Below are 282,611 nucleotides of genomic sequence, written 5' to 3' on the forward strand. Positions count from 1 at the left end.
CTACTTCTGAAAAAAGTTAAAGTTAGCCAGTGAAAACCTTATGAATACAGCAGAGCATTGTCTGATACAGTGCTGGAAGATAAGATGAACACTCCAGGTTGGCAGGCACTCAAAATACGACTGGGAAAGAGCTTCGTCCTCAAAGAAGAGTCAGCCTTAATGATGTAGATGGAGTCCAGCTTTTGGGACCTTTATTTGCTGATGTGGTATGACTCAAAATGAGAAGAAACAGCTGCAAACATCCATTAACAATCAGAATGTGGAATGTACGAAGTATGAATCCAGGAAAATTGGAAACAGTCAAAAATGAAATGGAACGCATAAACATCAATATCCTAGGCATTAGTGAGCTGAAACGGACTGGTATTGGCCATTTTGAATCGGACAATCATATGGCCTACTATGTCAGGAATGACAAATTGAAGAGGAATGGTGTTGCATTCATCATCAAAAAAACATTTCATGATCTATTCTGAAGTACAATGCTGTCAGTGATAGGATAATATCCACAAGCCTACAAGGAAGAACAGTTAATATGACTATTATTCAAATTTACACACTAACCACTAAGGCCAAAGATGAAGAAATTGAAGATTTCTACCAACTTCTGCAGTCTTGAAACTGATCCAACATGCAATCAGGATGCATTCGTAAGTACTGGTGATTGGAATATGAAAGTTGGAAACAAAGAAGGATCGATTGTTGGAAAATATGGCCTTGGTGATAGAAACTATGCTGGAGATAGCAACTATACACATGGTCCTCGCCAGATGGAACACACAAGAATCGAATGAACTACATCTGTGGAAAGAGACAATAGAAAAGCTCAATATTATCTGTCAGAACAAGGCCAGGGGCTGACTGCAGAAAAGACCATCAATTACTCATATGCAAGTTCAAGTTGAAACTGAAGAAAATTAGAACAAGTTTTCATGAAAGCCAAGTATGACCTTGAGTATATCCCACCTGAATTTACAGACCATCTCAAGAATAGATTTGACAGGCTGAACACTAATGACCAAAGACCAGACAAGTTGTGGAATGACATCAAGGACATATACATGAAGAAAGCAAGAGGTCATTAAAAAGACAGGAAAGAAAGAAAAGACCAAAATGGATGTCAGAAGAGACTCTGAAAACTGCTCTTGAACAGAGAGTAGCTAAAGCAAATGGAAGAAATAATGAAGTAAAAGAGCTGAACAGAAGATTCAAAGGGCAGCTCGAGAAGACAAAGTATTATAATGACATGTGCAAAGAGCTGGAGATAGAAAACCAAAAGGGAAGAACACACTTGGCATTCCTCACACTGAAAGAACTGAAGAAAAAGTTCAAGCCTCGAATTGCAATATTGAAGGATTCTACAGCGAAAACATTAAACAATGCAAGAAGCATGAAAAGAAGATGGAAGGAGTACAGAGTCACTACACCAAAAATAATTGGTCAACATTCAGTAATTTCAGGAGGCAGCATATGATCAGGAACTGATGGTACTGAAGGAAGAAGTATAAGCTGCAGTGAAGGCACTGGTGGAAAACAAGACTCCAGGAACCAACGGAATATCTATGGAGATGTTTCAACAAATGGATGCAGTGCTGGAAGTGCTCACCTGTCTATGCCAAGACATTTGCAGAACAGTTATCTGGCCAACCGACTGGAAAGGATCTGTATTTATGCCTATTCCCAAGAAAGTGACCCAACCAAATGTGGAAATTATCAAACAATATCATTAATATCACATGCAAGTAAAATTTTGCTGAACATCATTCAAAAGTGGCTGCAGCAGTATATAGACAGGGAACTGCCAGAAATTCAAAATGGGTTCAGAAGAGGATGTGGAACCAGGTATATCACTGCTGATGTCAGATGGATCCTGGCTGAAAGTAGAGAATACCAGAAAGATTTTTACCTGTGTTTTATTGACTGCAAAGGCATTCGACTGTGTAGATCATAACAAATTATGGATAACATTGCAAAGAATGGGAATTCCAGAACACTTGTGTTCCTGAGGAACCTGTACATAGATCAAGAGGCAGTTGTTCGAACAGAACAAGGAGATACTGTGTGGTTTAAAGTCAGGAAAGTTGTGTGTCAGGGTTGTATCCTTTCACTGTACCTATTCAATCTGTATTTTGAGCAAATAATCCAAGAAGCTGGATCCTATGAAGAAGAACAGGGCGTCAGGATTGGAGGAAGACTCAGTAACAACCTGGATTATGCTGATGACACAACCTTGCTTGCTGAAAGTGAAGAGGACTTGAAGCACTTACTGATGAAGATCAAAGACCACAGCTTTCAGTATGGATTACACCTCAACATAAAGAAAACAGAAATCCTCACAACTGTACCAATAGGCAATATCATGATAAACAGAGAAAAGACTGAAGTTGTCAAGAATTTCATTTTACTTGGATCCACAATCGACACCCATGGACGCTGCAGTCAAGAAATCAAAAGACTCGTTGGGTTGGGCAAATCTGCTGCAAAAGGCCTCTTTAATGTGTTGAAAAGCAAAGATGTCACCGTGAAGACTAAGGTGCACCTGACCAAGCGATGGTGTTTTCAATCGCCATATTCATGTGAAAGCTGGACGCTGAATAAGGAAGACAGAAGAAGAATTGATGCCTTTGAATTGTGGTTTTGGCAAAGAATATTGAATATCCCATGAACTGCCAAAAGAAGGAACAAATCTGTCTTGGAAGAAGTACAGGCAGAATGCTCCTTAGAAGCAAGGATGGTCAGACTATGTCTTACATACTTAGGACATGTCATCAGGAGGGATCAGTCCCTAGAGAAGGATATCATGCTTGGTAAAGTAGAAGGTCAGCGAAAACGACGAAGACCCTTAATGGGATGGATTGCTACAGTGGCTGCAACAATGGGCTGAAGCATTAACGGATCATGAGGATGGCACAGGACCAGGCAGTATTTGTTCTGTTGTACATAGGGTAGCTAAGAGTTGGGAACCGACTGATTGGCACATAACAACAAGAAAAAGTCACACATACACAGATATTATTACTTTCATTAAAGGTTAATAAGATGGAGAAGAAATTGTGCTCAGAATTTTACCTGCATCATAGCCCCTAATTCTTCCCTGCAACCCTTTGAGGTTGGTACCCGAATTCTGGAGGAGGAAACTGAGACTCAGAGAGGTTAAGTAACTTGTCCAAGGTAACCTAGCTAGTCAGTTTCAGAGTCGAGACTCGGTCCATCTAACTCCAAAGAAACCCGTGTCATTTGACTTCTCAGAAAACACCCCAACTACACAGTTCAAAACCTCTTCCCAGCCAGCCCTGCATCTCAGTCAGGGGGCTCCAACGGAGTCCTTCTCTGTTTTGACCAAGGTTGCAGAGGACGCTGCTTGACATTCGCCTATGGGGCAAAGGAGAAGGTGAGGGTGGGTGGCGAGGTGGAAATTGTAAGCACTGGGGCGTCTGACTGGGGCTAGTAACTAAGGACCGGCGGGCGAGTCACGTGGGCGTGAAACTCGACCTAAGGGGAGGGGAACGGAAGGGAGCCCCCGCCCCCACCTCGGGGCGCAGCCCGGGACGGGTGTAAATACAACTGTCGTCCATGCTCCCCTTTTCGGATCGTTGGCGCCAAGCGGGTTCCTAGCTCCCCGACTTCTTCCTAGGGGGCAGAGGAGGCAAGAACACCGGACTGTCTGGCTGAAGCGCTGGGAAGCCAGCAGCGCCTGTGCAGCTTAAGGCCGGGCCGGCGGGACCCCAGACGCCTGGCGTGTGGACGCGCCGCCCCGGCGCTTCGCTCCCTGAGGCGCCCGAGGCTGCAGGGGGCGCGTTCACGCCGCTCGGAGGTGAGAAGCCGGTGGGGTAGGATTCCGGGCTGCGTGTCCTCTGAGCCACCTGGGCGGGCTCCCTCCGACACTCCCACGCTCCCCATAGAAAGCCCGTTACCTCAGCCAGTGGTCCCGCGGCGCATTGTCCGGTCTCTCTAAGCGCGCCACCCCCGCGAGCGAGTCCCTCCCTCTCATTTCCTCAGGGCCCTCCGACTCTCCTCTTCATCTGGCGCCCCTTCTTACTTCACTTCCTCTTGTCAGAGTTGGAACAGACCTCCGGGAGAGTTAGAAGCTAAAGCCCCATTTCACAGACGGGTGAACTGAGGCCCCCAGGGGGAAGTGGCTCGGGTTCTCCTCCCCTCCCTCCTGTTCTTGCACTCCTGCCCTTCCCTGTCCCTCGCCTTTCTGCTTTCCTCGGTCTCACCCCCTCGCGGCTCCCCGCCCGCCTGTTCCCCTTCCCGCCCCTCCGCTGCTTGCGTCCCGTCCCTCCTGCGGTGGTTGCCGCGACCGCGGCGGGGGGGAGCTCCGGTCCTTCCCTCCCTCTGGTAAACACACCCGCCCGCCCGTCCGCCATCCAGCCCATCTGCCGCCACTGTCCTTATAAAGTCAGCGGCAGTCGGACTTCCTGCCCGAGCCCCCTCCCCGGATCGGAGGGGCGGGCTGCCGGAGGCGCGCAGCGCGCAGCCCGGCGTCCTGCCGAGTGAGTGAGGGGCGCAGGGGGTGCGGAGGGCTGCAGGGCCGCCGGAGGGCCAGCCCTGGGTCTCCTTCCACGTGGCAGCTGCTGGCTTGGCCCGAGAGACTGTAGGGACATGGGTCGCTGGCTGTGGAAAGGGGAGGGCTTGCGCTTGCCCGACCCCAGAGTGGAGGAGTCGTCTTAGAGCTGCAACAGGAAGGGGGGCTCTTAGGTAGCTTCAGACTTCCCCTTCCTCCTCTTCCCTGTTTCTGGGGTCTTTCCTGGCGCAGGAGGCCGGACACGGGCCAACGAGGGTCTCAGCGTGCGCTCTGCCCCTTGCTGAACTTTGGGGACTTGGGAAAGTGCGGGTCTGGCCCCGGGGAGCTTGGCTCCCCGCGCCCTGGCCCGGGTAGGAGAGGCCGGCAGCGCGCCAGGAAGCTGCTGCGCGCAGACAGGACCTTCCTTGTTTCCGATAGTGGCGCGGCGGGAGCCCAGCGCCGCGTGCGCCCCTGGCACTGCCAGTGCGCCCGGAGCCGGCTCGCCAGCACCCACTGGGAAGCTCAGGGCTCTATGGGACCTCCATGAAGGGCCCGTCGAGGGCTGGCCCAAGGGGACGCAGGCGCCACCACGATGCAGGACCCTTCCGTGGGGCTGCTGGGGAGACCATCGTTCAGCTTTCTGTTCCTGTGCAGGCTCGCGGCCAGCATGGCCCCCACGCTGCAGCAGGCGTACCGGAGGCGCTGGTGGATGGCCTGCACGGCGGTGCTGGAGAACCTCTTCTTCTCCGCCGTGCTCCTGGGCTGGGGCTCCTTGCTCATCATGCTCAAGAAGGAGGGCTTCTATGCCAGCCTATGCCCAGGTATGCCCAGAAGGGGCCAGGAGGGCTGGGGGAGGGGCAGCAGAGGGGGAAGGCGGAAGCCGAAAAAGACAGGTGGTCGAGGGGACAGAAAGCAGGACTACTCAGGTCAGAGCATTGGGCTGGGAGTTGGATGGCATCTCGCCCTGAGCTCTTCAGAATTCAGGTGGAGAATGGGTGGCCTTCTGCCTAGTCTACTCCTTCATCAAATCCGGTAGTCGCTGAGCACCAGCACGGTGCTGGGCACCCAGGTCCTGGGACTAAATGGCAAAGTCCTAAGCCCCTAGGAGCCTCTCTGGTCTAGGGCAGAATGGAGACTTCTGGAAGGAGAAGTGCTGCTCAGTGTGGTTAGGGATTTCTTAACAGGGCTTTTGTAAGCCTGAATGGGAGTACTGAGTGGTAGAAACGGTTAATAAGGTTGGAGGTTCAAGTCTACCCAGAGGTACCTTGGAAGAAAGGACTAGCCATCTAATTGCGAAAAATCAGCCATTGAAAATCCCGTGGAGTACAGTTCTACTCTGACACACATGGGGTGACCAAGAGTCAGAGCCAGCTGGGAGGCAACTGGTTGTTTTAAGGCTGAATAAGACAAAGGAAAGCCTTATAAAGTGGAGTTTGATTGTAGAGGCTCTGCACTCTTTGTTTTTCAGGACCTATTTTTTTATAACCCCCCAGGTCTTGAAAAGACCCTTTTGCACAAAGTTAATAGCCTCATCTCCTTTAGGCGTGGTATTTGTGGTTGTTGTTAAGTTGCCATCGAATCAATTCTGACTCCTGGTGATCTCATGTGTGCAAAGTACAGCTGCCCCATCAGGTTTTCAAGGCCGCGATCTTCTGGAAGGAGATCACCAGGCCTGTCTTCTGAGGTGCCTCTGAGTGGGTTTGAACCGCCATCCTTTTGGCTAGTAAACCCGTTGTCGTTGAGGCAATTCCGACTCCTAGCGAGTCTGTGGGACAAAGTAGAACTGTCCGCTAGGGTTTCCAAGGTAAAGTCGAACTGCTCACCTTTTGGTTAGCAGCCGAGCTCATAACCACTGTGCCACCAGGGCTCCTTTGGTTAGTCATGGAGCTTAACTGTTTGCATCACCCAGGGATTCCTGGCCTTTCTGGAGGGTCTTATTTACCCTTTTAATCACCTTGGCTTTGTGTGAGTGGTCCAGAACCAGGGAGCTAGAAATCTGGCATTCCATGGAGGAAAGCCAGCTTGGATTCAAATCCCAGCTTTCAGGGCTTTTGCCAACTAAGTGACATCGATGAGTCTCTTAAACACTGAGCTTCAGTTTCTTGGTTTGAAAAACTGGAATAATCTCTATCTTGTGGGAGTTTTGTGAGCATCCACAGTGCTTGATAAATGTTAGTGTCCTTCTTGGCTTCTCCTGGCTCCTCATTTTGGCTTCCTGTGGGCATCTGCCTTGGCTGTGGGAGAAAACCAGTGCCTTGGGGGTGCAGATGTGGGGAGGTGGCTGAGGGGAGTTTTTGTTCTCTGCTCTGGACAGCATGTACTCCACCCTGGGGGCTGCCTTGCCCCTGCCAGGCTTATCTGTAAGGAGGCAGCAGGTGGCACCAAATGATGGCAACTGGCCCATAACTCCTGGTCCTAATTACAGGGACATGGGGGCCTGGGGAAATGGAGATTAGAGTTGGCAGCTGGGCTGGGGAGCAGGTTGGGTGGGGAGGAGCAGGCCTGGGAAGGAATGATAGGGGTTCCAGGGAGGCTGAGAGGAGCAAGTGGAGGGCTGTTGGAGGCCTCGTGGGTGAGTGGAGGCAGGCAGTTGACATCCCCTCGGGGTTGTTTACCTTGGAGACTGGAGAGGCCCTGCCCTCTGTCACTTAGTAGCCTTGATGCCTTTTTGCTGTCCACTTGGTAGCATCTTCCTGCCTTGTCCATCGGGTGGTGTTGGTTTTCCTTTAATCAACTTTAACACCAAAAAACAACCCAAACCCACTGCCGTCAAGTTGATTCCAACTCATAGCGATGCTATAGGACAGCGTAGAACTGCCTGATAGAGTTTCCAAGGAGCGCCTGGCGGATTTGAACTGCCAACTTCTTAGTTAAGAGCCGTAGCACTTAACCATTGAGCCACCAGGGTTTCCAAAAACCAAACCCATTGCCATCCAGATTTCTGACTCACAGATTAATTTATGTTCAAGGAATCTTGGGTGGCGCAAACAGTTAAGCTCTCAACTACTAGCTGAAGGGTTGGTGGTTTGAGCCCACTCAGAGGTGCCTTGGAAGACAGGCCTGGGGATCTGCTTCCCAAAGTTCACAACCTTGAAAACCTTATGGAGCACAGTTCTACTCTACACACACGGGGTCACCATGAGTCAGAGCTGACTCAACAGCAACTAACAACAATTTACGTACATTTTGATGAGGTTGGACAGATTTATGCCCCCAAGTAACCACCGCCACCATCAGTATTTAGAACATTTTCGTCACCCCAGAACATTCTGTCTCCCGTTTGAGGGCTCATCTCTCCACCTGTGCTTTTCGAAAAAATATAACAATTTTATTGAGATATACTCTTAGTTAAGGGACATTGGTGGTTCAGTGGTAGAATTTTTGCCTTCTATGCAGGAGATGAGGAATCAGTTCCCTGCCTGCAATGCACCTTATGCGCGGCCACCACCCATCTGTCGTTGGAGGCTTACATGTTGCTATGACACTGTCTTAGTCATCTAGTGCTGCTATAACAGAAATACCACGAGTGAATGGCTTTAGCAAAGGGAAATGTACTTTCTCACAGTCCAGTAGGTTAGAAGTCCAAATTCAGGGCGTCAGCTCCAGGAAAAGGCTTTCTCTCTCTGTTGGCTCTGGAGGAAGGTCCTTGTCATCAATCTTCCCTTGGACTAGGAGTTTCTCTGCACAGGGATCCAGGGTCAAAAGGACACAATGTGCTCCCGGTGCTTCTTTCTTGGTGGTGTGAGGTCCCCCTGTCTCTCTGTTCACTTCTGTCTTTTATATCTCAGAAGAGATTGGCTTAAATTGTAGATTAATCTTGTAGATTGAGTCTACATAACTGTTGCTAATCCCATCTCATTAACATCATAGAGGTAGGAATTTATAACACGTAGGAAAATCACATCAGATGACAGAATGGTGGACAGTCATACAATACCGGGAATCATGACCTAGCCAAGTTGACAGATATTTTGGAGGGACGCAATTCAATCCATGACAATGCTGAACAGGTTTCGTCAGAGATTCCAGACTAAGGCAGACTAGGAAGAAAGGCCTGGTGATCTGCTTTCAAAAATCAGCCAGTGAAAGGCCTGTGGATTGTAACAGTCTGATCCCATTGTGCATGGGGTCACCATGAGTTGGGGGCCCACTTGATGGCAGCTAACCACCACATTTGTACCTTTAGTCTTCACAACAAATCTGTAATGTCAAGGAAAAGCAAAATGAAGCTCAGAGATGCTAAGTAATTTGCCCAAGGTCTGCAGTTAATAAACAAGGAACAGAGTGAGGATTCAGCCTCAGATCTGACTCCAGAACCTTTCTACTAGGCCTTATGGGAACAGTTTAGACATCTCCGACCTCCAAGAGCTTAGAGTTCTCCTGGGAGCGTCCAGCTATAGTCAAGACAACCAGCTAGAGCCCGACACCTAAGGGTGCTTTTGGTGAATGAGACTGTCGACTACAGGAAAATGAACCATCAGGACAAGAAAAGAACCACTGAACTGGGAGGCAAAGGAAACAGGAACGTTTGTGTCTGCTGTGTGTGTGCCCGCGGCCGTTGTCAGAGCCAGTGTCTACCACTACCCTCTTTTTGCAGATAGGATACTGGAACCTCCGTGAGTTTCAGCCGAGATTGGAACCCAGCTCAGTCTGACTCCAGAGCCGGAACGCTTACCATAATCTGGTTTTATAGTGTTTCCCAGACCTAGTTATTTGCAGTCCACATCCATGATTTTTACCGTATCTGTATATCACTGGTACTATTCATTGCTTAATGTTGTTGGTGTTGCGAGCAGTTGAGTTGTTTCTGACTCATGGCAACCCCGTGTGTGACAGAATACAGCTGCTCCATAGGGTTTTCTTTACTGTAATCTTTACGGAAGCAGATTGCCAGGACTTTTCTTTCATGATGCTGCTAGGTGGGTTCAAACTATTAACCTTTTGGATGCCAGCTGAGCCCAAACTGTTTGCACTACTCAGGGAGGGACCTGTTTACTTTCTTTTTAAGTCAGCTCTTTTTATCTTTTTTTAGATTAGCCTTATTCTAAAGTATCTTTGGAATCCTGGGTTTGATGCTACACACACACAGGTGTACACACACGTGCGTGTACACACACACACACAAACAGATATCATCCATGTTGTTGCGTGCCATAGAGTCGATTTCGACTCATAGTGACCTCACAGGACAGAGTAGAACTGTCCCATAGGGTTTCTTATTTCTTAGGCTGTAATCTCCGCGGGATCAGATTACCAGGTCTTTTCTCCTGTGAAGCCACTGGGTGGGTTTGAACGGCAGACTTTTCAGTTAGCAGCCAAGCCCTTAAGCATTGCATCACCAGGGCTCCTGTATGTCATATATATACACACATATTTCTTTAATACACATTTACATAACTAATAACTATGAAACATTGGTAGTTCAGGGGTAGAATTCTTGCCTTCCACGCAGGAGACCCAGGTTCGATTCCTGGCCAGTACACCTCCTGCGTAGCCACCACCCGTCTGTTAGTGGAGGCTTGTGTGTGGCTATGATGCTGAACAGGGTTCAGCAGAGCTTCCAGATTAAAACAGACTAGACAGATAGGCCTGGGGATCTACTTCCTAAAAAATCAGCCAGTGAAGACCCTGTGGATTACAATGGTCTGATTCACAACTTGTCATGGGGATGGTGCAAGACCAAGCAGTGTTTTGGTTTGTTGTGCATGGGGTTGACATTAGATGGGGGCTGACTCAATGGCAGCTAACAACAACAATATGAAAAATGAGAAAACATTTCATGTACCACCTAGACCCAACTCGAGTGCCTCATATGCTATATATGCCACACTTGGGGAAACTCGGTTTCTCTGGCTTCCAAACCCAACTCTCACTAACTTTCTGAATAATTTCTCCCTGTTCCACTCCATGCCTCACTATTGTTGTTAGGTGCTGTCGAGTCGGCTCCGACTCATAGCAACCGTATGCACAACAGAACAAAACACTACCCGGTTCTGAGCCATCCTTACAATTGTTTTTATGCTTGAGCTCGTTGTTGCAGCCACTGTGTCAATCCACCTCATTGAGGGTCTTCCTCTTTTCCGCTGACCCTGTATTTTGCCAAGCATGATGTCCTTCTCCAGAGACTGATCCCTCCTGACGATGTGTCCAAGGTATGTAAGATGCAGTCTTACCATCCTTGCTTCTAAGGAGCATTCTGGTTGCACTTCTGAGACAGATTTGTTCGTTCTTCTGGCAGTCCATGGTATATTCAATATTCTTCACCAACACCACAACTCAGAGGAGTCAATTCTTCTTTGGTCTTCCTTATTCATTGTCCAGCTTTCACATGCATATGATGCGATTGAAAATACCATGGCTTGGGTCAGGCGTGCCTTAGTCTTCAAGGTGACATCCCTGCCTTTCAATACTTTAAAGAGGTCCTCTGCCCAGGTTTACCCAATGCAACGCGTAGTTTGATTCCTTGACTGCTGCTTCCGTGGCTGTTGATCGTGGATCCAAGTAAAATGAAATCCTTGACAACTTCAGTCTTTTCTCTGTTGCTCATTGGTCCAGTTGTGAGGATTTCTGTTTTCTTTATGTTGAGGTGCAAGCCATACTGAAGGCTGTGGTCTTTGATCTTCATTAGTAAGTGCTTCAAGTCCTTTTTACTTTCAGCAAGCAAGGTTGTGTCATCCACATAACTCAGGTTGTTAATGAGTCTTCCTCCAATCCTGATGCCCTGTTCTTCATACAGTCCAGCTTCTCAGATTATTCACTATACTCATCTATAAAAGCCAGAGAGTTGGATTTCAAAGACACCTTCTGCTGTAATTAACATGGATAGAGGCCTAAGAGGTCATAACATCTTGGGCTGGCTGTTCTTTTGGTTGGTTCAAAAGTCTGACTTGATCCAACCACTCAGGAGTCATCAGGTCTCTAGAACCAACTCACAGTAGCTGGAGTCATAGTAGGCTGATTGATAAACCAGAGAAACTAATGTATTAATTGACCTTGAATCTTTTGCAGTCTACTGGGCTGGAGTTCTCTGCTAGTAGAAGAGCACATTTCCTGGCTAGCACTAGTGTATACCTGGAAAACTTATTAAGCTGGCTGCTTCAGAACAGAGAGGCTGTGATGCAATAGAAAAAAGTATTAGCTTTGGAGATTGTCTTGAGTTTGAATGTGAGCCTGCTCATAAGCAGCTATGTGACTGTGAAGTGCTTTGCTTCTGGGAGCCTCACCATCTGTATAAAATAGGGATCATTATACTCACTGTGTAGAGTTGTGAGGGTTAAATCAGATACAGTGTGCAAAAGCCTGGTACATAGAAACCAAACCAGTTTTCATTGCATTGATTCCAACTCATGGTGACCTCGTGTGTGTCAGAGTAGAACTGTGCTCCAGAGGATTTTTAATGGCTGATTTTTTTGGAAGTAGATCACTAGGCTTTTCTTGGAGTACCTGGGTGGTATAAGTGATTAATGCACTCTACTGCTAACTGAAAGGTTGGTGGTTCGAGTCCATCCAGAGACACCTTGGAAGAAAGGCTTGGTGATCTACTTCCGAAAAATCAGCCATTGAAAACCCTATGGATCCCGTCTGGAGCAAAGGAGAATAAAGAAAACCAAGGAAATATTAGCCCAAAGGACTAAAGGACCACATGAACCAGAGACTGTACCAGCCTGAGGCCAGAAGAACTAGATGATGACCAAAAACCGCTCTGGCAGAGACCACAAGAGAGAGTCCCGGACAGAACAGGAGGAAAATGTGGAACCGAATTCAAATTCACAAAAAAAGACCAGACTTACTGGTCTGACAGAGACTGGAAGAACCCCCGCGACTACGGCCCCTGGACATTCTGCTAACCCAGAACTGAAACCTTTCCAGAAGTCCACTTTTCAATCAAAGATTAGACAGGCCTGTGAAACAAAAAATAACACACATGAGGAATATGCTTTTTAGTTCAATCACATATATGAGATCAAATGGGCAACTACTGTCCAAAAGCAGGATGAGAAGGGAGGAAGGGACAGGAGCTGGACGAATGGACATAGGGAACCCAGAGTGGAAAGGGTGAGCGTGTGGTCACATTGTAGGGATTGCAACCAATGTCATAGAACAATATGTGTGTAAATTTTTGAATGAAAAATTAACTTCAGCTGTAAACTTTCACCTAAAGTACAATAAAATTAAAAAAAGAAAACTGTATGGAGCACAGATGTGCTCTAACACACATGGGATCGCCATGGTGCCTAGTAGGTGTTCATTAATTGAGAGCTAGTGGGACTATTTTTGAGGGAAATTATCATTTCATTATGAAAGACTTTGGAGCTGGGACAGTGTCTAATTCAAGACCTGCAAACTCAAATACTGATGGGGACCAGGTAGATAATAATAATTGGGCAAACCAGTGCAGATGTAAAATGGCAAATGTCTGGGAGCTAAAAGAGAGGTGAGGACGTGGGTGATCTTGAAAGGCAAGCCATGGTGAAAAGGGGTGGCCTCCACTCAGCTCCAGCAGTGGCCGGATCTTTTGACTTTTTAAAGAGAAGCCAGAGATCTGGATTTTTATGTAATATGTCCTGATTTTAAACTGGCACCCAATTAAAATTTACAGCACTATAAGGGTCAACACTGTGAGCCAAGCAAAACCTGTGGGGGTCAAGGCTGGTTGCCTGTTTACAGCCTCTGGTCTAAATTATCTTTTCATTTCTTCCTGCTTTGCCCACTGTCCCAACACAGTGCCTGGCATGCAGTAGATGCCCAGTAATTGTATGTAGAATAAACAAACGCAGACTAAACCTGGCTTAGCCGTCAAGGGCCTCTCCAATAAATCCTGCTGACTCCTCCAGTTATATCAAACCAGTCCAGGAAGGCTGAGATCATCTACTTCTGATGCCAAATGCCAAATGTGTGGTGGATAATAAATCCCACTCCACATGCCAGCTGCATCCTGTAGAAATCTCACCTTCTCTTCCCTGCTCAGTCCAGACCCCAGCTGCTCTACATAGCCCTGTCTCATCGCCATTCACCCAGGCCTAGGTCATTGGGTACCAGCCCCTTCTGTTTCTTAGGTGCAATAATCCATTGGAATGACTCACAAGCTCCAGGGAAAGGGCTGTCTTTAATCTAGCGGAAAAAAGGAAAACACATAGAGTGAGGTCAGGGAAGAGGCTTGGTGCAAAGCTTCCATGTACTCAGGGGTCGTGGTTACACTCCTGAGAGCAGATATTTTCTCTCCACACCCAGGACGATTCACTGAGTCTCTGTCTTCTGATGCCTTCACTGGAAAGCCTCATTACATGGCCATGACAGATTATACTGTCCTCCTGAGGCTTAGTCATCATTGGGCCCCTAGGTGGTCCCTCTTGGTGTGGTCAGCACCCCCTCATTGGCCTCTGGTGTGGTTGGGCTCTCAGGAACCAGGACCAAAGGCCAAATTGTTAACTGCAAGATACATCTATTGGTTCCCTCCCATCTGGAGCAAAGAAAACCAAAAGAACAAGGAAAATATTAATCCAAAGGACTAATGAACCACAGCTTCCACCAGCCTGAGCCCAGAAGAACTAGGTGGTGCCTGGTTACCACCACCATCCGCTCTGACAGGGATCACAATAGACTGCCCTGGATAGAGCAGGAAAAAAATGTGGAACAAAATTCAAATTCACACAAAAAAGTCCAGACTTACTAGTTTGACAGAAGCTGGAGGAACCTCCAAGACCCTGGCCCCCAGACACCCTGCAAATGCAGAACTGAGGCTAACTCCTGAAGTCCACCTTTCAGCCAAACATTAGACAGGCCTATGAAACACACAGTAACACACATGAGGAATGTGCTTCTTAGTTCAATCAAGTATACGAGACCAAACGAGCACCATCTACCCAAAAGCAAAGATGAGAAGCCAGGAAGGGACAGGAAAGCTGGATGAATGGACACAGGAAACCCAGGATAAAAAGGAAAGGGGGAGAGTGCTGACACATTGTGGGGATTGCAACCAGTGTCAGAAAACAATTTGTGTGTAAATTTTTTTGAATGAGAAACTAATTTGCACTGTAAACTTCCACCTAAAGCACGATAAAATTAAATGTTTACTGCAGGAGGGTGCCACACTTCACACTGGCAGAGAAATGAACAGTGACCATAAAGATCACAAAATTACAGGACTGGCCTGAACCCCAAAGGCTGTGTGGCCTAAACCTCTAACCACTTCCTCCAGGTGTCAGAGCATTCTGTCAGCCTCTCTGGCAGCTGGCACCGATGGGGAATCCCCCGTACCCAAGGCGGTCCCTTTTCAGGTTGGCCAGCACTCAGTATCTGAAAGTTCTTTATGTTAACACGCAGAGCAGTTCACTCAAGCACACTCTTTGGTTACTTGAAGTCAGGAGTCATGGTCAGCGTCTGAGTCTTAACCCAGATATACCCCTCTCCCAAGCATCCAGCCACTAAAAGATCCCCCTGCTTTGTTCTCTTATGGCACCTGCCACTCTTGCACTCAGCATCGGTTTGTTTCCTGATTTATTGTCCAATGTAAGCGCCACACAAGTGGAGCGCTCCCTGGCCTATTCACTGTGGGGTCCCCAGCACCTAGAATAGGGGCTGTCCATGTGGTGACCCTCCAGGAAAACTATCATCTTCCCTTCCTCCACTATCCCAGAAGCAACGCCCCTTTGCCCACTCTCTCAGTTGAATCCTCCTAAGGAGCCCATGGTTTAGGCATTCTTGGCTCTCTTTTGTAGATAAAGGGGCCTGAGGCTCAGAGAGGGAACCCCTTGTCCAAGGTTGCACAGCTGGTAAGGATGGTGGTGAGAATTCAGACCCTGGTAGGTCCCCAACCCAGGTGTGTCCTGAGCTTGCCCTTGGCCGTGCTGCCTAGTAACAAGTCAGGGAGGGGGCAGCCACCTCGGGACTGAGCACTGAGCATAGTGAAATCACCCTCCTTCCCCGTCCATGAGCCTTTCTCATGAACTAGTCACAATTCAAAGTTGGAAGTTTATCTTAAGGACAAGTGGAGAGGTTTTATTAACTCACTCATGGCGCTGTTGTGAGTGAATACAGTGACCGTTTAGAACAGTGCCTGGCATGTAGTAAGCCTTCAATAAATATTAGCTGTTATTATCAGCATCCCCCATGCATCTGTCAGTTTGTTGTACTGTGGGGGCTTGTGTGTTGCTCTGATGAAGCCATGCCACCAGTTTTCAAATACTAGCAGGGTCACCCATGGCGGCCAGGTTTCAGCTGAACTTCCAGGCTAAGACTAGGAAGGAGGACCCGGTGTCTACTGAAAAGAATTAGCCAGTGATAACCTTATGAATAGCTCCAGGAATTGACGGAATACCGATTGAGATGTTTCAAGAAATGGCTGCAGTGCTGGAAGTGCTCACTCGTCTATGCCAAGAAATTTGGAAGAGAGCTACCTGGCCAACTGACTAGAATACGACTAGAGATCCGTATTTATGCCTATTCCCAAGAAAGGTAATCCAACTGAATGCAGAAATTATCAACCAATATCATTAATATCACACACAGGTAAAATTTTGCTAAAGATCATTCTAAAGTGGCTGTACCAGTATATAGACAGGGAACTGCCAGAAATTCAAGCTGGGTTCAGAAGAGGACATGGAATGATGAGGGATATCATTGCTGGTGTCAGATGGATCCTGGCTGAAAGCAAAAAATACCAGAAAGATGTTTACCTGTGTTTTACTGACTATGCTAAGGCATTTGACTGTGTGGATCATAACAAATTATGGATAACATTGTGAAGAATGGGAATTCCAGAACAGTTAATTGTGCTCATGAGGAACCTGTACATAGATCAAGAGGCAGTCATTTGAACAGAACAAGGCGATACTGTGTGGTTTAAAGTCAGGAAGGGTGTGTGTCAGGGTTGTATCCTTTCACGATACATATTCGATCTGTATGCTGAGCAAATAATTCGAAACACTGGACTATATGAAGAAGAACAGGGCATCAGGATTGGATGAAGGCTCATTAACAACCTGCATTATGCAGATGACACAGCCTTGCTTGCTGAAAGTGAAGAGGACTTGAAGCACTTACTGATGAAGATCAAAGACTACAATCTTCAGTATGGATTGCATCTCAACAAAAAGAAAACAGAAACCCTCACAACTGGACCAATAAGCAACATCATGATAAATGGAGAAAAGACTGAAGTTGTAAAGGATTTCATTTTACTTGGACCCACAATCAACGCCCATGAAAGCAGCAGTCAAGAAATCAACAGATACATTGCATTGGGTAAATCTGCTGCAAAGGACTTCTTTAAAGTGTTGAAAAGCAATGATGTCACCTTGAAGACTAAGGTGACCTGACCCAAGCCATGGTATTTTCAATCACCTCATATGCATGTAAAAGCTGGACGAACAAGGAAGACCACAGAAGGATTGATGCCTTTGAATTGTGGATTTGGCGAAGAATATTGAATATCCCATGGACTGCCAAAAGAACAAACAGATCTGCCTTGGAAGAAGTACAAGCAGAATGCTTCTTAGAAGCAAGGATGGTGAGACTTCATATCACGTACTTTGGACATGTTATCAGGAGGGATCAGTCCCTGGAGAAGGACATGCTTGGTAAGGTAGAAAAAAAAAAAGGTAGAGGATTAGTGAAAAAGAGGAAGACCCTCAATGAGAATGGATTGACACAGTGGCTGCAACAATGGGCTCAAGCTTAACAATCGTGAGGATGGCATAGGACCGGGCAGTGTTTCGTTCTGTTGTACATAGGATTGCTGTGAATCGGAACTGACTTGACAGCACCTAAGAGCAACAATTATCAGCATGTTGTTTATTGGGGAAGCTTTCTCTAAGTTTTAAGTGAATTCTTGTTACATCCTTTAGAGCACCACTCACTGACTTTGTGCCCAGATTTGGAGGTGCTTCCTGGTGGGGGTCCACAACCCCTTAAACTTGGACATGGAGTGAATATTAAACCAAAACTAGTTGCTGTCAAGTTGATTCTGACTCATGGCGACCGCATGTGTGTCAGAGTACAGCTGTGCTCCACAGAGTCTTCAGTGGCTGATTTTTTGGAAGTAGATGGCCAGATTTTTCTTCCAAGGTGCCTTTGGGTGGACTTGAACCTCCAACCAAACAGCAGATCGCGGTAACCGTTTGTGCCATGCAGGTGACTATTATCATGTTTGAGCTAGTTGAGAATTCAGGTTGAACGTGTGACTCTCGTAGGGTCAGACCGTAATTTATGGAGCACCCTCTCACTAGAGCAGGCATGACTCCAGGCCACCCCCAAAGTCACCTACTTGGCAGTAAATCGTAGGCATGGAATTTGAACACAGGACCCCGACCTGGCCGCTCTCCCCTGTGCCCAGCTACACCTGCTCATGTGCTAAGTGCCCTCTTCCCCTTCCTCAGCTGAGAACACCACCAACATCACCCTGGACAAGCAGCCCTTGTGGCCAAGCTGTGACCTGCAGGACGAGATGCTCAACCTGGGGTTCACGATTGGTTCCTTTGTGCTCAGTGCCACCACCCTGCCACTGGGGATCCTCATGGATCGATTTGGCCCCCGGCCAATGCGGCTGATAGGGAGGTGAGCTGGCTGGACTATGGGCGCTGGAGGGCAGGGGAGGGTGCTGCCAGGAAAGGGGACTCAGACTATTCCTAGGTCAACCCCTCTGCTGTCCTTTTGTCCCCACAGCGCCTGCTTTGTGGCATCCTGCATCCTTATGGCCTTGGCCTCTCGGGACACCGAAGGTGAGATGTCTGGCCTCTCCTGCCCCCACGAGAAAAGAATGGGTGGGATGAAGGTGGGCGTTTATTTACCCTAGCTCCTGCCCTTGGCCTCCCCCAGCTCCCCGAATGCCCTTATCCACGCCTCTCCCTCTTCCCAGTTCTGTCTCCATTGATATTCCTGGCGCTGTCCCTGAATGGCTTTGGTGGCATCTGCCTAACGTTCACTTCGCTCACTGTGAGTATGACCACCAGGCCTGGCAGCCACCCAGTAGTGGGGGGGGGAGGTGAGTGGGGGAGGAGCCCAAATTGCACAGGTGTGAGACTATGCAGGCAGAGGCTCAGAGCGGATGTAAGGCTGGGGGGGTGGGGTGAGTGTGTGTGCTACTGGGGCAAACAGCACAAACGAAAGAGGGGAAATGTCCTTACCTCCCTGGAGCCTATACCTGGCGGTGGGGGGAGCAGGCGCCCAGTAAACAAGTAAATGAATAAATTATGTCAGTAGTCATGAGTGCTGGGAAGAAAATAAAACGGGGTAATGTGATAGTGCTGGGGAGGGGGTAGCTTGAGACTGTGCGTGTGCGTGTGTGTGTGCGTGTTTGCCGCGCTGTGGGAGAGTGTGTGACGCCGCCGACTCATAGCGACCCTATAGGACAGGACAGAACTACCCCATAGGGCTCCGAAGGAGCAGCTGGTGGATTCGAACTGCTGACCTTTTTGGTTAGCAGCCGAGCTCTTAACCACTGTGCCACCAGGGCTCCGAGTGGGCATTTGCCATCCTTAAGCACGTTGGGACGAACCACGTGAAGTCGCCGACACATGACCACCTTTAACCTATAAAAACGGCACTTTTCATGTGGCTTGACCGGTTACATATGTGTGAGTTGTGTCTGTGTGTTATTGTAAGGGTAAATGTTTATGTCTGTGAGTGTGTGAGTAAAAGGGTTAAGGGCTTATAAATGTGTGTGTGTGTTCCTGGCTGGACTGGCCTCAGAATGTTTAGCTCCGCTTAGAGCTGCCTGACGGCCAAACTGGATGTTTTTGGCTGAATTTCACCTCACCCCAGCAGCCGCCTTTAATTCCAGCCGGGGACATTTCACAACTCGGGGGAAGCAGATCCCGTCCTCCCCGCCCCCTCCGCTCCCCAGCTCCACGCGGTGCACCTGGGCGCCGGATGCCAGAATCCCTCCCCTCCTGCGCCAGACGAGACCTCCGACCCTGCCGCCCGCCGCCCCGCCCCTCTCCGCGCCTAATCTCCAGCCAATAGCAGGGCCCCGCGCCGGCCCCGCCCCGAGCTGCTGCGCTCCTCCTCGCTGGGGACGTCCAGTGCTCCTGCCAGCTGCGCTGTTGGTGCTGGCCTGGGTCGCGCGCTGCTGACCCGGATCATCGCGGGGTGAACTGGGCCAGCCTCTGCATCCACCCGCCCCCGTGCTGGGTGGAGACAGCACCCGCGGACCCCTCTCCTGTGGGACAGTCGCCGGCCCGGGCTCCCTTTCCTGGCATCCTTGGCAGCCTGCCTTGCACATACAAGGTGCCAGGGAAACCTGCCCGGGAGGGGCCACTCTGGCCCCACCCCCCTCTCAGGGACACTTGTAGATGAGGGGGGCGACTCTTAATTCTCTGTGTTTGCTCACCTTCCATGGTCCTTGGGTGGCACAAACGGTTTGCACTTGACTTCTATCCTGAGGGGTGGCAGTTTGAACCCACCTAGCAGCGCCATGGAAGAAAGATCTGGCAATCTACTTCCATAAAGATTACTGCCAAGAAAACCCTGTGGAGCAGTTCTACTCTATCACACATGGGGTCACCGTGAGTCGGGATCAATGGCAACAGGTTTAGGGTTTCTTTTTTGTGTGTGTGTGCCCACTTTCCTTCCCAGAGGAAACCCTACTGGTGCAGTGGTTAAGAGCTACAGCTGCTAACCAAAAGGTCTACCGTTCGAATCCACCAGGCACTACTTGGAAACCCTATGGGGCAGTTCTGCTCTGTCCTGTAGGGTCACTATGAGTCAGAAGCAACTTGACAGCAATGGGTTTCCCAGAGTTATTTCTTGGAAAGTCTCCAGTCTCACATGTAGGAATTAGAGATGTGGAGGGAGGTTAGCTTTTTTTCCCCCATCCCAAAATTTACTAGCTTTAAGGATTTAGGTAGTTAACTTTTCTGTTCCTCATTGGTAAAACTGTAATATCCACCTTACATTTCTGGAAGATTAAATAAAGTGAGATTTATAATACGTTGCCTAGTACTCAGCAGACAGTGAATAAATGTTAGTTCCTGTTTTTACCTGTACTGTTTTTTCCCATCTCAGTAACAGCTCCAGAATTTAACATTTCATTGGTTATCTTTAAGCTGTATTATTTGAGGGTCTTTAGCCATAAGTAGTCAAAAATCTAATAAAGACAAAAGATGCCTGGGGCAAGAATGAAAGTTGGACAGAAAATTTGGATACAAGTAAAGCTCTTAAAAGGCCCCATACTGAAGGTTCCCAGCATCTCGAAAGAATGATAGCAATCTTAGGACTTGAGGATTATGCAGGTCATAAAATGTTGGGTGCCTTCAAGTTGATTTCAACTCATAGTGACCTCATGTGACAGAACTGCCCCATAGGGTTTTCTAGGCTGAAATCTTTACAGGAGCAGGTTGCCAGGTCTTTCTCCTGGAGAGGGGTTGGCTTTTGATGACATCTGAGGCCCTTCCCAGCCATGGAATCTGGTGACCTAGAAAGGATGGGGAGGTCAGAGGGAATGCTTCACAAAGGGCATCAGGACTTTGCCTTTTTCTCCCCTGAGGGCCTGGCTCAGGCCAGCTGAGCAGAACATGTGATCAATTAGTTCTCAGCCTGGTCTGCACGTCAGAGCCACCTCCCCTGGAGACCTGGCCTCCCTTAGGCACACCCTCACCTCCCTGCTCCTTCCCATGACTGGTCCTGGGCCAGCAGAAAGTGTGGGTGGCGGCCTTCAGGATCACCAGGAGGATGAAGGGCCACCACCAGAGAAGTCCCTGGGGGGCACAAATGGTTAAGCACCTGACGACTAGCCAAAAGGTTGGCGGTTCAAACCCACCCAGAGATGCCTCAGGAGAAAGGCCTGGTGATCTGCTTCCAAAGGGTCGCAGCCTTGGAAACTCTATGGAGCAGTTCTCCTCTGCACACGTGGGGTTACTATAAGTCAGAATCAACTCTGATGGCAGTTAACAACAGTCCTGCTACAGGGTTAGCCTGGTCACAGCTTGGGGGCCCAGATGGGGCTGGGATGGTTAGAACCTGGGGAAAAAATCATTAACATGCTCTGTGACCTTGAGTACCTTTCTTTCCCTCTCTGGGCATTCATTTTCTCATCAGTAAAATGGGTTGTACTCGATCAGTGTTTCTTATACACCTGCTCTGTGGGTTAGGAAGAAATGGCACACAATAAAGGGGTCCTTAAACAATAAACAAGGCAACCCTGGCATTAAAATGAATAGAATCTTTTTGAGGGCACTTCTGGAAGCCTTTTGGAGCCCTGGTGGTGCAGTGGTTAAGAGCTCAGCTGCTAACCAAAAGGTCGGCAGTTCAAATCCACTAGCCACTCCTTGGAAGCCCTAGGGGACAGTTCTGCTCTGTCCTGTAGAGTCGCTATGAGTTGGAATGGACTCGACGGACTCGACTGCCACGGGTTTGGTTTTTTGGTTTCCGGAAGCCTTTAGATGTTAAAGTGCGTTGGCGTCATTGCAGGTAGGGGATCAGAGTACAGTCTCCGACATTGATTTTGCCTGAGGACTTTTCTAGTGTTCGTAGAGTTCACTATGAGGAATGCTGAGCTAGGTGCTCCCAAGCTTTCTCAGGTGGGGCTGGGGAAGGTGAGCCCTGGGCTGATGCCAGGGCTGCCCCTGCTCATCAGTGGTGCTTTCCTCCCCCAGCTGCCCAACATGTTTGGGAACCTGCGCTCCACATTCATGGCCCTCATGATCGGCTCCTACGCCTCTTCCGCCATCACGTTCCCCACTATCAAGGTATGGAGCCACTTGGGGGGCCTCTTGGGGATTCTTTTGGCCTTGACACAGGACTGGGTGGGATCAGTCAGCCGTAAAGAGAAATGAAGTCCTGATACATGCTACAACCTGGGTAAACCTGGAAACCATTATGTTGAGTGAAATAAGTCAGTCAATAAAGGACAATTATTGTATGATCCCACTTATAAGACATAGACAAATATATAGCGACCACAGCTTACTAGTGGTCACCGGGGACGGGAGGGAGGAAGAAAAGGGGAGTCCTTATTAAGAGGCACTGGGTTTCTGTTAATAGTGGTGGAATAATATGGAAATGGGTAGTGGTGATGGCCGCAGAACACGGTGAATATAATTAATGTCACTGAATCGTACATGTAAAAATTGTTGAATTGGCAAATGTTTTGTTACCTATATTTTTGCTGTTGTTGGGTGCTGTCGAGTTGCTTTTTGACTCAGCAACCCCATGTAATAGTAGAACTGCCCCCTAGGGTTTTGTAGGCTGAAATGTTTATGGGAACAGATTGCCAGGTCTTTCTCCAGCAGAGCTGGATGAGTTCAAACCACCAATCTTTCAGTTAGCAGAGTTTAACTGTTCGCACCACAAGGGCTCCTTTCTGTATTTTTACCACAATTAAAAAAAAAAAAAAAAGAGCTGGGTGGGGCTGGGAGCGATGGCCAGTATGTCTGATAACCCAGTTCCTATCCGTTAGAGGTTGGTTTCCACCATCATGGAGAGAAGCACCAAGGTAGAGCCTGACTCTGCAGCCTGTTTTCTGTATTCTCCATTCAGGCCTTTGCCCTCTCTCCTGGGTCAGGGCAGTCTTTCTTTATGAGCTAGTCTCTGCCTCTGATTTTTTCCTTCTCCAGTCTGTCGTGGAACCCCTGGCAGGTGCAAATGGTTCACATACTTGCTGCTAACCAAAAGATTGGCCGTTCAGTCCACCTAGAGTTGCCTCAGAAGAAGGGCCTAGAAACCTACCAGAAAAATCAGCTGTCGAAAACCCTACGGAGCACGTTTCTTCTCTGACACGTGGGGTTGCCATGAATCAGAATTCACTTGACGGCAACTGGTTTGGTTCTTTTGGTTTAGTCTGTTGTTTACATGGCTTCTAGAATGATCTAAGAGGACTGGCTCACACACCCACTGAAAAGCCTTCAGTGGTCCTGCTTCACCTACGGAATGAAGTCCAACCTCTTCATATGCATTCAAGGCCCCTGACTCTAGCTGGAACCAACCTTTAGGGCTACATCTCCTTCCACACCTCCCAGAAGGGTTGGGTGACTTGAGTCCGAGGTCACAAAGCTGGTCTGTGCAGCTTAGATCCTGGACACATCAGCCTCATGGACCAAGAGCCAGCTTGGGGCAAGCTGGAGTCTCCATTTCTTCCTCTTCAAATGAAATCAAAGCACCATTTCAGCTGGGCCATGATCTGCCCCTCATTCTCCATGAGCTTAGGCAGTTCATTCATTAGCTTAGAGTGCGCTTGCTCAGCGTCCCCAAAGGAGTTAGAGTGTGCCTGGGCAGGGCGCGTTGTTCAGGTAGCAGTAGGCATGGAGCATAGGCAGTTCTCCTTCCCTTTTTTCAACTAAGGGAGTGGAGTTTGAGGGCCCAGATCTTAACCTCCAAATTTGAGGGTGTGGCCCTGCCCCGCCTCCAGGGAGGAAAGAGTCTGTAGCCGCCCCTGAGGTGCCCGGCACAGGCTGCCACTAGCTCCAAGCAGGAGTCTGACAGGAGGGCAGACATCATCGAAGGCAGAGGGTGTTGGGGGGAGAGGAGGAGGCCAGGAGGAAGAAGCATCTCTGTGCAGCAGGCTTCCCTCCGTACACTTGAACGAAATCCAAATCAAGACAGAACCTGCTTGTTCTGGGATTTGCCGCACCTGGGAGCACCTGTGAAAGGCAAGATAAGGCTTCTCACACTGGGTTTACCTTTCCTCGGCAAACTTTGAACTCTCCAGAAAGGGGCAGCATACACACGGCTATTCCTGGTTCACCTCGAGCATTAGTTTTCCTCTTTTATAGATAAGGCGAAATGATATTTTTTGCATGGGGAAACAAACATGGAAGTTTATGGAGTCATAGCAAAACATGTGTCCAGTCTACGGATGACCACTGAGACTTCAGACACATCTCAGCTTGGGGCCAGCCACTTCAGTACTTTGTGGGAACTGATGCACGCTTCTTTAGAGGGGCTTGGGTGAGAAGGAGGAGGGGAGGTGGGTCTTCTAGTGTGGCTCTAACTTTGGGCCTTGGGTTCCTTACCTGTAAACTGGACAAAGGAGTAGGGTAGAAGAGACCTTCACTAAGGCCTTTGAGGCCCAGGCTCTCCCATGGGGTGGAAGAGATGGTATCAGATGGAATCAAAGCATCCTTTCAGCTGGGCCATGGTCTGCCCCCTCAGACTCCATGAGCTTGGACAGTTCATTGTTAGTTTAAAGGGCACTTCCTCCCCACCCCCAAAGCCCAGAGGAGTTTGAGCATGTGCGTAGGTAGGGTGCAGCCCACCCACAGGCTCGTCCCTCTTCCCACAGCTGATCTATGATGCCGGCGTGGACTTTGTGGTCATCATGTTCACCTGGGCTGGCCTGGCCTGCCTCATCTTCCTGAACTGTGCCTTCAACTGGCCCAGCGAAGCCTTCCCAGCCCCTGAGGAGGTCAATTACATGTGAGTGTGGGGGTGCTGTGGTGAGGAGAGGCTCTCCCTGCTGTAGTGGGGGGGGGTGGAGATCTGTGGTGTGATGGACAGGATCAGTTTGGAGTCAGAGAGCCCTGGATTGGGTTCTCTGCTTGGCAAATCTCCTGAGCTCTAAGCTCCGCTTTTTCATCTGTGTCCACCTGTGGGCGTTTTTAAGGAATAGACCTGACACACAGTAGGTGCTCAAAACCTAGTGACTATTGTGATTGTTGTTATCTTTATGGGGTTTCAGAGGAGGGGGTCAGAGTAGGAGGAATCCAGCAACAGTGTAGATACCATGTAGATCCAGAAGGGCGATAGCCAAGCACATTGGGGTGCTGGTCAAATAGCTGACATTTATTGAGTGCCTGCTGTATGCCAGGCACTGTGCTTTGCTCCCTATCATTCTCAGGCAGCCCTGTGGTGTGAATTCTGTTACGAACTCCATTTTGCAGGTGAAGAAAACAAAGGGACAGGGAGCAAAGGGACTTTCCTAAGGTCATGCCGTTGTAAGGGGGTGAGTCTTTAAGGCTGGAACTAGGCTGTCTTCCTTCCTGGGAATGACCAAAGTGAAAGTGACCAACTTGCCCTTCACTTATTGGGCACCTGTGCTAAGCCTCTGAGCGGCCCACACAGGGCCTGCACTGGATGTGGCTGTGCTGCGTCAAGGGAGTCTCAGAGCCCCTGGGATGGCCTCCTCGAGGCATTTTGGGAGGGTAGGCCCTGTGTGGCTGGTTCCCACATGCTCTGGTCTGGCTGCTGGCAGGAAGATGAAGCTCAGGGGGCTGGCCCTGGACCACAAGGTGACAGGTGAGCGCTTCTACGCCTACATGACCACGGTGGGCCAGCGGCTAAGCCAGAAGGCCCACAGCCTGGAGGACGGGAACGACGTCTTCATCGCATCCCAGGGTGTCCGTCACACCTCAGAGACCCCTTCTGAGAGTGAGTGCCCGGCAGAAGTGCCTGCCTTGGGGGGTGGGGTGGGTCAGTCCTTCCGCCAAAGGAGCACCGGTATGGGAGTGCTCCCTCTTGCCCTCTTCAGTGCTCACAGGATCCCCAGGATGGAGGTGGTGGTGCGCTCCCCGTTTGTTAAGTGCTGTCAAGTCGATTTCACAAGTGACCCCATGTGACAGAGCAGAACTTCCCCATAGGGTTTTCTAAGCTGTAATCTTTATGGGAGCAGATCGCCAGGTCTTTCTTCCATGGAGCCCCTGCATAGGTTCAAATCTCAAAATTTTTGACTAGCAGCCGAGCCCTTAACCATTGTGCCAGCAGGGCTACTTATGCTCCCTGTTTGTAGATGGGGAAATCATAGCTCAGAGAACTCTGGGAAATTCAGATTCAAGGGTACACTGCTGGATTCTTAGAATGGGGGCAGGCCTGGGAAGCACTTGGTTTCAGTTCCCTCAGAGACTCCAGCAACCGCTGAGCTTCTTACGCAGATGCAGCCTGGAGAGTGGCTGGCTGGCACCCCCTGCTGGGCACAAGAGGAACTGCACTCTCCTTCCCAAGGAGCCAGCAGGGTGGTTGGGAACCTTCTGCTTTGGGTCAGTTCCCAAGGTGCCTGAGACCCTGAAGGAGCACAGGTCATGAAGTCCAAAGGTGGGGGTCTGAACCTCGGTTCCTCACTTTCAGACCATGTGACTTGGGTCGATTGCTTACCCTTGCTCTCACCGTTCAATCTTTCATCTCTTAACCGACATGAATAACCTGACACTGAGAAGCTCAGAGGGAAGTTAGTTGTGAGGGTCGAATGAAGTCCCAGATGGGGGAGCTCTGTGTGAACTGTAAAGTGGTGCACAGTCATGAGGGGGTTATCTCCATTGCTGACCCACCTGGCAGAATGGCTAAAGGCAGGAGCCCAAGTCGGGCCCACCTGCCGCGCCAGCCATCATTTAACCCCTCAGAGCTGCAGTTTCCTCATCTGTAAAGTGGGGTAAAACAGGGTGGTTGCAAGGTTTGGCCAAATGGGATAATACACACCAAGTGTGCCATACATAAAAATACCAAACCAGACCAGTTGCTATTGAGTTGATTGCAATTCATGGTGACTACATGTGAGTCAGAGTAGAACTGTGGTCCAAAGAGTTTTCAATGGCTGATTTTTTTGAAAATAGGTCGCCAGGCCTATCTTCCAAGGCACCTCTGGGTGGACTCAAACTGCCAGCCTTGAGCTAGCAGCCAACTGTATAACTGTTTGAACCACCCAGGGACTCCATGTAGCACATAGAACTTATTGAACAGTAGTGAGAAGGAGACCTGGGTTTACTTCATGCTGTCAGTGGAGGCTTCTGTGTTGCTATGATGTCCAGACTAAGACCAGCAAGAAAGGCCTGGCAACCTACTTCCAAAAATCAGTCAGTGGAACCCTAGGGATCGCTATGGTCTAATCCTCAACCAATCACGGGGGTGGTGCAGGACTGCTCTGTTGTGCATAGTGTCACCACGAGTCAGGGGCCAACTCAGTGGCAGCTAGCACCAACAAAGCATAGGTCACCTGAGAGTGTTCTGCTGAGACAGTCGTAGAGCTGGGCAAGAACTTGGAGGCCAATGAGTCTGAACCCCTCATTTACAAAGGAAGAAACCAGCCCTGAGAGGAGACATCCCTCTCCAAAGTCATGGAGTTGGTGCCAGAGCCTCCATTAGACCTGTGTGGGCTGGGAGAAGCAGGGGAAATGGAAGGCCTGGGGCTCAGGGGTGCCCCCTGCTGTCTCCCCAGGGTCCATCCCGTTCCGCAGGAGCCTCTGCTCCCCCATCTTCCTGTGGAGCCTCCTCACCATGGGCATGACCCAGCTGAGGATCATCTTCTACATGGCTGCCATGAACAAGATGCTGGAGTACTTTGTGACTGGTGGCCAGAAGCATGGTGAGGTGCTGCTGAGCCCATTGGGGGCTGGGGGGCACAGGGGAGCCACCCTGCCTTGAGCTCCTCTCACCTTGGCTTCCCTCCCCCCCGCAGAAATGAATGGCCTGAGACAAAGGGCAGCAGAGACAGGTAGGCATGAAGGCTGGGCCCTTACCCACTCCACAGGGAACAGGGATCCTCTGGGCCTGGATCCTCTCTTGTCACCCTTGGCATTTTGGGGAGCTAGGAATCTGGGGTCAGAAGAAGGCTCTTTTGGAACTCCCTCTCCTCCGCTGGAAGTGGGTGGCACCGCCCACTGGGCTGCTAGCATCTGTCGGGCCAGCTCCTGACCCCGCTTTCCTTCCCGTCCTGCCCAGTTGGGTTCTACTCCTCCATCTTTGGGGCCATGCAGCTATTGTGCCTTCTCACCTGTCCCCTCATCGGCTACATCATGGACTGGCGGATCAAGGACTGCGTGGACGACCCCACCGAGGGCATTGCCCTTGGAGACGCCAGGTGACCTGGACAGGGATGGTGACAGCAAGAAGGCCAATGGGGTTTCATTTTCTATGTGCTTTCACATCCAGCGGAAACCCTGGTGGTGTAGTGGTTAAGAGCTATGGCTGCTAACCAAAAGGTCAGCAGCTCAAATCTACCAGCCACTCCTTGGGAACCCTATGGGGCAGTTCTACTCTGTCCTATAGGGTCACTATGAGTTGGAATCGACTTGACAGCAATGGGTTGTTTTTTTTTTACATCCAGCATCTCATTTCATTCTCCCAAGAGCCCTGGGAGAGCTCATTTACAGATGAGGAAACTGAGGCTAAGAGGGCACACAGTTTGATTTTCTTGATAGTAAGAATAGCTAACTTTGAGTGCTGACTATGCACTAGGCACCTTGCATTGTCTCGTTTAATCCCTACAGCAGCTTTCTGAGGTAGGGACACCATTAGCCCCATTTCACAGATGGGGAAGCTGAGACATAGAAAGGTTAATAAGTAACATATCCAAGCTCCAGAGGCCATGTTATAAAGATAATAGTCTAGGGTCTTCTTAGGGCTGGGAAGAGAGAGAGTTGGTGCATAAGACAGCTACCGCTTATAACAAATTGCTCCAAGACCTGGCATCTTAAAAGAACAAACATCTGTTCCGTCACACAGTTTCTGAGGGTCAGGCAGGAATCTGGGAATGACTGATTGAGCTGGTGGTTCTGGTTCAGGGTCTCTCATAAGGTTTCATTCGGACCGGCATTTAGGGCTGCAGTTATCTGAAGTCTTGACTGAGGGAGAACTAGCTTCTAAGGGCACTCACGTGGCTATTGGCAGGAAGTTCAGCTCCTTTCCACAAGGGCATTTCTGTAGGGTTGCTTACAGTGTGACAGCTGGCTTCCTCCAGAGCGAGAGACAAATTAGAGAGAGAGAGAGAGAGGGCACCCAAGATGGAAGCCACAGTGTCTTTTATAACCTAATCTCAGAAGTGATATACCATCTCTACAGCCATATTCTATTGGTCACAGAGACCCACCCTGGCACAGGGCGTCGGGGGGAACCACACAAGGGTGTGAATACCGGGAAGCAGAGACCATCGAGAGCCATTGTGGTGGCTGGTTACCACAGTTGAGGCTTGAAACCAGATCTGGCTACTTTTGCTCTTTTGTGTTAATCCAAATACTTCCTATTTCTCCTGAGAGGAAGGAAGAGGGAGGCTAGGAGAGAAGGCACCTATGGAACAATCTAGTGGCTTCCTTTCCTGTCAACAGTGCCTCAGCCCTGGCACCCAGGCTTCCTCCTCTGCCCTCTGCTCCTGATGGCCAGTGTCCATTAGGGCCCTTCTGGGCAGGACAGATGGGCAGCTTGCCCTCACCCCAGCCTACTGACCCCTCCACTGGGCCGGCCTCCGTGTGTCTTGATCATGCCAGACAGAAGGGCCTCCTGGAACAACCTGTGCTCTTATAAGGCGGGATGGTGGGCAGAGACACCTTCCTGAGGCTTCTGATGAGAGACAGGGTGAGAGCCCCCCTTTCTCCCCTTCCTCGGCTCTCACACTTCAGTGTGCACGCGAAACACTTGGAATACTTGTCAAAATGCAGATTCCTGGCCTCCACCCCTGAGATTCTGAAGTCTGGGGCAGAGCCTGGGAACCTGCATTTTTAAGAAAGCTCCTCAGGTAATGCTGGTGTAGTTGGTTGGGGGAAATATGTGTAGAGAAATGCTGAGCTAGAGAAATGATTTTCTACCTTTGCTGCTGCCTCCTCAGCCTTCAGGGCAAAGGCACGTCAGCAGGGGGAGGGGCCAGGCTGCCAGGGAGGTAGAGTCAGCAGCCTGTGATTGCTTTCCTCCTCAGGGATGGGATCACCACCACAGCCCCCAAACGGCGCTACCGCAAGATCCAGAAGCTCACCAATGCCATCAACGCCTTCACCCTGACCAACTTTCTGCTCGTGGGTTTCGGCATCACCTGCCTCATTAGCAACTTACATCTCCAGGTACCTACCTCCCTCTCCCTCCTTCCCCTTCTCTGCCTCCATAGAGTTGGTTCCAACTCATAGCAACCCTATAGGACAGAGTAGAACCACCCCATAGGGTTTCCAAGGCTGTAATCTTTACAGAAGCAGACTGCCGTATCTTTCTCCTATGGAGCTGCTGGTGGTTTCAAACCTCCGACCTTTTGGTTCGTAGCCAAGTGCTTAACCACCGCACCACCAGGGTTCCTTCTCTTTGCCCCAGGGCTCCCCATAGGGATGGCCCACCAATGCCTGCCTTTCAGGACTCAAGGTTCTTGTCCTCTGTGTCTGCCTGTTTTTTGAGTTCTCTAGAAAGTGTTTCTGGGAAGTTGGGTTGGCGAGGGGGTAGAAGTATGTGGACAGCCCCATTCCCCTGTTCGCCCCACTTCTCCTTCCTCCTACCTGTACTCCCTCTAGTAACCCCTTCACTCACCCTCTGCTTGGTTTCAGTTTTTGACCTTCGTCCTACATACCGTTGTTCGGGGTTTCTTCCACTCCGCCTGTGGAGGCCTCTACGCTGCCGTGTGAGTCAGCTTGGGCATGCTTCTCCGAGCCTTTCCCCCCAGCCAGAGAAGCCCAGAGCAGGGGCGAAAGGGCCTTGGACACCCCTTAATCCCCTCCACCCCCATGGAGGCACCCTCTCTCCAGCCTCCCTGGCTCCCATCCTTGGTGCCTATACTGATGTCTCAGAGCTGGTGGGGGGCTGTCCCTCTCTGAGCTCCTCTAGCAATGGGGAGCTCACTTCCTCCAAGGTGGCCTATCCCACTATGGGATGACTCACTGCCAGAGTTCCCTCTGAGAAAAACAAAATACCAAACCTGTTCCTGACCTTTTGGTTAGCAGCTATAGCTCTTAACCACTACGCCACCGGGGTTTCCTCCTTCTGAGAGGAACCTGAAATACTTGGTGTCTTAGTTTCTCAGTGCTGCTATAACAGAAAAACCACAAGTGCGTGGCTTTAATGACAGAAATTTATTTTCTCACAGTTTAAAAATCAAACCTGTTGCTGTCAAGTCGATTCCTACTCATAGTGACCTATAGAATGGAGTAGAACTGCGCCATAGGGTTTCCAAGGCTGTAATCTTTATGGAAGCAGACTGCTGGGTTAAGCAGTCAAGCGTTTAACCACTGTGCCACTAGGGCTCTCTCAGAGTTTAAAAAAAGCCAAACCCACTGCCTTCAATTCAATTCCAACTCATAGCGACCCTATAAGACAGAGTAGAACTGCCCCAGAGGGTTTCCAAGGAGCACCTGGTGGATTCGAACTGCCAACCTTCTGGTTAGCAGCCGAGCTAGGAGACTTCAATTCCAAATTCAGGGCACCAGCTCTAGCCAGGAGCTCTCCCTGTCGTTTCTGGGGAGAAATCCTTGTCTAAATTCTTCTGGATGTTCCCTGGCCTCATTCTTTCCATTTGGTCTGCTTGCTTCTGGCCTAATCTGCTCTTTTTATATCTCAAAAGCGGTTAGGTTAAGACACACCCTACATTGATACGACCTCATTAACATAACAAAGACAACCCTATTGGCAAATGGGATTACATCCAGAGGGATTATGATTTTTTTTTTAACTTTCTGTTGTTGTGGTTGAGAATATGTGTACACAGCAAAACACAGACCAGTTCAACACTTTCTACATGTACAATTCAGTGACATTGGTTACATTCTTCAAGTTGTGCAGCCATTCTTACCCTCCTTTTCTGAGTTGTTCCTCCTTCATTTACATAAACTCGCAGCCCCGCTAAGGTTCCTGTCTAATCTCTTGAGTTGCTGTGGTCACCTTGATCCCTTATAGATAGTTCTTCAAAGAGCCTAATGCTCAAGGCAGACATTTTTTACTAATTAAGCTAAACTATTTTTTTATTGTTTTTTTTGTTTTGTTTTTATTGTTTGGTTTTCAAAAGACTTCTGGGGATATTTTTGGGTTAAGTTATAAAGATTATTTCAGGGTAGTAGTTTCAGGGGTTCATCCAGCCCCCAAGAGGGGTTAGGATTTATAACACATTGTTTTTGTGGGACACAATTCAATCCATAACACTTGGTTAGATGACACTTTGGTCCTGTGTCTACTCTCCGGAATGGCCCAAACGGTAGCCTCTCTCCCCCCGCCTCCAGCTCTGTAGAAATTTGTGAACATCAATCCTTTTTGCCTTATAACTTACAACTTTGTGACTGGAGCAGAGTGATCGAGGGGGAGTGGAAGAAAGTGGGCAGAGAGGTACCAGGGCCAGATCTTTTGCAGGGCCTTTGTTGTTAGCAGCCGTTGGGTCAACCCCTGACTCATGGCAACCTCATGTATAATAGGTTCGGACTATTGTGATCCACAGGGTCACTGGCAGATTTTTGGGGGAAATAGATCGCCAGGCCTTGCTTCCTAGTCTTTCTTGGTCTGGAGACTGAAATCTGTTCAGCATCATAGCAACTCACAAGCCTCCACGGACAGACGGGTGGAGGCTACGCATGAGGTGACTGACCAGAAATTGAACCCTGGTCTCTCGAATGGGAGGCGAGAATTCTACCACTGAACTACCGCTACCCCCTTGTGAGACCTCTTAGGCCATAGTAAAGCCTTTGGCTTTTATCTGAGTGGAACAGGAAGCCTCTGAGCAGAGGAGTAACATGGTAAGAATTATATCTCATGCCTTATAGCTTCCCTACTTCAGGCCAAACAGCCCCAGCTCTCTTTCTCTTCCACTGCTGGGCCCTGCTGAGGGGCTCTTCCTGTGTGTGATGGAGCAGTAGGACATCACGGTGGTGACGGTAAAATCATAACAGTTACCCAGTGTTCATTCCAGGCAGGCGCCGTGCAAGTCACTTATCTAAGCCTCACTGGAGCCTTCGCAGCAGAGGGCAGCTTCGTTTCTTCAGGCGCCCACCTAGCCCATTGGCAATCCTGTGGCTCCACATTCCAAATGCCCAAATCCCCCAAATCTGACCCCTTCTCATCACCCCCCTGCTGCTGTCCTGGTCCAAGGCCCCAGCACCCCAAGCCTGGGTTGTTGCACAGCCTTGTAATGGTGCTCTGCCCTGGCCTTCCATGCTCTGCCCTGGTCCTCCTCCAGTCTGTTTTTAACACACACGCTGGAGTCACCTGTTAAGGCGTAACTCTTCGTGTCACTCCTCTGCTCAGAACACTCTATGCCTTCCCGTCTTACTCGGAGAAAAGCCAAAGGCTTTGCTAGGGCCTAAAAGGCCCTACAAGGTACCACAGCCCTGGTACCTCTCTGCCCCCTTCCTTCCTCTCTCCTTGTCTTAGTTTCTAATGCTTCTGTAACAGAAATACCACAAGTGGGTGGCTTTAACAAACAAATTTATTTTCTCATAGTTAAGGAGGCTCAAAGTCTAAGTTCAGGGCACGGGCTCTAAGGGAAGGCTGTCTTTGTGTCTCATTCTGGGGGAAGGTCCTTGTCTCTTTTCAGCTTCTGTTCCTCGGTTCCTTGGTGATCTTCCTGTGGCGTGTATCTTCCTCTCTGTTTGTGCTTCCTTTGGGTGCCTGATCTTCTCTTTATAAATTCAGAGGTGATTGGTTTAAAACACACTCTACAGAGATATTGTCTTATTAGCTTAATGAAGTTCTATTTCCAAATGGGATCCTAGCCGCAGGTATAGAGGTGTACGATTTATAACACACAGTTTTGGGGGACACAGTTCAACTATAACACTCCTTACTCTGCTCCAGCCATGCTGGCCACGTTGCTGCTCAGAAACCCCAAACCTCTTCCCCAGTCAGGACCTTTGCACTTGCTGTTCTCCTTTCTAGAAACTTCCTCCAGATACCCACGAGGCTCATGCTCTCCTCTGTTCAGGTCTTTACCTAACCGTCCTCTTCTTGGTGAGGCCTGTCCTGGCCATCCTGAACAGGGGCCTGGCACACACATAGTAGGAGCTCAGCAAAACCAGAACCCATTGCCTACCTTTGAGTCGATTCCGACTCATAGCGACCCTATAGGACAGGGTAGAACTTGCCCCATAGGGTTTCCAAGGAGTAGCTGGTGGGTTCGAACTGCTGACCTTTTAGTTAGCAGCTGAATGCCTAACCACTGTACCGCCAGGGCTCCAGGAGTTCAACAAATATCTGTCCAAAGAGTAAATGAACTTGGAAAAGTATAGTGAGAATGGTCGCATGCCATGAAGAATGTAACTGATGTCATCGATTATACCTGTAGACATCGTTGAATCGGTGAAAGTTTTGTTGTATATATTTCCACCAAAAAAAAGAGCAAACGAATAACCCATGAGGTTAGTGCTATCCCTGTTTTTAGAGGAGGAAGTGGGGCTCAGAGAGATTGGCGGTGGTGCTGCATGGCGTCGAGTCGATGGCGACGTGATAGCAACCCTAGAGGATGGGCAGAACTGCCCTATAGGGTTTCCAAGGCTGGAATCTTTACAGAAGCAGACTGCCACATCTTTCTCCCACGGAGAGGCTGGTGGGTTCGAACTGCCAACCTGTCGGTTAGCAGCTGAGCACTAACCGTGCCACCAGGACTCCTTAACTTGCTATTATCACACAAAAAGTCGATGTTAAAACTCAGCTCGGTGGCCCCGAAGTCACAGTGTACACCCTCAAGGCCAAGGGACCTGGTGTTGGGCAGCTGAGACCTAAGCAACCAGAGAGTGCATGCAGAGAAGTATCTGGGGGAGGGTCAAGAGGGGTACAGGGCTTTGGGGTGCTGGGGCTGGAGAGGGCCACTCACCTCTGATGCTTGGGCCCTCCTTCTTGACAGGTTCCCTTCCAACCACTTTGGGACGCTGACGGGCCTGCAGTCCCTCATCAGTGCCGTGTTCGCCCTGCTCCAGCAGCCACTCTTCATGGCCATGGTGGGACCCTTGGAAGGAGACCCCTTCTGGGTGAGAATGGAGTATGGCGTGGGTGTGGGAAGCTGGAGCTACCTTGTGGGGTGCAGTGGGTGTGTCAGGGGCTAGTTTGTGGCAGACTCCCTCCCTCATCACATGGCAGTCAGAAGGAGCCTCGGAAGCCTCTCCCCTGTGGGGTCCTGAGTTGGCTACCCAACAGGACCCCTCAGCAGGGTGTTAAAAAGAGAGATTTCCTAGCCCACTGAATTGGCCTCTCTTCACCCAGGCCCAGGAGTCGGTAATGAGCTTCCAAGTGACTTGTGAAGTGACCTAGTCCTGATCCCAGGACCTGTATTCAAGAACCACCGGTCCAGTCCAGTCCTGCCCAAAATAGGGATCCCCTCTCTAGTACCACTGGAAGGGGGCTCCTCCCCACTTAGCTCCAACACCGCAGTGGGGAGGGGGGTGCCCACTCTTGCATGAGGGCAAACCCATTGACATTGAGTTGATTCCAACAGGTGGCAACCCCATATGTGGCAGAGTAGAACTGCTCCATGGGGTTTTCTTGGCTGTAATCTTAATGGAAGCAGATCGCCAGGCCTTTCTTCCATGGCACTACTGGGTGGGTTTGGACTGCCAACCTTTAGGTTAATGTTGCAGCATACTTTTGTGTCACCCAGGGACCTTCCTGCACAAGGCAGCCATTGTTCTTGTTAGAATGCTTTTGGTTACATTGAACTGACATCTGTCCCATGGGGGCTGGTGCCTCATAAACCTCCTCCCACAAGAACTGGGATAACAACTACCATTTCTTGAGCGCCCCCTACATGCCAAGTACACCATGCACACTTTGTTCACTTACTCTTTGCCCAAACAGCCCTGAGGAGGCACTTGAGTCAGGGTCACTTGCTCGAAGGCACACAGGGAGTAGTGGCAGAACCACGATGTCAGCTGGGTCAGCCCATTGACTGAGGCCACTTGCCAGGGCCTCCCAAGCCCTCTGTCCTCCACCCCCACATCCCAGCTCCTTTATCTGCCTGGGAGCCTCCTGAACAAACTCCAACTGGTCAGTGTCCCCACAGCTGGAGGCTTCCACCAGGAGGTCACATTTTGGGAGTGGCCTGACCAGCCCAGAGTCCCACATCGCTGTCTCCTTCTTTGTCCAGCCAGAGGGTGCCCTGTTGCCTTATTATATGGGCATTGGTGCCAGCTGGGGTTCAAAGCCAGGCTCTGCCACTTACTAGATCTGACTGAGCATTTGCATCTGAGCCACCTTACGAGGCTGTTGAACATTCAACGCAATACTGGTGGAACAGTGATTGGCACATCAAAAACAAAACAAAAGTGCACTTCTTGCCGTTGCGTTGATGTTGACTCGTGGTGACCCCATGTATGTGACAGAGTAAAACTGCTCCAAAGGGTTTTCTTGGCTGTAACCTTTACGGAAGCAGAATGCCAGGCCTTTCTTTTGTGGTGCATCCGGATAGACTTGAACTGTCAACTCTTAGGTTAATAGATAAGCACAAATCATTTGTGCCACCTGGGGACCTTGTGCCAATTAAGGGATCATTTGGCACACAGTAAGCGCGTGATATGGATTCCCCAGGTGGCAGAAACGGTTAAGTGCTCAACAACTAGCTGAAAGGCTGGTGGTTCAGATCCACCCAGAGACACCTTAGAAAACAGGCCTGGGAACCTGCTACTGACATGTCACAGCCTTGTAAACCCTATGAACCAGTTCTACTCTCCATACATGGGGTCTCCATGAGTCAGAATCAACTCGAAGGCAACTAAGAACAATAACAACAAGCATGTAATAAATGCATGTAATAAATACTAGCTACATTTATCATTCTGGCCCAGGATTTGGAGCACAAATGACTGTCTTCTCTTTCCTATCACAGGTTTAGGAGGGTCCCTGAGGGTGATGAGGGCAGATGGGTACCTCCTTGACTCCTTGCCTCTTTCTCCTTGCCCTAAAGGTGAATCTGGGCCTCCTGATATTCTCACTCCTGGGATTCCTACTACCTTCCTACCTCTTTTACTTCCGTGCCCGACTCCAGAGGGAGTACGCCGCCGGCTGGACAGACCCTCAAAAGGTGCTTGGCAGCTTCGAGCTGACAGAGGTGTAGACCTCGGAGGCCCAGGGACCTGAATGCCTGAGCAACTAAAGGGAATGCCCCCTTGTGGCTTGTCTACCTGTAACATACGCACAGAGCCAGGGGCCGCGGATTTATAAATACCCAGAGTTCTATTTTTGTAGGGACTTGCAAAAAAGGAAAAAAAAAAAAACCCCTAAAATAATCTCCCAAAGCAAGGCTCCGTTGACTGAAGATAAGCCCTGTGCTGGAGGGACTGGGCCTTCTTCCCTTCTTCCTTAGATTGGAGGAGACCCGTTCTCTGGGCCTTCGTCATGGGGAACCTGTCTCTTGGTGCCTCCTAGGGGCTTGTGGGGTCAGCAAATGGGCTGTCTGCCCCTAAGGTCTCAGCTGCACAATGCCACGAGCTTGCACGCGTGCATGTGTGTGCCTGTATGTGTGCGTGTGTGCATGTGTATGCACACAACAAACTTCCCCTTGCAAGGAAGGGGGCCTGAGGGTGCTGGCTGTGTCCTGGAAGAGGTGTGGGGGGCAAGCTCCTTCCAGGGGCCGGAGGGCGGGTTCCCTCCCTGGTGCCACTTCTTGCTGGTCTTAGAGGAAATAAAAACGGAAAGTGAGAGACTGGCTGGTGTGTGCCTGTGCCTGGGGGTGGGTGGATGTCTTCCTACAACCCCCTTCCCTTCTCACCCAGACTCAGCTGGGCATTAAGTGGGACGCTGGCAGTGCCAGCCTGCCCCCTTCTGGCTATCTGGCTCACCCCCCTGTTCCCAACCATGCCTTGCCCTTAGTGTCTGGAGGGAGTCCAGATCCTGGCCCCTGCATCTGCTCCCCACTTCACAGGGTGGTTGAGATGTTCAGGAGGCCAGCCTTTTTCCTGACAGGGGATCCGGGACAGGATGCTTTAGCGAGAGCATTAAGGGCTGACTCTCAAGTGCACCCACCAATGCATCCCTGGGGGGCTGCTGAAACTAAGCCTTCTTTGTGGTCTCCAATTTTATCTTAAAATTTCATGCAAATTTTGAGTTCTACTCTATACTATATTTACAGTTGCTTTGAACATTAAAGTGAGGTTTTAAAATTACCTACAGTGAGGGGAAAACAACATCTTTGAGGAAAGGGCCTTCCAGGAAGACATACCTTATTTATCCTGGGCCTTCTGGAGTCCCCCGTACACCTGCTGGTGCCCCGGGGCATACGCCTTAGAGGCTAGATTAAGTCAGAGATTGATGGGGCAGGGAGGGGTGACCAACATTTGAGGATCTGCCTGTTCTACACAAGTATCTCATTAAATCCTAACTATAGCCCAAGATATTTTCAGTCACCTTACATGCATGCAAAAGCTGGACAATGAGTAAGGAAGATTGAAGAAGAATTGATGCCTTTGAATTAAGGTGTTGGTGAAGAATACTGAATTTACCATGGACTGCCAGAAGAATGAACAAGCTTGTCTTGGAAGAAGTACAGCCAGATTGCTCTTTGGAAGCGAGGATGGTGAGACTTTGTCCCATGTACTTTGGACATGTTATCAGAAGGGATCAGTCCCTGGAGAAGGACATCATGGTTGGTAGAGGGTCACCAAAAGAGAAGAAGAACCCTCAACAAGATGGATTGACACAGTGGCAGCAACAATGGGCTCAAACATGGCAACGATGGTGAGGATGGCACAGGACCCAACAGTGTTTCATCCTGCTGTACATGCTATGAGTCAGAACCGACTCCACGACACCCAACAACAGCATAGCCCAAGAGGTCGGTATTGTCATCCCTGTTTTATAGGTTGAGGAAACAAGCCCCAAAGGTTAAGACACAAGCCTAAGGGCATGCAGCTGATAGGTGATAGAGTTGTCAGAACCCGGCCATTTTGCCTGCAGAGCTCTGGCCACAAGGGCCATCGGGCAGAAAGGAGGCCCCACGCTTCTCAGCCCCAGCTTTCAGCTGCCCACTCATGGCTGAGAGTGACCTCAAAGGCCTTGTCCACCCCCCCAAGTCTAAGACTCCAGTTGTTGGTTGTGTGCTGGAGAGTTATTTCTGACTCATAGCAACCCTATAGGACAGGGTAGAACTGTCCCACAGGATTTCCTAGGCTTTCCGATAGCAGCTAGAGCACTCAGCCATTTTGCCACCAGGATTCCTTAAAACCCCATGAGAACGGCAAATGTTAGGCCTGGAAGACAGCATTAAAAATAAGCTATTTTCCCTTCTTTTGTCTTAAATTTTCTTTGTTAGTAAGATAAACCTACCCACCCATTTTACACAGTTGAGAAAACATGTCCAGAGGGGTCTGGAGACTTGGCAAAGACCCATAGCTGATCTCTGGTTCCTGAACCCAGACTCCTGACTTCCAACCCAGTGCCCTTTCTGCAAAATAGGAAATCAGGGCTGGACAGCACCCACTAAGGGAGTTGGCAGATTCCCAGGGGGCCTGCCTGGGTCTGAATAATCCGGTGGTGGTTGATGGGGTTCTGTGAGCGGTCCGGATTTGAGGTGAGGACGGGTGCAAGGAGCCAGGCCGGTGCGCCGGGTACCTGGCGTTGGCCAGCAGGCGGCGCTGCGTAGCTGAGGCTGGCTTGGCCCGGGACGAGTAGTGGACTAGGGGGCGGTGAGCCGGGCGGGGACCCTCTTTCCCCCCACACAAACACATTCACCCACGAGTCTGCCTTTCCCATGAGATGCCCCTGCGCCTTCCCGCTTCCGCCTCGACCCACACCCTTCCAAGCGTTGTCCCCAGCCCCACTGACCCGTACGACGAAAGGAGGCGTCTCGGCGCCTGCCCCTGCCCACCTGGTGCTGGGGACACCGGGTGGAGGGTGGCAGCAGACATCTCGCCTCCTGGGGGAGGGGTGTCTCCGCCGGGGGAGTTTGGGGAGGGGGCTGGCAGGGGCGGAAGCGAGCTGGAGCCGTGTTTGTCGCGGCGCTGCCGAGTGGAACAGATGGCTGGGGAGGGGAGACGGTGCGTGGCGGGGAGGAGAAGGGGTGCGGGGGCCGGAGGATGCGGAACGAGGAATTTCGACGCCCCGAGTCTCCCAGGAGAAGCCCCCCACCCCCAGTCTCTTCCCAGAAACGGGCAGGGAGGGCCTGCCTTCCCGGAGCGCCCTGGCCCCTGGCCCGCGGCCCCGCCCGGGACCCTCCGCCCCGGCCGCCCCCTAGGCCCCTGGCCCCGCGGCGCGGCCGACCCGCGGGTCAAGGCTGCAGAGAAAGGCCGGGTCGCAAGGGTTAACGGGCCCGCGCGGAGGGCGAGGGGGCGGCGGGGCGGGCGCCAGGCTGGAGCGCGTACAGGGACCAAGGAGCGCTGAGAGAAAACGTGTTAATTGGAGCTTTATGCAGATGAGCCGGGGCTGGGGAGGGGCGGGGCGGGGCGGGGCGGCGTGGAGGGAGAAGGCGGCCAGACGCGAGGGGCCCTAGCGGAGTTCCTAGGAGAGGGCGAGGGTGCTGGCCGGGAGGGTGGTGGGTGTGTATCCGCTTAGCAGCTCGTTGAACCTCGGAGAGGGCCGCAGATCCTTGGGATGAGAAGCTTCCTCCGTGAGCCTGCCCCCAGAAGTTTAGTGGGACCCTTCCATGAAGCTCATGGTCGCAGATGGCCACGAGTAGAGGACAGGGGCACGCTGCAGGTGTCTGCTTACCTGGGGTCTCACCTTCGCTGCGTCCCCTCCCCGTTGGTCTCAGTCTCCTCTCACTCTTCTCCATCTTTCATTCCCCGTCAATGGGGTCACCTTCCTCCCTCTCCCCCAGGGAGCATCGCCTGTAACTTCTACCAAGTTTTACAGTGGGGGAGGGGGGGCGAAGCGACGAGGGAGTGGCGTCTAAGTTTTCTGCCTTTGTTTCCTTATGTCGGCTCCCCCTGCGGGCCACTGCCCCTTTGCGGAGATGTTTCTTAAATTTTAGTAAGGTGCTATAGAACCCAGCCCCACTTGTTAAAATGCAGATTCCAGGGTTTCCTTCAGAGATCTGATTCAGTAGGTCTGAGGGAACCAGGAATCTGCATTTCAGCGGCTCCCCATCTAAATCAGATGGAAATGGCTCTCATTTTTAGAAACGCTGGGCAGGGGGTTGGTGGGGGTGGAATGATTAAGGAAGAGCCTTCCTTGCCCACCCTACCCTGACCCTTTCCTCCAAAGTCCTGACTAAACCTCTGCTCAGTGCAGCCATTTCTGTTTCCAGTGTGATGGTACCAGGCATGGAGAAGGCACTCAAGAGTAGGGAAGGAGGGAAGGAAGGAAGGAGAGAGGTTATGAAAGAAGGAGCCAACACCTGGCTCTTCTCTCTTTGCGAAGCGTTTTCCTCTTCCTGTCTCCTCTCCCTGCCTCCCTCCCCTCTGTCTCAGCTGCACCATCTTCCTCTCTTACTGCACCAGCCTGGCCCCACTTTCTTGCCTTCCTTCCGCCTTCTCATCTGAAGTTCTTAGGAAGGCCGGAAGATCTTGGAGGGGGCAGCTTGGGTCTGCGGGAGGGAAAGCAGAACTAAAGAAAGTCCCTGTGTCTCAAGGAAAGGGCCAGAGGTCTCTCTGTGGTTGCAAGAAACTGGGAGGAAAGAGACAGAACATAGCAGAGACAATAATAACAAACACGCATAGCTAGGTCACTTTTCCATGGACTATTGCACTTAATCCCCACAGCAATTTGATTTAGGTAGGCACTATTGCCCCCGCCTTTCAAATGAAGAAATGGATGCTCAGAGACATTAAGTAACTTGCCCAAGGCCACACAGCTAGTAACCATTCACCCTTGCACTCCCCCCAAGCCATTCCCCAAGTGTGGTCACCGCAGAGCCCAGTGGACAGCTGTCCCAGGCATGCCCTCTATGCCCCTCCCTCAGGGGCGATGAGGAGGGATAAAGGGCGTCGTGTACAGAGATGAAAGGAGATGCTCACGTTTCAGAACGTCTGACAGGTCCGGCTGGAAGCATTAAAAATTCATGTAGAAACCTGATCCCAGCTGGGCCTTGGGCCTGCCACCTGGACTGTCCCTGGCCTTGTGGCCTCTCAGAGCCTGGTGGGCGAATTTCCCTTCAGCAGTGCCCTGAGGGCCCACGTCCTCCCTGAGGTCTTTGTATTTCAGAAGAGAGGGGTTCTAAGGATTAGGGATTTAAGGTCAGGAGCCAACAGGCAGAAAGCAGGGCTGAGAGGCCTCCCCCAACCTAGGGGTGTAAGAACTTGAGAGGCTTAAGGGTTTATAAACTCTGTCATCTGGCATCCTCCTAGTCCTTTCCCCCAGAAAATAGATGCTCACTCTCAGTTTAGGATGACTAAAGGTGGCTGTGCTTCCCAAGGTGGCAGGTGGGGGGCAGCCGTCTGCTTGGCCCCAGCCTGAGCCTCTGTTAGTGACTTTGAAGGGCGGTAACAGAACCCCCATGGAGGGTCAGAGAGACTTGGTCTTGGGGAATGGCTCTGGAGTCTATGATCTGAAGAGAAAGGGGGTTTTATAATCTGGGGGAAACTGAGGAACTTTAGGGAGTGTTCAAAGTAGGTATGTGGGTTTCGAGTGCATAATAACTGGATGGCCAGATTGATAGGATCACTGTAGCTGGAGAAGAGGTTTGGGGTGAGGCCATGAATGGGCAGGCCAGAAAGACCAGACTCTGAGGGATCTTTGATGCTTTGCTAAGATGTTTTGTCTTTAACTTTAGGCAATAGGGGGCCTCTGTAGGTTCCTGAGTGACATAATGACATCAATTTTGTCAGATGGATCTGGCCACCATAGATGGGCTGGGCGGGAGGGAGGGAGAGCTGCATGTAGGAAAGCCAGTGAGGAGGTTATTGCTATTTTCTCCTCTATTCCGGGCATGAGGTAATGAGGAGCTGGAGCAGGGAGGTTTGGAGGGGAGGGATGGAAAGGAAGGGGTGGGTTAGGGCTGGGAGGGGGACTGGGTGACTAAGAAGACAGAGATTTGAGAAAGGGAGCCATTAGCTACAACTAGACTCAATGTATGGAGAGAACGTAAAATGGGGTACACTCACAGAATGCAGGTGGTGAATGAGTTTTGTTCCTTTCAGAGTCTTGGATTGGTCCCTTCTCCTCTCTGGACTTCAGTTTCCCCATCAGAACATGAGAGGGGATTGGACTGGATGGCCTTGAAGGTTCCTCCTATTTCAGGGTGTGTGGCTGTAAGGTGGTGAATCTGGGTCGTTTGGAGAAGCTGGGGGTCTGTGTGTGTGAGATATTGGGGCAGGAATGGGTGGTCTCCAAGGGGATCCTGGTTGGGCAGGTATGCATGCTTGTCAGTATTTGGGGTGCATCTGCCTGTTTGTGGGACCCGTGGGTGGCTGGTGTGCCTGCATGTGCTCTGCAGCTCCATTTTATGTGTGTGTGTGAGAGGGAGCATGCGAGCGTGGGTGTGCACGTGATGGGCGTACGTGGGTCTGTCTGGGCTGGTGGTGGTGGAGGTGGGGGTGCTGGAGAATGGCGTTGCTGCCCGCTCCTTCCTGAGACTCACACACCCCTCCTGCTCTCGCTGTTCTGAAATAGCATCTGGACTGAAGGCCCATGAATATTTCACAACGATAATTCTGTGACCTGGACAGCCTGCTTCTGAGTTAACAGCATCCCCTTCCCCCTGCCCAGGCCCCAGCAGTCCCTCCTCCACCAGAGCTCCTGCCTGGCTGCCCCCAGCCCCAGTCATTAGCCTGATACAGGCCCCTGGGAGACCCCAGACTTGGAGCTCCCCAGGTTCCTGACCAGCAGCTTTCACTATCCCCTCCTCACCTCACACCTTTATCCAAAGCCCACCTGACTCAAGCCTTACATGTTGACTCCCTCTCAATTCTGCCTCCTCTTCCTACCATCATTCTGGCTTCCCTGACCAAGTCATGGAATCTCAGCCTCTCTCCTCCTCGAACCTTAGCATCCGGGTCCCCTCTGTCTTTCCATTCCCACCTCCCAAGCTAGATTCTTAACCTGAAATTCAAACCACCACACTTCTCCCTAATTGCTTCCTTCTGATGAGACCCCACCCCTAACCTCCAACCTATGTCCTTCTTAGCCTGGTCTTTTGCTCTGAGGGGCACAAAGGTTTAGGCACCTGGCTGCCAACTGAAAGTGATTCAAACCCACCCAGAGGCACCTGGGAAGAAAGGCCTGAAGATCTGCTTCCAAAAGGCCACAGCCATGAAAGCCATGGAGGCACAGTGGTTAAGAGCTCAGCTGCTAACCAAAAGGTCGGCAGTTCAAATCCAGCAGCTGCTCCCTAGAAATCCTCTGTCCTGTAAGGTCACTATGAGTTGGAATTGATTTGATGGCGATGGGTTTTTTTTTTTTTTTTCTTTTTTGATGAAAGCCAGATGGAGTGCAGTTCTGCTCTGCAACACATGAAGTCACCATGAGTCAGAATGGTAACTGGTTTGGTTTTTCCTCCCTACACACACAAGAATGATGAAGTTGCTAATCACACCTCAAGCCAGCAGGGCTCCCCAACCTGGGATTCCTGTCCCTCTGGTTACCCTAGTCCTTTGGTCTCTCTTCTAGCCCACTTGGAGAACTGCTTCTCTGACTAGTCCATCCTTGATATTTTCTACCCCATAGAAGCCATGGGATAGAGACTGGACGCCTACAGGGCTGCTGTGCACAGCTGTGCAAGCTGTATATTGCACAAGGGCACTCAGTCAAGGAGGCAAGTGTGAGCTGAAATCCAGCCTTATGCTCTGCTCACTAGGGTGTTTGTCCTGGTGTCGGGCTGCATTTCCCTGGAAGGAACCAAAAACAAAACCCGTTGTCACTGAGTCAATTCTGACTCATAAAACCAAAACCCCAGTGCCCTGGTGTCAATTCTGACTCACAGCGACCCTATAGGACAGAGTAGAACTGCCCCGTAGAGTTTCCAAGGAGCACCTGGCAGATTCAAACTGCCAATCCTTTGGTAAGCAGCCGTAGCACTTAACCACTACACCACCAGGGTTTCCTTCTGACTGATAGCAACCCTATAAGACAGAGTAGAACTGCCCCATAGAGTTTCCAAGGAGTGGCTGGTAGATTTTAACTGCCAACCTTTTGCTTAGCAGCCTGAGCTCTTAACCACTGGGCCACCAGGGCTCCTTCCCTGAAGGAGGAGGAGCTTTTTTCCAATTTGCCCAGAGCATATTTGGGCTGGCTGTGACCACGGATGTCATGTCTATGCTACTGCTGCTTGTAGGGGAAGCTGGGCACTGCTCTTCTTTCCTGAAGGAACAGAGCCTAGGAGGGATTGCTTAAGGCTGGAGGCCCTCCCCAGGCTTAGCTCCTCAGCCCGCAGACAACTTAGGGTTGGCTGTAGCTGCTTCCACTGGACCAGTGAGGCCATGAGGTACCATCGGCCGCATCCCTGCTCTCAGGTTTCAAGCCACTTGGGACTCCAGGGTCCCACCTCTCTTCCTCTGGCCTCAGCATCTTGTCCTGGGGGATGGCAGCACACGAGCCCCAGCCAACAGGAACCTCTTGGATGGCATGGGTTGTTGTTAGTCACCTTTGAGTCGATTCACACTTATGGAGACCCCATGTATGCAGAGTAAAACTCCTTTTAAGGCTGTGACCTTTCAGAAGCAGATTGCCAGGCCTCACTTCCAAGGAACCTCTGGTTGGGTTTGAACTGCCAACTTTTCAGTTAGTAGTCCAGTGCTTAACCATCTGTGCCACCCAGGGACTCTGATGGCATGAGAGGGCTCCCATTTCTCTAACCCTTTTTAGCCCTGAAACCCTTAGAGTTCTAAACCTATGCCCCACTTTCGAGGTCCTAAGCCAACAAATCTTACAGAAAGAGAAAATAATAGAATTTTTTAATAAATTTTTATCCCCAAACAATTGTTTTTGCTCTTCACCACAGAGGGGCCATGGCGGAGAGGAAAGTTCTCTCCAGGCTCCCTAAAAAGTGTCCAGGGTAGACTTAGGAGAAAAGTATTCCTCCAGTGTTTGGGAGGTTGAGGGGAATTAGGATGAGCAGGGCTCAAGGGTCAGCCTGGCCTTGACTGAGGCATCCCGCCAGATGGCTCCTGAGTGGGGCTTCCTTCTGGGGCTTTCCGAAGGCCCCGCGGTGGAGGATGCTCTGCAGACAAAACCCCTCAGTCTGCTGCGGGCCTCGGGAGAGGAGTCAGCGGCTCCCCAGGGCGCCTTCAAGTGGGGAATAGTCAACGGCCAGAGTTGGGGAAGAAAAGACCGGAGCCGCCAAGACACGTCCTCCTGTGGCTGCCATCAATCAGGGCAGCTCAAGAGACAGGAAGAGGCGGCCTGGTCCCAGGATAGGAGAGGACCTGGGAGGCGAACTGAAGACAGCAAGGCCAGGGGCGCAGACTGGGGCCAGGGCCCCAGCTCCGGGGACCCGCCACCTGGGCTCTTCAGTCTTAGCAACGCAGTCAGAGGTGATGGGGCGCCAAGAGCAGGAGGCAAAGCAGAGGGGTGGGAAGCCCCGCCGCGAGCGCAGGGCCGCGGGAGTCCGGCGCCGCCTGGCAGGCCGCGCCAGGGCACGTCTGCTCTCCCCGCTGGTCCTCGCCTCCGTAGCCCCCCCAGTAGTCGTCCTCCGTGGGCGCGTCTCCGCCCTGGCGCCCCCGCGAGTCCTCGGCGGGCAGGTCTCGGTAGAGGGTGGAAGGGTCGGCGGGGGGCGCCCCGGCCTCGGCCACCCCGTACAGGTGGTTGGAGGAGCTGTTGCCGCGGGCGCGGCTGCCCGGCCGCGTGGGCACTGCCGGCGGGCAGGCCTGGAAGTCGGCCTCGCGGAGGGAGCGCAGGTCGCGGCCCTGGCGCTCCGGCGGCGTGGCGCACGTCACGTCGGAGCTGGACACGCGCGCGCGCTGGAACCAGGCCCAGAGCGGACGCGCGCGGCAGTCGCACGCCCAGGGGTTGGCGTTGAGTCGCAGAAACTCCAGTGAGGGCAGGTCGGCGAGCGCCTCGCCGGGCAGCGAGGCCAGACTGTTGTTGAACAGGTAGAGGATAGTGAGGCGGCTGAGGCCGCGGAAGGCCGCGCGGTGCACGCCCTGCAGCCGGTTCCCGTGCAGCAGCAGCCGGTCCAGGCTGCCCAGGCCGCGGAACACGTGCTCCGTGAGCAGCCGCAGGCGATTCCCGTGGAGGAAGAGGTGGCTCAGGTTGGCCAGGTCCGCGAACAGGTCATCCTGTGGAGAGAGGGAAGGGCGTAGAAGAGAGTGGTCCTGAGGACCCCACCCTGCCTCGTCTCTCAGGGGCTGGGTGAAGGGGGAGGAAGGGAAGCACTGCGACAGAGTCGACTTGGTTTCACCTTTTGATTCATAGTCCTGGGTTCGAAACCTGCCTACTCTAACCTACTCGCTGTGGGAAAAGCCATATAGTTGAGGTCAGTGGTTCTCAAACTTTAGAAGCATCAGAATCCCCTGGAGAGCTTTTTAAAATGAAGATTCCTGAACCTGCCCCCAGAGCTTGTGATTCAGCAAAGTCTGGGGTGGCTCTTGAGAATCTGCCTGTCTTTACAAGTACCCAGGTAATGCTGGGAGTGGTGGGGAAACCACACTTTCAGGACTACTGGTTTCCTTCAGAAACCCTGTTGGCTTAGTGTTAACCAAGAGGTCGGCAGTTCCAATATGCCAGGCGTTCCTTGGAAACTCTATGGGGCAGTTCTACTCTGTCATATAGAATTGCATATGAGTCGGAATCGAACTCGACGGCAGTGGGTTTGGATTTTTTTGGTTTGGTTTCCTTCAGCATGCCTACTGGGGAGCCAGACATCCCGAGTTCAAATCCCAGCTCCATCAATAATTGACTCTGTCATCTTGGCAAGTCACTTAGTATCTGTGACTGACTCTCCTCATCTGTAAAATGTAGAGATTAAATGAAGCCACATGTTTATGGTGTTTAGAACAAAGTTTCTATGTGGTAAGCATTCTGTGAGTTAACCATTATTGTTAACCTCTTAGCACGTTTCCTCATTTATAAAACGGGTATAAAATGAGTATACCTACCTCATGAGTTTGTCCTGAGGATTAAAGAAGACAATTCACATAAAGATTATTTGGTGAAGTGCTGGGCAAGTGCCTGTCACACATGGATCTATCCGGTGATTAAACCCACCGGCTCTGGCACCAGAGACCCAGGTTCAAATCCAGCTTGCCTTCTTCCTACATGTGTTACCTTGAGCAAGTTATTTAACCTCAGGGAGCCTTGGTTTCCTCAGTATGTACCATGAGGATAACAGTGCCCCTTCCCCCTGCGAGCTGAGTGAAGGTTACATGGAGCAGTGCTGTGAGGGGCCAAGTACAGTACCTGATGGGTGCATGGTTGGCCATCAATAAATGGTAGTTATTATTACAACTGGAGTCCTAGTGGCATGGTGGTTAAGACCTCGGCTGCTAATCAAAAGGTTGGCAGTCCAAATCCACTAGCCACTCCTTGGAAGCCCTATGGGGCAGTTCTGCTCTGTCCTATAGGGTCACTGTAAGTCGGAATCAACTAAACAGCAATGGATTTTTAAGCATAATATGGAGTCCCTAAAAAAAAAAAAAAAACCAAACCCATTGCCGTCAAATTGATTCTGACTCATAGCCACCGGGATGGTGTAAATCGCTAATGTGCTTGGCTGATAATCAAAAGGCCGGAGGTTTGAGCCCACGCAGAGGTGCCTTGGAAGAAAGGCCTAGTGATCTGCTTCCAAAAACTCAGCCAGTGAAACTCCTATGGAACACAGTTCTACGCTGACACACATGGGGTTGCTTCTAACTCATGGTAAGAATCGATTTGACGGCAATGGGTATTATTACTAGGAGTCCCTGGGTGGTACAAATGGTTAACGCACTTGGCTGCTAACCGAAAGGCTGGAAGTTCGAGTCCACCCAGAGACACCTCGGAAGAAAGGCCTGGTGATCTACTTCCAAAAAAACCAGCCATTGAAAACCCTACGGAAAGCCCATTTTTTAGACAAAGATCAGACAGGCCCATGAAACAAACAATAACACAAGTGAGGAATATGCTTCTTAGTTCAATCGAATATAAGAGACCAAATGGGCAATTCTGACCCAAAAGCGAGACCGGAAGGCAGGAAGGGACAAGAAAACTGGACGAATGGACACGGGGAACCTGGGGTGGAAGGGGGAGAGTGCTGTTCCAACCAATGTCACAAAACAATCTGTGTGTAAAATTTTGAATGAGAAACTAACTTGTGCTCTAAATTTTCACTCCAAACCAAAAAACCCAAACCTGTTGGTGTCGAGTAGATTCCGACTCATAGTGACCCTATAGGACAGAGTAGAACTGCCCCATAGGGTTTCTAAGGAGCGGCTGGTGGATTTGAACTTCCATCCTTTTGATTAGCAGCCGAACTCTTAGCCACTGTGCCACCAGGGCCCCTTTCACCTAAAGCACACACAATTATATACATATATATATATAAAAGAAAAACCTATGGTGTACAGTTCTACTCTGACACCCATATGGTCGCCATGACTTAGAATCAACTTGATAGCAACTGTGTTCTTGTGGGGCTCAGTTAGAATTAGGATCCATCCCTTTTCTGCTAGAGAGGACAGCTCTGGGGACCAAAGGTTCTGCTACTGGGCCCTGGGGGTTATTGCAGCTCCACTTCTGGAGACAGCAGGGGAGGGGAAGGAAGGGCAGAGCTGCCCAGGAGGGCTGCACCACTGCTGCCTTGGAGGGGCTGTCCTTCTTGCCCAGAGTCACCGACTCAGACCATGTTTAATGTTGGAAGGACCTTGGAGCTATGGTTCAGACTTAATGGCGGGGGTGGGGGGGCTGTTATACCTTGTCTGGAGAGGGGGCCTGGACTGTGCATTTTAACCAGTTTACCAGGTTGTGGGCCAGGTTTGGGAGCTAGTGCAGAGGAATTTACCAGCCCAGCCCAGTTTTCACAGTGGAGAGCACTGAGGCCCAGAGAGGTGAAGGGCTTGCCAGAGAGGGGGCCCAGAACCCCAGCCGCCTGACCCCACAGCCCTGAGGCATGCACCTCTTGTACAGGGCACCACTAGGTCAGCAGGTCCCAGGAGGTCTGGTTCTAGGGACAGGAGCACCCTCCTGTTCCCTTGGCTGTGGTCCTTCCTCCCTTCCCTGCCAGGGAAGACGATGCCTCCCACCCCAGGCTCTCAGGTTGGGGGAGGTTATAGACTCCCAGCCCACACCCCCAGCCTCCACTTTCCGCTGGTGCCCCCGTGTGCTTGCCCCCTCCCATCTGGCTTCCACCCTCTCCGCTACAGGAACTAAGCCTGCCAAGAGCCCTCCTCTTGGCCACACTGAAATCCATCCCGGTCCCCCTCGCCCTTCTTGAAGCCTCTGACACTAGTGTTCCCTGTCTCCTGTCAACACCCATTCCTGGCTCAGGTCTTCAGCTGACTCCCTGGACCACCCTGCCCTTGACCTGGCCCAATTTGGCCTACCCAGGAGAGGGCTCTGAATTCCTTCTACTCAGACACACCTGGTCAGAGAGGTTTCTCCTTTTTTATGGGGTGTCAGCAAGAGTGGGACCCACCCAGAGATGTCTGGCCAGAGGAGCAAAATGGGGGCAAGTGGGGGCAGTGGTAATGGGCACTTTGGGCCCTTCAGGAGGTCAGGGAGGGAAGAGCTAATTTGGGAACCCCAGGGGATTCTGATGCCTTTGACCGACAGCCCCATTTTGCGGGCCACAGAATTTCCCGATTCCACTGTCCTCTCCTCCCCATTTGTTCTCCGCAGAAGTCCTGCCCTTTTCTTCTCTGAGCCTCAGCCTTGGGGTCCACCACCCACCGCCAAGCTGTTGCCAAATCCACTTCCTCAGCCGTATCGCTGTAATCCGGTCTTTCCTCTCTCCACCCTCCACCTTAAACCCGTTCTCTGTGCATTAATAAGCTCTTGACTTTCACAGCCCTCGCCCTCCCCCCCACTTCCTCATCACCCCCTCCCTCTAGGCTGAGAGCGACTGCTAAAGTCATCCTCTTCGATTTCACAAACCACATCTCCCTCGCCTCCCCCGGGCTGGGTTCACAGCTTTCTGCATCCATTTGGAATCTCACAGAAGCATCCATCCCTGCCCCCCTTCCTGGACAGCATCCTGTTTTTAACCTTGCCTCCCTCCAACCTCCTGCTTCTGACAGTAATGGGATCAGCTGCTGGGCTGTGTGACCTTGGGCAGTTCCAGGTACCTCTCTGGGCCTCAGCTTGTTTCATCTGTGAAACAAGGGACTTGGGATCGTTAATCTTTAAGATCCCACTCTCATCTGATATTTATGAGTTGGCCAGCCTTGGAATGTACCTCATTCATTCAGTGAAGCTGAACTGAGTGTCTGCTCTGTGCCAGGCACCCCCGCTCACAGAGCTTACCCGTCTACGCCAAGTTTCGCCGTCATCACCAGCGTCAGCACCATGAAGCCTGTGACTTACTGAACTCTCACTGTGTGCCAAGGTCCTGCCACACAGGTCCCATGTCGTAACTTAGTCATCACAACCCTATTACACCCCCACCGTTGCCGTCTAGTCAATTCCAACTCATATCAGTTGACCCTAAAGGACAGAGTAGAGGTGGTTAAGAGCTACGGTTACTTACCAAAGGTCGGCAGTTCGAATCCAACAGCTGCTCCTTGGGAACCCTATGGGGTGGTTCTACACTGTCCTATAGGGTCGCTGTGAGTCGGAACTGACTTGATGACAATGGGTTTCGTTGTTTTTTGAATCTTTATGGGAGCTGACTGCCACATCTTTCTCCCGTGGAGTGGGCTTTTGGGTTCAAACCGCTGACCTTTCAGTTAGCAGGCGAGTGCTTAATCTCTGTACCATCATAGTTCCTACAACCCTATTAAACCAAAACCAAACCAAGCCCGTTGCTGTCGAGTTGATTCCAACTCATAGTGACCCTATAGGACAGAGTAGAACTGCCCCATAATGTTTCCAATGAGCACCTGGTGGATTTGAATTGCTGACCTTTTGGTTAACAACAGCCTGAGCTCTTAACCACTGCCCCACAACTTTATTAAAAACACCCAAAACCCTACTGCTGTCAAGTTGATTCCGTCTTATAGTGATCCTATAGGACAGAGTGGAACTGCTCCATAGGGTTTCTAAGGAGCAGCAGGTGGATTCAAACTGCTGACCTTTTGGTTAGCAGCCAAACGCTTAATGACTGTGCCACCAGGGCTCCACAACCCTATTAAAACCCATTGCCATCGAGTGGATTACGACTCATAGTGACCCTACAGGATAGAGTGAAACTGCCCGATAGGGTACCCAAGGAGCTGCTGATGGATTCAAACTGCTGACCTCTTGGTTAGCAGCCGTAGCTCTTAACCACTACGCCACCAGGGCTCCCCACAACCTTACTAACCAAAACCCAAACCCACTGCTGTTGAGTTGATTCTGACTCATAGCGACCCTATAGGGCAGAGCAGAACTACCCCATAGAGTTTCCAAGGAGCGTCTGGCTGATTCAAACTGCCGACCTCTTGGTTAACAGCCGTAGCATTTAACCACTGCGCCACTGAGGTTTCCACAACTTTACTCCAAACCAAACCAAACCCACTGCCGTCGAGTCGATTCCGACTCATAGCGACCCTATAGGACAGAGTAGAACTGCCCCATAGAGTTTCCAACCTTAGGTGGTAATATTATTAGCTCCATTTCAAAGATTAGGAGAGGGAGGCTCAGAAGAGACAAGTGACTCTTCTAGGGTCCAACAGCTAATATTTGGTGAATGGGGATGTTAACTTCGGGGGCAGGGCCCTGAATAACTGCACTCTGGAGTTAGAAAACAAAACAAAACAAAAAACATTGCTGTCAAGTCAATTCTGACTCACAGCAACCCCATAGGTTACAGAACAGAACTGCTCCATAGGGTTTTCTGGGCTGTTATCTTTACGGAAACAGATCACCAAGCCTTTCTTCCATGGTGCTGCTGGGTGGTATCGAACTACCAACCTTTAGGTTAGTAGTTGAGGGCAAACCGTTTCCACCACCCAGGGACTCTGGAGTCAGGCAGGCTGGGGTTAGCTCTAGGATAGTACTAGCTGAGTGACTTTGCTGAGCTTCAACGTCCTCAGCTGTTAAACGGGAGAGATGATAAACCAGTTACTGCTGAGTTAACTCTGACTCATGGTGACCCTATGTGTGTCAGAGTAGAACTGTGCTCTGTAAGGGTTTCAATGGCTGGTTTTTCTGACAGATTGCCAGGCCTTTCTTCTTAGGCACCTCTGGATGGACTCAAACCTCCAGCCTTTCAGTTAGTAGCCGAGCACGTAAACCAGCTGCACCACTCAGGGACTCTGGGGGACATGATTTGTTGTTAGGCGCCATTGAGGTGGTTCTGACTCATAGCTACCCTGTATACAACAGAATGAAACAATGCCCGGTCCTGCACCATCCTCACAATCTTTGCCAGTGTTTGAGCTCACTGTTGCAGCTACTGTGCCAATCCATCTCGTTGAATGTCTTCCTCTTTTTCACTGACCCTCTGATGTCCTTCTCCAGGAACTGGTCCCTTCTGATAACATGTGCAAAGTACATGAGATGAAGTCTCGCCATCCTCCCTTCTAAGGAGCATTCTGGCTGTACTTCTTCCAAGACAGATTTGCTTGTTCTTCTGGTAGTTCATGGTATATTCAATATTCTTCACCAACACCATAATTCAAAGGCATCAATTGTTCTTTGGTCTTCCTTATTCATTGTCCAGCTTTCACATGCATATGAGGTGATTGAAAATACCATGGCTTGGGTCAGGTGCAATTTGGTCCTCAAAGTGACGCATTTGCTTCTCAACAGTGTAAAGAGGTCTTTTGCAGCAGATTTGCCCAGTGCAATGTGTTGTTTGATTTCTTGACTGCTGCTTCCATGGGTGTTATTGTGGATCCAAAATGAATACGAAATCCTTGACAACATCAGTAGTTTCTCTGTTTATCATTATGTTGCTTATTCGTCCAGTTGTGAGGACTTTTATGTTGAGGTGTAATCCATACTGAAGGCTGTGGTCTCTGATCTTCATTAGTAAGTGCTTCAGGTCCTCTTCATTTTCAGCAAGCAAGGCTGTGTCATCTGCATTACACAGGTTTTAATGAGTCTTCCTCCAGTCCTGATGACCCGTTCTTCATATAATCCAGCTTCTCGGATTATTTGCAAAGCATACAAACTGAATAAATATGGTGAAAGGATAAAACCCTGACACACACCTTTCCTGATTTTAAACCATGCAGTATCCCCTTGTTCTGTTCAAATGACTGCCTCTTGGTCTATGTACAGGTTCCTCACAAGCACAATTAAGTGTTCTGGAATTCCCGTTCTTCTCAACATTATTCGTAATTTGTTATGATCCACACAGTCGAATGCCTTTGCATAGTCAATAAAACAGTTAAATATCTTTCTGGAATTCTCTGCCTTCAGCCAAGATCTATCTGACATCAGCAATGATATCCTTATCATTCCATGTCCTCTTCTGAATCCAGCTTGAATTTCCAGCAGTTCTTTGTGGAGGTACTGCCACAACCGTTTTTGAATGATCTTCAGCAAAATTTTACTTACAAGTGATATTAATGATATTGTTCGATAATTTCCGCATTCTGTTGGATCACCTTTTCTTTGGAATGGGCACAAATATGGATCTCTTCCAGTCAGTTGGTTGGCCAGGCAACTGTCTTCCAAATTTCTTGGCATAGACGAGAGAGTGCTTCCAGCGTTGCATTTGTCTGTTGAAACATCTCAACTGGTGTTTCGTAAATTCCTGGAGACTTGTTGACTCGAGGGCACTGGGTTTGGGTGGGGTGTTTTTCGCCAGTGCCTTCAGTGCAGCATGGATTTCTTTCTTCAGTACCATCAGTTCTTGATCATATGCTGCCTCCTGAAATGGCTGAACATTGAGCAGTTCTTTTTAGTACAGTGACTGTGTATATTCCTTCCATCTTCTTTTGATGCTTCCTGCATCATTCAGGGTTTTGCCCATAGGATCCTTCTATATTGCAAGTCAGGGATTGAATTTTTTCTTCAGTTCTTTCAGTTTGAGAGATGCTGAGCATGTTTTTCCCTTTTGGTTTTCTAACTCCAGATCTTTGCACATTTCTATATAATACTTTGTCTTCTCGAGCTGCCCTTTGAAATCTTCTGTTCAGCTGTTTTACTTAATCATTTCTTCCTTTTGCTTTAGCTACTTGACGTTCAAGAGCAAGTTTCAGAGTCTCTTCTGATATCCACTTTGGTCTTTTCTTTCTTTCCTGTCTTCTTAATGACCTTTTGCTTTCTTCATGTATGATGTCCTTGATATCATCCCACAGCTTGTCTGGTCTTGGGTCATTAGTGGTCAATATGTCAAAGCTCTAGAAATGGTCTCTATAGGTGGGATATCCTCAAGGTCTGTTTTAGTCATCTAGTGCTGCCATAACAGAAATACCACAAGTGGATGGCTTTTTAACAAAGAGAAATTTATTTCCGCACAGTGAAGTAGGCTAAAAGTCCAAATTCAAGGTGTCAGCTCCAGGAGAAGGCTTTCTCTCTCTGTCAGCTCTGGAGGAAAGTCCTTGTCCTCAATCTTCCCATGGTCGAGGAGCTTCTCAGGTGCAAGGACCCTGGGTCCAAGGACACGCTTTGCCCCTGGTGCTGCTTTCTTGGTGGTATGAGGTCCCCAACTCTCTGCTTGTTTCCCTTTCCTTTTTATCTCTTGAGAGATAAAAGGTGGGGCAGGCCACACCCCAGGGAAAGTCCCTTTACCTTGGATCAGGGAGGTGACTTGGGTAAGGGTGGTGTTGCAATCCCACCCTAATGCTTTTAACATAAAATTACAATCACAAAATGGAGGACAACCAGGGAATACTGGGAATCACAGCCTAACCAAGTTGATACACACATTTTTGGGGCGACATAATTCAATCCATGACAAGGTCATACTTTGGCTCTTATTGACTAGTTACCATTAATGATAAAAAAACAAAAACCCAGTGCCGTGGAGATAGTTAGCATTAATTGGGAGCTTACTCTAAACCAGAGATTAGGCTGAGCTCTCTCAAGCAGTATCCCTTTAATGCTCACAACAAACTCCTGAGGTACAGGTCATTTTACAGATAGGTCTGTTGAGACTCAGAGTGGTTAAGTCACTTGCCTAAAGCCACAAAGCAAATAGGAGGTGGGGTTGGGATTCAGACTCAGGTCTGCCTAGAGTGCAAAGACTGCTCTTAAGCACCATGCAGTCTGCTATAATGATTAAAAGAGAAGATGGGTGTCTTTGTCACCCGTCTTCACTCAAGTCAGAAATCGGCTCTGTGAGAGCAGGGCTACTATTTTTGCTTACCCTTGAATACCGGGAACAGAGAACACTGCCTGGCGTGCAGTAGGCACTCAGTAAGTATCTGCTGATGAGTGATCTTATCTCACAAAGTGCCTGGCATACAGCAGAGTCTGTGAGAACCCCTATTGCACCCATTTCCATTCCTCTCTTAGACACCCTGACAGGCTGCGGTCCTCTGGCCTCCTGCAAAGCTCCCCTCAGGGGCAGGTCCGGCTCCATCTCGGGTCACACCTGCACCCCGTGCATATCACACCAGCCCACATGTTCCCTCACCTGCCTGTGGCCTCTCCCAGCCTAGTTCCACCAGGCAGTTCACAGGCAGAACTGTGTTTCTTTCTTCTCTATAAAGGGCCAGGTGTGAAGATGCTTCCTTCCCACAAGCCATTCATGCTAGGGGCGTGCTGAAGAACCACTTCCCATTCCAGAAAGCCCCAACACCCACCCAAGGTCTGCTTTGCCCAGGCCTGTCCTGACCCCAGGCCCTGACTGCTGTTCTTAGCCAGTGTCGATGGGGGATTGAGTTACAGTAATGTGATTTATTCAGCACTGGGCTATGTGCTTTATATACACTAACTCATTTATTCTTTACAGTCATCCTTTGAGGATGGTTATTATTTTTATTATTGCCAGTTTACAGATGAGGGTTCAGAGAAAGGAAGCAACTTCCCTGAAGCTAAATAATTAGAAAAGAGCAGAGCAAGGATTCAAACTTAGGCCCTCTGACGCCAGAGTCTTCATTGTGAACAACTAATATATATATATTGATAAGGAGGTTGGAGTCTCAGAACTAGTAGTACTACTAGTACTAACGATACCTACGTACCACTACCAACTGTCGTGGAGTTGACTCTGACTTATGGCGACCCCATGTGTATCAGAGTAGAACTGTGCTGCATAGGGTTTTTGGTGGCAGAATTTTTGGAAGTAGATTGCCAGGCCTTTCTTCCAAGGTGCCTCTGGCTGGGCTTGAACCTCCAGCCTTTCAGTGTGGTAAACGCCTTACATTCTAATCCTCACAAAACTTCTTAGGTAAGTATTGTTATTCAGTACTATTATTCTTGAGGAAATGGAGATCAAAAGAGGTTAAGTAACTTTTCCAAAGTCATATAGGAGCCAGGATATAGCCCTAGGTCTGGCAGACTCCGAAGTATATGCTGTTAAAAATGAGCCTACTGTGTAGCTCCTCCAAGGACCCTTCTCCGCCCAGACAGCTCTGTGTATGAAAATGGCCTTGAATGCAGTCAGACCATGCAGGCTTAAGTACCAGCTCTTGCTGGCTGTGTGGCGTCGGGCAGGTTCCTGGACCTCGGACCCTCCAATTCCTGGGTCAAACGAGGATAAACCAAAAACCCAAACCCAGTGCCGTCGAGCCGATTCCGACTCATAGAGACCCTATAGGACAGAGTAGAACTGCCCCACAGAGTTTCCAAAGAGCGCCTGGTGGATTTGAACTGCTGACCCTTTGGTTAGCAGCTGTAGCACTTAACCACTATGCCACCAGGGTTTCCCAAACGGGTATAGTTTGTGAGGTTCATCGTGATGGTGAGAACACATAAGCTCCCAGTCACACGCATAGTGGTTTAAGAGACTTATATGTAAAGGCTGTTATATCTCTACAGGAGCCCTGGTGGCGCAAGTGGTAAAGAGCTTGGCTGCTGACCAAAAGGTCAGCAGTTTGAATTCACCAGCTGCTCATTGGAAACTCTATGGGGCAGTTCTACTCTGTCCTATAGGGTCTCTATGAGTTGGAATCGACTCGACGGCACTGGGTTTGGGGCAGTTCTACTCTGTGTTATAAGGTTGTTATGCATTGGAATCGACTCCACAGCAATGAGGTTTTTTTTTTTTTTAAATCTCTACAAGGTCTTTGGGACCCCAGCCTCAGTTTCTCCATCAGTAAGAAGGATGAAAACAATCTCCTGAATTAAAAAAAAAAAAAAACGGTTGCTGTCGGGTCAATTCTGACTCATGGCCTACCCCATGTGTGTCAGGGTGGAACTGTGCTCCGCAGGGGGTTTTCTATGGCTGGTTTTTCAGAAGGAGATCACCAAGCTCTTCTTCTGAGGTGCCTCTGGGTGGATTCAAATCTCCAACCTTGCGGTTAGCAGCAAGCATGTTAACCCTGTGCACCACCCTGGGACTCCAATCTCCTGACAGCATTGCGGAAATGCGATGAGAGGCATGAGTGCACTTTGTAAACTGTGCAGTGCTGGGCAAATTCAGCAAAAGAAAAGGAAGCAGGGTTCTGGAGAAACCCCCCCCGCCATAGCCTCAGTAGAATCCTTGAAGTTGACCCCAGTCTCTACGATGAGCCACTTCACAGAAGAACCTGTTCTCAGGACACTGATACCAATGTTAAATGAGGTTTGTTTTTTAAATAGCATTTTAACAAGCATTTACATAGTGCTTACTTATGCCAAGCACTATTCTAAGTGCTTTACAAATTATTTATGTGTTTAATCCTTATGAGATCTCTAGGACATAGGTCCTATTGCTACCCTTGGTTTTACAGATGGGAAAACTGAGGCCAGGGGGGTTAAAAAATGTCACATGCTTGCAAATGGCAGAGTTGATAGCCTGTCGAGTGCTCAGCATGGTGCATGACACACAGTGTGTCCACTAAGTCATAGTGGCTGCTATTATTATTATGCAATAATGGTAACATAACATTTTTTCCAACCAACTATGTATTTACTTCTTGTCTGTCTCCCCCCCGCCCCCCACATGGCTGTTGAGTCAATTCCAACTCATGGCGATCCCATGTGTTACAGAGTAGAACTGCTCTGTAGGGCTTGCTTGGCTGTGATCTTTACAGAAGCAGATCGCCAGGCCTTTCTTCCACAGCACCACTGGGTGGGTTCGATCCGCCAGCCTTTTGGTTAGTTGTCGAGCACAAACCATTGGTGCCACCCAGGAACCTCGTCTGTCTCCCCACTATCATGGTATCTTTATGAAGGCAGGGATTGGTGTCTGTTTCGTCGGCTATTGTATTCTCACAGCACCTAGCACATAGTGGGTGCTCAATATTATGCCTGTTAAATTATGGTTGCTGTTGTTATTATCAGTACCATCATCAGTACTGACCTGTTTTTGAGACCAGCAGGTTGGTGACTGTCAGGCACCAACCCAGGGTAGGGAGGAGTAAGCTCCTTCCAGATTTATGTGGGGAGCTGGAGATTTTGGCTGCCCTCGCCCCCTCCCAGCTGGAGGCTGTGTAGCCGAGGGAGGGTTTTCTCTAAGAGCCGTTTGGAGGATATGTTATGGCTTCCTGGGGAAATGGAATGGCAGGACCTGACTGTCAAACAGTCAGCATAACAACAACAATAAACAATAATTAGATCAATAATAAAGATAAATAACAATTACTATTATTCCTTCCGTTTTCAGGGCATCCATTTTCCATCTGCTCAACAGCTTTGTCCTTACTTTTTTCCTTCTTCCCTTGTGCTGAAATGAAGGGCTTGAGGGACAGGACTCTAAGAAGGTGGGTTTTCCCTCTGTCCCAATGCCCAGGTTGTTGAAGAGAGGCTGAGTCTTCTAGGGGACACCACTGCTAGTGGTTTTGCCCTTTTGCTCTGCTTTCCTGTGCTGTGGGAGGACGCGGGGCGGGGCGGGGCGGGGCGGGGGTGAGAGCAGCCACAGGCCTTTTGGTGCCTGGGGAAAGGCAGAGTCCCCTGAAGGCAAACCAGGGCAGGTAAGGAGAGATCACAGAAAGAGACACACACAGACACCCAGACAGACATGGGGGTGTGTGCGGAGTGGGTGTGTGAAGGGAGACAGACAGAAGAGGCAGAAGAAGACAGATGGGGGAAGCAAGTCAGTGAGAGAAGCAGAGAGGGACCAAAAGGGACAGACAGACAGACTGGCAGAGGGAAACAGGTGAGGGGAAAGTTAGTGACAGAGAGACAGAACCAAAACCAAATCCGCTGCCATTAAGTCAATTCTGACTCGTCGCGACCCCGTGTGTTACAGAGTAGAACTGCCCTCTACAGGTTTTCAATGGCTGGTCCCTGGGTAGCGCAAATGGTTAAGTGCTCAACTACTAGCTGAAAAGTTGGTGGTTAGAGCCCATACAGAGATGCCTCAGAAGACAGGCCTGGTGATCTGCTTCCCAAAGGTCACAGCCTTGAAAACCCTATGGAGGAGTTTTCAGCATATGTGGGGTCGCCATGAGTGGGAACTGACTCGATGGCAACTAACAACAACAATCTTTATGGAAGCGGATCACCAGGTCTTTCTTCCAGGGCACCTCTGAGTGGGTCTGAAGTGCTAACCTTTTGGTTAGTAGTTGAGCACAAACCATTGAGATAGGCAGAACCAAAAAAAACAAACTTGTTGCTGTTGAGTCGATTCCGACTTATAGTAGAACTGCCTCGAGAGTTTCCAGGGAGCGCCTGGTGGATTCGAACTGCTGACCTTTTGGTTAGCAGCCGTAGCTTTTAACCACTACGCCACCAGGGTTTCTGAGATTGGCAGAGAAGGACGCAAACAGGACAGAGGAAGACAGACAGGATAGACAAAAGTGAGACAGAGAGAAACTTAGAAAAAGGGCAGGGAAATAGAAGATGCTGAGGCAGGAAGGCGGGGAGGGGACACACTGGGATGAGAGTGGGAGCAGAGACGCCAGGAGAGAGAAGACTGTGGCGTGAAGCGGGCTCACCTGGAGGTGGAGCAGGCTGTTCTCCTGGAGGTAGAGGTACTGCAGGCTGACCAGGCCGCGGAAGATGTTGCCAGGCAGGCTACTGAGCTGGCAGCGGTACAGATGTAGGGACTGCAGCCGCTCCAGGCCCTGGAAGGTGTCGGGCTCCAGAGAGCGCAGATGCCGGTTGTCACCCAGGTCCAGCTCCTCCAGCGCCTGCAGGTGGCGGAAGGTGCCCGGGTAGATGGTGGAGAGGTTGTTGGAGAAGAGCCACAGGGTGAGCAGGTTGGGCCCGAAGGTGCCAGGCCGCAGCGTGCGGATGAGGTTGTTCTGTAGGAAGAGTCGCTGGGTGCTGGGCGGCAGGAACAGCGGCACCGAGGAGAAGTTGTTGGCCTGGCAGCTGACAGTGGGCGGGGACGAGTAGCAGGTACAGAGCATAGGGCAGCTGGGAGCTGCGGGGGGCAGGGCCAGGAGCATCAGCAGGAGGCAGGCTGAGGCAGGACCTGTGGGGAGAGTGGCGGGGCTATGCTGGGCGGGCTGCCAGGGTGGGGGTGCCAGCCACCCAGGGCCTGCCCACTCACTAAAGGCTAGAGCCCTGGTGCTAGGTACGTCGGGGTGGTGGAGGGCCTCTGGGTGCTACCTCAGAGTCCCCAGAGGCCCTGGCCACTTTTACTTTTGAGAGTCCTGGTATATGAAAAAACAGAGACATCCCAAGAGGATGTTATAAAAGGCACTGTGATGTGTTTAAAGTTGTCTGACAGTGACCAGCTTCTTTCCATCCCGTCTATTTCCACTGCTGTGTGCTTGACCGTGTTTGGAGTCAGGCCTTCTCAAACTTGGTAGTGACAGTTTGGCCGGACAGTTCTTTGTTGGGTGGGGGGAGTCACATGTAGGATGTTAAGTAGCATCCCTGACTGATTAGATGCCAGCAGCACACAGCCGTGACAAACAGATGTCTCCAGACATTGTTGGCTGTCCCCTGGGGGTAAAATGGCCCCAGGTGAGACTCACTGAAACCAACTTGAGAGCCTTTGTGAAGCTAAGGTTGGAGCAAAATGGCCTCTGGCTACCCTGAGGACCGGCCTCACCTGGTGCCCAAAGCCCTCCTCCCTCCCTTCCTGTGGCTTTCCCCCATGTGGGGAGGGCCCTTAGGGACCAGGGGTCAGTGGTTCCCTAAGTGGGGTTCTCCCTACCTGCAACCACCTGGGGTCCCGGAGAGAATGCATCTTCCTTGGCCCACCCCTTAGTCCTTCACTTTTACAGCCCAGGCTCTTCTCACACAAAGTCACTGAAACATTTTTTTTTTTTTTCAAAGTAATTTCTGAGGGTGGGATATAGTCCAACTTCTTGTGATACGGATGGAGAAGTAAGCCCAGTGTGGGCAAAGGGCCTGGGGACTAAAGGTTTTTATCTTGGCCCTGGTGTTCCTGTGCTATAGCAGTGGGGTGCAGGCCCCTCAGCCATCCCTGTCCCCCTGCTCTGACTGCAGCTGCTAAAGTTCTGGATCAAAATGAGCTTGACCTCCACCCCTTGTCATCATTTCCACTTGGCTCCTGGGATATTCTTCCTGGGATGCCCCCAAAGCCAGACTGAGCACCTTCACTTGACTGAGCACCTTCACACTGACTGAGCACCTTCTGCTTGAGGCAATGTGCGAGGCCTTCAAGGGCAGAGGGGAGGGGACCCGGTCCTTGGTCCCAAGGGTCCTGGGGCTCCCTGGTTCAGAGGCCCTGGAGACTGAGGGTGTTTTTAGGCGTGAGCCCTCCGAGGCTGTGAATGGCACCTGCCGGGCGGTTGTCGTGTGTGCGATGTCTCGCGCTCCTGAGGTTGGGTGCGTGAATGCACGCATGTATATGTGATTTTGGGTGATGGTGTGAGCCAGGTGCTCACTACTTGAAGTGCTCCTGAGCCAGCTGTGCATGATGGCACCAATGGGCCAGGTGTGGCGGTGACATCACAGATGCTCCAGTGGCCTCCTCCTGTACCGGCACTGGGTGGGAGACCCCAAGCCGCAGGTGGTGGTGCTCTGGGGTGCCCTCCTTCCCGCCTGCGCCCCGTGAACATCCCCGCCCTGCCGGAACTGCACTGGTGTGTGCGAGTGTGTGCATGCGAGCGTGTGCTGGCTGTCCTCCGCGTGTGTGTGAGTGCCGGGCCCCGTGCGTGTGTAGGCTGGGTGTGATGTAATACTCAGTGACACAGAGGCTGCTGTTCCATTCGTTCACACCACCTCCGCGTTTCTCGGCCCTTCTCACCCCTCCCCCGTGCGGCGTTTCACGATTACTTTCTCCTCCCGAGTTTTTCCGAGCCACGTGGGGTGGAGGAGCATGTCTCTCACCCCTCAACCAAACTAGGCAGGGGTGGGTGAGGGAGCGTGGTGGGGAACCCGAGGTAGGTTTCATGGTGGATGAGGTTTGCGGCTTAGAGATGGAGATTTCAGAATTGGAAAGGTCCTCCAGGTTCATCTGGTTCAACCCTGTGTTCTAACGAGGTGAAAGCTGGGGCCCAGAGAGGGCAAGCGACTTGCCCAAGGTCACACAACAAATTAGTGGCAGGACAAGGGCCAGGAAGGAGGCTCCTGATACCCAGCCAGGGCACTTCCGTTCCTGTCAGAGTCACCCTCTCAGCTCCGCTTCCCCAAGGACTTGACACCAGAGGAAGCCAAATCCTTCTCTGATCCCTTAATCCTACCCCATATCCACAAGCTCACAAGAGTATGCTTTCGTTCCGATGGCCGCCAGCCCTCCCTCCATTGGGAGGATTATGGAGGAGCTCTCCCTCAGCCCTCAGGGCTGCCAGCTCCCCTGGAGAGACAGAGAAGGAACGGTACCTGCAATCCCAGAGGGCCCCAGAGTGAGTACCAGTCCCCTGGCTCCTGGTCTCTCCAGCCTTGAGGGCAAGGTTGGCAAGAGTTGGCAAGGGCCCCCACGTATCCCTCTTACCCATAACCCCCTGTCCCCCGCTTGACCTGATTAGGCTCGTTCTCCCCTCTTGTCCCTATGCCCCTCCCTCTTATCCCAGCACCCCCATCACAGCCTATCTTCCCCAACCTGGGGTGGTGTTCTCTGCAGGCTCTTGGAAGAGGGACCCTGAGTGGGGGCCCCCCGCCATGGCAGCTGCTGCGTAACGGTGACTCTGTTGCCATTTCTGGCCCTCTCCGCCGCCGTGCAAACCAGCTGTAACCCAAGGAGCCTCATCCATAATTCAGGCTGCGGCTCTCACTGGAGGCGAGGAGGAGGGGAAGGTGGTGGACTCTGGATTTCTCAGCCCCCAAGCCCAGCTCCAGCACTCCTGGGCAGTAGCAGGCTGGTGAGCTGCACCTTTCTCTCCCTTCCGGCCCTTCCATCCCTGCTGGGTGGGTGCCCTTCTCCTTCCGGCCACAGTCCCCTCCCTACCCCCTGCTTCTATATCTCTTTGCCACCACTCCTCTCCTCCAGGCCTCTGCCTTCTCTCTCCAAGGACTGCTGCTCCACTCTTGGCCCCTGTGCTGTGAATTCCCAGTGGAGACTGGGGCAAGAGCCTTGTGTCTGGGACTGAACCCTCTGTGGCCATCTAAAGCAAACCTCTCATTTTACAGAGCCATTCATTGAGGCCTGGAGAAGGGAAAGGCCAGTTTCTGAGTAAGCAGCCCAGGCCTCCTGACCTCGGATAGCCTGCCTTCAAAATGCTTCTCGGAAGCCTTTATCTCATCCCTCCACTGCCTGGGCAGGGGAAGCCCTTCTAACAGCCACCCCCGCCCACCGTCGCCACTCACCCCATCTTCTTTCTCTCCTCTTTTTGTTTCCCCCTAAAGTCAGCTGGTGATGGCTTGGCCTGAAGGAGTGTAGAGCAGGAAAGGGAGGGCACCATCCATTATTAAGCACCTACTGTGTGCTGGGTGGTGTGTTTTTACATGTTAGCCTCTTTACCCAGAGAATAGAACATACCATCACATGACCCCCTGTAAAAGCAACCTTATGGCCCCCAATTTGTAGAGGAGGAAAGGGATGCGCTGGGTTGCCTCAGGTCATCAGCTAGTACAAGGTAGAGCCCAAATCAGAAGGGGCCCCTGTGGCTTTTCTTTGGTATCGTCCCTGGAAACCACCCTGACTGTGAGAGGTGCTGCCTTGAGGGGAAGGGAGGGTGCACAGCGCTGGGTTGGCCACCATGCTGGGTCTGGATGGCTGTTCAGGGTCAAGGCAAGGAAGAGACCCAGGCTCTATGGAGAACTTTCCTCTCCTGAGCTCCAGGTTATGGCTGCTCTAGGGGGTAGTCCGTTTGGGAGTCAAGAGATGACCAGTGTCTAGAAGATCTGGCCAGGGGAGGGAACAGAGAGAGGCCAGGACACGGTCTGGATTCTGAAAGGCTGAGATGTTTAGAGCCAAAAACTATCCATTCCCGGAGGGCCCATGGTCAAGAACCCTGGACTATCAAACCGTAGAGTACCAACGTTCAGAAGCAAAATTCTCACTCCACTGAAGGAAGGGAACTTGAGGAGGAGATAGAGAGACCCATGGTAGAGGGCAGGAGTTGGGGTGCCAGCACACCAGGCAGGGGGGTTGGCCCAGTGACCCCTGGAAAGAGTGCTGACCAGGGGTCAGGCCTCTGGCCCTGGACAGGGTAGCACAGGGCTCCATGCCCAACAGGCAGCTTCAGGGAAGGACTGGGGCCTGCCAGGCAGATGCTGAGGGGGCTGGGCCTGAGGAGGTGGGAGTCAAGGATGGGACGGAGGTGGTGGAGATGTCAGTGACGCAGGGGCCTGGGGAGGCACTGATGCGGGTGATGGAGGTTTAGAGCTGCTGCAAACAGCTTCTCACACCGCCAGAATGTAACACCCCAAAATAAGCAGCCACCGAGGTGGTAGCAGCAGCAGGATCCGACGGGGCCCCGGAGATATAAATGGCAGCACAGAGCCAGCCAGGGTGCCCACCCTTGGAAGCTGCCACCCCCACAGCAATGGTCTCACTCTCTCGCCCTCACAGCTGCCCCCAAGGTCCTGAGCTCAGAGCCACCAGCCTGGCCCACCAGCCACTCCCTGAGAGAAGGGATGGGAAAGGCAGGCACTGTGGGAAGGGAGGGATTTACACGTGGAAGTGGTTACCAGAAGCCTCTTTGTCTCCTCCCTGGGCAGCCCTCACCCCGTCCTGTCTCCCACCCTTTTCTCCTCCTCCCTTCCCTCATCTCCAACCCTCTCCCCACATCCTGATCTACCCACAGCCCCTCTCCCATCTATGGGTCCCTAACCCCAGCCCTTCTCCTCCACCCTCCTCCCTGGTCCTGAGACCCACCTCTATCCACCATCCCAGTCCTTCTCTGGTTTCCCATCTTTCCACTTCTCCATTCCAGTCCCCAGGGTCCTGGTCCTTGTTCTCTCTTCAGTAACCCCCACCTCCGGATTCTGGGGCCCTGTCCCTAGTCTTCTTTCCATCCCTCCCCCTAATCTGGTTTTTCCTTCCCCCTTCCTCACCTCAATCTCACTTCCCTGGCCACCTCCCCCCCATTCACCTTTATTTCTTATTCTCCTTTCCAGCTGCCTCCCTCCTATCTGCTCTCCAACCACTTTCTCCACCACTGACGTACCCTTTCCATCCCCCGCCCTCTGACCCTTTCCCACCCCGCCCCCAATCTCAGGCCCACACCCTTTTCTGCCTATCAATCCGTGGAACACTCCCCTTTCTAGCGCACTCCATCTGTTCTACCAGGGAGGGCCGTTTGGATCCCCTGCTACGCTCCCGACCCTCCCAGTCGGCCCCCTACCCACACCCCTGTCATCCCAGGTGACAGAAAGTGCTGAGGCACCGGGCTCCAGGAGTTGCTGAGTCGGCGCTTCCCTAGCCGGCTCGAGTCCTCCGCGTCCCCCGGAGCACGTGGAGCCGGGACAGCGGAACCTGAGCCTCCCTCCTTCTTCAGACCCTCACGCCTGCCCTTTTCGTCCCCTCTCAGTCACGAGCTCCCAGCGCGGCCCCGCAGGCTCCCTGCCGGACGCCCAGCTCCTGCGAGCAGTCCTGGGGCGGGGGCGGGGGCGGGGCCCGGGCGCTCAGTCGTCCCCCTCCTCAGGCTCCTCTTGCCCCCACACCTGCTCACCCTCGCGCCTGGGGGGAGGGGCCGCCCTGCTCCCGTGCCCTTGGTGCTTCCCACCCTCCGGCCGCCCGGGGTCCCTACCTTGCAGCAGGCGCTGGAGCCAGGGCAGCATCTTGTCTCGCCGCTCGGGGGAGGGGGCGGCGGGGGGAGGGCGCTCCCACTCGCTCCCCGAGCCCGTCAGGTGGACGGCTGGGGCTCCGCGGGGCTCCGGGAGGACCCGGGCGTCCCCGAGCGCTGTGGCCGGGCCGCGGCGCTCTACCCTGCGCCCCCTGGGCGACGGAGCTCGGGAGGAGCCATCGGCCCGGACGGGACGGGGCAGGCGCGACGGGGCGGGGAGGGGAGGGCTCGGGTCAGTGGTCCACGCCGGGTGCCCGCGTCCCCCAGCAACGCGGCCCGCGCGCGAGTCCGTAAGTCCGTCGGTCCGTGCGCCCCGGCCGCTCGCCGAGAGAGTGAGGACCGCGGGGAAGAGCTTCCCAACTACCCCCCTTCTTCCCGCACTCGCTAGCTCCTCCTCCGCTTCCTGGCTGCCGCCTTAACTCTTTCCTGGCCACTAGGACGTGTGAGCGGCTCTCTCGCCCCCTCCATCCTGGCCTCCTCCCCTCCTTGGGGAACCCGGGGGACTGTCTTCGATCGCCTTCGCGGCGCCGCGCCTCTAGAGGAATCCCTTCTTGAGGGGGAGCGGTAATGGAAGGGAACCCCGTGGGCTTGACCTGTTCTCCCCTCCCAACTTTCCGGTAGGAGATGGCCACTCCGGTGGTCATCTTCCACCTCTTCCGCGCCCCCCGCGCCAGTGTTCAGGCTTTCAATGCTTCGCTTCCCCGGGGTACGGGAGAGCTCACAGCCAAGCAAGATGCCACCTTCCCTTTCGTTCCCAGACCCCGAGCCCAGAGTGTGCGTGATTATAAGAGTATATGCAGGAGTTTGTGTGTGCAAGCGCGTGTGTAGATGAGCGTGCACGCGCGCGAGGACGCGTGTGCAGGTGGGATTCGAAGTCCTTGCACGCAACCTTTTATACAGGCCCAGGGGAGCAAGGGCACGTGAGTGTGTGCACGGGTGAGCGCCGAGTGCCTACCAGCGCGCGTGTCTGCGCTGGCAGAGCGTGTGCGGCTGGGCGAGGGTTTGGCGCGCGAGCCTGGGCATGGATGGCGAGAGTGTCGGAGTCCGGGGTGTGGACGCCGCTCAGTGCATTTGCGAGCGGGTGCAAGTCTGGGTGCGCGTGCGAGTGGGTGCGTTTTTATGTGTATATATGATGCGTCCGAGAGAGGGTATCTGGGCCCCAGGAGGTGGCTGGAAATCCCAGGCGTGGCTTCTTGCGATCTTCCTCTACCCTTTTAAAGGAAGTGTATGCTGCTCTCACCGGGGCCCCTGGAGCCCCAAGTGACAGCGTCCTGGACGGTATCAGCCGACTGATGGCCTGTGCGCCTCCTCACACTGGCAGTGATCCCGCTTACCCTGGCCTTGACCCGGCCAAGGGAGCCTGATGTCTGGTACCATGGAGCCACCACAGCGCGGGACAAGATCGGGACCCGAGGGGGACTCACTTCGCCTACGGTTGACAAGCGGCAAGGGCGGGGTTGGAGCTGCTGGAGCGGCGCGTACGGCCGGTGCCAGGGCCATCTGCGCGCAGCCGGGCCGGCGCGACTCACTCCCGGGAGCGAAGCGAGGGAGCCCCTCGTTCCCCCCCCCCGCCCCCTTCTCGTTTTTTGGCCCTTCCTGTCTGTGCCAGGGTGCAGCGCAGTGCTTGGCATACAGTCGGCGCTTTATAAGTGCTGGCCTCATTCTTCCCACTCATTCTCTGCCCATTCCTGAGTCTTCATGCGTCCCTCGTTCTGTTTCGATTCTCTCATTTTCTCCCCCCCCACCTTATTCATGTTTCATGGTCTCCGTCTCCCTGTTCTCCCCTTCCCTTTTTCTCTCCCTCCTTTTTTTTTTTTCTTTTCTCTCCCCGAGTCCGTTTTTCCCTGTATGCATCTGTCTTTCTGTCAGTCACAGTCGCTCAGTGTCTGTCTCTTCCATCTTATTCTTTGTGGCTCTGTGCCTGTCTATCTTTCCATCTCAGGGTGTGTCTCTGTGTCTTTATCCTTATTTCATCAGCAGGCTCCGGGTCCTCTTACACCTCGGCGCGCGGGCGCCCCCTGTAGGTTCCATCCTCTGTCCTTCTCGGACTCCCAGACCCTCTCAGCACCTAGATTTCACTTCACGCCCCTCTCTTTTCCAGGTCAGGCAGGGGAGGTCAGGGGTGTCCCTGGGGCTCCTGTCACCCCCCCGTCTCCAGAAGGCAGGAACCGGCCCATGAGTTTCCCGGGCCCCACCCTGCTGGGCCGCGCCTGGGGAGAGGGCCTGGAGGGGGCGGTGGGGAAGGAGTGTTGGGGGTAGCAGGGTGGTATTTGGCGTCCTTCCCCGGAATGAGCCGCGGCACAATCTGTCGCTGGGTTTGTTTGCCGAGCTGCCTCCGGAGCTCAGTGGGGCTGGCTCCCAGGGAGCGAAATATCACAAGATGCGGAGACAGACGCTGAGGGGCGGGTGGGCGGCGGGCTGACTCAGGTGTGCTGTCATCGCTCTCTGGGCCCTCTCCTCTGAGAGGGGCGGGGGAGGACCCCGGGGTCCCCAAAACAGGCGGGCACCCCAAGTTGGGAGGGGAGCACCCATCCAGTGGTGAGCTGTGGGAAGGGGGTATCCCTGCCAATAATCCTTTAATTCGGGACTCTCCTTCAGGCCTGGGAGCCCCAGGGGACAACCTCAACTTGTGTACACCCTAGACGGTCACAGCTCGTTTGCTCATGTCTTGTGAGCATGTTATGGTTTCCTATAATTATCTGCTGACTCACCACCCACCCCCCCACCCCCCCACCCCCCTACCCCCCGCCCAAGACCGCCAGCTTTTTGAGGGCAGGGAACTCATCTGCCCCATCTTTGAGTTCCCGTAGGTGCTCAATGAACACTTTTGAATGGATGGACTAACAGATGCATTGGTGGCTGGTCTCAATTTACAGAAAATACCACAACGCATTTGCTCCTCCCTAGGGAACATTCTGACCTCCTGTACCACCCCCGTCCACATATGCAGCCACTAGTCCCCCAGAGGCCTGGTGGTGCAGTCGTTAAGAGCTCGGCAGTTCGGCAGTTCGAATCCACCAGCCACTCCCTGGAAACCCTATGGGGGCAGTTCTACCCTGTCCTGTAGGGTCACTATGAGTCAGAATTGACGCGAAGGCAACAGGTTTGATTTGGTTTATGGTCCCCCCAAAACCAAAAACCTCTTGCCGTCGAATTGATTCCAACTCATAGCGACCCTATAGGACAGAGTAGAACTGCCCCATAGAGTTTCCAAGGAGTGCCTGGCAGATTTGAACTGCCAACCTTTAGGTTAGCAGCCGTAGCACTTAACCACTATGCCACCAGGGTTTCCTTATGGTTCCCCAGCTCAGGGAATTGGAAACAGAGCTCTCCAGGGGTTTGCTGGGTGACTCTGGACAAGTTACTCCTCTTCCTGGTACCTCAGTTTCCTCATCTGTACAGTGGGAATCTATCACTCCCTCAGTCAGCTGCAGTAGGTCTCCAGGCACTCAAGGCATGAGAAAGGGCTTAGTAAAGTGAAGCCCGCGCCGGTGCCCACGGTGCTAGCTGTTGCCCTGACTGTTTTGGCCATGATTCTTATGATTGTTCTCCAAGTAGAATTAGGCACCATGCCTGAACATGAGTTAAGGCTCTGCAGTTACATGTTTTGAGATCTGAGGGAGCAGGTTGGTGGTGGCAAAGTGTAACCAGGTCTGGGCAGGGCATGTAGGCTGGACACTTGGCCAGGCTCTAGGATGTTTGGTCCTCAGGCATTGGCCACAGGCCTAGCCTGCCCTCTGGTGGCTGTAGGCAGACCTGCAAACGGGCGGATGAGATTTTTCCTCAGAAGGGGAGGGACCAATAGTCTGGAGAAGAGTGGGTTTTGAAAAGGCAGCCCCATGGAAGCAGGATATGAGACAAAAGGTTAGTCTTGACTTCCCTATGAGTTCCCGCATACTGACAGCATCTCTACCCCCAGTGTGACACCCAAAGCCCCTCTTCCCTCTGGGGTTGTGTATTAGCTCATTTAACCTTCAGAGCAACTCTTTGAGGGAGGGTCTATTAGATTAATATCCCCTTTTTGTTGGTAGAGAAACAAGTTCAGAGAGGCAGCACAGTTCTTAGACCAGGGCAAGAGGGGACCTGCCCTCTGCTCTGGCCCTCTTCCAGCCACATCCCTCTCTAAGAGGTGAGGAGTCCCTGGAACTAAGGGGTGAGCTCTCTGAGAGGCTGTATCTGTATCCTTTCTAGATCACACTTGGAGTATCCAGGATCCTGGAGTCTCTTGTTCAATGACCCAAGTCTACTTCCAGGGCATGTGGGACCCCTTCCCTGATTCGCCTTTTTGTCAGCATGTGTGCCCCTAGCCGAGGGGTGTCCAAGGGGCAGCTCTTTGCAGGCGGTGTCGTTGGAGCTTGGACATGGAGGTGGGATATTCACATGCATGTATCTGAGGACCCTTGTTGGTCGAGATGGATCTGTGATTATGAAGAGAAGAGGAGGTGGCTGTATTTCTGTATAGATCTCCAAACCGAAAGACCTGGTGCCATCGAGTCAATTCTGACTCATAGCGACCCTATGGGGCAGAGTAGAACCGCCCCATAGGGTTTCGTAGGAGTAGCTGGTGAATTCGAACTGCCAACGTTTTAGTTAGCAGCTGAACTCTTAACCACTGTGCCACCAGGGCTATTTACAGATCTCCAAAGAGGCTGATGATTCTAAATTTGAACCCAGCTTTCCAATGTCAGAGGAGCTCTGCTACTAACCAATAGATTGGTGGTTCAAATTCACCCAGGGGTGCCTTGAAAGAAAGGACTGGTAATCTACTCCTGAAAGATCACAGCCATTGAAAACTCTGTGGAGCACAGTTCTGCTCTGAAACATATGGGGTCACCGTGAGTTGGAAGAGACTCCATGGTAACTGGTTTGGTTTTTTGGTTTTCCAATGTCAGGTTCCTCTGAAGAAGGTCAAGGAGCAATGCTGGTGGGGTAGGAGGCTGGGGGTACCTTGTGGATAGGGCTTGCCCGTCTTGGACTCTTGGCTTGAGGAGAAGCCTCACAGCCTATGGCATGAGGACCTCCATGTGTACTCAGACCCTGGCCCAGTAAGAGTCAGGGGCACCCAGGCAGAGAGGCCATATACCATTATCACAGGTGACAAGACTAGGAAGCTCTGGAACAGGCTCTGAATCCAGGTCTGTGTGAATCCTTCCATCTTTTATGAAGTTCCATGCCAGTCTTGACCAAATCCAGAATTTTTGCTTTCTGAAGGTCTGTTGGTTAGAAAGCTGGGTCCCATTGTGTCTGCACTTGGAAAATGATACTGACTTATGGGACACACAGTCTAGTGGGGGAGACACTGATCAAGTGATCAGGGTGCAAGGTGCTATGGGTTGTGTTGGTATCTAGCAAAGGATGGGATGGAGGGGTTGGGGAAGCATTGGGGAGCCCTACGTGGGGGCGGCTTTAGATGAGTTGCCTTAGACTCTAGGAGTCTGGGAACTGAGGTTGTGGGGCAAAGACTCTGATGATCCCCCCTTCCCTGTTGCACTAACCATCGCCCTCCTTGTGGACACCAGATGGAGATAGGTGCTTATGGCATCTTCTCCCTGTGTGACTCTCTATGTCCAACATATTTCCCATTTAGATGCTGAATGGACAGGACAGGACATTCCCGTTGTTGTTGTTGTTGTTAATCGCCGTCGCGTCCATTCCGGCTCATGGTGATCCCATGTGTGCAGAGTAGAGCTGCTCCGTAGGGTTTTCAAGGCTGTGAACTTTGGGAAGCAGATCGCCAGGCCTATCTTCCAAGATGCCTCTGGGTGGGTTTTAATTGCCACCTTTTGGTTAGTAGACCAGCACTTAACTGTTTGCACCACCCAGGGACTCCTAAAACATTCCTAAACCTGTTGCCACCAAGTCGATTCCAACTCATAGTGACCCTATGGGACAGAGTACAGAGTAAACTGCCCCATAGGGTTTCCAAGGCTGTAATCTTTAGGGGAGCAGACTGACACATCTTTCTTTCGTGGAGCGGTTGATGGGTTCAAACTGCAGACCTTTTGGTTGGCAGCTGAAAATTTTAACCGCTGCGCCACCAGGGCTCCTTAGAACATTCCTGTTCTCCTTAAATTCTGTGGTTTGAAGCCACTGAACTTGCAAGGGAGAACGAGCATAGGGATGTATATGAATGCACACATATGTGTGTGTGTATATATATATGCACATACGGGAGGCAAGGTAAAGGGAAGAGCCAGAAGCTGTATTATGGGGACATGGCCCTCCTGTCTCTTCCCACCACCATGCCGGGTTAAGGCCCCTGCTATGCGATGGGGCGAAGTAACCTACTGCCAGATCTTTCTGTCTCTAAGCCCATTTTCCTCAATTAATTTCAAAATTAATCTTCCCAAGGTGTAGTTCTGATTATGCACCTCCCTGCTCAGAAATCTCCAATGGCCAAATACGGCTGGCAAATGATTAATATCTACCAACTCTAAGATGCTCACTCAAATATCCTTCAAAACAATCCTCAAGACTTCAACAGATGGACAGATAAATGATATGGACAACTACGTTACCGAAGCAGATACTCCACCCAAGCAGCGGGTCAAGAAACACTTGAAAAACAGTTCAATCTGTTAGTGATCAAAGGAATGGCAATGAACAGTATCAAGGCAGCATTTCGTACCTTTTGAATTAGCAGAATTTTACAAACACCGCCACCCAGCACTGGCAAGCTTGCATGAAGCCTGTGCTTCTCCATCTCTGAGAGCAGTGTGCAAAACGCTGGGAAACAATCTAGTACAATGTAACTGGAGTCTTGAAAATATTATTAGCTTTCTATCCACTAATCTCACTTCCAGGAATTGATCTTAAGAAAATAATTCAATAGACAAAAAAAGCTCCAGGCGCACCACCGGCGTTATCTGTGAACCTCCTATAGTGAGATGGTTAAGAAAACCGATGGTCCCTCTCTTCAATATAATATTATGCAGCCACAAACATGATAATTATAAAGAATATGCAGAATCATGGAGACTTTATAACATCATGTTTGTTGAGAAAAAGCAGGAGACAAAATTTGTATCAACAGTGTGATTGCAGCCATGCAAAAGAAGGGTTCGTGTTGATGAAGTCTAGAGGAGAATAATGCAAAAAATGAAAATTATTTAAGATTGAGAGAATGACGGGTGGTTTTTCTTTTTGTTGAAGAATGTTCTTTGCTAATGTTGTGGAAATATTATTTTCACAACAGAGCGAGTTCTGTAAAAACAAAACCTCCTTTATTGCTTATGGAATAATGTCAAAACTCTTTAGCCTACGTGTACTACAGTCATTACAGTGATCACATTTATTGGGCGTTTGCTGCATTCCAGGCAGTGAGGTGAGTGAGCGCTTTGCATAACTGATTTAACTGAATCTTCACAACAGCCTGTGAGATAAAAACCATTATTATCCCAATTTTACAGATTAGGAATCTGAGACCCAACAAGGTTAGCCCGCTGGACTAACTTGACACAGTTAGAAAGTGGCAAAGTTGGGCTTTGCCCCCAGGCTGTCAGATTTCAGCGCTTCCAGCCTTCATTGTATGCTAATGTTTCAAACACTTCAGTCGTTAATTTGTTACTAGCATGATTTTGGGGATAACTGTGGCTCACACATCATGTATATGATTTACTTAATTTTTTCTTGATAGTAACTCATGTTTAAATTTAGCCTTATCCTGGTGGCATAGTGGTTAAGAGCTCGGCTGTTAATCAAACGGTCAGCAGTTCGAATCCACCAGCTGCTCCTTGGAAACCCTATAGGGTTCTACGCTGTCCTGTAGGGTCTCTGTGATGTTGGAATCGACTCAATGGCAATGGGTTTGATTTTTTTTTTTTCGCCAGCCTTATCCTAAGGAAAAATCCCCTTGGGATCATTCATTGAATGTGTTGGTTAAATTTTTCAGTGCAGAATAAAATGAAGACATTAATAGTGTAAAAAAATCAACTAAGATCATTTTGTACATTCCTCTTTGGGAAAAACTGAACTACATGATGCCGCAATCTGCCCCAAGTTCTATACCACTTCCCATTCCAGTCTGACTTCGTCCACACCCCCTGTCCCTTAAGCTCCTGCTGGAAGTCCCTTCCAACTGGGTTCACTCAGACCTGCAAACCACACCTGCCCCCACCACCCAGGTACTTCCCCAGGTCTTACCTAAGCCAAATCCAGATTGAAGCCATTAATGGACAAAGAGGACGGTATTGGGGCACTCAGATTCAGAACCAGACCACAAGAATAATCAATTCCTATTTATTAAGCTCCTACTGTGTGCCTGTAGGAGCCCTGGTGGCACCATAGTTAAGCTCTGGCTGCTAACCAAAAGGTGAATGGTTTGAACCCACCAACCCACATCTTGGGAGAAAGATGTGGCAGTCTCCTTCCACAAAGATTTGTTGTTGTTAGGTGCCGTCTAGTCGGTTCCAACTCATATCGACCCTATGTACAACAGAACGAAACACTGCCCGGTCCTGCGCAATCCTCATAATCGTTGCTATGCTTGAACTCATTGTTGTAGCCGCCGTGTCAGTCCATCTCATTGAGGGTCTTCCTTTTTCTCACTGGCCCTCTACTTTACCAAGCATGATGTTCTCCCGATAACATGTCCAAAGTATGTGAGACGTAGTCGTGCCATCCTTGCTTCTAAGGAGCATTCTGGTTGTGCTTCTTCCAAGACAGATTTGTTCCTTCTTCTGCCAGTCCATGGTATATTCAATATTCTTTGCCAACACCACAGTCCAAAGGTGTCAATTCTTCTTTGATCTTCCTTATTCATTGTCCAGCTTTCACATGCATATGAGGTGATTGAAAACACCATGGCTTGGGTCAGGCACACCTTAGTTTTCACAGTGACATCTCTGCTTTTCAACACTTTAAGAGGTCTTTTGCAGCAGATTTGCCCAATGCAATGTGTCTTTTAATTTCTCGACTGCTGCTTCCACGGGTGTTGATTGTGGATCCAAGTAAAATGAAATACTTGACAACTTCAGTCTTTTTTCCATTTATCATGATGTTGCTTATTGGTCCAGTTGTGAGGATTTTTGTTTTATGTTGAGGTGTAATCCATACTGAAGACTGTGGTCCTTGATCTTCATCAGTAAGTGCTTGAAGTCCTCTTCACTTTCAGCAAGCAAGGTTGTGTCATCTGCATAATGCAGGCTGTTAATGAGTCTTCCTTCAATCCTGATGCCCTGTTCTTCTTCATATAGTCCAGCTTTTTGGAATTTTTGTTCAGCATACAGATCGAATAAGTATGATGAAAGGGTACAACCCTGACATACACCATAAAGATTACAGCCTTGGAAACTCTATGGGGCAGTTCAACTCTGTCCTATAGAGTTGCTATGAGTTGGAATTGACTTGACAGCAATGGGTTTGGTTTTTGGGTTTACTGTGTGCCAGGCACTATACAGAAGCCCTGGTGGCACAGTGGTTAAGAGCTTGGCTGATAACCAAAAGATCAGCAGTTCAAATCCACCAGCCGCTCCTTAGAAACCTTATGGGGCGGTTCTACTCTGTCCTATAGGGTCTCTATGACTCTGAATTGACTCAATGGTAACTTTTTTTTTTTTTTAGGTAGTACACTAGATGCTTTATATACATTATCTCTATTGGCTCTTATGTCGGCTGTGTGAAGTGGATATGTTTTATTTCTACTTTATATTGTTAGGAAACTGAGGCTCAGAGAGGCTACAGTATTTTCCCAAGTCACACAGCCTATAAATAACAGAGCCAGGATTCAAGTCTAGTATTGTTTGATCCCAAAGTCCTTGACATTTACCACTCTGGTCTTCGGTCTTACTAATGATGAGAGTTACCTAACAGGCCAATGGCTCCCTCCTCCTGCTCTCCAAAGTGGGCCTATGAATTTCTTGCCTCTCCGGGTTTGGGGTAAAGAGGCACCCTCATTCATTGTAGATGGGGGTGTTAATCCAAATGGCCACTTTGAAAGACAACTGGACAATAGCTATGACATTTAAAATGCATATACACTTTAACCCAGCAATTCTATTTTTAGGAAATTACCCTGCAGTAATTCTTGAAAAGGATCACTGAAGACATTTGTAGGTAGATAGTTGATGTAGCATTGTTTGTAGTAGCATACGATTGCACACAACTTAAATGTCATCAGTAGGGGCTGGTTAAACAAATTATAGTACAGCCACATGCAACCATTAGAAAAAAATGAAGAAGGTCTATATGCTCTTCTTTGGGACAATATCAAAGGTATAACATCAAAGATATAATATCAAAGATATAAAACCAGGTGTTGTTGTTGTTCTGACGCATGGTGACTCCATGTATCACAGAGTAGAAGTGCTCCGTAGGGTTTTCTTGGCCGTCATCTTAAGAGAAGCAGATCATCAGGTCTTTTCTTCCGCAGTACCACTAGGTGGATTCAAACCACCATCCTTTAGGTTTGTGCCACCTAGGGAGCTGAGCAAGGTGTAGGACAACGTATACCAATAAACCCCTTGCTGGCAAGTTGATTGCAACTCACAGAGACCCCATGTGACACAGTAGAACTGCCCTATAGGGCTTCAAAGTCTGTAATCTTTACGGAAGCAGGGCAGCCACATCTTTCTCCTGTGGAGCAGCTGGTGTGTTTGAATTGCCCACCTTTCGGTTAGCAGCCGAGCGCTTAACCACTGCACCACCAGGGGTCAGGACAATGTATAGGACAATGTAATTGGACATTACCATTTGTGTAAGAAACCGGTGGGGTGAAATATATCTATGATAATTATACCCACTTCTGCTGATACATGCATAGACTGTCCCTGGAAGTCCATGGTAACAGCAGCTGCCCAGAATTTCGTGTTGGCAGAACTCTGGTTGAGAAAGGGAGTCCCTGGGTAGTGCCAATGGCTAAGGCACTCCACTGCTAACTGAAAGTTTGAAGGTTTGAGTCCACCTAGAGACATCTTGGAAGAAAGCCCAGGCGATCTACTTCTAAAAAATCAGCCATTGCAAACTCGGTGGAGTACAGTTCTACTCCGCCCTGCGTTGGAATTGACTCCACAGCACAACCGGGTGTTGGTTCAGAGGGAACGGCTAAACACTGGTCTTGCAGCAGTGTTCGCTCAGCCAGGAGACTAGAGTCTCCAGCTAACTTGAAGGGCTTGGGGATGCGAATGACGGAGATCACAGAGAAGCTAGCTCCACCCACCATCTCCCACCACCTGTATGCCCACACCAGCCACCCCGAGGCACTGCCTGGATGGATCAGAGGCTTACTTTTTACGGTAACCTTGTATACCATTTGCTTTCTTCTTAAAACCATGTGCTTATATTACCTCTTGAATAATTTCAAATTAAAAAAAAAAAAATTTCCTGCCTGAGGCAAGACCCTCCAAAGAAATGGGGAGTATTCAGGCTTCATTCAGGTGGGTGTGTCAGGTGGGGGTGTCAACTTCAGTGGCCCAGTGGGGAAGAGTTGAGGTGTCAGGGCCTGAACCCCTCTTCCACAACAAGTTCAGAGCTGAGGGACCCTCTCTCTTTATTAATCTCTTTTCTGTAGAAAACTCACTAGTACCTGGTTATGGCTTTAGAGCTAGATTTTTGGTCAAAACATATCTCAGTAGCTTTCCTGAGCCCAAGTTACATCTCCTTACTAGAACTTTATTTCCTATTTCTAAGATGAGGATAATACATACTTCGTGGGTAGTTGTGAGGAGAAAAGGAGGTGGTGAGATTCATTGGCAGCTGACAACAACAATCAGTGGTATGGAGGGATAGGACCCGACAGTGGGGAGAACCCTCTGTGAACTTGGAAAAAAAGGGAGAAGTTGACCCTCGAGGGTTAAACTTATTTTATCAACACACAGTGATAGTAGAAGGAAGGCCCCTCATCAGTTAGAATACTTTCAGGGTGCAAATTATAGAATACCCAACCCAAACTGGGTAAACTAATAAGAAGAGATACTATCTATCTCACACACCATGAAGTCCAGAAGTAGGGGACTCCAGGCTGGTTGATTCACTGGCTTACTGATGTCATCAAGGACCCAGGTTCTTTCTGTCCCTCTGCTCTACTATTTGGAGGAATGCTGGTGGTATAGTGGTTAAGTGCTCGACTGCTAACTGATAGGTCAACAGTTCAAACCCACCAGCTGCTCCAAGGGAGAAAGATGTGGCAGTCTGCTTCTGTAAAGATTTACAGCCTTGGAAAGCCTATGGGGCAGTTATACTCTGTCACATGGGGTCACTCTGAGTCAGGATCGATTCAGTGACAATGGGTTTTTTTTTTTTTTTTTGTCTCCACTACTCCCAGTGTCAGCTTCATTCTAAGCTGGTGGTTCCCGTCTTGATTATAAGTGGGCTGCTGGGACAGCCAAGGCTGAAGGCCCCGTTGTTCATCCTCAGGAGGGGAAAGTGGATCTTCCCAGTCAGGTAGTAAAAGTTCTTTGCATCTGTCTGGGATGTTGTTGTTGTTGTTAGGTGCCATTGAGTTGGTTCCGACTCATAGCGACCCTATGCACAACAGAACAAAACACTGCCCGGTCCTGTGCCATCCTTACAATCGTTGTTATGCTTGAGCTCATTGTTGCAGTCACTGTGTCAATCCACCTTGTCGAGGGTCTTCCTCTTTTCCGCTGACCCTGTACTCTGCCAAGCATGATGTCCTTCTCCAGGGACTGATCCCTCCTGACAACATGTCTAAAGTATGCAAGATGCAGTCTCGCCATCCTTGCTTCTAAGGAGCGTTCTGGTTGTAATTCTTCTAAGACAGATTTGTTCGTTCTTTTGGCAGTCCATGGTATATTCAATATTCTTCACCAACACCACAATTCAAAGGCGTCAACTCTTCTTCGGTCTTCCTTATTCATTGTCCAGCTTTCACATGCATGAGATTGAAAACACCATGGCTTGGGTCAGGCGCACCTTAGTCTTCAAGGTGACATCTTTGCCCTTCCACACCTTGAAGTGGTCCTTTGCAGCAGATTTGCCCGGTGCAACGCGTGGTTTGATTTCTTGACTGCTGCTTCCATGGCCGTTGACTGTGGATCCAAGTAAAATGAAATCCTTGAAAACTTCAATCTTTCCTCCGTTTATCATGATGTTGCTCATTAGTCCAGTTGTGAGGATTTTTGTTTTCTTTATGTTGAGGTGCAATGCATGCTGAAGGCTGTGGCCTTTGATCTTCATTAGTAAGTGCTTCAAGTCCTCTTCACTTTCAGCAAGCAGGTTGTGTCACCTGCATAATGCAGGTTGTTAATGAGTCTTCCTCCAATCCTGATGCCCCGTTCTTCTTCATATAGTCCAGGTTCTTTGCTCAGCATACAGATTGAATAGGTATGGTGAAAGAATACAACCCTGACGCACACCTTTCCTGACTTTAAACCAATCAGTATCCCCTTGTTCTGTCCCAACAACTGCCTCTTGATCTATGTTAAGGTTCCTCATGAGCACAATTAAGTGTTTTGGGATTCCCATTCTTTGCAGTGTTATCCATAATTTGTTATGATGCACACAGTCATATGCCTTTGCATAGTCAATAAAACACAGGTAAACATCCTTCTGGTATTCTCTGCTTTCAGCCAGGATCCATCTGACATCAGCAATGATATCCCTGGTTCCACGTCCTCTTCTGAAAGTGGCCTGAATTTCTGGCAGTTCCCTGTTGATATACTGCTGCAGCTGTTTTTGAATGATCTTCAGCAAGATTTTGCTTGCGTGTGATATTAATGATATTGTTCTATAATTTCCACATTTGGTTGGGTCACCTTTCTTGGGAATAGGCATAAATATGGATCTCTTCCAGTCAGTTGTCCAGGAAGCTGTCTTCCATATTTCTTGGCATAGATGAGTGAGCACCTCCAGCGCTGCATCTGTTTGTTGAAACACCCCAATTGATATTCCGTCAATTCCTGGAGCCTTGTTTTTCGCCAATGCCTTCAGAGCAGCTTGGACTTCTTCCTTCAGTACCATCGGTTCCTGATCATATGCCACCTCTTGAAATGGTTGAATATCGACTAATTCTTTTTGGTATAATGACTCTGTGTATTCCTTCCATCTTGTTTTGATGTTTCCTGTGTCGTTTAATATTTTCCCCACAGAATCCTTCACTATTGCAACTCGAGGCTTGAACTGGGATATTTTGGGTCAAAACCCACCTGAGACAAATAATTATCACCAGGAGAATACTGTACATTGATTGACCTATGTTGGGGTTCTCGAACCAGTTTCTGCAAGGAATGTGTTGTCATTAGATGCCTTTGAGTTGGCGCTGACTCGCGGCCACCCCGTGTACAACAGAATGAAACATCGGTAGGTCCTGTGCCACCTTCATGGTCATTGATGTGCTCCAGTCTGTTGTTGCAGCCACTGTGTGTTTTGAGTGCCTTCCCACTTAGGAGGCTCATCTTCCAGCAGTGTATCAGACAATGTTCTGTTATAATCCATAGAGTTTTCGTTGGAGAACTTTCAGAAGTAAATCACCAGGCCTTTCTTCCTAGCCTGTCTTAGTCTACAAGCTCTGCTAAAACCTGGCCCATCATGGATTACCCTGCTGGTGTTTGCAATACTGGTGGCAGAGCTTCCAGCATCATAGCAAGTCCCAAGCCACCAGGGTCTGATGAACTGACAGACGGACGGTGGCTAGTTACCTAGTGCAGCTGTAACAAAGAAATACCTCAAGTGGGTGGCTTTAAAGAACAGAAATTTATTTTCTTACACTCCAGGAGGCTAGAAGTTCGAATTCAGGGTGTGGCTCTAAGGGGAGATCCTACTTTGCCTCTTTCAGCTTCTAGTAGCCTGTGACCCTTGAAGTTCCTGGGCTTGTAGATGTGCCTGCCGTGTGTGTGTGTGTGTGTGCGCGTGTGTGTGCGTCTGTGTGTCTGTGTCTGTATCCTTATATGGCATGTTTTCCCTGTGTGTGTCTCTGTGTCTGTTCTCCCCTGTATCTTTTTATAACTCAGAAGTGGTTAGGTTTAGGACCCACCCTACATTGGTATGGCCTCATTAGCATAACAAAAGAAAACTTCTATTTCCAAACAGGGTCATATTTACAGGTGCAGAGGTTAGGATTTCAACACATATTTTCGAGGGATACAATTCAATCCATAACATTCTACCCACTGTTCCCCTAAAATTCATGTCCTTCCCACATGTAAAACACATTCACCCTATCACAGCTGGTGACTGAGTTGCTAAGTGCGAGAAGGCTTCCTTCCTCCCTCAGTCCAGGCTTTCTAGCGCCTCTGGCTGCCTGGCCTTGCTAGATGGAAGGCAGGTTCTGTCACTGACTCCCTGACTCATCACCTGGTGGCAGGGTGAGAAAGTACATTAGCCGTCCGTTGCTCTTCCAGAAGCCTTGGGCCTCTGACTGCTAAGTGGAGGTTGGGCATCTCTGCCACACCCAGCTCCTCTTACCTGCTCAGGTGCTGGGCCTGAGCCTAATCACTTTGTCACGGTACCACTTCGGTGTCACTTCCCCTGAGCCCAGATACCTATCAGGTGTGGACTGATGATCCGCTGATCATGCTTCTGAGGTTACTCCTGGGAGGTATCTTCTTTCTACTGGGGATTCCAAAACCAACCTGAAAGAAAGGGTAGGCCCAGCCCAAGGGTCTCTGCAGGCATCACTTCAGCTGGCGGGGAAGGTGCTCCAGGAGGGAGCATGGAAGTACTTTGCAAATTGTAGACCCATTGCCATCGAGTTGATTCCAACTCATAGAGACCCTATAGGACAGAGCAGAACTACCCCATAGGGTTTCCAAGGCCGTAATCTTCACAGAAGCAGAGTACATCTTTCTCCTGTGGAGTGGCTGGTAGGTTCAAACTGCCGACCTTTTGGTTAGCATCTGAGTGTTTAACCACGGCACCACCAGGGCTCCTTGCAAACTGTAGAGAACTGTGTAAATGCGAGTCAGTATTCTGTCTCTGGAGCCCTTGTGGTGCAGTGCTTAAGAGTTTGGCTGCTAACCGAAGGTCGGCAGTTCGAATCCACCAACCTCACCTTGGAAACCCTGTGGGGCAGCTCTACTTTGTCCTGTAGGGCCACTATGAGTCGGAATCAACTCGACAGCAAAAGGTTTTTTCTGTCTCCGGAATCCTGGGGCGGTGCAAAAGGTTAAGCACTCGACTCTTAACCGAAACGTTGACAGTTCAAACTCACCCAGAGGCAACTTGGAAGAAAGGACTGGCAATCTGCTTCTGAAAGGTCACAGCCTTGAAAACCCTATGGAGCACAGTTGTACTCTGCACACATGGGGTTGCCTTGAGTAGGAATCGACTCAGCGACAACTAACAACAACAATATCTGTCTCTGGGTGGTGCAAACGGTTTGTGATTGGGTGCTAACCTAAAGGTTGGCGGTTTGAACCCACCCAGTGCCAAGTGGAAGAAAGACCTGGTGATCTTCTGTAAAGATTACAGCCAGGAAAACCCCATGGAGCACTTCTACTCTGTGACCCATGGGGTCGCCATGAGTTGGAATGGACTCAACGGCATCAGGCTTGGGGTTTTTTTTTTTGTTGTTGTTATTCCTCAGTTTTTTATTCTTTTCCCTTTCTGCTCACCAGGAAGCAGCGTCCAAAGGACCACGTTCAGCCACGAAGGATGGAAACTGAGGCTCAGGGAGAGGTTGTGGGGAGGGGCTGGGTAGGGTGCTGTCTCCTTCATGGGTGCATCTGTGTTTTAAATGGTAGAAAGGAGAATGGTGCTTGTTTTGTGCTATGTGGAAACTTGGGTCATCTGTGTGCAGGACTTTAAGACCTTCATGAGCTTTCCCAGAGAGAGGACGCCACCTCCCCTCAGGGAGCAAGACTGTCAGCCTCTCAAGATGGAGGCGGCAGTACTGGGCCTGGGCTAGGCTCAGTTCACACTAGGAGAGGGTGAGTGAGTGACGTTCGGGATGTGGGAAAGTGTTATGAAAACAGAGAAGCTCCAATTCCTAGTGGTTCCCAAAGGAATGGGCTGTGAAAGCAGGAAACCCTTAAGCTACTTGGCATCTTAAAACCAAGAGCGACTCAACTTCAGAGATGGTTAACATACCTTGCCGCTGTTAGCAAGTCGCTGTGTTTGATCAAGCCCCACGCTGTGGGCTACCCATCAGAAATTCAAGTTTTCAAATCCCAGAGAAGTAGGGTTGAAGTTGGCTCTTCTCCATCCTTGAACAAGTTGGTTTTAGGATGAATTCCAGGATAACTGGTTATACAGAGGTCCTTGGATGGTGCAAACGGTTTGTGCTTGGCTGCTAACTGCAATTTTGGTGGTTCGAACCCACCCAGCAGTACCATAAAAGAAAGGCCTGGCAACCTGCTTCCATACAGATTACAGCTAAGAAAACCCCATGAAGCTCGGTTCTACTCTGTAACACATGAGGTCACCATAAGTTGGAACTGACTCAGTGGCAGCAAGCTTGTTTTTTTTTGGTGTGGTCATATAGAATGGGGAGCAAACTCGGTAAGAAACTGTGCATAGGGCAGGGCTTTCCCAAGAGTGGTCCCTGAGCTGCATTGCAGTCATCCAGGTATCTCCAGGGATGGGGCCCAGGAAGTTGTGTTTCACTTTTAAATTGCAGCATATACAACACGGCTACTAGGAAGGCACTGTGTTTGATCAGGCCCCACACTGTGGGCTAACCAAAAGGTCAGCGGTTTGAATCCACCAGGTGCTCCTTGGAAACTCTATGGGGCAGTTTTACTTTGTCCTATCGGTGGCGCTGGGTTTGGGTTTTTCTGACTTTTATCACCGTCAATTTTGCATGTTCTTGAACTTCATGAAAGTACAATTGTGCATTATATACACTTTTGTGCAGCAGTCAAGAAATCAAACACTGCATTGCATTGGGCAAATCTGCTGCAAAAGACCTCTTTAAAGTGTTAAAAAGCAACAATGTCACTTTAAGGCCTAAGGTGCACCTGACCCAAGCCATGGTGTTTTCAATCTCATATGCATGTGAAAGCTGAACAATGAATAAGGAAGACCGAAGAGGAATTGATGCTTTTGAATTATGTTGGCGTAGAATATTGAATGTACCATGGTCTGCCAAAAGAATGAACAAATCTGTCTTGGAAGAAGTACAGCCAGAATGCTCCTTAGAAGCAAGGATGGCGAGATTACGTCTCACATGCTTTGTACGTGTTGTCGGGAGGGATCAGTCCCTGGAGAAGGACATCATGCTTGGTAATGTAGAGGGTCAGTGAAAAAGAGAAAGACCCTCAGGAGATGGATTGACCCAGTGGCTGCAACAATGGGCTCAAACATAGCAACAATTGTGAGGATGGGGCAGGACTGGGCAGTGTTTCATTCTGTTGTACATAGGGCCACTAGAGTAGGACTCGGCTTGAGGGCACCTAACAACAACAGCATAGTCTTTTGTGTCTGATTTTGGTCTTTTGCTCAACACCATATCTGTGAGATTAATTTATGGTATGTGCACCAATGGTTTGTTCTTGTTATTGTTGAGTGGTATTCCACTGTATGAATATAAGACAATTTGTTTATCCATATTCCTTTTGATGGGCATTTGGGCTGTTTCCAGTTTGGGGCTGTTATAAATAAAGCAGCTAGGAACATTCTTTCAGTGAACATACGCACTAAGTCTCTTGGGTGCGTATGTAGGAGCGGAATTGCTTGATCGTAGGGTAGGTGTGGTGGGTGCACCAACTCGACCAGGTTGAATTCCCTTTCTTGAGTGTTTCTGCAATGAGGAAGGTTGTTGAGGGGATCCAGAAGGCAGAAGGGAAGCAGCAGTCATTCTGGCCATTTCACAATTTACCCATGATGTTGCTGATTGGCTGACACACCTTGTTGGCCTGAAGCAGCAGCTGGTTCCTCCTTTGGCTTCTCCTACTCCTGGGCTGAGTGTGCATGTATTGAGTCTGTGGAGAAGGACTCCGCTTATGCAAAATCCCCACACCACCAGTGACAGAGGCTGTAAGACCGAACACGGGTTTCAGGCTTTCCGTCCATGCTCGTGGGTTCCAGGAAGCGCTCGTGGGTTCCAGGCTGCTCTTGACCTCACCTGCTTTACATCCATCTTCTGTTTCTAACACCTGCTCTGTGGAACTCAAGGTCCAACATGAGATGCAAAGACAACAGGCTTGCAAGATTGTTTAACCACCTCCCACAATTGAGTATGGCCAAATCCCTGGAACAGATAAATGGGGATATATATATATCCCCATTGCCATCAAGTCGATTCTGACTCATAGTGACCACAGAACAGAGTAGAACTGCCTCATAGGGTTTCCAAGGATTGGCTGGTGGATTGGTTAATAGCCGTAGCTTCCCATATTTCTTAAACACTGTGCCACTGGGCTCCGTGTGTGTGTGTGTGTGTATGCGCGCGCCTGCGTTCTGCTTCTCTGGTTGAACCCTAACTGATACAGTAAGCATTTCTTTAACTCAACTTTTTGTCTTTGTTGGCTTATGTTGAGTTGGCTCCCGACTCATGGCAACTCCACTCATGATGGAACAAAATGCTGCTGGATCCTGCACCATCCCCATGATCCGCTGTGGATCAGACTTCTGTGATTCATAGGGTTTTCACTGACTGATTTTTGGAAGTAGATAGAAAATCTACTCTCTCTCTAGCCTGCCTTAGTCCAGAAGCTCTGCTGAAACCTGTTCAGCATCGCAGCAACACACACGCCTCCACGGGTGGGGCCTGTCCACGAGGTGCATTGGCCAGAAATCGAACCCGGGTCTTCGGCACGGAGGGCAAGAATTCTACCACTGAGCCATAAATGCCTTCTTAACTGAATTAGAACCTGCCAACAGTTTTCCAAAGTGGCTGCACCCATCTACCCCTGCCAGTTGTTCTGCATCCTCGCCAGACTTTGATATTGTGGCTCCTTTTACTTTTACCCCATGCAGGTGGGCAGGTATCTGCATTTTTAAACAAGCATTCCTTGTGAGTTTTGTGACGGATAAAGGTTAAGAAACTGGCTTGGGGAAAGACTTTGGAACTTGGAGGGAGCCAGCTTGATTTTGAATTACAGCTCTACCACTTACTGGCTGTTGGGATCTTAGTTGACTTTTTATCTCTTCTGGGCTTCGGTTTTTTCATCTAGAAAATGAATTATTAATAATCACTAACAAGTATTGAGTGCTTACCAGATGCCAGACACTGTTCTAAGCACTTTATGTGTATTAACTCGTTGGATTCTCTCAGAAATGATTAGGTGTTTGCTATTATTATCCCCGGATGTGCCCTGGTGGTGCAATGGTTAAGTGCTGGACTGCTAACCGAAAGGTCCACAGTTTGAGCCCACCAGCCCCTCCTCAGGAGAAAGATGTGGCAGTCTGCTTCTGTAAAGATTACAGCCTTGGAAATCCTACGGGGCAGTTCTACTCTGTCCTATAGGGTCGCTATGAGTCGGTAATGGGTTTATTATTACCCCCAATTTAGAGATGGCAAAACTGACTTAGGCAATTTGTCCAAGTTTCAAAACTTACAAATAACAGAGCTGGGATTCAAACTCAGGCAGTCTATCTTCTGAGCCCATCTTTTTACCATTCCACATTCCCTCCATTGTGAGGGAATGTGTGGATGCCATGTTGACCTGGAGGTGAAGGCAAAGGGCAATACAGCTAGTATGTATTGTTTATTCTTTTTCAGTGGGTCTCAATGGGAAATTGCCTTTCAGTTTTATTAAATATGTAGAAATTAATCTAAATAGATAAACAAAAGCTAGCCAGCATCATGACAAATGTAGCCAGAAAGGTAAGGTCCTCATAGGGTCTAGAAAAATCTGGTACTGTCCAGAGGAGAGGACATCCAGATGGCTCCTTGCCTTGGATATTCTGGGCCCTTGGCAGGTGGGAAGCTATAGATGGGTGTGTCAACCTTCAACTAAGTGTCAATCCATCAACTCCCTTTGCTCTGACTTTGTACAGAACAAAGAACCTTCTGGTATTGATTTCCTTTCCCCAAAGTCTGTCCTTCCTGAAAGGGATTGTGCTGACCAGTCAACCTCAGGATTCCCGTCTGCTGGGTGGTTTCATCTATCAGTATAAATTAATAAATTGCATTTCAGGTTTATCAGTCAGTCTCTTGTGAGTTTGTTTAGTATAGGTTGTTTCCTCCACACCTAATCACAACTAAACTCCCTGGGAGGGGTTGGGGAAGAAACACTACCAGGGTAGTCTAAGAGAGATATCTGAAGAATGGTATGAATGGCATGAAAAGGTATGTTCTGAGATTTAAGAGGAGAGAGATGACTTTTGGCAAAGGGCATGTCAAAGAAGGCTTCCTGGAGAAGGATGACAGCAGCACAGGAAGAGAGGCACTAGAGCATAGGGGTTAAGACACAGGCTCTGGAGTCTGCCTGTCTCTTCTCACTTACTGGTTGTGTGACTTGACCAAGTTACTTCATCTCTCTGGGCCTCAGATCCCTCATCTTTGAAGCGGGCATAATGATAACCAGAAAGTCCAAACCCATTGCTGTACAGTCAATTCTGACTCATGCAGCCCCATGTGTTACAGAGTAGAACCGAGCTCCTAGGGTTTTCTTGGCTGTAAACTTTATGGAAGCAGATTGCCAGGCCTTTCTTCTGTGGTGCTGCTGACTGGGTTTGAACCATCAACCTTTCAGTTAGTAGTTGAGTGCAAACCATTTGTGCTAACCAAGGACCCTTGGCATAATGATAGTACCCATCTTATGGGGTGGTGGTAAAGATTAAATGATTAAAAAAAATATATATATATATATATATATATATATATATATATATATATATATATATATATATATATATATATATATATAACCTAGCACAATGCCTGGCCAGTAAGCAGCACTAAGTAAATAGTTTTACTGTTGCCATTGTTAATACTCCGAAGGTTGTTTTCATTGAGGCAAATTCTAGGCAGAAGGGACACATCTGAGGCTTGCTGGATCTCTGCTGCCCCAGAGGCAACTTTGTCTCAAAGGGAATCGAGTGTGTGTTTGCTTTAAGACTTGGAGGCCGGAAGGTATCTTGCAGTATATGGCTCTTTCCTTAAGCGCGGTCACAGCCTGTCCTGTGGTTTCGTAGCCCACAAGGAGAGAGCTGCCTGTACAATCTATATGAATTTATCAGCCCCAGGAACTTCCGTGGTTTCTGAGTCACTGTCAGGCCATTTCAGCTTCCAAGCAGAAACTCCTTGGGGGCCAACTCACCGTGTGGGTCTTTTCTGCCCTCCCTGTGCAGCGAGGGAGAGGACAGTATCTGGAGGTGCCCGTTGAACCCTGCGACAGATCCCTGCTCACCACCAACACCACAGCAAGCCAGGGCAGAGAGGGGGTCAACACTTGCTTGAAAAAGAAACCGAGGCCCCAAGAGGGCAAGATGCTCAAGATGGGCCAGTTGGGGTTCCAGAGCTGGGGCTGGACCCCAGGTATGCTGCTTCCTTGTCTTCAGATCCTGATGGGGCCTTCCCTAATTTCACTGCAAACTTGCTTCTGGTCTCTCGAACCAACGCAGAGAGGAAGGGTAGAGAGGGACAGCTGGGTCCACCAAGGGGATCATCCTGGGCTTTCATTATACCTGTGCTCTCCTGGCAAGTGGAGATCCCCCTCTCCCCAGTTCCTCTTCCCGCTTAATCCCTGGCACCGCCCTCTCCTTCAGCACCAGGGACACTGTTTCAAGCCCTTCCCTCTATCTTTCCCCACAACAGAAGTGGAGTGTTCCAGTAATCTCAGGAGAGCTGTTTTCATTCAGGAATCCTGTCTCCTCCTCCTGGATCCATTTCTTCTTTTGTGAGTGTGAATGCAGTGGTGGTGGGTGTGGGTGGCTGGGTGAGTAGGGCTGGGAGACACAGACCCAAGGATGGCTGGAGAAGCATTCTGTCTATCCCATTCTGGTTAATGACGCCTCTGAAAGAGGGTTCCCTGGGTGGAGGAAATGTTTTGTGCTTGTCTACTAACTGAAATGCTGATGGTTCAAACCCAGCCAGTGGCACTCCAGAAGAAAGGCCTGGTGATCTGCTTCTGTAAAGATTACAGCCAAGTAAACCCTATGAGAAGGAGTCCTGGCGGTGCAGTGCTTAAGCCCTCGGCTGCTAACCGGAGGGTGGGTGGTTTGAACCCACCAGCCACTCCATTGGAGAAAGATGTGGCAGTCTGCTTCCGTAAGGATTACAGCCTAGGAAATCCTATAGGGGCATTTCTACTCTGTCCTATCAGGTTGCTATGAGTCGGAATTGACTCAAAGGCAATGGGTTCGGAAACCCTGTGGGGCAGTTCTTCTCTGTAACACATGGAGTTGCCATGAGTTGGAATTGACTTCATGGCAACGGGTCTGGTTTTTTGTTTTTGCTTTTTTCTGAAACAGGGTACCCACTCCTCATTTCTATAAATAATATTATTAGACACCCATGTCAAGCCAATTCCAGAGCTCATACTCTGCCCAGTGCTTGAGGGGGACCCTCAGGGAGGTTGGACGGGGGACCCGTTAAGAGCATCAGCTTCCGGTCAGAGTATCCGAGTTTATATCCTGGCCCTGCCCCTCGCTTCCCTGTGATCTTGGGGGAGTTGCTGAATCCCTCAGGATCTCAGTTGGCCCAGAAAATGAGTGATCGAAAGGTCACAGCCTTGAAAACCCTACGCAGCACAGTTCTGCTCTGTACACGTGGGTTTTCCGTGAGTTGGAATCGACTCCATGGCAACTAACAACAACAAAAAATAAATATATCCAGGATGTCCCTGGGTGGCACAAACGGTTAAGTGTTTGACTACTAACCGAAAGGTTGGCAGTTCAAATCCACCCAGAGGTGCCTCGGAAGAAAGGCCTGGTGACCTACTTCCGAAAGACCACAGCCTTGAAAACCCTATGGAGTATACAGTTGTGCTCTGCACACATGGGGTCGCCATGAGTCAGAATCAGGGAATGAGAATGGAGATGAAGAACAAATGCAACACACCATTTGTAAATAAATATATCCACTTTCCATCCCTGGAAACCCTGGTGGCATAGTGGTTAAGTGCTACAGCTGCTAACCAAAAGGTTGGCAGTTCAAATCCACCAGGTGCTCCTTGGAAACTCTATGGGGCAGTTCTACTCTGTCCTGTAGTGTCACTATGAGTTGGAATCGACTCGAAGGCAATGGGTTTTTCTCATCCTTGCCACTAAAGCATCCTTAGGCCAGGGCCTGGCATATCCAGGGGGAAGGAAAAGCCCCCCAGCACCACTACTTAGGTGGGATGGAAGAGACCCATTTCCAAGAGCCCTCTTCCCCCCAGTGCAATGTCACATGGGTGGTATCTCCAGAGTCTGGACTGGCCCTCACCAGCTGGCTGACTGAACCTCTGGCCTCTGTTATCCAGTGGGAACCATGGAAATAGACTCGTGCAGCAGAAGGGCAGATGGCTTGGAAGGAGGTAGGTAATGCCCAGGTGAGAGATGATGAGCGAATAGGGCAGTGGCCAAGGATGGACCTGAGAGATATTAAGGGGTAGAATCAATAGGACATGATTGACTGATACGGGCTGAAGTCCAAACTCCTTCACTTAGGCGGCCACTCCAGCCTCAAGTCTTGCCACTGTCCGTTCTAGCTGGTTCCTGAAGGTTCTTACTCTGTCATGGCACCATGCCTTTGAATGGTCTCTGCCTAGAAGAGTGTCCCCTTACACAGAAATATTGAGCTTGTTTGTCTGTCTTTCAATGTAGAGAAGGAGCTCCTTGAGGGAAGACACTGAATCTCCTCTGTCTGTATCCCAGCATCTGGCACAGAGCTTGATGTTCCACATATATTTTGTTGAGCGAACCAATAAAAAAAGATACAAGGTGAAGGGGAAGGAAGGAAGCAAAGAGAGAAGGAACCGAAGACATTGGGCATGCCTTCAATTCTTATTATAATCACTCTTGTGATGTTACACATTAATCCTCATCGGAGCAAGGCGTGAGGAGTGATCGGAATAGCTTCTGCCTCTGCTAGCTGCTGGACCTCAAGCCGAGTAAGACGGGGATGGTCCAGAGAATATTCTAATATTCTCTACCAACGGTTTCAGTAAGACTGTCGTGTTACTAGAGACATTGCCTCCTGCAGACATTGTTGAGGTGTGAGGCGGAGGCACTGAGAGCCAAGAGAGACGTAAACAAAGGTGGACAGTGCCCTGGGCAACCTGTCCCAGGTCCTGGACTCCAGTCCTGGATGTGCCAATAGCTGATAGCTGGTGAGCTGGGCGTTTCTGAAGGCTCCTGCAGATTTACATTCTAAAATTTCTCTCTCTCTTTGCTTTGACTTTTTTCTGTTCCTCCCTTGCTACTTCCCCACTCACTGATCCCTTAGGTTCCTGGGAGACCGAAATGTAAGCCAGAGCAGGAGATGAGGCTTGAATTAATTTCCGTGTCTTAGTGTCTTGCAGTAAAATTGAAAATCTTGCATCTTAAGCTGTTTTTTTATAGTCTTTGTCATTAATTTTCTCTCTTAAAAAAAAAGATTTATTTTCTCTAATATCCACATGTTAAGATCAGGAAGAGTGCAAATTTAGATGTCAGGCAGATACTGCTATGAAGTGGTCAAGTGTCCCCTCCCAAAGTTCTGTCTCTTAACCTGCAAAATGGAGAGCCCAGCACCATCTGCAGCCTGGACTTGTCCTCATTCTAGAAGTTCTTGGGTGGTACAAATGGTTAATGTGCACAGCTGCTAACCCAAAGGTTGGAGGTTTGAGTCCACCCAGAGATGCCTCGAAAGAAAGGCCTGGCGATCTACTTCTGATAACTCAGTCATTGAAAACCCTATGGAGGAGTCCCTTGGTGGTGCAAATGGGTAAGTGGTTGACCACTAAGGAGAAAGTTGGCAGTTCGAAACCATCCATTGGTGCCTCAGAGTGAAAGGCTTGGTGGTCTGGCAATCTGCTCCCAAAAGGTCACAGGCATGAAAACTCAATGAAGTGCAGTTCTACTCTGCTGCAACAACAAAAGCCCAGTGGAGCACAATAACCCCCTGGTGGCAAAATGGTTAAGTGCTCTGCTGCTAACAAAAAGTCTGGTGGTTTGAACCTACCGGTCGCACCATGGGAGAAAGACCTGGTGATCTGCTCCCGTAAAGATTACAGCCTAGAAAACCCTATGGGGCAGTTCTACTTTGTCACTTGGGGTTGCTCTGAGTCAAAATTGTTGCTTGATGGCACATAACAACAATGGAGTACAGTTCTACTCTGACACACATGGGGTCGCCATGAGTGGACATTGACCTGAGTGCAACTGGTTTTGGTGTTTTGAAGTTTAGTCCTTGTCATGGATTGAATTGTGTTCCCCAGAAATTCATGTGTCAACTTGGCTGGGCCATGATTTCCACTACGGTGTGGTTGTCCTCGATTTTGTGGTCTGATATAATTTTCCTGTGTTTTGTAAATCCTAATCTCTGCCAGTGGTCAATGAACTAAGATTAGGTTATGTTAAAGAGGATTAGGGTGGGATGCAATACTCTTACTCAGGTCACAGCCCTGATCCAATGTAAGGGGAGTTTCCTTGGGGTGTGGCCTGCATCACCTTTTATCTCGTTATTGTTCCAACTAATAGCAACCCTATTTACCACAGAACGAAATGCTGTTGTTATGCTTGAGCCCATTGTTGCAGCCACTGTGTCAATCCATCTCACTGAGGGTCCTCCTCTTTTTTGCTGACCCTCCACCTTACCAAGCATGATGTCCTTCCCAGGGCCTGATACCTCTTGACAACATGTCCAAAGTACATGAGACGTGAGACATAGTCTCATCTTTGCTTCTAAGGAGCAATCTTACAAGAGATAAAAGGAGAGAGAAGTGAGCAGAGAGATGGAACCTCATACCAGCAGGAAAGAGGCGTCGGGAGTTGAGCACGTCCTTTGGATCTGGGGGTTCCTGTGCTGAGAAGCTCCTAGAGCAGGGGAAGATTGGTGACAAGGATCTTCCCCCAGAATGAACTAAGAAGAAAGACTTCCCCTGGAGCTCGCTCCCTGAATTCGGATTTCTAGCTTCCTAGACTGTGAGACAAAAAATTTCTGTTTGTTAAAGCCATCCACTTGTGGTATTTCTGTTATAGCAGCACTGGATGACTAAGACAGTACTCATCTTACTTGTGGGGCAGCCACAGAGCTGCTTCCAGGGTGTGTAACTAGTGGAACAGAGCCATTCTCACCTTGCCCCAGGACGTCAGTCGAGTAGTCACAAATTTTCTTTATCCTTTGTGTTTCAGTCATGATGTAGAAAACACTTCCTGGTGCTGACTTCCCCGCTGCCCTTACAGGTTGACTCTGAGTCACCTTAGCCTCTATTTCTTCTTTTTTAAAAAGAAGGATAGACTGGGAATACCGTGAGTCCCTGGGCCCCCCTGGGGGATCCAGGAAGCTGAGCATGAGGGTCTGCAGGCTGTATCTAGCATTCAAAAAGTCCTTCTCCAAATTGAGCCTCTGACGGGGAAGCTGCCACACAGGCCAAGGAAGACGTCAGCTTGCTTGCTCTGGGCTGGAATGATAGCAACACAGCTGGTGAGGCCGGCTAGCTCACGCTGATCAGAAGCTGTGATAGGCAATTAGATATGTCTTTGATTAATAAAAAATGGGGCAATGAATGAATACTTAATCAACACTGCCTGGCTGGTAGACTCTTTCAGAACCCGGTCTGGGGGTGAGGTAGGGAGTAATCAAAGAGCTCCTTGGGGGTGAAAAGACAGGGAACCCCTCTAAGAGATGACTTCTGAAAAGCTTGCAGTCGTGGTTCTTGGCTCCTGGATTCTGTGGCTGGGATTTTTGACAGCTCTGGGAGGGAGGCTTCAGCTGGCCGGCAAAAGGAAAGCTGAGTTCCCAGCCGACCCACGTGGTCGAGGTAAAACATATGGAACGGGTGTGAGTGTGTGTGTGTGTGTGCGTGCGCGCGTGCATGTCGCTGTCTCTGTGTTTTGTCTATGTGCTATGAGTTTGTGTCACAGTATTAAACTAACCTGGTTTGGAGAGAGAGAAGGGTGAGGGGAGAGGGGAAAGACAGGAGGCCTGGGAGGCTGAAAGAGATCAGGCAAGAGAAGTGGAAAAAGAGCAAAGACCCAAGGGAGTGGGGCGGTTAAAAAGAGCGCGAGACACCGTTCTCCAGCGAGAAGCAGAAGGAAGTGAACGAAGAGGGTAAGGGAGTCGCCTGTCCCAGCCCCTTCCGGGCCGAGGAGGGGCCCTGGGAGGGGTGGCGGGAGGCGCGAATCCTCAAGGAGGCGGGCTCGGGGCAGCACGAGGGCGCGGTGTGGAGCGGCCGGGTAGGTCGCGGGCCAGGGGACTGGGACCCAGGCCGTGGGGCCAGGGCAAGGAGCGGTGGGCGGGGATCCCCGGCCCACCCTAGGGGGCCTGGGGAGCGGGGGCGGGGGGGCGGAGCGGCCGACCCCTTGCCGGGGGTCAGGGGGCGACCTCAGGGCCTTTCCCGGTGGAAGCTGATGGTCCTGGGGCTGTATGGGGAGGCCAGGACGGGGGTCTTGGAAGTACCCCATTCTTGATCGTTTGCGTGGGGAGTTGGGATTTTCTTGGCATCAGACTGGCCCAGGCCGTGACCTAACTGACCCTGTGACCTTGGGCAGGTTGAAATGCCACTGAGTTTTAGTAAGCTGAAGATAACAAAACGCCAACTTTGCCGGCTTGCTGTGAGAATTTATGACACATGTAAAGTCCCTCGCCTGTGCCTGCTTCTGTCTGGCTGTGGCTTTTATTTTAGCTGGCAGTGGCCAGGGTTTGTTTGGGTTCAGAAATTCCTGCTTTGCCACCTGCTGGCTCAGGTAACTTTGGGTAAGTAGTAACCTTATCTGTAATTTGAGGTTGCCTATTTTTTTTTTTTATAGCCAAAACCCAAAACAGTTGCCGTCCCGTAGATTCCAACTCATGGCAACCCCATGTGTGTCAGAGTAGAGCTGTGTGTGCTCTCTAAGGTTTTCTTTCTTTTTTTGAACCTTTTCTTGTGGTTTAGGTGATAGTTGACAGAGGAAATTAGTTTCCCATTCAACAATTTATACACAGCTTGTCTTATGACATTGGTCGCAATCTCAATGTGTCATCACTGTCCCCACTTTCTCCCTGGGCTCCCCTTTTCCATCCCAGCAGCTTTCCTTCCCCTTCCTGCCTTCTCATCTTTGCTTTTGGGCAAATACAGCCCTTTTGGTCTCCTATAGTTGATTGTTCTGAGCTGGACCTTCTGCATGGATGTTTTTGTTCCCTTTGTAGGCCTGTCTGTTGTTTGGCTGGAGCCCTCGTGGCACAGTGGTTAAGCGCTCAGCTGCTAACCAAAAAATTGGCAGTTGGAGTCCATCAGCTCTTTGGCAACCCTGTGGGGCAGTTCTACAGGGTTCTACAGGCAGTTCTACTCTGTCTTGTAGGGTCGATATGAGTTGAAATCGACTCCACGGCAGCAAGTTTGGTTTGGTTTCATTGTTTGGCTGAAAGGTGGGTTCATTTTCAGGTTTTAAGGGTGTTTAAGGGCCATAGGGAAACCCTGATGGCATAGTGGTTAAGTGCTACGCCTGCTAACCAAAGGGTCAGCAGTTCGAGTCTGCCAGGCGCTCCTTGGAAACTCTATGGGCCAGTTCTACTCTGTCCTATACGGTGGCTATGAGTCGGAATCGACTCGACGGCACGGGGTTTGGTTTTGGTTAAGGGCATAGGCTCTGGGCTCCACCAGTCTCTGTCAGACCAGTAAGTCTGTTCTGTATTTTTCTCCCTTTCTATCCAGGACCTTCTATTCTGATCTAGGTCAGAGGGGTTGTTAGTGGTAGATAGGCACCAGCTAGTTCATCTAGGTCTTCTCGTCTAACGCTAGTAGAGGCTGTGGTTCGTGTGGTCCTTTAGTCCTTTGGACTAATTTTTTCCTTGAGTCTGATTTTCTTCACTCTTTTTTGCTCTGGATGGGAAGAGACCAATAGTTGTATCTTAGATGGCCACTTGCAAGCTTTTAAGACCCCAGTCGCTTCTCACCAACATAGGTTGTAGAGCATTGTCTTCATGGACCATGTTATGCCAATTGACCTAGAGGTACCCCAAGACTATGGTTCTAAGCCCTCAAGCCCAGTGACTCAGTCCTTCAAGGTGTTTGGTTTTGGTTAAGAAGTTGTCCTAACTGTGCCCCTTGTGTGCTTTATTACATAGATGGATATGTTTGTAGCACATACAAATATGTATGTAATAATATCCACTGCTTGTAGGCTCCTGGGTATACTCCCATTTGCTATCCCATACTTGTTCAGTTTACATATTAACCTATGTAAGCACTCATACATTATTGTATGTTATTATTGTTATGCAGAGTTGTATATGTAATAGTAAAAAAAAAAAAAATTTACTGTTGCCTTTTACTCTTGTGTAACTCTCATTGTCTTAGTTTGCCTTGGTCATGCTGTGCTTGCATCACCCATATTGTGTTTTGTGTTTGCCTTCACCAAAGTTAATACGTGTCTACTGTCTAGTTAGTGATTTCTTCTCCCTCTCCCTCCCGTTCCTGGTAACCATCAAATAATTTTTTTTTTTCCATGTGTAAACCTTTTCTAGAATTTTTATACTAGTGGCCTTATATAGTATTTGTCCTTTTGTGATCAACTTATTTCACTCAGCATCATGTCCTCCAGGTTCATCCATGTTGTGAGATGTTTTGCAGATTCACAGTTATTCTTTAACATTGCATAGTATTCTGTTGTGTGTGTGCTACAGTTTTTCCATTCATCCGTTGATGGGCACTTGCATTATTTCCATTTTTTTGCTATTGTGAATAATGCTGCGATGAGCACGGGTGTGCATATGTCTATTTGTGTTACGGCTTTTATTTCTAGGACATATACCTAGGAGTGAGATTCCTGGATCATACGGTATTTCCAGTTCTAGTTTTTTAAGGAAGTGCCATATCATTTTCCACAGCGGTTGTACCTTTTTATATTTCCACCAGCAGAGTATGAGAGTTCCAATCTCCCCCACAACCCCTTCAGCACTTGTGTTTTTTTCTGTTTTTTTGATCAGTGCCAATATTGTTGGGGTGAGATGGTATGTCATTGTAGTTTTGATCTGTGTCTCTCTAATAGCTAATGAGCCCTGGTGGTGCAGTGGTTAAGAAAGAGCTTGGCTGCAAACGAAAAGGTTGGCAATTTGGATCCATCAGCTACTTCCTGGAAACTTTATGGGGCAATTCTACTCTGTTTTGTAGGGTAGCTATGTATGAGTCAGAATCGACTCAATGACAATAGGTTTTTTTTTTTTTTTTTTTACGGCTAGCAAAGGAGCCCTGGTGGCGCAGTGGTTAAAGCGATTGAAAGGTCAGTGATTCGAAACCACCAGTGGCTCCTCGGGAGAAAGATGTGGCAGTCTGCTTCTGTAGAGATTTACAGCCTCGGAAATCCTGTGGGGTTGCTATGAGTCGGAATCAACAGCAGTGGGTTTGGCTTTTTTTTTTTGGAATGGCTAATGAGGAGCCCTGTTGGTGCAGTGGTTAATAGCTTGGCTGTTAACCAAAAGGTCGACAGTTCGAATCCACTAGCTGCTCCTTGGAAACCCTATGGGTCAGTTCTGCTCTGACCTATAGGGTACCTATGAGTTGGAATCGACTCGAGGGCAACAGGTTTAATGGCTAATGATCGTGAGCATCTCTTCATGTATCCGTTGGCCTCCTGAATGGCCTCTTTGGTGAAGTGTCTTGTTCATGTCCCTTACCCATTTTTTAATTGGTTTGTCTTTTTGTTGTTGAAGTTTTCTATAAATTTTGAGATTAGTCCCTTGTCAGATATATCACAGCCAAAAATTTTTTCCTAGTCTGGAGGTTCTCTTTTTACTCTTTTGAAGAAGTCTTTTGACGCATATAAGTATTTGGTTTTTAGGAGGTACCAGTCATCTAGTTTATCTTCTGCTGTTTGTGCATTTTTAGTTATGATTGTGAGTTTGCTTATGCCATAGAGACCCTAGGTTTGCCCCTATTTTCCTTCCGTGATCTTTATAGTTTTAGGTTTTACATTTTGGTTTTTGATCTATCTTGAGTTAGTTTTTGTATATGGTGCGAGGTATGAATTCTGTTTTGTTTTTCTGCAAATGGATATCCAGCTTTGCCAGAACCGTTTGTTAAAGGGGTGGTGAGGGCATTTATCATTTCCCCATTTTATAGATTTTGAGCCTTTGTCCAAGGTCAGCTGTCCACAGGTGGATGAATTTACTTCTGCGTTCTCAGTTCTGTTGCATTGGTCTATGTGTCTATCGTTGTACCTGTACCAGGCAGTTTTGACTCCGTGCCTGAGATCAGGGGATGTGAGGCCTCCTACTTTGTTCTTCTTCTTCAGTAATGCTTTGCTCACCCGGGGCCTCTTTCCTTTCCTATAAGGCTCCCAATGGCTGATTTTTTGGAAGTAGATGGTCAGACCTTTTTTCCTAGGTGTATCTGCGCAGACTCGAACTGCCAATCTTTTGCTTAACTCTTTTGCCACTAAGGACTCCTGAGGCTGTCTGTAAGACCTGCCTTCTCTACTGCTCAGTTTGTTGTGAGGCTCAAATGAAATGAATGTATTAGAGGGTGTGTGGAAGTATATGCTGCCCAGGTGTCAGCGATGGGCACTCACTCGGGAATGCTTCCTGCAGCTATTTCTAACGACTGGCCTCCTCTTGCCGGAAGACCAGCATCCCCTTCCTCCACCCCACAAAGACCTCTTTGTTTACCTCTACCTTTTCCACAGTCCTGTTCCAAGCAGCCTCTGCCTTATTTTGCAGAATCCAGTGGGTGCTGCCCAAGCCTGAAGCACCCAGAGCCAGGGAGCCGCCTGCAGGGAAGGACTTAACACAGGAATTTTCCACGTGCGCAGACGCCAAGACTTGCAGCTGCTGTGGTCATTCCAGGAGGCAGCAAGTAGGATTCGAGAACCCACACCTCCTCAGGCTATGGCGGTCCAGGGCCTGTCCCTTCGTGTGGCCACCTTGCTGACGGGGCTGCTGGAATGCCTGGGCTTTGCGGGTGTCGTCTTTGGCTGGGCCTCACTGGTGTTTGTTTTCAAAACGGAGCATTACTTTGAGGACCTGTGTGAACCCAAGGCCCAGCTGATAGGCAACGCCACGGAGCTGACTGGTAAGGGCAGTGATGGTGAATTCTCTGGAGAATTTAGGGCTGGAGCCCTGTGGCACAGTGGTTAAGTGCTCAGTGGCTAACCAACAGGCTGATGGTTTGAACCCACCAGTCCGCTCTGTGGGAGGAAGATGTGGCAGTCTGCTTCTGTAAAGATTACAGCTTTGGGAAACCTATGGGGCAGCTCTACTCTGTCTTACAGGGACACTATGAGTTGGAATGGACTCTACAGCACCCGGTTTGGTTTTTTTTTTTTTTTTTTTTGGTCCCAGGCACGGGGGAGGAGTAGGAAGGACTCCCAGCCTCTGCTTTCCCTGCCAACCTTTTTATGGGGAGAGGGAGGGACTTGGTCTAGAAGGTGCCCGGGATGGAAAGTGCTAGATCATGAGGGGTAGTTCCTCACCAAAAAACCAAACCTATTGCTGTTAAGTCGATTCTGACTCATGGCGGCCCCATGTGTTACAGAATAAAACTGAGCTTCAGAGGGTTTTCTTGGTTGTGATCTTTATAGAAGCAGATTGCCAGGCCTTTCTTCTGCGGAGCCTCTGGGAGTGTTTGAACCACCAACCTTTCAGTTAGTAACTGAGCAAAAACTCTTTGCACCACTTAGGGACCTTTTTTTCTTTTCTTTTTTTAATTGCGCTTTAAGTGAAAGTTTACAAATCAAGCCAGTCTCTCCTACAAAAATTTATGTACACCTTGCTATGTACTCCTAGCTGCTCTCTGCCTAATGGGACAGCACACTCCTTCTCTCTACCCTGTATTCCCCATGTCCATTCAGTCAGCTTCTGTCCCCCTCTGCCTTTTCATCTCGCCTCCAGACAGGAGCTGCCCACGTAATCTCATGTGTCTACTTGAGCCAAGAAGCTCACTCTTTACCACTATCATTTGCTGTCTTATAGTCCAGTCCAATCCCTGTCTGAAGAGTTGGCTTTGGGAATGGTTCCAGTCTTGGACTAACAGAAGCTCTGGGGACCATGACCTCCAGGGTCAGGGATCTTTTGTTTTTTGTTTGTTTATGCTATTTAAAAAAAAAATTTTATTGCGCTTTAAGTGAAAGTTTACAAATCAAGTCAGCCTCTCATACAAAAATTTATATACACCTTGCTATGTACTCCTAATTGCTCTCCCCCTAACTTTTTTTTTAATGAGACAGCACACTCCTTCCCTCCACTCTCTCTTTTCGTGTCCATTCCACCAGCTTCTGACCCTCTCTGCCCTCTCATCTCCCCCCCCAGACAAGAGATGCCAACATAGCCTTATGTGTCTATATGATCCAAGAAGCTCATTCTTCACCAGTATCATTTTCTATCCCATTGTCCGGTCCAATCCCTGTCTTAAGAGTTGGCTTTGGGAATGGTTCCTGTCTTCGGCTAAGAGAAGGTCTGGGGACCATGACCTCCGGGGTCCTTCTAGTCTCAGGCAGACCATTAAGTCTGGTCTTTTTACGAGAATTTGGGGTCTGCATCCCACTGCTCTCCTGCTCCCTCAGAGGTTCTCTGTTGTGTTCCCTGTCAGGGCAGTCATCAGTTGTAGCCGGGCACCACCTAGTTCTTCTGGTCTCAGGCTGATGTAGTCTCTGATTTATGCGGCCCTTTCTGTCTCTTGGGCTCATAATTACCTGGTGTCTTTGGTGGTCTTCATTCTCCTTTGCTGGAGGTGGGTTGAGACCAGTTGATGCATCTTAGATGGCCGCTTGTTAGCGTTTAAGGTCAGGGACCTTTTGGGGAGTAGTTAGGAGAAGTCACATTTTGCCTCAGCTTAAGAAAGAACTTTCCACCAGGCAAGCAGTCCAGGATGGATGAGGCTGCCGTAGTGGGGAGCCTAGGCTGGGTGGCCACCTGGCAGGAGGGTGGAATGGATGGGAGATGGGTGTCTGAGATCTCCCTTCCTCTCCTCAGACTGCAAAGCCCAGGATGAGAGGTTCTCACTCATCTTCACGTTGGCGTCTTTCATGAACAACTTCATGACCTTTCCCACTGGCTACATCTTTGACCGGTTCAAGACCACTGTGGCCCGTCTCATAGCCATGTAAGTCCCCAAGGCCCTGCTTGGACAGAGGTGGGCGAGAGGAATCCTTCCAACTACGGCAGCCCAGCTTTGAGGGAAACCCAGGTCAAGTGACTGGGCAGCCTGGCCAGGCCCTGGGACAGCCATGCTCTCCACAGGACTGATCTACCCCAGAGCACACATTCCCCTGGAGCACACATTCCACCCCAGAATATGTTCCCCCCTGCCACATTCCCCCCAACACACATTACCCCCCCACACCCCCCCAACACACATTCCCCCACCAGCACACATTCCACCCCAGCACATTCCCCCCTAGCATATGTTCCCCCCAGGACACATTCCCCAGCACATTACCCCCCAGCATACGTTTCCCACCAACACGCATTCTTCCCCAGCACACTTTCCCCTTCCCCTCCCCAGCACACTTTCCCCTTCCCCTCCCCAGCACACTTTCCCCTTCCCCTCCCCAGCACACTTTCCCCTTCCCCTCCCCAGCACACTTCCCCCCCAGCAAACAAGCATGCATTCCCCACCCCAGCACACATCCCCCCCCAGCATACAAGCACGCATTCCCCTTCCCAGCACGCATTCCCCTTCCCAGCACACATTCCTTGGGAGCACACAAGCACGAATTCCCCTCCCTGGCACACCTTCCCTGGGAACATGCAATCCCCTCAGCACGCATTCCCCTCCCCAGCACGCACTCCCCTCCCCAGCACACATTCCCCCTGAGTATGTGAGCACACATTCCCCCTGAGTGTATGAGCGCACATTCCCCCAACATTCCTTCCACCAATTACACATTCCCCCAGGAGTTGCTCAGCAGCTTTGTTGGGAACAGCCCAGGGTGTGGACTCTCCTTCTCCCACCCCTGCTTCCTGTTCTTCTAGCCTTCCCCTGCTCTAGTGAAGCACTTCTACTGTGTGACTGTATGACCTGAGGAACTGAGCAGGAAAGTGCCTAGTTCCTGAAAGGCCTGGCCTGGGCCAGGGTTACTGACATCAGCAAAACCTGAAATTGCCAGGGCTGTGGTTCTTGGGTCCCTGGCACCACACCTAAGTTGCTCAATCTTCTTCCTGCTCATACCCTGTTACTCCCTCAAGGCATTGATAATAAGGTTTCCTGGGTGTCTCTGAAGGAGCCCTGGTAGTGCAGTGGTTAAGCACCCAACTGCTAACCAGCCGCTCTGCGGGGGAAAGATGTGACAATCTGTTTCCATAAAGATTACAGCCTTGGAAACCCGGTGGAGCAGTTCTACTCTGTCCTGTATGGTTGCTGTGATTCAGAATCAACTCGATGGCAACAGATTTGGTTTTTTAGTCTGATGGAGGAGTAGCTGTGGGCTTCCTCAGGCACAGTCAGGGTCAGGGGCTGGATCACGCTTAGGAGCTGTGCTACTAGGCCTGGGGCCATTGATAAGCAGTGGCCTGGTGGGGGCCGATAGGATAGAGAGGAGGTGCCACCTGAGTGGTGGGTACCCTCTGAGTAGCAGGCATGAGATTAGCCATCAGAGAGAGGGACTGGAGGGCCAGCCAGGCCTGGGGATGGGCCAGGAACTAGCCAGCGAGTAAAGCAAGTCCTTTATTCTTTATTTCTCAATCTCTCTAGGTGTTTGGCTCCCTGTCTCCTCCTCTTCCTGTTCTTCCTCTGCCCCTCCCGTCTCCTCTCGCCTTTGCTGTGAGGGCTGAGGACACTGTTTTGATCATCCTTTGCCTTACTAAACTGTGAAAGGATCCCTGTCCTAGTAGTCATCTAGTGCTGCTATAACAATACCACAAGTGGATGTTTTTAACAAAGAGAGGTTTATTCTCTCCCATTCCACTATGCTAGAAGTCTGAATTCAAGGTGCCGGCTTCAGGGGAAGGTTTTCTCTTTGTCGGCTCTGGAGGAAGGTCCTTGTGATGCATCAGCCTTCCCTTGATCTGGGAGCATCTCAGCGCAGGAACCTCAGGTCCAAAGGACTGGGTCTGCTCCAGGCAGCTTTCCTGGTGGTATGAGGCTCCCATTCTCTGCTTGCTTCCCTTTCCTTTTATCTCTTGTAAGATAAAAGGTGGTGCAGGCCACACCCCAGGGAAACGCCCTTTACATTGGATCAGGGATGTGACCTAGGTAAGGGTGGTGTTACAATCCCACCCTAATCCTCTTTAACATAAAATTACAATCACAAAATGGAGGACAACCACAGAATACTGGCCTAACCAAGTTGCACATATTTTTGGGGGGACACAATTCAATCCCTGACAATCTCATAACCTGCCTTAGGGTGAAATCATCACAAAGTTATAGTAGAGCAAAAAGAAAGATTTTATTCAGCGTATGTGCAAAGAGGCAAAAGCAGGAAACGGACAAGGATGCTTCCAGAGTCCGAGGAATATTACAGAATAGGCAAAAGCAGGAAAACAGACAAGCATGCTGCCAGAGCCACGTCTTTCTGAGTCTGAGGGACCTTACAGAATCATCAGGTATATATATATTACAAATGGGTAAAAATCATTGAAGCCTTTACCTTTTCACAGATTGGTTAAAAACTGCCAAATCACTGTGGTGCTGCATTTTGAATTGTTTTTCTTAATAATCATTGATACAGGTTTCAGTGATGACAGTCAGGAGGGTCTTCATGGGTCCCACAAGTCCTACTACTCACTAAATGCTAATTAAAAAAAGAGTGGAAAGTCTTCAGGTCTTTTGTGCTGTTTGTGATTTCTTTATGTGAAAGTTTCCCTAAAAGATGTTTTACAAGATTGTCCTAGCTGTTGTCTTTATACCTCAGGACCCATTTGATATGTCCTGTGAGTCCTTGTGGGTCCTTGGGAGTCCAGCTCTAGCTGGGTCACATTCTAGGACAGGGAATAATGGCTCCAATATTATCTCCTAAATCAAACCTTTAATGTTCGAATCTGACACGTTGCTGTGGTGTGAATTCTGTCCCTATAAGACAGAGTAGAACCGCCCCACAGGGTTTCCAAGGCTGTAATCGTTACAGTATCAGACTGCCACATCTTTCTCCCATGGAGCGACTGGTAGGCTCAAACCACCGACCTTTAAGTTAGCACCCAAGTGCTTAATCACTGTACTACCAGGGCTCCTTATCTTGGAGTCTAGATCAGTCCAAGCTTTTTCTTTTGCAGAAAGGGCTACTGAGGCCCAGAGAGGGACAGTGGCTTGCCCAAGGTCACACAGCAAGGAGGAATTAGGACTCAAGGTTTTGAATTGCAGACCAGGCACAAACCCAGTTCTCCAACAGAGACATCTCTTTAGGTTTATTGGGACTTCCAAGTGGGAGGGCTTGGGCTTCTCCTACTTTGCCCCTGGCTAAGCCCAGCAGTGTTACCTGAGAAATCACATCCTCACTGAGCTCATTGCTCCAGTCTTCCCAACCTAGCCTTGGACCTTGTTGTCGTTAGCTGCTGCTGAGTTAACCCTCAACTCATGGTGACCCCATCCATGATAGAACGAAAAAATGCCCAGTTCTGCACCATCCCCATGATCGGTTGTGGATCAGACCATTGTGATCCATAGGGTTTTGATTAGCCACTTTTTGGAAGGAGATCACCAAGTCTTTCTTCCTAGTCTGTCTCAGTCTGGAAGCTCTGCTGAAAGCTGGTCAGCATTATAGCAACACACAAGCCTCTGCTGACAGACAGGTGGTGGCTACGCATAAGGGGCATTGCCTGGGGATTGAACCTGGGTCCCCCCACCATGGAAGGTGAGAATTCTACTGCTGAACATTAACTAAAATACCAAACCAGTTGCCAGCAAGTCGATTCTGACTCATGGCGACCGCATGTGTAGCAGAGTAGAACTGTGCTCCATAGGGTGGGATGGGCAAAATGCCACTTGAGGTCAGGCCCACAGCAGAATCACATTGGGGCTTCTTGTACCTGGTTCTAAGTCTGGGGCAGAAGAGACATCAATGCCTGTTGAACGCCTAGGCTGAGAAGGCGGGAGTCAAGTGCCAAATCTGGAGATTGGGTGAGCAGAATTCTGTTTGGCCCACCACGTTCCTCCTTTCTTGACAACATTCTCCTTCTGTTCTGTTTTTCAGATTTCTCTACACCAGTGCCACGCTCACCATAGCCTTCACTTCTGCAGGTGAGTGCAGGTAGATGGGAGGGCGGAATTGGGACTGGAGTTCAGGGGCCCCTGGTGCGTGGGGCAGCTGCTGGGAAGGACACAATGCCCCCCGCCCCGCCCCCAACTGTGGTTGTTCAGAGAACTACCTACTTTGCCTATCTGGAGAGAGTTCTCGAGAGAGACTGAGTTATTGCTGGTCTGTGAAGACAATTTACTCAATTGAGAAATGTGGAAAATAAGGACGGGGGGTAGGGTGGTTCTTCGGAGTAGAATTGATTCAAAAGTTAGAGTGTAACTAGGAAAAAAAATTGGAGGGCATTGATAATCAAGGAATCTGGTTTAAGCATTCCCCATTGGTATAGTATATTTAAAGGTTAGTATAAGGCAAAAATACTGAATTTTTTAATGCATCAGCAAAAAGAGAGGAGGACCCTCAGTAAGATGGATTGACACAGTGGCTGCAATAATGGGCTCAAACACAGCAAAGATTGTGGGGATGGCACAGGACCGGACAGCATTTCGCTCTGTTGTGTGTAGGGTTGCTATGAGTCGGAACCAACTTGATGGCACCTAACAATGACAACATTGTACTTTTGATAATTGCTTTGTTTTGCATTTTACTATGAACTTGATGGATATTCAGAGGGCTGAAACTTGCTCAAAGCAAAGTAGAAACAGCAATGGAGATAGTTAGAAAGTTGTAATGTGACTGTTTTATAGTGACACATGGGGACGATTGTAAGGATGGAAAATAAAAGGGTAAATTCCTCTGGTGAAAATAGGGAAAGGCACTCCCTCCTTCACTGTCTTCTTTAGAATTCACTCCACATAGCTGGTAAATTCTTTGCCTTTCTAAAGAATCTGTGAATGTAACTTCAGGCAGTTCTTCTCTGCCTTCTTGTTTTTTCCTAGAAGGAGATGAACTTGAACTCAGTTGGCCCAGTCCTATCTCCAGGCCAGAAGGATTAGAAAATAAACAATTATCTGTAAAATACGAACATACTGATTGTACCCCCTTACGTATATAACAGTTAAGACTTCCTTCTGTTTTTGCAATCTCTTTAGCAGATTGTCTGCGATGCGTCACCTTCTGGTTTAATGCTTATCCAGTAATCAAACTTTTCTTTCCTTTCTTAAAAAGAAAAAAAGAATTGATCCAAAAGAATACATTCATCCTTTTGCTTGTGTTAAAATGTTCTCTCTTTTTTTTTTTTAAATGAAACGATAGTAACATGAATGAAAGTTATTTTTGAAAATGTTCTTCCTTAGCAGGGTGAAAGTTGATAGCAGTATTGTAGTCAAAAGTTTTGTTTTCAAATTTTCGTAGTCTATAAAATCCCAAGGGGGGCAGTGTGGTTCAGTGGTAGAAATCTCACCTTCCATGCAGGAGACCCAGGTTCGATTCCTGGCCAGTGCACTTCATGTGCAGCTTCCTCCTCCCCCATCTGTTAGTGGAGGCTTGTTGTGTTGCTGTGATGTTGAAAAGGTTTCCGCAGAGCTTTCAGACTAAGATGGATTAGGAAGAAAGGCCTGTTGATTTACTTCCAAAATCAGCCAGTGAAAACCCTATGGATCACAACAGTCCAATCTGCAATTGATCACAGGGATGGCGCGGGACCTGGCAGCGTTTCATTTCATTGTGTGTGGATCGCCACAAGTTGGGGGCTGACTCAATAACCGTTAAAAACAACAATATAATCCCAAAGTCTGTGAATTCTAACCTGATTCACCCCCTTTCCTGCCCTGCCCCTGGAGTAGTGGAGGAAATTGAGGCCAGAGAGGGACCCCTTGCAAGATTTGCCCAAGGCCCCAGAGCAAGTTAGAGCGAAGGGCCTGAGAGGCGGTCTCCCCACCTCTGGTTGGCGGTCTCCCCACCTCTGGTTGGCGGTCTTCCCACCTCTGGTTGGCCTTTTTCCTAGTGACCTGGCTATGCTGGCCGTGACTTGCCTTCCAATGTTCCGCCCCAGTGTCAGACCACGTGGCTCAGTTTTGGAGTTAGGAAGTGAAAGTGCATAACTGTAGTGTGTGTGGTTCCTATCCTCTAGCTGATAGGAGATGGCCTTTACTTGCACTCGGCAAACACAGACGCTGAGTGTCTTCATCCAAGCAGCTCTCCTGAGACAGCCTGGCCTCCAGCCAATTATCTGAAACCACTCTTCTCATCAAAGCAGCTTTATCTCGCCTAAAAGCCTGTAAATGACTTTACAGTGGCTAAATATGGAGGTGGTGGCACGATTGGAGCAATAATTTCCCCTCCCCAATAGAATGGAGTCCTGGGGTAGTGCAAATCGTTAACATGCTCGGCTGAGAGGTTAGAGGTCCGAGTCTACCCAGAGACACCTTGGGAGAAAGGCCTGGTGATCTACGTCTGAGAAATCAGCCACTGAAAACCCTGCGAGGCACAGTTCTCCTCTGACGCACATGGGGTCCCCGTGAGTCAGAATCTACTCGATGGCAACTGGACCCTGATAAAATAGAGCTTTTTTTTTTTTTTGGAATGAGTGGTGAAGCCACAAAGACGATTGTGAAAGGAATCTCGATTAACATTTAGTACATTAGGAGAGTTGTTCAATTTTATGAAGACAGACACTGAATTGTGCTTGGTGTGAGTCCTCTAAAATTGAGAGCAAGAGTTACTTAAGAGGATATGAGGGGACACTCTACGTTAACAAACATTTCCACCACCACCTGGTGGAAAAGTGGTTCCCTTTTTACTTCTCCTTCAGTCCTGATTTCCTAAGAGAAAGTCTCGATTTGGGGCTAGCATTTCTAACTCCTGTGGCAGGAGCGCGTCTCAGGCTTTGGACATTCTTTGGGCACTGGGGTCCGGCTACAGTTTACTAACATTGTTTTCCTTTCATGGTATTTATCTTTACAGCGATTGGCTATGCGTAGCAAGCAACACTGGTGCTTTCATTTACAGTAGTGATATAAAACCCAGAACCAAAACCCACTGCCGTCGAGTCGATTCTGACTGCCAGCAACCGTATGGGACAGAGTAGAACTGCCCGGGAGAGTTTCCGAGGCTGTAAATCTTTACGGAAGCAGACTGCCATATCTTTCTCCTGTGGAGTGGGCTGTTGGGTTCAAACCACCGACATTTATGGTTAGCAGCCGAGCGCTTTACCTACTGCATCACGAGGGCTCCTTAGTGATATAAAGATTCCTTGAAAAGTAGATTTCTTTTGGATGCAAGTGAGTTGTAGTAGGTAACAAGGCAGGCTTGGGTTATGGCCCAAATCTTGAAGGTAAGTGGCAGAGGTCCCTGGTTGGGGACTGACAAGTTCATCAAGGGCTCCCCACTCCTGGCACTGCTGTTATCTAAGGCTTATCAGGTCTGTTGTAATGATTTGTTTGCATGTCGCTGTTTTCAAGGGCGACAGAGAATATGTTTCACTCACCTGCATTTGCAATGCCAAGCATAGCGCCTGCACCAAAGAACTGCTCGGTCCAATTTTGATGAACAAAGATAATTCGTGGCTATGGGTTTACACTTGACTACTAACTGCAAGATTGGCAGTTCAAACCCACCCAGTGGTACTGCGGAAAGAAGGCCTGGTGATCTGCTTCCATAAAGATGACAGCCAAGAACACCCTGTGGAGCAGTTCTATCCTGTAACACGTGGGGTCGCTAGGAGTTGAAGTTGACTCGATGGCAATGGGTTTGGTTGTTTTGGATTTTCTCACTCAGTTCTCATAGCAACCCCACGTGGCATGGAGAGCAGGGGTGTTGTTCCCATTTAACAGATGAGGTGACTGAGTCATGGATTCAGAAGCCAGCTTAAGCTCATGCAGTGAATTAGAGGCTGGGTTTGGTGGCTGAGCCTGGGTTTGTCCCTGAGTCCAGAGTTCTCTCCCCTATGGTGTCAGAGTGCACAGGAGCGGTTACTTGTGGCTTAGAGAGGGAAGGGAGCTAGTGTCACTCTGAGTCCTGCCTCTGTGGGCATTCCAGCTTGCCACAGCCTAAGGACTATCTTTTTTGGGGAGAAGGTGGCCCAAGAGACCTCGGTGGGGACATTTGGGAAGCCTTGACCAGTACTCTAAGACCCTTGAAGGATGCTTCTGGCTGGAATTCGGGCCCAGGCCCGGGGTTGTTGGGAATTTGGAGCAGGTGGAAGCCAGGGCTTCCTGGAGGAAAGGGGAGCATGTGCCAGAATTTGGGACTCCATGTTGGGTTGCACTTAACAACACCATTTCTCCTCTTTAATTGTTCCAGACTCAGCCTCGCTGCTCTTCCTGGCCATGCCCATGCTAAGCGTGGGTGGAATCCTGTTTCTGATCACCAACTTGCAGGTGTGACTCTGTCCCAACACCTGTTTCTGGCTAGGGGTGGGGAGGATGGAGGGGAGAGTAGAAAGGGTAGATGGGAGGGTGGTGAGAAAGATGGAGAGGAGGGTGGGTAGAGTGGACGGGAAGGTGGAGGGGATGGAGGGAAAGGTGGAGAGGAGGGAGGGGAGGATGAAAGGGAGGGAGGGGAGGGTGGAGAGAAGGGCTGTGGGTAGGATGGGAGGATGGAGGGGAGGGTAGAGAAAAGGACTGTGGGGAGGGTGGAGAGGATGGAGGGGAGGGTAGAGAGAAGGGTGGAGGGGAGGGTGGAGAGGATGGAGGGGAGGGAGAAGCACTTTTCCACAACAGGCTGCTTCAGGTAGGGCTGGCCCAAGCTAGGTTGTAGCTCTTGAGGCAGAGAGTAAGTGTGGGTATCATGAGGACCTGACATAGTCTTTGTGCCCAGGACATATTTGTTTCATGAATAAATAAGTAATTTGGGCTGGTCCTGTGTTCTCCAGGTTGGGAACTTATTTGGAAAACACCGCTCCACCATCATCACCCTCTACAATGGTGCATTTGACTCCTCCTCAGCTGTCTTCCTTATCCTTAAGGTATAAATAGCAAGAACCAGCATTTATTGAGCATGTATACATGTCTAACGCTTGCATTATGAACGGGGCATGCTTTCTTTCCATCAGTCCTCTGAGATGCTATTGTATCTCCATTTTACAGAGGAAACGTTGGCTCTCAGGGAGGTTAAGGTACTTGCTCATGGTCCTGCAGCTAGAAATGTGGTACTTGAATCCAGGCCTGTCTGGTTCTTCAGCCTTGAGCCCAAAGCCATTAAACCCCTTCTTCACACTTAGGATTTTTGGGCAGAGGCTGAGGGAAGGCATGGCTATAAAATGCTTGGGCCAGTGCCCTCAAGTGGACTTTTCCCCTCTGGGAAGAGGTTGGGAGCCCTTTGGAATGGGGCAGTTGCTGCTGTGAGCTTCTAGTTTGGACACGGTGGTGGGAGGTTGCTAGTGGGGGCAACAGGGGCAGACACAGCTCTCCTGAAGTCTGATGTTGGGTAGCAGTGCTGCCAGTGGCCCACCCAATAGCCGTTCCACCATCTTCATTGCTAACAATTTCATCTGGGCAACAGTTTGCCCAGCCCAGGGGTTGAGTCCTGACTAATATGAGCCAACTGTGAATCTCTTGTCAGTGATGAGTAGAGGTGGGTGTGTGAACTAGTCCTGGTTAATTAGATGAAGGGGGTATATACTAGAGGACTTGAAGGACATTTTCTTCCCTGATGAAAGGTGAGACCAGAGCAAAAGGAAAATCCTCCCTCTTGATCCCCCTTCCCACCTTTCCTCTTTGAAGTTTGTTGGAGGAGGATGTGATAGCTGGAGTTGTGGCAGCCATCTTGTGATTATGAGGCAACAATCTGGAAGACAAAAGCTAACACATTAAGGATGATAGAGAGGAAGGAATGAAAGAGCATGGGTCCTTGACACCCAAGCTGCCCAACCTGGGACAGCCCTCTGTACTTTGTGTTAGGCCAGGGACAGCTTACACAGCCTTTGCGTCATGGGGGAAGAGAAGAGGAACCTTGGGAGTCACTACCCAAACATGAGTCTAGTTTAGTCCCACGAGCACCCTGGCTTGATGGCACCCAGAGACTGAGCCCATTGGACACTTACTCAAGCTTCCTGCCCCTGGTACGAGAGCCACCTTCCAGTTTCTTCTTCCTTGCCTGCGTGTGCCTCTGTTTCCTTCCTCTTGCTGTACAGATGCAAGGGAAGAGAGCACTGGAGCAGGAGTCAGAGTCCTTAGTTTAATCTGGCCCTACTGCTCCTGCTCTGACCTTGGGCAACTCATTGCACCTCTGTGGACCTCAGCTTCCTCTTCTGTAAAATGAGTTTGGGCTACCTCAGTGGTTTTGAAACTGAGCTCTGAGGACCACTTAGGGGTTCTCTTAGATGTTATGGGGGAGAGGGTGACTGGGCAGCTCCCCATCGATCTGTTTTGTAAGTTAAATTTTTGTGTAAGATTTTGTTTGGACAAAAAGACTTTGCTGCTATTGAGGAAGAGGCACTGGGCTGGAAGATGTCCAAGGAGCCATGCTAGGAGGCTGCCCAGGTTGTGGGGTGGGTGATGAGATGCTTGCCCTGCTGCTGCCTGGGCCTTGGGTGGGGATGAGGCTGAGCACGAGTGTGGACCACGTGTCTGTAATCAGCTTCCGGCCTCGTGGCAGGATCCTGATGTTTCCCTCCTTTGTTTGCAGCTCCTCTATGAACAGGGCGTCAGCCTCAGGGCCTCCTTCCTCTTCCTCTCTGTCTGCAGTGCTTGGCACGTCGGGCGCACCTTCCTCCTGATGCCTCGGGGGCACATCCCCTACCCACTGCCCCCTAACTACCACTATGGGTAAGGGCTGTGGTCTGGTAAGTGTGGGTGAAGGCCCCGCATCTGTCCTGGGATGGGAAAGCAGGAGTGGAACAGACGTGGTTATATAGGACAGAGGAACCCTGTCTCAGGTGGGGGGGACCAGGGCAGGGGTATATCGGGTAGCTGTTGCTGCATGACAAACTGCCCAAGCCTCAGTGGCCTAAAATATTCAGCATTTATTGTTTATTTTAAGGATTCCCTGGGCGGTGTAAACGGTTAAGCATTTGACTACTAACCAAAAGGTTGGCAGTTCGAACCCACTCAGACGCACCTTGGAAGAAAGGCCTGGTGATCTGCTTCCGGTAGCTCATAACCTTGAGAACCTGTGGAATGCAGCTCTACTCTGCAACACGTGGGGTTGCCATGAGTGGGAATCAATTCGATGGCAGCTGGTTTTGCTTTTATGTTTTACAAGTCTTTGGGTAGCTGGGTAGGTCTGCTGATCAGGGCCAGATTCAGATGATCTCAACAGGGCTTGGCACATCTGTGGTCAGCTGGCAGGTCAGCTGGGGGCTGGCTGGTATAGGATGGCCTTATGCACGTGTGGTTTGTCTGGCAGTTGGGGTAACAGGGATGAGTGGGTTACACGGTAATATCCCTCCGGCAGGCTAGCTTGGGTTCGTTCACATGCTGGTTACAAGCTTCCAAGAGGGAGCGCAGAAATGTACAAGGTTTCTTGAGGCCTAGGCTTGGAGTGAGTGTTTTTGTACTTTGGACATGTTATCAGGAGGGACCAGTCCCCGGAGAAGGAAGGACATCATGCTTGGTAAAGTAGTGGGTCAGTATAAAAGAGGAAGACCCTCAATGAGATGCATTGACACAGTGGCTGCAACAATGGGCTCAAGCATAACTAGGGTTGTGAGGATGGCTCAGGGCAGGGCGGTGTTTCGTTCCGTTGTGCATAGGGTGGCTATGAGTCAGAACCAACTCGACGGCACCTACCAAAAACAGCAAGGCTCGGAGTTAGTACAGCATCACTTCTGCTGCATTCTGCTGCCTGAAGAAGTTCACAAGGCCCACCTGGATTCAGCAGGTGGGGAATAAGTCTCCATCTCTTGATGGAAGAGCTGCAGAGTCTTTGCAGAGAGCAGGGTAGGTGAAGAGTTGAACGGCATTTGCAGTTGATAAACGCGAGGCCTGGAGGGAGGGCATTCATTTACTGCTTGCCTGCTGTTAGCCAGTCCCCGTGTGCTCTCTGGGTCAGCCTCACAATCATCTCCTCACATAGATCTCCTTATTTCCACTTTCCAAATGAGAAACACAGACACTCAGGAGAGTTAAGTCTGAGCTGTGTTCCCACAGCTGGGAAGAGGCAGGGCTTGGATTTGAACCCAGCCTTTTTGACTCTTTCAGCTCTTCCAGTGGTTCCCAAACTTTGCTGCATATGAGAATCACTTGGAGATCTTTTCTTGTTGTTCTTAGCTGTTGTCCAATTGGCCCTGACTCATGGTGACCCCACGCACAGCAGAACAAAGCACTGCCTGGCGCTGTGCCATCCCCCGTGGTCAGTTGTGAATCAGACCGTTGTGATTCATAGGGTTTTCGTTGGCTGATTTTCAGAAGTGGATCATCAGGCCTTTCTTCCTAGTCTGGAAGCTCTGCTGAAACCTGTTTGGCACCATAGCAACATACAAGCTTCCAATGACAGACGGTGGCTGCACTTGAGGTGCATAGGCTGAGAATCAAACATGGGTCTTCTATATGATAGGCAAGACTTCTACCACTGAACTACCAGTGCCTCATTGGATGTCTAAAAAATATGGAAGCCTGGCTCCCACCCCCAGGCATTTGGATTTAACTGGTGTGGGCTGCAATCAACACACACAGCATAGAGACAGAGAGCGTGAGAGAGAGAGAGAAGCCCCCCAGGTGATTCCAGTGTGCAGAAATTTGGGATCACCTGCACTCTTCTGTCTGGCCTGTGTCTTGGGCTCGGTTCACAGTCCTGGGGCTGGGCTGGTGGGTCTTCTGTCTCCGTAGCCTGTGCTCCGAGAATGGCTCTGCAGAGGAGAAGAAAGCGCCTGAGCCTGAAAAGATGGAGCGCCAGTCCAGGGAGCTCGTGTCAATGGATGGTGAGCCCAGCCCATCAGCCCATCTCCCCATCAGAGCCTGGCCTTTCTTGGTATGGCCCTGGCTTCTTGGTACTCAGGGTCTGGAAAGGTCAGGCAGAGAAAGGACCTTAGAGCCATGTTGTCAACCTGCTCATTTTATAGAGAGGGTCCAGCAAGGGGCAGGGCTGGCCTAGGCTCGCACAGAGGGTCACTAGAAGGCACTAGAGCTAGCTCCCAGGCACTCTTTCTCTCTTCTCTTTCCTGTTCCTGTTTTCTCTCTCCCTCATCTCATCATATTCCCCTGAAGTCTGCCTTTCACTATTTGCCTCCCCCCAGCTCAGTTCTTCCTCCCTGTGCTTCCCAGCTCTAAGTCTGCTTATCCATCCCGTCTCTGCAGGTCTCCTGGGTCTTCACCTGTCATGTCCTGTCTCCATCGCTACCTCCTCTCCCACCTCTATGGGTCTTTGGTTACAAACACTACTAACTGCAGCTGGCTAATTAAAGCAGAAATAAGAATAGGATCTGGGAAGCTTACAAAGTCAAGGGGAAAACTAACCTGCCAGGTAGAACCAGGATACCCCTGGGATCCACATCTAAAGTCAAGGCCGGTCTGCCTCTGTGGGGAGAACCATCAGATGGGCCAACCGTGGATCCTGAGGCCTCACCCCAGGCGGAGGGGCTGAACACTTAATTCACAGTCCCATCTGAACAGTGGAGAGGAGGGCAGGGGAAGATTCCCAGAGGAAATTCAGGCTGTTGGTACCAGAAGAAAGGGAAGGGATTTGGAATAGACCAAAACAATGTGTCTACCACATATTCTTTCTCTGGCTTTCTCTTCTTCTTGTCTTTTCACCATTCTGGCTGGGAACAATCAAGAAAGTGTTAATGGAAGAAGTATTGAATCCAGGTTGTAAAAGATCAGATTTCAGGAGACAGAGAAGAGCGTGGGATAGGGCCATTCAGGTTGGTGGGGCCAGGATGACAAAGGCATGGAGGAATTATGAGTTGGGGACAGCTTTGGAGAGCCTGCCAGTGAGTTCTGGTAGACCAGGAGAAAAGTTGGGCTTGGACCCCAGACTGTCCCATTAAAGCCTCTCCTTTCTTGCCCAGCCCAGCCTTCCACTTTCCTTGTGATTCATGCTGATTCTTCCTTTCCCAGCAGAGAGCCCCGGGCCTGGGCAGCAGCAGGAGCCCCGTTCCTTCTGGAGCTATGCTTTCTCTCGGCGCTTTGCCTGGCACCTGGTGTGGCTGTCGGTGATACAGCTGTGGCACTACCTCTTCATTGGCGCACTCAACTCTCTGTTGACCAACCTGGCCCGTGGGGACAGGGTGCTAGGTATGTGGTGGGGCTGGGAGGCAGCCCAGTTGTTTTCCCAGCTGGGGGCTTAGAACCTCAAGGGGTACAGGGAGTGGGCACTGAGCCCAGCAGGGCTATGTGCTCCAGAGGGTATCTGGGTGTATGGGGAGGAGGGGCAGGCAGGGTATGGCAGGGTGGGAGAGTCCCCTCATAAGGCAGTTCTGGAATTTTCTTTCTTGTCCCCTGACCCCTCTCTGCCCTTTGCAGTCAGCACCTACACAAATGCATTTGCCATCACTCAGTTCTTCGGAGTGCTGTGTGCCCCTTGGAATGGTCTGCTCATGGACAGGCTTAAGCAGAAGTACCAGAAGGAAGCGAGAAAGACAGGTAAGAATTAGGAGCAGAGAGACCTGCCTTTACCTCCCTGCCCATCTTCTCTTTTGTTCTAACTTGAATTCATTCATCCACTCGTTGTTGATAGTTGCCATCCAGTCCGCCCCAATTCATGGCAACCCCACGCACAGCGGAACGAAATGCTACCCAGTCCTGCGTCATCCAGTGCTAGGTTCTGGATCAGACTGTTGTGATCCATGAGGTTTTCATTGGCTGATTTTTGGAAGTAGATCTCCAGGCCTTTCTTGCTAATCCATCTTAGTCTGGAAATTTGCATTTTGTTCAACATTTTTTTGGGTTGTGCATGGTGTCGCCTTGAGTTGGGGGCCAACCTGCTGGTAGCTAAGAATAACAACATAGTATCATTCTTATCCCTAAAAAAAAAACATTTTTAATATATCTAATATATGGTCACCATTCAGATTTCCCTAGTTGTGTCAAATACATCTTTTTGTAAGTTGGTTTGTTCAAATTTTTGGATCCACACACAGTCCACACGATGGGTGTGTTTCATATGTCTTTTATCTCCTTTAAATCTCTAACAGGGTCCATTCTTTTGTCTTGTCAATTATTGGTGGAAGAAACTGGGCCATTTGTCCTGTCGAATTTGGCATCCTTGTCCTGTCGGAAAGGATTTGGCATCCTTTTGATGTCATCTAAAAATTTCCTGTGATCGAACATCTCCTGTTAGATTAGCAGCTTGAGGAGAATCAGTTTAATTTTTTTTTTTTTTTTTTTGGCAAGAGTAATCCAGAATTGGAGGTGTCGGCTTCCGATGGTATTCCGTCAGCAGACCCTTTATTTTATTAGGGTTGCAATGTGGTGATTTTCTATTTCTCTCATTCCTTCTGCCTTTCAAAGCTGGAATTCCTCTAGAAGGAAAAATCTTCCCCCATTAACTCTTTTGTTACCCCGAAATCCACTTCATACAAGAAAGGCAGAATAAATGTTTAGTATTTCCCCTATATTGACCAGTTTTCGGGATACGGGGTTGGTGTCCTAGCAGCCTCCAGTGGTGACTACTAGTTATTTCTTTTTCAAAGTCTCATTTTTAATCTCTCTGACGTGTTTCAGTCCATTGCCGTCATGATTCTCCATGGTGCTGAAGTTGACCCATCTTTGGCCATGGGGACCTGTACTGGTCTGGCTTCTCTGTCCCGTTGCACATAATCCCATTAGCTTTACATAGTGTCCCTGCTTTCTAGCACAGTGAGATTCAAGGGTCCCTCTAAGGTTTCTGCTTGGACAGGGGGGCGGATGGTGGCTCCTCCCTTTTCCCATCTTTCTTCCCCACCTTCCCCCTTGTACTCCTTTGTGCTTGCCTCTAGCAGCCTCTCTTCTTCCCTCTGGACCAGGTTTCTCAGCCTCGGTGGTGGCCCTCTGCTCAACGGTACCCTCGCTGGCCCTGACGTCCCTGCTGTGCCTGGGCTTTGCCCTCTGTGCTTCAGTCCCTGTTCTCTCCCTCCAGTACCTCACCTTCATCTTGCAGGTGGTCAGCCGCTCCTTCCTCTATGGGGGCAATGCAGCCTTCCTCACCCTCGCGTAAGTGGGGCTTGGGGTGTGTCCTGTGATGGCAGACACATGGGCCAAAGGGATGTGCTGGAGGTAGAGAAACTGGGAGGAGCGGGTGGGCCTGGAGGTGGTCAGGGAAGGGAGACAGGGTTTTGGCGGCAGGTATGGGCGCGGTGATACCTGGAGTTAGAGGTGAGTGGGAGGTACAGAGTGTTCATGCACTTGAGCCTTTACATCCGCTGTCCCCTCTGCCTCTTGCTCTCTCCCTGGTGAACTCCTATTCACTCTCCAAAGCCCATGTGCTAATTCTGTTCTAGCTCTCCTAGGAAGGTGTTAGAAAGTAAGTTTCTTATCTTCTTTGTGTCCATGGCACTCTCGTCTTGCTTTTTCTTTTTTGATACACATACATTGTCAGGCATGTCATGATCTGCTTTTGTGCCTGTCTTTTCTCTGGAGGTCTCCCTGGAGCACAGCCTCGGTCCCTACTGCCTTCCCAGGGCCCAGCATAGTACCTTGTCTCTGTTTCTAGTTCAAGTGCCCTGGCAAAGGAGCAGGGGTGGGGGAGGGCTGTGGGTGTGGGTGGGTGAAGAGAAGACCTAGGACAGGGCAGTTGGAGAACAAGTGGGAGGGCCCCTGAAGCTCACCGGAAGCCCCGTTGGTCTCTCAAGTTTTCCTTCTGAGCACTTCGGGAAGATCTTTGGGCTGATGATGACCTTGTCGGCTGTAGTGTCTCTGCTCCAGTTCCCCATCTTCACCCTCATCAAAGGACCCCTCCAGAACGACCCGTTCTCTGTGAGTACTGTGGGGTGTCCCTGGCCTGTTCCCCAGCAGGGGGCCCTGACTATAGGCCAGCGAGGACAACCCAACTGGGGCGACACCAAGGGGAAGTCCAAAGACCTGGCTGAGCTGGCCTGGTGCAACCACACAGGAACAGTTCTGCACATGGGCACATCCTTGGTCTTGTTTTTCAAACGGGAGCCAGTGGGAGTAACCCCACTTTGTCCTGGGGGTACCTGAAGACACAGAATTAACATGGCACAGCTTCCATCGGAAACCCTATGGGGCACAGTTCCACCCTGACACATATGGGGTCACCATGAGTCAGAGTTAACTTAATGGCAACTCGTTTGTCTGGTTTTGGTAATCCACCCAACAGAGCAGAATGGAAATAATGGAAGGTCTTTCCTCCAGGGCAGCACAGTGTCTGAGGGGAAAGTAAAATATCAGTGAGGCAGAATTGGTGGAAGAGGAGCCCACTCGCTTCCTTCATTGGCCATGGGTGTTTTAAGTCTCTGGGCTCCTGGACTTGGACTCACTCCTTCCTCTGTGCCTTCCAGGTGAACGTGACACTGATGCTTGTCACCCTGCTGACATTTGTCCACCCCTTCCTGGTATACCGGGAGTGCAGAGGTCAGAAAGGAAGCCCCTCTGCAGTTGCCTAGTTCAGAAACCCTTGTCTTCAGCCCTGAGGATGCTTTTGTTAATTGTTCCCCACCTTCGAGGACCCCGTGTCCAGAAAGACTTTGTCTCCCAGAGCTGCTTTGATTAAGTTGCCTATTTTTTTTCTTAAAAAAAAAAATTTAATGGCCAGCCAGGACTTCTGGCCAGCAAGAAAAGAATCTCAACTGCCAAAGATTGATATTGTCCAGGCCCAAAGCAGAGGCACGTGGAAGTTCTCCTCAGGGTCAGAGCAGGGAGCGTCTTCCTTCCTGCACATGGTCTTGGCAGACCTTGACCCAAGGACAGGTGACGTGATGGAGGGAGGAGGTGAGTCACCTACTACTTAGGTCTGTTTGGCCTTGAGGCCCGTGTGTGCCTGGGCCCTGTGCCACCAGGTAAATTTCCAGGCGAAGAGCAAGGTTGTCATGACATCAGCTATGTTCTGGTTAGCTGCTGTCGAGTTGACTCTGACTCATGGTGACCCCATGCAGAACAGAATGAAACACTGCTCCTTTGTCATCCTCAAAATCACCAACATCTTCCATTCCATCGTTGTGGCTATTGTGCCAATCCATCTCACCATGGATCTCCCAGGCCCTCACAGGTCCTCCACTTCACCCAACATGATGTCCTCCTCCAGCAATTGATCCCCCAATGATGTGTTCAAAGCAAGCAAGTTAGACAGTATTCTGTTGTGCTTCGGGCTTTTCACTGGCTAATTTTTGGAAGTAGATTGCCAGGCCTTTCTTCCTAGCCTGTCTTAGTCTGGAAGCTCCACTCAAACTTGTCCATCGTGGCTGACCCTGCTGGTATTTGAAATGCTGGTGTCATGGCTTTCAGCATCTTAGCAACACGAAAGCTACCGCAGTAGATTGAACCGATGGGTGGATGGTGGCCTTCCGCTATACCACCGAGCATTTAGAGTTGGCACTGGCAGCAGCCCAGCCCTCCCTCAAAGGCACAACCTTGGTTAGAGACCTGGCAGTGATCTTCATGGGAGAGAGGACCAGACAGAGTCCCTTGGCCTGATGTTGGATGGCCTTGGGCTGAGCCTTCCCCAATCTGGGCATCAGTTTTCCCACCTGTGAATTGAGACTGTTGGAGCTGCAAGTTCTTTGTGGAACAAATGTTTTAGGAGGTTTTGAGAACTGTGACATAAGAGCCAGGCCACCCAGGGGCCTTGGGAACCAGCTGACCTGTTTGATCAAAGGATTTTTAATGAGGCCACTGTGGGATGTTTATTTGGGCATGTAAAAAAATTTTTTTTTCCTCTGGGGAATGATTTTATAGAAAAATAAAGCCTGTGTGACATAAGGCAACTACTGCTTCTGCCTCTTGGCTTTGGTCTGGTGGGAGTGTGTGTGTGTGTGTGCGGGCCCAACCCTTGGGGGTGAAGCAGCAATGTGGGGGCGGAGTGGGAATCTGGCTTTGGCATCCTAATGGGGCAGGAACAGTTAGACTGGGGACCTGGGCTCAGAGACGCCCAGAAATCCCTTTCTTTGCACCTTGCCCCCTGTCCTTAACCCTCAGCAACACCCTCCCCACACACACATTCCACATCCTCAGCTAGAAGTGCTAGATGAAATTAGAAGGTCCTGGTTCGAGTCTCAGCTCCACCACTTAGCAGCTGGCGAGTCCTTTGACCACTCTGAGTCACAGTTTCCTCACCTGCAAAATGTGGTTCATTGTTTCTGTCCCCGAGGGCGGCTGTGAGAACATACGGGAACTGCTGATGCTCGTGCTCAGCACGGGGTGGGAGCACTCTGGGCATTGGCTCCCACATTTACTCCTGACCAGTGGGGGACAAAGGGGAGCGAGGATAAAGGAGAGGGACCGGGTGGGAGAGAAGGTAGGTGGGCTCTCTGGATGGGAGAACCTGGAATGCACTGGATGTTTTATCCCACCGAGCCAGGAAAGGGGCTAGAAGAGGACAGAGGGAGAGGGGGCTGGCAGGCCGTTCATTTCATTCCTCCACCCATTCAGTCATTGATCCATTCAGTCATTCAACACATGTTGATGAGCGCTGACCATTCACCAGGTACTGCCTCGGTGCTGAGGTTATGGAGGCGAACAGGGACACAGCTTCTGGGGTCTGAAGTGCAGCTCTTCCTTCTTCCTGTGGACCACCAAGGCGAAACTGGGAGTCTGGGAACCAGGTTCTGAAAATGGACACCAGAGTTCAGATAGCTTTGATTTTGTTTTTGAGTTGCTGTTCGGTCAACTGACTCATGGCAACCCCATGTGTGTCCGTGTAGAACTGCTCCATAGGGTTTTCTTTTTTTCAGATTTTACTGTGCTTTATCCAACTCTTCAGACAGGACTGGACAACGGGATAGAAAATGATGCTGGTGAAGAATGAGCTTCTTGGATCAAGTAGACACTTGAGACTATGTTGGGATCTCCTATCTGGAGGGGAGGTGAGAGGGCAGAGGGGGTTAGAAGCTGGTGGAATGGACACGAAAAGAGAGAGTGGAGGGAAGGAGCAGAGTGTCTCATTAGGGGGAGAGGAATTAGGAGTATATAGTAAGGCATATATAGGTTTTTGTATGACAGACTGACTTGATTTGTAAACTTTCACTTCAAGCACAATAAAAATTAAAAAAAAATTTTCTTGTGCTTTAGGTAAAAGTTTACAGCTCAAGTTAATTTCTCATACAAAAATTTAGATACGTATTGTTTTGTGACATTAGTTGCAATCCCCACAATGTGACAGCATGCTCCCCCTTTCCAGCCTGGGTTCCCTGTGTCCATTCTTCCAGTTCCTGTCCCTTCCTGTCTTCTTGTCTTGCTTTTGGACAGGAGTTGCCCATTTGGTCTCGCATATTTGATTGAACTACGAAGCACATTCCTCAGTTGTGTTATTTTTTGTTTTATCAGCCTGTCTAGTCTTTGTCTGAATAGATTAGACTTTGTGCTTCAGGAATGGTGTCAGTTCTGGGTTAGCAGAGTGTCTGGGAGCCATAGTCTCCGGGGTTCTCCAGTCTCTGTCAGACCAAAAAGCCTGGTCTTTGTGAATTTGAATTCTGCTCTGTATTTTCTCCCATTATGTCTGGGACTCTGCTGTGATCCCCATCAGAGCGATTGTTGGTGGTAGCCAGGCACCATCTACTTTTGGGCTCAGGTTGGTGGAGGCTGTGATGTGGTCCTTTTGTCCTGTGGGCTAATATTTTCCTTGTGTCTTTGGTTTTCTTCATTCTCCTTTGCTCTGGATGGGATGGGACCGAGAGGTGTATCTTAGACGGCTACTTCATAGGGTATTCGATGGCTGATCTTTTGGAAGCAGATCACTAGGCTGTTCTTCTGAGGCACCGCTGGGTGGATTCAAACCTCCAGCCTTTTGGTTAGCAGCTGAGCACATTAACGATTTGTATCATCCAGGGACTCCTTGATCTTATTACCCTGCTAAAAAACTCAGTCGCTCCCTGTTGCTCACTAGAAAGAGCTCAGACTCCAGGATGGCATTCAAGGCCCTCAGCAGGGTAGCCCTGACTTCTCTCCAGCTCTCTTCGCCTCCCCACCTCCAGGGGATAGAACCCATCCATGTGAACCAAATACCTCTAAGGTTCCTGGCTGCTGGGCCTGTGTGCACCCAAGTCTTTGTGTGGGTGGCTCACCCCATTCCCAACTGGGAAATTCACCTGGCTCTCTGGGATCCTGCCCGAATGCCATCTGCTCTGGAAACCTTCCCTTGGGACTTCCAGCAGCTCCACGTCCCCAGCACCTGGTTACACCCTTCCTAGTAACGGGCACCTGCCTCCTCACATGATGACCTCTCCTTGTCTGAGAGTTCCAGGAGGGCGGGCTCTGGGTCCCACTGGGCCTTGTGACTAAGGTGTGCTACCATTCACCTGGTGCCAATTAGGTTGTTGAATGAGTGCTGAGTGAATGAGCGGATTCCTTCCTGTCTGGCCTCAAAGCCGGTTGGAAGGAGACAGCGGAGCACACAGAGGAGGCCTCATGGTGCAGTGGGAGAGTATTGTTGTTGTTGGGTGTCGTCAAGCTGATTTCAACTCATGGTGACCCCATGTGACAGAGTGGAGCTGTCCCATGGGGTTTCCTAGGCTCTAATCTATAGAACCAGATTGCCAGGTCTTTCTCTCTTAGAGCTGCTGGCTGGGTTTGAACTGCCAACCTTTCGGTTAGCAGCCTAGTGCTTGACAACTGTGCCACCAGGGCTCCTTTGGGAACAGCATGGACAACCTTTTTTCATAGTAGCTCTGTCGCTTGCCAGTGTGTAACCTCAGATGGGCCACTTCTGCTCTGCATCCCAGTTTCTTTATTGGCTCAGGAGGAAAAACAGACATGCCTCCCTGGCTGTTGTAAGGATTAGAAATAGGTCAAGCACTTGCACATGGTAGGTGGTCAGCAGACACAGCTATCATTGCAGCTAACATATTAAAGTCAAAAAGATGCCTGTTGTCAGGTGCTGTTGAGTTAGTCCTGACTCAGAGCAACCCTGTGAATGACAGAATGAAACACTGCCGGGGTCTGTGCCATTCTCGCAATCATTGTTATGCCTGAGCCCATTCTTGCAGCCACTGTGTCAGTCCATCTTGTTGAGGGTCATCCTCTTTTTGACTGACCTTCTACCAACCATGATGTCCTTCTCTAGGGACTGATCCTTCCCGATAACATGTCTGAAGTATGTGAGACCTAGTCTTGCTATCCTTGCTTCTAAGGCGCATTCGGGCTGTACTTCTTCCAAGACAGATTTGTTTGTTCTTTTGGCGGTCCATGGTGTGCTTATTGTCCATCAACTGATGAATGGAAAAACAAAATGTAGTATACCATCTAGTGGAATATTATTCATCAATAAAAATAAATGAAGTTCTGATACATGCTACACCACGGATGGACCTCAAATACATGCTGAGTAAAAGAAGCCACTTGCAAATGACCATGTATTGAATGATTCCATTTATATGAAATGCACAGAATCGGCAAACCCCTGGAGATAAGAAGTAGATTAGCGGTTGCCTAGGGCTAGGGCAGGGAGGAGGAAACGGAATGACTGCTAATGGGTTTCTTTTGTGAGTGACGGATATTTTCTAAAATTGATAGTGGTAATGGTTGCAGAAATTTGTGAATCTACACTTTAAATAGGTGAATTGTATGGTATTTGAATTACATCTGAATAAACTTGCTGTTAAGAAGCCCAATGGTTAAGTGCTTGGCTGCTAAAAGAAAAGTGAGTGGTTTGAACCCACCAGTGGCTCCGAAGGAGAAAAGACCTGGCAATCTGCTTCCGTAAATTTACAACCTTGGAAACCCTCTGGGGCAGTTATACTCCGTCCTATAGGGTCACTATGAGTCGGAATTGACTCGATGGTATACAACAACAAACTTATTATTTAAGAAAACAGGATGCCTTGATTTACCAGGAGTGCAGGGAACACTTACATGTGGGGAGAGTCCAAGATGATATTTGGGGAAGAGGGGCAAGAGGGGAGCTCTTGAGCAGCCCTCAGTTCTGTCCCGAGAGCCCCTGACTTGCAATGTCTTCCTCAAATGGGACTAACTGCTCTTTCAAGTGAGGAAGCCAGCAACCCAGGGGTTTCACAAGTTTTTATTTCACTCAGCAGGAGGCTACCAGCGCAGCCCTTCTCTCCAGCTACCAGCCTCAGCAGAGACACACCTGAGGCCAATCAGCCCCCACTGCCCTCACGGTGCCAGGCTAGGCCTTCCCTGGGGCAGAGGACATGTCCACTAGGGGGAGAGCGCCTGCCTTTAATCAACACCCAGCAGCACAGATAAAGGCAGTGGTGGTTCACTGGTAGAATTCTAGAGGTTTGTGTGTTGCTCTGATGCTGAACGGGTTTCAGCAGAGATTCTAGACTAAAATGGACTAGGAAGAAAGGCCTGATAATTTACTTCCAAGAATCAGCCAGTGCAACCCCTAAGGATCACACCAGTCTGATTGTAACCCATCAAGAGGAAGGCACAGGACCAGACAGCATTTTGTTCCATTGTGCATGAGGTTGCCATCAGTTGGGGGCTGTCTTGGTTATCTAGTGCTGCGATAACAGAAATACCACAATTGGGTGGCTTTAACAAAAAGAAGTTTATTCTCTCAGTTTAGGAGGCTAGAAGTCCAAATTCATGGTGCCAGCTCCAGGGGAAGGCTTTCTCTTCTAGCTCTGGTCCTTGTCATCAATTTTCACCTGTTCTAGAAGCTTCTCAGCACAGGAACACCAGGTCCAAAGGATGCGCTCTGCTCCCAGCTTTTATTTTTTGGTGGTAGGAGGTTGCCCTGTCTCTCTGCTTGGTTCTTTCTTTTATATCTCAAAAGATACTGACTCAAGATACAACCTAATCTTGTAGAGTGGGTCCTGCCTCATTAACATAACTGCCTCTAATCCTGCCTCATTAACATCACAGAGGTAGGATGTACAACACATAGGAAAATCACATCAGATGACAAAATGGTGGATAATCACACAACACTGGGAATCATGGCCTGGCCAAGTTGACACACATTTTTGGGGGACATAATTCCATCCGTGACAGAGGCCGACTGACAGCAGCTGACAACAACAGTGCAGATTAGGAATGTCCTGTGATTATATCTTTTAATCCTACTTAACCCAGAGACAGAGGAAACACTGATGGTGTAGTGGTTAAGAGCTACGGCTGGTAACCAAAAGGTCAGCAGTTTGAATCCACCAAGCGTTTCTGGGAAACCCTATGGGGCAGTTCTACTCTGTCCTGTGGGGTCATTATGAGTGGTAATTGTCTCGATGGCAATGGTTTTTTTTTTTTTTTTAACCCGGGGAAGTGGGGATGATCAGCCTTGTTTTACTGATGAGGAGGGTTAGGTTCCAGTGGCAAGTTACGTCTAAACTCACCCAGCTAGCACACTGTGGAGGTGATGTTCAAACCCAGGCCTGTCTGACTCCAAAAGTCATGTTCATTTAAGCCACCACCTTTACTCTACAGCCTTTCATATAATGCAAGAAACATCTGGTTGTTGGAAAACAGATTGGAAGACAAAGGCCTGTGTGTAAAAGACACGTCACTGGTAATTGCACAGGAGAACTGTGGTTAGCATGTTCATCTGCCTCTCCCAGTCATTTGACCGTATGTGTGTGATCGTTAAAATTATAAGCTTTTTATAATGTCATCAAATATTCTTTAAAAATGGGATTTTAAGCTGCTGCTTACAACCCTATCTTACAGCTATGCCACACCTTATTTATCCCCCAAATACTCCATCCTTGGGTATCCCCTTCACACACACACACACGCACATATACACACACATCCATGCATGTGTACACACAAATACATGTGCACACTCTCATACACCCATGACACAAGCACACACATACATGCACACAGACACGAGCACACAAACATCACATACATTCAGGCATGCACACACAAACACATGCATATGTGCACACACATACACATGCATACACGTACACACATGCAAGCATACATACACATACAGATGTGTACACGCTCACACACATGCACACATATGCACACTCATACGCACACACATGCATGCACACATTGGTCTGTAGTGCCCTCACTCCCTTCCTGTTCCTTCTGCCTGTGGGGGCGATGCCAGACAAGAGTGAACCTTAAGTGCAGCCTCAGTAGCAGATCAGAGAGTGTAAGTATAAAGCTTAGATCTCAGGGGGGTAGAATGTTGCCAAAAGGACTTGTCACGAAAGAGCCACCTTGGGAGTTTCCAGGGAATGATGTCACCTCCACTGTCCATCGTCCATTAATCTAGACATTAACTGCCCTTTAGCCAAAGGTGCTGGCTACCAGCTTGCAAGGCATTGACCACCCTCCTCCCCAAATTCAAGGCTTGGGGCTGTGGCCCCTCCGGTAAAGTTGGGGGATGATTCCCATATGTGCAGGTGTGACTCTGGGGTCTACAGGCATCAGGATCTTCCCACCCTTCTTCAATGAGCATTTCACAGATGGGACATGTCTGACCACCCTTGAGCACACTGCGGTTTGTGTCACTGCCCACAGTGGGGCTGACACACAGCCTGGGGACTAAACTCAGTGCCACCCCATGCATTCTTGCCAGCACCTACAGCAGGGTTTTGTTTTGTTTTTAATTTTTTTGTGTTTTAGGTGAAAGTGTACAGCCCATGCTAGTTTTTCATCCCAAAATTTTATGCACAAATTGTTGCGTGACATTAGTTGCTATCCCTGCAATGTGTCAGCATTCACCTCCTTTCCCTTCCACCCTAGGTTCTTCGTGTCCATTCGTCTAGTTTTTCTGTCCCTTCTTGCCTTCTAGTCTTTGCTTTTGGGCAAGGAGTTACCCATTTGGTCTTGTATACTCGATTGAACTAAGAAGTACTTTCCTCACATGTATTATTGTTTGTTTTATAGGCCTGTCTAATCTTTGGCTGAAAGGTAGACTTCAGGAGTGGCTTCAGTTGTGAGTTAGCAGTGTGGTGTTAGGGGGCCAGAGTTGGGGGTTTACAGGGGTTTTTATTAAAAAAAAAAAATTAAACCCAAACATCTGTTCATAGGCCTATTGGTGCTTTGTTTCCTGTGCCCAGTATGACCTCCCAGGCCTGAAAGTAGACTAGACTGTGGGGTATGGGAAAGGCTTTAGGTTTTGGAGGCAATGGCCAGCTGTGTGACCTTGAAGATGCCATCAGCCATGCTGAGCCTCAGTTTCCTCAACAGTAATGGAGATAAATAAGTACCTCAGGGGCCTGTTGGGAGGCTAGAGAGAACATTAGGGGATAAAAGGCAAAGGCAGTTTGGGCTCTGACATTGGACTGTCCAACATTCAGCTCTGTTGCACAGGAGCGATCAGTATATATTTGGTACTTGGGCCATGGGGTAGATGAGATAACTCATGGAGAGTGTGTAGAGTTAGGGGAGAAGGACACCAAGAAATCAGGTGACCGCCAATATTTAACTCTCCAGAAGAGGAAGAGGAACCCATGAGCAGAAACTGAAATGAAATAGCCAGAAATGTTGTTAAGAAAGGAGACAATTTTCAAGAAGGAGGAAGTGAAGCAGTAGCACGTACTACAGAGCTCAAGTAGGATAAGAACTGAATAGTGTCCGTTGGATTTGGCAGTTGGTTGGTCAGTGGTGATCTTGGCAAGAGCAGTTTTAGTGGAGCAATGGAGGGGGTAGAAACCAGGTTAATATGTGTGAGGAGTAAAAAGAGGTTGAGGAACTGGCCAATAAGTCTATACTACTCATTGGAGGAGCTTGGCTTTGAGGTGAAGCAGAGAAGCCACCTCGTTCATTGGCTTAACATCTAGGAAAGACCGAACCACCCACATTTTGGCTCAGACTCCAACAATACCTGGCTATGGTTTGGCCCCTCTTCTTTGCCTACCCTACCTTATCTGTCACTCCTTCAAGGCACAGTCCAAGTTGCACCTCCTGAAGGAAGTCCTCTCTGCCTGCCCTCACCTTTATGTGATTCTGGTAGCACTGTTTGTAGCTTTCACAAAGTGGTAGGTAAGTAGATGACCTAGTGCAGTCTCTGTGTGTCAGATGTGGAAAGTAACTCACTCAAGTTCACAAGGCCCTGGACTGGACCCAAATGTCCTGATTCCTCACTCAGTGCTCTTCCTTCTCCCTCCATCCTCTCCAGGGCACTTCTAAGTTTCCATTCAGTGCAGTACCTTGTTTTCTGACTAATGGGTCCATTATGCTTATTTTGCCTTACCAGGTACATTAACCCCCTCCCCACCCTCCGAGAGTAGAGACTACTTTTGAGTATTTGTTGAACGAACGAATGAATGAATGCATTACTTAGCATACAAAGCCTTACCTAGGACTGTGTCTGTGGCAGTAGAGCTCAGAAAATACCTGTAGAATTGACATGAATGGATTTACACTCTTACTTAAACTAAACTTGACTCTCTCCAGGGGGTGAAGTTCAAGTTGATGGGTTAAGTGATTAATTTAATGTGTAATTGAAAATCTTCTCCTACGAGCAGGGTACAGTTATAGGTAGCAAACAAGAGGGGCAAGGTCTTTTCTCATGGAACTTACTTCTTACTGAGGGAGAAAGACAATGAACAAAAAATCAATCAATACACAAGATTGTATCATTTTTATAAATACTCTGATGTAAATTAATGAGATAACGTGGAACAAAGCAACTGCTCACTCATCTCTATGCCAAGAAATATGGAAGACAGCTACCTGACCAACCAACTGGAAGAGATCCATATTTATGCCTATTCCCAAGAAAGGTGATCCAACTGAATGCAGACATTATTGAACAATATCATTAATATCACATGCAAGCAAAACTTTTGCTGAAGATCATTCAAAAGTGGCTGCAGCAGTATATCGACAGGGAACTGCCAGAAATTCAAGTTGTATTTAGAAGAGGACATGGAACCAGGGATATCATTGCTTATGTCAGATGGATAAAAGCAGAGAATACCAGAAAGATGTTTACCTATGTTTTATTGACTGTGCAAAGGCATTCAATTGTGTGGACTGTACCAAATTATGGACAACATTTCGGAGAATGGGAATTCCAGAACACTTAATTGTGGTCATGAGGAACCTGTACATGGATCAACAGGCAGTCTTTCAAACAGAACAAGGGGATACTGCATTTTTTGAAGTCAGGAAAGGTGAGCATCAGGGTTGTATCCTTTGACCATACCTATTCAGTCTGTATGCTGAGCAAATAATCCGAGAAGCCAGGCTATATGAAGAAGAATGGAGCATCAGGGTTGGAGGAAGGTTCATTAACAAGCCGCGTTATGCAGATGACACAACCTTTCTTGCTGAAAGTGAAGAGGACTTGAAGCACTTACTGATGAAGATCGAAGTCCACAGCCTTCAGTATGGATTATACCTCAACATAAAGAAGACAAAAATCCTCACAACTGGAGCAGTAAGCAACATCGTGATAAATGGAGAAAAGATTGAAGTTGTCAAGGATTTCATTTCACCTGAATCCACAATCAACACCCATGGAAGCAACACTCAAGAAATCAAAAGATGCATTGCATTGGGCAAATCTGCTGCAAAAGACCTCTTTAAAGTGTTGAAAAGCAAGAATGTCACCTTGAGGAGTCAGGTACACCTGACCCAAGCCATGGTGTTTTCACTTGCCTCATATGCATGCGAAAGCTGAACAATGAATAAGGAAGATGGAAGAAGAACTGACACCTTTCAATTGTGGTGTTGGTGAAGAATGTTAACTGTCCCATAAATTGCCAAAAGAATGAACAAACCTGCCTTGGAAGAAGTACAAGCAGAATGCTCCTTAGAAGCAAGGATGGCTAGACTCCTGTTATCAGGAGGGATTAGTCCCTGCAGAAGGACATCATGCTTGGTAAAGTAGAGGGTCATCAAAAAAGAGGAAGACCGTCAATGAGATGGATTGACACAGTGGCTGCAACAATGGGTTCAAGCATAGCAACAATTGTGAGGATGGCGCAGGACTGGGCAGTGTTTTGTTCTGTTGTGTGTAGGGCCCCTGTCTTAGTCATCTAGCGCTGCTATAATAGAAATACCACAAATGGATGGCTTTAACAAAGAGAAATTTATTCTGTCACAGTCCAGTACGTTACAAGTCCAACTTCAGGGTGTCAGCTCCAGGGGACAGCTTTCTCTCTCTGTTGGCTCTGGAGGAAGATTCCTTGCCATCAATCTTCCCCTGGTCGAGGAGGTTCTCAGGCTCAGGGACCCCAGGTCCAAAGGATGTGCTCTGCTCCTGGTGCTGCTTTCTTGGAGGTATGAGGTCCCCAATTCTCTGCTTGCTTCCCTTCCTTTTTATCTCTTGTAAGATAAAAGGTGGGGCAGGCCACACCCCAGGGAAACTCCCTTTACATTGGATTAGGGATGTGAGCTGGTAAGGGTGTTACAGTCCCACCCTAATCCTCTTCAACATAATATTAAAATCACAAAATGGAGGATAACCACAGAATACTGGGAATCATGGACTAACCAAGTTGATACACACATTTTTGGGGGGCCATAATTCAATCCATGACAGTTGCTATGAGTCGGAACTGACTCAACGGCACCTAACAATAAGAACAACAACATTGAGGGCCTACTATGTGCCAGGCACTGGGTATACAACGGTGAGTAAACAGACTTGGTCTCTACTATCGCAGAACTGATAGTCTAGGGAGGAGACAGATATTAAACCATTAACTGGGTCATCTCACAAAACAAGGTAAAATGACTACCTGCAGCAAGCACTGTGAAGGACACACTCGGGGAGATGAGAGGGCCTATAGGGGGAGTGGGTCCAATGCGTTGGGAATGGGTCAGAAGCCACTTTGAGCTTTCGTTTCTTCACTTGATAAATGGAGATACCACTCACCCAGCTCACTGGGTTGTTTTAAAGATTAAACATTCCTTAAATGTTTTAAGGGGGTTGGCAGTGGTGGTTCCGTGGTAGAATTCTTGCCTTCCATGCAGGAGACCTGGCTTGATTCTTTGCCAGTGCACCTCATGCACAGCCACAACCCACCTGTTGGTGGAGACTTGCATGTTGCCATGATGCTGAACAGGTTTCAGCAGAGCTTCCAGACTAAGATGGTGATCTACTTCCTAAAAGAAGCCAATGAAAAGTCTTCAGAGGCACCAATGGAAACCCTATTCAACACAATGTTTTGATTCACAGTTGATCACGTGGATGGCCCAGGACCAGGCAGCATTTTTCTCTCTTGTGCATCAGGTCTCCATGAGTCAGGGGCTGACCCAATGGAAATAACAAGAACAACAAATGTTTCAAAGGATAGATACAATGCACAGCATTTAAAAGATGTGCGGTAAATCTTACCACAACAAAGGCGGGTAGGTTAGCCAACTGAGTGTTTAAGTTCTGAAGGAAAGTGGGGTTAGGCATATGTGAGCATTTCCTGTGCTTGGGGATCTCCAGAACAATGATTCCTGGACCCATTTCCATCAGAGTCAGCTGGGAAGGTTTTAAAAAATACAGACATCTACTCCTCCACCCCAGATCTACAAGCCCATCAGAAATTCCCAAGATGGGGTCTGAACACATGTATTTAAAAATCTTTAATAATAAGGCCTCTTCCAAAATTAGAGTTAGTGCACATTTATCCTAAGTGCTGAAGCAATGCAAAGTTATAGAAAGAAGGAAAACAACAAGCTCCCCCCGCCCCCCAGCTCTTGGAGGTCACCCAAGTCGACAGGGCAGTGGGTATCCTTTTCAGCATTCCCGCTCTCTGGTCATATAAACTCACAGGTAAGCACTGAGGTAGCATTTTTTTTTTTCCTTTGCAAAACCAGTATCTTATTGAAGGTTTTTCTCTCTACTTTGCTTTTGCCCCTTCACGATATAGCATTTACATCTCTTCAGGTTAATAGAGATAGGTCCAGTTCTTTTAATGTTGTTGTTGTTAATTGCTGTTGAGTTAGCTCCAACTCATGGTGACCTTATGTATAACAGAATGAAATGTTGCCTGGTCTTGTGTCATCTCCATGATCTTTGATATGGTTGAGCCCATTGTTGAGGCTATTTTCTTTTAATAACCACATCATATTCCCTAGAATAAATGGGCCACATTTTATTCAATGACTTGTGGATGGATATCCAGGTTGTTTTCATGTCTACAAACAGTGAAGCAACAAATAACTTTGTAAAAGCATTCTTACTTATAGGTGTTTTATGTTCAGAGGACAGTCTTCAAAGAGTGAACGGGGTCAAATGAGATGTTTGTTTTTAATTTTAATAGATATTTACAGATTTGCTCTCAAAATGGCTGCAACAATGCATATTCCCACCAGTCAAGCAGGTGCATTTTTGAAAAGCTCCTTAGGAGACGCTGTTGTGCAGCCCTGGTTAAGAACCACTGGCTCAGAGCAGTTCCAAGATGGCCCTAGGCTCCCTAAAAGGGGCATCAGAAGAGAACCTGGCAGCAAATGAGTGATGGGCTCCACCAGGGAAATGAAGAAACTGTTCTTATCAGCCCTCCCTCAGTCTCCCTCAGGCTTTGAAAACCCTCCTTCCCAGGGGAACTTCCTCCAAGTCCCTATATAAAATGTGGCTGTGGAATGAGTGAGGGAGGACCTGAGCTTTGGGAATTCCTAAGGACCAGGAAGACTTCCTGGTGGGTGAGTGCCTGCCTTGCTGCGGTAGGTTGACTCCGGTGACTTCTTCACCTCCTCAGAAGACTGGCTGGGACTGTGTGCTGCTTTCAGGTTGTGGTGTGGCAGTGGGGGCAGGGCTTCTTGTCCTCTGCCTTTCACATTTCTTCAGAGGTGTGTGAAAGGTGGCCTTGGCTGGGGAAGGCAGAGGGAGGAGGACATGGAGGTGTGTGGTTTTTTGAACTTTGAGAAGGGGACACGTTTTCTACGTGCACTGTGTTCAGGGGCAGGTTAACCAGTAAGCACGGTACGCGCCGGCTTACAGTAAGCAAGGTATGCACGGGCTTATGTGTGCTTCCTTACTAATCTGTAGTGCACAATTTAACAGAGGTTTCACCGTGTCTTTGCACAAGTAAGCCCGCAAGTACCTTGCTTTTTGGGTAATCTGTCCCTGTGTATGTTCCTGGGAAGGCCAGCGATCATTGTTTCTTGATCTGTCTTGCTTGATAGACTCTGAGAGGCCAATTAAGTACAAACTAATATTTTTTAATAAACATAATGCTGCCTTCTTCACTTCCAGGGCCCCAGAAAGTCAACCTTGGCTGCCCCTGTGGTCTGCTTCATTCTACTCAGAAAAGGTCCCGGTGACCCGGAGGGTTGGGGGCTGGGTTCCGCATTAGCTTTCTTGGCCCATCCTGACTTTTATTTATGCATACTCTTTCTCCACCTCACTTCCAAGACCCCCTAATGGTGTGACTGTGGGCTCTGTGTGTGTGTGTGCACGTGTGTGTGATAAAATGTGTTCTCCACTGCAGGACAAAGCCAAGATGAAACTCCCCTTACTCCTGGCTCTTCTCTTTGGGGCAGTTTCTGCTCTTCATCTGGGTAAGTCTCTTTTGCCTTCAGTATTTCTCTCTCCATTTTGCACCTATCTGTAGTAAAAGGGGTCAGAGTCACCTACCCACCTCCTTCTCGGGCCATTCCCTTCTTCAGGGTCCCTGCACACTTAAGACAGCGAGGACTCTATAGCTGGGAGTTGAAGGGACTCTTCTGAGTCTTGGTTCTACTGTGACATTCCCAATTTTGTCGTCTCTACAAAACGCTGGTGATGATCAAAATAGTAGCTTCCTTTAACTTTGAGCTTACTGAGTGCACCATGCTAAATAAACATTTTCTGTACATTGTCTACTTTAATCATCAGAGTAACCCTTTGAGGTATTGTACACCCATTTCACAAATGAACAAATGAAGCTGGTAGACGATGTGACCAGTACGCAAACTCACAGCTGCCTGAGTCAGAGTCCTTGCTTTTAACCACCATGACCTCACGTGGGAGGTTGGGTTCTTCTGGTGGAGACTGTGTTCTGGGTTCCTCTCTATGCAGAGTTGAGTTCTCTGATGCCTAGGGCAAAGGGGGCGCTGCCCATGGTTCTGAGAGAGAGCAAGGGAAGTTGTGAAGCAGGGAAGAAAAGGAGGGACCTTGGTCTTTCTCCATGCAGGTACTGAAACTTCCAAATTTGAGAACCCCTTGGGAGCTAAGACCTTGCCTCAAGATGGGGAGAGGCCTTAACAGGAGGCAGAGGAGGCCCCTACTGGAGAGCTGGCACTGCAGGAGGAAGAGGAGGAAAGAGGTTCCGGAAGTGAAGATTTCCCTGAGGGAGAAGAGCCTATGGAGTCAGTCTCAGCCCTGGCTGAGGTGGACAATGACTTTCAGTGCCCTAAGGAAGAGGACACAGTAAAACTGGAGGGCAGCCCTGGATGCAGGCCCTACCGTTTCCTCCTGGTGAGGTGTCCCAGGAATTTCAATCACGCTCAGGTGAGTGCCTTGGGGCTGAGGCTGAGAACTGGGGTCAGGGGAGAGGAGCATTTCTCCAGCCTCCCTATCACTGGTGATTTTCCACATTGGGAGCCTGGCGGTGTCATCAGAGGCTGAGGCCTGCAGAGGTGAGGGCCACCTGGAAACAGAAGTTGCATTTGGTCTTGAGCCTTCAATGGCCATGGGCATGGGTTTTGGAGCCTTAAAGGCTTGTGACTAAGGTCACAAATTTCTGTGTGTAGGCCCACCCCTTTTTTCTCTTTTATCCTGTCCTGCAGATTATTTGCCAGAGGTGCTACCGGGGAAGTCTTGTCTCCATCCACAATTACAACTTTAACTACCAAATCCAGAGCGATGTCAGATTCCTCAACCAGGGCCAAGTCTGGATTGGAGGCAGAGTCACCAGTTTGGTAAATGGGGTTCCTGCTTTAAGTGGGGAGTGCCTCCTGGCCCCAGCCAGTGCTCAGTCTGGTGCAGATTTATTTGTGGAGACCCTCTGCTGTTGCTTCTCCCTGGGATTTCCTGAGGAATTGGGGTGACAATAGATGGGCACCTGAGTGAGACACCCAAGGGGCAGCCTGGGCATTGGGAAGGGCTAAGGATCTAGAGTTAGGAGGTTTGGATTCAAGTCCTGCTCTACATCAGACTGTTTACATCATGTGGGCAAAATGTGAGCCGATTTCCTCAGCTCTAAGATGAGGCTGGCAGCCCCTGCCCTGCCTGTTGTTAGGGCCAGAAGGGTGGGTGTGTAACTGGGATGCACAGAATGTGATGATGATGGCCACTGTGAGCTGTTGCTTCAGTTGACCAGGAAAGTGTCCATCATGGTCCAGTACTAAAAGACGCATGTCCCAGAGGGTTCCAGCAGGGACACTTCCATCTCTGCCCTTATGTTCCCTCTGCTCCACGCCCCAGCCCACCTCTTCCCTCCTGCCTTCTCTAGGGTCACTACAGACACTTTTACTGGATGGATGGCAGTTCCTGGAATTTTGCATACTGGGCTGCCGGCCATCCCTGGGCCAATACTGGCTCATGTGTGACCCTGTGTACCCGAGGTAAGGAGGTTGAGACAAACCATGGGATAGGTGTGGGTGGTAGGAGTTGCCCCATGGAGGAGGTGGTAAGAAGAGCCACTTTCCCTGAGGGAAAGGCCTCCTGGATTTTAGACTCCTCCACTTAAGAATGGGATAGGGAGAGGGTGGTAAAGGAAAGGCCCTCCGGGGGACTGAGCCAGAGTGAACAAGGGGCTCAAGTCCCTTCCTGTTCTGCCTTCACAGGAGGCCAGTGGCACCGAACACACTGCGGCATTCAACTTCCCTTCATCTGTTCCTACTGAGCTGGCCCGCCAGGAGCTCAGAGGCGCCCCCCTCCTGGCAGCTGCCTCTCCATGCCTGTCTGTTGCCACTCTTTCCACACCCCCCAGCATAAAATTGTTTTCCTGAAACTGATTTCGTTCTCCTCTGATTATTGATATGTTCTCGTTAGTCTCACCCTACCCTCCCCACCCCACTGCCTCTCATAGAAAGGGCTAGAAGCTATCATCCCTTTAGGAGGATTGGGGGCTGAGTGGGGTCTATGGGGCCTTCCAGAGACAGAGGGATGGGCTCAGAACACCCAGTGATACCCAGTGAACACCCAATTACTGGGACCTCTGTAGCCCACCCACATCTCTTGGACTTTTGAAGGTGCTAGGTGGACCCCCAACAGCCTGTGCCTGCATCTCGGTACTCAAGGTACTTTTCTTGCTCTCAGAACTATGGCTGGTTTGAAGTGCCAGGAAATTAATACACCTTTGACAAAGTCTGCAACTCTTGGGAGTGGGTGTATAAGTACTTCAGTCCCTTGCTCCTCAGGTAGAATAAATATTAGGCATGTATTGGGCATTGTTTCTCAGGGTTTCCCAATGGGGCTAACTCCTGGGTAGTGTAACAGTTAACGTGCTCAGCTGCTAATGGAAAGGTTGGCAGTTCGAGTCTACCCGGAGGCATCTTGGAAGAAATGCCTGGTGATCTACTTCTAAAAAATCAGCCATCTAAAACCTTATGGAGCACAGTTTTACTCTGACGCACTTGGGGTTTGCCATGAGACAGAATTGACTTAATGGCATCTCAATGGCAAGGGGGTTTTACTGGTTCTAACCACTGTGGTAGCTGACTTTATAACACACCTTCCCTTTTGTTGACTGCCTTCCCTTCCCCATATCAATTCTCTGCTCCCCTACCAATGTCCGCCGCACCTCCCGAATAAGCTATTTGCACTCAAATCCTTGCCTCAGGGTCTGCTTCTGGAAAACACAATGTAAGACAACCTGCCATGTGTCAGACTCTATATAAGGCCCGGGAATATGACAAGACACAGTCCCCCTGCTATTTAGGAACACAGGTGTTTATAATGTAAGAAACATGACATCTACTAATTGTTACCCTTTATTGAACACCCACAAAGTACCCCCTGTTGTGGCAAGTACCTTATGTAGATGACCTTGTGTGATCAGTAATTATTATCCCTATCCTTCAGAACCAGGACAAGAGAGGTGATGACCTGTTAAAAGACTTGCCCAGGTTGAAATAAGACCAATGCTGGGATTTCACTCTATCTGCTCCAGAGCATACTCTTTCAACCATGTGCTCCTCTTACTGGGAGGGTTGGCTGCTCTCCCCTCCCTGACATGATCATATGGGGATGGAGCACAGTGGGAGGCAAGATAGGCTCTCTCATCCTTGGGTTCAGCTTGGAGCATAGGATCCCAACACAGCCAGGAATGAGGGAGCCCCAATCGGAGGTGAGGAAGGCATTCTGAACCCCTATATTAGGGACGTGAGCAGAAAGTAGAGTCAATGCCCTAAAGCCCCTTTCCTCCAAGCCAAAAAATCAAGCCCATTGCTGTCGACTCAATTCCAACTCACAGCGGCCCTATAGGACAGAGTAGAACTGCCCCATAGGATTTCCAAGGAGCGGCTGGTGGATTTGAATTGCAGATCTTTTAGCTAGCACCCGAGCTCTTAACCACTGCACCATCAGGGCTCTCCCTTTCCTCCAGGACTCCTCAAATTCATAGAATTTCAGATGGGACCGGAATCTTAGAGAAAGGAAAATCAAGAGCTTTAATTTTTGGAGTGTGGCCCAGAGAGGGGAAGCTACTTGCCCAAGGTCACACAGTAAGTTGAAAAAGAGAAATCCAACGTAGGTCCATTGTAACTGCTGCTCCATGATATTGTTGATTTCCAAGACGGTGGAATTCTGAAACACATGTTTTGAGTCCAGCCTCGTACTGGGCGCTGTGGGGGATGCGGCTGCGGTAGAACGTGCGCTTCTGCCCTCATGGTCCTTACATTCTGGTGTGGGAAGGTGTTGTCTCCCCTTATTCCAATATTAGTAATGAAAATAACAATATCTCCCATTTAGTAAGTATTCCCAGATGCCAGTCTCTGTGCTAAGTGCTTGGTGGACGTTGTCTTGTCCCTCGTAAGTCTTTTCTGTTGTGTGTGTGTGCGCGTGTGCACGTGCGTGATAGGAGTGATTTTCTCTTCAGTCCATGGAGATCCCCTTTGGGGGAGTGATGCCAAGGAGGGGGCACCAAGGCGACTTCCGGGCTCCTGGTAATATTCTGTGCCTTGGTCTGTGGGTGGTTACGTTGGCACGTTTGCTCTGTAAAAATCCATTGAGCTGTCCACTCTACAGTGCCTGTTATAGGGTACATTTTAGGGATCAACAAAAATGTAAAAAAAAAAATAATGAAGCAAAGGGAATGGCTTTACATTCCAAAATATAGATTTGTGTGTGCATTTTTCTTCTCCACAAGATACTAACTACGCTCGGTGAAAATAAGATCACACCTTTATGATTGAATCCCTGGAGTTCCTCGCATGGTATAAAGTACACAGTAGGAGCTCAATCAATACTCACTGATTATTTCTTGTTAAGGGTCAAGGTACTAGTGCTGGTTTCCTTATGAGGCCCACCCCCAGCTCCATGTGCCTTGCCTGAGAAGGAGACTGACAAGGACCACCATGAATTCCACGTGCCAGGCACTGTTCTGAGAGTTTTACTTGAGCTGATATCATCACGTAATCCTCCCAGCAACCTTTCATTACCCTCAGTTTAGAGACAAAGATCCTGAGACACAGAAGGGCTGACTCTGGAACTTGTGACTTCACTATACATCACGCTACACTGCCTCTCAAAGTACTGGTGGCCTAGTGGTAGAATTGTCACCTTCCATGAGGGGGATTGGGTTTAATTCGCAGCCAAGGCACCTCAGGCAGAGCCACCACCTGTCAGTGGAGGCTTGCTTATTGCTATGATGCTGAATAGGTTTCAGTGGCGCTTCCAGACTAAGATGAAGTAGGAAGAAAGGCTTGGTGATCTACTTCTGAAAATCAGCCGGTGAAAACCCTATAGATCACAGGGGTCAGATCCACAAGCAATCATGGGGATGGTGCAGGACCAGGAGTGTTTTTTTCCATTGTGCATGGATTTGCTATGAGTCGGGGGCTGACTCGACGGCAGCTAATAACAAAAACAACATACTGCCTCTCAAGATGGCGAGATACATTTTCTGCATAAATGGGGGCTGGATTGAAACTTGGGACAATATGTAGAGTCTGAAACCCATGTGAACATAAATGCAAGCAGTAAACCAGACACTAGGAGCTCCATGGGCGCCACTGCTTAGACTTTCTGGAGGTAGCACATTGGGGCATACTGAAGAAAGCAAAGGCTGGGGAGTTGGATAGACTTGGGTCAGACATGCCAGTTCTTACTAGCTGCGTGAACTTGGGCGAATTATTTAACCTCTCTCGGTTTTTGTAGAAAATATGTAGACTAGAGATGGTAATGCCTAATTTCTAGATAGTGGATGTAGAAAACTTAATGAAGCATAAGTGTGTGGTCTGGGGTAGACCTTCAAAAATGTCATTTCAGTTTTATATCAGACGGACATCATTGTGGTCATTTAAGGGACAGGCCGAAGTCATTGGGATGGCTGTGCCAAGGGATGGGTTTGTGTGTGAAGAAAACAGGGTCAACGTGAGGGAGAGAATAGGCTGCAGGGGAGGGAGGCCAGTGAGAGGGGGTTGCAGGAAGGCAGCTATGCGGTAGATAAGGGGTCAGAGGACCTGGGTTTAGGCCTGTCTCCTATTTGCTGTGTGATCTTGGGCAATTCCTTTAAACTCTGAGATGACATTTCCTCATCTGTAAAATGAGGACATTCAACTGAGAAACCATGTTTAAAGCTTATCGTGATGTGGGCTCAGGAGAGAGGCCAACCTTACTGGTCATCCAAACCACCAAGTGAAATGGCACCCCTGATGTGGGCCCCCTCCACTCCCTCCCCCACTAGGAAAGCCTGAAGCTTGAAATTGGGAGACCAGGTTTTTGGCCAATCTCCCCACAGCCAGGTTGATAAGCTGGGGTCTGGTCCGTTGGGTGGGGAGATAAGGGCGAAGGCCGTTACTCTGCAATCGGCCCAGAAGTGGCCTCTCATTTTTTTTTAGGGAGAGGAGAGAAGGGAAAGGAATCCAGACCTTCTCACCCTCTGGGCTACCTGTCCCTGGTGCCCTGAGCTCTGGAGAGCCGGGCTGGAAGATGGAGAACAAATACACCCTGCCTGGCTAGAATGTCACAGAGTTGAGTCACCCCCCCTTACAGGCCACGGGCCCTGGCAGAGACATCCTGGGAAGTCAGGGCTCAGTGCTGGCTGGTCTTTTTCTGGACCGTAGTGAATGTGGCTGGAGCTTGATTGGTTAACCCTTTCATGCTCACAGGTACCTCTAGGGACAAAGTACTTTTTCTGCTGCTGAAGGTTTATTCGGAAGCTGCCGCACCACTGATAGTATATGCTGATGCAAGACAGGGGCCTTTATGACTGTTTGAAACTAAAGAAACAGGTGTGTGCCACAAATTACTGTTCTTACAGGGTATTGTATGAGGTTCTGAATTTTTGGTAGGAAAAATAGAAAATTTTTATTTGTTACACATATATACCAATAGACCGTGATGGGGACTTTGGGGTATAGTTTGTGGTACTTCGTATGTCCCACCAAACACTTAGGACAGGCTTATGTGAGAGGGCAAGAAAAAAAAAGTCCATACTACCTGCCAAAAATTCAGACACAATCAATGATTCAGAATGCTTCCATTAATGAACACACATGGTATCAAGAAAAAATTGAAAGCAGAATATAATTGGTTCATGAAAGGGTTAAATTTTTCTTTTTTTTATTGTTGTTGAAACTGTATACAGCAAAACACACATCAATTCAACAATATCTACATGTAAATTCAATGACATTGACTACATTCAAATTTTGCAACTATTCTCACCCTCCGAATTGCTCATTCCCCGTTGACATAAACTCGCTGCTCCCTAAGCTTCCTATCTGACATTTCTAGTTGCTGTTGCCAGTTTGATCCCATACAGATAGTGCTTCAAAAGAGCATGATATTCAAGGCAAACATTCTTTACTAAGTAAGCTAACTTATTGTTTCATTTAAAGAAGACTTCAGGTAATATTGTTGGTTTAAGGTTTAAAGATTATCTCAGGGCAACCGTTTTGGTGATTCATCCAATCTCCGTGGCTCCAGAAGGTTTGAATTCCAGAAGAACTTGGAATTCTGTTCTGCATTTTCCCCCTTTTGATCAGAGATTCTCCTATAGAATCTCTGATCAAAATGTTCAGTAATAGTAGCACCATCTCTTCTTCCGGTCTCATGGCAAAGGAGGCCTTTGTTCATGGTAGCAATTAGGGATGCATTCCGTTTCCTCTTTCTACTCCTGACTCTCCTTCCTCTATTGCTCCAGGCAAATAGGGACAAATTATTGTACCTTGGATGGCTGCTTGCAAGCTTTTAAGACCCCAGGCACTACTCAACAAACTAGGAGGTAGAACAAAACTACTAAAAACTATATTAGGCCAATTACCTGGGATGCCCTGTGACCCTAAACCTGGTTGGTTAAATTCTGATATTTTGTTCATCATGGGTTTTTTTTGCATTAATTTCAAATTTAAAAAAATACTGCATTTAAGTATTTTATGCCTGAGTATTTATACTTTGTGCCTGAGGCAAGTGCCTCACTCACTGCTCCCTAGTCTTGGCCCTGGTGGTGGTGGAGAGCTGGCAGAAGATGGGGCTGTGGGGCTGGGGAAGGTGGACCTCAGAACGTCTAAATGACTCTGCTTTTTATTCCAGCAGCTGCCTCCTTGTCAGCCTTGAAGACTGGGCAAACTGGCATGTCCCAGATCAGTGATCCTCAGCCTGAGGCAATTTTGCCTTCCAGGGGCATTTGGCAATGTCTAGACATTTTTTATTGTCATGACTTGGGGGGAAGGGTGCTACTGACTTCAGTAGGCAGAGACCAGGATGCTGTTAAACACCCTGCAATGCACAGGACAGCCCCTGATAACAAAGAATCATCTGACCCCAAATGTCAATAATGTCGAGGCCGAGAAATTTTGATCTAGATCCACAGCACAGAGGAAAGAGCATAGGTTTCTTACACGTTAAAGATGAAAAAGAGACAGGGAGGGAGGGAAGGAGGGGATAAGGGAGCGAGAGAGAGAGACAAAGAAAGAGAAAGTCTTGGAGCCAAAAAGACTTCAGAATCCCAGTTCCCCCACTTCCTATGTAACCTTGGCAAGTCACTTTCCCTTTCTGAGTCTCTTTTTTCCTCACCGGTGAAGTAGGGATGATCATACATTCTTTGTGAGGTTGATGCGAAGGTGAGGATTCACGGTTGTGATGTGTATACAGCACCTGGTCCAGATAAGGGCTTAGGAGGGCTGAGGCTCCCTTCTGCCCCTTACTTCCTTCCCTCACTGACCTCCTACCTGCTCCCTGGGATTCTCCACTTCATTTCCTGGGATGTGGAGCAGTGGAAAGCTGCTCTTGGAGTTAAGGGGTATTGCTCAGACAGGGGCTCTTTAGAGGGCAACAGTAACAATGGTACATGGACGATAGGCAAAACACCCAAGGCTTTCTTGAGCAAACCAGGATGTATGGGTGCCATATGGCAGCAGGCCCCAGGAGGCATGTCTCTGCAGTCCCAGAGACAGCAGGGCCCGGGTTGAGGAGACTGAGCAAACTCCATGTTATCAACTCCACGGCCCCCCCGCCCCCCCCCAGCCTGGGGCAATCATGCTGGCCTCTTCCCACTTCCCCAAAAGCCCAGTATAAGGGCTGCCTCTGGTGCCTAGAAGTCAGAGGCACTCAGAGTGGAGACCTCGGACTCTCAGAGAGGTGAGTACATCCCAGCTGCCTGCGGAGGAGGAATCGGAGCCTGGAAGGAAGGAGGATCATTTATGGCAAACACCACAGGACCATAATGAATGAATGAAAACAGCGCTAACCTTGAGCATGCCTTTCCTCATCTCTGTCTCTCCCTGCCTTATCCCCTCCTTCCCTCTTTCTCATTTTTAACAGGTAAAAAATCTGTGCTCTTTCCTCTGTGCTGTGGATCTAGATCAAGATTCCTCAACCTCAACATTATTGACATTTGGGATCAAATGATTCTTTGTTGTCAGGGGCTGTCCTGTGCATTGCTGGGTGCTTAACAGCGTCCTGGTCTTGGCGGAGTGCTTTCCCGGGAGCAGGGATGGAACTCTCAGGGAAAAGGGACCTTTGGACCTGAGCTACCCCTCCCCATGTCCTTTCCCTGATTCTCCAGTTCGGGGTCTGTTCATTGGAGGAAGAGCAGCAAGTTTGTTTTTTAATCAATCAATTAAACATGTATTGCATTTTCACCGTGTGCCAGGGACTGCGCTAGACACATAAGGACAAGCCCGAAGGAGGAAAGGTGGAGCTGTGCCCTTGCCACAAGATTGAGTAGCTATGAAACGCCCTCTGATCCTGTCCCTTCTCTTGCTGGGGACCGTTTCTGCTCTTCATCTGAGTAAGTCCTCCCCTTCTCATCTCATTCATCCTTTTCTTTTCTTTCCTGCACTTTTTTTTTTTTCCTGTGCCATGACCAAAAGCTCCCCTCTGCAGTTGACCTAGATCATCCCCTGGTAAAATTTCTCCTGAACTCAGAACAGTGGCCTGAACTTTCTGTTCAGGGGCAGGTGATTTCTCTAGGCTTCTCACAGGTGCTTCTCCCAAAATACGCACCTGTAGTGTCAGGCAGGAGCCAGGTTCTCATCCATTTGTGGGTGTGAACCAAGAGATCTCTTCTCGCCCAACACAGAGGGAGGCTTCCAGTCTTAGTGCCATTTGGCGTCTCCAGGACCTTAGGAGCTGTTCACGGTCCTGGAACAAGCATGGACTCGACTTGGTGGCACGTTACCTGTTGGCTCTTTTTCCAGGCAATGATTTCCCCAAACTGGAAAGCCTAGAGACAGTAGCAGACCTGAGCCAGGATCTGGAAGGTTCAGGGGAGCAGGAGGGAAAGCTGGCCCCAACTGAGAAGGTGGTTCAGTCAGAGGAAGAGGAGGTAGAATCTTTCGGGTATGAAGATGCCCTTGAGGATGAGGAGGACACGGAGAAGGATTTACAATGCCCCAGAGAAGAGGACACGGTTCATTTGCTGGGCAGCCCTGGGTGCAAGACCTGCCGCTACCTGTTGGTGCGGAACCTCAGGACATTTAGAAAAGCTCAGGTAAGTGGCAGTCAGGCTACTGCAGAGTATCTGGGGGAGAAGAAGAAAGTAGCTTGACTATTGTTATTATGAGAATTATAATTTCCTGCCGGGAAAGTCCTGACGACTGATAAAGCAGAAAGAGGTGGGATTGAGGAGAGCCAGTAGGCCCCCGATTTCTGACTTGAAAAGGAAAGTGGATTCTCTCCTGGAGACTCAAAGACTTGAGATAAATGAGAATGAATTCTCTACCCCACCTTTTTTCATAATATCCTCTTCTCTCTGCAGAATATCTGCAGCAGGTGCTACCGAGGCAACCTTGCCTCCATCCATAGCTTCGGCTCCAACTACCGCATCCAGCTTGTGACCAGTAGGATCAACCAGGCCCAGGTTTGGATTGGAGGCATCCTCAAGGGCTGGGTAAGTGAGGGGCCAGCTCCTGGGTACAAGAAGTGCTTTCTGATTGCTTTAAGGAGCTGCTGCTGCAAAGTCTCAGACCAGCTACTGAGGCGTCCTTAGAGCAGCAGGCAGTGATGTGCTGGGACTGGTTTGCACTGGCTTGGGGACTGTATGCATCTCTTCCCAACTCCATGTTCAGGGACTTCATGCTTACAGCTTGGAGTCAACCATGGAATATGGTGATGGCTACAAATCAACACTCCGTGCTCCCCATCCCCTGCCTTCTTACCTTCTACCAGAGCTGGTTGTTAAAGATTTACCAACATACCACTGGCATCAGGAAATAGGTTCCAGGCCCAACGTGACCACTTACTAGCTAGCTGAGTGATTTTGTAGAGGCTCAGTTTTCTCATCTCTAAAATGAGCACCTTTTCTCAGGGTAGCTCTGGGATTGTGGCCGAACAAGGGCTCTTTCTTTTTGCTACTCAAAGTTTGATCCATGGACCAGCAATATCAGCATCACTTGGTAGCTTGTTAGAAATGCAGGATCTTGGGCCCCACTCCAGATCTCCTGAATCAGAACCTGCATTTTAAAAAGATCCCTGGTCAATTTGTATACATGGTAAACTTTGAGATGCCTACAGACCCTCAGGAATGGGACTCCAGCGTATCTGGCTCCTGGATGGCTGAATAGTGAAAGGAGCCAGCAGTGGGCTCTCTCTGGGGCCCCTAGAATTGTCTGCCTTCCTCGATCTCTGTCCTCTGACCCAGTCTATCACTTCTCTAGTTCCGGTGCAGGAGGTTTCGCTGGACTGATGGAAGCCGCTGGGATTTTGGATTTTGGGCCTCAGGGCAGCCTGGGAACGGGAGAGGCCGCTGTGTGGCACTGTGCACCAGAGGTAAGGGACACTGGACGCCAGGGCAAGGGGAAGAGTGGCAAGGAGGACGCTTACATACTGTCTCTCTGAGCCGCCTGGACACACCTCCTCCAGACTCATACCCTCCCCCACGTGGAGAACCGAACTCCTGCTTGGGAGGAGGGTGGAGTTACAGGGAGTCCTCAAACCAAAACCAGGTGATGAAGGGCTCCCCGTGGAGGGCTGGACCGGGCTCTCCTTCCTCATGGGCATGCCTGGACCCTCTTCTGATATGAGGGCGACAATGTGAGTGACTGATGTGACAGATGAGAGCAGAAGATGTGAATATAAGATGTGGATGGGGATGAAGGGAAGACGTGGGAATCACCCATAGCAGACAGATTCGACGCCAGGTTTGAACAGCCAGACGTGAGGGAGTTTAGCAGAGTGGCTAAGACCATCTGTGCTGGGGTGAAACGGCCACGATTCACATCCTAGCTCTGCCACTTGGCAGCTGAGATATAGGCAAGTTATTTACCTCCACGGAGCCTCAGTTTCCTCATCTGCGAAATGGGGATGATGGCAGCACCTACCTTGTGGCGTCATCATGAGGATTAATGTGATAATCCATGTAAAGCACTTAGCATACCGACCAGCTCATGGAAACGTTAGCTAATAGGGTTATGTGGGAAACGTAGGGCGACCTATGATAACGATGATGGCAGGTGAAGGGGACAGATGAGGGGCCTGAGGAGGGAAGAGGGGCACAAGCCAGATCCTGACTGGAAGCTGACAAGCCTATGCTCTCTACTGCTAGGAGGCCGATGGCGACGAAATCGATGCAAAAGGCGTCTGCCCTTCATCTGCTCCTTCTAAAAATCTAAGCCAGAGGCAATGAGACCCTCCCTTGGAGCCCCCTCCCTTCACACGCTCCTGGCTGCCCCTGTCCCACCCTCAGCAGTAGGCTCGTCCCCTAGCCTTTCCTGGCAATAAATCCAGACTTCTCACGGCACTCGCCGACTCTTCCGTCTTCTCTGTTCACTTTGAGGGATCCCCCCCCCCGAGGGGCGGGGCGTTGAGGAGAGTGAGCCCTGGTGGAGTCGGGCTGCTGGAACCGGGTGGGTGGTGCTGAGGTGTTTAGCTGCAGCGCCGCCTAGAGGCGGACGCGTAGGCTAGGCTGTGCCCCCGCCCTGGCTCCCTCCCGAAGGCCCCTCTCAGCCCGCGGAGTCCACCCCTCCTCCCAGACGCTGATGGAAGAGCTTATTTGGGGGGGGGGGGGGGAACTGGCCCTCTGCTTTATTTGGGTTCAGTATGGGAATCGGGGGGGTGGGCGGACAGCTTTCCAAAGAGGAGTTGATAGAGCTGATTCACGATTGGGGTGGAGCATTGAGATCCACCTGGACGACACCACGTGGAAGGGGGAGAAAGAATACCGTCTGGGGCCAGCCTGCTCCTCTATCCTGGCCCCATTTCCCATTCTCTCAGCACCCTATGGGAAAGCTCAAAGCCCCAGCATTTTTTTTTCCTAAATTTTATTTAGCTTGCTGTTGTTGAGAATATACACAGCAAGACATACACTAATTCAAGAGTTTCTACACGTACAATTTAGCGACATGGCTTACATTCTTCGAGTTGTGCAACCATTCCTACCCTCCTTTTCTGAGCTGTTCCTCCCTCATTAACATCAAGTCACAGCCCTCTAAGTTCTTATCTAATCCTTCCAGGTGCTGTTGTCAATTTGATCCATATGTATAGTTCTTAAAAGAGCATAGTGCTCAAGGCAGACCCTTCTTTACTGGTTAAGCTAGACAATTATTCCGTTTTAAGATGACTTCTGGTGATATTTTTGGTTTAAGGTTTAAGATTATCTCAGGGCAATCATTTCAGGGGTTCATCCACCTTCCATAGCTTCAGAAAGTCTGGAGTCCATGAGAACCTGAAATTCTATTCTGCACTTTCCTTCCCCCTTTTGATCAGAATTCTTCTATGGAAGTAAGTCAGTAATGGTACCCAGGCACTACCCAGGTCTTCTGGTCTCATAGCAAAGGAGGCAGCTGTTCGTGGAGATAATTAGCTGCACATTCCATCTCCTCCTCCTATTCCTGACTCTCCCTCTTCCTGCTTCTCCAGGTGAATAAAGACCAAGTGTTGAGCCTTGGACCCAGCTTCTTTTGAGATGTGTGCCCAAGTCCACTCTCAGGAGGGTGGCTGTTTCTTCCTCCCCCATTCCCAACCCACCTCTAAATCAAACCAGGACCAAATCCATTGCGGACCAGTCGATTCTGACTCATAGTGACCCTACAGGACAGAGTAGAACTGCCCCATAGAGTTCCCAAGGAGCACCTGGTAGATTCGAACTGCCAACCTTTTGGTTAGCAGCTGTATCTTGTAACCCTTATACCCAGGGTTTCCACATCTAAGGAGCGACAATACTCTCAGAAGGGAGCTGCCTCCCACACTAGGGGTTTGGGGTCAAAGTCAGCATGTCTGGTAGGGGTGTGGCTCCCACTCCCACATCTACAGCCTAAGCCTCAGCTCTTCTCTCTTCCCCTCACCCCAATTTCTCTGGCCCTGGGAACATTGAAAGAGAAAATGGTTGTTGCTTTAACTTTGTTTTGGTGGGGTGCTAGGCCCCAGGCAGGATTTGGGGTAGATGAGGCAGGAAGCTCAGACCCTAGACCATATTAAGAGGGCCAGAGCCTGAGCTTGTGGGAGAGAGCATATCTGTGAGGGAGACTTCCTGAGCCTATAACTGTCCATGGGGCCCAGGGAGGACACCCAAGTATTTCTGTGTGTGCACGTGTACATGTGTGTATATGTTAGTGCTGGTGTGTACATGTTAGTCAATCTTTGTATACACGTGGATATCTGTGTACTTGTGAATCTATGTACAGATATATGAATGTGCATATAAATGTGTACAGATCTGTATGAGTCAGTGTGTACTTGGGTGTGTTACACGCTCCTGTGCACTGTGCATTTCCTGATGTGCCTGTGCGTCTGTGTACGTCTGTGAATGTGTATGTCCCTGTCAAGCTCTGCACCCTTACCTGTCTGAATCGAAGGAGTGCCTGGAAGGCATAAACGGTTAGGCGCTCGGCTACTAGCTGAAGAGTTGGCAATTCAAACCTACCCAGAGGTGCCTCAGAAGATAGGCCTGATGGTCTGCTTCCAAAAGGCCTCAGCCTTGAAAACCCTATGAAGCTCAGTTCTACTTTGCACACATGGGGTCGCCATGAGTCAATCTGATGACTACTAACGACGACGACATGCCTGAACCTGTGTGTATACCTCTGTGTTTTGACCAGTGTGTGAGGGTGTTTTGGATTGAATTGTCCCTCCCCCTCCCCCACAAAAAAACGTGGGCCAACTTGGCTGGGCCATGATTCCCGGTATTGGGTGTCTGTCTACCATTTTGTGATGTGATTATCTTATGTGTTGTAAATCTTAACCTCTCTGATATATCCAGAGGTTTGGGCTGTGTTTTGAGTCAATTTCTTTGAGATATAAAAAAGAGACTTGAGCAGAGAGGAGAAGGAATCTCATACCATCAAGAAAGAAGGGCCGGGAGTGGAATGTATCCTTTAGACCTGGGGTCCCTGTTCTGAGAAGTTCCTAGGCCAGGGGAAGATTGATGACTGGGACCTTCCCCCAGAGCTGACAGAGACAGAAAGCCTTCCCTTGGAGCTGGCGCCCTGAAGTTGGACTTCTAGCCTCCTAAACTGTGAAAGAGTAAATTTCTGCTTGTTTAAAGCCATCAACTTGTGGAATTTCTTGTAGCAGCACCAAGTATCTAAGACAGGAGGCATACGTGTCAGTGTATATCTGAGCATATGTAGATACAGGTCTATGTTTGTGTGTGTATGTGTGTGTATCTGTACAGGCGTCTGATGGGATTGGAGTTTTGGGAATAAAAGGAACAGTTTGCCCAGATGTGCTTTGTTTCTAAGGGTGCTGAAGTTGGGTGAACAGGACAGGACTGGGGAACCCAGGGTGGGGGGTGGGGAAGAGGGTGGTGAAGAAACAGCAGGGATGAGGCCCTTGAACATGGACAGGCCTCTGGCAACAGAAGAAGGGGTCCTGGCATTGCAATGACCTTCACCAATGCTGGGGCTAGGAAGGGGAGCTCCTGGGAGTCAGAACCCACCCAGGTTCCTGCTCTCGCTGGTTAACACTGCAGTGAGCCAATCCCAAATGCTCTGCTTCTGAAAGAACAGTGGAAACTGGCTGTGGGGGTGGGAAAGGATAGGCAGGAAGGCAAGCTCTCCATAGGCACCTCTTGGGACTGGTATCTCAGAGCAATGGCTAAAAATGAGTCCGCCTTTATAGCCTCCACTTAGCTCCCTACTAGGGAACTGGTTCTAGTCAGACCCAGTAATCCAACATCCTCACAGCCAACACCAGGGATAAAGACAGAGAGGAGAAGGCGGGGACACTCAGCCACCTTCAGGCTGAAACTTGCTTGAAGTAGGCAAGAGTAGATAAGACCATTGTCCTTCAAATCTCCCACAGTCTGTTCCTGGGTTTAGAATTCAACCATTATATATTCATTCCTTTGGCCTGTGAATCTTGAACAGCCCTTGATCAGAAAGCAACTGCTCTTGGGAGAACAAACTCCTGAGACTGTGATCTTTTAATACTCCAAGAGATTGGTTGGGAGCTTGCTAAAAACAAGGTTTTGTGAGAAGGGACACAGAAGAGAAAGGTGTGTGGAACTCTTGGTGGACATGGTAGAAAAAAGCAGCCATTGAAAAGGAGGTAATGAAGCAGAGACAGTGCTGTGTCCACCATTTTCTCTTCCTTGGGACCCAGAAAGACTATATTTCCCAGGATCCCTTGCTGTAAAACTGGGCTCTGCAGCATGCAACTGAGTTCTGGCCAATGAAATATGATTGGAAGTGATGGAAGCCAGTTCCAGGCTTGGCCTTCAAGTGATTCCCCATGATTCTCCAGTTCTGTTTCCCCGCCAGTGATCTGGAAGTCCATGTGTCTCACATGGCATAGCTACCAGATGGTGGGGGCAGTCTGACCTGCTTTGCTTTATTAAACCTCGAGATGGAGTTTACTTGTTGCTGCAGTAAAGCCCAGTCTATCAACTAATAGGACGTATAGAAAAAGAGGTGCCAGCAAATGTTCTGATGTCCCCAAATACAGCACAGGGGTCAAGATCCCAGACTCCTGAGTCATGAAGCCCTGTGTTCAAGTCCCAGTCAAGACCTTACTAAGCCTCAGTTTCTTCTTCCATAAAATGAGGGTTGAATTAGACAATGCATGTAATGCCTTTAGCCCACTGCTTGGCTGAATCAATAAATGGTAGCTTTCATGTTGAGTAATCAAAGAAGCAGTGTTAAGAATGAGCATGGGCTCCAGTTCTAATTTCCATGTACTGTAAACTTCTCGTTCTATCAAACAAGATAAATACCCAACAGTGGCAGCCTCACCAGGGTTGGTGTGAGGGTCCATGTGATTGTGTCGGCGATTATGCTGAGTAACCATGATGCAACAAGTTAGCTGTTGTTGGTACCACTGATATTAACCCAAAGTCTAGCACACAGAAGTGGGAAGTTAGTTCAGAGGAGCGGAAGACAACCTCGGGCTCACACACAAGAGTTCACACACTTGCTGGCAGGTTCAGGAGGACAAGCAGGGTTTAGGAAAGAAGCTCCTTCCATGACACAGCTACCTCAATCTCCTTATCAGACAACAGTCCGGTGGCCCAGTCCCAGCCTGGCCTCCTGAGATCTGGACTCACCAGGGATGCCCCGTGGGACTCCAAGTTTGGAACCGAGGTGCTGCTTCACTGATGCCTCTGCTGGAGAAGGGAAGCCTGGAGTTCTGACCGAGGCTGACCCTGGGGAGATACTATCTCAGCACCTCAAAGATGGGGCTCTGGGTGAAGGCAGAGTGAGGGAGAAGTGACGGGCAGTGTGTGGGGGCCTTACCCCTTCTCCGCCCTGAGTGGGTATCATTGGCGTGAGGCCTCTACAAGTGCCCACTTGCCGTCCCCTTCCCCCATTTCCCTGTACCTTCTGCTGTGGGATCCACCCTCCATCCACAGTGCAGCTCTGTTTCTGCTGAGACCTCACAATCACGTGGATGAGTAGCCCTTTCAAGTTAAGCTAATGAAGTTAGCTTCATTATCTTAATGAAGTGAAGTTAATGAAATGTAAATTTCAGAGTCACTCACTTGTATGAGCCCCTTCCAATATCTGATTTTGGATGATTTTTCAATAGATACCTGACTTCGGATTATTTTTTTAAATGTCCCCCGTATTGTGTATACCTCTGTCCTCAGAAGCCTGGGTCAGCTCTCAAGCTCTGCCTGGGTGAGTTTTCTGGGCCCCTCACTGCAGGGGAGCCCAGGAAGGGGTAGGGGGAGTCTGGAAATGGAGGCAGGGCTGCCCTGGATGCTTCTGTTCTGGCCTCCTTCCCTGAGAGAGAGGACGCCTGAGTTCTTTTGGCTCCTAGCTATGTGGCACTGGACAAGTGGTTTCCCCTCACTGGCCTCAGTTTGCTCTTCTGTCAACAAGAGGGTTGGACAAGAGGGTTTTCGTGGCCCACTTAGCTTCTCACATTATAAACCTGGCCACCTTATTAGGATCCTGTAGTCCTCCTTTTTCATCCTAAAGTTGGGACCTCCAAGTCAGAGATGGGACCCCACGCTGCTGTCTAACGGGTCCCCCTCAGGTGGGGTCTGAGCTCCTGGGGAAAGCATGGGCTACTCTTCAATAAGCTGCACTTAGTTGTGGTTGAGATGGACTCAGCCACAATTGGAGTGGACTTAGTCGTGATCAGGGTGGACTTAGTTGTGGTCAGGGTGGACTAAGCCATGGTCGGATTGGACTTAGCCATGGTTAGGGTAGACTTAGTTGTGGCTTGATGAACTTGGTTGTGGCTGGGCGGACTTGGTTGTGGCTGGGGTGGACTTAGTTATGGCTGGGGTGGACTTGGTCGTGGCTGGGTGGACTTGGTCTTGGTCGGGGTGGACTTAGTTGTGGTTGGGGTGGGCTAAGCTGTGGTTGGGGTGGACTTGGTCGTGGTTGGGATGGACTTGGTTGTGGTCAGGGTGGACGTAGTTGTGGCTGGGGTGGACTTGGTCACAGTCGGGGTGGACTTAGTCGTGGTTGGGGTGGACTTAGTCGTGGTCGGGGTGGACTTAGTCGTGGTTGAGGTTGACTAAGTTGTGGTTGCAGTGGGCTTGCTCGTGGTTGAGGTGGACTTGGCTGTGGTTGGGGTGGACTTAGTCGTGGTCGGGGTGGACTTAGTCGTGGTTGAGGTTGACTAAGTTGTGGTTGCAGTGGGCTTGCTCGTGGTTGAGGTGGACTTGGCTGTGGTTGGGGTGGACTTAGTCGTGGTCGGGGTGGACTTAGTCGTGGTTGAGGTGGACTAAGTTGTGGTTGCAGTGGGCTTGCTCGTGGCTGAGGTGGACTTGGCTGTGGTTGGGGTGGAGGACGCGGAAGCAGCAGAGGCGGATGCCCCTGGGAGTTCATCCTTCTCTCAAGCAATAGAGTCAGACAGACTTGGGTTCAAATCCCAGCTCTCTCAATCCCTGGCTGTGTGGTCTTTCTAAAATTACTCAGTTTCTCTAAGCCATAGTTTATCTTCAAAACAGGGGGCACTAGTATCTACCTGGTAGGATTATTCTAAGGATTAAATGAGATAATGTGTGTGAAAGTGCCTGGGCCTTGTAGGCTCTTGTGGCCATTCACCATTGCTATTATTATCTCATTAGATACTCTGTGAAATGGGGACAGTTCAGGTGCTGCTGCCTGGGGTCCTGGGAAGCAGGTAGGGGCAAGGTAAGGGGTGAGGGTGCGACTGAGGTCTCAGCAGGGAGCGTAACCTGTCTGCCAGAGCATTGGGAGGCCTGGACACCTGGGTCACGGCTGCGGCCTCATGGGGTCAACAGTGGAAATGAGGCCTCTCACCTCTCCCCCTGCCCAGGTGAGGTTCCCTGTGGAGGCCTGGAGCCCTAGGGTGAGAATGGGGCCCCGGGAAGAGGCACTAGTGGCCGATGGAGTAGGCCCCTGAGTCTGTGGACTGCTTCTCCTCTGTGGTCTGGTCGCTGGGGTACACTGGGTTGGCTGAGGCTGCGACCTTCAGCATCGTCTCATTCACCTGCAGGCAGAAGGGCTGGCATTATCATGCTCTATGGGCAAGGCTCTCCCATGGGACCCCATTGCCAGACATGGCAGTGGGGGCCCACGGCCTGGACAACAGGGAGCTAGAGCAAGTTGTGTGCTCCCAAGACACTTTCCACATGCCTTGGGGGAACACAGAAACCTGAGCCAATCCACAGTAGGGTCTGCTCTGGCCCAGAGGTGGTGAAAAGATGATGAGCGTGTGGGGATGTTGACAGCAGTGACCCACAGAGCCCCAGCATGTCTCTGCAGAGCCCAGTCTTGGCCAAACCACCTCTGGTCTGTACCCCAAATATGCATTGAGGCCCAATCAACTCCCTTTCAGAACCCGACAGGTGAGCTACAGATGGCCCCTGGGTCTAGCCCCCTTTCTGCATGCTCACCTCCTCAAACTTCTTCGCTTTGTACTGGTCGGCCCCCTTGAGGAAGTTGAGCAGGATGATGTCACAGAGGACAGTCCCCTGGAAGAGGAGAGGCAGGGTGGGCTGGAGGGCCGCCCGGGGTGGGTGGAGCATGGTGGCAGGGAGGTGTGGGCAGCAGGCAGGACTTCCCTTGGGCAGACAGCATGCAAAAGGGTCTGGGGCGAGTCCTGTAGAATGTCTTCAAAACCCGCCTTCCCAGCTCCTGGGGTGACCCCAAACCATGAATGTGGAGGGGGACATGACAGCAGAAGTCCCTGGGGAGAGGGGCTATGTTCCAGCCTTGCCAGCCAGGCTCTGTTCCTCATCCAGGCTTCTCAGGTGTATGGACACCTTGGAGCCTCCTCCAGCACCTTCACAGTGAGAAACAGGGACTCATAACAGTTGGAGCCTCCTGAAAATGGAGAGGTTGCTTCGGGAGGTGGTGAGCTCTCCGTGACTGGAGGTGTTCAAGCCAAGGCTGACGCAGGAGGGAGGAGGTGGAGACTGAAGCACTTGCCAAGGGGTTGGACTTTCACTTCTAGGCAGAAACAGGACTTACCCCACTCACTCCCCTCCCACTTGTGCCAGCCTGGGCCCCGGAGCTGAACTCTGGGCCCCACGCTCTCTGGCCTCCTGAACTCACCACTCCCACGGAGGTAAAGGCTGCCACAGCACTGATGATGGTGGGGATGATGTTGAACTTGCCAGCCTAATGTGCACAAAGACCAAAGTGAGTGGGCAGAGGTGTAGCAGGGTGGCCCGGGGGCCTGGGGTTGAACTTGGACTCCCAGCCCCAGAGACTATGAAGTTGGAGGGGTTCTGGGTAGGTCAGCAGGTCCCATGTCTTTATGGTACAGGTGAGGAGCTGGGAGATGTGATCAACCAAGGATCTCAGAATTGGTCAGTGGTAGAACTCTGCCCCCAGAAGACCCCCTTCAGGGCCCAGGAGCTGTTCCGTGTCACCGGCCTGTGCAGCCCATTGCCCGGCCCAAGCACTCACGTTCCCATACACCAGTACATCAAAGCGGATGCCAAAAGCCTTCAGGAGTGTGCGGTACTCGCTGCCATTCTCCATCTTGTAGTACTTGGCAAACCTGGAGGCCAGAGGCGAAAGGGGGTCCTGCTGTGGGTTCACATCCCTTCCACCCAAACCTTCAGGGTCTTCTAGAGTCCTGTGATTCATCAGCCCTTACTGATGGCTTGGTGATACACCTGCTACAGTACCCCTGTGTGGTCAGCTGACCCCCTGCATCCCGTAAACCCGTTGCTGTCAAGTCGATTCCGACTCACAGCGACCCTATAGGGCAAAGTAGAACTGCCCCATAGAGTTTCCAAAGAGCAGCTGGTGGATTTGAACTGCCCACCTTTTGGTTAGCAGCCGTAGCTCTTAACCACTGCACCACCAGGGCTCCGACCCCCTGCATGGATCTTATTAAAAAGGCAGATTCCCAGGCCCCACCCTAAACCCATTGAATAGGCATCTCTGGGTAGAGCCCAGGAACCTGCCTTTTAAATAATCTTCCTAAATGGTTCTGATGTGTACTAAAGTTTGAACAACTGCTGGACTCCAAATGTCTTAAGCTCTGTCTGTCTGGGTGTCCCAGCACATCACTGCAGGCCTCCCCCAAGTCCCCAGGCTCCTCAGCCCACCTGGGTTCAAATCCCGGCTCGGCCACTTCTGGTTGTGCAACCCTGGGCCAGTTACTCAACCTCTCTGAATCTCAATTCCAAATCTGTGAGTGGGGATAATATAAAAGACCTGCTTCATAGGATCGTCATGAGATCTGAATGAAAGCACACACATCAGGTATTTAGAACGGTACCTGGAACACAGCAAGCACTCGGGAATTGTTTGCTGATGCTGGCTGATATTATCACTGCAGAATACATTTACATTGATAAACCAGTTGCTGCTGAGTTGATGCACGGCAGCCCGATGTGTGTAGGAATAGAACTGTGCTCCATAAGGTTTTCAGTGGCTAATTTTTCAGAAGTAGAATGCCAGGCTTTTCTTGTGAGGTGCCTCTGGGTGGTCTGGGACCTCTAGCTTTTTGGCTAATTGCCCAGTGCATTAACCATGCGTACCAGCCTGGGACATTCAGGAGCCTCATCTCATTTCACCCTTGCAACAGGCCTGTGGGATGTGACTGGTCTGTTTTTCACATCAGGCTCCAAGAGAGTTAAGTGACTTGTCCCTAGATTTGTCCAAGTCCAAGGCTTGTTCTGCCATACCTTCCCTGTCTCCGCCGCTGAGTGTCAGGCACCGTGCTGGGGGCATTTATAAGAATCGTCACATTTAATTCTCACCATCACGTGGGCGTCCACACTCCTATCTTGAAGATGCCTGTGGTGGCAAAGGGACTTGCCTCTAGCTTCACAGTAAGTGCTGGACCTAGGTTTAAATTGTATTAGTCTTTGGCACCTAAAGATTGGTGGTCAAGCCTACTCAGCAGGGCCATGGAAGAAAGGCCTGGCAATCTGCTTCCAAAAAGATTACAGTCGAGAAAACCTCATGGAGTAGCTCTACTCAGTGATGCACGCCGTAAGTCGAATCAACTCGACAGCAACGGTTTGGTTTTGGTTTTGGCTTCTAATCATTCGTACCACCCAGGGACTCTGTAAGATCTGAAAGCCGTTCTGTGTTCTGTCTCCGACATTGGTGAACTCGGTCCCTTGTCTCAGAGAGGTGGCAACTGATGCCCATGGGGCTGCGAAGCGGTGGGAGGACAGGTCACAGATGTTTGGGGCAGGCCTGGCATCTTGAAGACTGCTTTCCCGGGGCCAAGGCTGTCACCAGGAAAAATGCTCTGCCATCGACTCGGAGAACAAAAAGTCTGCATCCTGGGCACTGGCGTTCAAAGCGAGGGCTGGCTAAATTTATCCAGGGAAGGAATGTGAAGGGAACAGGGAGAAAAATCAAAGTGGACTTGGTTTTTCTCCAGCACCTGCCTTCCAAGAGGCAATAAGTATGGTAAGATCATTATCTCACCACCCACCCACCCTCGGAGGAGGCTTGGCAAGGCTGGTTCTCCTCCCAGGCAGGCAGGCGGGCGGGCGGGAGGGTGGAGGAACAGAACTCTGGGAGAGGGAGGGCCCAGGCTACAGACAGGGGAAGGACCCAGGACTTCTGATCTCCCAGTGTGGCTGGTGGAGATCTTGGAAGCTGGCCCACCACTGTGGCAGAGACTGGCTTCTTGGTCTCCAAAGTCAGAGTTATCAGAAGATAAGTCTTGGCATGTGGCTAGGCCATATTTCCCTGCCCCCTTGCATCTAATGGGGCCCCGTAACTTGTTCTTGCTAACGGAATGTGAATGGAAGCGAGGGTTGGTGCTTGCAGGCTGAGGTGGTTGAGAGCAGTGGACCTTCTTCATGCTCTCTCTTTCCTTACCTGATGATCAGCTCTGAGAGTAACTGAGGACCTAGGGGAGACTGAGCCAATACGCCATTCATCAGGGGCTGACTCCATAACAGCTAATAACCACAACAACAATCCTGACTGTTACAAAAATCCCATAGTTTTATAGCTGAGAAAACTGAGGCTTAGTGATTTGCTGAAGGCCACACAATGAATTAAAACTGAGGTGTCCTTCAGGATTGGACAGTGAGGGCTCATGATGCTATATTTCTAGGAATAAGCCCTCTAGGAAAGTCCTAGGAGATATGGGTTTGGTTCCCAGGGCTGCCATTAACTAGATTTTGACCTTGAGCAACTTCTCTGAGATTTTTACCTCAGCTGAAAAATGTGAGTAAAAAGAGCTGTGGGGTGGATGATATGAGATGGTACCCAGCATAATCACTGTTCTAAATATATTCCCTTTTGGGTCCACTCAGAGGTACCTCAGGAGAAAGGAGCACAGTTCTACTCTGACACACGCTGGGTCACCATGAGTCGGGGTCAACTTGACAGCAACTGATACGGTTTACTGTTTTTTTTTTCTTTCTTATCCTAAGATAAGGATAAAATGAAATAGTAATATCTACATTGCCTAATACTTGCTGTGGGCCAGGCATCATGCTGGTAGATTTCCATGTTGGCCTCATTTAATCCCCACAACAATCTCTGAGGTAGGTCTCATCATGTTCATTTCACAGAGAAGGAAACTGAGGCTTAGTAGCTCACGTGGTTAGAAAGTAGCGCCATCAGGGTCATTTGCCTCCAGTGCCCACAGCCCTAACCATCACACCATTCTGCCTCCTGGAGACAATAATACTAGGAACAACAGCAGCCAACATTCATTGAGTGCTTACCATGTGCTGGGCACTGTGGTAAGTGATTTACATGTATTAAATCATCTAACCCTCACAGCAACCCCATGGAATTAAGCACTGCTGCCACTCCCATTTTACAGATGAGGAATCCAGGCAGAGAGGTTAAGCAACTTGTCTAAGGTCACAAAACCAATAGACTAAAAAGCTGGGATTCCAACCCAGATTTCAGACCCCACACACATTTAACCAGTACTGCCAATTGCTCCTTTTGCTGCCTGATTTCTGCTGGGTCCTGGCTCGTTTCTTTCAGGTCTCCAGCTTGGGGTTCTGTTGCATTTGCCAGGTGGGTCTCAGTACCCAGAGTCATTAGCTGGGAAAAGAACAGGACACACAGGTTCTAGTCCCTGGGGACATATACCGTGTCAGAGGAGGGACCTCTACTCCTCTTATCTGAAAAAGGAAAGCGCTGAGCTACACCAAGTCCAGGCCCTGATTTTTCCCAAGTCCTCTGATTCTTACCTCTCCAACTTTGGTTTTTCTTGGCTGGAAAATGGGGTTGGTGAGAATGACGTCTCCATTAAATGCCCTGGCCTGGAACATAAGCCCCCCCACAACCTGGCCAAGTCCACCTTCCTTGCCTCATGGGCAGAAACCTCCTTCCTGCTATGCACCTCAAGTTCTAGCCACACCCCACTACCCGCCTTCCTGTACTTCCTGAATGCACTTCATAGACGTAGACTTTTGTGCCTTGGCCCCTGCTGTTCCCCTCTCCCAGAATGCCCTCTTTGTCTTCTCCATCTTGCAAACTCCTAGCCCTCCACTAGAGCCCAGCTCAGATGGCCTCTCATTCATTCAACATTCAAAGTAGGTAGAGTACACCTGCCCTATGCCAGGCACTGTGCCAGCACAACTGATACATTGGTGACCTCTGCTTTCATGAGGGAGCCCTGGTGGCGAAGTGGTTAAATGCTTGGCTGCTAACTGAAAGGTTAGCAGTTTGAACCCACCAGCCACTCCGTGGGAGAAAGATGTGGCAGCCGGCTTCCATAAATATTACAGCCTTGGAAACCCTATGGGGCGATTCTGCTTTGTCCTATAGGGCCACTATGAATCGGAATTGATTCGATGGCAATGGGTACAAGGGTGGGGTACTCTCATGAGAGGGAGAGAAATATCAATCAACCACATGATCGCATCAGAGATAAGGGCTGCGATAGAGAGGAATATTCTAAGAACATATTTAGTGAAGACATCAGGCCTAGGCAGGAGGGTCAAGGAAGGTCCTGGGTGCCAAATGGTTTACACTTGATTACCAACCTAAAGGTTGGCAGGTCGAACCTACCCAGGGGTGCTGCAAAAGAAAGGCCTGGCGATCTGCTTACATAAAGATTAAAGCCAAGAAAACCTTCTGGAGCAGTTCTGCTTTATAACACATGGGGTCACCATGAGTCAGAATCAACTTGATGACAATGGATTTTTGAGGGGTAGGGGGTCAAGGAAGTCTTCCATATGAAAGTGACACTAAAGCTGAGACTTGAAGGATGGGGAGTCAGAAGGCAAGAAGGCCAGGGGTGCGGGCAGCTTTCCAGGCTGAGGGAACTGCAGGTCCCTTTCATGGGAGAGGACACAGTGCTTCTGAAGAAGCTGAAAGAGTGCTGTGGGCTGGAGCACATGGACCCAGGGAAGTGGCAGTGGCACTCTGGAGCTGACTGCCCTGGCTGGCAGAGCTGACGCCCTTCCCTGCTCCAAGTTCAACGACTTCACGCTTGCAGCTTGAAACTGACCATGGTGGAGTATTTACACCATGGAAATTGGTATTGCGTTGACAAATCTGTTGCAAAAGACCTCTTTAAAGTGTTAAAAAGCAAAGATGTCACTTCGAGGACTTGCGCCTGACCCAAGCCATGGTATTTTCAATCACCTCTTAAGCATGCAAAAGAAAGCTGGACAATGAATAAGGAAGACCAAAGAAAAATTGATGCCTTTGAATTACGGGGTCGGTGAAGAACATTAAATATAGCATGGATTGCCAGAAGAATGAACAAATCTGTTTTGGAGGAAATACAGCCAGAACGCTCCTTAGACGTGAGGATGGTGAGACTTAGTCTCATGTACTTTGGACATGTCATCCAGAAGGACTAGTCCCTGGAGAAGGAGATCACGCTTGGTAAAGTAGAGCGTCAGTCAAAAAGAAGACCCTCGACAAGGTGGACTGACACGGTGGCTGCAACAATGGGCTCAAACAGCAACGGTGGACTTTGAGGATGGCACAGGACTGGGCAGTGTTCTGTTCTGTTGTACATGGGGTTGCTGTGAGTTGGCAACAACTCAACAGCACCTAACAACAACAACACAGATCAGGGTTTTCTTTTTTGTGTGTGTGTGATTCTCCAGAGAACTGATCTACTGGTGCAGAGCTGAGGCTGTGAAACAAACCCCCTGGGCTGCCTGTCCTATACCTGTGGTGGTTCAGGCCTCCACTACAGTACCTATCACTGGGGCAAATCATCCAGTAGGCAAGGTAAGCACGGTGCTTTCCTTGCTTACTACATCATCTGTAGTGAACAGCTTCATATTTTTCACCACATCAAAGATTCTGCTTCTAGGTATGGCTGGCATCTGTCTCTCTCCCAACCCCACAGCACCTTCCTACAGAATCAAAGCCTCTTTTCAAATTTACAGTCCCTGACAAGGAAGGATTACCCAGTAAGCAAGGTAAGCACAGGCTTACTTGTGCTTACTTACTAATCCATAGTGCACAATTTTACTTGTGTTTTCACCACATCAAAGATGAAAGGCGAAATTGTGTACTCCAGATAAGTGAGTAAGCACAAAGAAGCCCTGCTTTCCTTGCTTACTGGGTCATCCGCCCCTGCCTGTCACATCTAGTTGTGAATATTTGTGTGTCTGTTTTCCCTATTGGACAGTAGGGCAGAGTTAGACCCACAGTTAGGGGCAGAGTCGATGTGTGCTGGAAGAATAAGTGAATTTCTGCGATTCTTTACATCTCAAAGATTGAGTTTAGTAATGTTGTTCTCCGGCTGACTTGGGTTTTTCCAAATTCTCCTAATTCGACCGGTGGAGCTGGTATATGGTGGTAACAAGAAGCTATTCCTCTACCAAAGAGAAAACGCTTTGGTCTGGCAGCTGGCTAGGTGGGAAAGTAAGTGCTACTTGCAGGAACTAGCCCCTGTGGAGGGAAAACGGGGGAAAGAGCAAGGACGTGATGTTTGCAGAGCACCTCCGCCTGCTAAGCATTGGACTAGAGGCCTCACAACAGCTCAACAAAGTAGCTGGTAGCTTTTCTAACACCCAACCAGTTGCCATCAAGTCAATTCCAAATCATGTGTATTGCAGAGTAGAAATGCACTCCATAGTGTTTTCAAGGCTGTGAGCTTGTAGAAGCAGATTGCCAGGCCTTTCTTCCAAGGCGCCTTTGGGTGGGTTCAAACTGCCAACCTTTTGGTTTGTAGCTGAGCGCTTAACTATTTGCGCCTTCCAGGGCTCCTAGCTGGTGGCTTTCAACCAAACCAAACCAAATCAAACCCACTGCCATCCAGTTGATTCTGACCAGGGCTTTGAAATGAGACTGTCCTGGGCTTGATCCTGGTTTTGCCATTTGAATTCGATTGTAGGACCTTGGGAAAAGTACTTTACCTCTCTAAGCCTCGGTTTTTGTATCTGTAAAATGGAGATAATAGCAATAGTTGTAGGGTTGTTGAAGGGATTAAGTGAATTACTGATGTGAAAGCTGAGCACAGCTTTCAATTAATATAGCTTCCAGACTAAGATGGACTAGGAAGAAAGGCCTGGAGATCTACTTCCAAAAATCAGCCAAGGAAAACCCCATGGATCACATGGGGATGGCACGGGCAGCATTTCGTTCTGTTGGGCATGGGGTTACCGTGTATTGGGGTCGACTTGATGGCAGCTAACGACAACAATGGATCATTAGGCAACACTATCCCGATTTTACAGACTGGAAAACCTGAGGCTCAGAAAAGCACAGCAGCTGTCCTCAGGCTACCTGGCCAGCAAAGAGCACAGCTGGGCACTGAACTTGGGCTGCTTGAACCTGAAGCCCCTGCCCTGCCCCTGGTACTTCCCTAAGAGAGGAGCCAGAAAGGAGAGTTCTTTGCAGCCCCAGAGGGTAGGGAGCTCATTAATCTGGTGTCTGTGAAAACACCTCAGCTGTGGAGGAAAGCGCAGCATGGCTGTGACTATGACGATGCCATGACTACCAGAGGAGGGAACAGAGCCCAGAGAGGCCTGGGCAGGCCTGGAGGCAGCGCAGAGCGGGAAGAGGAGGAAGACTCTGGAGGGGCCTGAGCAGGCCTGGAGCTGCCTGAGGCTAGACTTGAAAGAAAGTGAGGCTGGTCACCTGGTATATCACTGCTCTCCATTTGCCCCGAAACCCAGTCTCCAGCCTTTTCACCCTGCAGGCTGACCTTTATGGGCCTCATTACCCTCTGGCAAGGAGGCCTGCTGGCGGAGTGGTTAAGCATACAGCTGCTAACCGAAAGGTTGGCAATTTGAATCCACCAGAGACTCTGTGGGAGAAAGATGTGGCATTCTGCTTCTGTAAAGATTACAGCCCAGAAAACCCTACGGGGCAGTTCTACTCTGTCCTGTAGGGTCCCGAGAAGTTGGAATTGAATTGATAAAAAAAAAAAGCAGTGGGTTTTTAACAGTCCCCTCTGGCAGACACTGGAAAAGGGAGCGAAGGAGAGAGGCTGGGGTATTTATCCCCTCACAGCCTTCTGCTTTTCAGTGTTCTGCCAGTGGCTGTGTCTGTCTGTGCCACTGGCCTGCCAGGGACCCAGGACTTCACCAAGCTCCCACTCCTCCTGCCATAGCTGCAGGTCTGGGGATGGTAACGGCTTTCTGATTTGTTAGGCCCTGGGTACCTCAACTTCCCTGTTGGTTCCTGTTGTGTAAGTTTCTTCAGAAACACCATCTGAGTGTGTTCTGCCCTGGGACCTTTACTAAGACACTTATCCTGTGACCAGACAGGACCCTCTCAACACAGGACCAAACTGAACAATTCTGAGGCCCGATGGTGCTCAGCTGATGTGTGTGTGTGTGTGTGTGTGTGTGTGTATGCGTGCGTGTTCCCTCACACCACGAACAGCAGCGGATAAAGAATGAGTAAGTACAGACGTCAATTACCATAATAAATCATTTGTCAGCTGTGCCTCTGCAGGGCCAGGTTGAAGCGACATTCCGATGTGATAGGTCTATAAATAATAGTGCAGGCTTCAGCAGCCCTGGTTTCCAAGCCTTCCCCAGACACCCACACGCGTTAATTCACTTTTAGAGCCTGATGGGGCCTTAACGACAATTATGTTTAACCAACCCATTTCACAGAGTAGAAACCAAGGCCCATGTGGGGGATGGGACTTGTTCAAAATCACGGAGAATTTGTGGCAAAGCCTGAATCATAACCCAGGTGCCCAGGTCTCCTGATCCACAGCCTGGAGTTCTCTCTCTGCTTCATCATTGTTTCATCTCAATTATTCTTGGCTTGCCCCAGCACTGTGTATACATATATGTTGTTGTTAGGTGCCGTCAAGTCACTTCTGACTCATAGCAACCCGATGTACAACAGAAGGAAACCCTGCCCGGTCCTGTGCCATCCTCACAGCACTGCTATGTTTGAGTTCATTTTTGTAGCCACTGTGTCAGTCCATCTCACTGAGAGTCTTCCTCTTTTTTGCTGACCCTCTACCTTACCAAGCATGATGTCTTTCTCCAGGGATTGGTCCCTCCTGATAACATGACCGAAATATGTGAGATGAAGTCTTGCCACCCTCGCTTCTAGGAGGCATTCCGGCTGTACTTCTTCCAAGACAGATTTGTTCATTCTTCTGGCAGTCTATGCTATATTCAATATTCTTCACGAACGCCATAATTCAAAGGCATCAATTTTTCTTCAGTCTTCCTTATTCATCGTCCAGCTTTTGTATGCATACGAGGTGATTGAAAATATCATGGCTTGGTTCAGGCGCAGCTTAGTCCTCAAAGTGACATCTTTGCTTTTTGACACTTTAGAGAGAAATTTTGCAGCAGATTTGCCCAGTGCAATACATTTTTGTTATTTGGGTTCAAGTTTATCATTTCCGCTAGATTAAAAATTCCTTGCACATAGGGACTGGTCCCAATCTATATCAGCCACAAAGCTCAGGGTGTGACATAATATGGAAGTTGGAAGAGACCTTCCAGTCCTCCCCACAATCTCCCTCAGGGGTTTCCCTGCCGCTGTCTGGATGCCTCCAGTGGAGGGAAACTCACTACCTGTAAGAGCAGTCTGACTTTAGCCCTGGATGGCCCCCACTGTTCGGAGAGCTGCACTGTGCTGCACTGAGCTGACATTTGCAGCAGTTGGCAGTCAATAAGCATTCGCTGAAAGGAGGCGAGTTTTAACCATGATGTACAAATCCCTTGGAAGCGCTCAGACATCTGTTTAGAAAGGATCCAGCCTCCCCTAGAGTGATGGAAATTCCTTCCTACAGCACGGAAGCGGAGCTGTTACAGCAGCAGGAAAAACAGCAACAAACTCACGGGATCTGGGTTTGACTTGTGAGGGAAAACTTGGGCCTGGAATCTGGGTTTCTAAGTGAAGGAGGTGGTGTTCTCAGCAAAGCTTTTGCCTGGTGGGAAGTACTTTGCCAGCTGAAACACACTTTTACAGTTGATCGCATACTGATAGGAAAATATCTCCTGGCAGACTCATGGCGTCGAAGGTGGGGTAACATCCTTAGAGCAGGCTGAGAGTCCTCTCCTTAGAAAAGGGCCCGAAGCCATGTTTGTTTACTCCTATTCCAGAAACTGGTCGCAGAAACGGTTACTCGCTCTACTACCAGCCGAAAGGTTGGTGGTTCGAATCCACCTAGAGGCTCCTCGGAAGACAGGCCTGGCAATCTGCTTTGAAAAGTTCACAGCTTTGAAAACCCTCTGTAGCACAGTTCTACTCTGAATACATGGGGTCGCCATGAGTCAGAATCGGCTTGATAGCAGGTAACAACAGCAGCAACAGTCATCCTTACCACCCCTCATCTGTCAACTTGTTGTACTACGGTGGCTTACACGTTGCTATGATGCTGGAAGCTATGCCACCTGTATTTCAAATACCAACAGGGTTCACTCATGGTGGATAGGTTTCGGTGGAGCTTCCGGACTAAGACAGACTAGGAAGAAAGCCCTGGCATTCTACTTCTGAAAATTAGCCAGTGAAAACCCTATGGATCACAACAGAATACTGTCCGATATGGTGCTGGAAGATAAGTCTCCAAAGTGGGAAGGCAACTAGGGGACTCAAACATGTTTGGGGATCGTGAGGATGGTGTGGGACCAGGCAGCGTTTTGTTCTGCTGTACTTGATGAATCGGAGCCAACTCAATACCAACTAACAACTAACTACAACAATCATCCTCAAAGGCAGACATTAAAAAATGGTTTGCTGTTGATTTTTTAAAAATGTTATTACTGTATTTTGCACAAATAAATGTGTGCCTTCTACGTTTGTTGGCCAACCATTCCCTTCCCCCACCCCCCCACCAGGTATTTTCCTAAGCGCTATGTTAATTTTTCTCAGGGTGACATATATATACATTGGCATAGCCTGGGGCTTAGGAAAATACCTCTTGGGGGATGAGAGCAGCTGGCAAACAAATGTAGAAGGTGTGTGTTATTTGCAAAAAATACGATGAAAAATAATTTATCTTTAATGAATGAAGCAAGAAAAGATCAAAGGACACAGAGCTAGAAGGTGTACCTGAGAGCTAGATTACTAGCTGTCTGCTCATGGGAGTGATCTTTTTGGACTCAGTTTCTTCATCTGTAAAATGGGGGTAACTGTACCCGGTATACCAAGATATTTGTGGTTACAAGCCCAGGCTCTGGAGCCAGGCTGCCAGGGTTTGAATTCTGGCTCCAGCACTATGTGGCCCTGGGCAGCTAAATGAACCCCCGAACCTCAGGCTTCCCAGCTATACAATGCTACCTTGCGAGGGCCACTGAGTTCAACCTCAAAGAGCACTTGCTCAGTCCCTGGCTTACCGGTAAGTGCTCAATGAGTGTTAGCCAATATTTTCACCCAATAATATTGGTCGTCATGAGGAGAAAACACATGAAAATTATAATCACCTCCACCACCAGTGTGTCAGAGTAGAACTGTGCTCCACAGGGTTTTCAATGGCTGATTTTTCAGATGTAGGTGGCCAGGCCTTTCTTCCAGTGCACCTCCGGGTGATTTTGAGCCTCCAGCCTCTAAGTTAGCAGCCCAACACATTAACCGTTTGCACCACCCAGGGACTCCAAAAACTATAAAACCAAAACCAAACCTGTTGCCATCAAGTCGAATCCGACCCATAGTAACTCTGTAAGGCAGAGCAGAGCTGCCCCATTGGGTTTCCAAGGAGCCGCTGGTGGATTCAAATTGCCAACCTTTTGGTTAGCAGCCAAACGTTTAACCACTGCACCACCAGGGCTCAGGATTGCTGGTACGATCTCCCCTTCCGCTATAACCTAAAGCAGGTGAAGAGGAGAGCAGATCATGGACAATTCAAGCAAATAAGCCTCATTGAAGAGGGCCTTCAAGTGTTTCTGTGGAAATGGTGGGAATGGCTGCTTTTTAACACACTTTCTATGGCTTCTGGAAGGAGAAAAATCCAGATTGCGGAAAGAATGATCAAAGCCACACTCCGCCTCTGTCTCTGTCAATTTGCTTAAGATCTCGCTGATGTCTACGTTTCAAATGGAAGCAGAACAGGCGCCAACCCTCGGAGCTTCATGAAAGCTGCGGCGGGTACATTTCCAACAGCAACGATCGCTAGAAACACCTCCAGCACGGGGAGTATCTAGCAGCTGAACCAGTGTTTTTTGTCCCAGACACCAAGAGAGGAAATCCAAAACTGCGTTGCCTTTTAGTAGCAAAGCTGTGTTAGGAACTCTCGGAGGAGACACAAGAAATTAGATGTTGCTAAATGCACCATTTTGCTTCTCTCTTCTCTCCAGTATAGCTCTTACAGCTTTTTTTTTTTTTGCAAGCAACGGATATAAATCAGGTTCCGAGGTTTGAGTCTTGATTTACCTCTTAGCAGGCTGTGTAATCCTGGGCAAGTTGAAAAATCATTCTAAGCCTACCCTGGGGCGGGGAGGAGCGGACAGGGCCAACTGTGAGGCCCAAATCAAGAATAAGTGTAAAAGGCTTTGCAAATTTCACCCTGTTGTTGTGTGCTGTCCAGTCAATTCTGACGCACAGCGGTCCTACAGGACAGACTAGAACTGCCCCATAGGGTTCCCTAGGCTATAATCTTTCCAGGAGCAGATCACCAGGCCTTTTCTACAGTGGAGCAGCTGGTGAGTTTGAACCACCAACCTTTTGGTTAGCAGCGGAGTGCTTAGCCATTGAGCCACCCAAAAAAACCCAAAACCAAACCTGTTGCTGTCAAGTCGATTCCATCTCATAGTCGACCCTAGAGGACAGAGTAGAACTGCCCCATAGGATTTCCAAGGAGTGGCTGGAGGATTCATATCAATGACCTTTTGGTTAGCAGCCGAGCTCTTAGCCACTGAGCCATCAGGGCTCCTAATTTAACCCCAGGGGTTTTTAACCAGAGATGAACTTTTAAAACCCAGAACCCAAACCTACTGCTGTCCAGTCGAGTCTGACTTATAACAACCCGATAGGACAGAGTAGAACTGCTCTATAGGGTTTTCAAGGAACACCTGATGGATTCGAACAGCCGACCTTTTGGTTAGCAGTTGAACTCTTAACCACTACACCACCAGGGTGTCCAGATGGGCTTTTAGAGGTCTTTAAAACCAAAACTGCTGCCGTTGAGTCGATTTCAACTCATAGCGACCCTACAGAGGTCTTTAAAGCCCCAGAATTTTATGCTGCGTAAATATAAACGCATAAGGAAAGGCCTGGAAGGAAACTTGCCCAACTGTCCGGGATTTTAAAAGAAAAGAGAAGAAAAAAAAAAAAACCACCAAACCCACTGCCATCGAGTTGATTCTGACTCTTAGCGACCCCATATGTGACAGAGTAGAACTGCTCCATAGGGTTTTCTTGGCTGTAACCTTTATAGAAGCAGATCGCCAGGTCTTTCTTTCATGGTGCTGCTGGGTGAGTTCGAACCTCCGACCTTTAGATTAGCAGCCAATTAATTGCAAATGGCTTGTGCCACGAGGGACCTTGCCTAGAATATTAACCTCCTGCAAGGGGAATGGGGCCCTGGTGGCACAATGGTTATGCACTTAACATTCATATCCCCCAGCCACTCTGTGGGAGAAAGAGGTGGCAGTCTGCTCCTGTAAAGATTTACGCCTTGGAAACCCTACAGGTCCGTTCTACTCTGTCCTAAAGAGTCGCTATGAGTCAGAATCGACTTGAGGGCAATGGGCTTTACGGGCAAGGGAGGCAGGACTGGAGGCGTAAACAGGGTTTCTGTGTCCCTCCTCTGTCTACACCAGGATTGCCTGGATTTATCACTCTGAGGATGTACTTACATCTTATTTGTAGAAATAAAGTATCCTTTAAGTAAAAAAATGCCTGTAAAAGTGTTTGTGTCTATGCATGTGTCCATTTTTCTTGGGCAATGGGCCATGTTTTTGTCAGGGATCTAAAAGCGTCAGAAAACCCAGTGCCATTGAGTTAATTCTGACTCATAGCAACCCTGTAGAACAAAGTAGAACTAACTGCCCCACAGGGTTTCCAAGGCTGTAAATCTTTACAGAAGCGGACTGCCACGTCTTTCTCCCACAGAGTGGCTGGTGGGTTCGAATCGATGACCTTTCAGTTAGCAGCCAAGCACTTAACCACTGAGCACCAGGCCTCCTAAAGGGAGCAGAGCCCTCCAAAAGCTAAAGGAAGGCTGTGATTTCACAAATGAAAGCTGTTAGGACTTGTGTTGGGCACCCCCTGCTCCTCTCTCTCCACCTGCCCTGGTTGGATCAGCTGGCGCCTTGCCCCTGGCTTCTGGGGGCTTGGCTGGCCCACAGCTCCTGTCAGGCTGCCTCTCTACCCAGTTCTCTGTCTCCAGCTTCTAGTAACTGCTTCCTCCCCTCTCCCCTTCAGCCTGGGGTGTAACCACCGTCCTGGTACCAGCCCCAGGCACTGCACTATCCTTTGTGGCTTCCCTCTACCCTGCCCATACTTTGAAGTAGTCTATTAAACTTGCCTCAAATTACCCAATTTGAATGTGCCATCTGTTTCCTGCTGGGACCCTGAATGATAAAGTATTTTCAATCTGTCATTGCACCACTTCTGCCTATATACTCTCACATGCTCATCCACACTCACTCATGAATACATACTCACACTCATACTTTCTTTCACACACACACACCCACTTACATAACTTACACACTCTCAAACTCTCTCTCTCTCACACACACACACACACAGAGTATGGTCAGCTCCCAGCACTGTGGGGAACGTAGCTGTCTGTTAGAATCCTGCTCCCGAAAACCAAGAGTTCATCTGGGATGCAGGAACCGCCTGTTCTGAGGAGCCCCTTGTTTACGCTGCAGGGCCTACCTCCTGCCTCTGGGGGTGCCTTCCACCTGTGCCCCACTGACTTGGCACTCGGACCGGTGTTCATTTTCAGAAATGCTGCTCTTTGTCTACCACAAATCCAGACGAATCTATCCACCGCACTTCCAACATACATGAAGATACGCTTCATACAAACGCTAAACTAAAGTGGCCCGTGGAGTCTTTAGCTATGAGGAATAAAATGAGTAAAACAAAATCTTTTGTACCAAATTTCAGGCAGGGAGAGAGTGGACACCTTCAGGAGATCACACAAAGAAAGATTCATTTAGGACAGCACCAGGTACCAGGTACATACCTGTTATCATCGAGTCAATTCATAGTGACCCTATAGGACAGAGTAGAACTGCCAACAGGGTTTCCAAGGAGCGGCTGGTGGATTCGAACTGTTAATCTTTCGGTTAGCAGCCAAGCTCTTAAATACTGCCTCACCAGGGCTCCCACCAGGCACACGGGTAGGAATTGAAGGGAGACACATTTTGGCTCAGTAGGAGGTCACCTTCCTAACAATAGGAGCTAACCAATGACAAATGGAGCCATGCCTTATCTGGGCCATCATCACAGAGAGACTAATGTTGGGATTGAATGACCTCTAAGGCGACTCTAACATGCACCTGTGACCTTGGGCAAGTCACTTCTTCCTTTAGAGGTTGTGCTTCCTCGTTTGCAAAATGACCACCTCAGTCTAGGAGTCTCTGAGGGGTCTTGAACAGCTACTGGTTCTCAAATTCTCTGAGTCTATAGGCAAGGAGCTGTAAAAAATAGGGGGGCACTTGGAAAGGAGCTGCAGAAGTAATTAGTGATGGAAATGCAAATCTCTAACTGCCTCTGGATGTCTGAGTTCACAGATTAAAACAAGGCTGAATCTTGGCTGGATGACTCTATTCCCTCCAGTGCAAAACTGTAAGAGTAGGAAGCTGAAAAATCTGGCCTCCGTTGGTGAGCGAGAGGCAAATGGATTGGTTTGGGAGAGACAAAAGGCCAGGCTATGGATTGTGCTTCCGGTATCTGCTAATCATTCAGCTTCCCTGGACCTCACCTGGTGGCACAGTGGTTAAGAGGTTGGCAGTTCAGATCCACCAGGCGCTCCTAGGAAACCCTATGGGGCAATTCTAGTCTGTCTTATAGGGTTGCTATGAGTCAGAATTGACTTGATGGCAATGGGGTTTGGACCTCAGAAATGGAGCCCTGGTGGCACAGTGGTTAAGAGCTCATCTGTTTAACCAGAGGGCTGGCAGTTTGAATCCACCAGCTGCTCCTTGGAAACCCTATCGGGCAGTTCTACTCCTTCCTATAGGGTTGCTGTGAGTTGGAATCGACTCAGCTGCAATGGGTTGGGACCTCAGATACTCTGGCTTCTAAATAGGGAAAAGAGTACCAACCCCATGGGGATGGTTTTCTGAGGATTCACACGTGTGACTGTCCTTAATGGAGATCATCCAAGAAAATATGTGTGAATCCAGGCTCCCACGCTTACTCGCTGTGTGACCTTGGAAAACTTATTTAATTCTGTGAGCCTCTGTTTTCTCATCTGGGAAGTGGGCGAATAGTAGCACCTATCTCTAGGGTTGGTGAAGAACAAATGAGCCAAAGCACACACACGATGCTCTGCAACAGACGCACTCAACACTGAGTAGTGGTATCGCTTCTAATAAGTTGCTCTGTGAATTCTAAAGTGCATCACAAATGACACCGAATCATAGAAACTTCACCGTGGCTGTGGCCAGACCTGACTTGTGACCCTTTTTCTCTTATTGGACGATTCAGAACGGTGGCCTGTAGCCTCCCTCACATGGGCTCTTAGCCTGGGGTGCTATTAGCTTTAAGGCAGTGTGAGGGCAATGGGTGGGCACCCAGGTGGAGGAATGTGAGGGAGGGTGGGCAGAGCCCTATGCTTTGTCGTTGTTGTTAACTGACATCAAGTCATCCCTGATGCAAGCACACAGAATGAAATGCTGCCCGCCCTGATGCAAGCACACAGAATGAAATGCTGCCCGGTCCTGTGCCATCCCCACGATGGGTGGCAGATTGGGCTGTTTGATTTCCAGAAGTAGATCGCCAGGCCTTTCTTCCTAGTCTGTCTTAGTCTGGAAGCTCTGCTAGAACCTGTTCACTATCATAGCAACATGCAAGGCCCCACTGACAGGTGGGTGGTAGAGGCACCGGTGGTGCATTGGCTGGGAATCCAACCTGGGTCTCCGGCACGGAAGGCAAAAGTTCTACGACTGAACCACCACCGCCCCCATCTGCTTGCCATGGATGTCAGTATTATTCCTTTGGCGCTTGGACACTGTTTTAAATCCCAAGGGTTAAACTGAGTAGCTTTTCCCCTTCATGTGCTGGCCTGAAGATCTTTGGTGAGGGAGTCAGTTAAGAGGGGCCCCCACCTTTCAATGGTCTCCCTTAGGTCCTCAGAAATTACATAGGTGGGGTCCTTAGAGATAGGGGGCTTCTGTCCTCTCTCCCATGTACACTCCAAGCTTATTCAGGACTAGGACTACCTCATGACCTGCTGTGCCTAGGACAGAGTGAAGGGCACCACAGCACCCTACACAGGAGATTAAAAAAAAAAAAAAAACTCCCAACCAGTTCTTCTTAAATGAAAGTGCTTGTTCTAAAACTGTCTGACACCAATAATTGGGGTCTTCATAATAGTTATACTCTTCATACGCTTTCCTGCCAAATGAGTTATTTGGAGCGTTGAAGAATTCCCAGTGGCCAGAGGGAAGTTATGAAGACGAAAACTTGCATTTTGGATCATGAGAATTTTATTAATATGCTACTATTTTAAGCCACCATACAAATATCCTTTGTATTGATTTCAGTATGATGTACCGACTGAATAAACATGCCAATTTCTGCCAGTGAGCCAAACAGTATTTTTAACCTACTTTAAAATATGTGTTGTTTCCTATGGTTTTTTAAAGTTTGGAGTTGACTATGAAAGCATTTTCAATTTAAAAAAATTCTTCTTCCCGGAGAATATACATATACATTTTAAACTATCAAATGTAAAGCTTAACGGGGTGGGTCATTATTTTTTAAATTTACAAATAAAGGTGAAAACAGGCAAAATGGTTTTTATGGATTGACTTGTGTCCCTCAAAAATATGTGTCAACTTGGCTAGGCCATGATTCCCAGTATTGTGTGGTTATCCTCCATTTTGTGACCTGATGTGATTTTCCTATGTGTTGTAAATCCTAAACTCTCTCTGCCTGTGGTCAGTGAGGCAAGATTAGATTATGTTACAGAGGATTAGGGTGGGATGTACCGCCCTTACTCAGGTCACAGCCCTGATCCATGTAAAGGAAGCTTCCCTGGGGCATGGCCTGCATCACCTTTTACCTTATAAGAGACAAAAGGAGAGAAGTGAGGAGAGAGATAGGGGCCTCATACCACCAAGAATGAGGCAACGAGAGTGGAGCCTGTCCTTTGGACCTGGAGTCGCTTCGACGAGAAGCTTCTAGACCAGGGGAAGATTGATGATAAGGACCTTCCCCCAGAACTGACACAGAGAGAAAGCCTTTCCCAGGAGCTTACACCCTGAATTCAAACTTCTAACCTCCTAAACAGGGAAGATAAACTTCTGTTTATTAAAGCCATCCACTTGTGATACTTCTATTATAGCAGTTCTAAATAACTAAGGCAATGGTTATCTGTGCTATGTATACCATTATATTGTAAAATCCCACTACGATGAATGGGGCTATAAAACAAAAGAAATTTAAGTAACTATTCTTTGGACATATAACCGAAATATATTCTTACATGTATTTTTTTTTCCTGGTCACTGCCTATTTAGCCTGTTTAGTGTATAATATTGTGTACTTAACCATGGCCATGCCAGAAACGTCTGGGTCTTCAAAAATTATGGACAAAACAAAACAGGGAGCTGAAGTTTTTCATGCATTGGCTCACGGGATCCTCGAGATAACATTTTATGGGAGTCCCTGGGTGAGGGAAACATTTAACATGCTCTGCTGCTAACCAAAAGGTTGGAGGTTCGAGTCCAGCCAGAGGTGCCCCCAAAGAAAGGCCTGGCGATCTACTTCTGAAAAATCAGCCACTGAGAATTCTGTGGACCATAGTTCCACTCTGACACAAACAGGGTCATCGCGAGTTGGCGGCAACTGGTTTTTATCGTCATTTCATAGATGGGCAAATTAGGATGGGAGAAGGTCAAGGGCTTATTCAAAGACTTTCAGCAGGGTTCTAAATACTTTCTTCCCTAGTTTGTCTTTTTTCCTTTCTTCCAGTTGAAAAAAGAAAAGATCCCTTTAGTCTCCTGCCACTTGGAATATAAATGAAGTGATATTTAAAGACTGGTTTGAGCTCTGGTGAGGAGCCCTGGTGGCACAGTGGTTAAAGAGCTCAGCTGCTAACCAAAAGGTCAGTGTTTGAACCCACCAGTCGCTCCATGGGAGTAAGGTGTGGCAATCTGTTTCTGTAAAGATTTACAGCCTTGGAAACCCCATGGAGGCAATTCTACTTTGTGCTATAGGGTCATTATGAGTCAGAACCGACTTGATGGCAGTGGGTTCAGTTTTGAGCATTGAAGAAAAACAAATGATCATTATTATTGAAGAACAAATGATCATCGTTATTGTTATTTGTGACTCAGAGGAAATTTCTTGGTTATGGATAGAAATACAAAATTACCATCTTGTAAAATGATACCAGCTACTGCCCTTACTTTGTGGAGCAAAAAACCTTAGAAAATTCAGGCATAGGAGCAAGAACGGGGTTATCTGGGAGTACCTTAGGCACGTTATAACTTCAGGGCCAGACTTAAGAATGGGATCACAGAACCCCAACATTTCAAGAGACTGCCAACCTGGAGTGTGACTCCTTGGTGTGGTGCCTTCTGGTGAAGGGGAAGCCACAATGGCTCAGGGCATCACTGAGAGGCTGAATCCTTAGGACATCCTTCCTTTGAGCGTAAACCTGATGGGGGAACGGGGGCCTTTTCTTCCCAATGTGCTTTGCTGGTTGAGGTAAAGTTCTTTAGATCGACCCCTTCCTCCTTATCCTGATGCCCCAGGAGACTAGGGGATTACCTGAAGTTGTAGCCTGGGGAGATGCTGCTCTTCTGAGAAACGCCATCAAGCCGGGTGAAGGTGTACTTGGGGATGCATTGGTCCCAGGCCTTGTCCAAGTCGCACACCCAGCCGATCTTAATGCCCAGGACTCCACCCTGGAGGAAGTAGCATATATGAGCTCTTCCTCAGCCCTCTGACCCACAGTCTCAGCTGGACAGGGGCGTGGGGTGGGGGGTGGGCACGACATTTGGTTTCTCTCCATTTTCTAGGTGGAAGGTGGAGGTGGGGAGAAAGAGAAGTGACTTGTCACACATTGTTAAGTGAAGAAGTCCTGTAGCTAGGGTGAGAACCCTTCGGCCTCTGCATCCTACTTTTGGGATCTTCAGTCCCTTAACTGTATGTAACACAGGAGAGAGAGACGCCACAGATCCAATTTCCCATCATCTGGCCCTTTTCAGAGATTAAAGTCTCTCCTTGCAGGCAGAGAGTGAACGTGGGAATGGAAACTGAGGCTTGGCGGGCAGGGCTGGGAGAAGCAAGACCACTCAGGGCAGGGGTAGATAGAAAGGATTCTGGTATGAAGCCAGTTGCAGGCCTGGGATGATTCCACGAGGCCACACCTCCCTCTTCCTGAGTATCCTATCTGCCTGCCAAAGGGCCAGAATTCCAGGAAAGGGCTGTGCTGATTCAGGGTCATGGAAGAGTAGCGGTGTCCTCACCGTGCTGGCCAGTTTAGCAAAGTCCTGCCCGGCAAACTTGACCACATCCCCCACTCGCAAGATAGGGCAGAAGGGGGCCTTGTCAGGGTGGAAGCGGCATGTCTTCATATCAGCGGCTGTCAGGTTGGGAAGGAGGTTTCCCCTGGAGAGGAGAGAGGCAGGGCCCGGGGTTAACATGAAACCACAAAACAAAACAAAAGTTAAAAAACCCAGTTGCCAAGGAGTTAATTCCAACTCATGGTGACCCCATGTGTGCAGAATAGAACTGTGCTCCACAGGATTTACATGGCTGTGACCTTTCGAAAGACCACCAAGCCTTTCTTTCAAGGCACCTCTGGATGGGGTCAAACCACCAGCCTTTGTGTTAGTAGCCTAGCACTTAACCATTTGCACTACCCAAACCAAAAAAACTAAACCCATTGCCATGGAGTCAATTCTGATTCATGGCGACCCCGTGTGTTAAAGAATAGAACTGCTCCATAGGGTTTTCTTGGCTGTAATCTTTTTTTTTTTCTTTAATCTTTAGGAAGCAGATTGTCAGGTCTTTCTTCTGTGCCACCACTGGGTTTGAACCACCAACCTTTAGGTTAGTAGTTGAGTGCAAACCATTTGTGCCACCCAGGGACCTCTGGCACTGCCCAGGGACTCCTAATGTGAAGACAGCCCAGGCACAAATGTTCCCTCAGCTTTCTGGAGCTTCAGGGCCCCTCAATGCCCAGGCAGGGGGATCTGAATTCTGGCCTCTTTCCCTGCATCCTTCTTGTAACCCATCATTCTCTACCTCATGTTACGGTATCTGTGTCCATATCTAATCTCCTTCCAGCTCCCAGGCTGGGGGCTCCAGTGGGGCAGGAGTAGCTCCTGGTTACTCTTTGTACTTCTGTGCACACAGTGAATGCCCTCTGGGTAGTTGTTGAATGACTAAGTCACCAAAGAGGGGCTGAGTTGGCTAAGAGAAAAGGGATACCACACACAGGCTTGATGAGGGGGAAAAAAGATGTGGGATGAGCCTCTTGGTCCGCAGCCTCTGGAGGTGTCCTCATCCCAGAGCCAGGTGTAAGCTGTCTCCTCCCCTTCCCCCCCTCCCCCAAGCCAAAGTCTCATTTGGGTTTTGAGCCCCAAGTCAGGAAAGCTGGCAGAGAAGTTGGCCCCAAGGCCCACCTGGTCCTGGGAGTCTAGGTGGGCTGGGAGAGGTAAGGGGAAGAAGAGGAAGTGGAGAGGACATGAGGAATGGGGCCAATCTTCTGAGGAACCAGGAGATGGGTCGTGGTACTGCATGTTGCTTTTATGGAGAGAGCTAGGACTCACTTCTCAAAGTTGAAGAGGGGGAAACGGATGCTGTTCTTGATGAAAATAGTGAAGTTCTCGGCTTCCATCATGACAGGCCTGTGGGTAAAAGCAGGTCTTAGCTCCTTCGGAAGAGGAGGAAACAGGGAGCTTTCATGGCAGGGACCACCTTTCCTGTGAAAGTCTCCCAAAGGGCACGTGGTCATGGTCTCCCCGCATACATGAGGGACCTCTGAGAACTGGACGGAAGGGCCTCCGTAAGTCTGAGGGTCAGAGGAAGGAGATTGGTGGGTGAGAGGGGCTGGGGGGATAATACCCTGGGGCCACTTCCCTGTTCAGGAATGGACATAAAGAGAGACCCACTGAGCCTCTGCAAACTCAGAGGTGCCGGGCTCCCCACGCCGGAAAAGGGGAGCGGGGCGGTGTCCTCTTCCCTCCTTACATTTTCACAGTGTCCACCTCGGTGGGGCACCAGCCCTGGATTTCACAGGTGCGGAGCGTGGAGCTGTAGTTCACGCAGCGGCCAGTGAGGATCCCTGTGAGGGTGGGGCCACGCCGTGAGGTGACCGCCAGCCCCTTTGCCACTCCCTCCTGCCGTTCTCATCAGCCCCCCTCCCCTGCTGGTGGAGGGAGGGGCGGGCAGGGCAGGGGAGCCGAGCTGTGGCACGTTCTCACTGCAGAGGGCGCTCTCTCACTCCTTTCCTCCCGAGCCTCCAGCCAAGCCAAATGTAGGCGGCAGCCCCCACCCTCTTAACACACTTCAAGTCCCAGCACCCCGTACCCCTCGTTCCCCAGTCACAGAGTGCTCTTCCTCGCCTCTGAGCCTTTGCTGTAGCTGTTCCTTTTGCCGGGACTGCCCTTCTTGAAGCCCCCGCCCCTGCCAAATCCCGCCCACTCTGAGGACCCATGCAAACCTTGGTGCTTCAGGAAGCCATTTCGGGCCACCCAGTTGGAACCAATTTCTCTCCCTCCCCCAGGGTCCCCCAGATCTTTGTGCCTTGGTGACAGCACTTCATGGCACACCTGTCCTTCACCTCTACCCTAGACTGGAAGCTCTGGGGCGGGGCCAGGCCACCTCTGCCCCCTCCCGCTGGGCTTGGCACCCGGAGGGCATCCACACATGCCCAGCATTTTTCGGGATAGGCGATTCCATCTCTATCTTCCAGCACGGGCTTCCCCAGAGGGATATGCTGTCCTTCAGCCTCCCCTCCACCCCCACCCCTTCCTTAACACTCTGAGGGTAGGGAGGTGGAGGTGGGCTGCACTCACCCCCACTCGCAAAGCGCTCAGGCTGGCACTGGCTGTCGGATACACAGCGGTACTTCTCCTCGCTCTGCGGGGAGACAGGTGTGCAGGTGGGTGAACAACGACCCTGCGCTGGCCCTGGAGGAGCCTCTGGGCTCCCCCTGCCGCTTCACAAGCAGCAGGCTCTGGAGGGCAGAGTTCCAGGGTCCCCAGTCACAGCTTATATCCATGCCCCTCTCTGCCCCTACCCCACCTCCTATCCCCAATTTCTTCCTTGGCCTTCTTCATCCAAGCTCTCTCCTACCCCTCACCTCTGGGCAGAATCCTTGCATCTGGTTTTCAGTAGCAATCATTTTGGTGATGATGACAAAGACAGAGGTGCCCTTGAGAGGAAAGTGAGGGAGAGAAAAAAGCACAACAGTCCCAATCAGTGAGGCAGGTACTGTTATTATTCCCATTCTATAGATGGAGAAACTGAGGCTCCTCGTAGGTGATATGGCTCAGGTCACAGGGCTGGGATCCAAACCACGTTCTTTTTAGCCCTCACAAGGCCTCTCTCTTTCCCTTTGTAGCTGTCCGTGATTACAGCGGAGTTGTGGCGGAGCCTAGAGAGCAGCCCGCTTTCCTGACACCCTACACCACGCTCCAGAGGGCAGGCCAGACTTCCCCCACATCTCCCCACTGCTGGAGACGGGGTTCGGGTTTCCCTCCCTGGATCATTCTGGTTGGGAGTTCCATCTGCATTCCCTTTCTCAGTCCACTCTCCTATCCACCAGTGCCTAGGAATCCACACTGCCCCCAGGAAGGGTGTGGGGGGACCCTACCTGGGGTGGGGTCACATAATCGGACACATCCATGACTCTGTTGGCATAGCGTCCGAAGCCTTTCACCTTGGTGACCACGGAGGACTCGATGGCTGTGTCTCGTACTTGGTATGCCTTCTCGTGCAAGAAAACCCACCTGGGGCAGGACAGCAGGGAGGGAGAGAAAGGGAGAAGAGCCCCCAGGCCTCTCAGGCAGAGGCTGCCAACAGTCGGCCGAATCCGGTGTGCACTCAGGTGTGCCTGGCAGGGGAAGACCTTGCTAGCGGTGTTGAAACCTACAGCGATCTCTAGGGTTAGCATAGAACACCCCCTCCATTATTCAACACCCCCAAGCCTTTTCAGACTTTTTTTTACCCCCTAATCACCACCTGCATGAAATTTTAACACCACAGATAACTGTTTATGGGACACAAATCGTTTGCACTTGACTACTAACCTAAAAATGAATCCTGGTGGCATAATGGTTAACCCTGGGCTGCTAGTCAGAAGGTCGACAGTTTGAACCCACTAGAGGCTCTGAGGGAGAAAGATGTGGCAATCTGCTTCCATAAAGGTTATGGCCTTGGAAACCCTATGGTGGCAGTTCTACTCTGTCCTATAGGATGACTGTGAGTTGGAATCGACTTGAGGGCAAACAATAACTAACCTAAAAGTTGGTGGTTTGAATCCACTTAGAGATGCCGTGGAAGAAAGGCCTGGCGATCTGCTTCTATAAAGATTACAGCCAAGAGAACCCTATGGATCAGCCCTACTCTGTAATACGTGAGTTGGAATTGACTAGATGGCAATGGGTTTTTTTTTTTTTCTTTTTCTATATGTACATTTGTGCTTTATACATAAAAAAGACTAAGATCTATTTCAACCCCAATAACCAATTTTCACCTCTTTAGGTGCAATATGGAGTCCCTGAGTGGTGCAAATGGTTAATGTGCTCCACTGCTAACTGAAAGGCTGGAGGTTTGAGCCCACACAGTGGTACCTCGGAAGAAAGGCCTGGCGATCTGCTTCCAGAAAGTCAGCCACTGAAACCCCTGTGGAGCACAATTCTAACCTGGTACACATGGGGTCACCATTAGTTGGAACCCACTTGACAGTAACTGTTTTGTTTATTCGGGACGATACTGCTCCTGTTGAGAACGCATAGCTCTGACAGTGGAGGCCACCTCTCAGCAGGCACCCGGGAGAGAGAAGGAGCAGAGGACCCTACATCTCCATCTCTGGCCCCCTATGTCCTAGGCTTGGTTCGTGGCTGATCCTAAGTACCTAGCACATTGTAGGTGTCCAGTGAACATGTATTGAATCAGCGAAGGTGCTTGGTTGGCAGTCCTCACCCATTCAGGCATCCGCAGAGGCCAGAGGAGCAAGGGAGAGGCTTGGGCTGGTCTTCATCTGGCAGGCAAATAGAGTTGGGTTGGATGGGGGTGTGGTGGTGGAGGGGTAGGCCTTCACCATCATCCTTATTTCTTGGACTGTGCTGCCACCCAGTGGATATTTCCCTGTACTGATGTCTTCCCACAGCCCCGAGCCGTTACGGGGTGCTATGGATGAGGCAAGGAACTCTGGTGGTGCAGTGGTCAAGCACTTGGCCCCTGACTGAAAGGTCAGCAGTTTGAACCCACCAGGCGCTCCGCAGCAGAAAGATGTGGCAGTCAGCTTCTGTAAAGATTACAGCCTTGGAAACCCTATGGAGCAGTTCTACTGTGTCCTAAATGGTCTCAATGAGTTGGAATCGACTCGATGGCAGTAGATTTGTTTTTTTCGGGGATGAGGCAGTAGCCTCTTCTTTTCTTCCATCTCAACCTCCTTCCCTGGACTTCCCCAATCTTCCCCAGGGCAGGAAGGGCCTACAGACACTCGCTGACAACTTTTTCCTCTGCATTTCTGTGGGGTGCCTGCCTTTTCATTTGAAGCCATGGGTCACAGCCCTCAAAGCTCAAGCCACTCTCTGCGTCAGTATCACATGCAATAGCACTTCCAGCCTGGGGTGTAACTCCCCATCCGTGACTGCATTCTTCTTTGACAGCACACTCAGAGGTAGATATCTTTGTTGTTAAGTGGCCAGACTCATGGCGACCCCATGGACAATGGAGCAAAACGCTGCCCAGTCCTGTGCCATGCCCATGATGGGTTGCGGATCGGATTGTTGTGACCCACTGGGTTTTCACTGGCTGATTTTCAGAAGTAGATTGCCAGGCCTTTCTCCTTAGCCTGGAAGCTCTGCTGAAACCTGGTCAGTATCATAACAACACGCAAGTGCCCACTGACAGCTGGGTGGTGGCTGTGCATGAGGTGATGGTCTCATGTGCCATCAAGTCCATTTCCAACTAGTAGTGACCCTATAGGACAGAGTAGGACTGCTCCGACGGGTTTCCAAGGCTGTAATCTCTACTGGAGCAGATCGTCAAGCCTTTCTCCTTTGAAGCTGCTGGTGGGATTGAACTACCAACCTTTGGGTTAGCAGCCGAGAGCTTAACCCTTGTAACACCAGGGCTCCTCGCGTAAAGTGCATTGGCTGGGAATTGAACCTGGGTCTCCCTCATGGAAGGCAAGAATTCTACCCCTGAACCATCAGTGATCCTGAAAAACTGTTACCATCCCATTTTACAGATCAGAAAATCTCATCAAATATGTTTGGAAAATGCTGCTTGCTCTCTCCCCTCTCCGAAAGAATATGCCGTGTGAATGGTAAATACATTTGTTAAATTTTGTTAACCCCACCATTTCCTACTCTCATTTAATCATGGAGCCCTGTTTTGGAGAAATATTTGGTGACAACTCATGGAACTGAGGAGCCTACTTTTGGAAATGCTGGGTTTGGGTCATTTTGTGCATCTAGCCAGCGTCATGGAAACCCTGGTGGCACAGTGGTTAAGAGCTATGGCTACTAACCAAAAGGTCGGCAGTTCAAATCCATCCACCAGGTGCTCCTTGGAAACTCTGTGGGGCAGTTCTACTCTGTCCTATAGGGTCGCTATGAGTTGACTCGATGGCAACGGCACTCCGGCTGATCTGAGGGTTTGTAAGGAGGCAGATGGGGACTTCAAGCCCAAGAGCTTTCTAACCATCACAGTCGTCCACACAATGGTCTCCTTTGGAAGGTGGTGAGTGCCACACCCCTGGAAAGACTCAGGAGAGGCCTGGTGCCTACCTTCCAGGTCTGCTGAGAGGAGACTCCTTCCGCGGGTAGAGGATGGATTGGCTGATCTCTGGGGTCCCCTACTGTTGGAAGCTGCAGAAGGGAGCAGCTCCTGGGACATGCTGGGGTCACACTCACTTGTGGGCTGGGTGCTGCTGGCATTCTGACTGCAAACAGTGCTGATGTCTGCAAGTGGTTCCCTGTTCAGTTTTTAGTGACAGGGTTCAGGGCTATTCCCTTACTAAGTGTCTTGGTTATCTAGGGCTGCTATAACAGAAATACCACAAGTGGATGGCTTTAACAAAGAGAAATTAATTTTCTCATAATCCAGTAGGCTAGAAGTCCGAATTCAGAGCGCCGAATTCAGGGAAAGGTTTTCTCTCGCTGTTGGCTTTGCAGGAAGGTCCCGTGATGCATCAGTTTTCTCTTGGTCTGGGAGCGTCAGTCGGAATCGACTGGACGGCAGTGGGTGGGAGCATCTCAGTGCAGGAACCTCAGGCCTGAAGGACACACTCTGCTCCTGACACTTCTTTCTTGGTGATATGACGTTCCCCTGTCTGCTCACTTCCCTTTCCTTTTTATCTCTATTTTTGAAAAAAATTTATTTATTTTTATTGAACTTTAGATGGTTTACAGAACAAACTAGTTTCTCATCAGTTAGTCCACACATTGTTGTATGACATTGGTTAACAACCCCATGACACATCAACACTCTCCCTTCTCAACTCCTTTTTATCTCTTGAGAGATAAAGGGTGGTTGCAGGCCAGACTCCAGGGAAACTCCCTTTATATTGGATCAGGGATGTGACCTGGGTAAGGGTGTCACAACCCCACCCTGAAACTCTTTAACATAACATTACAATCACAAAATGGAGGACAACCACACAATACTGAGTATCATGGCCCAGCCACATTGATACACATATTTTTGGCGGGACATAATTCAGTCCATGACACTGGGGCTTCCTCCACTCCCTTGAGTTCTGACTGCTTTCCTGAGTGGGAGAGAGAGGGTGGAGTCACAGTCAGTGCTGGCAAATGGCTCCTAACCTGTTACCTGCTTTATTGTTGCCGCCTGATAGCAGGCAGCGTCCTGATTAATGCACCATTAAGAGTTATTCACATACTAGTAAAAAGCTCTTACGGGCACCACGCCTCTATGGAAGCTTGTGGTGCTGTGTGCCTTACCTCCCTATCATTTTCTTTCTTTTCTTTTGGATGGGGGAGGAGGTTCATTAGGGTCTCAAATGGAAGTCCGTCTCACGGAGAAATCTCATCTGCCAAGCTATGTCCTAGCAGAAGACAAGGGAGCATCCCTGTGATGGAAAATGAGGATGTATCTAAACGAGCATAAGCCACAGTAGAAACACACCCTTCTGCAGACTCGGTGTGCCTAGCCACAGAATGGACACACCTCTGAGTGTTGATCTAATGTCATGGTTTCCTGAGGCCTCTCTGCCTGCTCCCTAAAATCTAGGACCCTTTGCAGATGAGAAGCAATATTCAGAATATCATTATCACATAGCCAATGCACCACACTTGGTGCTTTTACGTGTATTAATTTATCGAATCCTTACCACAATCTGATGAGACAGCTTCTGTTATCCTCACGTTACCGATGAGGAAATGGGGACACAGAGGGGTATGCTAACTTGCCCAAGGTCACACAGCTGGTACAAGGACTCTTAACTAGGTATCCTGGCTCAGAGAGTCCTCGTTCTCACAGCCACCGCACTATAAGGCCTCCAGCTGTGTCCCCGGGTCAGGGCCAGGCCGTGGCTGGCCCCCTGGCCTGGGTCCTGGTTCCTGTCCTGCTGGCCTCCACTCCATCACTAGGGAGAGGATCTCCTGGCTTAGGGAAGTCTCAGGAGGAAGGGGCCGAGGCCTCAGAGGAGCAATTAACCAATCTCCTCCCTCCTCCTTCTCCTCCTTCAAGGCTCCTTCTCTCACCCAGCAGGGAGAAGAGGCCACATTGGAATTCTCCCTCCAAGTTAAATAATAAGTGGAAGAATTTCAGTGGTCCCATGGGGCCCAAGGACGTCATCCGGCAGCTCAAAAGAAGGGGATGCTTCATTTCCAGAACAGAGGAGCTGAGTCTGTCTCCAGAGGCCAGGGCTGAGGAGATGGAGCAGGACCGAGCCTCTGATTCTTGGCATTTACTCCGCGGCTCTGACTTATTTTTTCTCGCGTTCCTGGTTTATTATTTATAGAGCGGAAGGCGGGTGGCAGCTCCTTGGCAGGTGGGATGTGCAGGAAGGAGACCAGAGCAGGCATCCTAGCACCTTCTGTCCACCCCCAGGGAGTCAAGGGGGAGGCCAGAAGTGGGTGTGAGGAGAGTGTACTTGTGTGGGGTGGGGAGGAGAGGGGCCTCATAAGAAAGTATGAGCTGGGCAGAGGGGAAGGGGGAGGTGTTCTGGGAACTAGGAAGTAATAATAATAGTTACCATCTATTACTGAGTCACCCATCTCAGGCGAGCCACTTGACGTATGTATGTTACCTTCCCTCCCCATAACATCGTGACAGGAGGTATTCATAACCCTATATTCTAGATACAAGGACTGAGACTGAGAGATGTAAAGTGATGTATTCAAGGCCACACTCCTAGTGTCAGAGCCAGGTTTGGGGCTGCGGTGAGGGGAAAGAAGAGGCAGGGAGGAAAGTCACTGTAAGATGGGGCATTCCAGCAGGTCTTCCCACCGTACTTGTCACCTGTTGTGCCAATGAGGTGCCTCAGGGTGCTACCTTGGGCTGAGAGGGTGAGATGGGGGTCAAGATGGTAGAATTCAGGCCCCTTTCTGTAAACCATCCTTAGTGTGGCAAATGATTTGTGCCAATACTAACTTAAAGGTTGGTGGTTTGAAACCACCCCGTGGCGCCGTGATCTGCTTCTGTAAAGATTAACCCATTGCCTTTAAGTTGATGCCAACTCCTGGTGACCCCATGTTTTACAGGGTAGAACTGCTCCATAGGGTTCTATTGGTTGTAATCTTTACGGAAGCACATTGCCAGGCCTTTCTTCTGTAGCGCCACTGGGGTAGGTTGTTCGAATCACCAACCCTTCGATTTGTAGCTGAGCATAAACTGTTTGCGACATCCAGGGCCTTCTCAGTAAAGATAACAGTCAATAAAACCCTATGGAGCAGTTCTACTTTGTAACAGATGGTATTGCCACAAGTCGGAATCGACTCAATGGCATTGGGTTTGTTTGTTTTTTTCTGTTCTCTTTAAACCAGTGTAGCACCTCCTTTTAACTGCTTTATTATTGGGGTTCTACGTAAGAGTTGAAATTAGTTCAAATTAGTATTATGAACCAAAGGGGCGAGTGTGTGAACTGGGGCCTTGCAGTGTGGGAACAACAGAGGAGGGACAGGAGGGCTGCAATTGGGTCAGAGGTCCCCATTATGGTCTTTCTGGTGAATGCAGCATCAAACGGCTGGGAAATGCCCTCATCACTGGTTAGTAGAGAAGCAGCTTTCTCCAGAAAGACCCAGAAACCAACTTTAGGCCAAGCACTAGCCAAGGCTTCCAGGGACTCTGGCCCCAGGGATTTCCCTCTACTTCTTCCTCAGGTCCCCACAGCATCAGAAAGGGGGTGGACTGCTCTGAGGAAGCCCCACCCCCCAGAGGAGACTGGTGATTACTACCTGGGCCCATAAAAGACATAAAGAACACCGGGTATATCCTGGCTTCTCTGTGCACCTGGGGTGGGTAAAGGCAACCAGTGATGAAGTGGTGTCAGCCACAGACAAGCAGCCGAGGCTGGAGGAAGGGATGGAGTGTGTGCGGAGATTGCTGGGCAGGGGGTTGCTGTGAATGGATATGAGAGGTGGCTGGCTCAAGTTACATATGTCCTAGGTAAGGCTGGGCATCTTGTCTACCTGGCAGGGGTGCTATGGAAGAGATTCAAGTATTAGGCTTTAAAATCACAGCAGAAAAAATCCTTTCAAATGCTATTGAGTCCACGCCACCATCATCTCTCTCTCCATGACTGCACAGCCTCCTGATTTTTCTGCATCTGCTCCCATTGTTGTCACTGTTCATTGCTGTCGAGTTGATTCTGACTCACGGCAACCCCATGGATAGAGTAGCGCTGCTCCATAGGGTTTCCAAGGCTGTGACCATTGGGAAGCATATTACCAGGCCTGTCTTCTGAGGCACCACTGGGTGGGTTTGAATCACCAACCTTCTGGGTAATAGTTAAGTACTTAACCATTTGCGACACCCAGGGATTCCAGCATCCACTCCGAACCCCCTCCAACCCACTGCGAGCATATCCATATCAGCCGGAGCAATTTTCCCAACTCAAATGTCTAGCTCTTTCTCTCTCTCACACACGCAGTCTACCATTTCAGTTGCTTCTCATTCATTTCTCTTCTATAAAGACAAAAGACCTTATACTATCTTACACCACCCTCACCTTTGCTCCTTCTGCTTCAGCCAAAACAGCCCACTTTTCTTCCTCCCACTTGCCAAGCTCTTTCCCTTTGTAGAGATGTTTTTTTTCTGCCTTAGACTCCCTTCATTCCCTTTCTTCACCTAGATTCTTCCTATTCATCCTTCAGATCTTGACTTAGACATTGCCTCCCCCGGAAACCTTCCTTCAGTCCCCTGATCAGGTCAAGTACCTCCATGTTAGCAGTGCTCCTAGAACTCGGCACCTGTTCTTCAAACCCTGAACCATGGTTGAAATTTTACGTTTGTGGAGATTATTTGATTGACGTACATCTCTTGAGTTCATCTCTTGCATTATACTGTAAACTCCACAAGGATAAGGACCCTATCTATTTTTGCCTCCCATTCTATCCTCGGTTCACAATACCTAAGAAAGACTGCAGACATTTTTTTGCTAAATTAAGGACAATGGATTCCTGAAGTCATGGTGTTCACGGGTTTCTGTGCATGGGGATGGGGTTCCGGCAGGGGGTGGGGATGCAGAGCGCAGCATTGATGTAACTGGAAGGAGCTGCTCCGTCGGGAGCTGTCAGGCTGCGAAATGGATGGGGTTGGATATCAAGATGCCAAAGAGCCTCTCCTGCTCGCTCCTGCAGGCTGGGCTCCAGCCCGGAGTATCAGATTGTGATGAGGAGAGACAAGGGCAGGGGGCCAAGAGGGCTGGTCCAGGAGCCGTCTGTCTCTATCTTCCATCTATCTCCTGCCTGAGGCCAGTGGAGGTAGGCCAGTCCCAGAATATGCTGAGGCAGTTTTTGCAGTCACCTGGACCAAAATACCATCTCCTGGGTATACACAATTGCACAGTTGCATATACACACGAACACATAATGTTGAAGAACCAACGTTGGGTTGGGCTTTAGAGATGTAGACATGGAACATTTGCAAACATCATTATCTCACAACACCTCAAAGTTGCAAGGGAACCTCAAGGACATTTCATCCTTCCTTACACCTGAATCCCTTCTCTAATGTCCAGATGTACAGCCTTGTCTACAACATCCATATAACCAAAGCTCGCTGGCTCTCACAAGCACGCGAAGCAAAAAAAATCACTTCGTACACATCTACATGGCTTTCCACACACAGCCTCACACATTATCCCAATCTTTTGGGCAAGCAGACTCACTCGCATGAAGATTCCAGCCCACGTGCACACAGGAGTCCCATCTGACTTTCTTGAATGAACTCATGGCAGTTAGGCACCAGCTTGCTGCCTCTCCCACACAGACCCATTGTCTCAGGGAACAGCACGAGACTAGAGACACGCATATCAGAAAAGAAAACCCTTGAGGGGATTTCCTGGTGCCCACCAGTTTGTGGAAACGATCACGAGAAGGACAGATGCTGTGTTTCTTCCCCAGCCATTGTCTGCTCCATGGCCCTTTGTGTGTGGGGGAGCCTCCAAGAGGTGGGGGCCCAGAGGGGGCTCTTAAGCAACTCCCAGGATGGGCTATACAGCACAAACTCAGGTATAAGCAGGGACTTTATGCTTTCTGGCAAAGGGGAGCATTTCTAGATTTTTGGGGAGGGACTCCACACTATTTTCAGGAAAGTCACTTTTCTCTTCCACTCTTCTCTCGAGTATTATTTGTGCCCATGTTTCTCCCCCATACCCCAAGGGGCAGTTACCCCAGCTTTATCCTACTCTCCAAGAGTAGGGGCTTCTCCCCTTTCCAAGCTCTCTCACCATCTCCCCCATGCTAGGAGGGCAATCTCTCTCTTCTAAATGGACCCTTCCCTCCCAACTGACCCTCCGTTCCACCCTGCCACCAACCTGGTCAACTTGTCACTATCTCCCTTGTTTAAGGGTCTTCCCCTCCCCCTTCCTGGGCTCCCTTATCTTTTGAGACCCCAAATAGTTGACCAAGGGGAATGAGAGGATGTAAAGGGGGGGGTGGTCTGCCTGTTACCTAAGGGGGAGATAAGGGAATGGGGGAAGAGAGATGGATCACCAGGGATCTCTCCTGGTGGAGGAACCCACTCCTCAGAGTGTGTGTCTAGGAACCGCTCTCCAACCCTGGAGGATTTACTGGGGTAAAGAACCCACCTGGGGACCAGATCCTGGGTGGGGGTGGCAGAGGCCAGTCCTTTAGGGCATGGCTCCCCAGAAGAAACTGTTTCCCCCCAGAGGGAAGACGCTCAGAAAGCTGGACAGGAAACTTTCAGTTGGTCCTCCCCTCCTAGGACCTCAAGGGCCACACACTCACCCCACAAAGTAAGAGATGATCAGAAGCTGAACGGCCCGGTTGATGATCCCAATAGTCCAGCTCTTCACAACCACCGACTTGGTGGTCTCATAGGTGAAGAAGTCTGATATGCAGTTCATGCTGAGGGTGTGCACAGGGGCCACCCAGAAGGAGCCAAACAGCAGCCTCAGGAGGGAGGGGTCTTCAGGGCAGGGAGACAGAGATGGTGGCCTGGATGGGGCAGCTGAGAGAGGGTTGGGGACGGGGAGCCTGTTCTTTTAAGCCCAGTGCCCAGGCTCTCTCTGCTATTGACAATCTGGGCTGCCAAGAGTCTAGGGCCAGGGCGGAGGACCCCCTTTTTGTTTGTCTCCACCCCACTCCCCCGTGATGTCACGGCAGGGGTGGGTCTCCAGTCCTGGGCTCCTGATTGCCTGGGATGCAGCTGGCTAGTAGGGTCCTCTGGGACTCATGTTTTATCTGCATTCTGTCTACAGTTTCTGTTCCATTCTCCTTCACTGCAGCTCACCGCTCTCTCTAAAGCCCCTTGCAATGTCCCATCCCCCAGCCACTTCACAGCCTCCCTTAGCTGAGTAGCCCCTTCATTCCTGAGTGTATGCCTAAAGCTACCCAATTCTGCAGCCATCCCCTGCCTTCCCAGTTGCCTCCAATAGCATGGGATGGGGGCGGGGGGAGGGTCTCTTGCACGGTCTCTTGGAAGGGAGTGAGTACAGAATCACACATTTCTAACTCCAGTTGGCAGTAACTGAAGCTTTACCTGTAGCATGGCAGTTATCACATTTTTTTTTTTTTAGTATGTGAATCATTCATTAGATTACGTGTTCCTGGAAGGTTGGGGCTACTTCCATCTTGCTCACCAGTTTGCTGGAAGCCTAGAAACATGTTGGGTTAATAATAAGCCCTTATATTGGATTCAATTGAATTTATGTTTCTAGATTGTGCTGGAACAGCCACTACACAGAAGTTAAAGGTATGAGTTCAGGTGGCATTGGTGCATTCCTGTCATCTCAATCCCAGGACAGAGTGAGCAAGCTAGCTGTTTTCAGTCAGATTGTTAGGGAAACCTTGAATTTAAATATTCTGTCCTAATGGGTTGTTATGAGTTGAAGTCCTCGACTGCAACAACTTTGGTTTTTTCGGTCCTAATGTCATGCAGGGCACGTTATCAAGTATTCTGAATGCAGCATCACTGTCATTATGACTGACTGGACTGGGGTAAGGAGATCTGGGTTTTAGTCTCCAGCTTCCTCACCAGCTCACTGAGACCTTAAGAACTCCTTTTGGGGCCTCAGTTTTTCTAACTGCAAAAGGAGGTTGGATTAGATGAACTGAAACATCTCCTCCCGGTCTGGTCTCTGATTTTGCAACACGCACCTTGGGACTATATGAGAAGGGCCTAGCTTTCGCAATCCGGGACTGATGGGGTTTCAAATCAGTTCCGGCTCCAAGGTGAATCTGACACCAGCACTTGAACTTGATATGGCCGTTTGCCAGCCTCTTCCAGGAGAACATAAATTGCAGTTATGGATGTGAGGTTTTCGGGTGCAGGCAGTGAAGTCACTTCAAAAAGGGACCAATCCCACTTGACAGGGCACAGCTAGAGAGCAGTACGGTCACAAGGACACCAACACCAGCATTCTCTTTGCATCTGGTGGGAAGGGTCATTTCTCTCCATGAGCTTTAAATATTTTTCTGCTTCTTTCACAGACTCTTTTGTACTCCACAGAAACCCCTACTGTGCAGGAGAGAGATAGGGGCATGCATCGTTCCAACACAGACACACACGTGTGGAGAGTCTGATGAAGTAAAGCTCCACAACTTCCCTTTAGAACCTAGTCCTCCACGGAAAGGGTGTCTGTAGCTTTCTAAAGACCCCATGTGCCTCTCTTTTCTAGTTGAATTCCACGGCGTAGGGCGCGCCGACGCACTGCGCCCTCACCTCCCACAGGTCCTCCCGAGCTGGGGACGCTCTATGTGACCGCCTCACAGGCGGGCCTGGATCGCGCCCCTCTAGCCGGCTCCTCCTCTCTATGTTCTGTGCGCGGCTTCCGGTGGCGGGACGCGGGGACGCGCACGCGGGAAAAGCATCCTCTGCGTTTCCCCTACCCCCTTCCCCCCTCTTGCGTCCCCCAGCGCGCCCACCGCCCGCGCCGGGGCCCTAGCGAGGCTGCAGCTTGAGGTAGGTGGCCGTCGACCTCGTGCCCCAGGAGGTCGCAGGCCTCGCTCCCCCGCGGGACTCTCCGGATGGTTCGTTCCGCGTTCGAATCCGCGGGAAGCGGGCGATTCCATTTTAGGAAACGGGGGGAGCCGTGGGGCTGGGGCGGCAAGGTGGGAGCGCTGGAAGGGAAACCCTGCATCCTGAGCTGTGATGGGGGGAGGTGCGGGCTCCGAGCAGACTTTGGGGTTCTGCTGCTCCTTGCCATGGTGCCCAGTGGGGCGCCCAAGCGGATGTTTGGTTGGCGTGTAAGCACTGTTCTAGGCCCAGTTCCCCAGCCGAGTCTGGGCCTTGCCCCTGGAGCTGTGCACAGCCTGCCCGTGGGGGCTCCCAGGCGGAGCAGATCCTGAGACATCACAGGCGCAGCCAGGGTTTGCCACTTGGTTCCAGTGGAGAGCATAGTGAGGTGTTGTCTTCTATGTTTATCTATCCCCCTCTTGAATTCAGATCCTTAACCTGCTGAGCATCTATACAACCACCAAGGAGTTGGGGCCCAGCTCCCATTTTCTCCTGTTCCCCCTTGTGCAGCCTAGGGCCCTGTGCCCAGGCCAACAGGGGCCAGGTCAGCATGGCAGAGACACTGGAGTTCAACGATGTCTATCAGGAGGTGAAAGGCTCCATGGTGAGAAGGATTGGGCTTTTAATACAGGGGGAGGGAAGGGGAGGGAAGTAGCGTTCTTCTATTAAGAAGAGCTTGCTTTGATGATGTTACTAGTGTGGCAAAGGAGGACTCAGAATATTATATGTACCTGGTGTTTCCCCAACAAAAGGCAGTACTGAGCAGAATTCCTAGAGTAAAAGGATCGCAGCCTAAGAAGGCATCTTAGATGCTGTTCAGTCCCAAGTCCTTGTTACAAATGAGGAAACTAAGTACCTGCAAGGGTTCTGGGTGCCAGAGCCAGAATTAGAACTCAGGCTTCTTACTGGCCCTCACCCCTTCAGCTGTTGCTCCTACATTGATACCCCGCCAGCCCACCAGCCGCAGAATGGGGCATTGGTGAGACTGCACATTACCATCTGTACCTCTGGGCCTATTTTTCTGACAGAATGATGGTCGACTGAGGTTAAGCCGCCAAGGTATCATCTTCAAGAACAGCAAGACGGGCAAAGTGGACAACATCCAGGCCGGGGAGTTGACAGAAGGCATCTGGCGCCGTGTTGCTCTGGGTCATGGACTGAAACTGCTCACAAAGAATGGCCATGTCTACAAGTATGACGGCTTCCGAGAGTCGGTGAGCTGCCCTGTTGTGATAAATCCCGTTTTTGCTGTGCTGTTTTGTTTTTAATCTTTTGGAGAGAATTGGGCATCCTTTGTCTGATAACCATGTAATTGCTATTTTGGGCTCCTTAGAGTGAGGCCAGAGGTTCCTAAGTGGTGCAGACTGTCTGTGCTTGACTACTAACCCAAAGGTTGGAAGTTTGAACCCATACAGCTGTGCTTCAGAAGAAAGACCTGGCCATCTGCTTCTGTAAAGATTACAGCCTGACAAACCCTATGGAGCAGTTTTAGTCTGTAACACATAGGGTCGCCTTGAGTTGGAATTGAAGGCTTTGGGTCTGGTTTTGACATTTAGGGTGGGGCCGTCAAGGACACCAAGCAGTCAGTACTCAACCTTGGGTATTGTGTCTTTGTGCCTCAATTCCAGAAGATGTTCTCTTTTGATTTAGGTGATGGCTGCTCTCACTCACTGCCCTTATTCAGGTTTAGAATCTTAGCTTGATGCTTTAGTTTTAGTTTCGATTTTCCATTTTGATTTGCTTCCTAACCAAGACTTTTCCTCATTTTAATCTTTACTTTTACTAAGGTGATATCCATACTGAGTTTAAAAAGTCTGATAGCACTGCCAGGCTCATAACCAGGAGTATCAGTGCCTAGCTTTACCCCTCCCCCAGCATGAGATCCGTTCCCCAGAAGTAGGTTCTTTCAACATTCTTTAAAACTCTTACTGCTGAGACTGAATCAGCGTAGGTTTCTGATAAAGAGTATATTAGGGTAATTTCTCAGAGATAGATCATTCCGGGACATTCAAGTCTGTTTAGGAACACTGGGGTTTACTGGGCTCAATCTCTCTCCCTTCCACCCACAGGAGTTTGAGAAACTCTCTGATTTCTTTAAAACTCACTATCGCCTTGAGTTAATGGAGAAGGACCTGTGTGTAAAGGGCTGGAACTGGGGGACGGTGAAATTTGGCGGTGAGTCCTGGGTAGAATGACGTTTGGGGGAAAAGGTAGGATGAAGGCGTATAGCCTTTAACTTGCTTGGCTCTCTTTCCTCCTCATTGTCTCTGGTTTCCTATCAGTTTGTGTGTTGTTTTTGCATTTATTGAGCACCTCCTAGTACATCAGGCATTGGGGTACAGCGTGAACAGAATAGCCCCAGTGCTCTGACCTCACATTACTTACAGTCTGGTGGGGACGTTGTTCATGCAGGCTCCAGGGAGGAGCTTGTGACTTGATAAGTCCTCCTCCACAGGACAGCTGCTTTCCTTTGATATTGGTGACCAGCCAGTGTTTGAGATACCCCTCAGCAACGTGTCCCAGTGTACCACAGGCAAGAATGAGGTGACACTGGAGTTCCACCAGAACGATGACGCAGAAGTCTCTCTCATGGAGGTGCGCTTCTACGTGCCTCCCACCCAGGAGGATGGTGTGGACCCCGTTGAGGTGAGCCCTCCCCTGGATTCCTTGGGGGCGGGTGGTGCTGAGTGGGCCTTGCCACCCAGTAACCAGTATGCTTTTGCAGGCCTTTGCCCAGAACGTGCTATCCAAGGCAGACGTGATCCAAGCCACAGGAGACGCCATCTGCATCTTCCGGGAGCTGCAGTGTCTGACTCCCCGTGGCCGTTACGACATTCGGATCTACCCCACTTTTCTTCACCTGCACGGCAAGACCTTCGACTACAAGATTCCCTATACTACCGTACTCCGTCTGTTTTTGCTGCCCCACAAGGACCAGCGCCAGATGTTCTTTGTGGTAAGCAGAAACCACTGGAGGCGGATTGGCCTGTTTATGCCTGTCTTTGGTAGGTGGGCCTCACCCACATTCAGAGTTCTGTGTTGGTTAATCAGCAGGTTTTTGCAGAGCGTGCTCACGTTTAACCTTGTCCTGTCTTCTTATCAGATTAGCCTGGATCCCCCCATCAAGCAAGGCCAAACCCGTTACCACTTCCTTATCCTCCTCTTCTCTAAGGACGAGGACATCTCCTTGACTCTCAACATGAACGAGTAAGTATCTCCCTGGACTTGTTTCCTGCTGCTGTCCAGGCAGGAGACAGGCCTGCCATTAGCAGGCAGCAGTGCTCGTGACCTCATCTCTGTTTCCAGGGAAGAGGTGGAGAAGCGCTTTGAGGGACGGCTCACCAAGAACATGTCGGGGTCCCTCTATGAGATGGTCAGCCGTGTCATGAAAGCCCTGGTGAACCGCAAGATCACAGTCCCAGGCAACTTCCAAGGGTGAGAGTGCGGGCTGGGGTCCTGGCCTGTCCGGGGATGGGAAATGCCCTGTATCCTTGGATGACCCCTCCTGGAATGGGAAGGCAACCTCCTGGAGGCCTGGCTGGGTCCTTGTGTCACTCTGGGTGTTGGTCAGTCACCTCTTGTCAGGGCAGATTAGTGAGACTTGCCAGTTGAGGGCCTGGGTACACATGTCGCTGCTGCAGGATGTGCTCCTGGGCTGCATGCCACCCTCTTGCTGGTGAGGTTGGCATTGACCAGGCTCCCTGTCCCCCTCACCAGGCACTCAGGGGCCCAGTGCATCACCTGCTCCTACAAGGCTAGCTCAGGGCTGCTGTACCCGCTGGAGCGGGGCTTTATCTACGTGCACAAGCCACCTGTGCACATCCGCTTCGACGAGATCTCCTTCGTCAACTTTGCCCGTGGCACTACCACCACGCGCTCCTTCGACTTTGAGATTGAGACCAAGCAGGGCACTCAGTATACCTTCAGCAGCATCGAGAGGTGAGCACCTTTGCACTTGCCTCCCGGACATCTTGACCCAGCCTCGACTGGGAAGTCTGCTGTGGCCTGTGGCCCTTTCCTGATTCCTCAGGCCTTGGGCAGAGTTTTTCTTTGGGATTTTTTTTTCCTTTCTCCAGAGGGCTCAGCCTTTGGAAGCTTCTCCATTGCTTTCTTTCTGCACTTTAAAAAATCCTTTTCTGTAAGGATTTTTGTAAGCACTGTGTGTTCAGTGCTAGCTTTTCTCCTCCTTCACGCCCCCCATGATGGAAATGCTCTCTCTTTCTAGAAATGAGTGTTGTGCGCAAGAACATAGTGGCTAATGTTTATTGAGTGCTCACTGGGGGCTAAACACTTTACAAACATCTTTAATGTTTAACCCTCACAACAGTCCTGTGAAGTATGAGATGCAGACCAGTAAAAAGATGAAAATGTCCCCTCTCCCTTGTGTTCTGTGTGTGTTTGGTAAATAGACTCCTCTCTCCCTCTTCAGAGCCGTATAGGTTCCTCTTCTAGGACTACTGTTTGACTCTTCCTTACTGCTGTCGTCTGGCGGTCTCTTAGCCGTTGGGTTAGATAATATGGTCCAGGCCCCACCACCTACCTGGGCCCATGTGTATCACAACATCGTTCAGTCCATCCTGTATCGGCCCTGCCCATGTGGTAACATGCTACATCTCCTCTCACAGGGAGGAGTATGGGAAGCTGTTTGATTTTGTCAATGCGAAGAAACTCAACATCAAAAACCGAGGATTGAAAGAGGTACCTCTGTGTGTGGAAAGGATGGGCCTCTCTCCTGTCTTCCTTTAGGGGAGAAAGGGGCAGGGAGTTTTCCGGCTTCCTTTTCACTCTCTCTTCTCTTCTTACCCTTATAGAAAAAAGAGGTGCGTGTGACCCCTTCCCCCTCCTGGTTCAGGTTTCCTCAGCATGGCCTTACCTCAGTCTCCGCAGCCCCTTGGGGGTCCCAGTGGGGCTGGGGGATGAGGGGCTTGGGCTAACCCAGCCAGCAGGAAGTAGTCGGGCACAGGTCCTGCACGTTGGCTGTGTGTGGACAATCCAGCTCCGGGGTCTTCCTGGGCTGCTGTTCTGACCTTACTCACAGGCATGGGGGTGTGGTTTTGAGTGTGCAGGGGTTCTGGAGAGTGGGCGAGTCTAGGGCCCTTACTCCCGTCTCTTCCCTGGCTAGGGTATGAACCCAAGCTACGATGAATACGCCGACTCAGATGAAGACCAGCACGACGCCTACCTGGAGCGGATGAAGGAGGAGGGCAAAATCCGGGAAGAGAATGCCAATGACAGCAGCGATGACTCCGGAGAAGAAACCGGTGGGTGGTCCTCGCAGTGCTGGGCGTGGCGGCAGTCAGACACCTCCGTGGGGCCAGGGCTGGGTGCACCCTGGGGCCGAGCTGAGCTGGGCGTCTGGGTGAGTGAACGGGATCTCCGCTGAGGCAGAAGCTGATGCGTCCCATGCTCTTTTTCAGATGAGTCATTCAACCCAGGTGAAGAGGAGGAAGATGTGGCAGAGGAGTGAGTCTTGGTTGTACCCTGTGGGGGTGACAGGGTGTCCTGTAACTTATGGGACCGGAAGATGTGTGGACATTTCTCAGGCCAGCATTAGCCACAGGCCCAGGGTGGAAAAGGGACCTCCAGTGAGGCGACACATGAAAGTGCTTTAGAAATCATCAAGGGCCTTGTAAGCGCAAGGCACATTTTGAAGCTAGAAGAAGAGAATGGTGGGGAAAGAGTGGGAATGCAAGCCAGTTACCTGCCTACTCACTAACTGGGAGGCCTTGGTAAGTTGTTGAGGCTTAGTTTCCTCATCTGTAACATGGCAGTAGTTTCAGGCTATATTTGTTAAGACTTTTGGTTGCTAGTGTCAGAAAAAAGGACTCAAACTGCATTTAGTATAAAACGGATTTTATAAGTTCCTGTGAGCAGAGAGCCAGGGATGTAACTGGCTTCAGACACTGCTGGAACCAAGCTCTCAGAAGTTGTTGTGAGCAGTCTGTTTTAGTTTCTGCTGATTTCCTTGTTTTTAGGCATCGTGCCCTAAGTGGGGCCAAATGGCCCCTACAGCTCTGGGTAGGTTGAACCCCACTGGTTTAACACCCAACAGAGACAGTGCCTCTTCTCTCGGAGCAGCAGGGAATGGGTGGCAGTGTGCCTCTTCCTGCACCTAGGTTATTGGTCAGGGTGTGCTGGGCTTGGATGTGCACCTGACCAAGGCCGTGTGCCTACCTTTAGAGTCCGCAGCTGGAATGAAGCCCACAAACTGAGTGAGGGCCATGTGATTCCCAACTGGAGATTGAGACTCTTAGCCCAGAAGAATTGGGAATGAACACTGGGCAGCAGAAACAACAGATGCCCGGTAGCTTGGCGTGCCCTTGCTTCTGAAGGCTGGTGAGCGAAAGCTTGTAAAAGTGCCTTCAAAACTGTTCAGCAGCATACAAGTATAAGGTGGTTACGTCTGAAGAGTTGCACTTGTATTGGGCAGGTCTGTGAATTATATACTAGGTTGGGCTGAAGTTGGATTTCCCAACTTTTGATAGCAGTAAAATTATCCCTTCATCAGAAAGACCTTAGGGTGGATTAAGATGATTAACCAAAAAGAAATGGTGAAGTGGACCCGGGGCACATTCCAGGCAAGGATGAGACAGCGGCTCTGTTTCAGCTGCCTGGGGCATGGGGATGGAGACAGGGCTGGGTTAGGCCATGACCAAGAAGAGCAGCTGAAGCTCATTGATTCACTTGTTTTTCCTTCATTGATTTGTCTAAACCACTGCCGTGGCTGGGTCTGGAGAGGGGATGGTTGAAGCCACCTCAGCGAAGAGGGGAGGAAGCAGAGTTGGGGATCAGTGGTGGAGGCTGCCCTGTGGTCGTCGTTCTTTCTTCCTGTGCAGGTGTCTTTGGATTCGTGTTGTTCGTGTCCTGAGGCTGGGGGGCGCTGTCCTCCCTCCTGAGTCTAAGCCCCACTCTTTGGCAGGTTTGACAGCAATGCCTCTGCCAGCTCCTCCAGTAATGAGGGTGACAGTGACCGGGATGAGAAGAAGCGGAAACAGCTCAAGAAGGCCAAGATGGCCAAGGATCGCAAGAGCCGTAAGAAGCCTGTGGAGGTGCGGACTCGCCTCTGGATTAGAGGGTGTTGGGGGCAGCCATTCTCTTTACCTTTCTTCCTGTCCACCACCAGTGAGACCTGTCGATCGGTCCTCTTGGGATTGCCAGATTAGGGCCTGGAGGAGTATCTTCTTGGAGATTTTTCTCTCTGGTCCTTGAGGTAAAAGTTCAGCTTCTAGGAGATCTGAATTAGGCACTGGGATATGGAGAGGAAGAACACACGACCCCTGCCCTCAGGGAGCTCTCGGTCTGGCCTGCTCTAGAGTCCTTTCTCCATTTTTTCCCCAAGCAGGGGATCCAGATAATTTCTTGGGGAGAAAGTAGGATCTGTGGGAAATGATAGCTGAGATGTTTGGGTTTTCCTTGTGTAGGTGAAGAAGGGCAAAGACCCCAATGCCCCCAAGAGGCCCATGTCTGCATACATGCTGTGGCTCAATGCCAGTCGGGAGAAGATCAAGTCAGACCACCCTGGCATCAGCATCACCGATCTCTCCAAGAAGGCGGGTGAGATCTGGAAGGGAATGTCCAAAGAGAAGAAAGAGGTGAGTGGCAGTAGAGATGGGGCTGGGTTACAAGGCTGGTGAGAGGAGCTTTCTTGGGGTGGTGAGTCATATAATGATAGATAGGGGGTGCGGGGATGGGCCAGCGGTGGAACTTTTCTGTAAAAGAGGTTTCGTCTGCACTGTGGGGAGTTGTCATTCTTCGCCCGGCCTTTCCCACTTGTGTGTGTGTGTGTGACAGGAGTGGGATCGCAAGGCCGAGGATGCCAGGAGGGAATACGAGAAAGCCATGAAAGAATACGAAGGGGGCCGAGGAGAGTCTTCTAAGAGGTGAGTGTTGGGAACCAAGTGGCTCAGCAACTACTTTTTTGGCAGATTTTTTTTGCAGGTCAGAGTTGAGAATTGGGATGTTAAAGACAGTAGATACGCCTCTGACTGCATTAGGCTAGTGCTTCTCAAGGCTGGCTAGGCAGTTGCCCGGGTACAGGTAATGTGCTAGAAAAAAAAAAAATGTGCTAGGGGATTCCTGAAGTCAATGGATAGCACGTGACCCATTTTCCTGGAGGGTCAATTTTATTTTGAGGTATGGGGAATTAAAAAAAAAAAATTTTTTTTTTTTAAATAAAGCAAGCGATGTCAAAATAAGTTTGCATATGGGGTTGCTTGAGGTTATGACCCCTGATTCTGGCATATTCACTTAGGATGCTGTCATTTGAGGCACTTTGAGCTGACATGGCTGGCTGTTTATATTTGGTGTGAAATGGGCAATGAGGCTGGGACTGGGAAAGAGCCCGTTTAAAGCTAGGTGACGTTTGGCCTAGCTGATGGGGGGAGCCTGAAGGCCCCTTTCCCCCTCTTGCTAATATAGGGACAAGTCAAAGAAGAAGAAAAAAGTAAAAGTAAAGATGGAAAAGAAGTCAACGCCTTCTAGGAGCTCATCGTCCAAGTCGTCATCAAGGCAGCTGAGTGAGAGCTTCAAGAGCAAAGAGTTTGTGTCTAGTGACGAGAGCTCATCAGGAGAAAACAAGGGCAAAAAGAAGAGGAGACGGAGTGAGGTGTGGCAGGAGTCTGGGGCTGTGGGGCCTGGCAGGGTGAACGGGCATTTGTGTCTGGGGGAAATTTTCTCAGCCTGGGGCTGTGGTTGGTCTCTAAGCATGAGATGGAGTGGACAGGTGGGTGCTGTAGTTATAGGGAGGGGCTAGGGAACTGAGGGCCCTTCATCACTGAAAAGCAGCTGGGAGGGTATCTAGGATTTTCCCCTGAAGAGACCTTTGGTTTTCAGGACTCTGAAGAAGAGGAATTAGCCAGTACTCCCCCCAGCTCAGAGGACTCGGCATCAGGATCCGATGAGTAGACAGGAGGAAATTGTCTCTCCCTGCTTGCCCAGTTATACCCCCAAGGCTCCCCACCCATGTTTTGGTACCAGTTTCTCCTCCCATGAGAGGTAGCCCTGGATTCTGGGCCATCTGTCCAAGCTTTCCTGCGGGTATGCACTTCACCGGAGTGGCTGAGGAGGCGTCTTCCTCTGCTGCTTCACAAGACGGCTCTCTAATTTGGGGAGAAATTGGTTGGGAGGCAGGGCAGTGCAGGATCGAGACCCTTTGTCCTGCTTCTCCAGCCTTGAGGATACGCTGTTGCTTGACCTGTTCAAGTTGCCGCAGCACGGGGTCAAGTGAGGCCAGGCCTGTAGCTCCTAATGGGCGCCAATTTCTACTTTTATTTTGTATTTCTGGTCTGCGAAAATCAACATTTAATAAAGGGAACTGACTTTGGAAACCACGTCCTTGTGCCTTCTCTGTAGCCCTGTCGGATGGCCCCCGTTTTTCCCAGTGTTGTCTACTGTATCGCCCTGGCCCAGCTTCTCAGCTGGGAAGCAATCTTCAGGTACATCCTGTTCTGTTTCCAGCTGGACAAGCATTGGTTTTCACGCTCTTCTGCCGGGACGGGCCACCTGAGAGTGTAGAAATGAGAGCTGATCTGATTAGGAAGTCTCTCTCACAGTTCCACTCCATTAGCCTGGCTAAGAGGAGGCAGCCTCTGGCTCCATCCTTAATCACCTATGAGTCAAGGGTCTTCAAAGGCTTTAGGTAATTGAATCAGGCTTTAGGTAATTGAATTGACCAGTTTCCCTGCAACCAGGAGAGTAGAAACCTGAGCCTGGAGAGTTGGGGAAGATGAGTAGGGTGTGTGTCTGTGCGTGTGCGCGCGTACACGTCTGATGGGGCACAGAAAAGATATGATGCAGTATGTAAACCTTTTGTTCTTAAGGGAGAGGATACTAAATTTGGGGGTTGGGAAGGAGCGATATTTGGGAAGGTAGCCTAGCAGAGGATAAGCAAAGAAAGGAAAGCAGGGCTGCCACCGTATTCCTCCCGGTGGCTCTAAATCTGAATTTACACACGTGGGGTGGCCACGTTGCGTACGTGCTCAGGAGGACTCCGGGGGTGGCAACAGGAAGCCTCTCCGGTCCGCCAACGGCTACCTTCTTTCTTGCCGTGACTCTATGGTGCTGCCATCAGTACAGGCCCTTGGGCTCGCGTATCGGGTCGTCCTAAGGCAGCCTCCACTCTAGGCGGTCGTCTCGGTGGCCATCTTGCCCGAGCATTCCAAACTCCCGAATTGCGTCAGTTTCGCCGGGTCCGAGCTGAGGCGGGCCCCTCATTTGCAAGACTCATGAATAATTGAGTACCAGGGCGGCGCTGTTTGCATTTGGTCGGGCGAGTTCCGTCAGGGCTTCCCACTCCCGGGGTTGCATCGGTTTATGAATGTTCATGAGGCGCTCTGGGGGCGTGGTCATGGGCGGAGCTAGGGGCGGGGCCCCGCCGGTGCTCGCTCTGGCTCGGTCCCGCGGTGACGGCGGCAGCGGCGGCGGCGGCGGTGGGGACTGGCGTCGGGGCGCCTAGCCGAGCGGAGCCACATCCCCGGGGACCGCGTGAGTGAGCGGGGGCGGGCGGTAGGGCGAGGGAGGGGGCGGGGTCCGGGATGGGGCAGGGGAGGGGCATAGGAGAGGTGGGCGCTTTGCTGCTGGGACCTCTGGGTGAGGTGGGGCGGGGGTCTCAGGGAAAGTTTTCAGGGGCCGGGGGCCGCGAGCTAACGGGGGAGCTGACGCGTGGCCGCGGGGGCGAAGGGTGCACGGTCTGCATCTCGTGCTGCAGGAGCCAGAAGAAAGGGGGGAGGGGGCGAGGGCCTGGGGCGGGCCGAGGTGCTGGGTGACCCCCTCCTCCCTCCTCTCCTCCGGCCCCTCGGCACGCCCCCAGCCACCCCAGGCCGCCCCCACCCGGTCCGCGTCCTCAGTCCTCCATCTGTTCTCCGGCTGCTTCGCATCCCGCGCACAGGTCCTCCGCTTTGCTTTCTGCTCCTCCTCCTCCTCCTCCTCCTCAGCTGCCGCCGCCCCCTCTGTGTCCAGAGCTCCCCACTGGGCCCCTCCAGACGGCCCCTCGCCCCGGGCTGTTCCGCCTTCCGGTTGGCCCTCCCTCCTCCAGCAGTTCGCATGCCGTCCCTGCTGACCTCTCTGGCCCCAGATTCGGCCAGAGATCCCAGGGTCCACAGGGACCATCCCATCTGCGCCGAGTCGCCTCAAGGCCCCTGCCCTGGGCTCGAGCTTCCCAGCCCCTCCCCAGCCCTTCTGGCGGCCTTTTTTGCCAGGGATCAGTCAGCTCGGCTCCCCGGGACCCCTGGGGGTAGGGAGTGGTCGGGAGCCGCTCCGATTCTGCAGCTTCTGGTCACGGTCTGGTCACCTGGAGCTCCTGGCTGGGGCCTCTGAGCTGCTGTGGCCCCCTCCCCAATTGGGGAATCCATGTTCTCACGTTCATGACTGCTTTCATGGTGCAGCCCCTCAGACCCCAGAGGTCCACATCAGGCCCCCAGGTGAAAGGGTTTTTCGGTTCTGGGCCAGTTTGTCTCCATTTCTATCTAACCACCCACACCATGTCCCTTGTAATAATGTTCAAGGACAAGTAAACGATCTCGTGTTTCTTAATTTAATTTTTTCTGTCCTGTGGCTCCTCCCCCATGCACACTTGGACAGGGACCTGCTCAGTTATTCTCCCACCCAGTGGGCAGCCCTGGGTGGTTCTCGACTAACTGGTTGACCAGTTGATAGCCCTGGGCCTCTTTCTACCCTTCACACATCCTCTCTTATGTTTGAAACAGTGGGGCAGGGGCACAGGTAAGTGGGATAGGTTTTGCAATGGTTGGGCACCAGAGGCCCCTTCTTAGGGTTTGGTGCTGTCTTTTCTCAGACCAGCTGGAGTGTATGTGGGAGGTGGTGCCCCTTGCATATCGGAAAGGGTTGGGTTGCTGCCTTCATGTGCTTTGTGAGCACTAAGTGCGTAGGAAACATTCCTCTTACTTTTGACCTCAAGGGGCAGGGCTCTATCTCCCAGGCTGGAGTGCCTGGGGGGTCTTGTGGGTGGGATGGTGCTCCAGGAGCCAGGATGGGAACTGAGGAGGTGGTGGAGTATCTGAGCTACAGGTGACATGACTGCGGTGTGTGGAAGTGAAAGAATGGTCTGGGAATGCTGAGAGCCTGGGGTCCAGGGAGATGAGGAAGTGGTTACCTGAGATGCTCGCTCATTGGTGAAACTGTGAATGGAATAATAGTAATAATAGCTAATGTTTATTGGACACTTAATGATGTGCTAGGCATTGTGCTAAGCAGTTTGCATGCATAAAAGGAGCCTTGGTGGCACAGTGGTTAAGCTGCTAACCAAAAGATCAAAAGTTCGAACCCACCAGCTGCTCTACAGGAGAAAGTTGTGGCAGTCTGCTTCCGTAAAGATTACAGCCTTGGAAACCCTATGGAGCGCTTCTACTCTGTCCTATAGGGTCACTATGAGTTGGAATCGACTCGACGGCAATGGTTAATGGGTACCTCACTTAAGCCCCCCAACAGCCACGATAGCCCCATTTTTTAGATAGGGAAACCGAGGATTAGAGAAGTGAGCCATGTGCACAAGGTCACATAGCTACAAAGTGGTAGACCCATCCAGCATTTGAATCGTGGTTCTCTCAGACCCAAAGCACCTGTTGTTATAGATATGGAAGAGGGATACCTATTTGGATTCTACCATGGACTGTGTTTCTTGTTTTAATTTTTTCCTCACCCCCCTCAAAATCCCATCATGCTATCTCTAGGCTGGTGAGTGATGCCCACTTATCTCCCTTTTTCATAGGCTGTGGCTGTTTCAACCTGGGTGTCCTAGAAGGGGGAACCCCAGGGAGTTTTCCCCCAAGCCACTCCACCCCCCGGATGTTCTCAAGCCCTGTCCCATTCTCCCAGCCCAGGCCTGGGCCGGCTCCTCCTTCCTCTTGGCAAGGCTCTGGAAATCCAGTGGGAGGCCATTGCTATGGCAACAGGACTAGGCCTTGGCTTTACCTCATCAAATTCTAAGCTGAAGCCAAAGCGATTGAGAAATTAAAGAAAAAAATATATTCCAGATGTTTACTTTTTATTCCTTATTTTTCCGTGTTTGGATTAGACAGCTCTGAGGGAGGCGGGAGAGGGGCAGGGATGTGGAAGGGGGGTGGCAGGGGGAGAGGGAACCACTCCCAGCTGGAGGAGGGAGGGAGAGAAGGAGGGTGAGCGGGAAGGGGGAGGCAGGCAGTGGGGCGGAGCCCCAGGTTGGGGAGGAGCGGGTTTTTCCCGTCTCCCATGAGGTGATTCACTGGGAGACTTCAGACTTTTTGGCCCTCCTTGTTTTACCTCGAGTAGGTAACTCCAGCGGGGCTGCTGGACCCAAGGGGTGCCTTGGGAACGGTAAGTGGGGTGACTTGGAGAGCTTGCCAGAAGAGGGAGCAGTGGGTGGCTCCCTGAAGGTCCAGGACTCTGGGGTCGGGAGGAAAGAGTTGGTTGGAGGGTGAGCTGGGAAGAGGAGAGGACTTGGCAGCTGGAGTCCTCCCTTGACCTCCCCCAGCCTCCTTCGGAAGTTCCCTCTTCCTGTCCCACTCTCTGCCTTGTGCTAGGAGACTTCCCTTGGCTGAGCCTACTGCCAACGCCCAACTTTTTTTCCTTCTCTTCCTTTTTCTCTTTTCCTGGGTCTTCAGCTGCCCCAGCTCATGCCCCTCTGCTCCCTGAATCTCACGCAGGGTCTGCCGCATGTGATGAAAGTTTCAACTCTCAGGGAAGGCACAGCCATGGCTTCCCCACCGCCCCGGGAGATGGAGGAGGAGCTGGTGCTCACTGGCTCTGAGCCAGGTACCCATGGGTGCAGGGTGGGGCGGGTAGCTGAGGAGGAGGGTTGGAGGGGCAGAGACTACACCCCCATTCTGTTTTTGTGGAGGTGGGCCAGGAATGGTTCTGTTGAGGTGGGAGTGAGGACGTCCAGATGAGTTTGTAAAGGTCTCAGCCCCTTCGGAAGAGGCTGTTGAGACCATCTGGGGCTGTTTGAAATGCATAGAGCCCCCAGCAGGTAAGAGCAGACAGGGCTCTTCAAGATGATGTGATCAATCAAGCCTCATGTATTATCGAGGGGAAACTGAGGCCCAGAAGGGAGAGATGGGGTTTGAACCCAGGCCTCCTAGCTCTCTGTCTAGACTGCTTTCTTACACTGAGCTGAATGAGGATCATACCGGATTCTATTAGAAGGGAGGTGGCCATGAGTAATTCCAAGGTCTTTCTTTGGCATTGGAATGCCTTATATAGAAGGCAGTTTTCTGGTCTTGTTTTTTTGCTGTAGCAGATTGACTTCTGTTTGGCTTAGGTCAATAGTAAATTTGCATTCCTGATCTTACCAGATGACAGTGGGGAGGTGGCCTGGGAGTATACTGGGAGCGGGGGCAGCAGGGAGGCAGGGCCCGGAAGCCCAGCTGGGCTTAAGAGTTTTGTCATGGGCGATAGTAGAGTATCGATAGAAGAGTATCCCAGAATACAAGGGGGAGGACTAGATAGGGGGATGGTTGGCCACATGGCTTGATATGGGTGGGCAGGCATTTATTTATGGACACTTTTGCCTGTTCATTCATTCATTCATTCATTTTTTCTTTCTTTTGATAAGACCTTGTGTTAGGTACCAAACAGGGTACCAGCTGGGCCCTTAAATAGCAGTAACTTATACGGGGGAAATGCCTAAACATTTTAGAAGTTTGGAGACGGGAGAAGATGCTCTTAGGATGCATGTGGGAAATCAAGGAAGGCTTCGTGGAAGAGGTGGCATTTGAATTGTGCCTAGAAGGATGTGAACATTCTGAGATGGAAGGGTGGGAGATGAGGTGGAACAGGAAACACAAGAAGTTCTGCTTCCTCGCTGTTCTGACAGCTGCCCCCCAACCATTTTGTTCTGATAGGTGACTCTCGGGCCAAACCCCCTGTCAAGCCCAAGCCCCGGGCCCTTCCCACCAAGCCAGCCCTGCCTGCCAAGCCCAGCCTACTGGTGCCTGTAGGGCCTCGGCCCCCCCGGGGCCCTCTGGCTGAGCTGCCTTCTGCCCGGAAGATGAACATGCTGGCGGGACCCCAGCCCTATGGTGGCAGCAAACGTCCCCTCCCCTTTGCACCAAGGCCTACTGCTGATGCCCCTGATGGAGGAGAATCCACTCGAGGGACTGGGAAGGAGGAGGCTGGCAAAGAGGAGGTGCCCCCCTTGACCCCTCCAGCGAGATGTGCTGCCCTGGGCGGCGTTCGGAAGGCCCCGGCCCCATTCCGTCCAGCCTCAGAGCGCTTCGCAGCCACCACCGTGGAAGAGATCCTGGCCAAGATGGAACAGCCTCGGAAGGAGGTTCCTGCCAGCCCTGACCGCCTCTGGGGCTCCCGCCTCACCTTCAACCACGATGGCAGCTCACGTTATGGCCCTAGGACCTACGGCGTTGTCACCAGCCCCAGGGCTGAGGATGGCGGGACCGTTTCCAGGGGATGGTCCCAGGAGGGGCCCCTGAAGTCTCCAAAAGAGAGCCAGGAAGAGCATAGCAAGACCCCTGAGGAGAGGTGAGGGTGGGGAGGTCATATGTTTTGTTGTACCTGGAGGCCGGGGGTACTGAGGATGCCGTGGGTGGCTCCCTGGGGCCGCAAGCTTCACCTCTAGGCAAGTTGTGTGCTCTGAGTGCAGGTACACCCTGGTCTAAGTGTCACAGAGGTACTCCTCCAGCAACATACTACTGGGACCATGCTTACAGAGCTGCTGCATGTTTACTGTAGAGAGCTCAAATGTCTAACATAGAAATTTACTTTTAGTTTCTATACACTGAGAGCTGGGCACTTAAGATAGGTATTTTCCAAACTTGTCCCCTTTAATCCACAACCATCTGTTGGGTGAAAGGAACTTAGACCCATTTTGTAGAGGGGGAGACTGAGGATCAAAAAACGATTTCCCGCATTCCCTCAGCAAGTAAGAGGCAGAGCTGGCATTTGCATTCGGGTCTGTTTGATTCTGAAGCCTGTACTGTGGGCGGAGCAGTGTGCCAGGCCTGAGGTGGGAGGGGCAGCAGGATGAGCAGGTACAGTCTCTGCCAGAGGAGGAGTCTGATGGGAGAGTTAAGACTGCACATACCAGAGAGTGTGAACACACAGGTTATGGCTGGACCGGAAACTGTTGCATTAAGTACACTTCTTCAGAGCAGGCCAGCAGGCGCCCCTTGGGGTCATGGGCACTGGGCAATGGAAGAAAAGGCTCAGGGATCTCAGGATCCCTCAGCTGCACGGAGGAGGCCTTCCTTGGGGCAGTGGAGAACCAGCTGGAAGCACGGCTGTCCCCTGGGCAGCTCCGCTGGGCTCACAGCCTCCCTTCTGCCTCCTGCCGCTGGGAAGAGCAGGACTGCTGTGGTCTGGGCCCAGCCGGAAGCTGGTGGCCCCTGCCTTGCCCTGCCCTACCCTGCCCACCAGCCTTGTCCTTCACTCACCTGAAAGTGCCTGGAGGCAGGGCCCTGGAGTTAACCCTTCTTGTGTCTCAGACCAGGGCAGCCATGAGGTCACACATTGCTCAGATCAGGTTCCGCCCTCCTATCTCCTTCCCTCCTTTGCTCCAAGCAGGGCTTAAGAGGTACAACTTCAGCCTTGGAAAATCACTCTCTTCCCCTTTCTTCTCCCCTTGCAGTGCTTCCAGAAGTACTGGCAGGGCAGCCGGAACCAGCTGCATGCTCCCTGCCTGGGGGAGAGCCTTAACTCCTTAGGGGTCGTGGGAAGAAGGAGTTGTCTTTCTGGAGACCACTGAGGGGTCTGGACATACAGAATACTTTCCCCAAAGGAGCTGGGAAATTTAACCCTTTCTGTGCTGGCAGGCAATTGGCACTATCTTCTGGGGGCATTTTCTCTCTAGGCAGGAATCAGTAGTAAATTCCTGGGGGTGTTTAACCTTTGGGTTCTGTTAAAGTTGCTTAGGGAGACCCTGTGACTAGCCCTCCCTTCTCCATTCTGTGGGAGGCTTCAATGTTCTGGGCCTCCATTCTTTCTCATTTTCTCTCACAGGAGCCCCCGTTCCGACCTGGCCTTCAATGGGGACATGCCTCAGCCAGCCAGCTCTGAGCCACCTGCTGACGTGAGTTCTCCCGTTAGAAGTCAGAATCATAACATTGGCGAGCTGAAAGGGTCATCTTCTCCACCCTCCTCGTAGTTAAGATGGAGGAACAGAGACCCACGGAGGGGATGGCTTGCCAGTGTCGCTCAGCACACTGATGTCATAGCTGGCCCTGGGATCCAGATTCTTGACTCCCAGACCAGTGCTCTCGATTACCAAGCTGGCCAAGGGTGGTTCAGTGCACGAGGCTACTCCTTATGAGAAATAATTACAATGACCACATTGTTGTCTGGGGATGTTCTATTGTGTTTTCAGTGGCTGATTTTAGGAAGGTAGATTGCCAAGCTTTTCTTCCTACTCTGTTTTAGTCTGGAAGTTCCACTGAAACCTGTCCACCATGGGTGACCCTGCTGGTATTTGAAATAGTAGTGGTATAGCTTCCAGCATCATAGCAACACGTAAGGCACCACGGTACGACAAACTGACAGATGGGTGTAATAACCATAACAGCCATTTATGAAGTGCCTTCTGTGTGCAAGGTGTATCCCACAGACGTTAACTAATTAATCCTTATGGTGACTTTAGATAGTCACCACAAGATAGTAGGCCTTGCTAGTTCCATGCAAGGATGAGGACGCCAAGGCTCACAAAGCTCCCATTCTTATTCAGGTCACTCACGTAGCAGGGGCTGAGGCAGGATCTGAGCTGACTCCTGTGCTCCCTGGCTGTGCTGCCTTCCCCAGGTTCAGATTCAGGAAGGGCCCTGTTTTGGGGGTTTCCCGTTACTACTCCTCCTTGCCCTCACAGTATACCTGAGTGCTCAGGGGACAGTCAGCCTGCTTTTCTGAGTCAGTGATGGAAAGGGTGCCTCTTTTTCCTCCCAGAGCCCTTGCTAGCTGGTGGCTGCCCTGACTCCCTGGGATGGAGACCTGACTCCATGCATTCATCCATCTGACAGTGTTTCCTGAGTGCCTGCACCGTCCCTGCCCTCAGGGAGCTTACCTTCTAATGGGAGGCAGACACAAACGCTGGGACCCACGTAAACCGGCAGATATGTGGTGTATGGGAAGACTGAAAAGCAGAGAGTGTTGGGACAAGGGTAGAGAGGGGAAGCTCTCCCTGAGAAGGTGACATTTGAAGAAGACCAGGAAATGAGCCACGTGTTTGTTTGGGGAACAGCATTCTTGGCAGAGGGAACAGTAAGTGCAAAGGCTTTGGTGTCTTATTGTCAAGGAAGCTGGGACATGTGAGTCACAGTAAAAAAGGAGGAAATGGGTGGTAGGTGGGGATCCAGAGGGGATGGAGCTGGATTGCATCGAGCCTTGGGGGCTGTTGTAAGGACTTTGGCTTGAGTGAAAGGAGGAAGGCACCGGAGGGGTTGGAGGAGGGGAGAGACACTAGCTGACTTAGTTTTACAGCATCTCCTTGCCTGCTAGCTGCAGGGAGGTGAGAGCAGCAGCAGGAACCAGGTAGGAGGCAGCTGGAATAGTCCAGGTGGGACTCCAGCTTAGCCTCTGGAGGTAGCCTATGACGGAGGTGGTGAGAAATGGTCACTTCTGGCTGTCATTTGAAGGTGGAGTGGACAGGGTCTGCTGCAGATAGGTTGTTGTGGGGGAGAGAAAATGCGGGATCAAGGATGACCCCAGAACTTTGGGTCTGAGTACTGGAAGGATGAAGTTGCAGTTTACTGAAAGCGGGAATTCTTGGCACGGGGAGGATCGGGGCGATATGAGGAGCTTGCTTTTGAACTTGTTGAGTTTGGGGTCCCTTTTGGACCTCTAGATGGACATGTCGAGTGGGCAGTTGGAAGCGCAGGCCTGGCGTTCAGAGGATGATGAGCAAGCTGGAGAGGAAAACTTGGCAAGACTGACCAATGTCTTCATCATCTCCCGGTCGCCTCAGTACAAGCACCAGTTGTTGTTGAGTTGATTCCGACTCTTGGTGAGCCCACGTGTGTAAGAATAGAACTGTGCTCCAAAGGTTTTTTTTTTTAAATATTGCCTGATTTAAAAAAAAAAAAAATTATTTTGCTATTGTTGTTTAGAATATACACACCAGAACATACACAAATTCAGTGATTTCTGCCTGTACGATTTGGTAACATTGTTTACATTCTTCAACTTGTGCAGCCATTCTCTTTCCTTTTCCGAATTGTTCCTCCCTCATTAACAGAAATTCACTGCTCCCTAAATTTGCTATCTGATCTTTCGAGTTGCTGTTGCCAATTTGATCCCATATAGATAGATTTTAAAAGAACACAGTGCTCAAGGCAGACATTCTTTACTTGTTAATTAAGCCAAGCAGGTTGTTTGGTTAAAAGAAGACTTCGGGGGATATTTTCGATTTAAAGTTTAAGGTTTAAAGATTATCTCAGGACAATAATTTCGGGGGTTCAGCCAGCCTTGGTGGCTCCATAAAGTCGATTCTGTGAGAACTTTTTAGGGTTTTCAGTGGCTAATTTTTCAGAAGTAGACTATCAAGCCTTTCTTCTGAGGCATCTCTGGGTGTACTCGAACCTCCAACTTTTCAGTTAGCTGCCAAGCGCCACCCAGGGACTCCTTCCACATTACGGGTGCTCATTAAAACCTTACGACTGGGTAAGATCTCAAAGGAAGTAGGTGAAGACCCAGGAGTGAAGAGGAGCAAAGGGCTAAGCCCTCGAGCACTGGTGGGTTAAAACAGTAGGGAGAACAGAAAGGCCAGCGAAGGAGACTGGGAGGAGGTAGGTGGAAAGCTGGCTAGGGTAGAGTCCTGGAGGCCAAAGGCAGACAGTGTATCGAGGAGGAGGGTATAACCAGCGTGTCGAATGCTGCTGACAGATCAAGTAAGGTGAGCGCTGAGAATTGGATTTAGCTACACGGAGGTCATGGGTGACCTTGGCAAGAGTTTAGGCGGTGAGGTGGAGGAAAGCCTGTTTGGAGTGGAAGAAAGAACTGGGACAAGAGGAGCTGTAGCTAGTGGGTGTAGGCAACGCTTTCAAGAAAGTAGGCGGTAGCCGGGAAGAGGTGTGGGGCCAAGGTGGTGTTTTATTTTTGTTTGTTTCTTTTCAAGACAAGGAGGAATCAGAGCAGCTTGCTGATGGAACTGATCCAGTAGGGAGGGAAAAATTGATGATGCCAGTGAGCGAGGAGGAGGTGGCCTTGGCTATGAGAAAGGACTGTCCGTCTGTGATTGCAGAGGGGTGACAGAGTGCGCTGCACGCATTCTGGGAGCGGCAGGGTGGGGTGGGGATGCAGGGGTGTGGGTGTTCGCTGCTGATGGCTTCCTTGTTCTCCGGCCACAGGAAGCAAGGCCGCGTCATCTGAGAGGGGATGGGGAGGAGGTGTTGGGATTGGAGGAGAGAAGATGCTAAGTCGTCTGGAAAATGGGCAGTGAATGGAACGCAGGGGGTGTAGTAGTATTGCCGGGCCACTGTTGGGTCCATGTAAGGGCCGTGGAACTGAAGTCAGCCCAGCAGCGTGGTGTGTGCTGCTCTCCCGGCCACGTCCAGGCCTTTGGGCGCTGGCGTAGGGTTGGTGGAGAGCTGCGTCGAAACACGTTAAACAGAACGAAGGAGGGAACGAGGGCAGTGAGGGTTGTGCAAAAAAGTGACTTTAATGACGATAAAAAGAGAGATGAGGGGGATGGGGACAGTGACAAGGAAGTGGGATTCATAGACTCTGCTGCCCAGAGGCCCTGGAGAACTGAGAGCCTCTGGGAAATGAGTGAGCTGGACAGATAGGAGGTGTGGTGGCCAAGTGTGGAACTGGAAATGGAGATTTCAGAGGGGTGCAGTTATGAGTAAGGACAAGGTCTGGGGTATGATTCTGGGAGAGGGTGGGCACAGAATCACTGGGGGAGAGGAGGTCAGGGACCAGACAGCCAGGATGTTGGAATGGTCGCCTGTGTGGCCATTGAAATCACTAAGAATTATAACAGGTATCGTTTCAGGGATTCCATGCTGGAGAACCAAGTTCAACCCCCTCCCCGCCGCCATGTACTTCATGTGCAGCCACCACCCATCTGTCAGTGGAAGGTTACATGTTGCTATGATGCTGAGCAGGTTTTAACAGACCTTCCAGACTAAGATGGACTAGAAAGGCCTGGCGCTGTACTTCCAGAAATCAGCCAGTGAAAACCCTATGGATCACAGTAGTCCCATCTTCAACTGATCACGGGGATGGCACAGGAACAGACATCTTTTCGTTCCATTGTGCGTGGGGCCGCTGTGAGTCGGGGGCTAACTCGACAGCAGCTAACAACATCAAAAACAGTTTTGGGGAGAGTGCAGTGAGCCAGGAGCCAAACTTTCTGAGGAAGGAGGGGGAATGACCTGGGTCTGTAGGGGACTACTACCTGGAGGGGCTGTGGGTGGGATAGGTTGAGGGCATGAGCTTTAAAACTAGAATTTGTATTTAGGGAGAGAGAGGGTGGAGGGAACAGAAGGGCCCTTGAGAAACAAGCAGGACCCCTTCCCCTGCTCAGAGCCTATGGTGTGGTGATGGAGAAGACACAGCCTCGCTGGAGAGGGCGGCAGGGGAAGTGTGACCTCCGGGGAGGACAAAGGGCAAATGAAGCAAGACTGCTTCATTGCCTGGGCACAGTTGTAGTAGAGTGGTCATGGGATACCAGGTGCCCCTCTGTCCTCTTCTGCTCCCCGGTGTCCTCTCCCGCTCCCCGCCCCCCATCCTTCCACTGCATCCACTCTTTCTGGTGAGTCATATACTGAGAGGCCATGCGTATACATCCTGTTTAATCCTCACCTAACTCTGTCTGATGGGCATTGTTGCCATCGACCCCAATTTACAGATGGGGAAGCTGAGGCCCAGGGAGACCAAGTGTCCACCATACAGGAGGGCATATAGCTTGCCTGAGGCAGTGCTGGGGTGACTCCAAGCCCCTCCCCCCCACCCCAGTGGCATTCTTCTGCATCCCAAGACCTTCCCGCTTCCTCAGGAAGTGTTGGTAGCTGTGAGCGCACAGAGTGGGGTGGAGAACTCCCACCTGCCCCTGTAGCTGCTCCTGGGAGCTGATCTGGAAAGGCCCTGAGCTCAGAGTCCTGCTCCGTGGCAGCCCAGCCCATCTTCTCAACTCCCATCATGCCCAGATGGTCAGGTTTCCAATTTTCCTTTCTCCTAAAGCGAGTGTTTTTGACCCATGAGCCATGGATTCTTAGACCTATGGATGAGCTTTGGGGTACAGGGGCTGGGGTCTTGAACTGTCTGAAATGGTGTGAACGATACTGTGTGAAAAGAGTTATGTGTATGTTCTGGTAAGAGGGCCCAAAGAGGGGTCTGTCGCCCTGAGAGGAGTCTCTGGGCGCTGCAAATGGTTAAGCACGAGGCTGCTAACCAAAAGGTTGGCAGTTCAAATGCACCCAGAGGTGCCTCGGAAGAAGGCCTGGTGACCTACTTCTGAAAAATCAGCCATTGAAAACCCAGTGGAGCACAGTTCTGCTGTGTCACACATGGGGTTGCCATGACTTGCAATCGACTCCATGGCAGCTGGTTACTGGTGACCTTGAGAAGTGTAAGAACCCCTTGCTCCACTCAGCCCTCGGAGCCTCTCTTCTTCCAGTGTCCCGAAAGGCTGGGTCCCTAGAGACTTCTCTCCGAGCTGTGGTTTCCTCTTCCTGGTCTCTGGGGTCAGAATGTGAGGAGGCAGCTGACCTGGGGTCTCTCTGGAGCTGGAGAGGGCCTCTGCGACCCAGTTGAGAGGTGAGTGATGGGTCTTGACCTTTTTCTTGCAGATTTCCAAGCCCTGGGTCCCCTCGAGTCTAGGCCCGTCCTCAGAGAATGGAGGCTGCGCCAGCCTTGGCCTCACCATTGATGTCTCAGACCCTGTGCCTGGGTCTCCCCGTCTTCACTCACCTGATGCGAGCCCAGCCCGCCCCTCTCAGCTGCCAGAAGCTCAGAGTCCTGCAGCACCCGGGGCTTCTCCCTGCCCCCTGGTGACTCCAGCATCCACAAGTCCAGTCTTGCTGGATGAGGGCTCCCACCAACCCCGTGACCCAGAGCTTCCTGCTGAGGGAGTCCCAGAGGCCCCAAGGCCTGGCAGCCCTCCTCTGGAGAAGGTCTTGGGGCGCCATAGCCCGGGGCAGCCCCAGGCTACCTCACCCCGACCTCTGATTGAGGAGGGTGAGTTCCTGGACCTTACACAGATGTTTCCATCTGAGGGGCAGGTGGCAGCTGAGGGTCACCCAGACCTCTGCCCCACCAGCCTAGCTCAGCGCCGGTTCTCCGAAGGTGTACTGCAGTCGCCCAGCCAGGACCAGGAGAAGCTGGGGGGCTCGCTGGCTGCCCTGCCCCAAACCCAGGGGAGCCAGTCAGCCCTGGATCGGTCCTTTGGGAGTGACACAGAGTCCAACTGGAGCCTGTCACAGTCATTTGAGTGGACCTTCCCCACAAGGCCATCAGGCCTGGGCTTATGTCGGCTGGACTCCCCGCCCCCCTCCCCCATTACGGAAGCCCCTGAGGCCGCCGAGGCTGCTGCTGAGGCTGGTGACTCTGTTGTGTCCAGTGAGGAGGAAGGAGTGTCTGAGCAGGGGCGAGGGGTGTGGGCAGCCCCAGAGGGGCCGGAAAGGCCAGGTTCCTGGCTGCAGGGGGATGATCCTGGAATCTCCCCAACCCAAAAGGGGCACGGAGAGAGTGACCCCCAGTCCCCAGCTGTTGCCCTTGAGCCCCTGCCTACAGCGGGGAGCCCACCTCGGTCAGCTACCTTGCTGCAGGCTGAGGAGAGGGATGAGGAGCGGGGGCTCCTGGCCGGACAGGAATCCCATCTCCCTCCAGCCACGAGGGAGGCAGCCCTGCCCATCCTGGAGCCCGTCCGGGAGCAGCAGCAGCCAGCACCACCTGACCAGCCCTGCATCCTCTTTGCCGACACCCCTCATCCCAGGCAGGCATTGCCTTCTGAGGAGGAGGAGGAGGCAGTGACCCTGGCCCAAGCTGAGACCACCCAGCCCAGGACAGAGGTGCAAGACCCCTACAGGGCCTCCCCGGAGCCGGTGGGCCCTGGAAGCAGTTCCCGCTGGCTAGATGACCTCCTGGCTTCGCCGCCACCCAGTGCTGGCAGTGTGAGGCGGGGAGCTGAATCCGAGCAGAAGGACATACAGACGCCTGGCACCTGCTCTGAGGTGAGGGCAGGGCTGGAAGGAGGCCAGGGCTTGGGTGGGCTTCATTCTTTCCACATCAGTTGTATGGGTCAGGAGCTTGGGATACAGGTGTGAGCAAGGCAGCTGTGGGCCCATACCTCATACTGTATGGTCTGGCAGTGCTGACTGAGCAGAGGGCACCTGGGGCAGCAGCATGGTGGTCAGGGTTTAGTGCAAATTCATATAGCTGTGTGCTCTTGGGACTGCGCCTTAACCTCTAAGCCTCAGAGTCCTTTGGTAATAATAGCATCTGCCTCTTAGAGTTGTACTGAGGTTGTAAAATGAGATGTGGAAAGCTGCTGATGCCATGCTTAGTATGTAGTCTGTGTTCAATCCACACTTATGAGTCATACTGTAAAACGTAAAAGAGCACTGTGATTTAGAGCATGAGCTCTGGACTCAGACTGCCCAGGTTAAAATCCTGGGCTCTGCTGTTTCACCAGTTGTGATCCTGAACATGTTACTTTTCTGTCCTGTGCCTCAGTTTCTGTACCTGTAAAATGGGGATAACTGTTGATATCTATCTCATAGGGTGACTGTGAGGGCTAAATGAATTATAATACGTGTAAAGTATGCTAAGAGTAGTGCCTGGCTTGTCTTGAGCGCTGAGTAGGTGTTGGCTTTTAAGAAGTTATTACTGTTTAGCGGATGACCTGTCCTGGAGATGGGAGCTGAGGCCCAGAGGGGTAGTGGTTGTGCAAGGTTACCCAGCAAGTTGGGGCTGGGCCAGTCCAGTGCCTTTTCTCCTACCTCGCTGCCTCTGAGTTTAAGGGCTAGGGTCCAGGTGGCTTTTGAAATTTATTTTTCTAGACTGACCTGGGCTGGTGGGGGCGGAGCTGGAGGGAAGGAGGAGCTGGTGGGTGGGGGTAGGGGTGGGGGTGGGGGGCGGGGGGAGGGGAGGAGGCTCTGAGGGAGGCAGGGAGGAGGAGGAGGAGCAGGAAGGGGTTAAGGCTGAGCTGCCTCCCGCAGTGGGGGTGTGGGTGACTCAACTGGCTTCTGGGCGGGGCTGCCTGAGCCGCAGCTGCTCCGGAGGGAGCGGGCCAGGGCGAGCGAGCGGGCAGCCAGAGCCGTCGGACAGGTCTGGGCGAGGGAAGAAGCCCAGCCCTGCCCCGGTGCCGCCGCACCCAGCAGCCCTGGGCAGGCAGGGTGGGGGAGGGGGGCGGGCGGGCGAGGGCCATGGCCTGGCGAGGGGACGGGGAGGGCAGCATGTCTGTCCTGGAGCGGCTGCTGGCCAATGCGGCGCTGCGGGACGAGGCAGGCCGGCTCCGCAGGGCTCAGGGCCATGAGCCCAGGACGCTCCTGCCTGTGAGGGTGAGTTGGGGAGAATGGGGTGGGAGTGCCAGGAGACCTGGCTGGGTCTTCTCCCTGTGCCAGAGGCTCTGCCTCCTCCTGGGAGGAAGTAAGAGGTCTTCTGGGGCAGGCTAAGTAGGGGGGTGGCATTCCCCTTAGGGAGGAAGGGCCTGGGAACTTAAAGGGGGCTAGAAAGTTAGGGCTGTGTTGGAATCTTGTCTTGGAAAGGATTTTGCAGAGACTTTGAGTTCTGATCTCTTCTAATTGAAAGCTCCCCCCCCAACCTACTCCCACGTGACAACACTTCTTCCTGGCAAGCTTTCTCCTGGCTTTTGGCCAGGTGTTGCCCAAACATGACCATGGGGCCATCTATTGATTGCCACTGTGTGCCAGGTGCTGTGCTAAGTTCTTGGCTCCAGTGACCCCAGTTAATCGTCTTGCACTAGCCCAATGCAGTAGGAATTATCCCGTTTGAAGATGAAGACTCTGAGGCCCAGAGTGGTTAAGTGATTTGCTCAAGGTTACACAGCTGGGTTGTAAACCCAGACTTTCTGCTGCAAAGTGGGGCTCTCAGGCACTAGGCAGCTCTGTCATTCTGGGTTGACTCTATGCATTGTTTCTTTGTCTCAATTTTTTTCTGATTCCCAGGGACTCCTGGGCTGGGCCCAGAAGGATCTGCAGAGTGAATTTGGGATTGCAGCAGACCCACAGCCCAGCAGTTTCAGCCCTTCCGGCTGGTCCCAAGACACTTCCCAGGACTATGGCCTTGGGGGCATGAGCCCTAGAGGAGACCCGGGCCTTGGAGAGAGCAGCTGGACCAGCAAGTATGGGCAAGGAGCAGGGAAAGGGAGCAGCAAGGAGTGGGCCAGCAGGTGTGGCATAGGCCAGGAGGAGATGGAGGCTGGCAGTGGAGAACGGAGGGAGGCGTCTGCTGCAGCAAGGCTTGCCGCCCAGGACTGGATATTCGGAAAGCCAAACCCACTTGGCACTCCTCAGAGCCCGGAGGCCACTGCACAGGACTGGGAGTTCAGAAGGAGGGACTCCCGGGGCACTTACTCCAGCCGGGATGCAGAACTCCAGGACCAGGAATTTGGGAAGAGAGATTCGCTGGGTGCTTACACCAGTCGGGATGCAAGTCTTCGGGACTGGGAATATGGGAAGAGAGATTCCCTGGGTATGTACACCAGCCAGGTTGCAGACAAGCAGGGCCAGGAATTGGGAAAGAAGGAGCCGCTTGGCAGTTACAGCAGCCAGGATGGAGATGAGCACGACCGGGAGTTTGAGAAGAGAGATTCTGCACTGGGTGCCTTTGGCGGCCGGGGTACCGAGCAGCAGCAGGGCCAGGGCTTCGGGCAGAGGGCCTGGATGAGTGACTACAGCGGTGGCAGCAGCTCTACCCTCCTCGGCTCCCAGGACAGAGGCTTCAGCACAAGAGCCTTGAGTGCTGGGTTCAGCCCTGAGGAAGCCCAGCAGCAGGATGAGGAATTTGAGAAGAAGGTTCCGAGTGGTGGAGACAGTCTTGGTGAGGCCAGCAGGGATGTAAGCCAGCCAGAAGAGAGAGAGCCAGGGGGCCTGTTCAGCCCTAGCACCCCCCAGCCGCAGGATGGGGTACCTGGGCAGAGAGAACAAGGGAGTGGTGCCACCCAAGAGGTCGAAGGGCTGCAGGGCAGACAGCAGGCAGGGGGCCAGAGCCCTGGTGATGCTGACCTGGAGGATAAGGAGACGGGGAAGCGAGGCTGGGCTACCGAGTTCAGCCTCAGGGTCGACTCCCAGCCAGAGGCGGCATTCAGCCTGGGCCGGCCAGACTGGAGTGACGATTTCTGCATCGAGGGCACCGAGAGGAGCCACCAGTTTGGTATCATTGGCAATGACAGAGCTAGCGGTGCTGGCCTGAGCCCTTCTGACAAAATGGGAGGTGGCCACTTCGTGCCTCCCGAGAAGACCACTGCCAGGTCTGTGGACTGGACTGACCAGCTAGGCCTCAGGAACCTAGAAGTGTCCAGCTGTTTGGATGCCAGGGGCTCGAATGAGGCCAGGGAGAACGCTGTGGGACAGATGGGCTGGTCAGACAACCTGGGCTTGAGGGACATGGACCTGGCTAGCCGTTTGGAGACTGGGGGGTCCGAGGAGCCCAGGGGAATCAAAGTTGGGGAGGAGGACTGGACTTCTGATATTGGGGTGAGGAACAGAGATTCGGCAGTGGTGGGGGAGGTAGGAGGCCACAGTCAGGCCAGGGAGAGTGGTGTGGGGCAGACCGACTGGTCAGGTGTGGAGGCCGGAGAGTTCCTTAAGTCAAGGGAGCGTGGAGTGGGACAGGCAGACTGGACACCTGACCTTGGGCTGCGAAACATGGCCCCGGGGGTAGGCTGCAGCCCCAGAGAGCCCCGGGAGCTTGGGGTGGGCCAGATGGACTGGGGCAACAATCTGGGCCTGAGGAATTTGGAGGTGTCCTGTGACCTGGAGTCAGGAGGGTCCCCTGAGCCACGAGGATGTGGAGTGGGGCAGATGGACTGGGCCCAGGACTTGGGGCTGCGGAACATGGAGCTCTCGGGGGGCCCGAGTGAAGCCAGGGAGCATGGGGTGGGCGAGGTCGGCCAGTGCCCAGAACTAGATCTTGGGAACAGTGGGGGCTTATCCCCAGACCTGGAGGCCACAGACCTGTCAGAGGCCAGGGAACTGGGAGTCGGCGAGACAAGTGGACCAGAGACCCCGGATGAGGAAGGCTACTCACCTTCCTCAGATACCCATCCTGAAGACCCCGGGATGGAGATGGGAGATGTCCCCAGCTTCAGAGCCAGGTAAGGGAGCCCATCCCGGTGTGGGAGGGAAGGTGTGATAGCTTTTCCCAAGGACTTCCAGGGTGTGGAAAATTGAGACATTTTGGACTGTGGATTTTTAATTTTTTAAAATAGAAATGTGATATGTACAAATGAATTCCTTTTTTTGATGAATGTCATGTTTGAGGTGTTACTCTTTTGCCACCCGTGCTTTAGGCTCTTTGTGATTTGGAGTTGAGACTGGGCAGGGGAAAATGGTTCATGTTCCATCTTGGATGGTTTCTGGTGGGTTCCTCTCTTGTGCACAGCAGCTGTTTTGCGTTCCTCTCACCCTGGAAGTCACAGGTGCTCCTGGGACAGGGAACGTGGATGCTTTGATGTGTATAGAAAAGAGAACTCAGGTTGAGGAGTCCCTGAGTGGTGCAAACAGTTAAGTGCTTGACTTACTAATCAAAAGGTTGGCGATTTGAAACCACCCAGAGGTGTCTTGAAAGACAAGGCCTGGCGATCTGCTTCTGAAAGGTCACAGCCTTGCACTCTGTGGAGTTCTACTCTACACAGGCGGGGTTGCCATGAGTTGGAATTGACACGATTGCAACTAACAACACTACGGGTCGGGGTAGGGATGGACGTTGGTTAGGAACTTGGGGCTTCTTGCCTGCTCTGTCATGAGGCACAAAAGAGCAGTGATTTCAGAGCGCCCTGAAGGGCGTTGGGACCTGGCTCTTGGCCCCATGACCTTGACCTCCATGTACAAAGTTGCTGAAAGACAGAGAACTTTCAAAAGGAACAAACTGTAGTTTTGTGAACCAGTCACGGTCTGTCTCATGGATTTTTATGTTCTAAAACCAACTGAGGTGATTTCGCACCTGGAAAGGGTGCTAAAAAGGCATTGCATCTATTTCATTAGCATTTCCGTCCACTGAGTTTTGGTTTTGTTCCCTTTACTGACTAGGAGAGCTTCTCGTGGGGTCTGTGGGGAAGAAAGGAAGGGAGGTGTTGGCTGGGATCTGTGTTCTAAGTGGGACGGGCTGGTGGTAGTGGGAGCAGGAAGGTTCTAGAATCATCGGGGTGTCGGAGTGGCTCGGGAGAGGCATTTGGGGTTGAGGAGAAGGAGGGAGAAGGGAAGGTGGGCAGAACAGGCTTTGAGGCAGATTGGCAAGGAGGATGCCCAGGGGAGTTGAGCAGGGAGCTTTCTGGGGAGCCAGCTGTTGGGGAGACGGAGGAGTGTGGGGGCAAAGCCAGGAGACCAAAGGCTGCAGGGCAGGGGTGAGTACCCAGGACTAGTGCTCAGTGGATGAGCTGCTGAACCTCTCTGAGCCTTGGTTTCTAAGGTTTAGACTCAGGGAGCTCAGAGTTCTGGCTTTAAAATTTCTGTTCAGAGGAGCGTGTAGGGTCCCTGTGGTTGCTCCCGATTTCTCTGCCCAGGACTCAAAGAACTCTGCTCTCTGGTGCTCAGCTTCACGCCTTACCTCCTTCATCTTCACAGCTGCCCTGTGAAGCAGGAAAGGGGTTGTTCTCTGCTCCAGTTCGCAGGTGGAGAGGTGGCATGACCCGCTTAAGGCCACAGAGTCAGCAATACAGCTCTCAAACTTACTGATGTGAAATGCTTTCAGGTGTGGCCCCTGCTCTGAAGCAATTTAGACTACCTGGAGAGGGATCCACAGCCCTCCACCTTTCCCCTCTGATTGAGAGAACTGCCCTACAGCAAACAATTCAAAGGAGAAGCGATAAGATCTTTTCCTTTGTTTAAAATGCCTAGAGGCTGTGGGTGGGGTGGGATTAGGGTGGGGTAGGATTGTGACCGGGTCCCTGGGTGGTGCAAAGTTTTGATGCGTTCTGAAAGATTGGAGGCTGGAGTCTACCTAGAGGCACCTTGGAAGAAAGTCCTCGTAATCTGAAAAATCAGCTATTGAAAAGCCTATGGGGCACAGTTCACCCTGACACATGTGGGGCACCATGAGTTGGAGGCGACTGGACTGGGTCCCAGGAAGAGGAGCGGAGGGGCGTGACACTGGGAGCCCTGTGCACTCAGCGTTGATTGCCATCACACTTGGAAACCACCAGTTTTTTCTGCCTCCGTTAAGATAATCTGGCCAGTGTGGATGTGAGCTGAGTTTAGGGCTCAGCTGCGGTGCCCTGGTGGCACAGTGGTTAAGAGCTTGGCTGCTAACCAAAAGTCGACAGTTTGAATCCACCAGCCACTCCTTGGAAACCCAGTGGGGCAGTTCTACTCTGTCCTATAGGGTCACTATGAGTCAGAATCGACCCGATGGCAATGGGTTTGGTTTTGGTTTTGTGTGACCATCCAGGTGAGCCTGATTTTGTGCCATGGCAAATGTGCCGCCCCCAGAGCAGAAAGAGAACAGTTTCTCTGGAGGGCTGGTTTAAGTTGTATGCTTTAGGGCAGCCTTTCCCAAAATGTGTTCTGAAGAATACTGGTCTGCGACTAAGTTTGGAAAGTGTTGTGTACTCTGTGGCCATAAAGGAGACTTTGGCATGTATATGAACATGTGTGAGCCCGTTAAAGATGATAAGTATAGTAATAAAGAAACCTGTTTTCTTTTCTCTACCCAGTGTTTCCCAAACTTAATTTGACCAATATCCAGGGAGCTAGTGTTCTGAGCATGACTTAAACCTGGTGCCGTCCAGTCGTTTCCGACTCATAGCGACTCTATTGGACAGAGTAGAAGTGCCCCCTAGGGTTTCCAGGGAGCAGCTGGTGGATTCCAACTGCTGACCTTTTGGTTAGCAGCCGAGTTCTTAACCACTGTGCCCCCAGGGCTCTGAGCATGACTTAGGGAAACTGTATACTATGGAAAATTTCTCTTTGAAGGAAATGTTTGGAGGTTCTTTTTGTAATGAGATGTCCTTGAGGATAGCTCGGAGTAGCCTGGCTTTCACATTTGGATGCCCGAGTCTGTCACCAGCTCTGTGACCTTGAACAAATTACTCCCCAGTGCCCTTGAGTTGGGAGTAATCAGAAGACATCCCTACTTCATAGGGTTTTTGTGAGGACTGAGACTTAATATATTTTAAATGATAGAAACCTGCCTGGCAGGTGGTGGTTACTGAGAAGACATGTTAGTTCCCTGTATTTGTGTCTGTTTTGCAAGTTTGGATGTGAGGTGTCCCTAAAGTGAGGCCCTTGGGGGCATTTCTGTCACTGTCCCTTTGTTGGACAAAGGTACCCCTGTTGCTGTCATTGACTAGACTGCTGTCTGGCACAGCCATGACAAGACTATCATGGGGGTGGGATGTGGAGAGAACGCAGGCCCCCCTCATCTGTGTGTGGGGCCACTTCATCCTGTGGAGCAGCACTCCTGGGTTCCCCTGGAGCTGGCTTACCATCCTGTCCTCTCTCTGGCCTCCTGGTCACCTCCTGGCCCTCTCCTGAGGGATGCAGGAGCCTCTGAGCCATTTTGGGGTCTTTGTAGAATCTGACAAGAACCTCAATGATCCCTGAGTCCAGCTCCCTCATTTGTAGAGGGGGAAACTGAGCCCCAGGGTTGTGATTGTGGGCTCCATCATGTTCCCTTGGGCCCCAGCCTTGTGGCTCTCTCTCAGGGTGTCCCCTGTCTCTCCGGGGTCACATCCTTCCAGCTCCAGCCCTGAACCCTCCCATATTTCAGGCCTGGCAGCCTTGCACACTGGAAAGGTAATTTTTGGCCGATCTGCTCCATGCCATCAGGGTGTTTGCACCTGGAGCGGGGTCCTCAGGCTGCTCAGAGTCTAGACAGCATGAGGGGATTAGAGGGTAAGAAGACGAGGCATCCTTTCAGGCCAGGAATCCATGTCGAGGATGATGACGATTGGCCTAATAATTTGTCATATTCATCAAGCACTAACTGTGCGCTGGGCACATATTTCTGTCAACAAACGCAGCAGAGTAAAACCAGTAGCTGTTGAGCCGACTCCTTCTCGTGGTAACCGCGTGTGTGTCAGAGTGGAACTGTGCTACGTAGGGTTGTCAGTGGCTGGTTTTCCGGAAGTACCTTGCCAGGCCTTTCTTCTGAGGGGCCTCTGGGTAGACTCCAACCTTTTGGTTAGCAGCTGAGCGCATTAACTGTTTGTACCCCAAAGTATAGGTACTTTTATTTTTCTCATTGTACAGATGAAGAAACTGAGGCTTAGAGTGGGTCCATAACTTTGCCAAAGCCACAGGTGTAGTAAGTGATGGAACCCTGATCTGGACCAGAGTGGCCGAACTCAACACCCAGGTTCCTGACCACTCTGCTCTCCTGCTTCTCTGCTGGGGCGGGGCTCAGGCTGTAGGCATCCTGGGCGTTGAAGAGATGGGAAAGCTCCCTGAGATGAGGTGATGGGAAAGTGGGGTTTAGATAGGCAGGAATATGCACCCTGCATTCCCTGGGGCCTGCCCCACCCCGAGCACCCACCCAGGTTCCTCCCCTGACTTCTGCCTGTGTGGCCTGGTGCCAAATCTGGGGAGTGAATCTTTCCATCCAACTGATGGGTGGATGGGTGCCTGCCCTCAGCCTTCCTTCTGCCCCACGCCAGGGAGAGGCTCTGGGCAGGGCCTCTTGGCTGGGTGGGGTGCCATGGCCACCCCTTCCCTCCCAAGCCCTCCCTGCTTTTAAGCTGGCTGTGAGGGTGAGCTGGCTTTGGCCACTGTCCAGGCCTGTTCCCAATTCCTCTGCCTTGTGTCCTTCTGCTGCGCCACTGCCTCCTCCGCCCTTCCCCATTCCACCTTAATTTCCATCTCTCAGCAGCTTGTGGAAGGACAGATTGACACGTGTTCTCTCCCTCCCTCCCCCTCTTCCGGCTTGGTATTGACTCACCTGCCCCCTTCAGTCCTGCTCGGAAAGGAACTCAGCAGCCTGACTTCCGGGCACTCCCCCACCGGCCTTTCCCAGGCCTGACTGTGTGCCTGCACAACATAGGGACTAGTTAGTGTGTCAGGGTGTGGCTCTGTGCTGGGCTTACAGGTGTGGGGGTACTAGGTGTGCTTAGAGGGAGTGACAGCAGGACAGCACGATCACTCCCTGTATGAGGTGTGCAGTGAGTGTGTGTATGTACACGTGTGTGTATATTGTAGGGAGTGACAGCATGCTCACTCCCTATGAGGTGTGCACTGAGTGTGTGTGCATGTATGTATATATTGTAGGGAGTGACAGCCAGACAGCACACACACTCCCTGTATGAGTGCAGTGTGTGTGTGTGCATATTGTAGGGAGTGACAGCCAGACGCACACACATTCCCTGTATGAGGTGTGCAGTGAAAGAGTGTGTGTGTGTGTGCATATTGTAGGGAGTGACAACCGGACAGAACATGTGCTCCCTGTATGAGTGCAGTGTGTGTATGTGCACGTGTGTGTATATTGTAGGGAGTGACAGCTGGACAGCACACACACTCCCTGTATGGGGAACACAGTGAGTGTATACAGTGTGTGTATTTTAGGGAGTGACAGTGCACACACTCTGAGGTGTGCTGTGAGTGTGTGCATGCATGTGCACGAGTGTGTATTTTAAGGAGTGCCAGGTGGACAGTGCACACACTTTGAGATGAGCTGTGTGTGTGCGTGTGCATGTGTGTGTATTTTAAGGAGCCACAGGTGGACAACACATTCTCTGTATGGGGTGTGCTGTGAGTGTGTGCAGAGTGTCTGTGCACACGTATATATTGTAGGGAGTGACAGCTGGGCAGCTCATGTGTGTATTGCAGGGGGTGACAGTGTACACACTATGAGGAGTGCTGTGAGTGCGTGTGTGTGCATTTTAAGAAGTCACAGGTAGACAGCACACACACTATGAGGTGTGCTGTGTGTGTGCATGTGTGTGTGCACGTATTCTAAGGAGTCACAGGTAGACAGTGCACAAACTGTATGAGGTATGCTGTGTGTGTATTTTGAGGAGTCACAGGTGAACAACGCACACACAGTTTGAGGTATTCTGTGAGTGTGTGTTGTGTATTTTAAGGAGTCACAGGCAGACAGCACACACACACTGTATGAGGTGTGGTGAGTGTGTATGCATGTGAGGGTGTGGGTATTTTAAAGTCACAGGTGGACAGTGCACACATTGTATGGGGTGTGCTGTGAGTGTATACGTGTGTATGGGTGTGTATTTTAAGGAGTCATAGGCAGACAGCGTACACACTGAGGTGTACTGTGAGTGTGCATGCACGTACATGTGTGTATTTTAAGGAGTCACAGGTGGACAATGCACACACACTGTATGAGATGTGCTGTGAGTGTGTGCATACGTGTGTGTGTGTATATTTTAAGGAGTCACAGGTGGACAGTGCGCACGCATTGTACAAGACGTGCTGTGTGTGCAGTGTGTGTTGGGGCCCAAGGTGACCCAGCCTGTCGTTCACTCAGCAGACATTTACGTAGTCCTGTTCCTGGCTGGGCCCTGGAGGCACACAGGCAGAGGCCCATCTTTGTCCTTGAGAAGCTCACAGGCAGCAGTGGGGCAACATGTGCACAAAGGAGAGCAGGACTCCGGGGCGGGGGCTGGCGCAGGTTGGCACGCGGGGCTGGCACAGGTTGGCACGCGGGGCTTGCAGAGCTGAGGAGGAGCGGCCGGTGGAGGCGGGGGAGGGGAACAGACAGCTTCAGAAGAGGGGCTGAACTGAAGGGTGAGGAAGTTAAGGGAAGGTGGGGAGCTTTGGGGACGAGGGAGCAGCTTGTTCAAAGACTCATTAGTGTACAAGGGCCTGATGTGCTCTGGAACTCACTGGTAGTTCTGAGACTGGGGTGCAGGGAGATGTGACAAGTGGGCTGAAAGAGGAAACGGGGTTGAAGAGCCAGGTGGGCCAGTACCTGACTCATCCCAAGGAAAGTGATTGCCGGAACAGGTCCCCTGGGAGGAAACACGAGCAACATCAGTAGTGGTAATAATAATATAAGCATAAGCAGTGGCCGTCGAGTTGACTCTGACTCATGGTGACCCCACGTGTGTCAGAGTAAAACTACATAGGATTTTCAGTGGCTGATTTTTGAGAAGTCGATCACCAGGCCTTTCTTCTGAGGCACCCTGGATGGACTCAAATCTCCAAACTTTGTTAACAGCTGAGTGCATTAACTGTTCGTATCATCCAGGGACTCCAGCAATACTAGTAGCTGTTATTTGTAGGGCACGTGCTTAGTGCCAGGCACTGTGCAAATACTTTAGATTCTCATTTCATCTCTGCAGCAACTCTAAAGTTACAGGAAACTGAGGTGGTGAGAGGTGAAGGGACTCACCCATAGTCTCTTGGTGGACCTGGGATTTGAACCCACCGGGTTGGTTCCCCTGACTGCTGTGTTACTCAGGGCTCTGACTGTGCCCTTCCTGAAGGAGTCTGGGAAAAGTGTCACAAGGAGAAACAGGAGAGTTTATAGGTGGGGGACTCAGGTCCATAGAAGTGGGCTTGGGGGAGAGAGAAAGGCTTGTGACTGATCTTGTTCCTTGTCTGTGGCTTTGCAGTCCTGGCAGGTGTCCTGCCCGTTCTCCGCCCTCTGGCTCCCAGGGCCTGCTGGAGGAGATGCTGGCTGTCCACAGCTCCAAGACGCCGGCCCACAGAGAGTCTGCGGCCTCGGCCCTCAGGCGCCTGTCACAGGAGGGAGAAGCCATAGCTATCCAAGGGGAGCCTCTGGACCATGGCAGGGACCCTCTGCCCTCTTGGAGGCCCCAGCCTGATGGTGAAGCCAGTCGGACAGAGGAGGTGGACGGCGGCTGGGGCCCTCCGGGGGCTGAGCAGGGCGAGCAGGGACCTTTACAGACTCCTCGGCGGCCCCCCCAGTGCCCGCCCCCCAGCTCCCTGAGTCAGGACTTCTCTTTCATTGAGGTCAGTGGAGTGCAGGGCTGTGGGTGGGCGCTTGTGGGGGGTGAGGTGATAGACCTACAACGTGGTTCCTGGAGCTGCCCCTCAGCTATGAGGGGGGAGGCAGAGAGCGGGTTGTGGGTGTGTTGTGTCAATAGGAAGCTCCAGACATCAAGAGGGATCAGCTGGCTCATGGCCAACTGCTGTTAGGGGCTCCTGTGGTACTGGGTGGGACCAGGGGACAGCAGTGGCAGTGGCGGTGCTGTTGTCTTGAGCAGGACACCGAGATCCTTGACAGTGCCATGTATCGGAGCCGTGCCAACCTGGGGCGTAAGCGTGGGCACCGGGCCCCAGCCATCCGGCCCGGCGGCACCCTGGGTCTGTCGGATGCAGGGGACTCGGATGCACGCCTGTTCCAGGACTCCACAGGTAGGGCATGTGTCATTCGGTGATGTCTGCGTCGATGTTGAGGTGGTCCCCGGGTGGTGCAAACAAGTTAAATGCTTGGCTACTGACCGAAAGGTTGGTGGTTTGAACCCACCCAGATGCCCTTCGGAAGAAAGGCCTGGCGATCTACTTCTGAAAGGTCACAGACATGAAGACTCTGTGGAGCAGTTCTACTCTGCAAGACACGGGGTTGCCATGAATTGGAACCAGCTCGACAGCAACTGGTTTGGTTATTTTTGGTGTCAGTGTTGAGGGGCACTAGGCCCAGGTTGTGCAGGGCGGGGGAGGTCTGTGGGGTCTGCTTTGTGCTGCCTGTGCTGAGCCCCCTCCCTGGGCCCTTGCAGAGCCACGGGCTTCCCGGGTGCCGTCATCCGACGAGGAGGTGGTGGAGGAGCCTCAGAACCGCCGGACACGGATGTCCTTGGGCACCAAGGGGCTGAAAGTCAACCTCTTTCCCGGCCTGAGCCCATCTGCCCTGAAGGTACCCCCTGATCATGTGGCAAACACATCCAGTTGCCTGGCCACCTGGTTACCTTGCATCCAGCCTTCCTTCTCTCTGTCCAATCTATGCATTCTCCAGTCTTTCTTGCCCCTTTCCCCTTCTCACTTGGCTCTCCAATGAGGGCCCTCTGAAGATTCCATTGTGCCCTGAGCCCTGTGCTGTGTGCATGCTCTTGTTCCCTGAACCTCCCAGGGTATAGGGGTCACAAGCTGAGCACATAACTAACTGCGGTGAAGGGAGTTTAGTTGTTGCTGGAGAGGTACAGATTGTTTAGAGAGAGAGGTTATTTCCTAACAGTGGGGTGGTGGGGCATGGGAGGGTACACGGAGAAGGCCTCATTATGCATTTGATCTTGGCTTTGAGGCTTGTGTAGGAGTTTGTACAAAAGGTTAAATGCTGCTGACTGAAGGGGTGCTTCGGAAGAAAGGCCTGGCAACCTACTTCTGAAAAATCAGCCATTAAAAACTCTATGGACTTCACCCCAAATCAGCACAATATGCATTCTACTCTAGTGTACATGGATCATTCTCTAGGACAGACCACATTTTAGGGCACAGAGCAAGTCTTGATAAATTTAAAAAGATTGAAATCATACAAAGTATTTTCTCTGACCACAACGGAGTGAAGCTAGAAATCAATAACAGAAAAAAAGCCTGAAAATACACAAACATGGAAATTAAAAAACACACTATTAAACTACCAGTGGGTGAAGGAAGAGATCAAAATAGAAAGCACAAATTTCTTATGGCCAAATTAAAATGAAAGCACAACATACCAAAGCTTATGAGATGCAGCGAAGGCAGTACTCAAACTTACAACAATAAATGCCTACATAAAAAAAGACAGACGATCTCAAATTAACAGCCTAACTCAACAACTCCAGGAACTAGAAAGAGAAGAGCAAACTAAGTCTAAACCTACCAGAAGAAAGGAAATAACAAAGATCAGAGCATAAATAAATAAAATTGAAAACAGAAAAACAATAGAGAGCATCAATAAAACGAGAAGTTATTCTTTGAAAAGATCAGTAAAATGGACAGACCTGTAGCTAGACTAAGAAGGAAATAACCAAAGAAAAAAATGAAAGAGGGGATGTTACAACTGACCCAATAGAAATAAAGACAATTATGACAAAATATTATGAACAACTGTATGGCAACAAACTGGATAACCTAGATGAAATGGACGAATTCTTAGAAGCACACAACCTACCCAAACTGACTCAAGAGGAAATAGAAAGTCTCAACAGACCCATGACAAGTGAAGAGATCGAATCAGTGATCAAACACCGCCACCCCAAAAAGTCCTAGACCAGATGACTTCACTGGGGAATCCTACCAAGCATTCAGAGAAGAATTGACAACAATAATGTTTAAACTCTTTCAAAAGATAGAGAAGGAAGGAATACTCCCTAATTCGTTCTATGTAGCAAACATAACCTGGATACTAAAACCAGACAAAGACACCAGAAGAAAAGGAAGTACAGGCCAATATCTTTTATGAATAAACCAAAACCAAACCAAACCCGTTGCTGTCGAGTTGATTCCGACTCATAGCGACCCTATAGGACAGAGTAGAACTGCCCCACAGAGTTTCCAAGGAGTACCTGGTGGATTTGAACTGCCGACCTTTGGTTAGCATCTATAGCACTTAACCACTACGCCACCAGGGTTTTCCGCTTATGAATATAGATGCAAAAATCCTCAACAAAATACTAGTGAACAGAATCCAACAGTGTATTAAAAGAGTCATACACCATGGCCACCTGGGATTTATTCCATGAATGCAAAGATGGTTCAACATTAGAAAATCAGTCAACATAATACACCATGTAATTAAAACAGTACCACATGATCATCTCTGTGGATGCAGAAAAAGCATTTGATAAAATCCAACCCTTTCCTGATGAAAACTCTAAAGAAGATTGGATCAAAAGGGAAATTCCTTGATATGATTCAGAGCGTATATGAAAAGCCAATAGCCAACATTATACTTCATGGAGAAAGACTGAGAGCTTTCCCCTTGAAATTGGGAACAAGACAAGGGTGACCACTCTCACCCCACTTCTGTTCAATATTGTATTAGAAGTTCTAGCCAGAACAATAAGACAAGGAAAAGAAATAAAAGGTACCCGGATTGGAAAAGAAAAAGTGAAATTATCCATGGATGATATGATCCTATATGTAGAAAGTCCCAAAGAGACCATGAGAAAACTTCTAGAACTAAGAGAGGAATTTAGCAAAGTTTCAGGGTACAAGGGTAACAAAAATTTTGTTTCTATACACCAGCAGTGAGATATCTGAAAGGGAAATTAGAGAAACAGTTCCCTTTACAGTAGCATCCAAGAGAATAAAATACCTAGGAATAAATCTAACCAGGGATGTGAAGTACTTATACAATGAAAAATGTAAAACACTGCTGAAAGAGATTAAAGAAGACTTAAATAAATGGAAATAAATGGAAAGATGTTTCAGGTTCATGGATTAGAAAACTTAACATTGTTAAGATGTCAATACTCCCCAAAGCGATCTATAGATTCAATGCAATCCTGATCAAAATTCTAACAGCCTTCTTTACAGAAATAGAAAAACCAATCCTCAACTTCATATGGAATTGAAAGAGGCCCTGAATAGCTAAAACAACGTTGAAAGAGAAGAATAAAGTAGGAGGACTGGTGGCGTAGTGGTTAAGAGGTACGGCTGCTAACCAGGTGGTCAGCAGTTTGAATCCATCAGCCGCTCCTTGGGAACCGTGTGGGACAGTTTTGCTCTGTCCTATAGGGTTGCTATGAGGTGAAATCGACTTGACAGCAATGTTTTCTTTTTGTAAATATGCAGTAATCGAAACAGCTTGGTACTGGTATAAAAATAGACACATAGACCAATGGAATAGAATTGACAGTCCAGAAATAAGCCCACACATCTATGATCAACTGACTTTTGAGAAGGGTGCTAAGTCCCACTCAATGGGGAAAGAAGAGTCTCTTCAATAAATGGCGCTGGGAAAATTGGATTTCCACATGCAGAGAAATGAAACAGGATTCATGGGTCATACCACACACGAATGTGCAAACTAAAACCATAAAGTTCGTAGAAGAACAAGCAGGGGCAATGCTGTCAGACCTAGCTTTCAACAATGGATTGTCTAATGTAATAACAAAAACACAAACCACAATAGACAAATAAATGGGGCTTCATAAAAATAATAAACTTTTGGTCATCAAAAGACCTTAACAAAAAAGTGAAAAGAGAAGCTACCGACTGGGAGAATATCTTTAGAAATCATACATCTGATAAGAATCTAATAACCAATATATATATAAAACTTTGACAGCTAAACAAAAAGACAATAACCCCATCATAAAATGGGCAAAGGACTTGAATAGACATTTCACCAAAGAGGACATTCAGTTGGCCACCAAATACATGAAAAGATGCTCAATGTTAGCCATCAGAGAGATGCAAATCAAAACCACCATGAGATACCATTTCACTCCCACTAGGATTTGGAAACCCTGGTGGCATAGTGATTAAGAGCTACAGCTGCTAACCAAAAGGTCGGCAGTTCAAATCCACCAGGCGCTCCTTGGAAACTCTATGAGTAGTTCTCTGTCCTACAGGGTTACTGAGTCGGTATTGACTCAATGGCAGCAGGTTTGTTTGTTTGTTTTTGGTTTAGGATGGCTAAAATAAAAAAAATCCAGAGAACAACAAATGTTAGTGAGGATATAGGGAAATTGGAACCTTTATCCCTTGCTGGTGGGAATGTAAAATGGTACAGCTCTTACGGAAAACAGTGTGTGGGGGTCTTTAAAAAACTAAAAATAGAACTACCATAAAAAAAAGGAACCTTGTTGCTGTCGAGTCGATTGCGACTCAAAGCGACCCTATAGGACAGAGCAGAACTGCCCCGTACAGTTTCCAAAGAGCACCTAGTGGATTTGAACTGCCGACCTTTTGGTTCGCAGCCGTAGCTCTCAACCGCTACGCCACCAGGGTTTCCCAATGATCCAGCAATTCCACCCTTAGGTGTGTACCCAAAAAACTTGAAAGCAGAGACTCAGACTTGTACACCAATGTTCATTGCAGCACTATTCACAATAGCTAAAAAGTGGAAATGATCTAAATGCCCATCAACAGATAAATGGATAAACTAAATGCGGTACATACATACAATGGAATACTGCTTAGCCAGTAGGAGAAATGAAGTCTTGATACCTGTTACAGTATGGATGGAGCTTGACATTGTGCTGAGTGAAATAAACCAATCACAAAAGAACAAATGTTGTATGACCTCACTTATATAAAAAGGCAGATATATGGAGACCAAAGTTTATTAGTGGTTACCAGGAGCAGGAGGGAGGAGAAAAAGGGGCATTACCGGTGATGGAAAAATCTCATTGACTAAGGGTAGGGCTGTCAATAATTTGTACACCTGTAAAAAGTTAAATTGGCAAAAGTTGTGTGATGGATATTTACAACAAACAAAAAAAGAAAAAAAAAGTAGCAGCTGAGGCTGCTTATGTTCAACCAAGCACCTCATGGGATTTGGTTACTTGGTTTAGAAGTTCTAGGTTCATGGGACATCCCAGTTAATTGTCTTTAGGGCATCTGTTCTACCTCCTAGTTCACTGCAGAGTGCCTAGGTTCTTAAAAGCTTGCAGGTGGATGTCTGAGGCACAACAATTGTTCTCTATTCACCTGGAGCAACAGAGGAAGGAGAGTCAGGAATAGGAGAAGGATATGGAATGTGTGGCTAATTGGCTGCATGAACAAGTACCTCCTTTGCCGTGAGACCAGAAGAGCTAGATGGTGCCCAGCTGCCATTACTCTGAACATTTTGATTAAAGATTCCATAGAAGAGTCCTTATCAACACGGGGAGGGGGAGAAGGAAAATATAGAACAGAATTTCAAATTTTCATGGTCTCTAGACTTTCTAGAGCCACGGAGGGTGGATGAACCCCTGAAACTGTTGCCCTGAGGTAATCTTTAAACCTTAACCCAGAAATAACCCCTGCAGTCGTCTTAAAACCAAACAATAGTTTAACTTAACTAATAAAAAGGTCTGCCTTAAGCATTTTGCTCATTTAAGAACTATCTGTATGGGATCAAGTTGACAATAGCAACTCGAAAGATCAGATAGGAACCTTAAGGGGCAGGGAGTTTATGTTAATGAAGGAGTAACAACTCAGAAAAGGAAGATGTGAATGCTTGCACAGCTCAAAGAATGTAATCAGTGTTACTAAATTGTACATAAACTGTTGAATTGGTGTATATTTTGCTGTGTATATTCTCAACGACAACAACAAAATAAAGTTTAGGGAAAAAAAAAATTTACAGCCTAGGAAACCCTAAGGGGTAGTTCTACTTTTTCATATATGGTTGCTAGTTTTTAGGGGTCGGAGTCATCTCGACAGCACACAACAACAACAGCAAACAGGATAAACTAAAGAAAAATAAAAAGCCAAATGCATTGCCATCAAGTTGATTCTGACTCATAACGATCCTATAAGAGGCACATAAAATTTAAATGCCCAAAATGCTTTCTGTCTTCCCACTTATGGATGGCAGGTTGTTATCTGAGAAATTTGGAGGAAATACGGTTTCAATTTCCTTGTAGCAGGATTTTAAGTGTCGGTTATCTGACAAGATTAGTTCAAGGATGATAGCTTTATAGCTTTAACTTTTTATTACAGCATAATATAAATAACGAAAAATGTATCTATAAAAAAGACCCTATGGACCACAGTTCTATTCTGACACACATGGGTTTGGTATGAGTTGGAATGGATTCAATGGCAACTTTTTTTGTTGTTTTTAATGGGGAATGGGGTGGCATTCCAGGCAGAGGGAACAGAATGAGCAAAGGCACATGGATAGGAAGTCACCACTGGGTTCATCCAGCCCAGTTTGTAGGAATTCAGTTCAGCAATGTCTTTCTGAAGACCTGCTGTGTACAAAGCATGGCTCAGCTGTTAGGGTAAGCTCAGCTGAGCCAGGTGCAGACCTCGTCTTAAAGCAATTCCGTGTCCATCAGGGTAAAGGGACTGCAGAGGGGTATGTGCCTGATTCTGGGGGGCTGCATGCTCTTGGGAGAAAGCCTAGCCTCCTGCAGATGCCCTTGCCTGTCTCCACTCACGTCTCTGTGAATCTGGTCGTGCCTCACAGGCTAAGCTGCGTTCCCGGAACCGCTCAGCTGAGGAGGGGGAGCCAGCAGAGAGCAAATCGACCCAGAAGGAGTCCGCGGTCCAGCGCTCCAAGTCCTGCAAGGTCCCCGGCCTGGGGAAGCCCCTCACGTTACCTCCCAAGCCAGAGAAATCCTCAGGGTAAGTGACATCAACTGACCTTACTGTATTAACCTGAAAAGGGAAACCCCATGCAAGATGTGGAATCACCTGCAGAAAGCAATTTTGCCTTTGTTCTTGGTTCTTTTGAACTGGACCAACACCTGAGACTAATGAGTGAGGGCTGACCAGACCAAGAGGGACCACCTGGGAGCCCGATGGTGACTAAACCTTAGGAGGCATCATGTAATCTATCATGGCCATGTGGGGAGGCCGATAAGAGCCTGAACCCTGAGATGCAGATTAGCTTCCTGGCTGGTGACCGTGTACAAGAGAAGGTAGCACATCACTTATTGGGACATGGAAAGTTTGTGTTAGGGCCCCTCCCAGACCTCACCCTGTGTGTCTCTTCATTTGTATCCTTTTTGGTTGTAATGAATCTGTAGCCATAAGTATGGTGTACTATCCTTGAATTCTGTGAGGCAATGCCAGCGAACCCACAGGGGCAGTGAAAACCAGCAGGGACTGGCATCTGCCTGTTTGGCAGTCTGGAAGAAAGCGTCCTTCTAACTTGTGAGCTCTGACCCAGCTCTGGGTGGCTAGGGTCAGAGAAAATGCTGCATGGGCAACTGGTCTGAAAGGTGGCATCTGTGTAACATGTGAGCTATGTGCCAGCTTCAGGTGGCGAGGGTAAGAGAAGGGAGTGCTGTGTGGGTGGCTGGCATCGAGGATGGAGAAGTGGGAGGGTGAGGACTGGATCCATCCCCACATTTTGGGGATTGGGTTCATGTTGATCCTTCCTGCACAGTTGGCACAAAGGTGGAATTTACCCACTTTGCCCATTACTTAAAAAAACAAAAACCCGGTGCCGTCGAGTCGATTCCGACTCATAGCGACTCTATAGGACAGAGTAGAACTGCCCCACAGAGTTTCCAAGGAGCGCCTGGCGGATTTGAACTGCTGACTCTTTGGTTAGCAGCCGTAGCACTTAACCACTACACCACCAGGGTTTCCATCCATTACTTAGTGCACCCCAATTTACAGAGGAAACTGAGGCTCAGAGAGGAGGTTGACATGCCCAAGTTTAACTGTATTTAGTTGGTGACAGAGTCTCTTCAGCCAGACCCCAGGCTGCCTCTTTGGATTGGAGGGCAGGTTTCTGTCCCAACAATGCTTCCTCAGTTTGTTCAGCTTCCCTAAAATTTGCCTTCTGCCCTTTGCCCTCTGTCTTCTAGGTCAGAAGGATCGTCACCCAACTGGCTGCAAGCCCTAAAGCTGAAGAAGAAGAAGATCTGAGAAGTCACTGAGGTGAGGTCCCGTTCCGGGCTAAGGTCCTGCTTGAGGCTAGGGGAGTGGTGTCCAGGGCTGGGTAGGACTGGCCCTGGAGGCCTCAGGAGGTCATATACCCTCCCCTCTTCCAGGCTGAAGAGAGGCTGAAAATAAGCAAGTGAATTGAGGCTCCAGAGAGCTGGTGGGTCCCTCAGCTCCCAGGGGTGGTCCCAGGGCAGGGTGCTGTCTGGCCTGACATGGAAGAGGAAGAGGGCTTCCATTCCAGCCTCCCTCGCTACACTCAGGGGCAGTCCCCCATGCACTGTGGATGGCCTGAGTGTGGTCAGATGGCCCTTCCGGTCTCAAATCCCCAGGGGACTCACCAGGCCCTGGTGTGGAGGCCAGTCTTGAGGATAATCAACAGGGATCTTCCTGGTGATAGGGGGGAGCCAGGGTGGTATTGGGGCAAGGAGGAAACGGAAGCCTCATCTCTACCCACTGTGGCCCCCTCCTCTGACCACTGTTCCTCCCTCCATTGCAGGTCCCTCCTATCTGGCAGTCTCAGGCAGTGCTGTTCCTGTGGGGTCCCCAGGCGAGGAGAGGGCTGGAGCCCCCCATGCCCAGGCTGCAGCCTCTGTCTCTCTCCACCTCTGAGGAGCGTCTGGGGAGGCACATTTATGCACTTTGTACCCCCCTCCCATCTCTTCCCCTACCTGCCTACCCCTCCCAGGTTCAGTCATTAGTGGTTGAAGGTTTTGGGCCCTCCCTTGCTCTCCCCTCCTCCCTCACTGCTTCCTCCTCCAGCCTCCCTTGGGTTTTCTTTTGATACCAATTTATAGCATTTTTTATAAAAGCCTTTGATTTTTGTAATGGGCGGAGCCTGCCCCAGCCCCTCCCCGGCTCCCCTGCTGCCCTGCTGTCCTGCCAGGTACCCACAGAGACCAATGACGTTTTGCCACTTGAAACAATAAAGTTTTTTGGGAATTGGTGCTGCCCAGGCTGTGGCGTGTGGTCATGGCTCCTGTCCCTCTGTGCAAGGCTCAAGTTGGGAAGTCCTAGTACTGGCCCTGGAGTTGACTCTGGCATTGACGTGCCTCTGCTGCTTCACTCTCTGGGCTGTTTCCCTGATGAGTGGCCCATTGGTTACAATAGTCTAATTGCTTATTCAGAGCACCTCCAGATCTCAGCAGCTTCACACAAAAGGTCTGTTCCTCATCATGGCACAGTTGAGTGCGGGTTGGTGGTGGGGGTGCCCTCTACCTTGCAGTCAGTCATAACCCAACCTCCTGCCCTGTTGTGGCTCAGCCATCTTCAGGGGCCTTGAGCCCTCAGCTGCATCCAGTGGAGGGTGGGGAGGACCTGTGGGGGACCTGCATTTCATTGGTCAGGATTCAACTCATGGCCCCTGCTAACTGCAGGGAAGGCTGGGAAATGTAATTTGGCTGTGTGGCCAGAGAGGACTAGTTACAGGTGAAAACTCACCCTTTTCACTAGAGGGTTGGTTTCTGTGATCCCTAAGGGTCCTTTTAGCTCAGATGTTCTGGAATGTTCTGTAGAGTCTTGACTTCCCTCAAAAGCCTTGAAACATGGTCTCTGATCTCCACCCAAGCCTCTGGCCATTGGTGTCCAGCTGTGCCTCAGCCCGGTTTTCTGGTATCCTCGTTTCCTCAGACTTGCCAACTTCTTTCAGGGCCAGCATTGTCTTTCCCTGCGGTTTGGTAAAAGGAGAGGATCCTGTGGCCTCACCCTTGATGGGGCCCTGATTGTAGCAGGTCAGAGCTACTACTTAATATAGAAACCATCTCATTCACCCATTGCTTCTTAAAACAAATCCAAACCCGTTGCGTCGATTCCAACTCATAGTGAACTTAAAGGACAGAGTAGGACTGCTGCATAAAGTTTCCAAGGAGCGCCTGGTGGATTTGAACTGTGACCTTTTGGTTTGCAGCTGTAGCTCTTAACTACTACGCCACCAGTGGTTCCACCAGTGTTTCTTAGCCTTATTTACTTATTTTTTGGGGAGGCGGAGGATTGTAAACCTAATTTCAAAATCTTACCAAAGATATAGACTCTCCTTCAGAAAAATGCACACTTTACAAACCATTTTCAGGTATTTCTCAGAGCCTGGGTCCCCATCATTTGCTTCCTAGAACAGTGATTCTTAACCCTCACTGTTCATAAATCCCTGGGTTGTTCGTTAAAAATGCATATTCCTGGGCCCACTCCCAGAGAATCCAGTTCGGTAGTGTGAGGAGGATGTGCTCAGAAACCTGCATTTTGAGAAGCTCCCTGAAATGGAAAGGCAGCGGACCTTCAGTGGGCACCAAGCTGCACCCCTGGGTGGGTGTGCCTGGCTGCCCCTGTGCCAGCCGTCCCAGGGCCCACAGAGCCGAGCTGGCACCAGCTTTGTCCCCTTCTCCTTCCCCCTCCACTCTGTAGGACTGGCAGGAGCCCAAGTCAAACACTTAAGACTCATTAGTGGAACAAATGGAGCCTGGGTTCTGTGCTGACAGGGAGAAGAGGCTGGGGCCCCGCTTCTGGGGAAGTCGGAGCTGAATCTGGCTCATGGGTGGGGGTGTCCGGACTCCCCCTCTGTCAGGGGGGGCCTTTGCTGGGAATCAGGGAGAGAGGAAGGCCACACACATGATCTTTGTCAGACAAATAATGCACTGAGTGGGTGCTCCCTGGGAAAGTAACTTCATTCTTGGGCAGCTGCTTCTCAGAATGTGTCTGGGGCTCGTGGGCATGTCCTCAGAGGGGCAAGTCTTGGGCTTTTGAACCTGGATATGAATTTTGGAAATAGCTGGAAGTCACTTGGATACCCGCTTGGGGAATACTTTGGATGACCAACCTGGTGATCATCTTTGGCCAAAGGTGGCTTCTAAGGCAGTTTCTGAAGAGCTGAATGAGCTCTGGAAGAGTCCCTAGAATAGGTGTACAGTCTTTCAGGGACAACTTTGAAGGCAACAACCCCATGTGCTTACGCAAAAATCAGAACTCTTTCATGTTAGAAAGCCGAGGCGTCCCTGTCTGGGGTTCTTGTTGGTAACTCGCAGAGAGGGAATCTGGCCCCCTCCCGTGACAATGAAAATGTCCCAACACTATCTCTCCCCTATTCCCTGCATCTGAGGTTCTCCCCCAGGGCCACCTCATGTGAGTTGGATACCAGGATGGTGGAGGATGCATTTGGGAACTGGACAGGAGTGGAGCCCAGGAGCTGTCCCTGGTGCTCTCCCACATTCCCATGGTCGAGCAGCTGGGTCCGAGAAAAGAACCATTTTTCCATGGTGGCCGTGGGATTTCGGGTGAGGTGGGGTGTTGTGGGGAGTCTCCTGAGGGGCTACTCCTCCTCCAGGATCCTGTCCCTGAATGTGGTCTGTTGTCGTTAGGTGCCATCAAGTTGGTTCTCACTCATCGTGACCCTATGTACCACAGAGCAAAGCACTGCCTGGTCCTGCGCCATCCTCACAGTTGTTATGCTTGAGCCCACTCTTGTAGCCACTGTGTCAATCCATCTCATTGAGGGTCTTCCTCTTTTTTGCTGACCCTCTACTTTACCAAGCATGATGTCCTTCTCCAAGGCTGGTCCCTCCTGATAACATGTCCAAAGTATGTGAGGCATAGTCTTGCCATCCTTGCTTCTAAGGAGCATTTTGATTGTACTTCTTCCAAGACAGATTTGTTTGTTCTTTTGGCAGTCCGTGGTATATTCAATATTCTTCGCCAACACCACAGTTCAAAGGCATCAGTTCTTCTTCCGTCTTCCCTTATTCATCATCTAGCTTTTGCATGCATGTGAGGCGATTGAAAACACTATGGCTTAGGTCAGGTGCACCTTAGTCTTCAAGGTGACATCTTTGCCTTTCAACACTTTCAAAGAGATCTTTTGCAGCAGATTTGGCCAATACAATGCATCTTTTGATTTCTTGACTGCTGCTTCCATGGCTGTTAATTGTGGATCCAAGTAAAATGAAATCCTTGAAAGCTTCAGTATTTTCTCCGTTGATCATGATGTTGCTTATTGGTCCAGTTGTAAGGATTTTTATTTTCTTTATGTTGAGGTGTAATCCATACCGAAGGCTGTGGTCTTTGATCTTCATCAGTAAGTGCTTCAAGTTCTGTTCACTTTCAGCAAGCAAGGTTGTGTCACCCACATAACACAGGTTGTTAATGAGTCTCCCTCCAATCCTGATGCCATGTTTTTCAGAGTCCAGCTTCTCAGATTATTTGCTCATCATACAGATTGAAAAAGTATGGTGAAAGGATACAACCCTAACACATACCTTTCCTGACTTTAAACCCTGCAGTATCCCTTTATTCTGTTCGAACAACTGCCTTTTGATCTTTGTACAGGTTCCTCACGAGCACAATTAAGTGTTCTGGAATTCCCATTCTTCTCAATGTTATCCATAGTTTGTTATGATCCATGCAGTGGAATGACTTTATTGACTGGACAAAGTCATTCCACTGCGTCTTCATCTAAAGACATCGAACAACCGCCTTTTGATCTTTGTACAGGTTCCTCACGAGCACAATTAAGTGTTCTGGAATTCCCATTCTTCTCAATGTTATCCATAGTTTGTTATGATCCACGCAGTGGAATGACTTTGTCCAGTCAATAAAAAACAGGTAAACATCTTTCTGGTATTCTCTGTTTTCAGCCAGGAGTCATCGGACATCAGCTATGATATCCTTGGTCACACATCCTCTTCTAAATCTGGCTTGAATTTCTGACAGCTCCCTGTCTACATACTGCTGCAGCTGCTTTTGAATGATCTTCAGTGAGATTTTACTTGCATGTGATATTAATGATATTGTTTGATAATTTCCACATTTGGTTGGATTACCTTCCTTGGGAATAGCCATAGATACGGATCTCTCCCAGTCAGATAGCCAGGTAGCTGTTTTCCAAATTTCTTTGAAGGTGGTCTAAACCCACTGCCGTCGAGTTGATTCCGACTCATAGCGACCCTATAGAACAGAGTAGAACTGCCCCATTGAGTTTCCAAGGAGCGCCTGGTGGATTCGAACTGCCGACCTTTTGGTTAGCAGCCGTAGCACCTAACCACTACGCAACCAGGGTTTCCTGAATGTGGTCTAGCCATGTAAAAATGGCTTGGGGGCAGTGTCTGACCTCCAATCCCGCAAGAGGGAACGAGAACCAAGACCAATAGCCCAAGGCTGATTCCTGTGAGGCAGAGGTCAAACATGCCTCTTCTCTCCACCATCTTTACCAACTCTATCACCAGCCGTCTTTCTCACAGCACTCTCTCCTGGGTTCGATAATTCATTGCAATGGCCACACAGAACTCACAGACCATACTCATGAGGTTTATTAGAGAAGTAACTGTTATAATTCAGGCTGAAGAACACCAGGATACGGTTCTTCCCTCAGGATAGCCTCTTCCCAACTGTGCTTGCAGGCGCGCGTCTCCCTGTCCCTAGGCCTCTCCCCAAGGCACTTAGCTTTCTTTTTGCATGGTCTGGGAAGTCCACCACGCTGTCTCCTGCTGCCAGGTCTCTCTTGCCAGTCTCTCCTTCCTTGGTGGTGGTGAGCTCCTCCCCTCTACTCTGGAATTGGCTCTCTTTTGAGACAAAACTGACCAATCACCTTTGTAGGCCACAATTACCCTATCACACAGTCACCTGGGTGGGAGTTACAAGACCATGGCTAGAAGGCCACACACAAAAGTAATGAATGGCACCACAGGCCACTTGCTGTGGCCGTAGCCCATCTGTCTTAGTCATCTGGCACTGCTATATAACAGAAATACCACAAGTGGATGGCTTTAACAAACAAATTTGTTTTCTCACAGTTTAGGAGGCTAGAAATCTGAATTCGGGGCACAAGCTCTAGGGGAAGGCTTTCTTTCTCTGATGGCTCTGGGGGAAGGTCCTTGTCTCTTTTCGGCTCCTGTTCCTTGGTTCCTCGGCAATCTTCATGTGGTATGGCATCTATTTTCCACTATGTCTGCCTGCTTCTCTGTGCCTGATCTGCTCCTTTTACATCTCGAAGGTGATTGGCTGAAAACACATTCTGCTTTGATATGACCTCATTAATGTAACAAAGAAAACCCATTCCCAACTGGGATTACATTCAAAAGTATAGTGGTTAGGATTGACATCACGTAATTTTAGGAGACACAATTCAATCCATAACACCATCCCTGAAAGGGTTAGAGACAGGAACCTGTGTCACAGGCAAGGAGCTCTGGTGCCGGAATGAGCAACCAAGGTTTATATCCTGCTTCTGAGCCTCAGCTTTTAAAAGGACCTAGTAACAGAATTGGCTTTATAGGACCAGTTTGAGGTCGGCATGATGGCAATCCAAAGCACCTTGGACAAGAGTCCTGGCTGTTTCTTTTTTTTTTTTCCTTTCTTTTGTTTGTATAGTCCCTGGATGGTGCAAACAGTTACTGTGCTTGGCTGCTTACCAAAAGGTTGGTAGTTCGAGTCCACCTAGAGGTACCTCAGAAGGAAGGTCTGGAGATCCTTTGAAAAATCAGCCATTGAAAACCCTACGGAGCACAGTTCTACTATGACACACGTGATATCACCTTGAGTTGGAGTCTCCATCATGGCAGCTGGTTTGTTTATTTGTGTGGTGAGAACTGAGGCTCATTTGCCATCCCTTTCCTACAAGGCCAGTGACCCAGCGCAGGCTGACAATTGGCCTGGAAGCTGTGGACACGGTTTTCTCAGGGCTGATTTGCTTCCGGGCCTTTCTGAACCAGAGGTGTGGCCTCACCTGGGATGAGCCCTTTGGCCCAGCAGCAGCTGCTCTGGCTCTCCGCCTCTCCCCTGCGGGCAGGCACTGATCACAGACAGGAAGATCTCTGGCAGATTTCAGAGACACCACCCCATCTGGGGAGTGCGCCAGACCCTGGTGGCCTGGGCGCAGCATGATAAAGTGGGTTTTAATCCCGGCCAAAACAGTGACTCTACTTACACTTTTATTTATATAGCACTCTTCCTCCAAAGCGCCCAACACCTATCTTTTTTTTAAAATAAAGGTTTATTGAGTTTTTTTTCCTGATAACAAAAGCAAAGCATATTCATTCTAGACCTCTTAGAAAATAAACAGAAAAACTAAGGAAAGAAATGCCTGTAACCTCACTACCTAGCTAAACTGGTAGCATTTAAAAAAAAAACAAACTTTTAATTTTAGGATACACTTAGATTTATAGAAAAGTAACAAAGAGAGTGTGGAGAATTCTCATATACCCCACACCATTTTCTCCTGTTATTACCTTTTAATGCTATTACTCTGGTGTATTTGCCACAGCTAATACACTATGGAGCAGTTCTACTCTGTCCTACAGGGTCACTACGAGTCAGAATCGACTTGAGGGCAATGGTGTCATGGATTGAATTATGTTCCCCCACAAATGTGTGTATCAACTTGGTTAGGCCATGATTACCAGTATTCTGTGGTTGTCCTCCATTTTGTGATTGTAATTTTATATGAAGAGGATTAAGGTGGGAATGTAACACCACGCTTACTCAGGTCACCTCCCTGATCCAATGTAGAGGGAGTTTCCCTGGAATATGGCCTGCACCACCTTTTATCTCTTAAGATAAAAGGAAAGGAAAGGGAAGCAAGCAGAGAGTTGGGGACCTCATACCACCAAGAAAGAAGCACCAGGAGTCCCTGCGTGAAGAAGCTCCTAGTCTGGGAGAACATTGATGAGAAGGCCGGCAGAGAATGTCTTCCCCTGGAGTCGGTGCCCTGAATTTGGACTTGTAACCTACTAGGCTGCGAGAAAATAAATTTCTCTTTGTTAAAGCCATCCACTTGTGGTATTTCTGTTATGGCAGCACTAGATGACTAAGACAGACGGGTTTGTTTTTTTTGGTTTTAATGAGCCAAATCGATACATTAGAGTCCATACTTTATTCAGATTCCCTTAGTTTTTGCTTCATGCCCTTTTTTTTGTTCCAGGATCTCATCTAGGACACCACATTACATTTAGTCATCATGTCTCCTTAGGCTCCTCTAGACTGGTAGTTCTCAGATTTTTCTTGTTTTTGATGAACTTGACAGTTTTTTTAAAAAGTTATGATATATACATATAACAAAACATTTGCCATTTAAACATTTTTGACGTGTGCAATTGAATGACGTAAATTATATCCACCCTGTTGTGCAACCATGACCACTATTTGTCACCCTTAACAGAAGCTCAGTGCCCCCTAAGCAATAACTCTTCCTTTCCCTCTCCTTCCTGCCACTGGTAACCACCAATGAACTTCGGTGCATATGTATTTGTCTATTCTAGATATTTCATGTAAGTGGGAGCATACAGTAGTTGTCCTTTTGTGATTTACTTATTTCACTCCACATAAGGCTTTCAAGATTCATCCATGTTGTAACATGTGTCAGGATGCTTGATAGTTTTGAGTTCTTTTTATGCAGAATGTCCTTCAATTTGAGTTTGTCTCGTGCTTTTCTAATGATTAGACTGCGGTTACGAGTTTTTGGGAGGCAGAGGTGAACTGCCAGTCTCATCAAAGATACTACGATCAGTGATTTATCACTGTTGATGTTAACCGTGATCACCTGGCTAAGGTACTGTTTGTCAGGTTTCTCCATTGCAAAATTACTCTTTCCTTCCTTTCCATACTGTCCTCTTTGGAAGGAAGTCACTAGCTGCTAGCATTTTCATATATTTACTTACAGTCTAAACCTGCCCCCCCCTCCAAAAAAGCAAAATTCCAAATTTCTGGAGATCTTAGCATGTAACCACATATTACCTAAATGGGTATGTGCCTTCTTCTCATCATTCATTAAAAATAAAAATACTGAGCATATAGCAGGTGCTAGGCACCGTGCTGAGTGCTTCTCATGCCTTATTCATCCACATATGGCCCTATGACAGAGGTGATGCCACTGTCTTTGTGCTATGGATGAGAAAATGGTGATTTGTGGAAGTGAAGTAAGTTGCTCAGAGTCACACAGCCATTAAATGGCAGAGCTGGGATTCAGACCTTGGTCTGTGGTTCCAGAGCTTAGCAGTAAACCAAGCTTAACCAGACTGGTTAGGAGTGACCATAGAGAAGAAAGTGCGGAGTGCAGGTTTGGAGGTTTGAATCAAGGTCCTTCCCCCTACTGACTGTTTGACTTGGGTAAGGACTTCACATCTCTATGTCTCAGTTTTCTCACCTGTTCAATGGGGACAATAACAGCATCTTCCTCAGAGGATTGTTGTGAGGATTAAACGAGTTAGTGCCTGGTTTGAGGTAAGCACTCAATAAAGTTTATTATTATTGTTATTACTATGTTATTTGTTCATTTGGTTATCCATTTACCCACCTCTTTTTCCTTCCCTCATCCATCCCTCCATCTGTCCACCTATCCTCCCAACTACCCACATCCACTCATCCATCCATCCATCTACTATCTACTCATCAGCTCATCTATCCATCCGTCCGTCCATCCATCCATCCCATCCATCCATTTTCCATCCTTCCGCACACCACTCACTCATCCTGCACTCCATCCCTGTCTTACCTCCATCTCTTCATCCATCCATCCATTCACCCACCCATCATTAATCCATTGATCTATCCGTCTAGGAAAAGCACTGCCTGCTCTGGGCCTCAGTTTCCCCATCTACAGTAGAGGTTGAACCAGAGTAGGAGTTCTTAACATTATTTGTGCCATGAACCTTTTGGCAGGCTGTTGAACACATACAATAAAACACTGAAGATTACAAAGGAAACCAACTATAGTGAAATAGTTTTCAAAATCTGAAAAAACAAATTTGTAATATAGTAGTAATGTACATGCGTATTTATTAATGCATTAAATAACAAGATGCAGTGGTGGATCCAACCACTACTACAATTTTGAGAATTCTGCAATGACTGTAATGAAAATACCTTCATTACTCTTGGTGACAAGATCTCAGATACTTCTAATTCTACTATGGCTTTTTGCTTATGTTTATAATAGAAAGAAATGCTAAATTTCAGTTACAGATAAGTGAATTTTTTTCCCCCTCAATCCAAGTTCACAGAAGGTTGAATCCTTACATAAACCCCAGATTAAAACCATGAAAACCTATTGCCGTCGAGTTGATTCTGACTCATGGTGACCCCATGTGTTACAGAGTAGAACTGTGCTCCATAGGGTTTCTTGGCTATAATCTTTACAGAAGCAGATTGCCAGGCCTTTCTTCTGTGGAGCTGCTGGGTGAGTTTGAACCACCAACCCTTAGATCAGCAGCCATGCACAAACTGTTTTCACTACCCAGGGACTCCTGGACCTCAGATTAAGAACTCCTGCTTTGTCCCGGGTAGAGTGGGAGAAAAATGTTGAACAAAAATTAAATCCATGAAAAAGATCAGACTCACTTGTCTGATAGAAGCTGGAGGAACCCTCGAGACTATGGCCCTAAGACACCCTTTTAACATGGAACAGAAGCCATTCCTGGAGACCACCTTTCAACCAAACAATAGACAGGCCTGCAAAATAAACAATAACACCTGAGAGGAACGAGCTACTTAGAATAGTTAATTATATGACACCAAAAGGGCAAGACCTGCCCAAACCGGAAGGCAAGAAGGTGGGAAGGGGTAGGAAAACTGGACGAAGGGTAATAGGGAGAGTGATGACACATAGAGGGGACCTCAGCCAATGTCTTGGAACATTCTGTGTACAAAGTGTTGAATGGGAATCTATTTTACTCTCTAAACCTTCACCTGAAGCACAATTAAAAAAAAAAAAAAAGGACTCTGCTTTGGAGGATGCTGAGGGTCTGATTTTGAGGGCCCACTCTGGTGGTGTAATGGTTAAGTGTTATGGCTGCTAACCAAGAAGATGGCAGTTCGAATCCACCAGGTGCTCCTTGGAAACTATGGGGCAGTTCTACTCTGTTTTATGGGGTAGTTATGAGTCGGAATCAACTCAACAGGAGTGGTGGATGGGTGGTGGAAGCCCTGTGCTCCAAGGATGTGGATCCCAGGTCAGGCCTACTCGGGGCCATTCGAGCCCTGGCCAGGCTTTCATGGATTGCTCTGTTCTAGATATTTCAGAGAAACTGCCTGGCAGCTACCCGCGGGAGCCTTTGCCCTCACTGATCAGTGGTTTCGGCTTTAGATCTATTGACCCAGCCCTTTGTTTTCAGGAAACGGCTAGCCTTTCTTTCGTTAACTCCTGCCAGTCTGGCCCAAACAGGATGGCTTCTGTGTCCTGGGCTCAGTACTCCAGGTAAGACCCCCACATCGGGAGAAGGTTAGTGACCTGCAGATGTTGGCATAGTGGTATGAAGGGCACCCACCCACGGCCAGCGCTACACTGGGTCCTTTCACCTAAATGCTGGGCTCATTTCATCTTCGCAGGGACACTGCAGGCCTTCTAGAGGCTCAGAAAGGTTGTCCACTGAGCTCCCACAGCTGGCCGCGAAGGAGCTTGGCTTCAAAGCCCAGGTCTGTTTGAACTCCAAAGGTGGAGTTCTTTTCAGGGCACCAGAAGCCCTGCTTCACCACATAGGCTAGTTTGAGGTCTTTTCCACCTCAGGATACACACATACCCCCTTCATTCTCTCCAACACACACATAGACACACACACACACACACTCATATACACTTTTCCTCAGATGCACAGACAGGTCAGGGCTGGCTTCCCCCAGCATGAGAAGGAGCCATTGATTCAAGCCTGGGGGTGCTGGGAAGTGGGATGGACCTCCTCTCTCTTAAGTCTGCCAATTTTCAATCCCCAGCAACCTACACTGTCATCACCAATAACTCATGTTTTGGGTTAAGCATTACCCTCACTGGTACCCTGGTGGCAAAGTTGTTAAGAGCTCGGCTGCTCGCTGAAAGGTCAGCAGTTCGAATCCATCAACCACTCTTTGGAAACCATATGGGGCAGTTCTACTTTGCCCTATAGGGTCGCTACAAGTTGGAATCAAGTTGATCGCAACGGGTTTTAGAGAGAAAGAGACTGTTGAGTCAACTCCAACTCATCGTGACCTATGTGTGTCAGAGTAGAACTGTGCCCCAAAGGGTTTTCAGGGCTGATTTTTTGGAAGTAGATTGCCAGGCCTTTCTTTTGAGGGACCTCTGGGTAGACTCAAACCTCCAACATTTTGGTTAGCAGCTGAGCATGTTAACGGTTTGCACCACCCAGGGATTTCATACAATATCTGAGGTAGTGGTAATTCTTCTGACCCTAAAACCTTCCTTAGCATTTGTGTAGGTGCTGAAGGGGAAGTCATGGGGTTTGAGGGCTGGAACCCTGCTGGGGAATGTCAAGGGTCTCAGAAACTTCCCACAGTCCGACAGATGTTGTATTGAACTGTGGATGCAGAGACAAGTGAGGTACAGCCACTGTCACTAGGGGCAAAGGCTGGCAAAGGAGACAGTTACCAGAGATAACCTAATATGTGGTGCCATAGGGACTATAATGGGGACCTGTGTACGGTTCTAGACTGCAGAGCAATTCTCTGACTTGGGAGAGCACATGTCACCAGGCAGTTAGCAAGGCAGAGTTTGTCAGAGGGTCAGAGGAAGAAGGTGGGAACGGCACCCCAGGCAGAGGGGTCAGCTTGGGCAAAGGCTGTGTGTAGTATTGTGTGACATTCAGGATATGGGAGCTGACTGTGGGGTGGCCTGAGGGTGGAAGAGGAGAGAAAATGGGCCTGGGGGTGGGGGTGGGAGTACCAAATCAGGAAAGGCCTTAAGTGTCATGACTGGGTTTCGCATTTTAGGACCTAAAGGTGCTGGCACCTGGTTCTGGCCTCAGGAGGAGGCCAATTGGGGTGCATCTCATCTTCCTGGGATGTCTTTTTTTTTTTAATTTTAATTTGGGTGACAACATACACAGCAGAACACACATACATTACTCAGCTTCTATCTGTACAATTCAGTAACACTGGTTACATTCTTCACATTGTGTCACCATTCTCCTCATTTCTACCATGGTGGACCGAATTATGTCCCCCTAAAAATGTGTGCATCAGTTCGGCTGGGTCATGTGTCATGTGTCATGTGTCATGTGTCCCAGTATTGTGTGGTTGTCCTCCGTTTTGTGATTGTAATTTTATGTTAAAGAGGATTAGGGTGGGATTGAAACACCCTTCCTAAGATCACATCCCTGATCCAATGTAAAGGGAGTTTCCCTGGAGTGTGGCCTGTACCACATTTTATCTCACAAGAGATAAAAGGAAAGGAAAGCAAGTAGAGGGTGGGAGACTTCATACCACCAAGAAAGCAACACTGGGAGCAGAGCACGCTCTTTGGACCCAGGGTTCCTGCGCAGAGAAGCTCCTAGTCCAGGGAAATATTGACAAGAAGGACTTTCCTCCAAAGCCCATAGAGAGAGAAAACCTTCCCTTGGAGCTGATGCCCTGAATTCAGACTTCTAGCCTCTAGACTGTGAGAATAAATTTCTCTTTGTTAAAGCCATCCACTTGTGGTATTTCTGTTATAGCAGCACTAGATGACTAAGACATCTACCTATATTGTTTCCCCACCATTGCCTTAGACTCCAAAAACCAAAACCAAACCCGTTGCCATCGAGTCGATTCTGATTCATAGTGATCCTATAGGACAGAGCAGAACTGCCCGATACAAATTCCAAGGGTGTTAATCTTTAGGAAGCAGACTGCCACATCTTTCTCCCAAAGAGTGGCTGGTGGTTTTAAACTGTTGGGTTTGAATTGACAACCATTCAGTTAGCAGCCAGCTGCTTTAACCACTGAGCCACCAGGGCTTCTCGACTTAGTTAGAGTCACTACCCCCTAAACTTTTCATCCATGCTTTGGAGTTACTGTTGAGGAATTGATACATAGAAATTCTTTAAAGAAGTACAATGCTTGTGGCAACATTCTTTACTAATTTAGCTGAATAGTTACTTAGTTTGAAGATAACTTCAGGGGCTAATTTCAGTTCATAGTTTGAAGATTTTCTTAGAGCAATAGATTTGGGGGTTCCTCCAGCCTCAGTAGGTCTGATAAGTCTGGATTCTGTAAGAATTTGAAATTCCGTCCCACTCTTTTTTCTTGTAAACCTCCCTGCCCCATGCTCTGGTAATTCTGGGATGCGTGAGATCTCTCAGGCTTACAGCCTCCAGGGTTGGTCCTGGGGGCCTCAAGGAGGGGTCAGCACTGCTTTCTGCCTGGAGCCTTCGCCCTGGTTCAGCTGGGTGGGTCCCAGAAACTAATCAAATAGGAAGCCCTTTCTGCTTTCCAGAAACTTCCATTTGGATAGACATGGTGGCGCAGACAAAGAAAACAGAACACTCACCCACACTGAAAGGCCTGAGGAGTGTGACTCTACCTTTAAAGCCCCCACCATTCCAAGGGGATCCCCATGGGTCCCCTCAATGGAGAGTGGGCCATCCTGGCTGGGGGGCCTGAGGCCCCACCCTGCCTCCCTGGATGCACCCACAAGCCCCTCCACCTCCCTCTTCCAGCTTCCCTCCTCCTTAAGATGAAGGGTTGGACTAAAATAGCTGAGGGCCTGGCTTTTCTGGTAGGGGCACTAGGATTCTGAAACTGAAGAGCAAGGCGGGCAGAAAGGCCAGAGGAGGGAGCGGGAACACCCTCCAGCACCCAGGGAGAGAACACCATCTGAGAGACTCCTCCCTTCCTACCTGCAGGGCTAGGGCGGGCGGCTTGGGAATCTGCTTTCCTAGAGTGTGTAAAGTTGGCTGGGGGCAGGGATGAAGGGTGGGGGGCTCCTGCTTGGGGACAGGGATGGAGGATGAGGGTCTCCTGCTCAATAATTCTTTTAAAAATATTTATTGAAGTATACAGTATACAAAATGTATCATGTGTATGAATCTTAAGTATAGAGTGGTGAATTTTTGGTAGGAATACACCTGTGTAACCACTACTGGGTTAAGATATAGAACATTCTGAGAGGCCTAGCAGGTTCCCTCCTTCCTGCCCCCTTTGCACCCCAACCCCAGGAGACCATTATTCTGACCTTAGATTAGTCTTGTCTGTCCTTGAATGTCACATAAGTGGAATCACACTATAGGCACTCTTTTGTATTTGACTCCTTTCACTCATCATTATATCTAGTGGATTCTCCAGTTGGATTCTGCAGGAGCAGGTGGCCAGGCAAGGAAAGATTCTCCTCAGACCGTCTCTTCCACATATGCCCCTGAGCCTGTCTCATTAGTGGAGGTCAGGGTGTAGAGGTTTTAAAACACGGCCCCGAAATTCTTTAGCACTCCTCCTGCCAAGATGTTGCTGCCTTAAATCTGGGTGGACTTGTGACTGCTTGAACCAGGAAAGTACATAAGAAATGATCCTGCAGGACTTGCCAGCATAAAACGTGGTGCAGCTTCTGCCCTATTTCCTGGAACACTGTGCTTGGACTGCTGAGGCCGCCATGCTGTGAGGAAGCCCAGCGACCCGGAGAGGCCACTTGTCTGAGTCGTCTTTGAGTCTACCCAGCTCAGGCACGTGATGTATGAATGAATGAGCTCAAAGTGATTCCAGCTCCACCTGGAGTCTTCCTAGAAGAGGCCCCAGACATTATAGGGCAGAGACAAGTCATCCTCCCACTCACCTGGTCACCCTGTCCACTCCGTGTCCCGTCCAAACCCCTGACCCATAGAAAACATGCATATAATACAATGGACATTTTAAGTGGCTAAGGAAGACTGAAGACAAACTGATGCCTTTGAATTTTGGTGTTGGTGAAGTACATTTAATATACCGTAGACTGCTAGAAGAATGAACAAATCTGTCTTGGAAGAAGTGTAACTAGACAACCAGAATGCTCTTTAGAAGCAAGGATGGCGAGACTTCATCTCACATACTTTGGACATGTTATCAGGAGGAACCAGTCCCTGGAGAAGGACATCATGCTTGGTAAAGTAGAGGGTCAGCGAAAAAGAGGAAGACCCTCAATGAGATGGATTGACGCAGTGGCTGCAACAATGGGCTCAATCATAACAATGACTGTGAGAGTGGCGCAGGACGGGGCAATGTTTTGTTCTTTTGTACATAGGTTCACTATGAGTCGAAACTGATGGCGCCTAATATCAATAATAATAAGTTTTGCGGCAATTTGTTATGCAGTAATAATAACTGGAACATAGGGCGAGAAGTGGTTGGAGTCTGAAAGGGAGAGTTTAGCCTTCCCACTGAGGGGGTAGGGGTGGGAGGGACAGCAAGAAAACCTGATTTCCTGAGCCCAGTTGCTGCTTCACAGCCCTGCCTTGGTCTTACCATCTGCAGCGAGGGCAGTTTCCAAGCCCCTGCATCCAGTGGGTCTTTGTCTTCAGAGAAGGTACCTGTGGGTCTGGAGTCCAGGCATGAGCTTGCAGAGTTTTATGCCCTGCCTGGACTCAGCCATGTTCAAGGCCTTGGGGCACAGTGTCAGCCCACTACAGTGTGTCTTACAGTGTCAGTAAACCTGACCATACCAGTCACTCTCAGTGAGCTGCTGGGGCCACTGAAGGACACTTTGGGCACCTGGGGCTATAAAACAATACAACTGCCCTGCCTTCAAAAACCAAAAAACCAAATCCACTGCTGTTGAGTTGATTCCGACTCATAGCAACCCTGTAGGACAGGGTGCAACTGCCCTATAGAGTTTCCAAGGCTGTAATCTTTACAGAAGCAGACTGCCACATCTTTCTCCCGCAGAGCAGCTGGTGAGTTTCAATCTTTTGATTAGCAGCTGAGTGCTCCTCCCTGCCTTCAGAAGTCCCTATTTTTTTTCTTCCTGTGACTCATACTAGATGCAGGGGCTTGGAAACTGCCCTTACCGCAAGCAGGTATACAAAGAGGAGCCTTTTGATATTTTTTATTAAAAAAAAAAAAAAGCTTTATTTTGATATAATTCACATACTGTATAATTCACCGACTTAAAGTGTACAATCCAATCAATAACTTTTAGGATATTCACACATATGTGCAACCACCACCCCAGCCAATTTTAGACTATTTTCATCACCACCAAAAGGAACTCTGAACCCCTTAGCCATAATTTCCTGTTCGCCCTCCGCTCCAGGCAACTACTAACTTACTTTCTCTCTCTGTAGATTTGTCTATCTGTGTTTTTCCTGTAAATGGAATCCTACAATATGTGGTTTCTTGTTTTGTGACTGGCTTCTTTCACCTAGCGTACTGTTTTCAAGGTTCGTCTGTGTTGTAGCACATAAAAAAAAAAAAACTTTATTCCTTTGTATTGCTGAATACTATTCCAGTGTATCGGATCGATTGATGGCAGTGGATTTTTTTTTTTTAAGTCAGTGTATGGATATAAGGTCCCTGGGTGGTGCAAAAAGTTTGTGCTTGCCTACTAACCTAAAGGTTGGCAGTTTGAATCCAGCCAGCAGTACTGCAGAAGAAAGGCTTGATGAATCACTTTACAGCCAAGAAAACCTCATGGAGCAGTTGAACTCTGTGACACAGGGGGTCCCCATGAGTCAGAATCAGCTCGACGGCAACTTTTTTTTTAAGTATGGATACACCACATTTTATTTATCCATACATCACCGTTTGATAGACATTTGGATTGTTTCCACTTTTTGGCTATTATGAATTAAGCTTCCAGGAAAATTTGTGTATAGGTTTTTGTGTGGACATATATTTTCACTTCTCTTGGGTATACACCGTTAAAAATAATCAATACTCAAAGATATTGAAACATATTTTTTTTGAATATAGATTCTGATCCCCCAAAAAAGCAAATGGCTCAAAGTAGGCTGGTTACAACAAGGTTTATGAAGAGAAGGGAGAAGAATAGGTGACCAGCTATTGGCTAATCTTTACCTAATTGATTGAACCCTGCCCTCCCCCTTTTGCTGAAATCAACTGATATCAGGTCACAAGGTGGTATCTAGCCCTCCACCCCCCTTGCAGCCATGATCCCTTTTGAAATTTAAATTAAATATAAGCCTGGCTTCAAACAGGAAAAAGATCAGCAATTTTGGTTGAAAAAAGCTGTTGGCGGGATTAATTTTTGGTCAGGATTTTTTTTTTTTTTTCCGGTTAATATTTGGTTTCGTGGGTAAGAAAAGCCTAAACATCAAAGTAAGGTGTCTGTTACTTTTCTCTCTATTAATACCTAGAGTGGAATTGCTGAGTCATAGGGTAACTTTTTCTTTAACCTTTTGAGTAATTACCTGACTTTCCAAGAGACGGCATCATTTTACATTCCCACCAGTGGTGTATGAAATTTCCAATTTCTCTACATCCTTACCAACACTTGTAATTATCTGCCTTTTTGATTATAGCTACCCTAGTGGGTGTGAACTGGACTTTCATTGTGGTTTTGTTTTTCATTTCCCTAACAGCTAATGGCGTTGAATACCTTTCCATGGGCTTATTGGCCTTCTGTATATCTTCTTTAGAGAAACGTCTATTCAAATTCTTTGCCAATGTTTTAATTGGGTTATTGTCTTTTTATCATTGAGTTGTAATAGTTTTTTTTTTTTTTTTTTTTAATGTGTCCTAGATACAAGTTCCTTATCCTGGTTTATTTTCAAGAACCTTTTTTTTTTTTTATTGTTAGCTGCCATCATGTCAGCAATGGCGACCCCATGTACAACGGAACAAAACACTGCCCGATCTTGTGCCATTCCCATGATCCACTGCAGATCGAACTGTTTTCATTGGCTGATTTTCAGAAGTAGGTCACCAGGCCTTTCTTCCTAGTCTGTCTTAGTCTGGAAGCTCCACTGAAACCTGTTCAGCATCATAGCAACGTGCAAGCCTCCACTAACAGACGGACAGGTTTCGGGCATGGAATGTGAGAATTCTACCACCCAACTACCACCACCCCCTTTAAGAATCTTTAAACAAACAGACAAAAAAAAAAAAACCAAACCCATAGCTGTCAAGTCAATTCCAACTCATAGCGACCCTATGGGACAGAGTAGAACTGCCTCATAAGGTTTCTAAGGAGTGCGTGGTAGATTCAAACTGCCTACATTTTGGTTAGCAGCCGTTGCTCTTAACCACTACACCACCAGGGTTTTTAAGAATCTTTAGGGAAGGCTGTGAAATCAGACAGAATCCTACTTGGTCCCCACCCTCACCCGCACTTCTTTTTTCTTCAGCTTCAGCTAAAGCTGTGGGTTTCAGGTGGCGGAGTAGAGGGATGTATCAGAATCACCTGTGGGACTTTTGCAACCTTCTCAAGCCCTCACCTACCTCCAAGAGCCTGATGAATTTTCCTCCTCCTTCCACTTCTCATTTTCTTTTTGAGAATTACTGTCCTAAGAGGAAAACTTGAAAAAAAAAAATGCAGTAAAACCTGCAAAACCCAGAACCTGTGTTGGGCAGGAACCGAACAGAGAAGGAAAACTCAAATATTTTCCACTACAAGGAGCGATAGAAGAGGTAAGACCGCACCCTGTCAAAGGTGGAAAACTTGTGACACCCAGAAAAAAAAGGCCATCCCGCCAAGTTCCGGCTCTCACAGGTTTCACTGTATATTTTTTTAAAAATCGTGGTAAATATGTATGTAACAAATCGTTTGCTATTTCAACATTCTTCACGCGTACGATTCGCAATTCAGTGACATTGGTTATGTATGTCATGTTTTTCAGTCATCACCATGACCTGTTTCCACATGTCCCCCAACGCCTTTAACAGAAGCACTAAGCTCTGAGTCCTCTCCCCCTCCCTCCCAGGAGAGTAATTCTACCGTGGCATGAAATGGCCCCTGGGTGGCAGCAAAACTGAGACGAAGGTGCAGGGATGGGTGGTGATGGCCAGCTCTGATGCTTAGACAAAGAAAAGGACGTTCCCTTCTCGCTGGCAACACTGTGCGAAGTTGGGTTACGGGGTCAGAATGTTCTCAGGCTGAAGCCAAGAGTGTAATGTACTGAGCCAAGGTCATGCCCCGGGGAGAAAGAAGAAGGTTCTTGGCAGCATCATCTAACATTAATCTCTAAGGGTGAGCCCTGGTGGTGCAATGGTTAAGCAGCTTGGCTGCTAACCTAAAGGTTGATGGTTCGAACCCACTGACTGCTACGCAGAAGAAAGGACCTGGCAATCTGCTCCTGTGAAGATTATAGCCCAGGAAACCCTACGGGGCGGTTCTTCTCTGTCATATAGGGTCTCTATGAGTTGGAATTGACTACGAGGATGAGCCAAGCGTTGTGCTGCTGCTCTTGTTGTTATTAGTTGCTATCGAGTTGACTCCGACTCATGAGGACCCCATGTGTTACAGAGTAGAACTGCCCCATAGGGTCTTCTTGGCTATAATCTTAACAGAAGTAGATCGCCAGGCCTTTTCTTCTGCAGTCTTGCTGGGTGGGTTCGAACTACCAACCTTTAGGTTAGCAGCCAATTGTAAGCTATTTGTACCACCCAGGGACCCAAGTATTTTCTATTCTTTATGTCGCTAAATCCCCACAATAACCTATGGGTTAGATACGGTTCATTTTTATTTTCCAGATGAGTAAACTGATGTGGAAGGAGGACCAATGGTTAAGCACTTGGCTGCTAACCAAAAGGTCGATGGTTCAAACCCACCAGTGACTCCACGGGAGAAAAGACCTGATGATCTGTTCCCTAGGAAATCCTATGGGGGCAGTTCTACTCTGTCCTATAGGGTTGCTATGAGTTGGAATTGACTCGATAGCACACAACAACAATAACAAAGAATTGTCAGATAGATTAAGTAACCTACCAACTGTCACCTGGCTAGCAAGGGGCAGAGCTGGGGTTCAAACCCAGGTTTTCTGCCCTCAACCTGCACTTTTAAACTCCTCTGTCTTGATGCCCAGCACACCCAAACTCTTGAATCCAAATTTTGCTGATGTCCAGAAGTGTAGGAAAACGAGCCCTGGCATGGATTCAGAATACTGGTGCTGAGAAGTGCTCCAGCAGTCACTGGTTTTGTGTGATTTTGGCTAATTACATCAACTTTCTGAGTCTAAATTTTCTCATTGTACAATGGAGATAATATACCTACGTCACAGGCTTATCGTGAGGGTCAAATGAGATTACGGCTTCGAGTGTGACTGGAAACTCTAAAGTTTGAAAAGTCAAGGGCTGTTATTCTTATTACATTGTTTACTTAATTCAGGTCAAATCCTGTAATTAACAGCCCCGAACCTAGATAACAAGAATTCTGAGTCTTAGCCAAGAAGCTCAGCGTTAGCTCATTTCTAATGAGCGACATTGGAGACAATAGAAGTGGGGTACCACCCAAACGTTGGATTTTGGAGTTCGTGGTATATGCATAATCCCAGAATCCTCTCAGTCCCTCCCTATCCCCAAGCACCAGCCTGGATCTTACTCTTTTGCCTCCGTCCTCAACCCCAGTCTGTGTTGTCTGCCTGGGCTGGCTGAGCCTTTGCCTTCTGCTTGCCCAGGGTTCCTGGGCGACACAAATGGTTAAGTGTGCTGCTACTAACTGAAAGGTTGGTGGTTCAAATCCACCCAGAGCTGCATCAGAAGGAAGGCCTGGCAATCTACTTCATTAAAAATTAGCCATTGAAAACCCTATGGAGTGCAGTTCTATTCTGACACACATGGGGTTGCCATGAATTGGAGCCGACTCAGTGGCGATGGGTTTGGCAGGAGCTGTGTGGTTTGTCACAGCAAAGACAGTGTGTTCACCAAATGCCCACCTCCCTTGCAATTAGGTTGGGCTGATATGAAATGTGAGCAGAAACGACATTGTCCCTTCCAGGTGGAAGCAGAAACCCTGGTGCCGTAGTGGTTAAGAGCTACGTCTGCCAACCAAAAGGTCAGCAGTTTGAATCCATCAGGCGCTCCTTAGAAACACTATGGGGGATTCTACTCTGTCCTTTAGGGTAGCTATGAGTTGAAGGCAATGGGTTTAGTTTTGGTTTAGGTGGAAGCAGTCAGGGATAGTGTTTCCCTTCCAGCTCCCCAGCTCCTCCCTGCCCCTCGCCCCCCACTACCCCATCAGTCTACCTGGAGGGAGTAAAAGGTGAATGAGAAAACTGATGTGGATGGAGCTGAGGCTCCTTGTTCACAGGGCCCTATAACATAAGTTAAGGCCACTTACTTGGAGTCCTGGCTCTGCTATTGATTGTGTACCTTAGAAAAATTACTCTCTCTGGGTCTTGGTTTCCTTAAGTGTAAATTGCAGACAATCACAGCACCCAGACCACGGGCATGTTGTTGTGAAGATTGAATGAATGCTTAACTCAGTGCCTAAAAAAAACCAAACCAAACCCATTGCCTTCTAGTTGATTCCAACTCATAGCGACCCTATAGGACAGAGTAGAACTGCCCCACTGGGTTTCCAAGGAGCAGCCGGTGGATTTGAACTGCTGACCTTTTGGTTAGCAGCCAAGCTTTTAACCACTCAGCCACCAGGGCTCCAAAATAGACTAAGTGCCTGATAAAAATTAGCTGTGTTAAGTATCAGTCGTTGTTATGATTAGGGAGGACTTGGAAATGGATTTCAGGAGAAAGAGAAGTGCTATTTTTACAGTAATCTGGAGCCTGCCAGGTGCCATCCAGTTGATTTTGACTCATGGCAACCCCACATCTGTTGGAGTACAACAGTGCTCCATAGGGTTTTCAATGACTGTGAACTTTCAGAAGCAGATCGCCAGGCTTTTCTTCCGAGGTGCCTCTGGGTGGATTCAAACCACTAACCTTTTCATTAGCAGCTGAATGCATTAACTGTTTACATCACCCAAGATGGTAGAAATATGAAAAAACAAGCAGATAGAGTGTCCTAAGGGCACCTAGAATTAATTCATTCACCATTTATTCCTTCCATCCAACAAACTAAAAAAATAAAAAAGAATATCCTGAATATTTATTAATCTGCAAGGGAATTTCTACCCTACAGGGAGACAGAGCCTGAAACACTATGGGCTGTAGGAGAAGCCTTTTTACTGGCCTGCTGCCTCCTTAACAAGAGCTAGAAAAATCAGAAAACCAGGAAGGGAGCCAGGGCCGATGACGTCCTGATAGGAAGGGCAGGACAGGAAACCAGCTTCAAGGCCAAATGTTTTTTGCGGCAGAACCCTTCCCTGTGTGAGGAGCTGGGTGGGGAGGCTGGGAGGAGTCTCCAGCCAGCGCGCCATAGTCAAGGGGTCTCTTGGTTGTAGTCCACCAGGCATCTGGGCTGGTGAGGGGTCAGTGGGATGGTGGGAAGCCAGGCTCTGCTTGGCAGAAGTTAAGTCTCAGAGCCACAGCGCCTCCTTTAGTCTCCGCAGCAACATCTCTGGCAGCCTCTTAGGGACTTAAGGAGTGCTGGTGAGCAGAGTTGTAAAGACTGGTCAGAGTGGACGTGGTGGGCTTGCCTACCTGGAGCACATTGCCCTGTTTCCTGATTGCTGAGCCCATTTTAAATCCATAAGTTTCAGTAAGGGCTGACTCTAGCTCCAGCTCCAGGGCTAGGCAAGTGACCTTGGCCTGAACAATCACAGCATCAAGTTCTCCCAGGCCACTGTGACTGGGATGGGTATGTGAACCAAACTGGTCCAATGAGATTCAATTTGTGAATCTTGTTCACAAATCTATTGGGGGGTAGACCCTCTTTTTTCACAGGACTCACAGATGGGAGGAGATGGGCCTGGAGGTTCTGGAAAATTTGCCTAAGAGTGAGGCTGACATGGTAATACATAGTGCTGAGAGAAGGACAGAGGCCATGTCCTGATGCCATTGTATGTGAGCCCCTGGATCCAGCCATACCTGAAGGCTGGATGAGCTTTTCAGTTACTTCAGAGTCCTGCTTGATATCCTTGTTCTTGAAAGTGCATCTCTGGCTGTCTGAACACTATCAGATAGGGGTCTCACTACCAGGATGTATTTCCAATATCCATCCTTCCCCTTAGTCCACAAACAGTTATGAAGAACTTACTCTGGGCCAGTTTCTGAGCCCAGCTCCTGGGATTAAAAAAAAAAAATGAAGACCTGTACCTTACCCTCAAGGAGTCACAGCCTAGAGGGGTCAACAAACATAACTAGAACAGCTCTGTGTAAGATATACTGGGATAAAGTAAAAACAGTGTCATGGGAACTAAGAGGAGAAAGGAAGCCTGGATCCTGGGGACAAAAATATCAAGTAAGGTTGTTGAGAGGAACAATATTTATTCATTCATTCATTCAAACAGGTTTTTTTTTTTTTTTTATTGTGCTTTAAGTAAAAGTTTATAAATCAAGTCAGTCTCTCATATAAAACTTATACACACCTTGCAATGTACTCCTAGCTGCTCTCCCCCTAATGAGACAGCACACTCCTCCTCTCCACCCTGTATTTCCCGTGTCCATTCATCCACCTCCTGTCCCCCTCTGCCTTCTCATCTCACCTCCAGACAGGAGCTGCCCACGTAGTCTCATGTATCTACTTGAGCCAAGAAGCCCACTCCTCACCAGTATCATTTTCTGTCTGGTAGTCCAGTCCAGTCCGTGTCTGAAGAGTTAGCTCTGGGCATGCTTCCAGTCTTGGGCTAACAGAGGGTCCGGGGCCATGACCTCTGGGGTCCCTCTAGTCTCAGTCAGACCAGTGAGTTTGGTCTTTTTACATGAATTTGAGATCTGCATCCCACTGTTCTCCTGCTCCATCAGGGATTCTTTCAAACAGGTGTTCTTTAAGCATCTGCAAAGTGCCATATGCTGTGCTAGGCTCTGGAGATGTAGTAGTGGCCGAGAACAGATAATAGTCCCCGATCTCAATGAGCTGACCGTCTATTGGGAGCAGAGGCACTCAACTTCATAGAATAATCTATTGGGCAGGACAGGAACGTGATTTTATGAGAACATGTAACAATGGAACTAGACGTGGCTTTGGGATCTAGAGGAGGCTTTGCCAAAGACAAAATGCTTGAGCCGATAGTTGAAGGAGTAGCAGGAATTAATTAGGCCAAGTGGGATGTGGAGGTGGGAGAGCATCCTAGGCAGAGGGAACAGCATCTCCGAAGGCTCTGTGGTGGGAAGGAGCAAGACCCGTTCAGAGAACTAAAAGGGCTTGTATGTCTGGAGCACCGAGAGGAGAGAGTTGGGTGAGACCAGCTGGAAAGACAGCCAGGAGCCAATCTTGCAGGCCTCCAAGACCATTGCCTTCCTACAGATTTTGGACTTTTGTCCTTGAATTGAGTCTGGAAGGTCAAGTGAGGGAATGGCAGGCAAGGAGGAGGAAACAGCATGTGCAAAGGCAAAGTGGTATGAAAGAGCGTTTTCAGAGAGCAGCAGATAGTTGTGCGGACCTGGAGTTGTTGTTGTTGGGTGCTGTTAAGTTGATATGGACTCATGGTGACCCCGTGTGACAGAGTAGAACTGCCCCATAAGGTTTCATTGGCTTGAATCTTTACTGAAGCAGATCTCCAGCTCTTTCTCCCAAAGGGCAGCTGGGTAGGTTCGAACCACCAACCTTTTGGTTAGCAGCCAAGTGCTTAACCCTTGTGCCACCAGGGCTCCTTGTGCCTGAAGTACCAGGGTTCAGTCCACAGAAGACTTTGTTGCCTAGCTAAAGATCATGATGTTCTCCTCTTGGTTCTTGCTCTGACTTGCCACCCCCGACGGTTGATGACGTCTTTCTCACAACAACACATCCTTATGGAGGGAGACAGATTAATGGCAACAGGCACAGAGAGACACTTAGGTTCACAGGTCATTGCCATCCTACTGGGCTCACGCCACGTACCTGGCAAAGGGGTCCTGGGTACTTCATCCCCCACCTCCCCACAGTAGCCCATGAGAGGAGCCTGCACTCTCCTCTCCATGGACACAGATGACGAGGGGAGGAAGAGAGAAAGACAGAAGTTTTGTGAACAAAGGGGTTTTGTCCTTCTGTAATAGTTAAGGTTGTGTGTCAACTTGGCTGGGCCATGATTCTCAGTGTTTATATGTGATCACCCCCATGATGGGATCTGCTGTGAGTAGCCAGTCAGTGGAAAGGGAGTGTCCTTGGGCATGTGGCCTGCATCTGAATATAAGTGGATGTTGTGGCTTTTGCCTGCTCTGGATCCTGCAGCTGCCTCCTGTTCATCTGACTTCTGGTTCTTGGGACTTGAGCTAGCACCTTACCTGCCAATCCTGGGATTTGTCGATATTCACAACCTGTGAACAAGAGCCGTACTGTCGCACCTCCTGATCTTGGATTTGCCAGCCCATGTGACTACGTGAGTCAGGAGAAGCCTCTATCCTGATCCATGGACTTGGGACATTTTAGCCTCTAGAATCACTTAAGCCATTTCCTTGATATAAATTTCTCTCTCTATATATTTATACGCTTTACTGGTTTTGTTTTCTAGAGAACCCAGCCTCAGACACCTTCTCATGTTTTCTTCACCTATACTGGGATGCAGACAAGTAAAGTGTGAGATCTCTTGAGCCAAACTGGAGCCCAACTTCCTGGGTTCTCATGTCCTGACTCCACTACTTCCTGGTTGTGTGACTTTGGGCAAGTTACTACTTACACTTCCTGCATTTCACCTTCCTTGTTAGTAAAATGGAAATGAGAACACCTATCCCATTGAGTTATTGTGGACATTAAGTAAGTGAACATACAGTGTTTAGAGAAGTGCCTGCACGGTGTGGCTACTAGGATTACTCTTCTCTCAGACCGTCACTTTTAAATCTGGGGGAGTGCTCTTGGCTGAAAAAGGAGATTGGTGAGAAAGAGCTCCACAAATGTTAGCCGTTGAACCATTAACTTAGCTCCATCCTAGGTCTGCTACCATTCTAGAAGTCTTCACCTCTGAGGCTTAGTTAGCCTCTCTTATAAAATGGCACCATTGGCTCTTCATGCCCCTACCTACCTCAAAGAATCATTATGAAAAGCAAATGAGATCATGATTTTGAAATCATTCTGCAAAACAGTACAGCCCTGAACCACTATGAATTTGTATATATACCCCACAAATATAGGGACAGCCAATCTTCGTTGAGTGTTTACTATTATTAAGCATTTAGCCTTCACAACAACTCTAAGAGCTGGGCCCTGTAATTCTCATTTTATAGATGAGAAAACTGAGGATCACAGAAGTTAGGTAACTTGCTCAAGGTAACCAATAAGTGGAGAAGTGGGAAACTGCATTGGTGAGTCTAGCTTCAGAGCTTACACTCTTCATCCCAGGGCCAGCACTATCCAGTAGAACTTTCTGTGATGACAGAAATGTTCTGTATCTGCAATGCCCAATACGGTAGCCCTAGCCATGCTCTGTATTCCCTGGCTTGCGCAGGTGGTTTACACTTGACTACTAACCTAAAGGTTGGGAGTTCAAACCCACCTAGTGTGTTCGTGGAAGAAAGACCTGGCGATCTGCTTCAGTAAAGATTACAGCCAAGAAAACTCTGTGGAGCTCAGTTTTACTCTGTAGCACATGCGGTCGCCATGAGTCACAATTGACTCAAAGTTAATGGGTTGGCCATGTGCCACTGAGCACTTGAAATGTGATTAGTGAAACTGAGGTACAGAATATTTTCAATTTTATGTTTTTGTTATTGTTGAGAATATACACAGCAAAACATACACCAATTCAACCATTTCTACATGTACAATTCGGAGACACTGATTATATTCTTCAAGTGGCGTAACCATTCTTGCCCTCCTTTTCTGAGTTGTTCCTCCTCCATTAACATAAAATCATTGCCCCCTTAGGATCCTACCTAATTTTTTGAGTTGCTGTTATCAATTTTATCTCATACAGATAGTTGTTAAAAAATCATAATGCTCAAGACACATTTTTTTTGCTAGTTAAGCTAAACTATTGTTTGGTTTTAAGAGGACTTCAGGGAATATTTTTGGTTTAAGTTTTAAAGATTATCTCAGGAGTTCATCCAGTTCCTTCGGCTCCAGAAAGTCTGAAGTCTATGAGAATTTGAAATTCTGTTCTGCATGTCCCACATTTTGATCAGGATTCTTCTATAAAATCTGTGATCAAAATATTCAGAGTACTGGTAGATGGGCTCGTCCAGTTCTTCTGGTCTTATGGCAAAGGGGACAGTTGTTCATGGGGGCAATTAGCCACACATTCCATATCCTTCTCCTATTTAAGGGATTGAATTTTTAATCTAACTTAATTTTAATTAATCAAAATTAAAATTTAAGTAGTCACATGTGGCTCGTAGCTACTGTATTGGGCAGTGTGGCACTAACTGTACTGCCTCTTTCTGATTTATGTGCTAAAGCAAAATTTTAGACAATGTGCAGTTGAGAAAACAGTCCCCCAGAGGGTATTCTCTAAATGCTTAAAGCTACTAAACCACAGAGCTGGGACTCCAACTCAATGCTCCTGGCGTTGACCCTGCTTCAAGCCACTCCTGACTCTCCCCTGCCAGTCTGTAAAGAACAGCCAATTCCTGAGAGGTGATAAAGACCAGGGGATTTTCCTGAGGCAGGAACCGGACCTTACATTTCCCTGATGGGAGGCAGAAGGGGAGCCTGAGCCCTCACCCTGGCTGTGAGCTCTTGCCTAGCAAGAGAGAGAGAGAGAAGCTGGAAGGGGAAGCTCAGAAGAGGCTCCTGCATTTCCTCTCTGAGCTGGAAAGCCGAGCTGGCTGGTGCTCAAGGCTTAATTAGGCGAAATAACTGCGGGTAATAATCTTGAAAATGATAGGGGTTAAAGCTCAGGTCTCGCTGCTTCTGATTATTCAGCCGCCCGTCATGAGCATCCTGTTGCCAGCTCAACCGTGCCAACAACTCTGCCAGGATGACTCCAGTGTGCCCTGCTAAAGCTCTCCTTCTGCCGTTCTCATTGTGGTGGAAGAGGCGAGGCCCAACATGTCTGGGCTCCAGCGCTACTCCTGTTGTTGTTGTTAGGTGCCATCGAGTCGGTTCCGACTCATAGAGACCCTATGCACAACAGAACGAAACACTGCCCGGTCCTGCGCCATCCTCACAGTCGTTGTTATGCTTGAGCTCATTGTTGCAGCCACTGTGTCAGTCCACCTCGCTGAGGGTCTTCCTCTTTTCCGCTAACCCTGTACTCTGCCAAGCATGATGTCCTTCTCCAGGGACTGATCCCTCCTGACAACATATCCAAAGTATGTAAGACGCAGTCTCGCCATCCTTGCCTCTAAGGAGCATTCTGGCCCCACTTCTTTCAAGACAGATTTGTTTGTTCTTTTGCCAACACCACAATTCAAAGGCGTCAACTCTTCTTTGGTCTTCCTTATTCATTGTCCAGCTTTCACATGCATATGATGTGATTGAAAATACCATGGCTTGGGTCAGGCGCACCTTAGTCTTCAGGGTGATATCTTTGCTTTTCAACACTTTAAACAGGTCCTTTGCAGTGGATTTGCCCAATGCAATGAGTCTTTTGATTTCTTGACTGCTGCTTCCATGGCTGTTGATTGTGGATCCAAGTAAAATGATCCTTGACAACTTCAATCTTTTCTCCGTTTATGATGATGTTGCTCATTGGTCCAGTTGTGAGGATTTTTGTTTTCTTTATGTTGAGGTGTAATCCATACTGAAGGCTGTGGCCTTTGATCTTCATTAGTAAGTGCTTCAAGTCCTCTTCACTATCAGCAAGCAAGCTTGTGTCATCTGCATAATGCAGGTTGTTAATGAGTCTTCCTCCAATCCTGATGCCCCATTCTTCTTCATATAGTCCAGCTTCTCATATTATTTGTTCAGCATACAGATGAAATAGGTATGGTGAAAGAATACAACCCTGACGCATACCTTTCCTGACTTTAAATCAATCAGTATCCCCATGTTCTGTCCAAACAACTGCCTCTTGATCTATGTCAAGGTGTCTCACGAGCACAATTAAATGTTCTGGAATTCCCATTTTCGCAGTGTTATCCATAGTTTGTTACGATCCACACAGTCGAATGCCTTTGCATAGTCAATAAAACACAGGTAAACATCCATCTGGTATTCTCTGCTTTCAGCCAGGATTTGTCTGACATCAGCAATGAAATCCCTGGTTCCGTGTCCGGGGATATCATTGCTGATGTCAATAGAAGATTTTTATCAGCTGCTGCAGTCTGAAATTGATCAAACATGCAATCAAGATGCATTGATAATTACTGGCGATTGGAATGCAAAAGTTGGAAACAAAGAAGGATCAGTAGTTGGAAAATATGGCCTCAGTGGTAGAAACAATGCCAGAGATGAAATGATAGAATTTTGCAAGACCAACGACTTCTTCATTGCAAATACCTTCTTTCACCAACATAAACGGCGACTATACACATGGACCTTGCCAGATGGAACACACAGAAATCGAATTGACTACATCTGTGGAAAGAGACGATGGAAAAGCTCAATATCATCAGTCAGAACAAGGCCAGGGGCCGACTGTGGAACAGACCATCAATTGCTCATATGCAAGTTCAAGCTGAAACTGAAGAAAATCAGAGCAAGTCCACGAGAGACAAAATATGACCTTGAGTATATCCCACCTGAATTTAGAGACCATCTCAAGAACAGATTTGACTCATTGAACACTAGTGACTAAAGACCAGACGAGTTGTGGAGTGACATCAAGGACATCATCCATGAAGAAAGCAAGAGACCACTGAAAAGACAGGAAAGAAAGAAAAGACCAAGATGGATGTCAGAGGAGACTCTGAAACTTGCTTTTGAGCGTTGAGCAGCTAAAGCAAAAGGAAGAATTGATGAAGTAAAAGAACTGGACAGAAGATTTCAAAGGGCCTCTCGAGAAGACAAAGTAAAGTATTACAATGACATGTGCAAAGAACTGGAGGTGGAAAACCAAAAGGGAAGAACACGCTCAGTGTTTCTCAAGCTGAAAGAACTGAAGAAAAAACTCAAGCCTCGAGTTGCAACAGTGAAGGATTCCGTGGGGAAAATATTAAACGACACAGGAAACATCAAAAGATGGAAGGAACACACAGAGTCATTATACCAAAAAGAATTAGTCAATATTCAACCATTTCAAGAGGTGGCATATGATCAGGAACCGATGGTAGAGAAGGAAGAAATCCAAGCTGCTCTGAAGGCATTGGTGAAAAACAAGCCTCCAGGAATTGATGGAATATCAATTGAGATGTTTCAACAAACAGATGCAGCGCTGGAGGTGCTCACTCGCCTATGCCAAGAAATATGGAAGACAGCTTCCTGGCCAACAGACTGGAAAAGATCCATATTTATGCCTACTCCCAAGAAAGGTGATCCAACTGAATGTGGAAATTATAGAACAATAATATCACACGCAAGCAAAATTTTGCTGAAGATCATTCAAAAACGGCTGCAGCAGTATATCGACAGGGAACTGCCAGAAATTCAGGCTGGTTTCAGAAGAGCTCTACTCCTATAACGTGGCAATCAAACTCATTGTGACGGTTGTGAGGGGTCAGTGAGAGGCTTTGCAAACCATAAACACTCCCAAAGAATGATGATTAGACAGGGCTGCATGGACGTCACAGTCAAGTGGGCACGGAGCTCACCGCTGAGTGACCTGGAGCACAGAACTTCTTGTCTCTAAGCTTGTTTCCTGCTCAGGCAAGTGGGAAACATTCACTTTTAAGGTTGTCTTGGAGGATTAAATGAGCCTGTGTATGCGTAACACTTGATGCAAACGTCTGACACATAGGAGATGCTCAACAAATATTACTTTCTCCCTTTCTGGTCTTTTCTTTTCTTTCTGCTGGATCTTTGGAAACTTTCCTAGTAAAGGATGAGAGGGAAGGACTAGGCCTGGAGGTCAAAAGGACCTAGTGTGAGAATGAAGAACACCAAAGACACCAGGTAATTATGAGCCCAAGAGACAGAAAAGTCCACATAAATCAGAGATTACATCTGCCTGAGACCAGAAGAACTAGATGGTGCCTGGCTAAAACTGATGACTGCCCTGACAGGGAACAAAGAATTCCTGATGGAGCAGGAGAGCAGTGGGATGCAGACCTCAAATTCTCGTATAAAAAAACCAGACTTAATGGTTTGACTGAAGCTAGAAGGACCCTGGAGGTCATGGTCCCCAGACCTTCTGTTAGCCCAAGACTGGAACCATTCCCAAAGCCAACTCTTCAGACAGGGATTGGACTGGAGTATAGGATAGAAAATGATACTGGTGAAGAGTGAGCTTCTTGGCTCAAGTAGACACATGAGACCATGTGGGCAGCTCCTGTCTGGAGGGAAGAAGAGAAGGCAGAGGGGGACAGAAGCTGGCTGAATGGACACGGGGAATACAGGGTGGAGAGAAGGGATGTGCTAACTCATTAGGGGGAGAGCAACTAGGAGTACATAGCCAGGTGTATATAAATTTTTGTATGAGAGACTGACTCGATTTGTAAACTTTCACTTAAAGCACAATAAAAAACAAAACAAAACAAAAAAAGCAAAAGGACCTAGTGTCTTAGTTTCCTAGGATTGCTATAACAAAATACCACAAAGTAGGTGGCTTTAAAGAACAAAAATTTATTTTCTCACGGTTATGGAAGCTAGAAGTCCAAATTCAGGGTGTTAGCAGGGCCATGCTTTCTCTCTGATACCTGCAGGGGAAGATCCTCCCTGTCTCTTTCAGCTTCTGTAGCTCTGGCCCTTTGTTGGCATTCTTTGGCTTGTAGATGGATCCTCACATACTATCTTCCCCTGGTGTGTGACTCTGTTTCTGTATCTGTCCTTCTCTTCTGTAAGATGCGATTTATAAGGAATGAGGATTAGGACCCACCCTATGCTGGAATAACTCTTAATTTAACTGATAACATCTTCAAAGAAAAACCTTATTTACCCAAACAAGGTCACATTCACCAGTGCAGGGGATTAGGACTTTGACATATCTTTTTTTTTGTTTAAGTTTTTATTGTACATTAGATGTAGGCTTACAAAGCAAACTAGCTTCTCATTAAAAAATTAATATCCACATTGTTTCCTGACATAGGTTGCCAACATCACAACATGTTAACACTCTCCCCATCTCGATCTTAGATTCCCCATTAACAGCTTTCCTGTCCTGCCTGCCTTCTCGTTTTTTGCCTTTGGGCGGGTGTGTCCATTTAGTCTTGTTTTGTTTTGTGGGCCTGTCTAATCTTTGGGTGAATGGTGAGCCTTAGGAGTGATGTCATTGCTGAGCTAAAAGGGTGTCCAGGGTCTATACAATTGGGGTTTCTTCAGTCTCTGTCAGACCAGTAAGTCTTTTTTTTTTTTTTTGTGAATTAGAATTTTGTTCTATGTTTTTCTCCAGATCTGTCTGGGACTCTCTATTGTGATTTCTGCCAGAGCAGTCAGTGGTGGTAGTCAGGAACCATCCAGTTGTGCTGGACTCAGTCTGATGGAGGCTGTGGTATGGCATATCTTTTTTGGAGATACAATTCAGTCTATAACATCTAATGTCTCAGAAACAATTATCTCCCCCAGTACCTACTCTGGTGGATGTAGAGCTTAGGGGCTGCTGGGCTCTGTGGCATGGAGAATGAAAGCAGAAGAGGCAGCAAGTGAGACCTCTGCAAGGGGGTGGCAGGGACCGGTCATGTGATAATAGTCTCTCCTAGAAACTCAAGCAAGGGAGAAGACTCCGGAATGAATAGGCTACTTTTCATAATTAAAACTATTAGGTTGAATCATTTGAAACTGTCCCTTTTCTAGGTCAAAACTTGGTTGAGTGTAAACAAGACTTCTAATATAAACAAGGCCACTTCACTTGACTTTAATTAATTATATTAAGCCTGCATTAAGCAATTTCCTGTTTCTGTGGGCCTATTTAATGGCATAAGAAAAAAGTGTAAGTATTTTAATAATGAGATTTAAAAATATCCCTTCAAGACACAATAGGAGAGAGGTTGTCAGGCAGGATATAATTAATTGTCAAGTGATTTATAAGTGAATGATTGGTATAGGAGTTGAGAGGAGGGAGAGGATGTTTCAGAGTGAGTGGGGTACCCTCATTACATATATGTTGGTATGCTTAATGGTGTCCTGCATTTTTCTGAGGCTTTGTTCATTGCATAATCTCTATTGATCTTCAAGTTCACTGATTATTTCTTCTACTTAGTTCAAATTTACTGATTGGAGCCCCTTTAATGAATTTTTCATTTCGGTTATTGAATTTTTTAACTTCAGAATTTCCATTCAGCTCTTTTTTTAAAAAAAAATTCTATTTCTTTATTGACATTAACTAATTAGACATTTTCATCATACTTTATTTCTTTAAGCATGATTTCTCTTGGTTTTTTGAAATTATTTATAATGGCTGTTTTGAAGTCTTCTTTCTGTTAAATCCAACAACTGGGCCCTCTCAAAAGCAGTTTCTATTATTGTTTTGCCTATATTGGGCACACTTTTCTGTTTCTTTGTATAATTCTTTGTTGAAAACTGGACATTTTATTTAATATAAAAGTTAACATTAATACATTGTAGCAATTCTGGATAGTGATTCCTCCTTTTCTCCAGGGATTATTTCTGTTGTTTGCTATTTCTTTCTTTAATACTACTTAATTTCTTTAATGACTTGGCTGGAAAATTTAGTGAAGTCTATTTATTTATTTAGTGAAGTCCCCAAATGTTTAGCCTTTTATGTGCTCCTCACAGGGTGCAGCCTTTGACATGGGCACAGTCTTCCTGGGATGACAGCGGTTTTATCAGGAGTCTATGTGGCTGACTTTCCTTGATCTCGCTGTTATACTCTCTGCCTCTGCTGGTATCAAACCCAGCTTTTAGGTTTCACTAATTGTTGGCCAATTGCTCTATTGCGTTTGACAATGTCCTAGGGCATAAATTGCTTCACAACTGATTCAATTAAATTTGGACCCCTTTGCAGTATAGTTTTTGAGGCAAATTCTTGAGGTTTGTTTTGATCCCAGAAGGGCTGTTCTTAGCTGTCTCTTTCCCTGGTTCTCTCTGGTAAAATAGCTGGCCTAGTTTAGCATGTTGCTTGAATGGAGCTTCCGGCCTTATCTTAATTGCTTACTACTAAAATTTCCATTGTTTTTGAGAACATTCTTAGGATTGAACTTCTCCACATCCTGTTTCAAATATCTTCAGTTCTTTGGGGAGCCCTTCAGAGGTCTCTGTTCTTATTGACTGCCTCATCCTGTGGACAAAATTTCTGAACCCCTGCTCCAGAGTTGGTGGTTGGGACAGTGGCCCACTTCTCTCAGAGTGACACCTCTGCTTTATGAACAGGGCACAGGGTAGATGTGGTAGCGGAGTGGGTCGTGGCTCAAGTACTACAGACTCTCACAGCTCTTACTAAGATTTAGTAGATTTTATTGAATAAATATTTTTTCATTTGCTGTATGCCATTTGGACAAATTCCAGAGACTTTGAATGGTTGTTTAAAAAATGGTTTTCAACAGTCATGGTAGTTCCCTGGGGAGCAGGTCCATGGAGCTCCTTATAATGCAATTCCAGAAGTCCCTGTTAGTTTTTAAAAAAGGTCAAGTCTTTTCCACTTAAAAAAAAACAAAAAAAACTACCTTGTTCCAACTACTGCTCTAGTTCTTTTTGCTTTCACTGCCAAAATTCTAGTAAATGTTCTTTCTGTATTTCCTTCTTTCTACATTTTCCTTCTTGTTCCTTAGTCACTCTAAATGTATTTTCCAGGCCCATTAATCCTGAAAAAGCAGCTCATCCTAAGGTCATCAGTGACTTCTATATCTCAAAATCCATCAAGTATTTTTTACTCCTCATTTTTCTTCTGCCAGCATCGTCCCTATACTGTCGACTGTTTATTGACCTGTTTCTTTTCTTGGCTTCTGTGACTTGGCAGTCTCCTGTATTGCCTCTTACCCCTCTGGATGCTTGTACTCTTCCTCTTTTGTAGGCTTGCTCCCCTCTACCAGCAATCAAAGGAGGAGGAACCTCAAGGTTCAGGTGTGGGCTCTGTTGATACAAAACAAATTACTTTAAAACTTAGTGACTTATAAGTTGGAATCGACTCAACGGCACTAGCTTTTTCTAGGTAGGACAACAAACATTTATTATATCACAATTTCTCTGTGTCAGGAACATGCGTGTGGCTTAGCTGGGTGTCTTTCACTCAGAGTTTCTCGTGAGGCTGTAATCAAGATGTTGACCAGAACTTCAGTCATCTAAAGGCTCAATTGGGACTATAGAATTTACTTCCAAGCTCTGTCATGTGGTCGTTGGCAGGATTTGTTTCTTCATGGGTTGTTGGACTCCCTAGCTGTTGGCCAGAGGCCTTCCTCCGTTCCTTGCCACATGGGTCTGTCCATATGGCAGTTGATTTCCCTCAGAGTGAGTGAGTGAGAGGGAGGGCATCCAAGATAGAAGCCAGGCTTTTTGTAATCTAACCTTGGAAGTGATATTCCATCACTTTTTCAGTACCCTATTCTTCAGAAGCAAGTCACTAGGTCCAGCCCACACTCAAGGGGACAGGATTGCACAAAGGCATAAATATTAGGAGGAGGGGCTCATTGGGCCAATCTTAGAAGCTGAATGCCATACTTGTGTTTTAACTCTGTGCCTTCTTCCTGGTCCATCTCAGACATCTGGGTTTTAATTATCAGCCACATATGAAAGGTAGATCATTCACAAACTTATGTTCCCAGCCCAGGCATCTCCTCTGAGTTCCAGGCTCATATTCAACTGATCAGTTGACATTTTAATTGGATTTCTCAAAGGTTCTACAAGTGCTTTGAGGATTAAGGTATGCCTAACCCAAGCCATGGTACACTTCATATCATGCAAAAGCTGGACAATGAGTAAGGAAGACTGAAGAAGAATTGATGCTTTTGAATTACGGTGTTGGTGAAGAATATTGAATATATTGTGGACTGCCAGATGAATGAACAAATCAGTCTTGGAGGAAGTACAGCCAGAATGCTCCTTAGAAGTGAGGATGGCGAGACTTTATCATCCCTGGACAAGGATATCATGCTTGGTGGAGTGTAGGGTGGGTGAGGAAGAGGAAGACCCTCAAAGAGATAGAATGACGCAGTGACTGCAACAATGGGCTCAAACATAGCAACAATTATGAGGATGGTACAGGTCCAGGCGGTGTTTTCTTCTGTTGTCCATAGGATTGCTGAGCCAGAACAAACTTGATGGCACCTGACAACAACTTCAGAAGCAACATGTCCAAAACTGGACTCATGAGTTTCCTGCAGATCTGGTGTCTTAAGTCATCTAGTGCTGCTATAACAGAGATATCACAAATGGATGGCTTTAAAAAAGAGAAATTTATTTTCTCACAGTCTAGTAGGCTGGAAGTCCAAATTCAGGGCATCACCTTCAGCAGAAGGCTTTCTCTCTCTGTTGGCTATGGAGGAAGGTCCTTCTCATCAGTCTTCTCCTGGACAAGGAGCTTCTCCATGCAGAAACCCCAGGTCCAAAGGATGCACTCTGCTCCTAGTACTTCTTCCTTGGTGGTATGAGGTCCCCACTCCAGGGAAAACCTCTTTATATTGGATCTGGGTTGTGACCTTAGTAAGGGTGTTACAATCCCACTGTAATCTTCTTTAATATAAACTTACAATCACAAAATGGAGGACAACCACACAATGTTGGGACTCATGGCCTAACAAAATTGACACATTTTTGGGGGACACAATTCAATCCATGACACCTGGTCTTGTTCCACTATCTCCTATGTGTTAGTTATGGTACAGGATAAGACATACATCAAAGAGACAGAATTTACAAAGACATTTCTCTCCAAGTAACAGTCCAAAGGTAGATGGGTGGTCCAGCTCTCTTCCACAAGGTGCCTGGTTGTTCTGCCATCCTTTTGGGTGTTATCTTCACCTGTATGATCAACGCTGGCTCACTGCCCCCACATCCATGTTCCAGCCCAAGGGGAAAAAGAAGAAAGTGAAGGGTAATAAATGTCTTTTTTAAAGAATGTGACCTGGAAGAAGCATATATCGCTTGTGCTCATATCCTGTTGATTAGTCATAAAGCCACAGCTAGTTGTCTGGGAAGCTGGGAAACCTACTCTCTAGCTGGGCAGTCATGTCCCCAGCTAAAACTTAAAGAATTATATCGCTGCTTTAGCCTGGGTTTCCTATAAGGCAGCCTGAGGCAGAGGGCTTATATGCTCTTATTTTATTAGGGAGTAAAATCCCAGGGAATAGGAGTAACAAGAGGATTAAAGCAGGAAGGAAGAAGAGCTAATAGGATTTGCATTGAGTTGACCAATCTGTAGGACTACAACCCCAAGCTGTATAAACTGCCCCTGAGGACCAGCCCTCTGGGAGAGGATGTGGAACGAATTTTTCCATTGGCTTCTGCCTCCGGTTGGTCAAAAGGGAGGGGTGTTGGCAACCAATGTCACAAAACAATACGTGTATTCAATGCTTTATGAGAAACTTGTTTGCTCTGTTAACTTTCATCTCAAGTACAAAAAAAAAAAAAAAGTTTGCCCCCTGGGTTGTTAACTCTTCCATCCTCCTAGACCTGCCTGTGTGAATGTGAATGCCAAGCAGAGCTCAGCAATATCAAAAGAGAATCCCCCGCTGGGAGGCAAGAGGGGCAGATGTGGGCCAGAGGTGTGCAGTCATCAGTCTATGCTTGCTTCAAGTCCATTGGAGCCTCACAAAGCTGGAACAGAAGTTAGGTGAGCCTGAGAGGATCCGAAATGACTCATAAGAAGGCTCTGATGCAATCACTAAAGGGAGAAGGAGAAAATAGATACTGGGGTTCAGTTACCAGTTTCTGCCACATTCTGTTTCTGTGAATGACACCCTTATTCATTTAGTTCCCACAGGGGAGAAACCTAAGAGACATCTTGATGTCTCCCTTTTCCTTGTCCCGTATTCAGTCAAAGTATCTCTCAAATCTGTTCATTTCTTTCCACTTTAATCACCACACTCTTAATCCAAGTTCCTATCATCTCTCATGGGTACTAATGGCTCTTAATTAGACTCGGTGCATCTACTTTTGTCCTCTTTCCTATTCATTTTCCAAACAACAGCCAGAGTGGCTTTTCTGAAGCACCATCGGATCACATCCTCATGCCCTGCTAATTAAAACCTTTCAGTGGCTTCCCATTGCTTGGAGGATAAGGACAAAACAGCTCAAGGTGGTACTCAAATTCCCATGTGGTATGGCCTCTAGCCTCCTCTTGTAACAGAACTTCCACTGTCCTCTGGTCCAGTCTCAGTCATCTTTTTCTGGTCCTTGCCTTCTCCATGCTCCAGACTGCCACAGGACCTTTGCATGTGATGTGTCCGATTCCTGCTGTGATCTTTTGTCACCCTTTGTACCTATGCACCTTCTCATCCTGCAGCTCTCAGCATAGCTACCATTTTCTCATGTGCTTATTTCCTGACTAGGTCAAACCTCCATTATATACATATACATATACATATACATATACATATACATATACATATACATATACATATACATATACATATACATATACATATACATATACATATACATATACATATACATATACATATACATATACATATACATATACATATACATATACATATACATATACATATACATATACATATACATATACATATACATATACACCTCCAGTCTTGGATTCCTTAACAGGCAGATTAAGTACATATTTTGGGCATTATCAAGGCAGGGTGACTCTCAGTTTTTTGTAAGTCCTATTTGATTTTTTTTTTTTTTTCATAATATACCATCAAAGGAGTCATCATGGGAAAATCTTTTTTAGGGGGATTTTTTTTACACTTATTTTTAAATAGTCTTTGTTTTAAATTGATTATGGAAGGCGTGTATGTGTGTGTGTCACAATCTTTTCAGTACTTGTTGTTAGGTGCACATCGAGTCAGTTCTGACTCATAGAGACTCTACGTACAACAGAAAAAAGTCCTTCCTCGCCCTCTGCCATCCTCGCAATCGTTGCTATGCTTGAGTCCATCATTGCAGCCACTGTGTCAATCAATCTCGTTGAGAGTCTTCCTCTCTTTTGCTGACCCTCTACCAAGCATGATGTTCCTCCAGGGACTGGTTTCTCCTGATAACATGTCCAAAGTTTGTGAGATGAAGTCATGCCATCCTCGCTTCTAAGAAGCATTCTGGCTGTACTTCTTCAAGACAGATTTGCTTGTTCTTTCGACAATCCATGGCATATTTAATATTCTTCACCAACACCATAATTCAAAGGCATCAATTCTTCTTCTGTCTTCCTTATTCATTGTCCAGCTTTCGCATGCATACAAGGCGAACACAAATGCCATGGCCTAGGTCAGGCACGCCTTAGTCCTCAAAGTGACATCTTTGCTTTTGAACGCTTTAAAGAAGTCTTTTGCAGCAGATTTGCCCAACACAATACATCATTTGATTTCTTGACTGCTACTTCCATGAACATTGATTGTAGATTCAGGTAAAATGAAATCCTTGACAACTTCAATATTTTCTCATCATAATGTTGCTTATTGGTCCAGTTGTGAGGATTTTTGTTTTCTTTATGTTGAGGTGTAGTTTTTGATCTTCACTGGTAAGTGGTCCTCTTCACTTTCAGCAAGCAAATTGTTAATGAGTCTTCCTCCAATCCTGATGTCACATTCTTCTTCATACAGTCCAACTTCTCGGATTATTTGCTCAGCATATAGATTGAATAGGTATAGCGAAAGGATACAACCCTTACGCACACCTTTCCAGATTTTAAACCACACAGCATCCCATTGTTTTGATCTAATGACTGCCTCTTGGTCTTTGTACAGGTTTCTCATGAGCACAATTAAGTGTTCTAGAATTTCTATTCTTCACAATGTTACCCATAATTTGTTATAATCTACACAGTCGAATGCCTTTGCATAGTCAATAAAACACAGGTAAACATCTTTCTGGTGTTCCCTCCATCTTAGCTATCTAGTGCTTCTATAACAGAAATACCACAAGTGGATGGTTTTAACAAAGAGAAATTTATGTCCTCACAGTAAAGTAGGCTAAAAGTCCAAATTCAAGGCGTCAGCTGCAGGGGAAGGCTTTCTGTCTCTGTCGGCTCTGGAAGAAGGTCCTTGTCCTCAATCTTCCCATGGTTGAGGACCTTGTCAGGCACAGGGACCCCAGGTCCAAAGGACGTGCTCTGCTCCCAGCGCTGCTTTTTTGGTGGTATGAGGTCCTCAACTCTCTGTTTGCTTTCCTTTCCTTTTATCTCTTGAGAGCTAAAAGGTGGTACAGGCCACACCCCAGGGAACCTCCCTTTACACTGGATCAGGGAGGTGACCTGAGTAAAGGTGGTGTTACAATCCCACCCTGATCCTCTTAACATAAGATTACAATCACAAAATGGAGGACAACCACACAATACTGGGAATCATGGCCTAACCAATTTGACACATATTTTCTGGGGGACACAATTTATTCCATGACACTCTCATTCCACCTCCTCTTCTGAATCTGGCTTGAATTTCTGGCAGAGCCCTGTTGGTGCACTGCTGCAACAGTTTTTGAATGATCTTCAGCAAAATTTTTCTTGCACATAATATTAATGTTACTATTGTTTGATAATTTCTGCATTTTGTTGGATCACCTTTCTTTGGAATGAGTGCAAATATGGATCTCTTCCAGTTGGTTGGCCAGGTAGCTGTCTTCCAAATTTCTTGGCACAGATGAAGGAGCACTTCCAGTGCTGCATTCGTTTGTTGAAACATCTCAACTGGTATTCTGCCAATTCCTGGAGCCTTGTTTTTCACCAATGCCTTCAGTGCAGATTGGATGTCTTCCTTCAATACCATCAGTTCTTGATCATATGCTGTCTCCTGAAATGGTTGAACATTGACAAATTCTTTTTGGTATAGTGATTCCGTGTGTTCCTTCCATCTTCAATACTTTCAGTACTCTTCAATATTTTCCCATAGAATCCTTCAATATCGCCCCTCAAGGCTTGCCTTTTTTCTTCAGTCCTTTCAACTCGAGAAATGCTGAGCATGTTCTTCCCAGGTCTTTGCACATTTCATTATAATACTTTGTCTTCTCAAGTTGTCCTTTGAAATCTCCTGTTCAGCTTTTTTTTTTAATGTCATCATTTCTTCTATTTGCTTTAGCTGTACTCGTCTGTCAGCTTGTCATACTGTGGTGGCTTGCATGTTGCTGTGATGCCGGCAGCTATGCCACTGGTATTTCAAATATCAGCAGGGTCACCCATGGTGGACAGGTTTCAGCGGTGCTTTCAGACCAAGACAAAGAAGAAGAAATTGGCCGTCTACTTCTGAAAAATTGGCCAGGAAAAACCTTATGAATAGTAGCAGAACATGGTCTGATGTAGTGTTGAAAGACATGCCCCTCAGATTGGAAGGCATTCAAAGGACGAGAGGAGAAGAGCTGCCTCCTCAAAATATGACCTTAGTGACATGGATGGAGTAAAGCTTTTGGGGCCTTTATTTGCTGAGGTGGTTTTATTCAAAGCAAGAAGAAATAGCTGCAAACGTCCATTAATAAGTGGAGCATGGAATGTACGAAGTATGAATCCAGGAAAATGGGAAGTCGTCAAAAATGAAATGGAATACATAAACTTTGATATCCTTGGCATTAGTGAGCTGAAATGGACCGGCATTGGCCATTTTGAATTGAATGATCATATGGTCTACTATGCTGAGAATGACAAACTGAAGAGGAATGATGTCACATTCATTATCAAAAAGAACATTTCAAGATCTATTCTGAATACAACGTTGACAGCGATAGGATAATATCCATACACCTATAAGGAAGACCAGTTAGTATGACTATTATTCAAATTTGCACATCAACCACTAATGCCAAAGATGAGGAAATTGAAGATTTTTACCAACTTCTGCAGTCTGAAATTGATCAAATACACAATCAAGATGCATTGATAATAACTTGTGATTGGAATGCAAAAGTTGGAAACAAAGAAAGATCAGTATTTGGAAAATATAGACTTGGTGATAGAAATGACGCTGAAGATCGCATGATAGAATTTTGCAAGACCAACGAATTATCGATTGGAAGTACCTTTCTTCAACAACATAAATGGTGATTATACACATGGACCTGACTGGATGAAATACACAGGAATTAAATAGACTGCATCTGTGGAAAGAGATGATGGAGAAGCTCAGTATTATCAGTCAGAACAAGGCCAGGGGCCAACTGAGGACCAGATCATCAGTTTCTCATGCAAATTCAAGTTGAAACTGAAGAAAATTAAAACAAGTCCATGAGAGCCAAAGTATGACCGTGACTATATCCCACCTGAATATAGAGGTCATCTCAAGAACAGATTTGACGTGTTGAACAGTAATGACCGAAGACCAGACAAATTGTGGGATGACATCAAGGGCATCATACATGAAGAAAATAAGATGTCATTAAAAAGACAGTAAAGAAAGAAATAAAAGACCAAAATGGATGTCAGAAGAGACTTTCAGCACTTGAAGCCTCTAAAATCAGGTGCTAAAATTCTGACTATAGATAACAACTATAACACTATTTGAAATACTTTTCACAGTTTGTCTTAGTCATCTAGTGCTGCCATAACAGAAATACCTCAAGTCGAAGCCTTTAACAAAGAGAAGTTTGTTCTCTCACAGTCCAGTAGGCTAGAAGTCTGAACTCAGGGTGCCAGCTCCAGGGGAAGGCTTTTTCTGTTGGCTCTGGAGGAAGGCCCTTGTCGTCAGTCTTCTCTTGGTCTGGAAGCATCTCAGCGCAGGAACCTCAGGTACAAAAGATGCTTTCTGCTCCTGGGGCCGCTTTCTTGGTGGTATGAGGTCCCCCTGTCTCTCTGCTCACTGCTCTCTTTTATATCTCCAAAGAGATTGGCTTAAGACACTATCTAATCTTGTAGATCTTGTCAATATAACTACCACTAATCTATCTCATTACGTCACAGTGATGGGATTTACAATACACAGGGAAATCACTTCAGATGACAAAATGGTAGAAAATCACACAATACTGGGAATCATGACCTAGCCAAGTTGCCAGATATTTTTGGGGGACACAATTCAAACCATGACACATTTGCAGCTTCATTTTTTATGTCATTAGTTAATAGACATCTGTCTCCCTTGCAAGGCTCCAAAGAGAGGCCTTGGTGGTGCTCTGACTTGTCCCTGAGCCTAGCATAGGGCCCCCCCTAAGAGAAGACACTCAATAAACATTTGCTGAGTGAGTTCCAGAAGCCTGGACTCTGAGCTCTGGCTCTGCCACTGATTAACTCTGTCCACCCACCTCTTTGTGCTAAAGTTCACCCATTTGTCAGAGTAGCTGGTGCCCAAGATAAAGAAAAATGTATTTCCAGAGACACACACACACACACACACACACATACACACACACACACCCTTTAAAGAAATAATAGGATTAATTATATCTCTATGTGGCCTTCAATGTCTGTAAGTAAGAGTGGGAATAGCTTGAGGGATCATAATGAACTCTATCTCCATTGACATACTCCTTGCTTCTGCCAACTCACTGTGTACCTTAGTCTTTTTCCAAGATAAAATTAGTGGGAGCAGTGGGAGAGATTTTAGTACAAAGTTCACAAAGGGAAAGGTCCAGCTAAGAGACTTTGGAAAGGAGCTGAGGTGAGAGAACAGGTTAAGAGGGGCTCAGTAAGTGTTAAATGGTGGACGAGGAAGTGAGGAGGAAGACCGAGATTGCTGTTATTATATGAGAAACCACCAGGTGGCGCTGGGTGCTCAGCAATAACACTTGCCTCCAGGGACTTTCCGTCTGTCAACTTTTTTCTTGTGAATTGCGTCGTCAGTTTATTAAAAACAGTTTAAGCCTCTTTCTAGACGATCATTTTCCTTAATAAAAGAGTTACACACATTTTCCCATTTTATGTATTATCTTTACAGAGTGACATGCTTGAAGAAGGGTCATGAGTAATACCGAGGATGATTCAACCTCTGTCCGTTTTACTCCTGCGCCGCCCAAAGAGAAAATGACAAGAATATTTCATTTCCTCCTTCAGTGACATAATAGGATATTGAGTTATTACATTTATAACCACATTTCAGGAGAGAATCCCTAGCTCAGAACACTGAACTGTGCTGAGGGTCCTAGGACTTGATTTTCCAGGAAGCGGGTTCTCTTAGGACCTGTTCAGCCTCAGTATCATTAACAGATGTGACTGTGGGTAAGTGTCCTTGGGATTCCCTGGGTGGTGCAAAAGGTTAACGTGTTCATTTGCTAACTAAAAGGCTGGCGGTTCGAGTCCACTCAGAGTTGCCTCTAAATGAAAGGCCGTATTTTTTTTTGTGGAGCACAGTTCTCCAACAACACGTGGGGATGCCATATGTTTGAGTCGACTTGACAACAGCTGACCCCTTTGCTAAGGGTCCTTCCAGCCCCAAAGCTGTAGGATTCTGGGGTGGCAATTCCAGTTGCCATGGGAGCCCAGAGGCAGGAGAGGCCAGGCTCAGCTATCTGAGGAAAAAAAAAAAGCAGGGCCAACAAATCAGCCCTGTGAATTCCTGGGACTCAAGGGAAGGCCAAGCTGAGTACCAGCTCGTCTCCAGCAGAGGTCAGCATCGCCCAGTGGCCAGAGGCACAGCAGAAATCCGGTGGGAACCAGGTGACACCCTGGGAGGCAGCTTTGTGCTTCCAGTCTGGCAATGACTCACTGTATCCAGTGTTTACTTCCATTTCCCCAACCAGCCCCTCAATGAAACGGCTAACGCAGTGGCTGCAACAATGGGCTCAAACATACCTACTGTTGTGAAGACGGCACAGGACCAGGCAACTTTTTTTCTGTTCTACATGGGGTTGTTATGAGTTGGAATTGACTCCAGAGCACCTAACAACAATAAAACCAGCCCTGGGTCCGAGCGGTCGCATGGGTGGAGATGCTGTAGCACCAGCCTCATGCTTCTTGGCAAGGGCAGATGCTGTGGGATGCCTGTGGAGCCCTGGGACTGATGGGTAGCTCACCATCCTAGCCCTGTGGTATCCACAGGCAACTACCTCTCTGCTCACAGAAAGCAGTTGATTATACTACCAGCTGCTATCCAAGCCTGGGGCAGGCAGAGCAGATACTTTTCAGGCCTCAAGAAACTAAGATGGAAATTTTCATTAAAGAAGAACAAGAAAAAAGAATATAGTGTCAGAAAGTGTTCAAGGCCAAGGAACTCTATACCATGGCCCCGGAACCAGTCATGCTATGTTTGAATCCCATCTCCTCCAGTACTTAGAAGTCAAGGGACTTGGACAAGTTTCTTTACCTCTTTAGGCCTCAGTTTGTGCATCTGTAAAATGGGAATATTATCAATCTCATTTATAATTATTGTTGACTGTCTCTATCCCATAGGGTTATTGTGAGATTAAATGAGATAGTTATAACAGGCAACATTGACTGAACATTTACTCAGTGCCAGGTATCAACCTAAGTCTTAATGTCCAGTATCTCATAATTCTGACTACAGCCCTATTTTATTAACCCCATTTTGCAGTTGATGTAACTGAGGCTTGGGGAGGTTCAGTAAAGGAGCCAGGATTGAAACCAGGCATTTTGCCTCCAGAGTTTACTTTTTCATTCATCATGCTTCATTAGAATAGTGCTTGGTGACATGGAATAGGTGCTCAATAAATATAAGCCATTATTTTTATTCTTATTACTATTGTCGTTAGGTACCACGGAGTCAACTTTGGCTCGTGGCGACCTTATGTATAACAGAATGAAACATAGCCCTGTCCTGTGCCGTCTTATGATCTTTGGTATGTTTCAGTCCTTTGTTTTGGCTAGTGTGTCAGTCCTTCTCATTGAGGGTTTCTATGGTTTTCGATGACCTTCTACTTTACCAGCCATGATGTCCTTTTCTA

General features: G+C 49.1%; 8 protein-coding genes and 1 non-coding gene across 14 annotated transcripts; 7 read left to right on the top strand and 2 right to left on the bottom strand.

Annotated features, from left to right (window-relative positions):
* Positions 1-3,512: 3,512 nt before the first annotated feature.
* SLC43A1 (solute carrier family 43 member 1) lies at positions 3,513-39,502 on the top strand. The gene is made up of 15 exons (XM_010600894.3): positions 3,513-3,814; positions 5,162-5,328; positions 17,884-18,061; positions 18,170-18,225; positions 18,363-18,439; positions 22,099-22,191; positions 24,723-24,856; positions 25,632-25,807; positions 27,585-27,731; positions 27,825-27,860; positions 28,088-28,226; positions 30,054-30,195; positions 30,664-30,737; positions 34,935-35,058; positions 36,987-39,502. The coding sequence occupies exons 2-15, from the start codon at positions 5,175-5,177 to the stop codon at positions 37,134-37,136; spliced, it is 1,680 nt and encodes a 559-aa protein (XP_010599196.1). The 5' UTR covers positions 3,513-3,814; positions 5,162-5,174; the 3' UTR covers positions 37,137-39,502.
* TRNAG-UCC (transfer RNA glycine (anticodon UCC)) lies at positions 9,919-9,989 on the top strand. Its single transcript has one exon. It is a non-coding gene; the product is annotated as a tRNA-Gly (tRNA).
* A 5,946-nt stretch (positions 39,503-45,448) lies between the features above and the next one.
* On the bottom strand, positions 45,449-67,362 carry RTN4RL2 (reticulon 4 receptor like 2). The gene is made up of 3 exons (XM_064288039.1): positions 67,036-67,362; positions 60,919-61,400; positions 45,449-47,166 (listed from the first exon to the last, which is right to left on the bottom strand). The coding sequence occupies exons 1-3, from the start codon at positions 67,064-67,066 to the stop codon at positions 46,417-46,419; spliced, it is 1,263 nt and encodes a 420-aa protein (XP_064144109.1). The 5' UTR covers positions 67,067-67,362; the 3' UTR covers positions 45,449-46,416.
* A 27,764-nt stretch (positions 67,363-95,126) lies between these two features.
* On the top strand, positions 95,127-120,803 carry SLC43A3 (solute carrier family 43 member 3). 3 transcript variants are annotated; one of them, XM_064288040.1, is made up of 13 exons: positions 95,127-95,214; positions 99,674-100,025; positions 101,924-102,053; positions 106,081-106,127; positions 110,326-110,402; positions 110,897-110,989; positions 112,651-112,790; positions 114,792-114,883; positions 116,022-116,198; positions 116,427-116,546; positions 117,908-118,094; positions 118,733-118,856; positions 119,402-120,803. In XM_064288040.1, the coding sequence occupies exons 2-13, from the start codon at positions 99,842-99,844 to the stop codon at positions 119,504-119,506; spliced, it is 1,476 nt and encodes a 491-aa protein (XP_064144110.1). In that variant the 5' UTR covers positions 95,127-95,214; positions 99,674-99,841; the 3' UTR covers positions 119,507-120,803. The 3 variants fall into 3 exon arrangements, with proteins under 3 accessions (XP_064144110.1, XP_064144112.1, XP_064144111.1); XM_064288042.1 differs by having other exon boundaries at positions 116,025-116,198; XM_064288041.1 differs by lacking the exon at positions 95,127-95,214 and adding an exon at positions 95,381-95,734.
* A 104-nt stretch (positions 120,804-120,907) lies between these two features.
* PRG2 (proteoglycan 2, pro eosinophil major basic protein) lies at positions 120,908-136,825 on the top strand. The gene is given in 6 exon segments (XM_064288043.1): positions 120,908-134,179; positions 134,357-134,426; positions 135,041-135,357; positions 135,636-135,767; positions 136,301-136,412; positions 136,635-136,825. Coding segments are annotated over 5 exon segments (678 nt in total). The 5' UTR covers positions 120,908-134,179; positions 134,357-134,368; the 3' UTR covers positions 136,694-136,825.
* Positions 136,826-143,554: 6,729 nt separating this feature from the next.
* PRG3 (proteoglycan 3, pro eosinophil major basic protein 2) lies at positions 143,555-147,272 on the top strand. Its single transcript, XM_003421331.3, has 6 exons — positions 143,555-143,595; positions 144,110-144,247; positions 144,657-144,949; positions 145,217-145,348; positions 146,115-146,226; positions 147,002-147,272. The coding sequence occupies exons 2-6, from the start codon at positions 144,187-144,189 to the stop codon at positions 147,058-147,060; spliced, it is 657 nt and encodes a 218-aa protein (XP_003421379.2). The 5' UTR covers positions 143,555-143,595; positions 144,110-144,186; the 3' UTR covers positions 147,061-147,272.
* A 6,819-nt stretch (positions 147,273-154,091) lies between these two features.
* P2RX3 (purinergic receptor P2X 3) lies at positions 154,092-191,500 on the bottom strand. Its single transcript, XM_003421330.4, has 12 exons — positions 189,407-191,500; positions 179,611-179,746; positions 179,098-179,169; positions 178,811-178,874; positions 177,984-178,077; positions 177,563-177,640; positions 176,255-176,396; positions 175,554-175,690; positions 155,727-155,820; positions 155,370-155,435; positions 154,709-154,786; positions 154,092-154,302 (listed from the first exon to the last, which is right to left on the bottom strand). The coding sequence occupies exons 1-12, from the start codon at positions 189,523-189,525 to the stop codon at positions 154,189-154,191; spliced, it is 1,194 nt and encodes a 397-aa protein (XP_003421378.1). The 5' UTR covers positions 189,526-191,500; the 3' UTR covers positions 154,092-154,188.
* SSRP1 (structure specific recognition protein 1) lies at positions 191,449-200,962 on the top strand. Of its 2 annotated transcripts, none has more exons than XM_003421329.4 (17): positions 191,449-191,582; positions 192,066-192,240; positions 192,665-192,850; positions 193,706-193,811; positions 194,092-194,282; positions 194,362-194,592; positions 194,740-194,843; positions 194,943-195,071; positions 195,354-195,575; positions 196,262-196,334; positions 196,759-196,897; positions 197,054-197,099; positions 198,556-198,685; positions 199,058-199,228; positions 199,428-199,516; positions 200,055-200,241; positions 200,469-200,962. In XM_003421329.4, exons 2-17 carry the CDS (start codon positions 192,187-192,189, stop codon positions 200,538-200,540), a joined length of 2,130 nt encoding a protein of 709 aa, XP_003421377.1. In that variant the 5' UTR covers positions 191,449-191,582; positions 192,066-192,186; the 3' UTR covers positions 200,541-200,962. The 2 variants fall into 2 exon arrangements, with proteins under 2 accessions (XP_003421377.1, XP_064144117.1); XM_064288047.1 differs by having other exon boundaries at positions 192,147-192,240.
* Positions 200,963-202,025: 1,063 nt separating this feature from the next.
* Positions 202,026-236,748, top strand: TNKS1BP1 (tankyrase 1 binding protein 1). 3 transcript variants are annotated; one of them, XM_064288046.1, is made up of 12 exons: positions 202,026-202,118; positions 205,274-205,382; positions 206,471-207,104; positions 208,581-208,650; positions 214,358-215,740; positions 217,697-219,846; positions 227,257-227,617; positions 227,872-228,022; positions 228,385-228,521; positions 234,711-234,868; positions 236,062-236,134; positions 236,637-236,748. In XM_064288046.1, the coding sequence occupies exons 2-11, from the start codon at positions 205,289-205,291 to the stop codon at positions 236,120-236,122; spliced, it is 5,199 nt and encodes a 1,732-aa protein (XP_064144116.1). In that variant the 5' UTR covers positions 202,026-202,118; positions 205,274-205,288; the 3' UTR covers positions 236,123-236,134; positions 236,637-236,748. The 3 variants fall into 3 exon arrangements, with proteins under 3 accessions (XP_064144116.1, XP_064144115.1, XP_064144114.1); XM_064288045.1 differs by lacking the exon at positions 202,026-202,118 and adding an exon at positions 204,742-204,944; XM_064288044.1 differs by lacking the exon at positions 202,026-202,118 and having other exon boundaries at positions 204,742-205,382.
* Positions 236,749-282,611: the final 45,863 nt, after the last annotated feature.

This window comes from Loxodonta africana, chromosome 7 (genome assembly GCF_030014295.1).
Source record: "Loxodonta africana isolate mLoxAfr1 chromosome 7, mLoxAfr1.hap2, whole genome shotgun sequence".
NCBI lineage: Eukaryota > Metazoa > Chordata > Mammalia > Proboscidea > Elephantidae > Loxodonta > Loxodonta africana.

Bases quoted from the DNA above. Each gene is read 5' to 3' on its own strand.
- SLC43A1 (XM_010600894.3), top strand. From the start codon at position 5,175: ATGGCCCCCACGCTGCAGCAGGCGTACCGGAGGCGCTGGTGGATGGCC. The intron at 18,226-18,362 runs GTGAGATGTCTG...CCCTCTTCCCAG, and splicing joins GGCCTCTCGGGACACCGAAG to TTCTGTCTCCATTGATATTC. The intron at 24,857-25,631 runs GTGAGTGTGGGG...GGCTGCTGGCAG, and splicing joins CCTGAGGAGGTCAATTACAT to GAAGATGAAGCTCAGGGGGC.
- RTN4RL2 (XM_064288039.1), bottom strand. From the start codon at position 67,066: ATGCTGCCCTGGCTCCAGCGCCTGCTGCAAG. The intron at 61,401-67,035 runs GTAGGGACCCCG...CTCTCCCCACAG, and splicing joins GCTCCAGCGCCTGCTGCAAG to GTCCTGCCTCAGCCTGCCTC. The intron at 47,167-60,918 runs GTGAGCCCGCTT...CTCTCTCCACAG, and splicing joins ACAGCCTGCTCCACCTCCAG to GATGACCTGTTCGCGGACCT.
- SLC43A3 (XM_064288040.1), top strand. From the start codon at position 99,842: ATGGCGGTCCAGGGCCTGTCCCTTCGTGTGGCCACCTTGCTGACGGGG. The intron at 116,199-116,426 runs GTATGTGGTGGG...TGCCCTTTGCAG, and splicing joins CCGTGGGGACAGGGTGCTAG to TCAGCACCTACACAAATGCA. The intron at 118,095-118,732 runs GTAAGTGGGGCT...TGGTCTCTCAAG, and splicing joins GCAGCCTTCCTCACCCTCGC to TTTTCCTTCTGAGCACTTCG.
- PRG3 (XM_003421331.3), top strand. From the start codon at position 144,187: ATGAAACGCCCTCTGATCCTGTCCCTTCTCTTGCTGGGGACCGTTTCT. The intron at 145,349-146,114 runs GTAAGTGAGGGG...TCACTTCTCTAG, and splicing joins GAGGCATCCTCAAGGGCTGG to TTCCGGTGCAGGAGGTTTCG. The intron at 146,227-147,001 runs GTAAGGGACACT...CTCTACTGCTAG, and splicing joins TGTGGCACTGTGCACCAGAG to GAGGCCGATGGCGACGAAAT.
- P2RX3 (XM_003421330.4), bottom strand. From the start codon at position 189,525: ATGAACTGCATATCAGACTTCTTCACCTATGAGACCACCAAGTCGGTG. The intron at 178,875-179,097 runs GTGAGGGGTAGG...GTCTCCCCGCAG, and splicing joins TGCAAGGATTCTGCCCAGAG to AGCGAGGAGAAGTACCGCTG. The intron at 177,641-177,983 runs GTAAGGAGGGAA...TTTTACCCACAG, and splicing joins GAGGTGGACACTGTGAAAAT to GCCTGTCATGATGGAAGCCG.
- SSRP1 (XM_003421329.4), top strand. From the start codon at position 192,187: ATGGCAGAGACACTGGAGTTCAACGATGTCTATCAGGAGGTGAAAGGC. The intron at 195,072-195,353 runs GTGAGAGTGCGG...CCCCCTCACCAG, and splicing joins GTCCCAGGCAACTTCCAAGG to GCACTCAGGGGCCCAGTGCA. The intron at 198,686-199,057 runs GTGCGGACTCGC...TTCCTTGTGTAG, and splicing joins GCCGTAAGAAGCCTGTGGAG to GTGAAGAAGGGCAAAGACCC.
- TNKS1BP1 (XM_064288044.1), top strand. From the start codon at position 205,244: ATGCCCCTCTGCTCCCTGAATCTCACGCAGGGTCTGCCGCATGTGATG. The intron at 205,383-206,470 runs GTACCCATGGGT...TTGTTCTGATAG, and splicing joins GCTCACTGGCTCTGAGCCAG to GTGACTCTCGGGCCAAACCC. The intron at 228,023-228,384 runs GTAGGGCATGTG...GGGCCCTTGCAG, and splicing joins CCTGTTCCAGGACTCCACAG to AGCCACGGGCTTCCCGGGTG.